At 41.6% G+C, this 288,358-nt stretch overlaps 1 protein-coding gene across 7 annotated transcripts; it reads right to left on the reverse strand.

The window, feature by feature from the left end:
- Positions 1-822: 822 nt before the first annotated feature.
- On the reverse strand, positions 823-147,902 carry USP25 (ubiquitin specific peptidase 25). 7 transcript variants are annotated; one of them, XM_073303634.2, is made up of 26 exons: positions 147,628-147,902; positions 113,092-113,169; positions 111,067-111,211; positions 97,789-97,912; positions 92,216-92,378; positions 66,604-66,690; positions 59,957-60,094; positions 58,809-58,885; positions 57,456-57,529; positions 52,803-52,951; positions 49,590-49,717; positions 47,828-47,923; positions 47,386-47,547; positions 44,296-44,504; positions 43,386-43,456; positions 31,574-31,802; positions 29,139-29,339; positions 27,346-27,485; positions 18,997-19,110; positions 16,580-16,675; positions 12,616-12,794; positions 11,512-11,590; positions 9,385-9,464; positions 3,860-3,983; positions 2,918-3,113; positions 823-2,278 (listed from the first exon to the last, which is right to left on the reverse strand). In XM_073303634.2, the coding sequence occupies exons 1-26, from the start codon at positions 147,670-147,672 to the stop codon at positions 2,106-2,108; spliced, it is 3,357 nt and encodes a 1,118-aa protein (XP_073159735.2). In that variant the 5' UTR covers positions 147,673-147,902; the 3' UTR covers positions 823-2,105. The 7 variants fall into 7 exon arrangements, with proteins under 7 accessions (XP_073159735.2, XP_073159742.2, XP_073159751.2 ...); XM_073303641.2 differs by lacking the exon at positions 66,604-66,690; XM_073303650.2 differs by lacking the exon at positions 18,997-19,110.
- Positions 147,903-288,358: the final 140,456 nt, after the last annotated feature.

The following is a 288,358-nucleotide window of genomic DNA, read 5'->3' on the forward strand; positions in this document are numbered from 1 at the left end:
ATGTGGAGGAAAATGGGGAGAAAATTAGAACAGTTTGAATCTCATTCAGGCCTTGTTTATATATTATAAAGGAAGCTCAACATCTTGATAATGGATTATATTGTTAAATATAATCCCTGGTTCCCTTTTATCTATGTCACTCAAGATGTAAGTTTACCAGCTTTGCTTAAATCTGTCAAAAGCTCTAGGTTTAAACATAGTTACTGTAAGTAAGTAAATAAATATACAATTGAGTCACACCTTCAGATGGAACGTGCTATACAGATAGAGAACCATCATCCCACCCTTTGAAATCATATTTTCACCTGCTAAGTGCACATGCCTGTAGCTCTTCAACACTGTCCTTAATTGCTGTGTGAGACCATATGCAGCGTTTCAGACTTTTATATTTGTTCTTTCCTGGAACAAGAATTACTACTTGGCTTCCGGGCACTATTGTAGTGTTACTATTTTGCATATTTTTGAAAATAGTTAATATTATTTTTGATATATTTTTGAAGACCGCAGAGAAAAATCCTTTAACAGATTTTGAACCAATGTGCCAACATTTCACATACTTCAGTCTAATACAAAATAACAGGGCCATCCCAAAAAAGTAATAAATAAGTAGTCTGCAGGCTGTTGATGAGATTTAAGGATAGACTAAACCACTTATTTTTGTGAGGTCCAAAGTGAGACCCGTTATACTGCCAGATTGGCAATTTTTGAGCTTTATCCACTCTTCCCTCCCCTTTTCACTATTTTATTAGTCATAAAAGAAAAAGACAACATAGAACCAACAACAGTACTATTGGGTGTCGCTCCAATAAACACATACACACAAATATTTACATCTTTTACTGTTCTAGCACAAAATGTTCTCTATAAAGATGAGGAATCAAAATATTTTCAGGTAACAGGATTACCTAAGGATGCATTAACTCCTTTTCACAAAATAAATCGAGTTTCTTCATTAAAATCAGACAGTATTTCAGTTCTACAAAACAAACTCTACAAAGTTCTTCATTTACTTCTGAGAGAAAGTAAATTAGCGCAGATATAGTATTTCTGAAATCCTTTACTATAACAGTATGAGCAACCAACTTCACAGCAAGAGTTAGTGGAAAGTTACATTTCTGAGCTAGAGTAGTGTGCAGTTTACATAATTAAAACACAAACCTTATAAAACAAAAAATATGAGTATCTGTGATGGATTCTAGAGTCATACATATTTCACAATTACAAATCCTCCATTTAATTTACTCTACTCAATCAAGTCTTTCAAAAGAAATCTGAGCGCCTGCTGTATCTAATATAGCTTCTAGTCCTATGGAAAATAGTTTTTGTTTTTTTAAAAAAGGGTCTCCTATGAATAGAAGAAAGGTGCAATTAATTTTTGTTTCAGAAGCAAGCATCTAACTTCACTTTAAACCCAATGCGGCTTCAAAATAAATGTGTTCAGATGCAGTATTATACAGATCAGTAAGGAATATACAAAAAGTAAGGTGTGTAATAATACTGTGACAGATTTCCAATGTGCTGATATACAGTAATCAGTGACCATCTCTAAAGAAATTGGCTGTAAATCCTGAAGAACCATGCCTATGAACTTAATGACCCATCAACATATTGCATCCGTTTCTGGTCTAAAAAAATAGCTATATAATACACTAATATACAATGTATCTGCTTGCAAACACAGGAGTAGCCATAAATAAAACTTTATTCTTCCATTTCATTTACAAGCTATCAAGTACCATGTATTTACACAGCACTGGACAGTTAAAAGAGTTGCAGTCACAGAATGATCCAGACTGAATAGAAAGCCGTTGATAAAGTAAAGGATATTAAGATAAAAGCAAAGTAATACTGTAACAGACAGGTGGCAAACAAGCAGTTTTGTAATGTTGCATCAATTCTGGTTGAAACAAAAACCGAGCCCCATGCGATTCTCAGCTTTAACTGTTTGTAGTCTGGCTAATGTCTGTACAGCCATTTTGTCTTTTGCAATTATTAAAATAAAAAAAGTTAAAAACTATAGCAGCAACAAGCAAACCCTGTGACAGGTAGGCAAGGGTTAAGAACTAAAAAAGTTTATATAATGTGCTTATGAAGGTTTGCAGAGTTTATCTTCCATCGGCTGGAGTTCGACTGAGTGACAACATGATTCGGGCATATCGCTCACACAGTTCGTGTGTGGAGTAGGAAGGTAACTTTGGTGGATCATTGAAACCTTTAATCTCCGTAGAGCAATCTAGAAGTTTTGGCAGGAAGTCTGTCAGCTTTTCTTGCAAATTAGCTGCAAATATATATATATGAAAAAAGTCAATATAAGAACTTACTGGCCATAGGAGCAATAAAGTGAAAAATTGCTCCATAGCACCAACTTCCTCTTTTAGTTAGTTTCACTTTGTTACAAACACCTTTCCTTAGTACTCTAGGCTTCAACTAGGAATAAGTAAATGAGTCATTCAGTATGACCGTGCTGAACACTAGACTAAAATATTCTCAAGATCATCAGGAATACACTGAAACAAAAAATAAATATGCAATGGTATGAATGTGAAACCTTTTCCACCTCTAAACAAACGTCATACAATACTTAGCTCTTTTAGGGCCCAACACAATAACACTTGTCACCTGTGGATTTCAAAGCATATTTCAAAGGAACAAAAGATTTTGATAAGATAAGACAGAACTTGAAGATAGACATAAGCTATATCTGACTTCAAGATCAGAGTCATTTTGTCGACAGCACTGTGTGTGTGGAGGAGCCTTTGAAGTTAAGAAATACATATAGGGTGACTAGATAGCAAGTGTGAAAAATGGGGACCGGGAGTGGGGGGTAATAGGTGCCTATATTAGACAAAGCTGCAAATATTGGGACTGTCACTATAAAAATCAGAACCTCTGGTCACCTTAAATACATACGACTTACGTTCCATTTCTTGTCCAAGATACGAACACCAGCGGTTTCTCATATCTTCCACAGCAGCAATATCCTTTTCTTCCGTTTCATCCACCAGCAGTAATGGCAAGCATGGGACAATGAGCTCATTCATAATGATCAGCCCATTATTTACTTCCTGATCATCTCCAGACTCAAAGAGTGCTGCAGCATGTTCATTTAGTTTCTTCATGCAACATCATAAAAAAGGAAAACTTGTAAGTACTTAGCATTTCATGTTTCACGAAGTATCAGCTTTTTAAAAAAAGATTTATTCCTCACACAAAAAAAAAACAATTTGAAAAGCAGCAGTGACCATATCACAAGTTTTAAGTCAGGGCAATCTTGCAAATTCTTCACTAAACAGGTCAGGTCTTAGGCTATTCTTCCCTCTAACAGACCCATGAACGGGGGCCTGATTACTCGTAATTGTTTTAGCCATCCCTGCCGAAGGCTAGATGCCCACTCCCTCTGTTGCTACTTCTTCCTGTGGCTGATTAAAATCAAGTTGGGGGCGGGGGCTGGAGGAGAGAGAAAAATCTATTTCTACTGCTGCCTTTTCTAGCATTAGTCTCCTGTCAACTTGTCGCACTGTGGCAATGTGGCCGTTTGCTGTCCAAAACTAGGGTGTACCACTATTCTTTGCCACACTATGTGTAGCAGTGGACAGGTTCATCATAATGCCCCAGCAAAACAGGCAGCTACATACTCTGTAGGAACAACAGAAATTATAAGTTTTCCTTTTAATCCTCATATTCTACATTGCTTCCTTCTCCATTGTCGGCCCTGTTCTCACAAGGGGAGGGATGCCCTTAACTGGTTACATTAATATACAAAGGGTTTTTTAATTGCAACTTTGCATAACAATTACCTGAGGTTGTCTACTATTTCACACGTGCAACAACTACAAAATTAGGGTCATATTCCACTTACTAGCAAACATTCTCTTCTGTAATGGGATATCAGCTCTTCATCATGCCCTCTATACAGGCCTTTGGACAAGAGTTCTTTGTTATTCTGGTAAGCATAGATAAGGTAAAGCAAGGCTTCCATATAACTAAAACACACACAAAAAATATATATACACACATCAGATTTATAATGCCCTTGTACAGGTAGGTATCATTTGTTTCTGTATCTTTTCAAAGGACAATACAATAAAAAAAGCATTCAAACACTCACACTTGATATGGTTTCCCTTGGTATTGATTAGGACATTTTCTCCTCAATGCACATCAGTACAACTTTCTGTTGCAACCATAAGATGGATCCAAAGCTGAAATCAATGGGAGGTTTTCCATTGACTTCAGATGGCTATGAATTAGGCCTTATATACACAGGAAAACAGTTTTTTTCTACACATTCGTGACACATTTGGTCTGATTCTTCACTATCCTGCAATTTGTGTAGCCATTTAAACCTTTGCAAATTGGGTGTGGAATAGTGTGATTTCATTTTTCAAGTATGACCTTCTAAGAGAAAACTTATTTTCAGGTACATTAATTATAATGTCCCCAATTTACCACTTGTATTTAGACTGATGGAAATGTTCACAGATGTGTGACTGGCATGGTCTCCCCAAAAGCAAATATTTGTATCAGTAGTCTACTGGCAATTTTCACCTTAATCTAAAATAATGACAGAGATATGTACATTACTGTCAGGGGGATGAATACTAAAGAACCCGACAACAAAATTTGATGATAGACAAAACAGACCTCACTTCTTTGACACTGGTTGTCAAAAAGGATTAGCGAGTGTTTCATCTTTCACTTCTAGTGAATACATTAGGAAACTTTGGCATAGTCTGAGTTAGAGAAACAGAAAGAGAAAATGAAGGCATGTACCCTCTAAAGATGCCTCGAAATGAGTACTCATGTAAAGAAAAAAATAATTTTTGTACAAGTGAACAGCTTAAGGTGAAAGCCTCAATAAAAAAAGTTTCAGCGAAACAGAGCACCGAGGTGTATTTGCTGCAGCTATACTAGTGAGCATAGGAGGCTAGCTCTTCTTTGGACATTTTCTGTACTTTTAACATTACATACACATGAAAATCATACAGAACACATGCAAGGATATACCAGGGCCTTCACAGTGGAGCAACTTACAAATTTGGATGTTATAGCAAAAATTCTTGCTGTTAATCCCTAAATGCATGACCTTGCACTATTACATTCCATCCCATTTCTATTACTTCAGGTTACAAGGTCATCCAGACTTCCTTGTATGATAGTCCGGTCCTCCTCTGTATCAGCAATATCTCCAAGCTTTGTGTCATCTGCGAAGATAGTGGAGTTCCTCAGGGACTGGTCTTGGGACCAATCTTATTTAACATTTTTACTACTGACCTTGGCACAAAAAGTGGGAATGTGCTATTAAAACCTGTGGATATCGCAAAGTTGGGAAGTATTACCAATACAGAGGAGGACTGGAATATGATACAAGAATATCTGGATGACCTTGTAAACTGGAATAATAGAAATGGGATGACATTTAATAGTGCAAAGTGCAAGATCATGAATTTAGGAACCAACTACAAGACTTTTTGCTATAACTGGGGACTTATCAGTTGGAAGTGACAAAGGAGAAAGAGCTAGATGTATTGGTTGATCACAGGATGACTAAACCACCAAGGTGATGCGGCCATGAAAGAGGTTAATGTAGTCCTAGGATGCATCAGGCGAGGTATTTCCAGTAGAGGCAGGGAAGTGCTAGTACTATTATACAAGGCACTGGTGAGAACTCATCCGAAATACTGTGTGCCGTTCTGGTCTCCCAAGTTTAAGAAGGATGAATTCAAACTGGAACAGGTGCAGAGAAGGGCTAGGAGGATGATCAGAGGAATGGAAAACCTACTTTATGAGAGAAGACACAAGGAGCTTAGCTTGTTTAGCCTAACCAAAAGAAGGCTGAGGGGAGATAGAACTGCTCTCTATAAACACATCAGAGGGATAAATACCAGGGAGGGAGGGGAGCTATTTAAGCTAAGTACCAATGTGGACACAAAAACAAATGGATATAAACTGGCTATCAATAAGTTTAGGATTGAAATTAGACAAAGACTTCTAACTATCAGAGAAGTGAAGTTCTGGAACAGCCTTCCAAGGGGAGCAGTGGGGGCAAAAAACCTAACTGGCTTTAAGACTGAGCTTGATAAGTTTACAAAGGGGATAGTATAATGAGATGGCCTATGACAGCATGAGGCCCATTGCTGACTGCCAGCTTCAAAAATCCGCAACATCTGGAGACAGGGCACTAGATGGGGAGGGTTCTGAGTTATTACAGAGAATTCTTCCCCAGGTATCTTCCTGGTGGGTCTTGCCCACATGCTCAGGGTCTAACTGATCACCATATTTGGGGTTAGGAATGAATTTTCCCCCAGGTCAGATTGGCAGAGACCTCGGGGGATTTTCTTCTTCCTCTGCTACATGAGACATAGACCACTTGCAGGTTTAAACTAGGTAAATGGTGGATTCTCTAGAACTTGAAGTCTTTAAATCATGATTTGAGGATTTCAGTAATTCAGCCAGAGGTTAGGGGTCGACTACAGAAGTGGGTGGGTGAGGTTCTGTGGCCTGCCATGTGCAGGAGGTGAGACTAGATGATCACGATGGTCCCCTCTGACTGTACAGTCTATTTGGAATGGCAGTTTATGGAATGGAAAATAAACTGAAAGAGAAAGATTATTTGCAATAAAAAGGAGTTGGCTGAGGGGGTTGTGTTTTTCACATTCACAAGAATGAGATGTGTCCCAGTACTGCAGTTTCAGAACATTAAGGAAAGCCATGGTGATTGTGGATGGCATCAATGCCCTCTTACAGCACTAAACACTGTGCCTGAAATTATATAGTGGTGGTACAGGCACTGTCCCCATCCATTCTCTCTCAAACTTCAGAGTTCAAGGACATATCCATGAAATTCAGAGGAGAAAGAGAGGCAAACAGAGAGCATACATACACAGAAGCAAGTGCTTCAAGGAATGACAATTCCTAGTTAGTATTCACTCCTCCTTTGGGATAGCCACAGGTGATCAACCAAGCAATACAAGCCGTATCAATCAATCAAGCCCAGGTGGAAGGAGGGCAGAGAAGTTCTTTATGAAGTGACTTATGTTACTCTTCCAAGCTAGACATCCATCTAAGACCATGGTATCCAGATAGTAATGCAAAATAAAAGTATTGAGAGAACACCATGCAACAGCTCAATGGATCTCAATGATGGGAACATTGTACAGGCAAGACATTTGCTGTGTTAGTCCTACCGAAACATGCTTTAAGATTCTCAGGGAGTGGGACTCTGGCTAAGACATAAAATGTCTCAACACACAGTTTTAATCCTGGCTCAACCAAGTTAAGCATGGATGGCTCTGTGGCCACCACCAGTCCATGCCTGGGCAATGTCCCCTCCTGACCTCAAGTCTGATCTTCAGGGCTCCATGTGCTGGGACTTTATCTCCAGGATGGGGTATCTGACCAAAAAGTTCTTGTGGTAGTAATCGCTGATGACTTCAAACCTCTCAAGGCCAGTTCTCAATAATACGTCCATGTTACTGATAAAAATCAAACTATCTTATGGCCAGTAGTTGCCACTAACACACATATGAAATGCCTGCTGCTGTCTTGTTTAAGCACCACCCATGTTTCAGATCCGTAAGAGGATCGGCAGTACAAAGGTCTGATAAATCTGTACTTTTGTATATACTTTCACCTTCTTTTGTCTCCAAACCCTACAGAGCTCTTTCATGGCTGAGGCTGCTAAACGGTCTATCCTGAGGATGTCTGGTTGGCTGCGCCCATCTGACGACAAATTATTGTCTAGAGAGCTGAAATCATCCACTACTTCCGGCAGCACAGATGTCTTGAATCACGACTTTTGCCCTGACACTGGATTTTTGATTTTGCCCAAGGGCAGCTGCCCTTTAGCAGAAGCAATCCTGTCTTTCACGTCATATGCAAGCTGTCTGAAGAGGATATCATCTGCATAATCCAGGTTGGTAAAAGAAGTTAAACTGACAATTATACTGTTATTTGTGGAGACTTGCTCAAAGAGCCAATCTATTGTCTGGCAGAATGGCGCTGGGGCCAAGACACATCCCTGCTTCACCTGGGATCTACTGTAAACTCTGTTAGACCTTGGGGTCCTCCATTGCACCTGTGTCCCTGAGTTATTACGTAGATCTTTAATTCACCTCAGGATGATATTGGGAACATCAGTGCCTTGTGGGCCTTCCGGAGGGCAACTCAATTAACAGAATTGAAGGCTGACTAAGTCTCCATATGCTGCTGTCAAAGGACGACTGAATTCTTGATGGATCTCAGATAAAAATGAAGAGCAAGTACAACGTCCATTGTAGATCATCCAGCAGTGATACCTGACTGCCCTGGGTGATGGCGTTTCACAACGTTAGCCTGGAGCTGGGTGAGTAGGACATGTATAAAAACTTTTCCGGTAACAGAAAGCAAGGTTATGGGCCTGTGTCTCCTAACTCACCACATAGGCATTACCCCTTACAAAGTGGGATGATGATCCCTTCCTTCTACTCTGCTGGTACCTTCCCTGTACAAATCTGGGGGGAAAAAAGTTGGTGTAATGCTACACTTATGGGCTGAATGGAGCAACTGAGAAGTTCGGGGTTATGACATCAGATCCAGCATCATGCCTGCTTTGCAATTTCTTTATGGCAGAGCAGACCTCATCCAAAGTAGGTACTCTACACAGATTTTGGGTTCAGTGACTGCATCTACTAGTACTGTGACCAGATCTGAGCTTTGAGTCACTTCAGGATGGTTAAGTGCATACTCAATATTCTTTTCATCTTTGCAGGACTTTCTTTGGGTTGAGCATGTTTTACCATCATCCTTATTTATCCACATAAACCCTGTGCAAAGTCCAGTTTTGGATCAATGTGATAGAATAACTCTGAATGCAGGTTGTAATTTGTTAGGCCTTATTCCCTCTTTCACCAAGTTCTCAAAATAAGCTTAAATGCTCAAGCCCCCTCTGTATAATAAAAGGGCGATGCCGGCAGGTGATTCTTAGTAAGAGATCCTTGACTTTGGAAATTGCTCTCCACTTTGGTCTTCAGAGGTTACATTTACTAACCTACCGGGCATTTTGGAAAGCCAGTTGCCCCTCACTTCCCCCCCCAAATTATTGAGGATAGTGGAGATGATTATATTTATGGGTGGTTCTTCTGTATTGTGTCATTTTAATTTATGCAACAAATTGTCAAATATATACAGCTGCCCATTCTAATATACTCAAAGCAATATTGGTCTTTTCTGAAAAAGAATGGTGTATTTGCAATACACTTACAAATTATATTTCTTTTACATTTATTATTTTTCCATACATTTGGTTTATCGTTTACATTGCTTTCCCCCCCTCAGAAACTGAGTATTTAATGTAACCAATTTAAAGTAACCCCGCAGTCTGAATTCTATAATGTCTCTTCTTACCTCTTTTTTTGAAAAAGTTCCAATCCTACCATGAGATACATGGTTGTTTCTCTGTAATTTCTATATTCTTGATGCCATCTCTGCACATAAGAAAGTGTATTAAGAATGTTCATTCATACAAAGGAGAGATACATTTTGCCCTCTTCACACAGCATTGCATACATATAATAAGGACTCATGAATGGTATGAGGGATAAATCAAAGAATTTGGAAAATATTTTTCACATAAAAAGAAAAAACATCTAACTGTCTAAATATTTGTCACACAAAGGGAAAAAGAAAATTTTAAAAGTTGGTAAAGTGACAAAACAAAAATTCCATAGGATTATGTTTATAGAATTCATTGCCATTTGAAAGGAACAAATACAGCAGTCTAAGGGAAATTCCTGGCAGCATTGTAAAATGTCCTTTTCATCTCCTGGGAGTGGGAAGGAGAGCGACCAAAATAGGATTATCTATGTTTTGGATTTCTGTCATGCTGAAGTATTTACATGAACATATATATATGGTCTGTATGGAGTATGCTGAAGTATTTACATGACCATATGACCAAGTATTTACATGACCATATATATATGGGCTGTATGGAGTATGCTGAAGTATTTACATGACCATATGACCAAGTATTTACATGACCATATATATATGGGCTGTATGGAGCAACTGAGACGTTTGGGATTATGTCATCAGATCCATGTGTGTGTGCGCACGTGCGTGTAAGTAAAAATCAGGCTCTAATTTTAATCTATAAACAGGGGAAGCAAAACGTTACAATACTGCAAGCCAAAAGCAATGTGGTTTGTACTGGAGTTACTTTTCCAATATTCTATAGGCAAATGAATGTTTTACTTCAAATTTGAAGCATGTTTCTATTCCAGTCGGTTAGAATGGCAGCTCTTAATTGGCTGCAAGGGACAGAACTCCAACCCCAGCATGGCTCGCCAGATATCCATTTATGGTAAAATTCCCCCCAACACGAAGAGCCTGCATGAGGTTCCATGAAACATTTACTGTCTATATATGATAAATCCTAATTTGACCTTTGCAGATATAGATATCTCTCCTGCCCCAATTTAGCAGAAAAAGGTGTTTAACACATGTGAAAGGGGGAGAGGTGGCACCCAGGTGTGACACAGCCAAGATCTGTAGTGTACATCTATGTGAAGTTATGCAGGAGTGGGAAGGAACTTGAACCCAGAACAGAAAAAGAAGTGTGGCAAAGAACCTGCCACGCTGTGAATCCTCCAATCCTTCCCCTACTCTGGGGAGGGAAAGCACACAGAAAGGCCACCTAGCCTATTTCAGGCCTTTAGGCTGGTGAAGGGGCGCAGAGCATCTCTGTCTTCCATTGGTTAGGTGAGGGGGGAAAATTGCCTTCTGTTTGGCTCTATTGGCAAAAAGATGAGGTTTAAGTGAGGCATGGGGACCTGTGTGTGAAAAGAAGTGCATCTGAAGGATTTAGGCCCCAATTCATTTAAAGCACATGTATAACTTCAAACGTGATTAAATGCTTTGCTAAACAGACATCACTTGATATTTAGCTGGAATGTGACTAATTTCTCAGAAATGACTTGTAAAAGTTTCATTCTTGAGTAGTATTTGTCAGCATTTTAAAGTCAGAATGTATTGATCAAGTACTTCAAAATTCAAGGGTTTTGGGGGAGGAGGACGGCAAGAGATTAATCTGCAAGTAGTCTCGGTGTGAGACAGGATGTACATGAATCTGATTCTCGCCAATACATTGGGAATGACGGCATACCAGCTGGAGATAAACAGTAGCCAGGTCCTACTGACCTGATACCTCCCATGCTATTTTACTAGATGCCGACTTCTTGTCGGAAAAGCCAATTAATTCACACTGAAACCACGGGGTGCTGTTAATGATATCAAGTCATTAGGGAGTTGGCCAAGACCAATAAACTGTCTTTTAATTATGGTCCTAGTCAAATTTGTCCTCCCCAAAAATAAAGGGTCTTTCAGCAGCTGATCTATACATCTTATGGCATGAACTTGGGAAATTTGGTTAACAAGATAAACTGTGCACTGTAAATAAACAAAAGATCTTTTCTGAATTTTAGTAGATAATTATTCTCTGTTACAATTTATTAGGAAAGAAAAAATACTGGCCTCATACTCCTCCATGTTTACTTCATCAGGCTTTATCATTTCAAGTTTGGCTTGAGCCACTTTCATTATGTTGCGGCACCTTAAAAACAAAGAAAGAAGAGTTGCAAAAAAATTAATTGGTGGTAACTGAAAACTCACAGACACATGCTAACACTGCAGAGTTATTAGCCTAAAATACTGCAAGTAAACATTATTAGAGCACTACAACTTTGACAAAAGTACAGACAGGAAGTGTGATTTCCTGTATACTTCTTGAGTTCCTTGCCATGTATTCACAGGCAGAGGGTACAGGACTTTCTCATAATTACTTTACAAATATGTAAATCAATCACTATATTTTAACTTTCTTCCTCTACCAAAATGCCCTATCAGTTTTTTAAAAAAGTTAAAAATCAGGTGACTTAAACCTCCCTGAACTTGTAACTATTTTTTTAAAACAATCTTAGAGCATTAGGATCTGAAGCTTCAAGTGCTGGTACTGTGAAGGATTCAGAGTGCAGTACTATATTCTTTCAGTTTGTGTTTTTAAATAGGTGAACAGTTGGTAATAGTTAGGGTGGAGCACAGAAAATTGCCATAGTGAATTAGACAAGCTGTCCATCTAGCCTGGTGTGCTGTTTTTTTGTTTTTACCGTGACCAGTACAAGTTGTTTCAGAGAAAGGAACAAGAATATGTAATGGTAAACTATGGAATATTACACCCATAGTGAACATCTCTTCCTAATCATCGATTGATTTATGCCATCAAACATAAGGATTTCTCTTTAATGTTACTCTATCTAATTTAACCGTGGATGTTCCCATTATCCACATAAATATTTAATTCTATCCTGAATGCTACTAAGTTCTTGGCTGCACTGATATATTGCAGCAAGTAGTTTCACAATTTAATTATGTATTTCTTAAAAGTAATATTTCATGTTGAAAATTGCAACATTGTGTAAAGGAAAACCATTCTGAAGTGGTGGCTAGGCAAATATATTGTTCATGATGGATACTTAATACCCATGTTATACATACAATACATAAAGCAGAGTTAAATATTGTATCCTCTGAATAAAAAATTTAATAGTATAAGATTAGCACATCTCATTTTCCCATTACCTTTCATCAAAGCTCAGATTGTGATCTCCAAACTGTTCCAGTAATGTTCTCTCAATTATTTTCTTTGGTGCCTCGTTTTGCATGAAATAGACAACTGCATGATGCAAACGGTAATCACATTCAGGTGGTGGATCATCCTGAGCCAATTTTAGTAGCCGTGCATACTCCAATTTAATTGCCTACATAATTTAACCAAAAATATCAGTTTTTTTTCTAGTTAGCCCTTGACAAGTGAATTATTTTTATTTCTGTGAAGTTAACATCCTCATATTGCTGGCCATGCTACAAGATGCTTAGTAATCCCCCAGCCCTGTCCTACTTAAACATATTCCCAAAGTACCCTTGTAATGGGAGTCATTTAACATTTAAAAACAAAACCGAGGTTGTTCCTCTCTCTGATCAGCTATCACTGGCATATGGGCAGAACTTCAACATCATTTTCTCACCTCCTCAGGGAAGATTTAGCTTTTTACTATCCAACCACTTCTCCCACCGTCCCATCTTTTTACCCAAGGTAAAGATACCTACTATATGTATCTACAGCCAGAAGCTGTACAGGACAATTGCAGCCATTTTAGCCCGTGAATTATTCTGAAAGCTTTCATGTTGAAAAATAGTTTTTGCCCACGGTTAAAATGCAAAATTTATTTTCAGAGAATGTTTAATGAACGTGTAAAGCTTTTTAAAAATATATTTAAGCGTGATGGAAATGGTTTACACTAAGAACCTAACTATCTGATTTCTACTGAAAACAAATACTTAAAACAAGTTTCTATCCTGCCTTATAAGGCCTTAACAGTATAAACATTTAGTATTTTACACTGTTTTTCCTTTACGCTAGTGTCACAAGAAATACTTTTCCATCTTTGCAGGCACTATTTTTTTTTAACACAGAAATTCTAGTTTTCCTGAAAACTTCAATTGTGCTCATTAACTACTTAATTATGGACTCTGACCACTGTGTAGAACAAAAGACAAATCGCTGAGAGAAATGGTGACGGATCTTACTGTATTTCAAGATTTTTTTTCTAAAGGTACAAAAATGGTCAAGCACTATGGTAAACAAATGTCAACCTGAACTAGAGTGAATGTATACAATGCCTCTATGTAAGATAATGTATATTAACACTGTAACAAATCTGGAACACAACAGAAAAACAACAGGCAGTTTCAAAGCACTCAGTAATAAACATCCAGTTTCATACTCCAAATTCCTTTCTTCCCAGACACTTGGCAAGGCTACTCATCTCTGCAAGACTTATCACCATTTCTTTCACATAATTAAAATCTCTTCTTCTATACAGGTTTCTACCAGTTTCCAAAACTTTAACTAACATTTAACAAACATAACAGTCTTTTTTCACAGAATAAACTGGATATTGCAGGTAGTTCCTCTTTCTACTTAGGAATTCAAGGGTTTCCTTCTTGTTCCTTCCAAGACACTCAATGTATAGGTGAAATGCTATACATTTAGAGGCATGTGAAGACCGGAGAAAGCCCTCATCTTGTTTTCAAGGGTGGGATTTTAACTAGCCTAGTGGAATGCAGAGGTGTATGTCTGTGTGTGTGTCTATGCGTTCAATTTTATTCTTTTCCTTGGACATACCAAAATACTATTGACAAGCTTTGCATGATCTGAACTGAAAGGATCGATTATCAGGTCTAATTAAGTCAAGGTAACTATACCAGCCAAAAAGCATCTCCAATAGGACTGTTTGCTGGTACAGTTATAGCGGAATAGTTACACCAGCCAACCCTTTCTAGCATGGACAAGGCCTGAGACAAAAGCACTTGATATATACCACTTTACAGACAGTCTACTAACAGAAGAAAAGAACTGTTTCCATATACATTTTTGACTTGACCTAGGACAGTAACAGGCATCTTATCTGAGTTCTAAGATTCTTATATGCTGAGGAAAATAATAGTTTTTTCTTTATACAATATACAGAAAACGGGATTACGGTACAACTAATATATCAGAGAAAGATTCTTTCAATTTCTCAAAGCAAGCTATATACAAAAATCCTGAAGAATATGATTTGCTAGATTCTGAAAACTAAGACAACTACCCTATAAAGACTTCAGGTTTCAGTTTAGAAAGAGTGACTCATTTCAAATATGTTTCAACAAGAATAGTAAAGCAAACATATCCGAAAGCAAACTAAAGAAAAAACAGAAAATTATCTTTGTAAGCACTATTATACGTAAAATACCATGCAAAACATAAAATGGCATATAATTTTATTAAGCACAGAGCAGCTAAGAGACTATGGAAAACCACGCTGAAGTAACGTGAAGTTGCACTTAATATTCTTCAAGTTAGGAAACTGAGTAAGCCACTTCACTATCAAATTGCGCATTTAAGCCAAAGTATTAACTGAAAATATCGTACGTATGGTTTTTATATACAAGTACACCATCGCCAACCCCAGAAAGGTAAGCAGAATAGAGCTGAGTGTGAAATGGTTCTCTCATCCCATGGGAATTTTTGAGATTTAAAATATTTTCCCCATATCAAATCAGGACAAAAAATAGTAATCTCTGAAGTTTGTGTGAACTGAACAAAATTTCAAATCAGATCAAACAAAATATTTTGTTTCCATTATGACCTTTTCCCATATATATTTCTTACTATGCATTAAATAGAACTTCAAAACTAAAAGTCATTTCAAACCAAAAAGTGGCACTTTTCATTTGAATTTTTCAAAAAACAGGAAATGCATTGCAATGACCTTTTCCCATAAAAAAGTTGTTTTGATGAATCCGCATTTTCCAATGAAAAATGTTTAATTGAAAAATTCATGGCCAGCTCTATCAGGTAGGAAAAAGAAAACTCCCACCACACTTTCTAACCAAACTAACTCACTATATATGGTAAGAGTATAGAAGGCTGTATCTGTCTCACCAGAAATTATGCATATTTAAAACAAATGTTAACACACACACACTCCCCAAGGTAAAAAAACATTTCAAGTTCCATTTTTTTCCTTTTAAGGTACCATAAACACACATTCTCACTTGGGGGGGAAAAAAAAAGATTCTGCACTATTTCCTGGTGGCTCTTCCACTGGCACACTGATGATTCAAAATCTTATGCATTAGCAATTCAGAAAATTTACATATTAAGGAAAACTAACAACATCTGGGTATGGTTTTCTAAATGTAATGTTACTTTAGAAAGTTAAAGAATGGGCACCCCAAACAATATCTCCCCATAATAAATTACACTATACAAAAGGGATAATACTGACACTAACAAATAAACCAAACCAAACAATTCAGCTTGTTATTTTATGGAGGACAAGAGTCAGAATAACATTTCTCTGAAAAGCTTTGGTGAACACAGAGATGTTCCTGTGTGAAAATGCTGGAGTTCTCAGAGACATGCTAGTGGAAGTTTGCATTTAGGCTTGGTCTACACAAGGAATTTATGTCGGTATAACTATGTTGCTAAGGGGTGTGGATTATTCACCCCCCCTAAGTGATGTAGTTCTAATGACCCAACCCCCAGTGTAGACAGTGCTATGTTGACAGGAAGGCTTTTCCCATCGACATAGGTAATGCCTATTGGGGAGGTGGAGTACCTATGCCAAGAGGAGAAGGTCTCCCATCGGTGTAGGTAATGTCTCCACTGAAACACTAGTGGCGCTGCTGCAGTGTTGTAAATGTAGACAAATGCCATCATTGTTCAAGTTCACACAACTAGCCTTAATATTATCTTTCTTAGAAAATGTCAGAAGCTGTGACTAGTGGTATCAGAAGGCTTTATTGTTAACACACACCCCAGTAAGATTTCTATATGCTTCTGTCAGGACAAAAAGTATTACTAACTGTGGACTGAAGGTAAGAAAAAGAAAACAGACAAATGCCAGAACAATCATAATATGCATTAATAGGAAAAAGTATTACAAAAATTAAAAAATAATCAGAGGAAAAGTAAAGATTGAAACATTAGTTGTACCTTAAAGAACCCTGCTTCTGGCCCACACCTGTCATAAACATTCCTGGCTTTACCTATAGCCATGATAATACCTTGCATGTTCGGGGTCAGCATGACCTGCCACAGGGGATTTAAGGTAAAAGTTTTGAATGATTAATATTTTAATGATTTAAGTCAATATGCCTTTAGACTCATGCAACAAAGAACAACCTACTGCATGCATACAATGGAATGGCAAATGCTTCAGTGTTAGCGTTTACGTTCTGCAAAAGAATACCATTTTTCTTTACTTCTACCAAAGCAACAGCCATATATGATCTAACAGATGTTTACATTAGAATAAAGTAAGTACTAATAATTATTCCCAATGCACTGAAAGCAATTTAAGAATTACATGAGCAAAATGTCCAAGGAAAGAAGAGACTGTTCAACACTGTTATTCCACAAATACTGCAAAATGAATTAGTACTAACCTAAGAGAGCCTGTCTTACTAGCAAGTTTCTATTATTTCAAATAAAAAAATCCATTCACAATGTTTATGATGCTCAATACTACAAATTTTTATTTTTATCATTTTGCCTTTTTTCCAGATACTTCATAATTAAATAACTGCATTACTACATAAATTATATCTTAAAAATCAGGATCCCATTGTGCTAGGTGCTGTACAAACACACAAGATGACATGGTCCCTACCCTGAAGGGTTTACGATAATCTGAATTAAGAAGCAACAAATTTAAACCAACAGGAGGGAAGTGGGAAGGGAAGACAAAGGTAAAACCAGTAAGATTATGCAGTTACACAAGTTATTTATATACTCCGATTGACACTTTCAAGTTACTTGAAAGGTCTTTTTCCTGCTTATATACAAACAAATGAACAGCTCTGTTTCCAAATACCCCTCAGTCTAGGCATCATTGGCTGGCTAATTTCTGGCAGGCATCACAACAAAAGTGAGTCTTTATGGAGAGAGGGCAGAGAGCTTTGGGAATAGTTCAGGGAGGACATCCCATATGTAAGGACAGCATGTAAAAAAGCACAACTACATTTACGGAAGCAGCAAACAAATGGACACAAGATCAGCACCACTGAAAAGAAGGGGATGTGGGATGGCAGTGCTGTAAGACAAAGGCAGATAAGTAGGGAGGGGCCAAGTTGTGAATGTCTTTAAAGGTGAACATTAACAACAATTCCCTTGGAGCTAGTCAGGGTATCATAAGAACTTTCTTTAGAGCTGCATCATGTAGGACATACGGTCACAGGACACAGATATATAACTGCTGCATTCAGATCACAGTGGGTCTGACATCTCACAAATACAACAGTACCAATTTAAGTTTTGTTCTCCACCCCATTCTGCCAATTAAAGTTTCTCACAATTGAGGAGTAGAATATGACTTGACCTACTCACTGCTGCACAGAGAAGTAACCCACCAATACATGGCTCCATGAGTTACTCAGAACATAGGCCCAGGTGCCTTGAGTAAGCAGGCACCGTGCACCAGCTATGTCCCCTCTCTGAGCAAACAGACAGGAAGTAGTGGGGTATGGGGTGGACCCCTGGCTCTGCATTCCCACACATCTAGGCCAGCAAAAAACTACTATCCTTCTGGAGCAAAGGGAAAAGCAGGAAGGAAATGGTTTTGCAGAGGGGTAGCTCTGAGGTTCTATGCCTTTCTGGTCTACTCCTCCAGAGCTGAAGTTTAAGTTGCACCACAAGGAACAACTTAACCCTTAATTTGCTTTTCCATTAGTCATGTCATAGGAATGCAATTGTGAAATAAATGAGAATTTTTAAACATTTCTAATATTTCCCTTTTTCATTAAGCTTTTCTTCTTTAACCGTTACCATTGTAAGTTGGAGCCCTAGCATAAAAGGAAATACAATTGAAAAGTCAAGAGCCAGGAAACACAGTTGGCTGCTAATCTGTCCTTAACTCATGCCTCTGTGTCTAAATATTTCAGCTTGTATCTGTAGGACAATTTGCTCCTCTGAATCTAAAATGTCTAAGCTTGGCAGATAAGAGATGTAGTTTGAACCTTAACTTTATTCAAAAACAAGGAAATTCAGAATGCCATTTGTTATTACAATTTTTTTTAAAAACTGTAAGATAGTCGTTCATAAATATATTTCATAGACTACACTTAGCCTAAGATAATACTAAACTTCCAATAGCTCAAAGGTACAAATATATGTGCCTTCCTATAATCATTTCATACCACATAAAAAATGTGCCCAATTAGGGTAACTGCTGCTCTTTTCTGTAAATTTTTGTTGTGAATTTCAAGAGATCATTAACACAAATTGCTAAGCTTTCAGTTATGCAGATATCTGTTAAGCGCCACAATGTGCAAACATGCCAAAAAATTCTCACACCAGGCAGCAAAAGAAAATACTAGTGTAGCAACTGTGCACAAGACTGCAATCAAAGGTACCTCATCGTCATAACCCCCCTCCTCTGACTCAATCACAAAAGTCCCTACATCAGGAATCGCCACCTCTACAACACGCTGGTTAGGAGCTGGTTGAGCTGGGGTGTTATCAGAGCTCTGCAGGAGAAAATCATCATCAGTATGAAAAAGTCAGAAAAAAGAAGAGAAAAGAAAAAACAAAATGATAGACTGATAAGTAAAACAATCTGTGTTGCTGGGATTTGCTAGACTTTATGGTACTAGACCACCTGCATTCTCTCCCACTATTTGGATTTTTGAAAGAAATTCAAAGGTATGAAAAATCTTAAGTAGTGAATTTTACACTCAATGTTTCCACAAGTCTTGGCCTTCAATTTGTCTTAACACCTTTTTAGAAAAGTGATTTTTCTTTTTGCTGTAAAATTATGTGTCATTCTAATGCTTATACCTTCTCTGTTACTGTAGCACTAAAGTGATCTAATGTGTTCTTGTGACAAATTTTTTGAAACTAAGGGGCAGATCCTCAGCTGGTATAAACTGTCCTAGCACCACTGAAATCAAACTGTCATGGTTGGCTGCACTGACTTCAACAGAGCTATCACAGTTTATGCCATCTGACAATTTGCTTGGATTAGAGTCACGTGGAAATCATGTGCCACAGAAACAAAATCCTCTAACATCTATATTCTGCTGTAAGAACTAGAATAATAATAATTTATATTCTATTAGCACCCAGAAGTCCCAATAAGGAACAGGCCCCATTGTCCCAGACAGACACTGTATAAACACACAAGACGATGGAGTTCTGGTCCTGAAGAGCTTACCACTGGAAACTCAGGAACAGAAAAAAGGGCAGGGGACATAAGTAGAACAAGTAAATGATTGTGGTGGTGACTGGCACATGGCTTGTCACAAGTTTTGCTGGGTTTGGGTTTTCTTTTTTTAAGCTGGGGGAAGAGCTTGGGTGAGAAGGTTAATATGAGAAAGGGAGCAAAATAAAGGAATGGGAAGATGGCTGTGAAGAGAAGGGAAAATGAAGAAAGGAAAAGACGACAGTATGGGTCTGTCTGAACTGTACATGCTTATGTAACAGAAGATTACTGAAACCAGCTAATAAAAGTATGTTTGCACCAATTAAAACCTGTTTTTAGGACCTAGTTGTTTAGAAGACAGTGCACAGTGTTACTAAACAAGGTATTTATACTGAAAAGTTGCTTAATTTGTGGCAGAAAATTTCAGCTTGTGCAGTAACCGGAGTTCTTAGCGATGTGTGTCCCTACATGTGCGCCATTTCAGAGGCATGTGTATCCCTGCACCTTTAATCAGAGACTTTTGGTAGCAGGTCTTGTTTGGCTCATGCATGTACCCTATACATCCTTGTGCCCCACACTGAGGATATTCAGAGCTGAACAGACAAATCATCCTCAGTTTCTTTTCTGCTGCAAAGTCCTGCAGAAAAAAACTCAGAAGGAGAAGAGGAGGGCAGGTAGTGGAGTACCCATAGGGGGACACATCTTGAAGAAGTTCAGTTACTGTACAAGGTGAGTAACCTCTCTCCCTTCGTAGTGTCCCTATGGGTGCTCCACTTCAGGTGACTCCCAAGCAGTATTCTGACAAGGAGGAGGGAGCTTTGTAACATAGTCTAATACTGAAGACAAAACTGCATTGACAACTATGCTATCTGATCTAGAGACATGAACCAAAGCACAGTGGTTGGAGAAAGTATGTACTGAAGTCCAGGTTGCAGCTCTGCACACTTCAGCAACTGGAACATTCTTCAGTAATGCCATGAAAGTAGGTTATAACCTTGTAGAATGAGCTAATGCTCTAGAATAAGGTTGATGTTGGCAAAGTCATAACATAAGATGACACACCCAGATCTTCATCTTGAAAATTTCTGGATAGAGATTGGTTTCAGAGTAGCAGCCGTGTTAGTCTGTATTCGATGAAGTGAGCTGTAGCTCACGAAAGCTTATGCTCAAATAAATTTGTTAGTCTCCAAGGTGCCACAAGTACTCCTTTTCTTTTTGCGAATAGAGATTGCAGATCTTTTGATTGGTCTGTAATTGAAACAAGCAGTCTGGGAGATGAATGGTCTGGTTAATAAGAACATTGGAAGATACCTTAGAGGAATATTTTGGATGTGGTCGGAACAAGACCTTTTCCTTGAAGAACACAGGAAATGGAGGAGGGTCTGTCATTAAAACCTCCAGTTCTCTGACCCTCCAGGCAGAAGTGAAGGCCATCAGAAAAAACAAAAACAAAACCAAAAAAAACTGTTTTCAGCTATAGGTGAAGCAATGAACACATGGCTAATGGCTCACAAGGGTAATTCATAAGGTAACTGTCAGTCAGGTTTAAGTCCCATACTGGAGTAAGTTCTCTAATTTGAGGGAAAAGATTAACCACATCTCTGAGAAATCTTGATATCGTGGGGTGAGCAAACACCGAAAAACCTTTGATGAGGGAACAAAAGGCTGTTACAGCTACTCAGTGAACCTTGATGAAGCTCATAGGAAGACCTGATCTTTTTAATTCCAAAAAGGTAGTCCAGGACAACGAAGCAAGAGAGCGGGCAGGAGAAATTGGTCAATGGGTCTGCCAGAGGTAGTATCTCCTTCATTTTTGAAGTTAAGCATGTCACATGGATTCCTTTCTACTGTTTAATAACACCTGTTGCACTTCTGTTGAACGGGTAGTCTTTAATCCAGAGAACCATTGAGGAGTCATGCCCGGAGCCAGAGAAATTCCAGACTGGGATGAAGTGTCTGACCAGTGCCCTGAGACAACAAACAAGAACTGATCAGAAGTCGCAGTGGTGGACGAGAAGCAAGTCTAATGACATAAGGACATCAAACTTTTCATGGTCAAGTCAGCACAAACGTGACAACTTTGTCTTGTTTGACTTTGAATTTTCAAGAGCAACGGTATTAGCCAATATGCATAAAAAGGAAGCCCTTCATCCATGAGATGAGGAAGGAATCTCCTAGTGATTGGGTTCAGGTCCCCCTTTTCAAACAAAACTTACTGCCCTTTGCATTGGCTGCAGTGCAATAAAGTCCACTTCTTGAAACCCCTATGTTAAATATATCTTGCTGAGGACTCCTGAATCCAACTCCCACTTGTAACTCCGAGAGAAGCATCTGCTGAGGTAGTCAGCCATGGTGTTCTTAATACCTGGAAGGGAAGATGATGAGATGACTATCTGGTTAACTATGCACCAATTCCAGAGTTTTATCACTTCAGCACGGAGTGAAGGGGAACATGTCCCGCCCTGACAACTGATGTAGAACATGCAGGTCGCATTGTACATTATGATCGTGACGGATCTGGCTCTGATCAGTGGAAGGAAGAGGGAGCATACCCTCCTGCCTGGTCTCAGTTCCAGAATGTTGATGTGCAGAAAACCCACTTGGGGAGACCACTTGCCCTGGATGATGTGTGATTTGAGATCAGCTCCCTATCCCTAGAGAGATGCATCTGAAGTGATAATGGTCAGAGGAGCTTGAAAAAAAGGAACTGCCATACAGATCTTGGAAAGATTCTTCCACATATTGAGCGAGTCTGGAACGCAATGAGAACAGAGACCTGTCTATCTAGACTGTGCTCGTTTGGTGTGTCAGTGGTCCTCAACCATCCCTGTAAACACTGGAGATGTCATCTGGCATGTTGGATTAATGAAGACACAAGCTGCCATATGACCCTACAGCTGAAGACAATTTCTTGTCAAGGTTGAGGACTTAGAGTCCTTCAGACAAGATTTTCAGGTTTGTGAACATGTTCATAGGTAAGTAAGCCTTGGCTATCGTGGCATCTAGAGAAAGTCCTATAAAATCTATCCCATTGAACTGTCAGCTAGGGATAATCTGTTTGACGCTGCTGTTTAGAAGTCTGAGATCTGATATTGGTCTCCATCCTCTGTTCTTTTTGGGGACCCCTTCTCCCCTATGCTGGACTGGACCTCAGTCTATGACCCCTAAGCATAGAAGGGAGATGACATCCGCTCTCAGCAACTGATTGTGCGTTGGGTCCCTGAACAGAGAAGGGGAAGTGGGTGGGAGGGAGGTGTGGAGGTAAAATGGATGGAATAACTACCTGTTATGACTTCCAAAACCCATTTATCAGATGTTACTGTTGCCCATGCAGGATGGAATTGGGAAAGGCAGTATCCGAGTCAGGGGAGGACAGGACAGGACAGTGCAACAGCAAGTCTCTGTGGAGGGGGTGGTTCAGACTCCTGACCAAGCCATCAAAACTGGAGCTTAGCCACCGCAGATGGCTGGGATGAAGTAGCTCTGTCAGTAGTAGTTTTCTTTTTGGAATATCTTGGTCTCTTGGCCCAAGGTTAAGGTCGTCTACAGAAAGTAGAAAAGTAAACTCTGCAAGATCTTTGGGCCATCTAACACCTGCTAAATTTCCTTTCATTTATAGGTGTATAGATCCCAAGGGATCTAAGGACATGTCTACGCATGTAGTGAAGACATGATAAATCGACCTCAAGTGCTCTCCCGTCAACTCTGGTACTCCACCGGAGCGAGGAGCGTAGGCGGAGTTGACAGGGGAGCGTCAGCAGTCAAAGATGAAGACACTGAGATAAGTAGCTCTAAGTACGTCGACTTCAGCTACGCTATTTTCGTAGCTGAAGTTGAGTAACTTAGACTGACTTAGCTCGCCCCCCCAGTGTAGACCAGGCCTAAGAGTGGCCCTCGAATCCTTCAAAGTGTGAAGAGGCTGTCTGTAAAGCCTGAAAATAACTTATGACCCTCTACAGTAGGCTGTACCTCCCTGTGGAAGCTGCACAGCTGGAGCCCTGGTGCTTGTTGCATCACGGTGGAGATGGAACAGACTACACTATCGGCTGTATCCAAGGAAGTCTGTAAAGACTACTTTGCCAGATCTTAATTTACGATGGTCTTAAATTGTTCACTGTGGTCCTGTGGAAAATATTTAATAAAGATACTAAATTTGCTGTAATTCAGATAGTGATATTTTGACATGAATGCCTGATGATTTACTATCCTGAACTGTAGTGTTGCAAAGGAGTAGTTTTTGCGACTAAAAAGATCAAGATGCTTTTGGTCCTTGTTAAATGGGATAGCATTGGTTTTGTATTGCCTCCCACCCTCTAACTACATCCACAACCAAGAAATTTCGTGTCACATGTGAAAATAAAAATTCTGAATCCATGACCAGAACATATGGTATTTTTTGCTAGTATGTTTGCATGCAGGGGGTGCTGTGGCAGGAGTTTGCCGGACAGTCTTGGCTGGCTCTAGAAGAGCCTCATTAATTGGAAGTGCCACACATGTTGAAGTTGAGGAATGTAAAATATCCAGGGGTTTATAGTGGGAGTCCAAATCCCTTGTGAGGAAGTGCAGAAGAGCAGTTTGTTTCATCAGCTCCTAGAACTCTGGAAAGTCATCTGCCATGGAAAGTGTTGGAGGCATTATAGCCTCATCAAGAAATATTTGTGCAAGATGCTACATCCTTGTCAGCCCTTGCCTCCTGCCCCTCCAGCTGTAGGAAGGTGGGGATCATCTATCTTCCCTTCTCTCCAAGTGCGGAGGAGAGCAAACTCTCCTTGAATAAACGTGAAACACTTAAACAGAAAGCTGTGAATCAAATCAGATTCCTCTTCCACACATTCTAATGGAGATGATAATTGTTCTCCTTGGATAGTGTAAGTCAGAGAAGTAGAGTGTCACAATGAGAAATGACTAGAGAGTGACCCAGAAGACCTCAGTAATGAGAGATGCGTGGTACCAGTAAGCATTGGAGACTCTGGTTCATTGGAGATGAAGAGGTCTCGTGAGTATCTGAACTCCTCTGGTAATGGAGGAACTCTGGAGGTTGATATCAGCACCGAGGTAGATACCTGACTCGTCTGCATTGAGGAACGAGCACATCCAAGCATAGACTCAGATATAACAGTCCGGAGCACCGAATTAAATACTGAGGATACCAAAGAATCTGATGGCACTTGTCTGCTTGCATGGACATGACCACCAGAAACAGAGGTGGTCTTCAGTATTGAGTCCTTCTTGGCAGAGGGATGACTTTTAGAAGCAGTCTTAGACATCTTCATGATACCAGAAGCACTTGGAGCCTCAACAGCACTCTTCTTGGTGCCTGAGGTATCTGGTTACTGAGACATCTTTGAGAAAGATTTAATACGCCTGCTCCTTGTCAATACCATCAACTTAGATTGCAAAGCTTTCAGTCCTGCAGACATGGAGGCAGGTGCCTCAGCCCTGGATGCTTTCGGTAACTGGGACCTCAAGGTGGCCAAGGTAGCATAAGTCTTCTCCCTTGCCTGGTGATCCCGGCATACCTCAGAAAATACAAGTCCGAAATGACCCTGCAAGTTGGGAAAACACGAGCAAAAGGGAAAGACAGAAGCCCTAAAACAAACAGTGTACAACTATATACAACTATGACGTATATAACACTAAGGCAGGTAGTAGAAGCAGGCATGTGCAGCACTCCATCTTAGACTAAAGGTGGTCAAGTAGGAACTGAGGGCAGTTCTTCTGTGCAGCCCTATATAACTTTGGTACGGGACACGAGTATGTATAGAGAGCATAAAGGCCGAATGGGCACTGGAACCAAAAACCTCTGATCAATGGTGCAGGAGTGCCTGAAATGGAGCAGCTACAGAGACACTACTTGAAGAAAAACTTTCTGTTACCGACTTAACATGGAGACATCTAGGTTTCTCAAACATACAATAAAATTTCTGCCTCTCCTACAGTTAATTCCTCCCCTCAACCACAATCTTGTAACTCACTGGGACTGTTCATTCCATGTGACAGGCCTAAACTGATGTATTTTGTTCCCTGCAACCAAGCTAGTATGCATCTATCCTGGCGTACCTGGAGGGAAGCCAGCAGACCCCAAGGTAGAAGACAAGGGTAGGGAGGATATCGTTGAGGACTTTCACATCCTCATTTTGGGGTAACACAAATAGGTACAAGGCACAACATATAATTTTCCCAGTCTGTTTTGCTATGTTGGCATTGATTTTTCTGATTTAGGCTCTGTTAATCATGACAGATTATTTTCTCTGAGAACACAGGCGGCCAGTTAAACATTAAACTAGAAATACTGGTGACAGTATGTCTTGGTGTCAAGAGTTAGATTAGTTTCCCATTGATTTTAACCACAACTCAGCAGTGTCTCTGCTCTCTTGACATCACAATGGTTGAGAGACAGAAGAAACACACTTCTGCTTTGATTAAGCACCAATCCAGGATTCCATTTCCAAGTGTACTCGATCCACAGAAGTATCCTAATTCTTGATGTGAAATATGAGCATTTACTGGTATATATGCTTGCCTGTTAGTTCCTGGGACTAGGTGGGCTTGTTTAGCTCTGGACAATTAGGACTCAGGCCACAGTTTTGTTTTATTTATTTTTGTTGTTCATACACTGCTCCACGATGACTTAGCAAGCCAAACTGGGGAAATAAATAATAAACTGACACGTTACATTATTTTGATTTAAAAAAATAATTATTCTAATAAAGTTGCTTGTGCTTTCAAAATGTATTTCTATTTATGCAAACATATTTGATCAAATACTTATACCTACAGTTGGTCAAAGAATATTTGCTGAACGTACAATTCATTGAATTTTAGCTTCATAATTCGTGAAGCAGCCTTACTATTTGCACTTCTATTCAGTACTCAAAATTACTTGAAGACTATCTGAAGTGAAGTACTGGAAGTCTTTGGAGGATTCACATAAAAAGTAATTACCCAATATTCTGGCTGGCGTAACATGTGTATTCTAAGTTAAATATATACATGTGATGAATCATGAAGACCTGTTTCGAAGACATGTGAATTCAAATACTAACTCCTAGAATAGGATCCTAGCTCAAACAGAATTGAAGCAGGATATTCATGCCTCCCCTCAAGTATTCAACTACCTTTACATATATCCTCCATAAATACAATGCTTAACCTTAAAAGCTACATCAACTGATGAAACCTTTCAGGGATACTGACGACTCAAATTTTAAAAAAACCCTTAATATCTTTTAGTGTTCTGGGAGGAATACTACTTAATATACTCCCATAACAAGAAAATTATTAATTGTAGGTGGACACAGACGCGTGACCATTATTTAAGAAACAACATACTGTACTCCATAAAGAAGTATGATAACTACATACAATGTATGTATGTCACTAGTTTTACCCTATCATCAGCCTTAAGGTATACTCCATTTCTTCTGAATAGCGTATAAAGGTTAAGAAAAGGTTAATGCTCTCTTCGAGGGAATAATTTTCTCTTTTATCAGATATTATAATACCTGCCACTTGCAAGATAACAAAAGAAGGGGTATTAAAATCTTGAAAATATCCTCACCGTTTGCATGACAGTTTCAGGACTTCCATCTTCCTGTTCAGCTAATGCTTTAGTGATTGCTCGTACAGAATCTTCTTTCAAATGCTTTGAGAGATCAGTTCTTGATGGCTGCTCTAAATATTCTGGTTCTCCTGCTTGAACTTAGTGACAAAAAATGTAAGATAAGCAATTCCATTTCTTAACATAGCTAAGTCTATCCATATTATTTGGATTAACAAATAAGTGCTAAAGAAATTTGCACAAAAATGCAAGTTATGACAAATAATTCACACAAATCTGCTTTAGATCCATGTTCAAAATTAGTCCCATCTTTTCTAGTTTAAGAAAACACTGGAAGAGCTTAGTGAACTGTTTTAGGATTAAAAAAAGTTTAAAATCATATTTAACATATTTGAATTGCCTGTAAGCCCTGCTCAAGCAGAACACAGTACCCATGTTGAGCCTCGGGCTGTGCATGAGTGTAAGGTTCTTCCTGAATCAACTTGTGGGACTGTGGCCTAAAATAGCTAACAGTTTAAATCTAAAAGGTTTACATTGCAAAATAAACATACATTACAATCAATACATTTTACTTTTCAAACAACTAAGACAAAGCAAATTCCTTTCCATTTAAACATAGAATCTTCACTAAGGAAAATGAAACAGACTTGCTTATTGCTTTCAGTTAGTAAAACAAAAACAGGATAAACACCTGCTCGTAAATTTCAAGAGAAATTCATTAAATGTTTTGTATCACTAATACAGAGAACAAAAACTAGGTTGTTCCAAGTAACTGAAAAACAAGACATTTAGAAGATGAAATCACTCTTTGGAATAAAAAAAATGCAGTTTAACATTATCAGTACACCAATTTTCTGGATCCATTTGGCCAAACTATGATGTGTGTGTGTCTGTCACTACTAAATGAGCATACCATCTTTAATGATCCAAGAGTGACAAGAATGTATGAATGACAGTCTCCCGCTATCCAACCGCATCTAGTCATCTTAAGTATTACACTGTAGAACCATCAAAGCTAGAAATGGACATAGCCTATTAACCTTACCTAGTCTCTTTCTCTATGTCAGTGGGGGACCGTCTGAAAAAGTAGTTCACCAATTGTCTGTTCAGGTCAGGTAAGTCCCAAGCAGTGGAGTTTCCACCACTATTCTTTGGAGTCCACCACACCATCCCTAACATTCTCAGTATTTTCCTGGTAATCAGCCTAAGGTTTCCTATTTCTTAATTTAATTCCATTACTACAATAAATATCCCATATACCACACAATTGCTCCCTCTCCTTACGGATAACTTCTGCTCTTGCATTACTGTAAATCTAGAGTATCTGAGTACCAGGAAAATTTAGAGAAAGGAGCAAGGGAAACTACTCTGGAAATACCAATTTCTTAAAATAAAAGGCCAACAGAAGCAGCTAACTACTCCGCCCTTTTGAAAAATCAGGGCACATTTTCAATTTTGAAGAATGCCTTCAGCTGAGGTGGTACTGGAACTTCACAAGGGCAGAAAGTACTCAACATTGGTAAGACCATCCAGGAGGCTTTTTTTTTAAATATATATATTTTTTATTTTAATGAGAAAAGAAAACCCCCAACAGAAACCAATGCCCATTTAAAAACCAAACAAACTTCAGATGTGGTTACTTTATAGAACTTCTGCTGAAAACAATTCAGATGTGAAGAAAAACAGTTCAGTATCTTCAAAGATAGGACAGTTTACAGCTGGCACTAGTGCATGCAAAGCTTTATTTTTGTGTCACCCCCCCCCCCCAACATAAAAAATGTATGCAGACCAACCTGGAGCAGAGGAGGGTGCTGGCATCCTGGGTGTCTGAGATGCTAACAACTTTTCCTGTTGTACTTTCTGAGAAAGTTCTGCATCCCATTCTTCTAGTTCCTTTTCAAACCGCTTATTGTCTTCCTTGACATAGTCCTTTAAATCAGGAGGCAACGTATCCATTCCAAGCAGCATCTGACCCGTTTCCTTATTAAATTCTTCTGTAAAACCACATAGTTTATATGTTTCACAGAATAATGAAAGGCGACAGGGATACACGTGGATGAAAGGCATTCAGAATGAGCATTCTTGAAAGCACACAATATACCAGCGAAATTAGACAAGTTGTCCCACATTTATGCATGCTTCTCAGTTTATCATTTGTCATATGTAGGAAGCTTACTCACCTGGAGGTGGAGTTCATGAAGCATATTGCTTCTGCAATTTAAGTCTTGCACTTAGGCACCATAAGCTCATTACCACCTAGAAAGCCAAACCTCTGGGGCTGTGTGCAGCCTATGAATCAAAACGTTCACAGCAAAATTACGTAAGGGACCAATTGCTTTCCATTCCACTTGGTCTTAGTTAGACTTAGAACTTTTAGACTGGCAGAGCCACAAGTTGGGGCCAATGAAGACTGTGGCGAGAGGCCCCTTATGAATCTGGGGATCTAGAAATGTTGAGGCTAATCTTAGTTCTCATTTAAAAATAAGTGAAATTTCTAACTTTTTACCTTATGAAGATAGATTTATATTGCTTTACATTTTTAAGGCTTAGAAACTTGTCACTAAGTTGTAACCAAAAATCCAAGTTCTTCATGGTATTCTCATTCTACACAGTGAGGTTTTGAAGATCCATGTAACCTGTAACAAGTAGTCCTTTGATTTCTGGGACCAATTCGCTCATGTCTGGGTGTGGAGAGAACAGTGAAGGCCCCAAGTGCCATAGCACTATAGGCATAAGAAACTCTCCTGTCTGTCCTGTCAGATGAACAGCCAATCTCCACTGAACAGTCAGTCTACACCATCTGTGGCCACAAGAGGGGACAGCGGAGGAGAATATATATTTTCTTCTAAAACATTTTTGAACTACGATTTAAACTACAAACTAGTTATAAAAAATAGGATTGAGGAACACATGGTCCATCACCACAATGTATTCATAATATATACTTGTCTATCATGACCAGACAAGAACAGCGAGCAGTGGGACTGCTTTCTGTCATGTACCTTTGCAGTGAACATTTGTATTCCTGTGGAAGTATATGCATATACTCCCTAGTCATTGCTTTCTGGTTGGACATGATTTAATGCAACAAGGGATGTGTTCCCAAGAAGTGTTATCTGAAGAGAGAAATTTCAAACTACATAAGTTTTAGCCGGTCTAATTGGGACTGGCCAACTGGGGCCAGAAGAGATAATCAAAACTACAGATTAACTGGAAAATGCAATGCTGCAGTGCCATCTAACGGTTGTTTCTGGCCCTGGAGTCTTGGTTGTTCAGTAAATGCAGAGAGCCGGTTAAGGCAGGGTCAAATAAACAGGTTCCTGCTGTGTTCCTTTGTTTTGATTTTCACAAGGAAGAACTCAAAATGTAAGTTAGCTATGAAGTGCTCATTTTGATAATTTGCTACAAGTCTCAGGTTTTTTTTGTTTTTGTTTTTACACTCCATAAAAAAGTATATTAAGTGGCTGAAGGCAAGAAAAATATTCCTGAGAACATGTAAAAGTGACCTATTCTACAGCTTTTAACGTTTAACTTTTTTGGTTTTACTCTCTGGTGTTGTGATAAAGTATGCCCTTACCATGATGTCTTCATTTGGTAAACATTTTATTTTGCTATTTTAATAATGTGGAAGCACTTCGTACTGTGACCTTATCATACTTACTACTCAAAAGATGGGCAGTATTTTTTGCCCTCTAGAAAACTATAAACATTGATACCTATGAGCAGAATTAAACATTTCACTTTCTACTCATTTCTTTAAACACTAAAGATTCCGACATCACTCCACATAGCAACCCCATCTTTAGGGCTATAACTTGGACAGCGCTTTATCTAAACACCTACAATATTCTTTAGCTGATCTACAATTAAGCAATGTTCACTTGTAAAATCGTATAAAAGCAGGATATCATTGTTGCATTTGTGCTGAACTCCACAGGAACATGGGGATTTTTGGGGGGGAGGTTGCTTAGTTTTCTTTGTATTCAACAAAAATGCATATGTAACATTTTAGTCAACAATAGGAATTAAAATAATCATATGACTATTACTTCACATGTAAATAAAGTATTATATACAAGTTATAATTATAGCAGAATTTAAAAGCTTGAAATTTAATTAGCCATAGTTCAGATATTCAATAAAGCAACAGAATCACTCAGGAAGTCAACACCTTGAGCACAACTTCCACATACTGTATTTCATGCTGAAAATATGCCCCAGACATTACCTTGTATCAAGAATTGTTCCTTATCATTGATATACATTAAACAGTATGCACTGGCATTCCTGTAACCACCAAAAGAGTCACGTTCCAACTCCTCCCAAGTTGACTTTGTCACAGAAATGTCATTATATTTCATCCATCTCCTCTGGTGGTGGTCATAAATGTATGCCCAGTAGTGTCCTGCGTTAGCTTGGCCTTCGTGAACGAGTACAGCATGTAACCGATAAGGAACCTAACAGAAAGAAAGCATAATTTAAATGTTGTTGCCATTGCAGTAGGAGGAGGTTACTTACTATAACTGGAGATTCTTCAAGATGTGGGATCCCTATTTGGATTCCAGATGTGCGTGTGCATGCGTGCCAAGCACTGGTGCCAGAACTGTTCATAGTAGCGTCGGTTGTACATCACGCGTTGGCTGTGTGGTGCATCCAAGTCTTGTGTATTAATGCCAGTCCCACTTACCAGTAAGGGGATGGAGGGCAGGTACTGGAATCTAAATAGGGACCACACATCTAGAAGAACCTCCAGTTACAGTAAGTAACCACCTCCTCTGCAAGTGATGGCCTCTATATGGATTCCAGATGTGGGAGAGTAGCGAGCTGTGCTCGGAATACTGATCTGGACACTTGAAAAATCAGACAAAGTAACATGGGTTACAAGGAGACTACAGCTTTATTTTCCTAACTGACAATTTACCTGGGTCAAGCACCACTCAGATCGTCACTACAAACTTTTCAAAAGCAATCGACTAAAGACAATAGATGTCTTCCTCAGAGCATGTTCTTTTTCATTCTCCAGTGTACAGTACAGACACACAGACCGTTTAGATCAGCTCCATCCCAGAGTGACTACAACTCATCATGCAAACATCACGATTCTTCTACCACTGCCAAGTTCAAGTACCATGTCTGGAACTTCAAGCAATCAGCCACAAACTATGAATTCAACCTTCCTTTTCTCAAATCTGAAAGTAGCAAACTTCAAACTCTAGATTACATATTGTTAAAAAGCTTAACGGTAAAAAAAAAACCCATCTAGCAGCTGAGTCACATGTTTCCCGGTTTAACCAAGTCTTTCCAAAGCATAAATACAAGCGTGCTGCAGCAGAGACAAATAATAAGTCAAACAATATACTGAGTTTAGGTTCTAATTGTCTGATCATGTTGACTGCATCACTAACAAACTACATAAATGAATGGTTTCCTCATATAATAATTGGTGCACTCAATGCACCAGTTATTGTCATCTGAGTAAATAATTAAGAGAACAGAGGTCATCTGCCCGTCAAAGATGGCCAATTTTAGTACTCAAATGGTTGACACAGAGAAGATACCCTATTTAATACATTAATAAGCCATTTGTTGATAGGCATCTAAGCGTCTTATAACAGAACAAAACAATAAAATTAGAAGAAAAAACAGCCAGGTAAAATATACAGTCAACCTATACTAAAACATCTGGCAAAATACATAAAATCACTTAAAGTTTTCACTGGATTCTACCATCTCCCAATTAACACAAAACAGTAAAGAAAAGAAAAAAGGAAAGTCATCATCTTGGCAGTCTGCACATCTGTTTTTATTTTCCCACCCCACCCTCCACATGCTTTCGCTTCCTGGATTCATCCCAACCCTGTGATCTTACTCTTCTGCTCCAGCCTTCGATGCACAGAACTGACTTCCTGTTATTGTATGTCAGGTGCTCACCCTCTCCCCCCTCATTTAGCGTCCAACTCTTCAAGCAATCCCTCCTCCCTTCTTATCATTCCTACATTCTGCATATCATTAACTTATCTCATGTCTTTCCCTCCAGTGTGTCTGTCTTGCTTTACTTGGACTTGTTAACTCTTTGGGACAAGGAATGCATTATACCTAAGTTTGCAAAGGCCCATGTAAATTAACAGTAATATATTGGTGGTTTAATAAAATCAGTGATAATTCAGTCACTTCATTTCCATGTACATCATAAAGTTGAACACTTACATTTTAAAAGAGTACATCTTGAGAGTACCAAGAGACCTATAATAATTAGAAGCATACAAGAAAACAGCTGCATTCTTATTATGTTCAGTCAGTGAAGAAACTGCTAGATAGAGAGAAGCATGGCCAGGTGGAGGGTCCTCCCCTCATTTTGAGATAACAGAAGAGGGACTTCATATCTATGTCTAGGCCAGACCATGCCAACAAGTATACGTCCTTGCACTTTCCTCAGTGTCTAAGAGCATGAACTTTAGCTCCTAATCAATGAAAATATTGATACAAAGATTTGCTGCAGATGTGGAGACAAGTCTAAGTTTTTACCAGTCATCAACACACATTAACCTCTGTTCACAGTGATGCCTTATTGGACTACACAGTCTACCTTGCCTACAGTGGCTGTAAATAACCAAAAAACCTGTGAGTAAGGCCAAGAGGGGTTCTCCAAGAAATCTGCCTTGGTTTTCTAGATCAGTAGAATACAAGGATCAAATAAGTTAGCAATAAGACTCTAAACACATTAGGGACATAGGATGCTAGCTAGTGACCATCTTCTGGCAACACCTATGACAGAATTTGAAGACTTTTTGCAGTAGAGATGAGAAGTGTTACAAACTATAAGAGTAGAGAAGGAAGAATGATCCACTCTACCTTAAAAGACCTTTAAAAATGGTAAAGGTGTTTTTCTTTAAAAAAAGTTCAAGGGAAAAAATATCAATTCCATAAAAATAGCATTAAATATTACTATTATCCTTAATACAAAAGAGATTTTTAGAAGGACTGAAGATGTTAATGAGTGGCTTTTTAATCTAAGGCAAGCAATATAAGAAAAACAAAATGAAGAGGAAGAGATCCCAATGCTATTCATACAGCAATCTTGAGTGCTAATAAGCCAGTCTGATATTAAAAATTTAAGCTATCTTTCAGGTTTATTACTATAAAGAACTAAAGCCTAGAGTGAAGATCTGTGTAGGAGAATGTCTGCTGGATTCTTGTTGCACACATCTTGAAAGCTATACTATTGCAGCAGTAGACTTCAAGTTTAATATTTGTGTTATCGTCATGATAAAAAAATAAGATCACTTATGACAATGATTAGGGATATTGGAATGTTCCCTGAAGTAATTACAGGGTTTTTACTTGCCCCTAATATTCCGGCCTACCATTCTCAAAACAGTAGACCTCAGAGTTATGAACAGCAGAGTTACGAACTGAACAGTCAACCACGCACCTCATTTGGAACTGGAAGTACACAGACAGCAGAAGAGACGAAAAAAACAAAAACAAAACAACCCCAACACAAATACAGTACACTACTGTGTTAAATGTAAACTACTAAAAAAAAATAAAGGGAAAGATTTGACAAGATTAAAAGAAGATTTGAGAAGGTAAGGAAACTTTCTGTGCTTGTTTCATTTAAATTAAGATGGTTAAAAGTAGCATTTTTCTTCTTCAGAGTAAAGTTTCAAAGCTGTATTAAATCATCGTTCAGTTGTAAACTTTTGAAAAAACAACCGTAATGTTTCTGTTCAGTTATGAACATTTCAGAGTTACAAATAACCTCCATTCCCAAAGTTCTACTGTATATCAGTTTCTTTGAGCTACGAGGCTATGCAAACTCCCTGAAACTGTAAGGCTGCTTCACAACTAGCCAGCAGGAAAAGTGGAAGAGGAGCAAAGGTTGCATCTGTCCCTGAGACAGGAACATTGCCCTCTGTAAAGCTCCTTAGTGCTGGCAACCCCAGCTGAAAGAATCTTGGCAGTCCTGTGAAATGAGTGTCCTGGGTGGGTAACATTGTTCAAATACAGCTGAGTTACCAAACTGGTTTGGTAGCATTTTTTAAAAGGAATATGGGTATGCAGATTAATTAGAAAGACTAATGGGGCTGGGGGGGGGGGGAGCCTCTGTACGCCTTTCTGATGACATTCCCCACCACAAGCATAGCACAGTACAACCCATTGGGACTGAGGTTTTAATTGAGTTTTAAATAAAATTGTGCTAATTGGGTTAACTTCAATCCCTCTTTATTGCTGCCAAACTAGCTGCCAGAACTGTTTAGTCTGATCAAGGAATGTTAATTGCAGCCTTCCATGAAGAGAGAGATGTATAGTGCTAACAACTGAATTCTGTACCAGTAGCTGTATCTCACAATAAACCATTATATCAAGAAGCGATTAATGGTACACAGCAACACACAAAGTATGTAATTAGCATTAAACTTTCATGTGGTAACTACCAATGTGTGTAACAAGAGAGGCATCCCCAGGAAGGGAAACTTTCAAAATTGTGTACCCACCCCCCTATCACCCTCTTGTTTCCTTCCTGCATCAAACTGAGCTAACAAAGCAGCATAAAAACACTGACGTAGTGGAAGAAATAATGAAGGAGAATGGAATGGAGTAATCCTGATAATTGAAAAAGCATGAATGACCGAGATTTTCAGATATGACTAGAGATTTTGGGTGCCCAATTGGAGAAATCTTCTCTCTACTATCCCATTCAACATATATATGTAGCCATTAAGTGAACTGGTAAGACGACAGACTCAAGTACCAGAAAATTCAGATACACAGCTCTACCTTTCCTGAATCCCACATTACCACACTATTAGCACCACAATAGTCCAGGCCTTGGACAAGATCAGCTAATGGGTGAACAACAGACAATTGAGGTCGAACCCAAGCAAGACAGAGATTATGGTGGTGGAAAGAGGAAAGCATTTTGAAGTTTGCATCCATGTTGCAGTCTCCTGTGGTTGAAGATGCGTACGCACATGCACACACAGTCAATTCAATTCAGATTCTAGTTTAAGAGATCCAGGAGCACTCTCACTGACAGTAAACTCTCATATAGCAGTGTCTACAAGTAATGCTTTCTACTATCTCTGCCTGTCTAGAAAACTTAATCCCAATCTGGAGCCCAATGACCTGGCCTCAGTTATGCATCTCCTATCTGGACTACAGCAACGTAACCCATCTGAGCAATGAAGACATCACCCTTTACGAAACTGTCAAGCACAGAATATTGCAATATGTCTGCTCGGCAACATGACTACCATGAGCCCATGAAACCTCTCTTCCACTCTCTACACGGCCATCCCATAAAGAATATTATGCCAAAAGTCCAAGGTCTTAGTCCCTACCTTCAAGACACTCAATGGCCTGGGACAACGATATCTAAAAGATCACCTAAAGCGCCAGGATGAAGAGCATGACTGACAACTCCACTTAGACAAGGCAGCTTTCTACAGTAAAGATAAAGTTCACCTGTGCAGCAACTTTCTCAGGGGACAGTCCAACACTGAGGAATGAACTCCCATAGGAATAAAGGACCATTACAAACTTAGATTTCTAGTTTCACAAGGCATGTATTCATATAGTTTGAAGAAATGTCAATTAACTTTTGATAAATCCATTTATTTGGCTTTCCTGGTCAAGGTGGTAAGGCAAGAAAGGAATTTAAGCTATAAATGTCACAAGATCATTTTGCTAGGGCTTTATAGACCACTGCAGTTTCCCCATACGATTTTTAGCTTTAATGTAATGTTTCAGAAGTCTTGTTTTTTATATAGTCAGAGTATATATTACAACGTTCACTGGTTATCAAAACAGAAAACAAATACCACAGTTCCATCCTTCCAAGGAAATTGGTTTTATGGAATCCAGAAATCTCTCAAACCTCGAACTATAACCTAAAAAGGAATGATTGTAGCAACTGGAAACTCACTATTAATAATAAAAGATTATTATAAAAGTACCCTCACATAAGCAGTCTACAAAAGAAAAACAAAATGCCTTTATACTCCCATAGCCCAGACTCAAAAGTTGACAGCTGAATCAACTATAAAGATCAGCCTCCTCCTCACTATGTCAGGACAACTCCGAAGAACAGCAGTGTTGTGGGGCAACCCCTACTCCCAGAATATGATACTAAGCTGGTTGGGTATCTATCTGTGCAGCCTCCAGAACCTCAAGTTATCATTTTAAACCTTTGATGCACACACCGCTGCTTTAGATTAAGCAATGGGTATAGCGGCACATCAGGTACCAACAAATCAATGTGGCATCTTCATCTTCCTTGGATATGGAATTACATATTTTCAAGGAAATAAAATGACACCTGAGCCCCAATATATTGGCTGGGTCTTGACTATAAGAACCTTTTTACTCTTTTTCACCAAATTATCCTCCTTGCTCCAATGTAATGCTTGTTGGCTAATAAATTGTAGCCATCTAGAAGTGAATGACCAGGTAGGTGTTTCTTCATGTCACACAGAAGTCAACAAACCACAGTTTATTTGGAATTGCGTTTGGACATCTGAAGACCTTCTTAGAGAGCTTAGGTGCCTTTACTGCTAACTAACTTACAGTCCCAAAAAATTAATAGTTGCACTTAGCAGTGAGCCTTCAAATTACCAAATGTTACTGCTAGATGACCTGCAGCATGTATCCTCTTTGTTATATCGTAGACCTTAACAAATCCTGCCTGTGAGGAGGAACTTTAAGGGACACTATCTAGGTAGGTCTGCTGGAAAGTCTGAATATCAGCACTGAGCTGCCAATATTTATTACAAACACTGTACTAAAGCTTTAATGTACCTCTAGGAAAAATGTAAGTTGATTGAATAGCTCTTATTGGAAGGAACACAGTTGATTTGCTATGTTTTACTAAAGTAAACAAACAGGGAAAACATCAATCAGCAATTCCACAAGTACCAGTGTGGAGGAGAAAGCAAAAATTACTTAAGTAGTACAGAGTAAGTGGTGTGTCCGTTCTAGGGTACCCTCTCAAAACTATACGGTATATTAGGAAAACTCACTTGAGGAACACATTTTTTAATGCGTCTATCTCAGATACACATCCTTGAATTTCCCTAGGCTCTGTTAAGTTATTTATCTAGCACTTCCCTAACTCTAATTAGCTATTAGCTAATACCTAAGAAGATATTAAATTAATGATACATTCAGTATAATGCACTATAAGGAACTGGTTTTCTTCCCATGTCACATTCCACATACGGGCTGACTCACATTTTATGTCTATGATGGTTTGCTTTCTCCTATCAATAGGGCATCTTGCTAATATGAATGCCACTCCATATTTTTTAAAATTAGAAGAATGCTTAAATTAGGCCCCCCTGTTAATAGGGGGCCTTTTATTTTTTTCCTCCTCATATTTTTAGAAGCATTATACCAGCAAGCTGCCTCTGTCAAGCGGGTATTCTTCTACTCAGCGCGGCTTCTTGAAAACAGAAGCTCTTGCACTATTGCCCTGCCCAAGCTCTCTTACGTGACTCCCTTTATACATAACAATGTTGTGACCGGAGGCCCAGAGGTCACTCAGTTAGGGTGAACTGCAAAGAATGGGGCAATCCCCAAAGCTGGTGGATATTCCAATATTTAGATTTACCAAGCCAGCCCAAATTAACTTCTATTATACCTCACTGGTTACTCAATAACACAGTTCCCTTAAAGCAGGGGTCGGCAACCTATGGCACGCATGCCAAAGACTGCACACAAACCGATTTTTAATGGCATGCTGCTGCCTGCCGGGTCCCAGCTGCGGGCCCCCGCTCAGCCCACTGCTGAACCCAGGCCGGGACCCTGGCAGGCAGCAGCATGCCATTAAAAATCCTGCCAGCCCCGGCCCGCTCTTCTCCGCCCCCCACCCCACCGCACATGTAGGGTGAAGAAGCTTGGTCCTGCTGGCTGCTGCAGGGCAGGCAAGGTCCCCCCTTTCCCCACCATGCTGGGTGCCTGCCCCTCCTCCTCTCTCCCCCTGCCGCTGATCAGCTGATGGCCCTTGCAAGGGAGGGGGAGAAGCGGAGCTGCAGCGCACTCGCTGCCCCGGGGAGGAGGCGGAGTCGGGGCCTTGGGGACGGGGTGGAATCAGGGCATATCCCCTCCAACCCCCTGCCATAAGCTGCTCTGGGCAGGGGGCTGGGAGCACCCCCACAACTCTAGCCCACACTCACACCCCCAGCCCTCTGCCCTGACCCCCTCCCAGCCCTCTGCCCTGACTCCTGCACCCCCTCACACACACCCAGCCCCCCATGCCGACTCCTGCACTCCCTCACACACACCCAGCCCTCTACCTTGACTCCTGCACCCCCTCACACACCCCCTCTGCCCTGACCCCTGTACCCCCCATACAGCCCCAACCCTCTGCCCTGATCCCTGCACCCCCCCCAACCCCAGCCTTGACTTCAGCACCCCCCATACCCCATACCCAGACTCCAGCACCCCCCCTTCACATGCCCCCAGCGCTCTGCCCTGACTCCTGCACCGTCCTCACATACACACTCCCCCCCAGCCCTCTGCCCTGATCCCGGCACCCCTCACCCCCCCAGTCTCCTGCCCTGCTCCCTGAACCCCCCACAACCCCAGCCTTTACTCAAGCACCCCCCACACCCCATTCCCTGACTCCTGCACCCCCCACACATACCCAGCCTCCCGCACCCCCCACATTCTCACCCCCACCCTGAGCACCAAACAGGAGCTCCTGCACCCCTCACACCAAATGGGAGCTGCCCAGGTAAGCACTCCACACCCAAACCTCCTGCCCCAACCCTGAGCCCCCTCCCTCATTCTAGCTCCTGGCCAGACCCTAAACCCCAACCCCAGCCTGCTCCTTCACCCCCAGCCCTGTGCTCAGCGCACTCCCACCCACAGCTCAGTGCAGAGAGAGAGGATGAGAATGGGCTAGAACCAGGGAGAAGGTAGGTACCCACTCTACGTGGGTAGGGCCGGGATCCCAGACCAGCAGTGGGGTGAGCGGGGCTGGCAGCTGGGACCCTGGCTGGCAGGAGCCGGCGGACGGAACCCCAGACCGGCAGCAAGCTGAGTGGCAGCAGGCTGACATCAGGATGGGATTCGGGCTCCTATAGCTGCACTAGGGGATGGGGGGCTATAATAGCACTGGGAGGAGTGCAGTGAGACAGGGGTTCAAACTGAAACAAGGGAGGGGCACAAGCGCACAGGAGGGGGCATGGGTGCACAGAGCAAAGGGCCAGTCAGGGCAGAGGAACCACGGTGCAGGGCAGGGAGCAACCAGGCTGGGGGTAGGACAGGGAAACTAAGGGGCTAGCTTTAGCAGCTGGGGCGGGGCAAACAAACAAGCAAAACTGCAGAGGGAAAAGGCAAACAAACAAGCTGAGGGGCTGGGGCAAAGGGCTGTGAGGTGAGAGGGGGAGACAGCTGCGGGGGTGGGTAGGATGTCAGTCCAGGGTGGTGGGGGGGGGGGGGGGGAGAGGCGGAGGCATGTGCGCCCACTTGTGCTTGCAAAAGAAAGTCTGTTTATGCTGGCTGCTGCTTCAGGCCCAAATGGTGGCAAAAGGGCACAGCAAGCCAGGTAAGCAGCTGAGTCCTAGAGGCAGGAGCTGAGGCAGATGGTAAGCGGCCAGTGGGGGTGGTGGAGGGGACAGCGATGGTGGTGAGGGCGGGGGGGAGACATAGATGGACAAGGGGGCAGGCTCCACGCCACACCCCCGCGTGATCCCACAAACACAGTCAAGACCCCCACCACAAGAGCAGAGTTTGAAAATTACTCAGTCCTTGAAGGCCCCCTCCACAGTGGTCTGCAGAGTCTCTGCGCACTCCCCCAGCAGCAGATGGTCCTCTTCTTCCTCCTCAAGGCTCCAGCAGTGAGTCTGGTGGCCAGGCAGGAAGGACCCCTCGCAGGTGGTGGTGGTGTCCACAGCAGCAGTAGCAACAGCTGGGGCCCCTCACTCCCCTCCTCTGGGGAGCGGGCCAGCAGGCCCCTCGCAAGGGCTGCAGCAGGAGCAGCAACAACTGGGATCGGGGTGTGTGTGCGCGCGGTTCAGCAGCCTGGCAGCAGAGAAGTGGAGGGTTGTCTGGCCAGCTAGGGGAGTAGCTGGAGCAGCAGCAGTGAGAGCCCAAGGCCTAGCAGCAGCTGAAGAAGCAGCCTCCTGCCTCCCTCCAGGCCAGAGGGCTGTAGGAGAGGAGTCAAGGGCCAATCTACTGGCCACTGGAGAAGCAGGTTGCTGTTCCCTGACTGACCAGAGCAGGGGCTGCATTAGAGCAATCAGGAACCTGCTAGAACCAATTAAGGCAAGCTACTTAAGACATTTGGAGCCAATTAAGAACATACTAGAATGCATTATAGCAAGCAGACTAATCAGGACTGGTTTAAAAGGGACCTCCCATCAGTTAGTGGAGGGCATGCAAGGGGCAGGGACTGAGGAGGCATGCTGCTGGAGGACTGAGGAGTACAAACGTGATCAGGCTTCACGAGGAAGATCCTGTGGTGAGGATAAAGACGGTGCTAGGGAGAAGCCATGGGGAAATAGCCGAGGGAGTTGTAGCTGTCATGCAGCTGATACAGGAGACATTGTAGACAGCTGCTATCCACAGGGCCCTGGGCTGGAACCCGGTGCAGAGGGCAGGCCCGGCTTCCCCCCATCCTCCCAACTCCTGATTGGACACAGGAGGAGTTGACCTCATCTGTGAGCAACACCAGAAGGGAAGGTCTAATCTGGATCCGGACTGTCCCTGACCCACTAGGTGGGACAACAGAGACTGAGGAGATTGTTCTCCGTTTCCCCCATGCTGGCCAGGGATGAGGTTAGCTTAATGAACAGCAGGTTTGAGCCTCTAGCAGAGCAGCCAAACTGAGAGCTGCTGTGAACCTCTGAGGTGAGCAAATCTGCCAAAAAGCGCAGGACCCACCAAGGCAGAGGAGGAACTTTGTCACAATCCCTTCTGCACCTTGGTGGCTGCCCTCCACCAAACACCACAAGAGGGCTTCCATAAGACTAGCAGAAGGATGCTCATGAAGCACTCCCACATCACCTATAGGCCCTTCTCGTAAACTGGATCAAATAAATATTCATCTCTTCCTTGTTGCGACAAAAGAAATGATGGACAGATAATTCATCAGTTGTAGACCTCATCCCTCCTTTTCCTTTCCTAACTTTGGTACATTTACCTTGAATTTTGCCTGTAAGCTCTTTGGAGCCTGGAAGCATGGTCTTATGTCTGTAATTTGCCATACCAACAAATAGGTACCAATGTTAATAGTTAAAAACCACACATAAAAAACCCAAAAAACACACACATGGAAAGAGGATTAATTGGATACAAGACTACTGAAGGAGCCACTACTATATATTATGATGGCTTAATATTGCTGATCACAGTACAAAATATATCACTTAACAAGCTTTGTCCCCCAAGAAAATGGTTTAGCATGATAGTAAAAAGACTGACTGATGCTTAATCAGGATAGAATTAAAATAACTCTTGCTTAATATGGATTTATATAGGTAGTTCCAAATACCTGTAGTTAAGGGGTGTTTAATCAAGTGTTAAATAGAGGTGAAATTCTGAGTCATATTGTAGAACTTTCAAAGTAAAATGAATAAGAAATGAAGATGAAATATAAACATATAGGAAATAGGTTTCCTGTATTTTTATTCAAATATTTTTTCCTCTTTTTAAAATGGTCTCTTATCTTAATTGGAAGTACCTCACTCAACAGCCTAAGGCTTCTATTATGCAATGCTAAAATTACAGTCAACACAGCTGCATAGAATCAGGTATTCTGGGTTTTGCCACACATTTGTATCACAACATTGGTTAAGTCACTTCATTTCTAACACCTGACTTCTCTGTAAAATAGGTATTACAGAATTATTCTTTGACTTAGTGGTGTGTATTTAGGGTCTACAAAACTCTCTGATCTTCTGATTAAGGACCTCAACACATTATACACTGCTTTTTTTTTTTTTTAAAAAAAACTGACTTAAAGAAACATCTTTCATTAAAAAGATTAAAATGATCTATTTTTTCTTATGATCTCATGTGGACATTTTACTGACCTGGACCATTGATTTGTCAGAGTACATCAATTCAATTGTCCGATGTATTCTAGATATGCTTTCCTGCACGTCTAAGGGAATAAGAAAAAAGTCAGATCCTTCTATGCCACCACTATGAGTTATCTATATGCTTCTACAATATGCTACATCTTCACTTTTTCCAAGGCTCAAATAAGGATAAATAGTTCTAATCTTATTTAAAAATTAATGTTAACCACTCACATGCCAGACACTGGTTTCTCAGAACTGAATACAAATGCCACAATCCCAGGGACAATGCAGCCTGCTCCTCATAAGATACCAGGTGCTCTCTATGGGCAAGAAAGTGGCTTTACTTTGTTCCTGCCCTTGTTTGAACAGTTAGTGCCCTTCCTTGTGCCCCACACCAAGGGAGCAATCCATGCACTCTCCCAAACAAAGGCCCTGCAACTGTAAGTAGCTTTTGCAAAGAAGCTCACTGCGCTCTCCCAAAAGAGTCCCAAGAGATGTCCCAGGTTGTGCACCCACAAAAGGCCCAGTCACAAGCTGGCATAACTCTTTAAACTGCCTGTCACACTGACAGCTACAGGACAATGATGGAAAAATCTACCAGTGCAAGTACCACTTCTCTTCCCCTCCCACCCCTCCATATCACACAGCACAGCAAAGCCTGCATAGGGTACAAGCCCAATTCCAATGTGAAAAGGCAAGGTTTGGGGCTAGACGTCAATGCTTTACCATCTGAGACAGACTGATATTTTTGTTAATAATAGATGTTTTTCCTTCATCTGTCTGTTGAAGACAAATGTAAATTCAGTAAGAATTAGGAAAAATGATTGAAGTCAAACACACTTATTTTCTTCCTCCAGAAGCAAAACATTTTCAGTAACCCTTTTCAAAAGCAACTGTAGTCTCTACTTTCTCAGAGTACCTCTAGTGTCATTTTCTACTTCAGTCCTCCAACGATGTAAACAGCCCTCTAACACTGAAAGCTCTTCTTCCGTTATGTGTCTTGGTGCTGGATGCATTGGCAGGTCTGGAGGAATTCGGGACTGTGTGAATGGTTTGTGTATTACTGATCTTTGGACAGGTGATGTGCTTGGTATCTCTGAAGATGAAGGCCCCTGTTGTTCTGTTGTGCTGTATTTATTTAAAATATGAAACAAGAGACTTCAAACTTCCTATACACAAGCTATACAGAAATTGACTTCACAGACACTTGTAGCTGAAATATAAACCAACCAATCCCTAATCATTTTTGTTTTTTAATCTGAGCAATTTTAAACACTTTAAAGCTAACAGTTATCAAGTTAAAGCAATACAGTCCACAAATTAAGTACTGGTTTTCCTTACACCTTGTCCACAGTAGACTTTTTCTTCGGATTTCCACCATTGCTAAACTGGTATTAATCCAACAGTGCGAGCAACAATGGGAGCTCTAGTGAGCACAAGCTCCTGTGACAAGGGTAAACATCTGCGTTAACACTGCTGCTATTTACTCCTAGGGGAATTCTGCACCACTGCGCACATGAAGAATCTATGTTCCCTGCAGATTCCTCCCCGCAAAGAATAATACATTCTGCTGGGGAGACGCTGCAATTACACCTTTCTCCCAGCAAGGGCTGCTGTGGTACCAGAAGAGAGGTCAGCCAGCTCAGGGCCTGAGCAGGCAGCTGCAGAGAGGGAGGGGGCAGAGGCTACTTTCCTCACAGCACCATGCCCATGGGGCCAGGCGAGGAGGCATAAGATATGGGAGGACGGAGAGAACAGGGCACACAGGGTTGCTGGGAGGTCACATAGACTGGGGACCAGAAGGGCTAGTGGTGGTGGTGGGGGGGAACGACACGGGACGACAGACTGGGGAAGGGGCACACGAGCTAGTGGGGTGATAGCATTGAGGCAGGGGCTGAACGGCAGTGGGGGGTGAGGGCCACATAGGTATAGGATGAGAGAGAGTGGCTGAATGGGACTGAAGGGACACATGGGGATGAGGTGTGGGGACGGGGCAGATGTGCCTGACTGAATGGGAGAAGCTAGGGGTCAGCCAGTGTCTGCCTGGGGGAAGCTCCCCTACTCCCAAACAATCCCTCCCATGCAAAAAACCCCCAAACTGTTCCATACTTCTCCCACCCATATCCAATAACCCTCCAAGCTCCTGCCCAGCCATTACTTCCCTCTCCCTCAGCTCCTCTGTTACCCCTGACTTCCCCAAGGCTTTGCATTGCTTTTGAGAGGGGTGGGAAATACGGTTCAGTATTGTAGTTTAAATGAATTATTACTCAGTTTTGGATTAATAAGCCTAGTAAGGAATCCATTTGTCAAAAAACATTTCCTGAATCTTTTTTGTTGTGTGTATTGTTACAGATATATGTGCTGACGGGTACTTTGAAATAAATTACCAAAATAATTGAAACTGGTGTGATTATATTGTGTTATTTTGAAAAGTAAGATATGCAAAATAATGTAGAATTTTAAAATGTTGTGAACAGAATTTTGAATTTTTTGGCACAGAATTACACCAGGAGTAACTACTACTATGTCCTTTGGTAGCAATGGTGGGAAATTAAAAAACAACCAAGTTTATACACAGCCCCATAGACCACTTTTGCCCTTATGCCTCCCCATTTCGGCGTCGGCTAAAAAAATTTGTGCTTAGTTTCCAGATTTGTACATATGACAGAGCCCAAATTAGTTAACCTTCATAGCAAAACAGATCTATTTACTTGGGATTATGCCTCATGAGGTTATTTGAGATTGACTGGAGTATATTGTGATTTGGAGAACTCAGGGAACGCTTATAGTTGAAGGTATGCTAATCTGATTTGTGTTTTTAATGTTTCTAACATATGGGCCTAAAAGTCACAATACTCTCTTCTCACAAAATGATCTCAGTACACAGCACAATTTTAAACAGCAAAGCACTTTCTGTAGTGTAATTCAGGCAAACAGTGTTCCCTTGCTGGAGTCTGTCACCTATTTTATTAATAGGAAGTTTCTATATTCATGATGATCAGAGCAGTACCAGCAAAGCACTTCAGCACTTTTTAAAAGAAAACTTTTGATCCATTTACTTCAGCAGGGATACTCGCAAGTTACGCAAGTCTTTAGTTGCTTTGCTGGATTGGGACCTACTATCCCAATGAATCGGTTAGTATGAAAGCACTGATTCATTGTCACAGTGCCATGTTCGATTCTCATCTGCAAATCTCTCAAATCCATTTACTTCAATGGGGTGGAAATAAGGGCAGAATTTGACCTCTGTCAGCATGGTATTCCGACACTTACCTAAACCAACATGATCAAACAGCAATTTTAAGTAATGAAGCATAAGAAGAGCAAATAGCATATGACTGAAATTTAGAAATGCAGATCATTGCTGGATTAAAGCAACACTTGGAGCCATTCAACACACGCATATGGATTCTGATAATATATTTTTCCAGTGATGTATAATTTATACACCTATAAAATCTTGTATTCATTTTAGAATTGCAACTGTCACTCAAACTATAATAATTCAGTTTTTAGGAAAGTTTAAGTTTTATAACTAGAATCAGACATTAACAGAACAGATGAGCTCATAGGGTCACATAATTCTATCACTAAGATAAATTTTTCTTAGAGATAATTCACAATACACAGCAATATGGCTTCTGGTTTTAGTTTAAAATTGACAAATCTTCACCAAAACAAAATTTGAGAATAGGTTTTTATAAATACATTACAAAAATACTATATATTGAGTATTTTTGTTATTACTGAAAAATATTCATGAGGAGGAGGAGCAAATCCTAGAACTTCCCATATTAGTTAGGAGCTCTGGCTTTTAAGAGGGCTCATTTTTACTATTATTGGACAAAAATATTAAAAAAAACAACTCCTCTCCCTCCTCCTAGTCATTCCTCATACTGGAGGCAAACTTCATTCCTTAAAAGTGATCCATAATTTGCCTAAAAAAAAAAAACACCTAAAACCAGAAACGCTAAACAAAGAACACACACAAATGAGATCTCATTTTTACCTTGGTATCGTCTGTGTTGTTACAGTACCACTAGGGGGAGCACTAGCATCAATATCATCAATTGGAGAAGTGCAGACAGGTTTACTTGATGCAAACTCCAATGCATATTGTAGGACATCTACCAGGGGGAATCGTTTAGGACCAGAACCATAGCTTAAGTATCTGTTAACCATAGAAATGTATAAATATCATGGCACTCATACAAAATGGAATTTTTGGCAGACTACAATTAAGTAAAATAAACCTGCCATAATAAATTCCATGCATTTAATTATTTTGCTTAAATAAACATTCCACAGAAGTTGCAAGTGGAATGGAACAAAGGTCTAAGAGGAACTTCGGAACACTTAATTATATATAAAAGACCATGAATTATTCTGATCTGTACAGCCTACAATTCAATGTCACTTGCACTTATGTTTGGAAAAATCATCTGTAGTACCGTTCTAATCTCTGCTGTAACACTGTGAGATACTCTTTAAGTCTCTTGATCTCATCCCGTTTAATTCTTGTAATTTCTCTGTTTTTGTGCATGTATCTGTGAAAACAAAATGGTAGACAAGGAATCACCCTTCTGCATTTCAGTAGTGACACTGAACTCTATTAACTGTCATGCACATTCACTAACAACTGAGTTTGATTCACTAAAATCATTTTTTGTCCACTTACGATGCATTAAAACACACATGTAAAAGAAGAGACTAATGATAAGGCCATGTCTACACCATAGGCCCTACAACAGCGTAGCTTCAGCATTGCAGCTACACTACTGCAGCACCGTAGCATAGGCACTTCCTACATCATCAGAAGGGGTTTTTTCCGTCAATGTAGTTAATTTACCTCTTTGAGCAAAGGTAGCTAGGTCAACAGAACAATTCTTCCATCAACCTACCCATGTGCTCACCGGAGGTCTAGTTGGATTAACCATAGCATTCAGGAGTATGTATTTTTCACAGCCTTCAGAACCTATATCCACCTAAATTAAACGTGGAACAGGCTTAAGACATTTACATTTGTTTGTCCACTATTAATCAGAAGAATATTTTAAATTAATTTCATTCTGACTTGAATTACTTATACAAAATACAAGCTTATGCTAATCTTTGGCATCATATTTGGCATTATAAAACTTTCAGAAAAGTCTGATTCCCAAGCTCTAAAACTCTGTCCACACAACAAATACAAATATATCGTAACTACTTCTCAACATGCTTTTTGATAGTTACTCATAGTGACTCATGAAAATGGTCTGTCCTCACAAACATGGTTGGTTTATACCACATCCTCATCAGCTAACAGTATTTCACCCTGCACTCTGTAAACTAGTACAGCACCCTTTTTTCGGCAGTGTGGACATAACCCTCAAGTGCTCCTAACTGGCTTAACAGTCTGTGCAGTAACGTATTCCATGTGCACATCTTAAACATTGGGGAAATAGTATTTGAAACACTATGGAATAACACTGTTCAGACTAATCATTTAAGTAACTAGTTATAAGCTGGGTCAAAAGCTGTAGCATGGAGTGTGTTTCAGTAATATAAATAGCAACATACCTACAATTTTTGTCAGTTGCATGAACCTACTAAAATGATTATTACAAACCATTAACAATTAAGCAATGCTCTTTACAATGTAACATTACAATGGAGTTAAATTGCAGCAAGGGAGGTTTAGGTTGGACATTAGGAAAAACTCCCTGTCAGGGTGGTTAAGCACTGGAATAAATTGCCTAGGGAGACTGTGGAATCTCCATCATTGGAGATTTTTAAGAGCAGGTTAGACAAACACCTGTCAGGAATGGTCTAGATCAGTGGTGGGCATCACAGTAATCCGCTGGCAGGCTGTGAGACAGTGTTTACATTGACTGTCCGCAGGCACGGCCGCCCGCAGCTCCCAGTGACCATGCTTCGCCATTCCCGGCCAATGGGAGCTGCGGGAAGTGGCGGCCAGCGGATCGTCAACACAGACTGCCTCGCGGCCCGCCAGCGCATTACCCTGACGGGCGGCAGGTTGCCCACTACTGGTCTAGATAATTAGTCCTGCACAAGTGCAGGGGACTGGACTAGATGACCTCTTGAGGTCCCTTCCAGTTCTATGATTACTATGACTTAACCCAGTGTAAGAAAAACTGGCAGTTTAACCAATTCTGTGTGATTTAATCTGTAAACACACTTTAAGATACTGATGACTACATTATACCGTACCTGTCCAGATATAAAATTGGAGGAAATTCTAATTTGTTGTGGATCTTCTCTGGCCTTCCCAAAGCCTGATTAAACTCAAATCTTGAGAGCTCAAAAGTTAAGACAGGAGGAAGTTCAGTGAACCAGTGCTGAAAAAACAAACAAAAGAAGCACACAGTAAATTCTTTTCAACCATACTGCAATTGTTTGGTCATACAGTTACAATAATGATTCCAACCCTGTGGGTAAAAAAAAAAAAAAAAAAGATTTCGACAATGGATCAGTGTCAACTTTGTATGGTTCCCCCACCTTTCATCTTTAGTTTAAGTAAGACTGACTGTTTCTATTCAAACTTGAGATCATTAGAGCCCAATTGTTACCAACAGGATTACCTGGGTGGAACACACAAGGTAAACCAGAGTTCTCAGTATCTTTCACATCCCATCAGTTTAGTACAGAATTAAAACCTGCCATCACTTTGAGAGTAGATATGAATTGCCAGTGTTTGTAACCATATAAGTTTAGTGACCTTCCAGGCTCTTATGGCAGCCAAGTTTTGTTTCCTTACATCACCAATGGCAAATGGCAACCTGAGGTTTTTTTCTGAAGTGCTATGTCCTTTGTTAAAGCTATGACAAATTCAGCCGTCTGCTATATTTCCAACACCTTAAAGATTTGTTGGCTATTTTTAATATTTAATACCCTCCATGGGAACTAGGACTAATTTACTGTACATCTGCTGTCATCTTGGATTGGTAATTGTGCAGCAATATTCTTCTTTGCTGAGACTTGGATATTGTCTTTCTGGTTTTACCACTGTCAACAATTCTTTAGAATATGCTACATGGCTGTTTTTGCTTCTGCCTTCAGGTAGAAATTAAAATCCAATGTCTTAACTTTACAAGATGCAAAGACGGACAATCGAGAACATTCTTCTCTGTTTTCTACAATTTGTCAACATTCATATAGTCGGTTTCAAAAACCACTGAACCGTGGAATTTGTAACTAACAGATTATAATTAAACTGCTCCATTTCAACTGTGTGAGCATGCCCGTGTGCACGTATACACAATCTTAAAGGTGTGGTGTCCGCTGTGTTCACCACACACAAAAAGCAGACTGACTTTCATAAAAAAATTGTGCTTCATATTGCACCGAGATACTTTAGCGAAGTCTTTGTTTGTATGTTTGTCTGCTTCAGGAAAGGTGTTACCCTACAGCCTTATCATAAAAATGTTGAATTTATGCTGAAGTTGTATTTGTTTTATTTTTTTATTCTGGTCACCTGCACAAACAGAAAATGTCATCCGAAAAGAAAACAGCACGAATGTGGGATCTGTAGGCAAAGGTGAAACAAACAGCAGCTGATAGTAAAAGGAATAAGTGCAGAAGAGAAATTTTAAAACTTTTGACAGTATTAGCCAATTGGAAATTGTGACGGAGCAGGGAGTGTGGCGGATTGACCTGGGAATGTCGCAGGGGAGTTTTACTGGGACTGTCTGCATTGGGGATGGGATAGCAGGGGATGGCTTCATTGGAGGGACGATACCTGAGCATGTAACCTGAGCCAGGAGGGGGGTTTGGGTGAGGCAACACCTTTTGCTGGGAAGCTGGACAAAGGCTGAAGGAGGAGCCAGGGGGAGGCTGGGTGAGACAGCTGGAGGGGGTTTTGAGTTGGGAGAGGACTGGGGAAATGGAGGGAACCCCAAGGCTGGGGTCTAAGCTCCCTGCCCCGCATAAGGACCTGAATGCGGGGTCCTGGTTGTACCAACAAGCTCTGTTTGGGACTGTGTTCCTATCATACATTAAACTTTCCGTTTTACTGGCTGGCTGAGAGTCATGGTGAATCGCAGGAAGAGTGGGGTGCAGGGCCCTGACTCCCCCACACTCTGACAGAAATGACAGCTACAAATTGGAGAATGCTTTTATTATGCTGTTATGCTTTGTAATTAAAAGCTAATGTATATTTTGACACCACTTTAAAGGAAATAATGTTTTGTTATTGTAACATATTTACACGAAAGGAAAGACTACATCTGAACTGAGGAGACAACACAATCCTTTTAGGAAGGATTTCACATTCTTGAGATAGGTGTGACATGATAGTGAAAATACATAAACTGAGAGAATGTGGCTTAACCATTATGGGGGATGCAAAAAAAGAATCATCTCATCCCCTTCTACTTTTGCCTGCATATTGAAAACATTTACATCCTAATTTATTCAAATAAAAAATAAATTTCTAAATAATCCAGCCCACCCCAAATAATGGAGTGTTGACTTGTCTTTTTTTTTTTTTTTTTTTTTTAAATCTTAGGTCAGAGTTAAGTTCTACTAACATATTGCAAACAGGCTAGTCCCAGACTAGATAGATATGCAGTCATTATGTAGTGTGTTAGACTCTTCTGAAGATGATAAATTGTCAGAAGAAAGAAAAAAATGTCAATACCTGGCAAAAACCACATTTTTATAATTGTACTACGAACAACATTGTACACGTGTGTCATCTGTACACTAAATTCAGACCAAAATTGTTACCTGAAAAATGTCAGCTCATTAGGTCATGCAGGAGCTTAAAATCTGCAGGAGCAAATAGCAAGGCACCCAAATCCATCGCCTAAATAGTCAAAAGGAACCCAGCACAGCTTAGCCTGTGCATGTTCTCTATGATACAGTGATTCAGTATGCAAATGAGGATTGAGTCAACTATGACAGGGAGGGGTTATGCAAATGAGCATTGTTACAGCCTGTGCTACTTCACCACTATAATTGTCTACTCTGGCAACTGTGTTCTAGCAAAAGCAGGGTAGCCCATGCGAAAAATGATGGTCATGTGACCCTCAATGCCATCTCAGAAAGATGAAGGTGGACCCATAAGTCTGCAGAAGGACATCTCCAGCCACACTGGAGACATGGTGTTCACTCAGGACTGCACGACATAGCAGATGCAGCAATTTTTTGCATCACCATATGCTTCTCCAGGGCCCGATGCTGAACTGACTCCTTCTATTTGATCTGTCGGGTGAGCAGTAGCCATTTGCACTCCTTACAAACACAGTGCATACCACACAGGCTTGATTTAGGCTTGGCTTACACCACTACAGCAGCAGCCTGCGTGATCACCAGCACAGTGCTCTCTGGGGATCTGCACTCTTGGTTAATAATCTTGCCCTGGATTTACATCACCATAAAGAGGCACTATTAGCCCCTACAGGAACCAAACATTTAACTCACCTCCTGGCCAGACTTTCCAGAATTTTCTGAATGTAAAGATTCAATCTCCCCTTCAATCATGGCAGCTTCTAGGCACTCATGCAGATCTTTAAAGCCATTAACCTGGAGTGGGTACTGGCCAAACATTTCTGTGTTTTCAAATTTCTTACCTTGGCAGGAGAGAGGTATTAACAATGAAGGTTTTATGCATAAACATTTGTCATTTAAGCGTCTAGTCAGTCATGTGTTAGGATCAGAGAATCAAAAATGCAGAGCTGGAAGGGACCTTGAGAGGTCATTAAGTCCAGCCTCCTGTGCTGAGGAAGGACCAAGTAAACCTAGACCCTCCCTGACAGGTGTTTGCCTAACTTGTTAAAAACCTCCTATGATGAGGAGTCCACAACCTCCCTTGAAGGACTATAACAGAGCTTAACCAACCACCCTTACAGTTAGAAATTTTTTCCTAATACCTCACCTAAATCTCCCTTGCTGCAGGGTAAGCCCATTACTTTTTTTGTCTTACCCTTTAGTAAACATGGAGAACAACTGATCACAGACCTCTTTATTGCATCCTTTAACATATTTGAAAAATGGTATCAGGTGTTCCCTCAGTTCACTTTTCACAAGACTAAACAAGCCCAGCTTTTTAAATCTTTCCTCATAGGTCACATTTTCTAAACCTTTTATTATTTTTGTTGCTCCCCTCTGGACTCTCTCCAATTTGTCCACATTGTTCCTAAAGTGTGGCACCCAGAACCAGAGACTGCTGAGACCTTGCCAGCACTGAGAAGAGCAGCACAATTACCTCCTGCATCTTATATATGCTATTCCTATTAATATACCCGGAATGATATTAGTCTTTTCTACAGCTGCACCACATTGTTGACTCATATTCAATTTGTGATCTGCTATAACCCCCAGATACTTTTCAGCAGCACAAATGCCTAGTTATTCCCCAATTTGCAGCTGTGCATTTGATTTTTCTTTCCTAAGAGAAGTACTTTGCACTTGTCTTTATTGAATTTCATCTTGCTGACTGCAGACCAACTGTCTAATTTTTCAAGGTCATTTTGAATTCTACTCCTGCCCTCCAAAGTGTCTACAACCCCTCCCAGCTTGGTGTCATTTGCAAATAATGCATCCCTGTAGTCACACTGTACACACCATTGTGATAGTCTTTGTACAAAATATGCCTTGTAAAACATCATTTGAAAACTAATAGCTTAGCTTGCTGGTCAATAATATCGTGCTGAAACATGTGTAGCAACATTATATGTACAGTTATGAACATAAGCTGAAGTTATGACTGAAATGTGTTTACCAGACATTTCTGTGGACTGGATAAACCAGTTTCTTGAAGACAAAAGACATGCTGACACATCTAGCCAAGGGTCATCAAAGTTGATTGATAATAACTGGTCAAGTGGCAATTCTTTGGCAGCGAAGGGGGGCAGAAACAGATTGATTTTCATTTTAGCGAACACCATAGAACCTCCTTCACCATGAGACCCCAAGTCTCCATCCCCATAGCCTGAAGGAACTTTATCTAGAGGTAACCCTCATGAAAACGCATTTCAAAGGGTGACGGGACTATAAAAGTGAGAGGCAAAAATACCCTAAGTATTCTCTCTCTCTATCTCACTATTTCACATGAGAAGACAGAAAAAAACAGCCTTTGGATTTTGGGAGGAGTTCCAGCCTGTTGCTGGAAACATTTGGTCAGAATGTCACCTTGAACACTCTAGTTTGTTAAATTTGAGTTACTATAAAGTGTTTTATCTTTATTTCTCTTGTAACCATTTCTGACTTTAATGCCTTATACTTGTACCCACTTAAAATCTCTCTTTGTAGTTAAATAAACTTGTTTTATTCTTTAAAATCAAAGCTAATCCAGTTTTGTGTTTAAACTGAATTGTCTCCAACCAAAGTAGTAAACTGTTGTACAATGACCTCTTATAGGGGCAATGGACCTCTAATAACTGGAGATGGCTGGATAGCGGAGAACACATTTGGTAGGGGTAGGGGGGAGAGGTATCTGGAATTGGGAGTGTGTGTGGGGGGGTCACCATGCAAATGGTAACCAAGGCTGGTGGAAGACAGTGTGTGACAGAAGTCACTGGCAGGCTGCAGCTATACACATTCTCAGAGTGTGACCTGCATGCTCTTTGGCTGTTTGTAAGGGGCCCAAGTTTGGGAGTAATAGCAGCAAAGCACTATGAGGCACCCAAGGTTGTAGGGCAGGTGGTGATAACCCCTCACTGTCTGTATTGCATCCTAGAATGTGATAGTGCAAATTTTATAAGCACTCTCCCCACTCTATTACCTAAGTCATAAATGAAAATGCTGAACAGTATCAGACCCAGGACTGACCCCCTGCGGCACTCCACTAGATACAACCTCTCTGTTTGACAGCAAGCCATTGATAACTACTCTTTGAATATGGCCTTTCAACCAGTTGTGCACCCAACTTGTGTAATTTCATCTAAAACACGTTTCCCTAGTTTGCTTACGAGAATGTCATGCGAGACTGGGTCAAAAGCCTTACTAAAAATCAAGGTATCACATCTACTGCTTTCCTCCTATCCACTAGAGGCCAGTAACCCTGTCAGAGAAAGAAATTAGGTTGGTTTGGCATGATTTGCTCTTGACAAATACACGCTGGCTATTCCTTATAACCCTCTTATTCTCTTCGTGCTTAGAAATGGATTGTTTAATAATTTGTTCCAGTATCTTTCCAGGTATCGAAGTTGGGCTGACTGGTGCATAATTCATCAAGTCTTCTTTAAAAAGGGGAACAAAGATAGGTACTACATTTGCAAGTTCCAGATTATATACTGGTATTGAACAAATCAATCGGATGCATGAAAATAAGTTACTTTGGAGGAAAAATGATCTGGATAGAATATTAAAGTGAAAGACTATTTTGCTCCTCAACCACTAAAATCTACTACATATTTTAGTTCCTACATGTATGTTACTTTAACAACTAGTTTTACTTATTATTGATGTAGCACTCCCGATGTGCATAGCATTTACAGGTGAAATGTCAGAGCCCGAACCAGGAAACTAATTCAATAGTTCTTACTTACCTGTATAGTCCCAGAGCCAATGGGACTACTAATGGGATGAAGAACTATTGGTATAAATGTTCTGTAGAATTAGGCAATAAGAAGAGGACAAGCTAAGACTTCTGCCCTGAGAATGCTACAGCAATTTATACAAATCTGTAAAGACATCTTGCTATGGAGACAGGGAGAGTAATAATGGGTAACACCAAAAAGAAAGAAAAGAATTTTATTTTACATGTATTTATTTAGGCATACTTTATGTCAGTCATTACAAGAGTCATGATTTATGACCCATTGCTTTACTTCTGCTCCTTTGGTTTTGTAACCTTGCCATGTTCCGATGTAGAAAACATGAATGAGAGTGCGTGAGTGCAGATATGAGTTGGAATGTTAGCTCAAAGTAATGAGTTTGTAGGATAGATTTGAAAAAAGAATGAAGCAGGAGGGAGGATGTTCCAGGTAGACACACAACCGGGAAGTCTCTTTAAATTTGGTTGAAATGTTTTTCAGAGTGACTTCTGTAAAAGTGGAACATCATAATCTTCAAAGTATTAGAAATTTTAAACTGCTACATGTTCCATTGAGAGAACAGCTCACTTGCAAACACATGCAGGAACAGGATTTTCTGTAGCCTAGTAGGAAGTATTTGCCAGTTCTCAGGAGCGTTTACACTCAACTCTACCTAAATTGTGCTGCACCTGAACACACACACACCTTGACTGGAAATTATCTGAAGTCTTCCTAATATTAGTTTTAAAAAAACCCAAAACCAAAACCAAAACAAAAAACCCCACTATCCATGTCCTTGCTTTTTCTATGAAAAAACTGGTCACAGTTGTGGTCAAATTTTTCCCATGCATGTGCAGAACAAATTTTGTTATGTGCACCAATATGGAGGTGATGTGTGGTGGGGGTGGGGCCGAGGGGTTCGGAGTGTGGGAGGTAGCTTAGGGCTGGGGCAGAGGGTTGGGCTGTGGGCTCAGGGGTGGGATGTGGGGTTCATGGTGCAGGAGGGGGCTCAGGGCTGGAGCAGAGGGTTGGGATGCAGGGGGGTGAGGGCTCCAGCTGAAGATGTGGGCTCTGGGGTGGGAACAGGTATGAGGGGTTTGGAGTGCAGGCTGCCCTGAGGCCGAAGCAGGGAGAGAGGACTTCCCTCAGCCCTCTCTCCCCGCAGCAGCCTGGGGAGAGATGCCGCTCCCCGGCAGCTCCAAGGCTGGGGCAGAGGTGCCTCTCTCTGGCCACAGCAGCTCCGGGGCCAGGGAAGAGAGTGTCTCTCCCCACCTCTGCCTGGTTGCGGCAGCTCCAGGGCTGAGGTGGAGGAGAGGCGCCTCCCCCCGCCACGGCAGATCTGGGCCTGGGGGAAAGGCGCCTCTCCCCACCACAGCTCTGAGTGCTTGCACAGCCCTTGATAGGCTGTTGCGGGGCCATGCAGCTGCGCGGCTTAAAGGGAACTTATGCTATGGTACATATTTTAAAGATGTATTCTGTGGAGTAAGGCATCATTTAGAAATTGCGTGCAATTATACAGTTCATTTGTTTAACTAGATGTATATTTAAAAAATTTTAACTGACATCTTTTCTAGTTCAACTACAATAAAATGCATACCTTCAAGCACACCCACTGCTAGAAATCGTCCATAAAACAACTCTACCATTGGGTTCTTTGGCTTCTCTCCATCCCTAAAAAAATGAAATATGCAACTGTAAGACCAAAACCAACAAAGCCACATAAACCAACAGTTACAAAATGTAAGAAGCATTTGCATTTATTATGTAAATCTATATAGTGGCATAATTCATTCTTAATTATTGTAAATGTCAAGTTTTGTACTTTCATCTGCTCATGGTAATCTAAGGATTTATATGTTCACAATGGTGAAGTGTATTCACAAACTAAGTATATTTTATTCTGGGAAGTTCCATGCATATCCAAACTCAGAATTGAAGTCATTGTAAACTTGTAAACATACATAACCATGTACGAGTGAGTTCCCTCCACCCTCCTAAAAATTTAATTGTTCAAATGAAAAAGAATGTACAGTGACACAGTGAATAGTTCGCTTTTGTGAGAAGAAATCGGAAAATAGTTAGCTTTTGTGAGAAGAAATCGGAAGAAGTTTTGAAAGTATTTAAACTACTGTATTTAAAAACAAATTTTCTTTGAAGACAAAACCCAATTGATTGGCCATGATGCATTTTAGTTCCTTAATATTTTTCTATTTTCATACCAAGTTCCCTACGTTTCCTAAGATGAAAAAGATAAGATAGCAAAATAAATAAAACTTACTGAGAGTACCTAGAAAGAAACATATCTGCATTTAGAAAAATCAGCTTTTAACTGAAGTACAGTAAGATGTTATCTGTCCCAGCAACAAAATGAATATGTTTTCAGGAAGGGGGAAGGGATTAATACTAACCAGAAAACAAATATACCCTAAAGTTAAGGTCAGATCCAGCTGTCATTGAGTTCAACGGAAGTCTTACAATCAGGAATTGGACTGGGCCATTACAGTAGTTAAAACAAGAAAATTCTCATCGACATTCAGTGTCCACTAATTCTTTTTATCAGTCCTAAAAATTTACAATCAACAAAATAGCCAATTTGCATCTATGCCTGAAAGATAAAAAATGTCCAGTGCAAAAATGAACAATGCCTTTGAACATGATTAGATAAAAAGTGATAAAAATTCCTGAGCCATAACCACCTTACAACTTACACCACTGCTACCACTAGTAGAGCTGGACTACTTATATATTATAAGCCCTATTTCTTCCAGTGTAGACAGGACTCAAGTTATCTCCTTTTTTAAAATTTCATTTCCATAATATGAGTCATTGGTTGATGGAAAGGACAGAGGAGTCAGTTGTCTTTTAAAAAACAGCGTAAATATTCTTTAGGATAGGAAATTAGATGAAGATTTATATGAATATACATTTTTGCATATCAAAAACCCCTTACCTCTCCTCTTCAGCTTTAATTTGGAAGGCATCTTCTAACCAATCTAATAGTTTATGCGTGAATTCACTCACATCTTGCTGTTAAGAAAATAAACAATGATTAATACATATTTATGTGTATTCTTTAACACTATTGAGTGCAGCACAGTGGCTTCCACACCGACAAGAACTCCAAAATCCAAGTGTTTCAAGGCCATGCTACAATGGTTTTCCAATCTTGGCTCTCAGAATGTGTTCCTCAACAGTCAGTACTATCCAGACATCCCTAATACTTAGGCAGATCTCAGAGATCTCATGCACCCCCCGTGCTCCAATACATCTCTAAGTCCTTTGGTATGTGACATGTGGCGATTGATGCTATCCACGTGGAACGCTGAACTCAGTGTACCGTAAGCAAATGATTTAGCCACCAAGTCCATGTGGATAAAATGACAGATTTAAGTAGAAACAAACTACTTGGAAACAGTAAAATGTAATAGTTATGATTTAGAACAAAATGAAGTACCAAAACTCTCCAAATGAATCAATATCTAGCCCATTCCTCCCATCTGGGGATCCAAGATTAATAATTGAGATATGCTGTAGAGCCCTGCAGCGGGACCAGGATCCTACAGGTCCCGCAGGACCCACTGCCATAATAGCGGAAGCGGGTATTGTGGAATGGGACGGAAGTGGGATTAAAAATAGTCCAGTTCAGGGCTCTAATGCGCTCCCCATGAGTAAGGCTCTGCCAAAGACTACTAACTCCATTTAACTTCTGGATCTTACACATGAGGCTGGAACTCAAGAGCATGGTTCTGGTAAAAATCTTTGTAAAGTAATATATATCACTGCTTTGAAGTTGTTTTTTTTGTTTGAGTGTGGCAGGGGAGGGTTAATTTAAAAGCATGGATTATGTCAGGCACACTCTGCCACAAACTTCCTTCCATTTGGAAAATGGATTTAGACCTTGTGTCTGAAAGCAGCACTCCAATGAGATCATAGAACATTGCACGTGGACAACAATTAAGTGAATAAAGGAGAATTAGAAATCTTATGGTCACCAACTATGAACATAGTATATTTTGCTTTTTATTTAGGTTAAATATTTACTACTGTTCAGAGATCATAGGGAGATCCAATTTTAAATACAATTATAATAAATATTACCTGCTGAGAATCATTTGATTTGAATGCATCTTTAAGAATTTCAACTGCTCTAGATGGATCAACATATTTTCTCTTTGAACCAACGAGAAGTGCAAAGAGATACCTCAATTCACGCATGAAAGGCAAATTCCTATGTTCCTGTATTTAAAAAAGAATAAAAACAAACATTCAACAATTTTCCATGAAGTACTTTATCAATCTTGTAACTATAAAGATAGTGTGTAAACTGGGAGCATATTACACACGTACTAATATTCAGTCTGCTGCCATATTGGATGCAAACTTACTCATGCATTGCTCATGCTGTGCCACATGGCTTTTGTTTGACTCGTGCTGTTACGTGGAATGTGGATTCCCCCTCCACCCAAAAAAAGCACTCCAGCAAAAAATGCAGTCAAACTTGAGTAGTGAAATTTAGCTTCTAAGCCCTGGTCTACACTATGAATTTATGTCGGTAAGACTATGTCACTAGAGGTGCGGAAAATTCATACCCCTGAGTGACGCAGTTACGCTGACCAAACTCCTGGTATACACAGTGCTATTTCAACAGGAGGGCTACTCTTATGGACATAGCTACGGCCTCTCAAAGTTGGCGAAGCTCTCACATCAGCCTAGGTAGCGTCTTCACTAAGCGCTACAATGGTGCAGCTGTGCCACTGCAACACCATAGGTGTAGACAAGCCCTTAGAAACTAGACTTTAATGGCTATTTAGCCTTCAGACATCAGGCATAGCTGAACAGCGTAAGTGGTGGAAGCGTGGGGTTGTGTTTAATACTATAAATAGGCTTACAGAATTTGATTTTGATTTTTTTTTTGTAACTGACAGATATCAATTTTATGTTGATGAATTTTTTTAACCAATTTACATTTTTTAACAGTTGCAGGAAATTATAGTATCATTATACAATTATTTAATGACAGTAGATGTTCAGATTTAATTGTTAAACCTTTATACACTTAAAACACAAACTGTCAACACTGTGTCAAAATATAGAAAATAAATATCCTTAAATCAACAAAGCATACCTATTTTTGCTATTCATTCGCTAGTCCATTTGTAACAAGCCTAATTCAAAAGTCTAACTTGCTGGATTTTTATTCTAATTAAAGTTTTCAAGCAGCATTTTTCTTGTTTTGCCCATCTGTAAATTTCTGTTATCACGGATGAAAATTTTTTTCATCAGTTTGTGTGTGTATGATAAAATCAATGTTTACTGACAATTACCAATAAAAATGTAATCCTTCCATGACTAACTATAAGGTTCAAGATGATATTCTCAATTTACAGTTAACACCAGGGAAAAAATTATACTATCTAATGATCTTTCAGCTCAATAGCATTTCATTTTATAAAGTGAACTTCTACATGAGATCAACTGTAATCCATGTTTGCTTGAATATTAACTATTCCTGTACTAACTACCATTTGCTAACTATACCATTTACTTTACACTGTGATTAAAAAGTATGTTGGCTAACTGAGGATGGGGTGTGATGATAATATAATTGCCTAGAAATATTTAGTGTGTAGGCACACTAAGGAGGGGGAAGAAGAGTGGGTCCAAGAAGAGACTAACAAGAGTAATGAGATTAAATCTAAGAAAAAGAACTTAAAATCTTCCAGCAGTGAGATTTATCAGTTTAAATGATCAGTCTGTAAAAGCCTCCCAAAGAAAGTAGCAGAAACCCCATCACTAGACATATTTAGAACTAAACTACAAAAACCCTAGGAAACAAAGCTGGAACCATCTTATATCAGTTCTACTCAGATTTTTTGTCCATCTGCTTCTGATGAACTCACTGTTTCAGCAAACTCCCTGGAATACGTGTGCTTTAGGTGGGCCATAAATTTGCAAAGATAGTGTGCATTATTACTGCTTCCCTTGATGGAATTAGGTGCAAGATCCCCTACATAATGACCTGCTCTATCTCCTCCAATCCTATTAAAAATACCTGTATGGTAATATGTAGTTCTCTTTCTAATTTCAGGAGAGAAACAAAAATAATAAGGGGAGCCTAGAAATATTTCTAGCCTGCAAAATCAAAATCTAGTGAATTGAAATGTAAAGGTTTAATTTAAGCCAGGTTACAGGTACTACTGTACAACACTAGCCACACCTCTCTGGCTTCTGAAAGGGTAGAAGATACTGCTCATGAATGATGCTCGTTAATTAGGAAGGACAAAGACTACTTATTCCAAATATAAATTAAATGTACCAACACCCTAACATGGTATAGATGTCAAGCCTGCTTGTCAAACTGGTATTGATCGCTCTGTAACAAACAACTGCAGTCTAAACAAACAAAGAACGGACTTGTTTAGGCAGTTCTGTGGAATGCTACCTGGTATGTTTAAGAGCAATGTGTATAAAAATTGTGTCTCACAAATTTTAAAGTAGGAATAATGATTATGAATATATTCTGCATGCATGTTAAATACCTTTCATATTCATATAGGCCTCCAAGTAGATTTACCTGCTCTTCCAACCTACTTCACAGAAAGTCAAAAAGAGCAATATTCATAGAACCTTCATTTAATTTAATACACACTTCTTTCCAATGTTAATAAAAATAATGTTTTTTAAACTTTTAAAACTGGCTTTTTAAATTTAAATCAGATTTTTATTTAGGTGTTCCTAGCAATTTAGTTTTCTTCCATTTTAGAGTCTTAAATTGTTCAGGTGGACAGAATTTCACACAGTGGTATTCTTCTACCAGGAAGTTTCAATTTTAATGTTCATCTTTTCATAGTTTGTATTTTAGACTAGACTGCATGTAGTATCTTCCAGGAAAGCATTGGGTAGGAGGAAGGTGGCGCGGTTTTAAAATTCTGACAACATTCTGAAGAGTTTTAGGCCTAACTGAAATGCTCATCTCATTCCTACTTCTGACTTGTTAGGGGTACTCATGCAGACAGCAGTCCCTTGTCATACAATCACAGAGACTCCAACTCTGCAGAGACTTAGACACATATTTAACTTTAGCCAAAGGGAATAGCCCCACTGGCTTTAAGAGGAACTCTCAGTGTATAAGCCTGTGCAGAATGGGGGACAAACTGTAAACTCTGAGACAGAAACAATCTTTTCATAATGTTTATGAACACAGTGACCAGAATTTCTAGGCACTACCATGACACCAAAAATTAGCAATACCTGACCAATCACAGTCTAGAATCTTCTAGCAAATACTGTACAGTTCCTAACACTATAAATACAGGTCCACAACAAATTTTTGCATTATAACAAGGGAGAACAGTGAATGTCTATAAGACAACGCTCATTTAGCACAGTGTAAACTAAATTTTGAAGAGTTTGTGTCTACAACTGAAACAGAATTGTGTTTAGCAGAAAAACTATTCAGAAAGAATTTATAGAAAAATAATTTATACAGTTTTCTTTGTCTATAGCAATTTGTAAAATTCAAATACACCTCTACCCCAATATAACGCTGTTCTCAGGAGCCAAAAAATCTTACCGTGTTATAGATGAAACCGCGTTATATCGAATTTGCTTTGATCCACCAGAGCGCGCAGCCCCGCCCCCCCCAGAGCGCTGCTTTACAGCGTTATATCCAAATTTGTGTTGTATCAGGTCGCGTTATATTGGGGTAGAGGTGTAATTTAACCTGCCAGTAGTTATGCTGAAATAAATTAGTTTTAAAAAAAACAACTGTATTTATAATGTAGTGCATTATAAATTTGATTAAAATTGAACTACCACAAATTTTCAAGTTATGCTAAAGCTTTTACAATAGATTAAATCTACTATTTAAATTATTCCAGTATGCTTCTATCGATGTGCACTTGAAAATGACTATTTTATGTAAATGTGACCATCAATACCACTACCTTCTTTGTTTTAGTTTCAAATTCAAATATGTGGTCACAAAAATATGGATTTAACATTACTATGTCGTCTCCCTCATAATCCGTAATACTATGCCCTACTCTACAGGCCAAAATATGGTACCATGTGGTTACAGTAGCTTATGTTGTCTCCCAAAGTTACACCAGCAGCGAAAAGCTATAATGCATATCTCCTTGACTATGAGCAAGTGGCCTGGAGCCAACCCACTTAGTGTGGTTCTATCAGATTTGTTTGCTGAACTGAGTGATATCAGTTAAATACCGGGATGGGAACAGTGTTGAAGAAATAGTTCGTGGCTGCAGGAAATGGTACTGCCTATGGTGCAAAACTTTCCTTTATATAGTACAGCTCTTTCACCAGTGAGAAAAGTTGAAAACAAAGTTTAAGTAACTTATCCAAGCACACCCACCCACAGAGAAGTCAAAAGCAAAGCCAAAATTAAACTGAGGAGTTCCTGGCATCCAACCCCACTCTCAGTTCATCAGAGCATGAAGAGACATAAAACAAAGATTTTGAAACTTTGTAGTCAATAAGGCCTTGTCTGCACTAGGGGAAAAAATGGTGCATTCTTAACTCGTGCTAGCTAACACATGGTAGCTAACACAAGATACAATCCTAACGAAGATAAACAGTTCACCTCAATTGCTAGCCAATGTTAAACTATACCGTGCCTCATTTCACTAAGATTTTCTCTTGTCTCAGGCCATGTGTACTTACTATCTTAGACTGGCACAGCTGTTCCGATACAGCTGTGCTGCTGTAAAAGTGCTCATGTAGCTGCGTTATGCTGATGGGAGAGAGCTCTCCCGTCGACATAATAAAACCAACTCAACCATCAGCGGAAGCTACGTCGACAGGAGAGTGTCTCCTGCTGACATAGCACTGTACACACAAGTGCTTATGCAGACAAAAAACTTATGTCACTCAGGAGTGTATTTTTTCACACCCTTGAATGACAAAAAGTTTGCTGACGTAAGTGCTAGTGTAGACATAGCTTAGGTTACCAGGTTAGCTAACATGACTTAAGAAAACACCTTTTTCCTAGTGAAGATGCATCCTAAAAGCAAGGGTCTTTGCTCTGATATCTGTCCAAGTGTTAACCAGTAATTTTCTTGAATTCTCCCTGCAGTTTCAATTGGATATGATCCCTTCGCACCAAATAATTGCATTGCTATGAGAACAAAAAGCATTTCAGCACAGAGGTGGCCACTTTCCAGTGGTAGATAAAGAGATGCATGTACATCAATTTACTTTATTCATTCCCCTCAGGGTGGAAGGTGGTCTATAAAACATAAGTTACCATTAAACATAGAAGGGCAATATAGACCCTTACCAAGGATTCTTGCTCTCACCAACCCAATCTGAATCTCCAGTATACCAGCTGCCAAGATGCCTACACTCAAGCCCATACGTTTGGCTGACATTGTGCTATTCCATGCATCATTAGTCTGACAAAGTCTGACATGGTCAGAGTGTCTACAAGATAGTATGTTTGGAAATGGAATCTGTATAATACTGCAAGTGCTAACCGCTGTGTAGGAGATTCTTCTCCAATTGCAACAATTGAAGCTCATTTACTTGATGCCACCTAATATATTTTAAGTGCTAGAAAAGCAAGACAAGGAACTCAAGAGTATGTGTAGTTGCCAGTAAGACAGGTAATGTAACTGATGTCGAGATGCTAGACAGAGATCAGTGGATAAATGTGCAAAGAAAAATATTTTAGGACAGCTATTTGGCTGTGGAAAGCTATGTTGCGATCAGACCTCTTTCAATTAATGGAATACATTGTCCCTTTACCCCGCCTTAATAAGTTCCTACTACAGCCTACATGGTACCAGTTGCGCACCGTCTTGTGGTCTTACTCAAATGACTCAGAGATGCCGTGACTTACAGTTGACCAACCTCTGAAAATCAGGCCATGAACATCTCCAGGCTTTCCTTGCTCCTGTCTCACATCGCTGTAGAATCTGAGCATCCCAAGTACCTATGAATTTATGCTCTCAAACACACCCAGGAGCAAGGAAGTTATTATCCCTATTTTGTCACACTGTGGACTGAGTCACAGAAGATTAAGTAATTCACTCAAGGTCACACAGGAAGTCTGAGGCAAAGCTAGGAATTCAATCCTAAGTCCCATTCTAGAGCCACAGGCACAAAACCAGCCTGCCTCCCAAGTCTGTTGAGAGAGGATGAATCAGTAAATAGTACAGTACTTAATTTCAAAAGGAGGATCTGTGGATAATTAAGATCTGTGAAAATCAGGCCCAATATTAAACAGTGAGTGTAGCCAGGTCTAGGCTACAAACTGTTGCTGGCATAGCTATATTAGTTAAGGGGTGTGATGAGACGCGATCTGTGATCTACACAGTTGTGTTGGCAAAAGCCCCTCGTGTAGATGCAGTTATACAGGCAAAACTGTGCTTTGGCCAGTCTAGCTTATTTTGCACGGGGTGGTAGAATTAACTTGCAACAACAAAAGTGAAATTTTGCTGCTATCAGCTGCATCCATACTGGAAATGTTTTGCTCGTATAGTATGCCTGTATAACTATGCTATTGAAGCCTTCCAAGCGTAGTAAATCCAGATCTCCTAACTCCCAGCCCTACATTCTACCATGAATTTACAATGCCTCCAATCTCCCCTTCCTACAAAAAGCACAAAGTAAATATATTTAGTGCCTTTGAAATTACTAACAACTAGCAGTCACACACAGTATGAAACTGAAATTACTACAGAAATGCCATGTTAGTCACTGGAAATATAGGTTTCTAATTTTACCTTTTGGTTTCGGGGCAAATCTTGAGCGCTTGCAGGTGGACTGTAGTTCAAAACTAGTCTTCGAAACTCCAGCAGGTTAAATAATGACTGAAATATTAAAAAAGAAATATTCAAATGCTTTTGCAGGGGAAAACAAAATCTTTCAAATGTGCCTTAGCAAAATAAATTCATTGTTAGATACATGCCATTCTGAAGTTCTTCTTACACACGTTATTTAGATTGAAAACTTCGCTTGCCATATTTACAGTAGAGAGAAAAATGTGTATTGACAAATGGCATAGTGTAAAAAAAGGTCATTTGTATATGATTTCTTTTATATATATTCTGGAGTCTTTAAAAATAAGAGTCATTTGTATGTGATTTCTAAGATTTATATAAATCTTAGAAATCACATACAAATGATTTATTTATATATATAAATTTTTTATTTTATTTATATAAAATATAATGAAAACTTAAGATGGCAGTAAAATAAAATTTCCTTTTTATAATTCATATTTAAGATGGCATTATTTTCAAAACAAGAAATGGAAAACTGAATTTCTAAAGAAACTCCTACTTTCTTTACCAAAGACACTACGCTTACAAACTAACAGAAATTATTCCATGAAGATAGGGGTTCAGCTCTTACAATATTTAACATAAATGTAAGATATTCATATGTCCCCCATCACCACAGTACCTGTACACCTCAATCTTTCATGTACGTATCCACACAACGCCCCTGTGAGGTAGGAAAGTATTAGTATCCACAATTTACAAATGGGGATTTCAGGCACAGAGTGACGGAAGATATGTCTACCTGCGAGGGTTGGAGGGGGGAGGAGGGGAAGAGACTGGCAGCACGTTTCAGAGTGGAAACATCTACACTGCTATTTTTAACCGCCCAGCATGAGCCCTACAAGCCCGAATCAGTTGACCCAAGCGCTAAGACTTTTTTCCCCCCTTCAGTGTACACATACTCTCAGTGGCTTGTCCAACATCACACACAAAAAAGTCTGTGGTGGAGCTGGGAATTTAATTGAGGTCTCCCAAATCCAGTGAGCTGCTATAACAGAGCTAAAGAGCTACAGCTCCCTAAAGACCACCTAGGGCAAGATTCTGCTACTCTAACTCACAGTCCTATTCATTTCAATAGGACTGCTTGTGGAATAAGGTACTACTAACTGTAAGTACGAGTAGCAGAATCTGGACCCTGGTAAGTTAAAGTTGATCTGCAAGAAGGGGGCAATGGTGGGGAGTTCTTGTGCCCTTTGTTTCTTCATGGTCTACAAAGAATCCCCTAAATGTTGGATTTTTCTGCTGGTGTTTTACTGAATTACTTTAGAAAGTCATATTGTCTACCCAACAAGCATCTGAGATCTTGCAACTGGTTCTACATGGCGTAGGCAACCTAAAACTGTATGGACCACTGAGAATTAGCAAGATTATATTACATCACAGAGCAAGGAAGTGAAACCTGATTGTGATGGCACTTTATTCTTATTCGGATAATTTAAAACTGAGGGGTTTTTTTACCTTAAACAGTTGGGAGAAAAGATCATTTTGGTCAAGTTCCAACATCCTCTCTTCAATAAAGGGTTAAAAGAGCTATTTCTAAGATTAAAATCCTTTTTACACCCTTAAATCCTCCAACAGAGGACATTCCTAGCATTTCTAAGGTTAACAAACAATAAAAAGCTGTTCAGAATCTCTTTATACAAGAGCCAAAAAAGCAACCCATTTTTTCCCTGGCAGTCACCTTTAAGTATCTCCTTTTCTTCCCACTCAAACAAGGATGATTAAATCCATCAGGTATATTGTCTATACCCTTCAAAGCTAGGAAGTTGAAATATTAATTTATTCTTCTTTCTAGCAACTCAAGAGGAATGATGCAAAGCTACATTTCAGATGATGTAATCCATTTTGTTGATGGGCTTTTCATCAAATAAGTTACAACACTATTATATGTACAAAATAAATCAGTTGACAGATAACATTCAAAGACTGGCCTTTTCCCATGACTAATTCAAGTGCTATCATGCAGCCAAGCAGCTGAGCTGGCCAAATTCAAGTACGTAAGTACACTTCCTCCCCTCCCACCCCCCCCCAGAGAAAGTTATACACAAGCAGATGTTTTGACATAAAACTGAACCCACCACTTCGCTGGGATTAACAAGCTTCTGGTAAACTAGTGGTTTTGAAGTATCAACTGAGTATTTGACACTTTACTAAGCTAAGCTTCTACTTCTACTCCTAGACGAATATAGAAACATCTGTGTAACAACTTATTTTATGCACTTTGTCCACTATGTTTTTTAGAACAGATTTATTCAGGGTTGTCAGAAATTTTTCATACGAAGTATTTAGGTATCCAAGTCCAAAACATGTTCACAGCTTATTTAACTGCAGCCCATACGTACTCAGGAAGAGTCATTTACTCACCTAGAGCAGTATTTTACTACTTGAATAGTCCTATGACAACCTGTTCAGAGTAAAATATTAATGCCATGTGAGGAAGGATGGTAGAAACTAGGCCTAAAAGCATTACGTACCAAAAGGCAAGTAACGGAGCTCCAAATGTTATGCCATATTGACTGTTGCCTTGAAAATTAGAACTAGTAAGGTAAGGAACATCTGTACTGCAGTTACTGAGCCAAATTCTCTGCTGGTGTAAACTGACTTGTACCAATTTATAGGAGTAAAGAATTTGGCCAAGTCTGCATGCAACTGTCCAGGAGAGTACTTCTGAGCCCAACCATTTTTCTCCAAAAGAAAAAAATACAAGTTTCCCATAAATCTAAATTTCCTCACAAATCTAAATATCAAGCCACCAAAACCCGGTAATTGAACATACCTATACCATTCAGTCTTACTTATATCCAAGACCATCAGCAACACACACTGCAAATTCTTATCTGTTTCGCATAAGCAATAAATATCCATATGAGATGAGATCATGCAATCAGGCCATAATAAAATATGGTTCGCTACAAGCTACAAATTGTAAGATATAATAAATATGGTCCTTTTAAAAAACAAACAAAACAAAAACAAACAACCCACAACTACATGAGCTCAAGTTGAACAACTGATCTCCTAAAATAGAGCAGAGAATCAATCAGCATCCAAATCTTACTATTAATGGAGGGTTTTCATTGATATCCCCAAAAAAAGAACAATCACTCAAGTTTGATTTGTACCATCCTGTTATGCTTTTGATTACATTTCTCATCTCTCTCGTGGGTCCTGACCACAAAGCAGGAAGGCGCTATTCCTCTTCCATAGGATCAGAGTTATTTAGTGAATATTTCTATTAGTGACAAGCCAAAATCATCCAAATATCCAATCAGAATATTCCCAAACTACTGAGATGTTGGGATTCAGACATGAAATTTGAGGACTTGTCTAAATCCCCAATTTCCCCCCTGGCTTCTTGAATCACGAGATTCCCTTGTGTTCTTCTTTTCGTGTATTTTCTTTGCACTATATTCATTTCAATATGGCATTCAGTACAGTGTGAAGAAAAACAACGACAATACAATTTCCTGGCAACCTGAAAATGCACAGGACGCAGAATGGGCAACCTCAGAATGGAAATGACTGCAGACAAAAGTCTTGCATTAGGCCAAGACGACATTTAGAAAAAAAAAATCACTAAAATTACCTCAGTTCTCTTTTCTGGAATGTCAAATCATTAAAAACAAAAACAAACAAAAATCACTTTTTTGTCCCTCATCCAACCAGACAGACAGCGTTTATAATCTTTAAAGTGTGACGTAAAAAGCAAGGTTTTATCATCCCCCCTCCCATTCATATGACAGATGTGTGAATTTCCCTTATAGGCCGGTTGCACATTCCCTAGCTGGTACAAACAGAGAGACCGTCCTGGAGACAAAACATAGCTGAGCTCTGGATTCTAGGGTGCACTTTCATGCTTTTCTGATCAGGAGCAACCTGTGCACCACCATCTCTTGCCAAGTGCTTAATGATGGCAGCATGAACACTAGCTAGCTCACACCACGGCCTCCTGGTGATGTGACGCAGCACAAACATGTCAGCTTGGTCACCCCCTAGGACACACCTATACTTATGCACTATTGTTTTCATGAAGGAAGGATGTCAAGAAGAGAGGTTCCAAAGGTCCTCTCCCACACCACTGGACACCAGCATAGGATACGATTCAGTTTTCTCCTGTGAAGTTACATTCTTATTTTATGACATGACAAGCAGGAACCAAGACGACTACTGTGAGGCCATAAATATAAATTACAACATTATGATTTCATTGTCCAGGTAGAACAAGTAGCATATATTTTCTATGCAGCAGAAAACCCCGGTTGGTTTAAGCAACCATTTTATTTCTTAAAGTTAGCAACAATGGAATTGGAAGTTATTTAATAAAGTAAAAAAAAACTATTGATATTTTAGTATACATTTCACCACCACTATCAAGCGCTTATGTAAAAAAAGTTACTATGAAGATGATTCACATAATTTATTGTAATAATTTTTCTTTTCCTATAATAGCTAATGATCCTCACACTAAACCCAGACAGTGCACAAGTGGAGTGCTTACTTAAACCTTTTCTTCTCTGCCACACATTTTTAATCACATAAATTAGGGTAGAGCCTTCTTTGTCACCATAAGTTTTGCATTCAAGTACTTGTCATGCAAACAACATGGAGAGAATTAACTGCGAAGTGTAGAACGGGGGAGGAATAACTCCCAAAAAGCTATTCAAGTGATTAAGAATGATGAAAAGGAATCTTTAAAATAAATTGACTCACTTCACCATGAATGATTTTTAAGAATATTTCAATAGAAGGCAGCTACATTCATTTCTAAATATAGCCCTAAACCCATAACAATGAAGTATTTGCTCTAAAAAGCTGAATCCTTGATGAGAAGGCATTAGTCCAGGGGGTGATATTTCACGTCTTATGAGTTTAATTTTTAGTGGGTAACTAAAAATAATCCTCCTTTTTTGGGAATTTAAATCAAACTAAATCAAATATTCTTACTATAGAGTTTGTGTTCTTTGCAAAGTACTGCAAAAAGTTTCTCAGTATACAGTAATGCTTAGCACAAAAACATTACAATGAATATTGAAAATCCCATTCATTCCAAAAGGACTTAACACTATTACATTTTTTAATATATTTGTGTATTTTATTTTCTGCAGTAAAATACAAAGTGCAGTATTCGAACTCGTTGGAAATTAGCAGATTTCCTATCACCTGAGAAATTACAGCAGAGCCACCAGAGAGCAATAAGCCTGCCAGAAAGGGTTTCTAGCTACTGGGAAAATAGGGCAGGACTTCTGGGTGGGTCAAGTGCTGACCTGTCCTGCCACAGGCACATCTCATCCCTGTTGCCTGCCAATATAGTCTCCCTCTACTCCTAGGAACCAGCAAGAAACAACAGAAAGCAACCAGTATTAGCAGTTACAGAGATGGGACTATTAGAATTCTAAAGAAGGGCAGGTAATCTAAGGCTCCCAGCTGATGGAAAATGGGAAGAAACGGAGAGGCATCATCCAGAACGTCACAAGGGAGCAAGATGAAACTTGCTTCAGTGATTCAAGAGAAATAGAAAAATCCTAAAAAAAACTTATTGTAAGACCCTATTTTGGATATGGACCACCTTTTTGTTGTATTTTTCTAGAGCAGGCAATATAATGGTGTCAAGGTTCCTCCCCCACTCTGAACTCTAGGGTGCAGATGTGGGGACCTGCATGAAAAACCTCCTAAGCTTATCTTTACCAGCTTAGGTCAAAACTTCCCCAAGGTACAAAATATTACACCCGTTATCCTTGGACTGGCCACTACCACCACCAAACTAATACTGGTTACTGGTGAAGAGCTGTTTGGACGCGTCCTTCCCCCCAAAATACTTCCCAAAACCTTGCACCCCACTTCCTGGACAAGGTTTGGTAAAAAGCCTCACCAATTTGCCTAGGTGACTACAGACCCAGACCCTTGGATCTTAAGAACAATCCTCCCAACACTTGCACCCCCCCTTTCCTGGGAAATGTTGGATAAAAATCCTCACCAATTTGCATAGGTGACCACAGACCCAAACCCTTGGATCTGAGAACAATGAAAAAGCATTCAGTGTTTTACAAGAAGACTTTTAATAAAAAATAGAAGTAAATAGAAATAAAGAAATCCCCCCTGTAAAATCAGGATGGTAGATATCTTACAGGGTAATTAGATTCAAAAACATAGAGAACCCCTCTAGGCAAAACCTTAAGTTACAAAAAAGATACACAGACAGAAATAGTTATTCTATTCAGCACAATCCTTTTCTCAGCCATTTAAAGAAATCATAATCTAACACATACCTAGCTAGATTACTTACTAAAAGTTCTAAGACTCCATTCCTGTTCTGTCCCTGGCCAAGAGGACTACAGACAGACCCAGACCCTTTGTTTCTCTCCCTCCTCCCAGCTTTTGAAAGTATCTTGTCTCCTCATTGGTCATTTTGGTCAGGTGCCAGCAAGGTTACTTTTAGCTTCTTAACCCTTTACAGGTGAGAGGAGCTTTCCCCTGGCCAGGAGGGATTTCAAAGGGGTTTACCCTTCCCTTTATATTTATGACAAATGGGGATTCTGATTTTATGAATGGTCTCTAGGTGTTAAAGGAATACACATAATGCCAATTGTACACAACACAGCCTTCAGTGTGTAACACTGAACATCTATATCCTCCATACTCTAAGGATTAGTAAGTATCTACCTCAATATTGCATTAAATTATTGATGTGTAGAGACGAGTGAACACATTAAAGCAGCAAACAAGTATATAACTGAACCATGAACAGATTCTTCACTATTGTTTAGGTACCAGTTGCCATTATACGAGTAAACAACAAAAACCGAATAATTCTTTCTGGGTACGAGCAGAAAGATGCCTCTAGATGCAGGTTCATCAACAGGCTGTTTTATGTAATTTCAGACAGACGCTTTCTGAAAGGAACCTTTCAAATTCTGTCTGCAGATTGCCAGCAAGTTGCTTCAATGCCAAATGTATGACTACTATTTGAAAATATTTGTCTACCAACTCTTTTAGTTTCTTTCTTTAGGGGAAAAAAGAGAGAGATAAATCTAAGAAAAGACTGGTAAAATTTTATTTAACTTTCATTTCCCACATTGCAAGTTACATATAACTTAATAATTTATGTATTTTTAAAACTCAGTTAGGAAAGGGTAACTTAAGTGTCAAAGGAATCTCTCATACAGGTCATTTTCTCTCAAATTCAGAGGTTGAAGCGATTTTGAATACTGGTGCTTGACCAATCAGTGAGATGCTACAAAATAATAGCATAATTTGGTGAGAGGTTCTCTGTGTAGCACAAGTGCAAATATACCACCTATAAAACAATGGATACTGGCAACATTATAATGGTTACAGAAAACCAAACTGCTTACTAAAGTGATGAAAACAGAAAATAAATGAGACATCCATTGTTTCAATGATAAAGTCTAAGCAATTAAAATAGCCCTGGCAGATATGTGGAATGAAACTGTCAGCATTTCACAATATGCCCATTTCATTGCTGGAATCATTTAGAGAGAGAAAAAATACAAAATTAATTCAGATGTAGGCTGGGGGAAAATGTAGAAGAGTTTAACTTAGCTGAAACCCAAAATCACGGACGTTTTTCAAGTTGGGTTAATAAGACACCTTCACAAAGAGAGAGAGATACACCCATCGTGGATTTCTGCAAAGTTCTTCACTTAGATTACAGTACTTATTATACATTAACTAATATGCAATATATTCTACATATAGAAAGTGCTTTTACATATTTAATGAAAGTATTTCATCACTGTAACAGGCTTCCTCAGCTCATCCAGGGTACTTAATGTCTGTGTAGTTTTTACTGTTTAGATTTTAGTACCATAGAGCAGAGATCGTGTCAGAGATTGTGTTTTGTGCAGTATCAAATACACTCTTGAGTAGCATGCCTGATGACATCTTTAAAAATCAGATATTATTTCTACTCTAAGAGAATAAATTATTACAACTTGGTTAGAGCTTGATCGATGCTGGTTATTAATGAAGGTATTTTGCTTGAGACAACTTGGTACTGCTAATACTCCAGTAGATTAGTTTTGCCCCCTTTTAACTTTAATTCAATTTACCCAAATTTTTGACATCTTGAAAAAAATTTCAGCAAGCTTGGTTATACTTGAGTAAAAGATGCACACCATTAGGGTTAATATTATCATTACAAAAGAAGCTATTCTAATAGCAAGAAATAATATTGTACAGAAACCCTGTCCATAATGGAGTACACTCCTCCCAACAACTAAGGCAAAGAATTGTGTGTTTTTGTTCTGTGTTTTTAAACTATTTATCCACTTTAAACCTGACCCAAACCCACTGAAGTTAACGGAACAATTCCCGTGGACATCAATGGGGTTTGGATTAAGCTCTTTACTTGGCAAAATAAGGGTGAGAAAATATTTCAACAAGAGGGCTTGAAAAGCATGCTATTTAAGAGTAGACAGAGCAACAGGAAGTTACTCTTGGCCTTGGTAAACTTGAATAGCTAAAGTAAGGGTTAACTAAGTTGCAGTAAAACAAATTAATTTACTAAACCCTCTGTTAAAAAGGTTTGTCAAACTGCCATGAGGTTGATTAGTCCAGGATTAGACATACCTTACAAGAAGCATCAAAGGAACAGATCATAAACAGTACTGAGATGCTATAAATTTCCTACAAAAAAAACTAGGTTAAAATTAAAATTTGGTTGCACAGTCCAACAGTTAAAGTTCAGAAATGCCAGATTTATGATCGTCTGGGCAATCATAATTCTGCCCCCTTGCACATCGATCCTGTGCATTGAATGAGGAAGAGGCCCTGAGGGAAAAAATGGTATAACTACATCATAATGCATATAGACATGGGGGACGAATTAAGGTTGCATAGACCAGTGCTTCTCAAGCTATCTGATGTGGGGGGACCGGCAATTTTTTTTTCCAATGTGCACACAGACCGGCAGCTGATGGCTAGCAGACCGGCACCGGTCCGCGGACCACCACTTTCAGTAGCACTGGCATAGACAACAATATCTTAATTTTTGAGTGTTTGGCTTAGCGCAGTGTGAACATATTTTGATATTGCTATTTTTTAAAAATAATAATTTCTTAGGGTTCTTTCAAAGGAAAAAAGGTAAAAACAAATTCTAATATGTACTACTGTACTAACTACACAATCATGCATCATCAGGGATTGAATCCTGAAGTTCAGCAAGTAACACTTCTGCTGCTTGAAATATGCCACTGACAATAGCAGAAGGCTGTGCTACTGACACAACATGCTGGGGCATGGGGAAAAGCAGTGGCCCTCTCTCCCCAAACACTGGGAGAGCTCCTGAGCCAGGCACCATGTTGTTTTTCTATTGCCGGGGCGGGGGGGGAGGGGATGCTAAGGCCAACTGTCAGGTTTAGCTTCCCACTACAGCTCCTCTGGCAGCTCTCAAGTATTACCAGTGCAGTGCCTTCTACTGCTACTTTTTGAAGTGGCCCAGCTCTTTGGAATATTCATGTTCATAGATTTTGGCATGCAGCAGAAGTTCTCATGAGCCATGCAAACAAAAGGCAGCAAACAGTGATTTTTACTAACTTACTTCTCAGCTAAAACTGAACTGAATTTCAGGGGATCAGGAAAAGACACTTCCCTAGCCAGAGTTCTCCAGCAGAAATTTCAAAGATGAGTTGGAAATAATGGAGGTGTTAGAGCTTCTAAAAAAATAAATCACCAAAAGAATCTTTCACAGTGATAAGTGTTAGATGATCTAAATATACATGTTGCTAACTAGGTTTCTCTCTATCTGTCAATCAAGATAAAACCTGATTCTCTGAGTTCTCTATCATGTTGAGCCTAAATAGAGTCCATTCTTCGGTAACACCCTTTGATGCTAGAGCAGCAAAGCACTGTGAGGAACTCAGGGTTGCAGGGCAAATGTTGAGACACACCCTTACTGGTCTGGGTTGTACCCCAAACATCATGACAAACATGTTAGGTCTTCAAGCTACCTGCTGTATAAAGTTCTAATTAATCTGAAAATATGTATTACGTATATGAGCTGGGAATGGTGGCTCTCTGCCAGATATGCCTACACTGACAGGGAGCACCATGGCAACAAGTTGCATAGGAAACCTGAGGAAGAGTGAACATGCTGCCTAGCAATTGGTAGCTTCTAGCAGCAAAGTTAGAGCACGGAGAATTGGATCAGGGCAGTTGGATTGTTTGATAGAAAAAAGAAAAATTAAAGCAGAAGGGAAATATGGTGAAATCCCAGGTCAGGGCAACTTCGCCTGCATTTCCCTTTAGTGGTTCAGCAAGGGTAACCACTCTAGGCTTCACGCTCTTCAGTAGTCACCTCTCTTGGGTGGAGTCATGAGTCTCTTGTCCCTCCTGACATGGGTATTTCCCCTGATTATATTGTGATAACCCCCCAGGAAGGACTGCCTAAACTGCACTTTGTTTTCTCTTCAGAGACTAACAACAATGTGATTGCCACAGTCATAAGTTACCAAACAGCTCCTTCTAAGCAAGCGCTTTTATTCTCAAGATAAAAGCATTACAGAGAAAACATTAAAAACAATAAAAGGACCTACACGCACCCTGACAGGCTTACCAGAGATCATCCCCAAACTTCAGCAATGGTTCTGGTTAATGATTGGTCCTTCAAACCCACACAGAGTTTTTAATTGTCGTCACCAGTTCATAACCACTTTTTCTCAGAACTAGCTCCTCCATAAGTTAGAGAGTCCCTCATTTATCTAGTTTTGGCCTTTGAAGAGACCTTTAATAGGTAATCAGCCAGACAATGGTTTGTCTTGTAGCTTCAAAAGGATGACTCCAGAAATGAGTAACTTGCATTCCCCTCTTCCCAAATATTTCCTATTAAAACCACTCCACAAAAAATTACATCTTGTTTGGTTCAGTGTTTCAAAACAGGAGTCCTTTGAAGCACATAAAACTTCCCAGTGTTTACATGAGTGCTGTCTCCCCCATATAAGAAGTCACATACCATCCCATTATAATACATGAACCCATTCACATTCTTAATACAATGACCTCCTTAGATATTTTAACGTAGTTCAATACGATTTGTCCAGAAAATTGCAGGATATTGTCAGACCTATCACAGTGAAAAATACACAAACACCAATAAGTCTCTGAGCAATAAAGAAGCTACTGAGCATTCAAAGCATGAAAGATATAGGGGACACATGGAAAGTAGCTGAAAAGAAGCAAACAGAATTGGCAACAAAGTTTGAATCTTTTCTGCTTCTTTTGGAGGACACATTAAATAAGTACATGACAAACTGAACTAGAGAAAGAAAACAAAACCTAGCACAAAGAAGGGTCAAGAGTACCCATACCAAGGGAAAGGACAACTTAACAGAAAACCAGAGAGCACTGTTACAAGTGAGCATGATGAGCAAACAGGATTGTTGGCAAGAACTACTAACAGGACACTCCACGCTGACATATAATTAAAAGGCAGCAGCACCCTGACATCACTCACACATGTTCCAGTATGGACACACAATTGTGCTATTAGACAAATGGTAGCACAGGCAGAATTAATGATTGTTTATGAGAAGAGTAAGGCTGGGTTAGTGGGATATCCCTCTCACATGATAAATCATAGAATATCAGGGTTGGAAGGGACCTCAGGAGGTCATCTAGTCCAACCCCTTGCTCAAAGCTGGACCAATCCCCAATTTTTGCCCCAGATCCCTAAATGGCCCCCTCAAGGATTGAACTCACAACGCTGGGTTGAGCAGGCCAATGCTCAAACCACTAAGCTATCCCTCCCCCCAAATAATGACTCAGATGACCAAAAATCTTTAGCATTGTAATTTAAAAAAAAAAAAAGTCTAGAGCATGTGACAAGACAGAGAAAAAAGCTAGGCAATATCTCCTGCTAAAGATGAAACAGTCACCTTAGGCATAAAGGAAGGAATAGCCCCCACAAAAGAACACTATCACAGTGGAATGCTAGAAACTAGAAAGAGGTAAGAATAGTCAAAAACAAAGAATCTGCAAGTTAATAAGTCTTACGGCTACTATTTCATTTAAAAATAGTATTTTAAGGTCTGACTCCACAGGGACAAAGTTTAGGCAGTTAAAGTAGAATCTGGCTGAGAAACAAAACAGACAAGCTCCAAATGGAAATAATGGGTTTAACCAAGTGTCTGGTGATGTACGTTGTTGAAAGCATGGACAGCTTTGCTCAGAGACCATGCTAACTGACAGTTTTTTTCCAAACTTCTCCCTCACAGTCGTTACCTCAGCGTCACTGCACAACTACTCTTCTTCCCCTCTCTTCCCCTGTCGTGTCACCCTCTCCCCTCCTCTTCAAGTCCCCTCTCCCTTCCCTTTTCTTTCCATTTAGCTTTTCCCCATCTAATTAAACCCACCCCAAAACAAGAACATTGATGTAATTCAAAGAGGAGTGAGAAATATAATTTGGAACTGTCTCAGAATTTATTGTAAACCATAGTTTTGGCAAACCATGAAAACTGACTAAATTCCAACGCCCATATCCCAATATTCTCAAAGCTAGGGAAATGCCACAGAACTAAGTGTAAAAGAAATACACATTGTCTAATGTGCAGCTCATGTGGCACATGTGACATATGTGCATATACTATTTGTTGTGTAGGACCCTCTCTGATTCACTACAGAGACTGGATGGTGCTCACTGAGTGAGCAGCTGTTGAGTATGTTGTTTTGTGAACACTGAACAAGGTGCAGCCGTAGGCCTTATTTACTACACATTAGTCAACTGCTGCTCTGACACAATGATTAATGTAGGATTGTGTCTGTGTAATATTATGTAAATTAAATGCCTTAAAATCAACACATTGCACACACAGCAAGCTTATGGACCCGACAGTAGCAACCACTGATACTCTGTATCATTGTACCCTTAACCTCTCCATTGCCCCACTTTCCTTCTTAGTATTTATTAGGATCACTCTTTCTTAAAATTATGCCCTAATTCTGCAAACTATTAGGCACATGCTCTACTTAACATAGACGAATGACCCACTGAGCTCAGTGGGGCTACTCATGCGTAAGTGTTTGCAAGATCAGGGCTGTAGGTTGTAGACTGGGCCAGGGACTCAGTTTTTCTATATGTTTGTATAGCATCTAGGATAATGGGGCCCCAATCCTGACTGGCACCCCTCGGTTCTACCAGAATACAAATTTGATGGTTCGGTCACAGGGTTCCCCCTGGGACTGTCACCTGATGTGCTGAGATTACCTCTGAGCCCATTTTCTCTGCCAGCCTGGGACTTCAGAACCCTGCCTTGGTGAGCCAGACACACAGGCCTGCTGCAACACGGACCCAGACTCTGGACCCAAAAGCTGCAGGCTTTAAGTGAAAACAGCTCAGCAGGTTACTTGCCTTCAGCACCCAGATATCCAGCTCCCAATGAGATCCAAACCCCAAATAAATCTGTTTTACTCTGTATGAAGCTTATGCAGGGTAAAGTCATAAATTGTCCGCCCTCTATAACACTGATATAGAGATATGAACGCACCCACAGGTATTAATCACTTACTCTGGGTTCATTAATAAATAAAAGGATTTTATTAAGTATAAAGTAGGATTTAAATGGTTTCAAGTAATAACAGACAGAACAAAGTCACCAAGCAAAATAAAGCAAAAACACCCAAGTCTAAGCCTAATACATTAAGAAACTGACTACAGGTAATATCTCACCCTCATACGTTCCATTAAGCTTCTTTCACAGACTAGACTTATTCCTAGTCTGGGCCCAATCCTTTCCCCAGTCCTTGTTAGTTCCAGCACAAATCTTAGGTGTTAACTAGGGGTTTTCTCATGACTGGCCTCCCTCTCTGTCCTGTTCCACCCCCTTTTATAGCTTTGACACAAGGCGGGAATCTTGTCTCTGGGTCCTCACCCCGCCTTCTAAATGGAAAAGTACTAGATTTAAGATGGATTTCATTATCAGGTGACATGGTCACATGTTCCTGAAAGACCTCATTCTTCATTAACCATCGGCTGGCCCACAGGTACACAGGAAGGCTTGCAGGTAAATAAACCATTTACAACCAATTGTCCTAGTCAATGGGAACCATCTAGATTATAAACCACCATTAATGGCCCACACTTTGCATAATTACAAAAGGAACTGTGACAGGGCAAGGCCATATGGCTATAGAAAAGTAGTGGGAGATAGATATATTAGCTCCAGGCGAAACAAATCCCTGGTACCAGGACAAGTTAAATGGCAGCTACTCCAGGTCAATTAAGACACCTGGGGCCAATTAAGAACTTTCAAGAAGGCAGGGAGAATGCTAGGTTGATTGGGACACCTGAAGCTAATCTGGCTGAAATTAGTTAAAAGCTTCCCAGTTGGTCAGGTGGGTGCGGACATCAGGAGTTGTGGGAGGAAGCTGTGCTGTTGGAGAGGCTGAGTAGTACACCCCATATCAGGCACAAGGAAGGAGACCCTGAGGTAAGGGTGAAGTGGAGCCTGAGGAAGTGGGGGCTGCTGTGGGGAAGTAGCCCAGGGAATTGTATGTGTCCTGTTTCTAAAAGGTCAGCTACCATAGCTGATACTATCAGGGTCCCTGGGCTGGAGCCCAGAGTAGAGGTTGGGCAGGCCCGGGCTCCCGCCTTTGCCCACTCCCTGATTAATCACTGAGACTGGGAGACAACAGAAACTGTGCAAGGGAGAAGAGCTTCTCCTTACCTCCCTTCCTGGCTTATGATGAAAATGGCTCAGTACACTGTGACCCTTGTCTCTAGAGAGAGAAGGGTTACATAGAGGGTCAGTGAGCCTCTGAGGCTATTGAAATCTGCCAAGAAACGTGGAACGCACGGAGACAAGGACAGAGCTTTGTCACAGAACTCAGACTTGTTCTTCATATTCTTCAGGTACAAGAATAATACATGCATACAAATAAGGTGAACACACTCAGTAGATTATAAGAAACAGTTTGCATAAAGCATATTTCAGTTACATCATTCACTTTCATAAAGCATATGGAGTGCAACATCACAACAAATAGCAGCCACCACCAAGTTATTATTTAGCATTTATATGATTAGCTTAGGATATTATCTCATTAACAGAATAAATCCGTACACTTACAATTATGAATGTTTTAAAAACATATTCTAAGCTCTCAAATTTCTGCACTTCTCCTACCAAGTTAATATTTCTAAACTTGTACAAAAGAATCCACATACATTTCTTAATACTTCTCATGTTAGTGATTCTCAAGTGTACTTGAGGAGGAAGAATTCCTGAGGGCTTGAACTATGTCTTGGCAAGTAAGTGAAGGGAAAACTCATTTTACAACCACTTTGTTTTAATATGGATTCATTGGTAGTCTTTAGAGATCTAAACATGTATTCTATTTTGATATGGGATCCTTTAATAGCTTTCTGAATGTATTTTAAAGCTATAGTACATTATTAAAAATTACTTAATTTGATTTTATTTACAGAACTTTATTTAACTGAAGTTTGGTCTTTAAATAAAAATTGAGAAAACTCCACTTCCTTACTCACAGTTAAAAAATAAAAAAAAGACATGCTTCAACACAATACATAATAAATGCCATTTCTAGAAATGTTTGCTTCTTGTAAAAAGGTTTTTTGCTGCCACTCTATAAATGGCTGCTCTAAGTAACTTCACTCCTCAAATGAAACTGGAACTAGTCAATCATATGTTCAAATCAAAATTGGCTGAGAAATTGACAAGTAGAAGCCAAGCAATATTGCATAAGAGACTGTACATTGAAATGTTAAATGTATTTTTATAAGCTTCGCTATAGTGCGGAACAGAACAGAAAAATGCACCACTGGTTTTTGCATTTATTTTCAGTTTGTTTTGGACTATGTTGCATAGTATATTATTGTGACTCACGTAGGCAACACTAGATATTGCTGACCTCTAATCAAATGTATCAGGTTTCAAAATGATCCTAAAAAAAGGCCTGAAATATTTTTATAGTTGATGCAACCCAAGGAGTCTGTCTATCCTGTGGTTAAATAAATACCGAATTAGATAATGTCCAAAATTAACCTACACGTAGTATACTAGTATGGTTGTCTGAAACATAATTCTCTCTCTAGTTGACAGGCAAAACATAACCTACTTTTTCAAATCAGAAAGATTATGAAAACATACACGAGGAGAATAATTTTATTTTGATTACTTTTTTTAATTATGAACAGTAAATATACAATTTATCAAGGTGTAACATTGTAATTTTGAATGCTATAGAATTTCACACAATACAAGTAGTGACCATAAAAAACTGGCCAGTCCTTTTATAATCCCGCTTCAAGGTATAAAATAACACACTGAGTGAAGCTAACATGAGATCATAGATCTAGCATAAACTTCTAAACTCTCTAGTCACAGTTCAGTGTTTCCATTGGCTGATGGACCAAAACCTAAACTATACATAAAGGTTTCTTACAAATGTTTGACTTTTTGTATCAAATTAGAAAAAAACATTTAAAGAATGCTAAAGTCAATCTTCTTGAAAATCTGACAGGAATCTGTGAATGAGAGAATGGCAAAGCAACAAATTAAAGAACTACCAAGTCAAGTTTCTTTCACAATTTGAGTTTTGGGTTAAAACAACATTGTGTCAAGATAAATGTTTCCAAGAGTGGTGGGCTTTTTTTTTTTTTTAAACCTACAGTATTGCTGTGATGATTTGGGGATTTTTCTTGTACTATTTATGAATTCTGGGTGATATTATGAAGTTTTATAAAATTTTTGCTATGAAAATTGTGCTCGCTGAATGCCCCCATATAAAGGTGGATGCTGCTATTGCCAGACTGAAGACAATAGGGAGTATTTAACCTTAATGACTGTACTCTGACCACAATTAGTTCTGCTAAGGAGAGTGCTAACATGGAAAACGAGTTGGACCAAGCTGGTCTGCATGCGGCCTGGAGCAGTGGAAGCTTATCAAGCAAAACTAATAAACTGGTGACTAATCAGGAAGTTATAAAAGATCTTACAGGAAGTTTGGGCAAGAGAGGGGAAGGACTTTAACTGAGCAAGATAAGAAAAGCTGAGCTGAGGAAGAAAGAATATAAGAATGGCCATACTGGGTCAGACCAAAGGTATCATTTAGTCCAGTATCTTGTCTTCCGACAGTGGCTAATGCCAGATGCCACAGAGGGAATTAACAGACCAGGTAATCATCAAGTGATCCATCCCCCTGTTGTGCATTCCCAGCTTCTGGCAAACAGAGGCTAGGGACACCATTCCTGCCCATCCTGGCCAATAACCATTGATGGACCTATCCTCCCCCACCATGAATTTATCTAGTTCTTTTTCGTACCCTGTATAGTCTTGATGGTCACAGCCCCCCCCCCCAAGTAATACACTGCAACAGAAGGACACTGGACAGCCCCAGACAACCCTGACACCTGCCAAAAGAATGCCTTGGAGGGGTGAGGAAACTAAGGCAGGAACGTGTGTATGTTAATTTTTGTTAGGTCTGTGCATTTCTCATAGGATCAAGTAAAGAGCAATAACATTAAAATTCTGGGCAAAGTGTCTCTGTTATATGCTACCTCACCACGTGGACCCTTGAAGAAGGAAACCAGAAGGCTCATACTATCAGGAGTTCTGGGATGGACCAGAACTTAAGCAATACTGCTTAAGCAATACTGCTGGTCCCTCACACTCACCCTGATTCAAGGGGCAAGGTAATTTGATTGCAAAGACTGTAGGATAGGTTGCTAGACAGCAGGTCTGCATCCAAAGAATATGCTTAGGGACCCCAAGACTAGGGCAATGCCTGGACTCTGTTCAGAATCCAGAAGCTTTAAACCAGGGTGCATAAAAATCAATTAATAAATTTAAAATTGGATTTTTTGATAGTTTTTTTTCTTCCAAAAAGCATTTATCTAAAGATAGTTTTAATTAAGATACATTATAGCTCAAAGATATCTCATCATGGAATAGAGATTATAAATTATAATTCTATAGTATGAGACAATATATTCATGTAATGTTTAAGAAAAGTTTCGTAAATGAGTTCCAATAGTTCATGGATTAGGGACCCAATTTTATGGGATTCCAGGGGCTTCTGTATAGATTATTTAGGTTAATCTTTCTAGCTCCCAGTAGAACTCAGTACTCAGTCTAGAACAGGGATCTCAAACTTGAACCACCATGAGGGACACATCACTGACACCTTTCCATATAAAAAGGTACAAAAGGACCCTCTGCCCCCACCCGCACTCCACCCCTTCCATGAGGCCCTGACCATGCCTCTCCTCTTCCCATCCCTTCCCTGCCCCCATTCCAACCCCCTTCCCCAAAGCCCCCCCCAACTCCGCCCCCTCCCTGCCCCTATTCCAACCCCTTCCCCAAATCCCTGCCCCTGTCCCACCTCTTCCCCTGAGCTTGCAGCTCCTTGCTCCTCCCCCCCGGAAAGCAGCTGTTTGGCGATGGAAAGCGCATGGATATAGGCAGAGGAGCGGGGATGTGGCGCGCTGGGGGGAGGGAAGCGTGGGGAAGGCAACTTGGCAGCCCGCAGGAAATAACTCCGCGGAGAAGGGGGGGGACGTAGAAAGCTTGGCAGGCTGCAGGACATAACCCTGCGGGCTGCATATTTAAGACCCCTGGTCTGGAAGATACCATCAGAGATGCTAAATTTTGCAGTTCTCAAAGTGTGGATTTGTGTCTCCAGATATAATATGCTTGTTAACAGCAAAAATATTGTAAAGTAAATAAATAAGAGGTGAGAAATAACAGACCTCAACCCTATTGTCCCTCTGAAAATCTGTGTACACAGAGTCCGTCCCTTATCTCTCGCTAAAAGTGCAAAGTTTCAAAAAATTCAATGAATAGAAGATCGTTGGGGGTGGAATAGATCTGGACAAGGAGAATTCTGGAGATAAATCTGAGAAAGGAGGGACAGGCAGCAGAAACAAAAGTGAAACTGGTTGAGCAGCATATTTCTGAAATCTTGAGGTCTTTCTGAGTATAGCCTTCATCGATTTAAGATTTACTATACCATTTGCTCCCTAGAAGAAAAAAATCTACAATGGCAGCAGGCTGTAAAAGAGACCCAGTTCGGGAATATTTAAATGAAGAAGTTCCTCTACCTGTGGGTAAGACAGGCATACGTGCAAAGTGCAAACAGTGCAACAAAGAAATGCATGGCCTGGTTGCCCTAATGAAACATCATCATGAGAAGTGTTCCTTCTCAGAAGGAAGCTGCGTTGAAGATGATGAAAGGAATATGTCTGAACATGCAGGATCTTCAGGTTGGTAAACTATTTTTTATTTCATACTTCTTTAAGGACTGCCTGTCTTCCTTCTGGACTATTCTTGAATTCTCACGTTTGAGCAAAAAGTACAGTTGTTACTCTATGGTATTATCATTTTAGATGCAGTTATGATAAAAAATAAATAGTTGAAATAGGCAGATCATCTTTTTACAATTTCACCTTTAATGTAGTACTGAGTGTCAGTGAATGCAATGAGTAATACTAAATGAGCAGTATGGTAATAATAATTAAATAGCTGCATTGACTTATTTTGTTTAGGAGAATCCATCCTCAACCTACAAGATTCTGAAGACTATCCACCTTCAAGATCACCATAATTTTCTATAGTTTCAGAGCTATCTGCCTATGATAGTGTTTCAGTCACATCATATATGTCACAGTCACAGTATATCACCTGTAACAAAAGAAAAATCTTCATCATCCAGAAAGAACCATAGATAAGTTTGTGATAAGAATCAGCAGATTACAAAAAAAGACTTAACTGATGAAAAAAAATTGCCCCGTTTGTTTATGCAACAAATTCTCCTTTCCGTACGATTGAAAACCCACACTTCATTACCGTGGTTCAGTCATTAAGACCATGATACAGTCCACCCAACAGAGCAGATGTTGCAGGCAAATCACTGGATAAAGTGTATGAAAGAAATTGATCAGAAGGTCTACAGGGTGAAATTGTTAACCTGAGTCTTGATGGGTGGAGCAATGTCCACAATGACCCTGTTGTATATGCTTGTCTGACAACAGAAGAAGGGAAGGCCTTCCTTACAGAAACAACTGATACATCAGGAAATGCACACACAACAGAATACTTACAAGAAGTAGCAGTAAAAGCTATAACTAACTGTGAAAAAAAATTCAAATGTCTAGTACGCAGCTTGGTCACACACTATGCTGCAAATGTATCCAAGATGGGAAGAAATTACTTAGAAGGGAGTCCCAAGCTAATAACATATGGCTGCAGTGCTCATTTGATGCACCTCCTAGCCAAAGACTTTAGCCTTTATTTCTGGCACACTGATGTTGAAATTGAAACATACTTCTGTAACAACCACTTAGTAGCAGCTGTTCTGAAAAAAGCGGGAGGAACCAAGCTAACGCTCCCACAAGACCTGCGATGGAAGTCAGGAGTGGACTGTGTTGAGCACTATATCAAGAACTGACCTAATCTGATGACACTTTGTGAACAAAATGGTGAAAAAATAGATGGCACTGTCACAGCCAAAGTTCTTAACATTGGGTTTAAGAGAAATGTTGAACACATGCTGAGTACCCTGAAGCTTATTTCTGTAGCCTAGAACAGAATGCAGGGAAATAGACGTTTTATTGCTGATGCTGTTGAAATTTGGAAGGAACTAAGTGAGATCTTAAAAAGAGAAATGTGCAATGACAGTTAAATTACAAGCATTAAAAAAAAAGAATCGGAGAAGCACTATCTGCAGCTCATTTTCTTGCAAATATTCTCAATACTCAGTACCAGGGTCAAATCTTAACTGCTGAAGAAGAGGAGTTGGCTATGACATCCAGCAATCATCCCTCCATAATGCCAACTATAATAAACTTCAGAGCAAAGGGTTAACTGTTCAAGAAATATATGTTTGCTGATGTTTTAAAGAAAGTCACACCAGCGAACTGGTGGAAGCACTTAAGCACTTGGATTCAAAGACTGCTGAAGTGATAATCTCACTTTTAAATAGCAGTAGCTTCTTCTGCCGGTGTAAAAAGAATATTTTCTTCCTTTGGACTAATTCATTCCAAATTGAGAAATCGTTTGGGACCTGAAAAAGCAAGAAAGCTTGTTTTTCTTTTCCAGATTATGAACAGGAAAATGAAGGTAAGGATGACCGACTTCGCTGCAGAAGCTAATATTTTAAGTTTATCACGTTGACCTGGCTGACATAGTCTATTTAATTTGTTTTTTAAAAAAATATTTAATTTAACTATTTTAGTTAAAGAATTTTAACAAAAACAAACCTGATTTTAAAAAACTTGAATATTTAACTAAACTAAAAAATTCATATGCTTGTTTTGTTAAAATATATGTTTGCTGTTGAAGAAAAAAATCCAGAATATACAACGTTGTTTTTGTTAAATAAAACAATTTCAGTGTCTGTCTGGTGATATTCTTCTCCTAATACAGCATGGCAAGAAAATCCTCCAAATATTAATGATTAACCTGTTGAATTGGGGATAGTTCACATCCCAATGACTTTATAAATATCTGCTTCAATTACCCTTGGTCAATGAAATAACCAAACAATCACTCATTTTCTGACATAGCTGTAAAACTAATCTGAAAAGTTTTCAAAATAAATCACTTAAAAAATGTATAGTGTGTACCTTCTAAAAATGAAAGCTACATCTAGCTGAGAGTGGTGAATATGTATTAAGGTTATAACAACCAACAGGAATGCACTTTAAGTAGAAATCCATGATTAAATTGAGTTTTCCTGACTTTTGATTTGAATCAATTTGATTTAAATCAAATCTACCCTGCTTTAAATACTCAGGGATCAGCAGCAGGATTCCTCCAAAAACAATCTGGTGCATGACCAAGAGGGGCCACTGGACTGTATCTGTGAAAATTGGGTGTTAATAAAAATTTAGCTAGATACATAAAACTCAGGCCTTTCAACATTTTGCTATGGCATGAGACCCCTGGGAAGAACATGACTATAAACAAATTTGAAACTAACTGGTCCATTTTCACTATTAAAACTGAGAGAAGAACACACAAAGAACAAAACAGACAGACAATGAATAATAGAATAGTTTGGCAGAATCTTTTTTAATTTTTTTAGTTTTACAGACTGAGGTACTATCTGCAGCTCTGCTAATTTAAGTAATTTATTTAAAACACAATACTTTTTAGCCTGACGGCATCCGTATAATAGAAATTCATCAAAAACGGAGATAAATTGGTTAGTCTCTAAGGTGCCCCAAGTCCTCCTTCTCTTTCATTGAGCATAAGTTTCGTGAGCTACAGCTCACTTCATCGGATGTGTTCAGTGGAAAATACAGTGGGGAGATTTATATACACAGAGAACATGAAACAATGGGTGTTACCATACGCACTGTAATGAGAATGATCAGGTAAGGTGAGCTATTACCAGCAGGAGAACAGGGGGAAAAAACCTTTCGTAGTGATAATCAAGGTGGGCCATTTCCAGCAGTTGACAAGAACGTCTGAGGAACATGCAGAAATAGTTTTACTTTGTGTAATGACCCATCCACTCCCAGTCTTTATTCAAGCCTAAGTTAATTTGTGTAGGTAGGTAGGCAGGCACAGCGGTCACCACCCTATACTGGAAACCTACTGACCACTATGCCTACCTACATGCCTCCATGTAGCTTTCATCCAGAGCACACCACACGATCCATTATCTACAGCCAAGCTCTATGATACAACCGCATTTGCTCCAACCCCTCAGACAGAGACAAACACCTACAAGATCTCTATCAAGCATTCTTACAACTTCCTCACCCACCTGCTAAAGGGAAGAAACAGATTGACAGAGCCAGAAGAGTACCCAGAAGTCACCTGCTACAGGACAGGCCCAACAAAGAAAATAACCGAACACCACTAGCCATCACCTTCAGCCCCCAACTAAAATCTCTCCAACGCATCATTAAGGATCTATAACCTATCCTGAAGGACGACACATCACTCTCACAGATCTTGGGAGACAGGCCAGTCCTTGCTTACAGACAGTCCCCCAACCTGAAGCAAATACTCAGCAGCAATCACACACCACACAACAGAACCACTAACCCAGGAACCTAGCCTTGCAACAAAGCCCGTTGCCAACTGTGTCCACATATCTATTCAGGAGACACCATCATAGGGCCTAACCACAACAGCCACAATATCAGAGGCTCATTCACCTGCACATCTACCAATGTGATATATGCCATCATGTGCCAGCAATGCCCCTCTGCCATGTACATTGGTCAAACTGGACAGTCTCTACGTAAAAGAATAAATGGACACAAATCAGACGTCAAGAATTATAACATTCAAAAACCAGTCGGAGAACACTTCAATCTCTTTGGTCACTCCATCACAGACCTAAGAGTAGTAATTCTTCAACCAAAAAACTTCAAAAACAGACTCCAAGGAGAGACTGCTGAATTGGAATTAATTTGCAACTGGATACAATTAACTTAGGCTTGAATAAAGACTGGGAGTGGATGAGTCATTACACAAAGTAAAACTATTTCCCCATGTTTATTCCCCCCACCCCTACTGTTCCTCAGACATTCTTGTCAACTGCTGGAAATGGCCCACCTTGGTTATCACTACGAAAGGTTTTTTCCCCCTGTTCTCCTGCTGGTAATAGCTCACCTTACCTGATCACTTTCGTTACAGTGTGTATGGTAACACCAATTCTTTCATGTTCTCTGTGTATACAAATCTCCCCACTATATTTTCCACTGAATGCATCCGATGAAGTGAGCTGTAGCTTACGAAAGCTTATGCTCAAATTAATTGGTTAGTCTCTAAGGTGCCACAAGTCCTGCTTTTCTTTTTGCGGATACAGACCAACACGGCTGCTACTCTGAAACCTGAGATAAAGAGGAATATCCAAGTTGCAGTGGGAGAGGTCTAAGTTGGATATTCGGAAAAACTATTTCATTAGGAGTGTGGTGAAGCATTGGAATGGGTTACCTAGTGAGGTGGTGGAATCTCCATCCTTATAGGTTTTTAAGGCCCGCTTGACAAAGCCCTCGCTGGGATGATTTAGTTGAGGTTGGTCCTGATTTGAGTAGGGGGTTGGACTAGACCTCCTGAGGTCTCTTCCAACCCTAATCTTCTATGATTCTATGATCTAGTTTAATGTCTTAAGATGCAGGAGTGGTCTTACAACTTAAACATACAGTATGCAAAGTATAATTAAGAAACTTCTCTCTCCCAATTAGATCTCAGTTATTTTCACAATATTCAACAGCTAATAGATACATATTTTCAAGATATCCACAATCGTTTAAAGATGGACTGATTTTCCCTTTAGCCATTTAGTTAAAAAATTTCGAAGTCTTCATAAGCATTATGCATAAAGAATATCTGATATGAGTCTAACAACATTTCATTAGTTCAGAGACATGCTGCGGTATACTTATTCACTTTGAGTAGTACTTTACTTCTCAAATAGTTCTGAACTGAGCAGGACTGCTCGAGGAGTAAGGTATTACAGTGAGTATGGATGGCAAAATTTGGCCCTTCCTGTATAGATTCAAGATTATTTAGACTAGCAAAAGGTCTTTTAGGTCATGTAGTCCATCCTCTTGAATCACCACAGGATAGAACTGACAGATTTCTACAGAAATACAATTCACTCCTATTCTAATCTTGCCTTGATCATTTTCAGTGATGAGATTTTACTTCCCTTGAGAAATTATCTACAGTCTAATTTACTTCATATATTTAACCGATTTCTTAATAGCTTATTCTAAATGATTCCACTCAAAATTTAAACCTCGTATACCAATTCTGGCTACTGCAAACTGCTTTTACTGCTTTTTGGAGATAAAACCAAATGAGCAAAAATCTCAATTCCTGATCAAGGCACTTGAATTCTTTTCACCTTGTTGCAAAGTGAAAAACATTTTATATACATAATTATGCCAAACGAATAATTAAGTCTTCATACCAGCTGTACAAACAAACAGTTTACCCAGTACCACAGTATATGTATATTAGCTGGGCTAGCCAGACTAATTTAAGACAGAATGACTATGGCTACACTGGCCTTTTTTCCTCTCTTCCAAAGATCTTATCTCTGCCTCTTACCCCAACTTTGTGGCTACCCTACAAACAGTCCATTGTTGGGTGGTGGGATTGCAACATCCTAAATCAGTAGAACTACAACAAAGGATAGTCAGCCACTCTCCTCCTCCCACCTCTAAGTCATTTGCACATAAAATTTTATTTAAAATATTTATTCCTTGATTTTCAAATACTTTGAGCACCAGAAGCTGCCAAAATAGTAAGTGTGAGCTACAGGCCCTCATTACCTTTGAAAAAAATCACGCCCTTCATCATTAACAAGTTTTGTGACTTACTTTGACACCTCACGTATCCAAATCAGATCAGTAATTCACTATACATACCGCACTAAAGCCAGTATGAACATTTATAGGCTTATGGTAAACAGAGAATGCTTAACTATATCTCATTCCTTACCTTTAAGAATAGAGAGGGAAAGTAAGTTTAGATACTGTCCATCATCGCCAGTTAGTTTTATACAAATTATATTACAACAGAAAGTACAGCTAATCAGCAAACGCACTTACCTGAATAACAGCACTAAACCAGCATGTGTTGCCAACATTCTTTAATCCAACTGGACAACTGTCTTGCCTTTTTCGATCATAGGGGTTTGGAGAATCACTCCATACTTCTGGATGTGTCCTTTTCAAACTTGCTTTATTTTCTGCTATACTGGCTTCTAGAACTCTTAGAAAGCAGAAAGAGAAATGAAAAAATTAAAAGTAAAACAACAACAGTAAGATAACGGTATAATATGTAGTCACACCTTCAAATATCCATACAGAAATAATAACTAACCATTTGGTAACTTGTCAGATTTATTCTTGACTCAAACACTTTTTTTAAATGTGCCACAATGCACCTTGGAAAATAAGATGGTATTTTATTTGCAGATGCAGTATTGTAGCTGATTTTCCACTATAAATGGCATTACATAGTTATGCTTATGAATGGAGTAAGCTTTCATGACTTAATTCCACTAAATAAAGGACATTAATTTTAAAAAGTCAAAGACCAATCTTAAAACTGGGTCCTAATTGTTTAGGTGGACAACAACAAAGTGGGAAACAGAAGTAGTTTGAGAATCTGCCAGTAGTCATTTTTCATCCATACTTATCACTGTGCTTTATAAAGAATATCACCACCATTTTACTGATGAGAAACTGTAATGAAGGAAATTTACCTAGCTCACTCAAGATCATGCAGCATACCAATGACAAGCAGATAATGGAATCCATGTTTCTGGATCCTCATTTCCGCATCCTGTCAGTGGATTCATTGCCTTATGTAGCTCAAGTGTACCTTGTAGATTAGGAAAAACCCACTCCTCTACCCAGAAAATCTTAAACTGCTCCCATACAGAGTAGTTGGCAGATTCAAGACTTTACTACATTCCTTGTAAGAAACGTATTGTTCAGATGCAAGGAATTCATCACATATACAGAAGCACAACAAAAGCTGGAGCAAAAGCTCATGAACCCCACTGAGTTCAAATCACTGAGATCTTACTATATAGGGCACCGTAGGGCAGGCATTTTACCTTTTAATTTGGCTATTAACTAAAACAAATTACTTCCCATATTAGCAAAAAATCAGTATTGCCTCTTGAGAAAACCTGAAAGATAAAGGAACAATTTTTTTTTTAAATTTGCTTCCCCCATCACTGGCATTTCTTTGATAGAGTTAGGAGACAGCTACACTTTGGGAGAAGATCAGCTATTTGATGGTGGCATTAAAGAGGACTTCAAAGCAACTATCACATCAGTTTAAAACAATTTATTGAACAACAAGTACAACCTAAACTCTGGTTTACAACTGATTTTGGTCAACAATTGTCAGAATGTGTAATACAGTTTGAGAGAGATCTGCTCAGCCCAACCAAGAAAAGGGCAGAGTACCCTACTGTGAATTTCCTAAGCAGCCTTTGCACACAGGGTTCATATAGAGCTCCAGCTGGACTGTAAGACTGGTCTGCCCAGGCAGAAAAGTGGAATTCTGACACCTGCCCAACTACAGGGATCCATTCCCTGGCACAGGTGAGTGAAACTGGCATCCCCTGATCTTTTAACCTACTTACAATAGTTCTGATACCATAGATTTAGCCAAAGACCAGTACCATTTATGTATTCAGTTCATTTTTAATGATTTTTCTTTTTAGAATTTTCTCTTCCTTTAATAGTAGAGGGTTCATCAATCTGATCACGTATAGGTCTTTCTTAGCTCAGTTTAGATAAAGCTTTATTACTAAAGCTGACTTTCACCAGCCTTGTGGCAATTTTTCCTAGTTAGAAATGAATCATCTGCTGGGAGAGGATTAGGCCTAACACTATCTGCCCTCAGATTACAGTGCTTTTATAGTCAATAACCCGAGACTCAAACATCAGCCTCAACAAATTCATGTCACAGTATGAAAGTTAGCTTTCTAATTCCTTAATCGGTTTTTGACAAGAAAATAGTTCTCAACAACCTTAATCAGAGTGTGCAAGAACCAGTTATGGCTCAGTAAAACAGCTATTCAACATAAATTACTTGATGGGATATACTGGACCCTCTCAGCCTCCCAACTGTCATCTTGAAATTGCTGCCAAAGGTTAAGCAAAGGAAGCTTGATACGAGGCCATTCTCATATACGTAATATGCTGTGGGACTTACGAGAAAGAATCTCTCTCTCACATTGTCTTTGACATGTGGAAGTGATCTGTCAAGATAATTGGGAGGAGGATGTCTTACTTTTGGCTCTGGGTATCATCAACCCTCTTCAAAAACACAGCATATGGAACTGAAAAGGGCTCCCAAGAATGGTGCCAACAACCAAAAAAGTTATTATTTAACTGGAAGAGCAAGACCAAGACATGCATCAATCTCTTGATGCATTTTTAGACATGACTCACCGTGTAGGAAAAAGGACCTTCTTAGTTTTAACAAGTAAATTTGGGTATAATCTTGCACTCTTTAGCCAACCAGAAGTCCCACTATCGTCAGTGGACATTCTGTCTGGGAAAGGGCCAAAATATTGGACCCTATTTGGAAATACTTTCTAGAGTTAAAGAGCTTGATATCTAGAATGACCCTATCCCTTTCTACCATTGCCATTAAATATGGCAGTTATTTACTTGCTCATATTATTACAATCCTAATTATTTTACTCATATTTACACTTTGTTTGAAACCATCAAGTTTTAAACGATATAGCAGATGAGGAAGTAAGTTATAGAAATTCTAGTAAGAACAGCTGCCTGTTTGATAACAGAACACATTAGTGGGCTGAGAAATCTTAAGGTCATTAATATTCAAAGAGCAGTATATTTGGATCATTTTAGTATCAGGACAGGTGACTATGAGTTCTGGATACTCTAGGCTTGCTTCTTCCTTAGAGGCAGCTATGGCCAAACAATTTGTGGACCACAATGGAGTTGCTATCATATGTCCTATAAAATCAAAACCTATATTGCAGGAATGTTTGAGAGAAAACAACTGGGTGAGCTTTGTCATGTTAATGCACTGGACTTAAATGCTTTATGGAGAGATTCAGCCAGGAAGAAAAAGACATTTCTACTTTAAAATAACAGAATCAATATTCTTCAATGGTAACAGTTTGTGTGCACGCATGGCCATCTGGGTTGCACATCTCTCAATAACCTCGAACTGACCAGTCCTAAAAAATATCAATTTAATGCCAAAAAAAAAAAAACCCAAACAAAACTACTGTAATGTTTCATGAATATAGTGATCACAGAAATCAATAAATCCATACTGTTCCCATAGAAACCTTAACTCCACCCCTAGCAAACTCATTTGACATCTGTCATTTGTGCCTTTGAAAATCTTCCCCATAGTGAGGATACCAAATTAAAAGATACATACATATATCCTTCAATTATTAAAACTGATTTTTTTCCAGTTTTCTTTCTTGCCACTCCAGTTTTTATTTGACTTTTGTCTTTCCCTTAGCCTAATAAACAAAGGCAGACTACTGCTTTTGACCTTGTTTCCATTTTTTTTTTTTTAATCAGTTTCACTTTCTGGTTTTCAGAACAGAGCAAAGCTGCCAACAAACAGCAAAGGAATGAATGCTAGTATCCAAGGAGAAAATAAACCTATTTGTGTTAGGCTTTCTATACATACAAAAAACAAAACCTAAAATCCTGTCATAAATTGACCATACTATTTCTGAAAAACCTTAAGTGTCAAAATTTCTGTATTTGACTTGTGATTCAAATGTAATGTTACATGAATACACACATCTATAATTAAGAGATAAGCATGTTGATAGTATAAACAAACACTATTTATTTTATTTTGGTAAGGCTGTATATGATTGACCAGAGAGATCCTATATGCTTCTTGTATGTGTGATACAAATAAAATGGCATATTGGTTTGTTAGTTTCTGCCACCAGAGAAAAATACTAAAACATTTGCAGTATTTACTTATAGATCAGAAGATTAAAAAGGCCACTTTTGGCAATCTTTGTAGTGTGGAAAAGGGACTATGGGTAAAAAGAAAAAGGTCTAAATCTAGAAGACCCTTCAAAAGCAAAAGAAAAGGTCCTGAATAGAGGCCAAAGCAAAGAACAAAAAAGGAAGTCGTCCTGCAAGATGCACCTAACCTTCAGACACAATTATGAAAACAGTCTAACTAAAAGTTCACAAGAGTGAACTTCTCATATGAAATTAGAGAAAAACAGCTTTAGCGGTCTTCTCATAAATTACTATTTTAGTACAAATTATGACAGAATATACATAAACTGAAACCTGAAGAACAATATCACCAGCCACATTAAGTAACTACCAGGTGCAAATCTCGCTCTTGTCTCAGCCCCTCCTGTCTTCCTAAGGAATGTAAGACATTTTATACTAGTCTAATAATGAGAGGACTAGTCACTAAATAGTTCTTCCCACACAGCTGGAAGGCTCTCTTTAATGGGCATGTTTACTTTTGCAATTAACACAGCTTCTATTTTTCAAAGAAAAATATTGTAGGGAAAGGTGGGAAATTACACTTCAGAGAGGAAGCCTTTTCATTATATCCCTGACTTTGCTAAACACAATGTGCTAAGCAGAACAGTTGTTGTGGTGGATCTCCAAGCTCCAACTCATCTCAGACTTAGGGTAAACGGCCATTTTGAAGAATAAAGCAACAGCTAGAGCAGCTTAACTTTCTGTGGGAACCACAGGAATGCACAGCACACCCCCAAGTTGGGTGCACACTTAACAAGATTACCAAATAACTATTGCAAGTGGGCAGTATCTCACTTTCAAACACTCATAACTTGGGTCAAATCAAAGCTACTTTCCTCCAAAGAAAAGCCATGCACAGCTTTCAGTGAGAACTATATCCACAGCTAATTGCAACTTTCAAGACTCCGTCATTTCAGCTCTACTGCTGTTCACAAAAGAGGTCACAATTTATGTTCCCATTTAAAAAAATTTTGCTAAAAAGTTAAACCAAAAAAACCACACCACCAAACCTTCTCCCACCCTTCCACCTTTGGCAAAACCAGGTCTAGAAAATTTCAGTCCAAAACGTGAATGTTTTTCAAAATTCTGACCCTCTAAAACAGAAACAAGTCTTGTAACAAAAAACATGTTGCCACCTGTAATGTGGTAGCTCTTGTTTCTGCTAAAATTTAAGAACACTAACAAAATTATGCTTTTCTGTCACAGAAGTGAGAAAGTGTTATTGTAATAATGAACATTGCAAGCATACGAAGTAGTGCTTAGCTTCTTAACCATATTTTGCTTTTCAACTCTTTCCCAAATACACCATAGAAATGTCTTTCAGTTTTAGGTTTGATTTGAGAAAAAATTGATCAAAGGTCTCTCCTTCCAAACTGGTCCTAGGTATTTAAGCAAATGTGCAGCCATGAAATATACTATTAATTTCTACCCTAAAAATAGAGGGCTGGTTTTTCAACAGAAAGCGTACAGTGCAGTAAACCAACACTCCTGAAGCCAGACGTATCAGCAGTACAACAGATGAAAATTAACAAGTTCTTCTTTATTAGATAGAAGGGGGAAGAAAAAAAAAATCAACACAGGCCAATCTCTGATTATTTTAAAATTTTATTTCTGCTTTATGTAAGTTGTTTGTTTACCTGCTAATGGCTTGCTCCTCATCTGTTATTCCAGTCTCCCTGAATGCCCTGTTTGATTCCTCCAAACTCAAGGCAATTGCCCTCTGAAGATCATCTTTATCATCTCCAGTGAGATCAATCACATCTGAAAAGCAAAACTATCTTTCTCAAAATTAAAAGTGAAACAGAATGAAAAATAAATCTTACTGTAGAGGACATAAAACCAGTGTGGACTGCTAAACCACGTTCAAATTCCTCCTCAAAATTCACTTCTTTTGGCTTGCTTTCCACCACTACTCTTAACGTCTTCACTACCTACTCCCTCTCCTACTTGATCATTAAAAGAAGGAAGAAAAAGAAAAACACAACACTTGCTCCTTTGTAACTAATGCTCTACAAAGAGCATTTTTCCTTTTTCCAAAGTCTTCCTGTTTCCCAAGTGGTCTCCATCAAATTACCCATCAATGTAGGACTGGTTCTGCAAACCTATAGCTTCCTGCAAAGTCCCTTCTCTACTACTGCTTTTAAGGTCAGTGTTGTAACTGTCTTTATCAAGGCCAAGATACTGCTTTTTCCAAATTACATTTGATGAAAATAGATTTTCCTTAAAGGCTATCTTCAAAGAGAACAGTCACTACTATCGCATATGGAGCAATGTGTGCTGAATGTCCCCAAAACACAGACAAAAGCCCAGTCCTGCAAATGCTTGTGTGTATATTGTACACACACACACACAATTAGATTAGTGATGTAGGTAAGGTAATTACATACATAGGCATTTGCAGGATTAAGACCTAAGCGAGGAGTCAGCACATTATTAGGCTAAATCTTCCCTTCCCTCCCTTTTTCCTCCCATTCTCCCTCTCACACATTTTTAGTTTGAAACTAAACATGTTGAATTTCCTTCAGTCTGATTAGTAGAAGCATCCACCACAACATTCAATTTCCAAAAACAAAGAAAAACGATCAGATATTGAAATACAAAATAAGAGTCCCCACTTTGGCAATCCATCCAGCCTCTTTTCTTTTACCAAATGAATAAAAATGTTAGGGGCCTATTTCTTACTTTCCCTACAACCGCAGACCCCACCAAAAAAAAAAAAAAAAAAAAGTTATCGGCTGCCAGCAAACATAACTTATGTAAGCTTCCCAACCTACTGTATGTAGCAGTGGAAACTCCTCTTTACTCAGAAGAGAAAGTATATTCTCTGTAGCGGCCCCCCACTGCTCAATTATGCATTCTAGTCAAGCAGAGAAACTCTTCCCAGAGCAGTCAGGCTAATGGGAATGACGGCCAGCTGTGCAAGACTGCTAGAAGGACAGAGGACTGAAGGTATCAGACTTTCCATGGCTGAAAATCCCACTCTGCAAGGCCGCGGGAGGGGGGGCACAGGAAAGAAGGAAGGAACGCATTATATTGTACAAAGATGACCCTTATATGTGTACCTCTGTGATGTCAAACCCAGAGTCATTACAGTGCCATTTTCACTTTCTTTCCTGTTCTTAAGGGCCAGAGCAAAGTCAAACAAAGCAGCTATGCCAGGGGTTACTCCAGCCTAAAAGCAATGTTAAAAGCAGATGGGAGGTGGGTGACAGAATGGAGAGCTACAAACTTGGGAGTTTTAGAGGAAAGGAGGTGAGGCAATTTGTTTACATGTCCCCTTTCACTGCCTAGCCTTCGTAACTCATTCCCAAGAGCTTCTCTTTTTAGCCTTCCCCTGTTAGATTGGCCTGCGGTGGAGTCAGTAGCCATTATTTTCCCAGTCTTATATAGCTGTGGATACTTTCTGTTGAATCAAAATAATACACTGAGTGTGTGATGTTACAATCATTTCCATAGCTACACACCAATACCAAATAGAAGTGGCAGCTAAGGAAGGATTGTTGATATCAAAACGACAGTTCTTTTCTCATATCTTCAGAAATTAGACAGAGCACTGGCCCTTCTCCCACTGCATTCCTCCTCACCAGCTTCCACCAAGGTCTGTGTTATTTGGTTGAAATTCAGTTTAATTTAGATATTGAGCCCTTAGGGTCAGCAACCACGTCTTCTTACCTGTAAAGCAATATACTTAACTATAGCACTCTAGTAATAAACAAGAGCAAGAACAACAGCAAAGTAACTCATTTTACTTTAAGTATCTTTGTGATGCTTGGAAACGGTTCCTGAATTGATTTTTTTTTTTTTTTAAGAACATTTAGAGTCTCAGGATTGTAAATCTCACTTTAGAGGGGGCTAAATACGTTATGAAATGATACACTCAGCTGATAAGGAAGCAACACTTGACGTATTATGGATTTTAGTATTCTGTACATGCCAATTCAGACAAAAAACCTGGCAATTTACAAATATGGTACCACACCTGCAAACTGAGAGACTTGGCCATTCAGAGCTGGAGTAGGAACATTTCACTGATTGTAGATAAAAAAAAATACATTAATAAAAATTCCAAAGAAGAGGCCAGCAGTGAAGCAGTTGGGAGTGTTATCCAATGGGCAGCATATTGATTTAGAGCTCTGATTCACTTGTTATTCAAAAAAATTAAAAAAGTAACAATTTCAGTTTCTATCATCGCCAAAACCATTTAATGAAGTTACAGGTCTACAATTTATAAGTATCTGTCGTTCTGCATTTCCCACCCATTTGCTGGTAGTCACTTAGCAACCCTGCAATCTCACTGGAAGTTTCCTATATTTCCAGTTGCAGAGTGCTGGTATTGATCACAACTAATAAAGGATGGTGAAAGGTTAGTTTGGGGTATATTGGAGGAAAGCAGGTTCGAATAAATGGGCATCCCCATTAATTAGGTGAATGTAGGATTATGTTAGTCACTTCTTCGGAGAGGTGGAGGCTTCTGCAGCCATTCGTTTTTCATTGGGGTTGATAAGAAAATCTTTGAGTTATCTGCATCTTATACAAAAATTGAAAGAGTCAATATTTAAAGTGAAAAATATAAACTTGGAAATCTCATTTTCTTTGCGCACACACAAACAGCATCTAAGACAAAACACACAGTAGTTTTATCAGTGCAAACTACCCGCCATCGAGTCCAGACATAAGTTCCCATTGCTAAAAAAAGCAAAGGCTGCCAAAATATTTCAAGGTCAAAGTCAATTGACACTTTGCCAGAATTGTATTTTTTTCCTTTTTCTGGTTTATGGAAAGCATATTTTTAATATTTTAAATGTGTACTAACATGTACTATTAGCCTAAATGCTAAGAACGACATCACAAAAATTTACTGTTAATTGCATTACTGCTAATTGTACTAAGAACAGAAGTTGATCATATAGTATTAAAACAAAAAGGAGAATCCCCATCTACGCTTTGTTTCTAAAAATTTTGGTAGTGAAAAGTATTTTTAAAGATGACATGTAATTACACATCACCAAACAGCTTTACTTTATAGGGTGCCTGATCCCAAGCCCACTGATGTCAACAGAAATGCTCCAATTGGTTTCAAAAGGCTTTAGCTCAGGCGCTATATGATTTTCTTTTATAAATTGTACTCACATCTCATGTGTTCATATACATTTCTCTCTAAACAAGCAGTTATTACCTATTACTTATCTCTCATCATATACACAGTCACTGTAACTAATTTGGGTCACTGGATATCTAAACGGGAACAGCAGAACCCATAGTTAAAAATTGATGTTACCTAAACTTCCTTTTCTACTGTACTTCGAGGACATCTGTTCTGATTGTTCTCTATATAATTATTCCTGATGCTCCAAGCATGCATGGTGTCCTCCCAAGAAAAATTCAAACAATCTTGTTTTTTTTAAAAAATTGGATTAATATTTTGTAGCTAGTTAATTCTTAAGTGGACTGAAGTCTTTTGGTGCAATACCTTGAAAATGAAAGGGCCCAAGGTAGCTAAATTTGAATTTTGTATAATCATTGGTTAAATTGGCTGATTGTTCCTTTGATCTATGACGTTCTGTCGATCTAGGAGTTTACAGAGTGCTGCAACACAGAACCAGTGGCTTGTGGTTATTGAATAGCGACTTCTACTGGAACATGATGAACCTACTCATTTTAAAAGCTGATCCTTTGACTGATTAAGTAGGAATTTAGATTTTGGAGCTAAAGTTTCTGAACTGAAATACCTACAGTGAGGGCTTGTGTCTGGATTAGGGTGACCAGACAGCAAGTGTGAAAAATCAGGACGGGGAGGGTTATAGGAGCCTACATAAGAAAAAGATCCCAAAATCGGGACATCTGGTCACCCTTGTCTGGATTACTATTGATTCATAGATTTTAAAGTAGAAGAGACCATTAGATCATCTGGTCTGACCCATATAACACAGGCCATATGTAGAATTTCACCCAGTTACTCCAGATTTGGCCCTACTAACTTGTGTTTGACTAAAGCATATCTTCCAGAATAGCATCCAGTCTTGATCTGAACATTTCAAGAGATTAAGAATCCAACACTTCCCTTGGCAGTTTGTTCCAATAGTTATTCACTCTCACTGTGAAAAATATGTTTTATTTCTGATTTCAATTTGTCTGGCTTTAAATTCCAGCCATTGGTTCTTGTTATACCTTTCTCTGCTAGATTAAAGAAACCGTTAGGACACAGTGTTTTCTCCCCATGAAGGTATTTATACACCATAATCAAGTCACCTTTGGACCAACCCCTTACAAACGACCCTGTAAGAAGCACTGAATTTATTCTCAAACTTTGCAGCCAAATAGGATGCTGTTGTTTTGTCCCACAATAAAATCACCTCTTAAATTTTGTTAATAAGCAAAGCAGCTCCTCAGAGTTATGCCAATGGCATTGAAACATCAGTTTGAGTCAAAGACTCAAGAATGCTATATCTGCTGTTCAGAAAGATTAGTTTTGAATGGGGAGGAAGGGGACATGATCTTTAAAAGGTCTAGCTAGGTACACTAGTGACCTCTAGTCACAATTAGTGTACAAAGATGAACAGTGGAACTACTGTTGGAACTTGCTTTTGCTTTTGATATAGTTTTTAGTTTGGTTTTGTTTTTTAATCTAGGCACCAGTGTGTATCTGTGATGCCCAAGGTCCGGTGTTTGAAACCCTCCCATAATAAGTGAAAACATTTCACTTACGCTAATAACCACACCACTGGTCCATTTTTTTCCAATTCATATACTCAGTTTGCTTATTCAGGAAGTTCCCATCAGATTTAAAATAAACTATTCATACTCTAGTTTAACAAGTTTTGTGTTTTTGAGAGACAATTATTGCATTATTTGAGTTCTTAATGTCAAAGATTTTACCAGAGTGAAATCAATGGCGCTGAAAAGAAAAAGCAAATGGGAGGAACCTGGAAGAGTGAGCAGGCTATGAAAGGTTTCAGAGTAACAGCCGTGTTAGTCTGTATTCACAAAAAGAAATGGAGGACTTGTGGCATCTTAGAGACTAACCAATTTATTTGAGCATAAGCTTTCGTGAGCTACAGCCCACTTCATCGGATGCATACTGTGGAAAGTGTAGAAGATCTTTTTATACACACAAAGCATGAAAAAGTACCTCCCCCCACCCCACTCTCCTGCTGGTAATAGCTTATCTAAAGTGATCACTCTCCTTATAATGTGTATGATAATCAAGTTGGGCCATTTCCAGCACAAATCCACGGTTTAACAAGAACGTTTGAGGGGGAGTGTAGGAAAAAACAAGGGCAAATAGGCTTGAATAGAGACTAGGAGTGGCTAAGTCATTATGCAAGGTAACCTAAGTTAATTGTATCCAATTTGCAAATGAATTCCAATTCAACAGTCTCTCGCTGGAGTCTGGTTTTGAAGTTTTTTTGTTGTAATATCGCAACTTTCATGTCTGTAATCACGTGACCAGAGAGATTGAGGTGTTCTCCGACTGGTTTATGAATGTTGTAATTCTTGACATCTGATTTGTGTCCATTTATTCTTTTACGTAGAGACTGTACAGTTTGACCAATGTACATGGCAGAGGGGCATTGCTGGCACATGATGGCATATATCACATTGATGGATGTGCAGGTGAACGAGCCTCTGATAGTGTGGCTGATGTTATCAGGCCCTGTGATGGTGTCCCCTGAATAGATATGTGGGCACAGTTGGCAACGGGCTTTGTTGCAAGGATAGGTTCATGGGTTAGTGGTTCTGTTGTGTGGTATGTGGTTGCTGGTGAGTATTTGCTTGAGGTTGGGGGGCTGTCTGTAGGCAAGGACTGGCCTGTCTCCCAAGATTTGTGAGAGTGTTGGGTCATCCTTCAGGATAGGTTGTAGATCCTCAATAATGCGTTGGAGGGGTTTTAGTTGGGGGCTGAAGGTGAAGGCTAGTGGCGTTGTTATTTTCTTTGTTAGGCCTGTCCTGCAGTAGATGACTTCTGGGAACTCTTCTGGCTCTATCAATCTGTTTCTTCACTTCAGCAGGTGGGTATTGTAGTTGTAAGAATGCTTGATAGAGATCTTGTAGGTGTTTGTCTCTGTCTGAGGGGTTGGAGCAAATGCGGTTGTATCGCAGAGCTTGGCTGTAGACAATGGATCGTGTGGTGTGGTCACGGTGAAAGCTGGAGGCATGTAGGTAGGAATAGCGGTCAGCAGGTTTCCGGTATAGGGTGGTGTTTCTGTGACCATTGTTTATTAGCACTGTAGTGTCCAGGAAGTGGATCTCTTGTGTGGACTGGACCAGGCTGAGGTTGATGGTGGGATGGAAATTGTTGAAGTCATGGTGGAATTCCTCAAGGGTTTCTTTTCCATAGGTCCAGATGATGAAGATGTCATCAATATAGCACAAGTAGAGTAGGGGCGTTAGGGGACGAGAGCTGAGGAAGCTTTGTTCTAAGTCAGCCATAAAAATGTTGGCACACTGTGGGGCCATGCGGGTACCCATAGCAGTGCCGCTGATTTGAAGGTATACATTGTCCCCAAATGTAAAACAGTTATGGGTAAGGACAAAGTCACAAAGTTCAGCCACCAGGTTAGCCGTGACATTATCGGGGATAGTGTTCTTGACGGCTTGTAGTCCATCTGTGTGTGGAATGTTGGTGTAGAGGGCTTCTACATCCATAGTGGCCAGGATGGTGTTATCACGAAGATCACCGATGGACTGAAGTTTCCTCAGGAAGTCAGTGGTGTCTCGAAGGTAGCTGGAAGTGCTGGTAGTGTAGGGCCTGAGGAGGGAGTCTACGTAGCCAGACAATCCTGCTGTCAGGGTGCCAATGCCTGAGATGATGGGGCGCCCAGGATTTCCAGGTTTATGGATCTTGGGTAGTAGACAGAATATCTACTGTGCGGATTTGATCTTGTGCTTTTTCAGGGAGTTTCTTGTGTGGGCTCGGGGGTGCGAGCTAGGGATGAGGGGCTGGGGGGTGCAGGAGGGTGCTCCGGGCTGGGGCCGAGGGGTTCAAGGGCAGGAGGGGAATCAGGGCTGGGGCAGGCGCATGGGAGGACTCAGAGCTTACCTCTGGGGCAGGCTCCGGGCCATGCTTACCTCAAGCGGCTCCCAGAAGCAGCAGCATGTCCCCCATCTGGCTCCTCCACAGAGGCGCTGCCCCATCTGCAGGCACCGCCCCAGCAGCTCCCATTGGCCACAGTTCCCAGCCAATGGGAGCTGCGGGGTCAGTGCTTGGGCAGCATGCAGAGCCCCCTGGATGCCCCTATGCCTAGGAGCCAGAGCGGGGGACATGCGCTGCTTCCAGGAGCCGTGCAGACTGGGACAAGCCCCAACCCTACTCCCCGGCTAGAGCGCCAGAGCAGGGCAAGCCCCGGATCCTGCTCCCTGGCAAGAGCTCAAGGGCCGGATTAAAACATCTGGAGGACCAGATGCGGCCCCTGGGCCATAGTTTGACCACCACTGTCCTAGACTCAACTTCATGGGATTTCTTTGTTCTTAAAGTGTTACCTTTTGAATGTCCCATCCAATCAATTCCACAGTTCCAGGGAATGTTGTGAGTACTAATGGGCAGTACCCTATTGATTTTGATGAAAATCAGAAAACCAGAAGTGGGAAATAGGTGAATGAGGAGCCTCTGGGATCCAGTTTGCAGACTCAGCACCTTCTAACAGCTTTACTATTGTCTACAGATCAAAGAACCAATTGATGGCAACCACAATCACCATCCAGCATAATGCCAATCCTCATCTCAGTCCATCCCATCATCCCAATATAGTTTAAATTTTGACATCCAGAATGACTCATCTTCCAAACAGAAAGAAAATAAGCAAGAATGGTGGAGGGATATGGGTAAATGGTGGTGAACACTGAGCCCAACACAGGGAGAGAATGAGAGCAATGGTATTGGGTGTGGCACACAGAGCCCATGGCATGTGCCAGAGGGAGGAATCAAGGGACATACAGCCCTTGGCATGACAACAAAGCAGTGGAGTTGCAGGGGGTCCCTGAAATAGAGAGGGAGAAGCGTTTGGCACACATGTAGTTTATGGGGAAAAAGAGGAATGCAAGGAGCCCCTAAGTGTGTGCAGGGAGCTCAGCCTATAGAAGCAACAAAGCCTGTGACCCTCTAGTTCAGGAGCGGGCAAACTTTTTGGCCTGAGGGTAAATCAGCAGTCTCTCCCATTTTCCCTTCTAAGTTTTACTCTGGCTCTTAAACTAACAATATCAATCCCCTTCCAGCAATGATCATCATAACATGCATCAGGTTTTGGAAATTGTATGGAGGGCCAGTTAGGGGAGGTTGTGCTTCCCCAAACAACCAGGTGTGGCCCAGCCCCTCCCCCATATCACATGTCCCCCCCCCCGCTTCTTGCCCCCTGACAGCTGCCCCATCCAACCTGCCCAGTTCCCTGAGAGGCCCCCAGAACCCCTGCCCCCTCCCCCACCGCTCCCTGTCCCCTGACTGCCCCCCGCTGCCCCATCCAACCCCTCCTCTCATTCCTGACTGCCCCCCCGATCCCTGCCCCATCCACCTCCCCTCCCCCGCTCCCTTTCCCCTGACTGCCCCATCCAACCCCCCCTCCTTCCTGACTGCCCCCCCAGGACCCCTGCCCCCATTCAACCCCCGTTCCCCACCCTCTGACCGCCCAGACCCCTATGCACACCCCCACCCCCTCCTCTGAACTCCCCTGCCCTCTGTCCAACCCCCCGGTTCCCTGCCCCCTTACTGCGCTACCTGGAGCGCCAGCGGCTGGAGCCGAGTCAGGACAGGCTCTGCAGCTGCACTGCCCCAGCAGCTCGCAGCCCCGCCGCCCAGAGTATTGCGCCGGTGCACAGTGAGCTGAGGCTGCAGGAAAAGGGGAAGAGCAGGGGAGGGCCAGGGACTAGCCTCCAGGGCCAGGAGCTCAGGGGCAAGGCAGGAGGGGCCCATGGGCCGTAGTTTGCCCACCTCTGCTCTAGTTAATATAGTTCCATAAATGTACAAGGGACTTTTACACGCATAAGATTGTCTCTGCCAGAGGAGCTTAAGAGTTACAGAGAAGAAGAATTTCTATACATGAAATGTTTCAGACTAACAGCCGTGTTAGTCTGTATTCGCAAAAAGAAAAGGAGTGCTTGTGGCACCTTAGAGATTAACCAATTTATTTGAGCATGAGCTTTCGTGAGCTACAGCTCACTTCATCGGATGCATACCGTGGAAACTGCAGAAGACCATGAAATATTTCAGGACTTGAATTTGATACAATTTTAGTGGCATGGGGGGGGTGAAATTTCTTTACTTTAGAACAGAGGGGCATGTGGTTATTTCTGTCAGGCTTGGCTGAGGTCTGACCCAAAGACAATATTTTTCGAAAATGAATTTCTCCCCCTTTCACTGCTTCTTCCTTCTCTAGCCCTGGATTCTTTAAGTTTCTCAATTAAAAAGGAGAAAATAAATACTATGTTTAACAATGTAACAATCCTGACTAACATCCCCAGACAAAAATAAATTGAGGTGAGCTGTTTTAAATCATGCTACTAAAAGGACTGAACTTCAGGTAGAAAGTGCTTCAAGTGCTCTATAATGGCACAGCTTTATTTAACACTTCTGTACTTCCCTAGGTTTGTGTGTTGTTATAGGCGCAGTGCTCCTTCTGCAAAAAACTGCCAGGTCTCTTTTGTAATGCCTGGGATCCACATGACAGCCAAAACCTCTAGATCAGAATTTTTGTACAGGTGTATTGCAACAACCCAACATTTAACAAGTTTTCATGCTATGGTTTCTATTTACATACACACAAACCGACAACTACCACTTGCACATATAGGGGATCAAATCAACTGTATATGCAGCTGTTGGTGCTAGAAAACTGCATGCAGGTGTTGGGACATGCACAAGTGAAGGCTGTATTAAGACTTCTGTAATAATGTGGCTTTTGTGTTTAATACTGAATTAATTTCGGATAAGTAGTAAATTATCAAATTTATGAAATATAAAGCATTGTTGGAGGTAGGAGTGGAAACGTTCTTTATTTTCATTAACTAGTCATGGTTTTAAAATCTTAACAATCGAACATTCAATTAATAGCTTTTCCAATTGCCGACAAGCCAATAATTTGCTATAAACAGGGTCGGGACAGAAAACCTACTACTCTTGAGGAACTTCAGTTTCCTAACACTTCCTTCCGTGTTGGATAATGTACCTGGTGGCTCAAGCAGATATTTTATTCTTTACTAAGTAAGCATCTTTCAATAGCATAGATCCAGTTAAGCCAATAACCTCAAGAATAAGCCAACAATGCCTTTTTGCTTGGCATGCACTCAAAAGCCTCAACAAACGGATATTTTTTGTTCCCTGGTAAGGGACTGAGTTTCCGGTATTTATCTATTGACCTCTTATCCCCAGTCTGGATGGCTGAGAAACTATAGCACTCTGCATCTAGATGACTCATGACATCTTAAAATTTCAAATGAATGTCAATGATCAAGCAATAAGGCATGATGTGATGAGTTTATCTTGAGATAATTACACCTTGGTGGGGTATATAATGGGGTTCAACACATTTAAATAGCAAGACACTCATCAGTTTTACACAGTGTTGCAGATTTAAGTGGCATCAACATCCCTCTTCATGGAATGGAATGATAAAGGTTAAAGTAATCATGTTATTGTGTTTTCGTATTTTGTCTTAACCCACATTTGCTTCCATTCTCCTCTCAAATCAACCACTGTCCTATTCCCACCCCCACCATACTCTGATTGCAACAGACTGTCCTGGTGATTTGTTTTGAGCTTTTTCTATTTATAAAAAAACTGAACAAATTTAGTGGATGCGATAAAGGTACTTATCGGCAGAGAGTGGACTGAGCAGAGAATAATGTAGCTTACAAAGTTTCTCAAAGTTCTGCAAAGTCTCCTCTCTTCTGATATGCAAGAGTTCTGCTATCCCAGTCAGGGATTTCTCTTCATCAGAGACAGCCAAAGTAGGCTGAATTGTTTAGTGGTTTTCTCATGTACAGAAATAAACTAGGATGAGACTCCCAAATACATTCATTCTGTGACCTAAAGCTAGCCTGCAAGGAATTAAGGATTCTCTAGCTTTGATGCCAATGAACTTGAACAGTCATCAGCAGATAACATAACGGACGTCAGTCTCCAAAATGTTAGTGTTTTTACTCCACAATGGTTCTTACTTCTAGATTATCTTTCAATTTTTCATCAGTTTCACAGCCATAAATATTTATTTTTTCTAATGATCAGTGCTGCAAATTAAACATGGATTTCAAACTCATAATGTGCTCTATTTCGTGCATTCTGTGGGCCATATTATACCCTCTGTTACACCCTATACAACCCTCTTGTCTCCAGTAAGGTTACATGGGGTATAAATGAGGGCAGAATGTGGCTCTGCAACTGGACTTCTTTCCATCAGTAGAGTAGTTAATGAAACATGAACAACAAACAACAACAGAAACCAACTCATTATCCAATATCGGTACTTGCTCTGGAATAACACAGTCATAAATATTGCAGTAGCAAATTCCTGTATCTCAGAAAAGTATGCAGATGTAATACTGGATCCATACAGGAAGCTGATATGTTAAGTATGCACCATTTTGGTACAGAAGCTTTTCTGACTTTACCCAGACCTAAATTACTTTAGTTACACAATATTTTGATATTTAATTTATTCTTAGGAAATTCTAATTTTCCACAGCATATCTGATAAATTTTATGAAGGGAGATCAGAAACAGAGAAGATTAAATACACTTTTCTGCACTGTACGGCTGAAAACCTAAACTAGCTCAGTTATTCCAAAACATAAATAAGCTTTAAAATTATATAAATCTACTCTTCCAACTCCAAGTTGTTAGAGACAAAACTAGATTTTCTAATGGATAATGTCTGCTTAAAATAATATGAAACCCTAACCCTGAACAAAAATGTCTTTACTTATGTTACCACCGCTTCCTGAAATAAAAACTAAGAGCAAAAGCCCATGCTCTTCTAAAGCAGAATTCCATTGACTTCAATGAAGGCATGCAGACTTCCACCGCTTGGGGGGTCTGGTGCAAAGAATTTTAAAATTTCAATTTTAGGTTTGTGTTTAGAAGAGATTAGAAACACAAAAACAATATTAACAGAAAATTCAGAAGTTACTACAGAACTCAAATCTATTATACACCATTCAATATACTCTGTTTCTTCCACGTTATTTCTCTTATCTCTTTAGAGAATAATTTCTACTTTAGGTAGCAAATGCTGAAATATGTGAACATAAAGCATTTATAAGGGGGCAAGACGAGTGTCCTCTCCAGGACTGAAAATACACTGTACACTCTTAACGTAAGAAAAAGATCAACACAATTAGGGAATAATCAGAAAATAATGCCTCCCGTATGAAACAATCTTAACCATTTTTAATGGTTTATCTTTTTCAAGAGACAACTGCCAACTTCTTAACAAACTTGGGAGTTAATCCTGAGAGGCAGAAAGCATGCTTAACACCTGCTGTTATCAGTTACCTCATGGACACCACTGACTATCAATATAGGGTCCTTAAAATGCATATGTGGTAACTTCTATAACATTGTATTTATAGCTTTAATATTTATTTTTATTCAGGTTTGAAGTACTCCTGTGTTTGTGGACTTTTGCCTCTCTTTAAAGCTACTTACCCTTCTTGAACTGGCATGCCCCAACCAGGAACCCAACAATGGGAAAAAATATGTTGTAGGTCCAGTTCAATTTCTAACTAATAGCAAAAAGGAAAATGTTAAAAAAAATCAAGAGAAGTAACTGAAGAAAGTAAAATTTATGCTGAAACAAACAGGAGCAACTGAAAACCTAGGAAATGTGAAGTTAGGGAATTTACAAGCAGAACTGATGGTAAATCTTGTACAGTCAAGTTCTCAGTTTCTTTGCTTTTAAAATAGTTTATACAGAGAAAGAAATACCTACTTGTGTCTGCCTGGCTGCCCACACTGATGTATCTGTCATTGCCAGGAAGTGCTGTTTGATAGTAAGTTGCTTCCTCCTGCTGAGGAACCTTGGCATTCTTTGTCGTAAGGAAAGTCACCGCTAATTCCAAGTTCCCATTGCTGTCCTTTAAATGTCAACAGAAAAAGAGACTTTGTTTGTTTTTTGTTTTGTTTTTTAATTTAAACAGTAGGCCAGAATGAGTTTGTTATGATCAACTTCAACTGTCATACAACCAACTGCACTTCATTTTTTCCCGCATGAAATTCTGGTTAGAAAGCCACAACCTAAAATCATTTTAACTCTTCAGACTTTTATTTTATATACTTGGCTAGTTTCTAATCAAATAATGTTGTGGGCATAATGTCTACTTCCAATTATAAATGACAGAGCAGTCAACAGGTTTCTTCAGTAATTACTCTTCATTACAGTTGTACCCATCAAAGAAGAAATTAGTTAAAAAGGCACTGTAAATTATAAATTTCAGATGGCATTCTCATCTAGTGTAATTTGGCTCATCTAGCTTCATTGACTTCAACAGAACTAAGCCAAGTTATGCTACCTGAGGATCTGGCCTTTTATTTTTAAGGCTACAGGTATTCTATTGTTGACCTTTCCTCTAGTCTAAATTTAACCAGGATTAACAGACATACACACACAGATGTTAAAAATGCAGCCCCTTCCCTTCTTCTTTCGATTTTTTCTTGGAGAAGGAAGGAAAAGGTTGTGTGTGTATTTTTGTATAATAAATTGAAAGGGAAGCTTGAGGGAAGGGGAATTTTGCTTCGTTGTATGGGAAAGAAGCGTGGCGGTTTCTACTCCTGCCGCACCCCCACCCCCCAAAAAATTCAGGTCTTGTTTGCTCTGCAAGAATTTATGACACCTGGAGAACTAGTGAAATGATGTTATCACAAGAGTCAAAAGAGAGCAAATGAGGACAAATTAAGACAGGAAGAGATCCTTATTCAATCTGCCGAAGGGTCTTGTCTACATTAGAAAAGTTGTATTGCTTTAACTAAACCAATGTATTTAACCCACCCTGAGGATGCAGTTATATTAGCATAGGGGTATCTTATACCAGTACAGCTGTTCCAGTATGGAAAGGGGAAGAAGATATATAAATTATAAGGGATATAACTGTTTTGACTCTACAGTGGGACGGTAGAGTCACTAATTACATCGCTTAAACAAAACAAAACAAAAAGCCACCACCTAGCAAATCCTTAGCCAACAGTCAGACTGTGCACAAACTGTGCAGATGAGGCCTGAGATGCTTTAGTTTTTGTTGACATCAGTGTCTTCAAATTCAGTGCCTAATTAACATTTTGGCTGAATAAATATTTTGTTAAAGATTCATTCCCTGAAAATCTGCCCAGACACTTCAGAGGTCCACCAACACAACCAGGGAAGACCACACTTCATTCTCCTGATATTTCTAAGGTAAAAAACCACCATTGGGAAATAAATAAATATATATATTACACACACACACACAACATATATATAATAATCCTCTCAGGATTTTTTTTTTTTTTGGGTGCATCATAAAATAGCAGGGATGTTAACAGTGATCTGAGAGATGGCTAGAGAATATTTTCCTTCTTTTTAAACACACCCCACCCAACACATCAATTGATATTAATATCTAACCAGATATCAATTTTGTTCTTTCAAATTACACAAGAAGCCATTAATAGGTATTGTGTCATTTTTCCACTAAAAGGGAAATGCCATAGGAATGAATCAGGATGCTACCTTTACTGCTCTTTTTTGATTAGATGGATACGACATCCAAGCACTACCCCCTCTGCCTGACCACAAACCAAAAAAAAAAAAAGTTTCCAACTTATTTTTCACATAAGGAATTATTAGGTCTTGCCTCCTTACACTGAAGGATGTTGTTCAGATCTTTAGTAGAGCTAGACAGTGACATCACAGGAGGCTAACTTACAGCATGTGCACGTGCTGCTTCCCATTAGTTAGATATTCATTAAAAATCCACCATACCTTCAAGGCCTGTTGCAGTACTTGGATGTCATTGATACCAGTGATCTCCCTCAGCTGATTCAAAAATGTCTGCTGGTGCTGTAAAAAATAAATAAATGGTCAGAATAATGTCCACATAATGGCAAAATAATTGTGTTACTTTAATTTGGTCTAAAATAGTGTACCCTTGTAAATTACAGAAAGATATATATTGTGTACATATCTAGAAGGTAGGAGAGTTAGCATGAGGGATCATATATTTTAGTTTTCCCCATCATTTATGCACCTTAATACATCAGTAAAAAGTTGTCTAGGTATCTGTATTTCTTTTAGAGATACAAAAGAATATTTTTTATGCACAAAGACAGATTGCATATTCCTTTACGCATTTTCCTGCTCTCATGCTGTGCACTCCAGAAAGTCAGGGAGCATGTGTGAAATTTCAGATTGCATCCACTGGCTTCTGACACAAAACCACAACTCCCCTCGGTGGCCCTTCCCATACTGCTTTTAAGGGTGCTGAGGAGTAAGTAGGTTATGTAACAGAGGGAATGACTGGCTGGCTAGCTGCGAATGGTCTCAGCAATGAGCTTTGGAGACCCAATTATCTACTGTCTGTGTTCACTGTAAACCACCTCCATGCCAATCCTGCAACTGGATCCATGTGAGCAGACCTTTGCACCTGTATGGAGCCTCACGGGCTTCAAAGGGGCTCCATAAGGCTGCCATAGTCCTCCTGTATGGAGTCAATTACATGACTGGGGATTTAAAGTATGTAAGAAAAACAGTGTCTATTGAACATGCTCAGAAAGTAATTTTAATTAAATAATAACTTCTTTATTTCTTAACTAATTATTTCAGACATCACAAATGCGCTCATCCCTCAAGAATTTACTTTGCATATGCAACAAGTTTTAAATCTTAACCATTTGAATGGTCAGAGCTCAGAAATTCATCTCACTATTTGTCTCCTAGTGTGGAACTAATTTATTTTATTTTATTTTTGCACCAATGCACTGATAAACACAGCAGTACTGTGGAGTAAGACAAAGCATCCTAAATCAGCAGTGTCTCCCATTTTCCCTTCTAAGTTTTACTCTGGCTCTTAAACTAACAATATCAATCCCCTTCTAGCAGTGAACATCATAACATAAAGTGCACTGGACATTTGCATATCTGCCAATATAATCTGATAATCTAAAGAACTAATGAAAACAAGTAATAACTAAGTTAAAGAAAACATAGGTTAACCTTCCCTCAAGAATGGCTACACTCACGAAGTAACTTTTAAACACATGGTATTTTTAGTTTCAAGATAGCACAAATATGTACAATTTTAAAATGTGTTTTTCATAGCTTTCCAACAAAAAAACAAAACAAAACACCTGTTTTCTTTTTCTCCACTCATCCCAAAAAATTATACCTTAATTCTGACAGTGTGAAAAACAGGGATCATAATGGCTCTTAAAGTTTCATTGTGATGATTTAGTGAAACTTCAAGATTATAGGCCACTGCTCTAAACTAACGAATTACATTTCTGTTCTGGGAGATGGAAAAGGAAGGAAATATTTCCTGGCATTTGCAAGACGTTTTTTGTTCCTAATTTTGTTGACCACATCCTGAAATCAAAACGGTGATTATGTGTGTAAGAGAAGGTCTAGTAAAGTATAGGGTTTGAAAAAAATGCACTTGCTATAATGAAAATTAAATGCAGTCATTTTCAAAATGTAACAATACATGAACAGTGAGTGTCTTGCCAAGTAACTCCAAAATACTTCTCTGTAACAATAAATATTGGGGATACGGTTAAATATTCCTTTTTCAAGTTAACTTTCTAATAGAGTTTGTTTTTAAAATTTCACAAGATGTAAACACATAAAACCCATCCAAGTATTTCATTCATGCAGTACAAATCTGTACATGCAGTACACACATTGATACAAGGGTGTACATATCATTATCTCATCTTTGTAAATAGCTGTATCCAGGAAATCAAAAACCGTTTGGATAGATAATTCTAAACTACTGAATACCCAAAGTAACACTACACTGAAAGGCACTATTTCATGTCCTAATAAGCGGAGATAGGCCAGTTGTTCAGTATAAGAACATAAGAATACCTATCCTGGGTCTGACCAGTGGTTCATCTAGCCCAGGATGCTGTCTTCTTATAGTGGCTGGTGCCAGATGCTTCAGATGGAATTGACAGAACACTGCAATTAAGTGATTCATCCCCTATTGTCCAGTCCAACTTTTGGCAGTCAGAGTCCTAGGGACACCCAGAACACAGGGTTGCATCCTTGACCATTTTGGATAATAGGCACTGACAGACCTATCTTCCATCAACTTGTCTAGTTCTTTTTTGAACCTGGTTATAATTTTGGACTTCACAACATTCCCTGGCAGAGTTCCACACCTCAGCTGCACCATGTGAAGAAGTACTTCTTTTTGTTTCTTTAAAACTTGCTGCCTGTTCATTTCATTTGGGTGACCCATGGTTTGTATGGTATGTGAAGGGGTAAATAAAAGCTTCCTTATTCATTTTCTCCACACCATTCAGGATTTGAGAGACCTCTAGCATATCCCCCTTAGTCATCTCTTTTCTAAGCTGTACAGTCCCAGTCTTTTTCATCTCTCTTCATATGGAGGTTGTTCCATACTCTTAAATCATTTTTATTGCCCTTCTCTGTACTTTTTCCAATTCTCATACATCTTGTTTTGAGACAGGACAACCAGAATTGTATAGTGATATTATGATTATGTTTTATTAGTTATCCCTTTCCTAATGATTCCAAACATTGTTCGCCCCCCCTTTTTTTCCCTTACACTGCTGATGCACATTGAGAACAATCCACGATGTCTCCAAAATCTGAGTGATAATAGCTAGTTTAGACCCCATCATTTTGCACAGATACTTGGGATTATGTTTTCCACTGTGCATTGCTTTGCATTTATCAGCATTGAAATTTCATCTGCCACTTTGTTGCCTAGTCACCCAGTTTTGTGAGATCCCTTTGTAACTCTTCACAGTCAGCTTTGGAATTAACTATCTTGAGTAGTTTTGTACTATCTGCAAACTTTGCCACCTCACTGTTAAGCTCTTTTTTTCAGATCATTTATGAATATGTTGAACTGCACTGGTCCCAGTACAGGTCTTTAGGGGCCCTGCTATTTATCTTGCTCCACTGTGATAACGGACCATTTATTCCTGCCCTGTGTTACTTATCTTTTAATCAGCTGCTGATTCACAAGAGGACCTTCTCTCTTATCCCATGAATGCTTATTCCGCTTAAGAGCCTTTGGTGAGGGACCTTGTCAAAGGCTTTCTGCAAGTTCAGGTACACTATATCCACTGAATCACCCTTGTTGACCCCCTCAAAGAATACTAAGATTGCTGAGGCACAATTTCCCTTTCTGAAAGCCATGTTTACATTTCCCCAGCAGTGTGTTCATTTAGGGGTCTGATAATTCTGTTCTTTACTACAGTTTAAAAAAATTGACTGGTACTGAAGTTAGGTTTACCAGCCTGTAATGGCCAGGACCACCTCTGAAGCCTTTTTTAAAAACCAGCTATCCTCTGGTCATCTAGTACGGATGCTGATTTAAGTGATGGGTTACATATCGCAGTTAGTAGTTCTGCGATTTCATATCTGAACTCCTTCAGAACTCTTGGGTGAATACCATCTGGTCCTGTGATTTAGTTATGTTTAATTTATGAAATCTGTTTCAGAGCCACCTCTACTGACACCTCAATCTGGAACAGTTCTTCAGATGTGTCACCTAAAAAAAATGGTTCAAGTGTGGGAATCTCCCTCACATTCTCTGCAATGAAGACCGATGCAAATAATTCATTTAGCTTCTCCACAATGGCCTTGTTTTCTTTGAGTGTTCCTTTACCACCTCAATCATTCAGTGGCCACACTAATTATTTGTCAAGCTTCCTGCTTCTGATGTACTTAAGTTTTTTTGTTAGTTTGTGTCTTTTGCTAACTGCTCTTCAAATTCTATTTTGGTCTGCCTAATTCTATTTTTACACTGAAATTTCCAGAATTTATGTATTCCATACATTGAAAGTTTGTGTTACGATATCAAGCCGGGAGTGGCTGCAAGTGCTTTGGAGGATACGATTAAAATTCAAAATGATCTGAACAAACTGGGATGTATTAGCAGGAGTGTTGAAAGCAAGACACAAGAAGTAATTCTTCTGCTTTATTCCCTGTTGATTAAGCCTCAGCTGGAGTACTGCGTCCGGTTCTGGATTGTTCCTCTTTCCTGAAATGTGCAAAGTGGAGGAAGTCCAGAGAAGAGCAACAAAAATTATTAAAGATCTAGAAAATGTGACGTATGAGGAAAGATTAAACAAACCCATTTTTTTCAGTCTGGAAAAGAGAAGACAGAGGGGGACATGATAACAGTTTTCAAATACAGAAAATGTTGTTACAAGAAGGAGGGTGAAAAAATTCTCATTAACCTCTGAGGATAGGACAAGAAGCAATGGGCTTAAATTGCATCAAGGGAGGTTTAGGTTGGACATTAAGAAAAACTTCTTGGCAGGGTGGTTAAGCACTGGAATAAATTGCCTAGGGAGGTCGTGTAATCTCCATAATGGAGATTTATAAGAGCAGGTCCGATAAACACCTGTCAGGGATGGTCTAGATAGTAGCTAGTCCTGCCATGAGTGCAGGGGACTAAACTAGATGACCTCTCGAGGTCCCTTCCAGTCCTACAATTCTATGGCAGCCCCATATATTTTGGGAATGTCAGGCAACATAAAAATAAAACAAAAAGAACATAACAGCTCATAGCTCATAGGGCTGGGCCCAACTCCCTGTTCTATATGTTGTGACTAGCATAAGGTGTGTCAGCACCACTCACTCAAATTTGGCTTGGCCACCTCTCTGTCATCAGGGAAGGGCTGTCAGGCTACACCTCAACAGCACTGCAAACTCCTGCACCAGCTCACAACGCCCAGAGCGGGGAGCTGGGGACAACCCCCCAAGGACAGGAGCCATTGCTGCAGGGTGAGAGTAGTGAGGACTCACACTGTAACCTCCCTGAAGGACTTCTCAATTTCCCAAGCAAGGGACAATATATAAGGAAGGATGGGGAGGGGAGGGATGCCTGGCATGAAGATAGGGGAAATAGTTAAGGGGGGGAAGGGGTCCGAGGGAATATCGGGGGGTTAAAATGGGAGGGGGGAGCTGAAGGAAGCAATAGAGGCTGGGACCATTCAGGGTGTCCCATGTCACTAAGTTGGGATGGAGAGATGAGGCTTATTTGGGGTCTGCAGTATGGGCTAAATTTCAAGGAGGGAACTCTAAGGAGCTATCCAGGATATATTGGGACAGCTAACTGCGGTGGTGGTTGGTGAGTGTCTCAAGGCAGGTTTGCACCTGTGCAAATGCATTTATAGCAAGAGTTGTTCAAACACCTCATGGAAATTCACAGGTTTTGCCCTCAGAGATGTTGTGTTTTAAAATCCGAAGCCACCTGTCATAATTAAACATAGCAAAAAATTTAAGCATGAAAGGACATATGTTGCTGATAGCGACACGATATGCAGATTTTCCAACTGTCAGCTGCAATGGGAGTAAAAAGACAGGCTCGTTACAGACTGTTGATCTGTCAGTCACAGGAGAAAAAAACCTGTACAGTCACGGATATAAGCAAAAGAACATGCCAAGCTACAAATGGTGAAACACTGCAAAGTGCCAAGACAGCCAAAGAAAAAACTGCATTCGTAGAGGATGCAGTTCCAATGTGTGCCAGCAGCAACACCCACTACAGAAGCTTGACCATCCTTCAGTTCAAAAGTACTTGAATCACTACGCATCAGGTGAGTTAACTTTGCGGCTTTTTTCCCCTGAAACCATTTAACTAATTATTAAACTAATATGAAGACAACTGGAAATGTTGATGACTTTTAAGCATTTTCCAATATATTGTTTCAAACTAGTGTCCTTTTATCCTATTTTAGGAGCCAGTGACCTTCCAAGTTCTGACTGCTTCAGGCTGGAATATCTTCCACAAGCTGGACAGGCAACAAAGGATGAGGTGCCGTCATAGGCAAGCATCCGGCTGAGATTTGTGACAAAATGTCAGACAGTGCAGGAAGGTGTGTCTCTGTAGTTTTATTTTGGTGGTACAGACACAGAAAACATTCACCAGGCTGCAGTCTTATTTCTTGAAACTGCCAATGCAGCCACATGTTCCCAGGCATTTATGGATATGTTGAACAGCTACAACATAGCATTCTGATGTGCTTGCCACTGAGTGACTCAGCAGTGTATATAATAAAGTGTTTCAGTGCTCTTGAAGTTTTGCATATGACATGTTGGGCACAGAAACTCCATTTAGTTGGAAATGGATTTGTCGATCAGTTAACTGACAAATTCACAGTGGCAAGATTTAAGACAGAGTTTTCATTCTCAAGACACTGAAGTCTGCCTTTCTGCAATTCCTAAAGGTAAACCACCCTGAGCTGTCTGCTTTCTTATATACCCAGCAAGCAATAACCAGGTGGAACTCCTGGTTCAGTTCTGTGCTTTGTTAGCTTTCTTTGATCTGAAGAAGCCAGCCCATTATGAAAGCTCTCCTAACGATCCTGGAAGATGTAAAGTTTCAGTGCAGCTTTGTGAAGGCACATTGTGCACGAATACCAGATTTCATTACACAATTAGATTAAATCAAAAAGGCTTGGGCACTCTTGCTCACAAAAGAGTACTGATGTTCATGTGAAGTGTTGTGCTATTAAGAATCGCTGTAGAGGCCTCAGATGAAAACAGTATTGCTGCCATGGAGCCAGACACAGAAGACTGAGCATCCGACAGGCAAAAGTAACTATTCAAAACTTACTTGATAAGATGGTCAAACAAATATCAGAAAATGCAGCAATTAAATTACTAGCTTCATTTAGTTTATTGTGTAATCCACTGGAGATAGCCACATGACCATCCTAAATACAAGTATCATCAAGGACTATTAAAAATGTGCCACTGCTAACAGATATCAAAAAGGTATGTGTGTTATTATGGTACCTGAAACTGAGCAAAAAGCGTATAAGATATACTTAAGAATCATTCTGATGTATCTAGATGCTACTGACATACTGTTTTGGGCTCATGTGCCAAAATGCCAGTTTATCCAGTATCATTATTTAGTGTCCCATGTACCCTACAGTTAGTGTAAACTGAGAACTCCACCCACCCAAGAATACACTGATTGTAAGCAACAGATCACAAATCACGAAAAAAGAAAATGCAGAATACTGTTCTGTGCTTGTTTTTAATTCCTAAAACCTTTCAGTACCCTGGAATAATGATTAATTATACTATGATAGTATAGCTAAACTAGGATTTATACACTGTTTTTATTTACCTACAGTCAACTGCGGTATTTATTACATTTACAGAGAAATAAAACATTTTAATGGATAAAACAAAAATTCCTGAAAAATAAAATGAAAATTTTAAAAAAATAAAAAGAATTTCACAGGTCTCTATGTATTAAGATTAAGGGACACAATCAAATTTGTTTGAATTTTTTTCAAAACCTACTGTTGTCACAAGACCTATGATTAATTGAAATATTGGAGGGGAAATCCCTCCCCCCGCTTTTTTTTTTCTGTGCCTTTGACAGCACCATGTATACAATGGATTTAGTTGTTTTCCCACCGAACAGTCAGTTTACCCTATTTGTGTGCCACTCACACAGCAGCAAAGGACAGAAAAAAACAAGAATAATTTGAAAATGTGATTATAAAACCACTCTAATTGGTGAGGGGTTTCCAGGACAGTTGTGATCTAACAACGTGTGGGATCAAAAACATGGGAAATGATTACAACATAAACCACTCCTCAACATCATTGCTACATTAAATTGGGGAAGTTTGCAAAGGACAGCTGGGGCAGCAGGACTGGGTCCTATAGTCACTGAGATTTTTGGATGGATATGATACTACTTGTTCTAGCTGCATTGCCTACTCTAAAGGCTTGGCTACACTTGCAAGTTACAGCCCACTGAAGGAGCCCCGGGTCGCACTAGCTCACTACCCATCCACACTGGCAAGGCATGTAGAGCGCTCTGACTCCACAGCTGGTCCGCTCCTGGTACTCCTCCTCAGTGAGTGGAATAATGTTTTGTGCGCCCCTGCTGGAGCACCGCAGCACCAGAGTGAACGCCCTGGTCTATTAATGCGCTCTGATCGGCCTCCAGAAGTGCCCCACAATGCCTGTTCTAGCCACTCTGGTCATCACTTTGAACTCTACTGCCCTGCCCTCAGGTGACCAACCATCAGACCCATCCTTTAAATTCTCTGGAAATGTTGAAAATCTCCTTCCTGTTTTCTGAGAGCACTCCATGCCTGGCTGAGCAAATCTTTCCAGGTGACCATGCCTCCATGCACCAGGCACTCCCCAGTATGGAGCAATGCCGAGGTGCTGGACCTCATCAGTGTTGCGGGGGAAGGAAGCTGTCCAGTCCCAGCTGTGCTCCAGCGGTAGGAATTACGATACTTTCAGGCAGAAATCAAGGGACTTGATGGAAAAGGGCCATGACCAGGATGCTCTGAAGTGAGGGTTAAAGTGAAGGAGCTGCAGAATGCCTACCGCAAAGCCTGCGAGGCGCACAGCCACTCCAGTGCTGCCCCTGCAACCTGCTCTTTCTACAAAGAGCTGGACACGATACTTGGGGCCGACCCCACCTCCACTCCAACAACCACTACCATGGACACTTCAGAGCCCAGTTCAACAAGGCGGGAGGAGGAGGAGGAGAAGGAGGAGCACCAAAGTAGAAGCAAGGGTGCTGAGGCAGAGGAAGGCACCCCGGAATCCCACGATGCATGCAGCCAGGAGCTGTTCTCAAGCCAGGAGGAAGGTAGCCAGACGCGGCGGCCGGTGCCTGGGGAAGGACAAACACCAGAGGAGGTTCCCAGTAAGCGGCTTTTATTTTGAGAAGGAAGTTATTCGGTACGGGCTCTTGGGGTGAGGAGGGTTAGGGCTGGGGCTGCATGCATGCCTAGATGTGAAACAGGGCGTTGATGTGCTCTCTCACATCGGGGTAATCGGCCTCTGTGATCTCTTCAAAGGTCTCATCCAGAACTTGGGCAGTGCGATTGCACAGGTTTCTCAGGAGAGACACTGTGTTCCTTGTCCCAGTAAGGCTAACTTGTCTGCACCACTGTGCCATGAGAGGCGGGGGACCATTGTTGTACACAGGCAAGGGTGGAAGCCGCACTGCGGTAGATGACCATCCCTAGATTCCCAGGTCACCCTCAGCAGCGAGATATCTTCCAGGACCAACTCCTGTGGAACATGTAGATACAGTGTTCAGTCTAGGGGCCCCCTGCCACTGTTGGCTCTCTCCAAAGCACAGAAACCCAGAGGAGACAGTACAGCTGTGAAACAGTCAGTCAGGCTTGACCCTGTGCTTACTCACCATTTTGGGGCTCCCGTGGGTTATTTGCGCTCACTTTGGGACAGGCAAATGATGCTATTGTGTAGACTGTGCTTGCCCTTAAGTACAGGGGAATCATTGCTCTGTCTGGTGTGAACAATGCTGCCTCTGTTAAGAAGGTTGCATCTGTAAAGGCAAAATGCAACAGAGATCTCAAAAAGAAAAGGAGAACGTGTGGCACCTTAGAGACTAACCAATTTATTTGAGCATAAGCTTTCGTGAGCTACAGCTCACTTCATCGGATACAGCCATCCGTGTTATCACTGGCCGAAAGACTTCAAAGAATCAGAAAGAGGCCACATAGAAGCAAGGAAGACATGTTGCATTAAGTAATGCAGCATTCAAGTAATGAAAATCAAAAAGTGCAGGAGTGGTGGGACAGTGAAAGGAGGATCCGCCAGCAGAATGAAAAGCACCGGCAGCAAAGCACGGATCGGCTGATAAGCATAATGGAGCACCAAGCGGACTCAATCCAGGTGCTCGTAGCCATGCAGGTGGAGCACTACCATGCCCGACCCCCCCGCAGCCCTTGTCCCAAAACTCTTTCCCTTGTGCCCCCATGTCACCTCCAACCCACCTTCCCCAACATTCGGGTTCTTACCACCACCAGCTGCCTCCAACACCTGTAGCTTCACCACTCAGCCCTGAAAACTTTGGCCCTTATCTACTGCACTCAACCCCCATCACCATGCAGTATAGCCATCCTGAAGCGCAGCACTCATTGCACAGCACTCCAGACAGGAAGGCCGAGTATGGTAACAGGACATACGCAAATCTGTGATTGTACCATTCCCCACCCCACTCCCTTGGCCCTTTCTCTTTCCCAAGCAGTTGGGTTTCTTTTCACTAAAAGAATTCTCTTTTCAATAAATGGATTTTTTGGTTTTGAAAACATTCTTTATTATTGCATAAAGTAAAAAAGATACCTTAGCCCAAGAAAGAAACAGGCACCGCAAGTCAGCACAGCAAACACAGATTCCTACTAACATTGGAACCACTGCACTTCACTCCGGTGCAGGGCACCAGACATTACTGGTGGCTTTCAGCCTCAAATTGCTCCCTCAAGGCATCCCTAATTCTTGCAGCCCCACACTGGGCCCCTTGAATAGCCCTGCTCTCTGGCTGTTCAAATTCAGCCTCCAGGTGTTGAACCTCTGTGGTACATGCCTGAGTGAATCATTCACCCTTCCCTTCATAAATGTTATGGTACAGCACACTGATATAATGGCGGGGATGCTGTCATCGTCAGGTCCAGCTTCCCACACAGAGAGTGCCAGTGGCCCTTTAAACGGCCAAAAGCACACTCCACAGTCATTCTGCACCGGCTCAGCAAGTTGTTGAACTTCTCCATGCTGCTGTCAGGGCTCCCTGTTTAAGGTTTCATGAGCCACGGCATTAAAGGGTAAGCGGGGTCTCCAAAGATCACAATGGCCATTTCGACTTCCCCTACAGTGATCTTCCAGTCTGGGAAAAAAGTCCCGGCTTACAGCTTCCTGAATAGGCCAGTGTTTGGAAAGATGTGTGTGTCATGCACCTTTCCGGGCCAGCCTGCATTAATGTCAATGAAATGCCCACGGTGATTCACAAGTGCCTGGAGAACCATAGAGAAATGCCCCCTCTGATTAATGTACTCGCAGGCTAGATGTGCTGGTGCCAGAATTGAAATATACGTCCCATCTATCGCCCCTCCGCAGTTAGGGAAACCAATTTGTGCAAAGCCATCCACAATGTCATGCACATTACCTGGAGTCACAGTTCTTCTGAGTAGGATGTGATTAATGGCCCTGCAAACTTGCATCAACACAATTCCAACGGTTGATTTCCTCACTCCAAACTGGTTGGCGACCAATTGGTAGCTGTCTGGAGTTGCCAGCTTCCAGATTGCAATAGCCACCTGCTTCTCCACCATCAGGGCAGTTCTCAATCTCGTGTCTGTGCGCCACAGGGTGCGGGCAAGCTCCACACACAGTCCCATGAAAGTGGCTTTTCTCATCTGAAAGTTCTGCAGCCACTGCTCGTTATCCCAGACTTGCATGACGATGTGATCCCACCACTCAGTGCTTGTTTCCTGTGTCCAAACGCAGCGTTCCACGGTGATGAGCATGTCCGTGAATGCCACAAGCAAACTCGTGTCATATGCTATTGCCTCGGGTAACACATCGTCAGAGCCCTCACTGTCACTTTGGATCATAAGGAACAACTCTACTGCCAAACATGATGTGCTGGCAAGACTCATCAGCAGTTTGGGCTCCATTCCCGCAGACCAAAAGGGAAGACAGAGCACGCAGTACAAAAAATGTTGAAAGATGGCGCCAAATGTGGACAGAAGCACAGGGATTGCTGGGATGCGAACCGATGCATCACAGGGCTTTGGGACAGGACCCAGAATGCCCGGCCCCCTCTGTCCCCTTCCCACACGCCACAGTGCCAGAATGGGAAGAGGTGCTCTGTGGGATAGCTGCCCATAATGCACCGCTCCCAATGTCGCTGCAAGCGTTGCAAATGTGGCCACGCCAGTGCACTTGTTCCTGTCAGTGTGGACAGACGGCAGCGCTTTCCCTATTGCGCTCTCCGAAGGCGGGTTTAACTCAAAGCACACTACATCTGCAAGTGTAGCCATGCCCTAAGTAAAAGGCTTTAAAAAAAAATGGATTCTTATAGCTCCTCTTAAATCCTTATTTATTCACCTAAATAAAAAAATACCTGATTGTTTTCAAAGTTACTGAATGCTCACAAATCCTGTGGAAAGCAATAGAAGCTAGAGGTGCTTAGCATTGTTTGTTTTGGGGTTGCCGGGGCGGGGGGTCACTTAGGTTCCTATATCTGGATTTAAGAACACAAGTTTAGGTACTTAGGTTTAAATCTTTTGGCCTTCACTTATAATTAGGGCTCCATGTCTGTCACGGAGGTTGCGGAAGTCACAGATTCTGAAGCTTTCCTCGACCTCTGCAGAGGCCAGGGGACTAACCCCAGGGCCGCCCAAGCAGCTGGCTCCAGGATCTGCTGGCCCCAGGCAGCTGGAGCCACTGGTCCCAGGCACCCCCCACAACCACACCCTCTTCCCCACCCCCAAAGATATAATCACAGGCCTGATTAATATAAGTCATGGATAAGTCACAGGCAGTGAAATTTTGTTTAATGCCCATGACCTGTCCATGACTTTTACTAAAAATACCCGTGACTAAATTGTAGCCTTACTTATAATGGACAATATAGCTAGAACCAGTAACATCCCACCTACTGATAAGATAACAAAATCCTTAACAATATCCTCTGTACGTATGACTAGGGCCCTACCAAATTCACTGACCATGAAATCAGCGTCACGGACCGTGAAATCTGATCTCCCCGTGAAATGTAGCTATTGTCAGGGAGGGGCAGGGCTGGGAATGCTTCAGCTGAGGGGGTCCTACATGCACTGGGCTCCAGCTGCTAGCCCAGCCCAGGCTGAAGAGGGATGTGACTTCCTCTTCCCCTGCATAGGCGGCTCCCAGAGCCAGGTCAGACCCACCTCTGGGAACCTCCCATGGGTGCATGAAACTCTGCGGCTGCTGGTTGGGAGCCCATTTCCGAAGGCAGCACAGAAGTGAGGGAGCTGGTCAGCCCCCGAGCCGGGAAGGAGGCTTCTGGGAAAACAGGGACATGATAACCCCCCTCTCTATGACCCTGACTTCTACGCTACTATTGAAGGTGGAGCTGGCTTTACAGCTGGGCACCCAGCCAGCAGTCGCTGCTCTCCAGCTGCCCAGCTCTGAAGGCAGCACCCCTGCCAGCAGCACCACAAAAGTAAGGGTGGCAACACAATCCCCCTACAATAGTCTTACGACACCCACTCCACAACCCACTTTTGGGTCAGGATCCCCACGGTTACAGTACCATGAAATTTCAGATATAAACTTCTGAAACCATGAAACTGACTATTTTTAAAATCCTATGACAGTGAATTTGGTAGGGTCCTACTTATTTACCTCCCCCTACTTTACATATCCATGATGAATACACATTGCTAACTTTTAGAACAAAAGGGTTCTCATATAAATGGTGAGAATTTGGCAACTATTTGTACTTTAAATACATTGCATCTCAAAGTTCATAGTGTTTTTACTATTTAACCACAAATTTACAGAGCACTTCCTGGGATGAGAAAAGTCTGTTACAGTGGCAGCTGAGCAGACAGAATGCTCATTCACCTTCAAGACTGACAGGGCTTGTCAGCCAGCCTCAAAACTGGACAAGACAATGGCATGGAGGGTGGTGAAGGGGGAAATTCTCGTCTCAAAATAATTTGGCATTATTATACTTTCTATGTCCTCATGTTCAATTCCATCTGGGGAGTTAGGGAGTAAACTGGGCAAAATCAAAACTTTAAAAATCACTTTACTATTTTTGACAAACAACTCAAAAAGGTTTTATAAAACACCACAACATATTCAGCAATTACATTAAACAGCCTTTTGTTTCATCCACTAGAATTTACTACAGGAAAGTCATCCCATTCACACTCAAATTGGGGGGGTACAGGGGGGAGGGGAAAAAGTTTCACCTGAACGGCATGTATGGATTCACTTGTTATTTTTCCATGGTTGCTTTACTATAGATTTGCTCTCCCCTATGTAAAGTAGTAAAATCACCTGTGTTCATGTGCTTTTCACTCCAAATATTAAGCCTGTCTTCTCTTTCTCTATCATATCCAAATAACAGTTGCGCTCCTCCATCAAATATCTGAGATATTTTACTTTGGTAGTTTTGCTCCATTTCCTTTGATACAAATTAGAAATCTGAACACACACTTTAGCAAACAAAAGAAAAAAATCCAGCAAACTGCATGAGACAAGAAGATACAACCTTACCTACATCCATGCTCCCTTTGGTCTCAATGTAGCTTTCCATTCTAGTATTAATCCTTTATCACCATTAAAATGAGGAAAATGCATGTTCTCGAATTTCAGTGCTTTTGAGTCCTCCACCAACATATATAAAGTACAGTTACAAAAAACACACTAGAGAAACAATGGAAAAACAGATAAATCCTTCACGTGTGCTTTTGTTAATCAATTGAGATATGCTGCCCCAGCATTATTTTTCTCCATCAACCTCAGAAAACGAATTTCCAGATTGATTTGATTACTAACAGCTCCATCAGAATGCCTAGTTTGCACAACTCTTAACATTTTCAGTACAACTTATGAAATATATGCACTGAAGCTTTGTATGAAAGTTAAGTACTACCCCAACTGTGCCCTGCCATTTTTACTCATATTGATGTTTCCTTTGGGCATGTCTATACTAGCGTTTTTGGCCATGCAAACATCATTGCATAATTTAGTGCAGACACAAACACATGCAAATGCTACTACAAAAACTCATCAATGTTTGCGCCTGGTCACAGTTCACCAACAGAAAAAGATCGCACACAGTGTAGAGTAAGTCATGATCCAGAACCAACACTGGCAAGTGTTTGTATTAGGGCTGGTCTACACTGGGAACTTACATTGGCACAGCTATGTCTCCCAGAGATGTGAAAAATCCCACACCCCTGAATGATGTAGTTTAGTCGACCTAACCCCCGGTATAGACAGCACTAGGTCAATGAAAGGATTGCTAGTGCCTCACGAGGAGCTGGATTACCTCCACTGATGGGAGAACCCCGCCCACTGATGTAGGTAATGTCTACGCAGCAGCTGTGCTGCTGTAGCATTTCAAGTACAGACAAGCCCTTAGCATTCACACATTTCTGAGGAATATCTACACTAAAATAACTGATTCAGTTAAGCTGAGTTACAAAGTATAACTAAAAATGCTAGCACAGACTAGCTATGCATCTCCTCCTCCCACAAAGCAATCTGTGTGTCTTTCCTCCCTAATGCCTGCAAGACTACAAGACTCATTCTAATCCTTCAAAACCCTGATCAAAATTCACTTTTTTTATTAGCCTTTCATGACAGACTTCCATCCTGGACACCGCCTTCATACAGATATATTAAATTGGAACCAATGGTAAGTATAGGCCTACTACATTTCTTATGCAAGCCTCACATCTGCCCATATTCACACCCTGTTCCACGTGTTTGCCACCCCATGCTGTGTTATGTCAAATTTAGATGGTCAATTATTCAGAGCTCGAGCCTGTAACTGTGTCTATTGGTAGAGCACCATGCGTACCTACAGTGCTGCATATACAACAACTGTTGAGTGTGACTACCTAGTTTAAAGTCACTGCTGTTAACTCAGAAGAAGTTTTCTATTTTTCTGGCTTAACGCCAACCTTTTCCTTTATAATTCTGTGTCCCCATATTCCACATCTTTGCCCTTTCCAGCCAGCCACGCCTCCACGTAAGGAAATGTCTAATTAACGTTATCTGGCTATACCATCCCACTGGCGGAGCCTGGACAAGCAAAGCAAGACAGGATCGGCACTACACTTAGTTGCACACAGCTGAGGAAGATACTATAATCCCAAACAGTGCTATAAACTCAGATAATTTAACCACTATCAGGTGCCAAAGCTCAACTGTAATTTACACCACCATATTTCATGACAAACCTCGTATGTATGCTTCCATTCTGAACTACTGAACTGGTTCAGAGGAAAAAATAAATTTTAGCCTCGCTTTTTTTTAGTAGTTGTATCTCCAAATATCCCAGCTCTATTCATAACACTTCCAATTTTAAAATTTTCATACTGCAAGTGCACACTGGTCATTTAAGACACTTCATGTGCCTTTGTTTCAAAGGCCCACAAAGAGTTATATTCCTGGTGATGAAGCAGACGGCCTCAAACATTAGTAATGAGAAGTAGGGCCTAACGTAGAATATAACGTTCAGCACTTTTGGATTCAACATTTCATTCAAAGAAAAGTAAGTGTTCAAAACTCATGGAGGAGAATTTCTTCCCTCTCATGGGACAAATACTTGAGCATTTATCAGTGCTAGGGATATTTTTTTAAGTCACACAAAAAACAACAAAACAAACATGCTCAAGAATGGTATTTTATCTCAAATTCCTTCAAACAATACAGAAACCAAACCCTGCTTACTTGACTCACAAGTACAGCATTATTGACTTAAACAGGAAAAACTATCAGAATAAAGAATCCAGGACTTGGCCCCCTACATTTATTCTAAATTAGAATTTCTTTTACTCTAATAGGAATTGATTTTAAATGCAGCTGTTACTGGAACTGCCCCCAGCCAATTAGCTCATGAACTGGTCTCATCATGTGATGCTGTTGCTGTAATGAGAAAAGTACTGACTGATTAGAGGATTACATTCCTCTAATCTATAAAGGGGCTTTTAGTTTCTGCTATAAACAAATAATTAATCAAAGATATAGGGAAATTATGCAGAATGGACACACAAAAGACCCTCAGTTACCACAGAGAATGTCATCTCTGCAACGTTAATTATTTCTCCTGGGAACAGTTAAGATCAAGGCTACATCTCTGTACTTTCCAACAAAATAGTAAGCTTTTATTTACTGGTCAGGTTCCAAACCGGTAGCTTGCTTACATGACTAATAAATGAAACCTATCCACGAAGATACTATGCAAACCATGTTAATAAGCAATAGATATTTGGGCAGATCAAAATGCTTTGTTGCTGCCACGTGCTTTATCATCACTCGTGTTTTAAGGCTACTTCTTATATCAAAAATACAGTATGTATAATGGCAGGAAGCCAAGTTTATGGAAGGCAATTTTTTTTTACTCTAGGAAGGTACTGAAATGAGAGCCCTCACAACACAAGGCATCCACCCCCTGCTTTAAGAGAAACCCCTTATTTAATGCCGTGAAGCGTATCCAGTAAGGAGCTACTAAAGCAGCATCTGATCAAATGAAAATAAGTTTTTACCAAATAATAATGCCATAACTCTCCCAATATGCCTCAAACCTTCCCTGAAAGGATCACCTACGTGGCAAAAGGGGAGTTCAATCCTTGGTTTCTCTGCTAGGACTGCCAAAAAATGCCAATTACAGTTATGGTTTGTGCAAGGCAGACATTTATCCACTTGGAACTGGCCTGAGACCAAACTTATTTCAAATAGGCAGCAGGAAAGTCACTGGAACTACCAGTCCACAACAGCATGGGTTGTATTCAATTTGGAGACGGCGGGAAAAGGGTGTTAAAATCCATTATCAACGTTTGGAGTCAACCAGTCCTCCATAAGCTTTAAAAAGAATGGTTTTTAACATGTATTAAATAAAACAGCAGATGACTAAGAACAGCCATACTAGGTCAGACCAAATTGGGTCCATCTAGCCCAGTATCCCATCTTCCGACGGTGGCCAATGCCAGGTGCTCCAGAGGGAGCGAACAGAGCAGGTAAGTGATGGGTGATCCATCCCGTCACCCATTCCCATCTTCTGGCAAACAGAGGCTAGGGACACCATCCCTGTCCATCCTGGATGATAGCCATTGATGGATCTATCCTCCATGAATTCATCTAGGTCTTTTTTGAACCCTGTTATAGTCTTGGCCTTAATACTGAATTAGTTTACTTTTCCATTTTTTGCTGACCACCACACAGAGTCACTTTCCCTTTGTGAAGAACTGACTGATTTTTTGTTTTTCTATTTCATAACTGTTTCTATATAGCATCCTAAATATTTTAGGCTTTGATTGCTTGGCATGACTTCTCATTTAGTGTCTTAAAACAAAGCAAAATGTAATTGGTTTTGTATGTTTTAATTCAAGTTACCAGTGCATTGAAGAGCTGTAAACAATGAGATTTTTAAAAAGGACTGAATTAGTGAGCTTTCCAACTACAAATGTCTATCTCAGAAATTACATAAAACATGATGCACAGAGCAAGTAGTTCTATGGGGGTCGGGGGGAGGAAATCAACTGTTACCTAAATATTGTAAGCCAAATCATTCTCTGTGAGGAAGACCTGTTTAGTGAACTTGCAGTGTTTTCTGTTCCCTGATGTGGACTTTCCTCTAAACCATCCTAGCAAGGGGCAGGGAGGGGATGTTTTGTACTCTCTGCCTCCCAAAACCCCACACAAGGGGATGGGAGTTTGAGCCCCTAAAACTGCATGATGGCCCAGGTTCTACACAGAGCTAGGCATACATGTCAGACTATCTAAGCCCCACTTTCATTATAAGATGGCTCTGTCACACTTCCATAACCTAGTAACTTAGGGTACATATACACTGTCAAAAAAAGCCACAGCAGCAAATCTCAGAACCCAGGTCTACAGACTCAGGCTTGCACCACAGCACTAGAACTACCAGGGTAGGCGTTCCCACATGGGCTCTAGAACCTGACAAGGAGGGTGGGTCTCCGAGTTCTAGCTCCAGCCTGAGAGTGAACATTTACACTGCTATTTTTTGCACCCTAGCGTAAGCCCAAGTGTGTAAACCAGTGGTTCTCAACCCACGGCCTAATTAGTACACAGCTGCCACACTGGTCTGGCAGGTGGCAGGGCTGACTGCTGGCCCACACTGAGCGCTCCGCTCCCAGCCCTGCGCCCCGGCGCTCCCAGCTGCCCAGCCCTGCGCTGTGGAGGGGTCTCTGGGTGGGGGGTGCTGGGCGTAGGGAACTATGGTGGGGGCTTTAAGGGGAAGGGGCACTGTAGTTTTCAACCTGTAGCCCACAATGATTAATAGGCTGAGAACCACTGCTGTAGACCCACACTCTGAGACTCGCTGCCATGTTTGGGGGTTGTTTTGCTTTTGTTTTTACACTGTAGACAAACCCTTAGAGCTAGCCTTCAACACCTCATGGGTGGGGAGGGAGAAAGGTTCTTACAGAGGAAAAGGGAAGAAACAGCACTCTTATGTGTGTAACCTAGAAGTTATTAGGAGATGAAGAATTGGGGGAGATGCTACACACAGCAGCCCTTCCCATAACCCCATGGTTTCAGATTCACAGAGGCATCATCATATTGTTCTCTCTTGGAGAATCTTCAGGAGTTTCTGGGGCAACAGAAGCACTTCTTTCTTTGAAGGATTTTCTGTTCTATTTTGCTCACATCTCCACAGTAGAGGCCATGAATCTAAAGTTTTTAGCAGATAAGGGACTGTATATACATAACACACATGAAGATTAAACTCAGCAATTTGATAGTTCTGTTACTTGTTAATATTTTTGAAAGTAACCCAAATTATTAGAAGTTATTTAATTCTTACAGGTCACTCTAGCTCTTGTTGAAATCAACTTCAGTGTCACCAATGACTTTCATGGCAGCAACATTGGGCCCAGTGTCAAGAAGATAATAATAAATACTGGTTCTACTCACACGATATCGTTTAATACACAAAATGTGTTGGTAAAGTAAAATGACTTACCTTCAGTCTCATTTGTTCTAAAATGAATTTCCGTTAGCATTCAACTGAATCAAGCGAAGCTTTGCTTCTGGGGAAGTGTCTCTGTCTTATTTGTGTTTTATATTCTTAGGTAACTTATGATTAACCATTAGCAAAAATATCTTTGTTCCATCAAGTACGGATATTCTTATGAAGTCCACAAGATTTTAGGTTGTTTTTTATTCAAAGGATGATACAGGTTTACAGAAACACTTTCTAAATTGAGCATTAAATCCAGGCATGTAAATAATCTATGCAAGAATCTAGCTGGAACACCAGTTGCCTCATTCTGCATTCCGATTGGCTGAATGGGTCTTTTTTTATGCTGTCACAGTCACACACCAACACAGCTAGAGTTTTATCACTCACACAGAGAAAATTTCCAACGTTGATTATACTTATTCAGTGATGGGCAAGTTTCAAGTGGGTAGGGTCAAAGACAGGTCATGTTATGGGGATGGGAGGCAGACAGAGGCACTTGGGGGGGGTAGTGAGAAACTAAAGGAGAAAAGGAGATATATTTTAAAATGCCCCTTCCCCTGAAGTTTCAAGCTACCTTTTCAGCAGCAGCTTCTTATCCTTCAAACCACTTTTAACCCATTTTCCAGTGTAAACGGGTTAGTTGATTTTGTTCCATTCCCCCCCACTTTATTTATTTATTTTTTAAAGAAAGCAAGCTGCAGGCTGTTAAGAAAATCTGTTTTTGCAAGGTCAGCTAGGTTTCTTGAGGAGTCCAGGAAACTGTACCAAGACAGAGAGAGAGTGTTTAAATAAGCATATTCAAAAAAAGCTGAGTAAAGATGTTTTAGCACCTTTTCCCTACTTCTGTTATTTTTCCATAAACCCTGCAATCTCTTTTAAGTAAGTGTAAAAATAATAGGCCTAACACCAATAAACCACTCCAGAGTGTGCATTAGTAGTGGTCCACTTTTCAGTGGCTGAAGACACAAGACTAAACACCACACTCAAGGGTATGCCCGAAGTGCCTCCTAATGTAAACACTAAAGTGGCTTATTGACATATTATTCAACAGCTTTTTAAATGCCAAGATCCCTTATGACATAAACACTATCAGTGTTACTGTCAACAATGAGAATCTTTAAAGACACCACTGTACTGACCTCACCTCAGCTTGCTGTACCAACCTTATGTTCCTCAGGCAAGTGAAGCTTTTCTGTGAGCATGCAGGAAAATGAAATATTCCAACTTAAACAATGTTTCACAAAAGGGAATACACTAAACTCAGATTTCTGCTACAGAAAAAATCCTACATACTGTGCAGCATAAATTAAGGTTTCTGCAGTTTTTTCTTTGTTACATACAGAGGATGTCTTTATAACGATGAGATCACATTTTTTCTCCCCTAGTACTAGTGATGCATTTACATAAATGTGGTTTGTTGACTGTTTCACTTGAACTTCTCTGGTCCTTCTGTAAAAGCTTTAAAGGCGGCCTTTTTTTAGACAGAGTTAACCACTTTGTTTGTTTAATTAAAATGATTATTAATCCTACTGTATCCCAAGGGTGTTATTTTTAACCTTTCCAGGTGTTTTTAAAAAAGGTCTGTTAATAAGCAGGCACTGACTCAAGAGAACAATTTTATACGAGAAGGGAAGAACACAGTACACTAAGTTACTTAACAAGTTGGGTTGTGGGGGTTTTTCTTTGTTTGAAACCAGTTCTCATTTCTAGGATTTGGAAAAGAATCTACTGCCAAACACTAAGACATCACTGACACATGTAACATCTCTGCAGGAAGAGTACTGAAACATTACGGACTACCTGCAGGAGGCTTTGTCTGTGAAGGTCAATGAGTAGCTTTGATTTCATTAATTAATAATCTTAACATATGCAATGATATTAGAACATTATGGAGGCACAGGTAGTATGTCCATTATTAAGGATGCACCGAGATTTGCACCCAAGGCTAGAGTAAAAGCTCCTCATCTCACAGTTTTTTAAAAACTCTGTTGAGAAAATTGATAGAATGATGCCGAAAGGGCACTTTCTAGTTCATTTTATTAATGATTTTTTTTCCACTTGAATGATTGTAATCGAATCATACAGATAATTCTAACTTTCCATACAGATAATGCTCATCGAAACCTTGAGCATATACATTTGAAAATATTAGGTTGTCACTAAGCTAAACTTGTAAAAAAAAAATCGTTGTCTATGATTGTTATCATTATCAGGCCATGTCAATAGCTCAAGCCACTCTTCAGTCGCGCTGTGATATCTGAGATCGTAACTTGTTGTCATCCTTCCTCACCAGTCAATTTGCATGCTGCAATTCTATTCACTGAGATGAACCAGTGGAGTGTGGAAAACTATGTGAGAAGAGTTCTCATTTCACAGGTTACTTGACATGTACACAAACAGAAGACAACTGTCCTCTCTCTCTCCCCTTCCCTCCCCAACAGCCTTCTTCCAACAAGGTCCCCATAGAGGCAAGAACAGAGATGCTACTGTACTTCAGCGATAGCTTTTTCATCGCTTTCACCTTCACAGGACATACGGCAATACAATCTTCAGCATTCTGCATGGAGAAGCCAATAGGTAGCAGAATCTTTCTATTTTACTACACAGGAAGATAATGAAGCAGACACAGCACTCCCTCCCACCTTCCACACATACTCCACCTACACTAAGAAGTAGTGACAGAATTATCACACTCCCAGAGGGTACAGGTTGTATCTTCCCTCATTGTAACACAACTTCTTTAATCCTAGAGAAAGGAAGGGAAAAATAATGTGGCTAAAGATGGATAAATCATGGAATCCGTAACTTCTAATAGCACCATTATGTATACAAATGATTCAAAGGAGGTGGTAGCCACCAGCAGCAGCACATCAGAGGAGCTGACCACGGACAACTGGACAGACTTCCCTGGGTTCAGAATTCCTGTAACACTACTGATATCCTAAACTTCTCAGAGAGTTTCCTCCTACCCTTAACTTTGGCTATCCACATGGAATCCTGCAGGCCTCTGGATCTCTGGCTTCCAGCCAACTTCACCAAGTTATTTGTTCTCTACTTCAGTGTCCCCATTCCTTGATTCCTGCTCCCACTCTCAGATTTTCCTCCTTGCAGGGTTTCTAAAGACCTCAGTAAAATATAACCTTGAGTCTACAGTTTCTGTTAATCTGCTAAGTCTGCAGACCCTGTGGCTCTCTGAAAAGCTAAAGGAATGCAAAGATGGAAAGAAGAGCAGGAATCAAAGTGCTGACCCTGAGAGAGCAGAAGGATAGTGAGAAGCCTACTTATGAAAATGCTGACCAGGAAGCCAGGGCCAGACAGAGCTCCTAAGCTCCACAAGAATGCCTAGTGGCCAAGTTCACCTGGTCCCACTACTGTGCAGAACGTTGCAGCCTCTATAAGGTGTCCTGTCCCATTCTTCAGTTACTCCCTGGGAAGGTTTGAAATATTGCTTACTTTAAAAAAAAAAATCAAGTAAATTCCCCAACCAAAAATATTTGTTAAAAAGGTTGAGAAAACATATCAGTAACTTAATGATAAAAATCTTACATAAATCTTGTAAACAAGCAATGGAAAACTAGGAAACGCATAGTTAAAGCACTCAAAAATGAATAAACGCTTAGACAACCATACCCTTCTATAGCAATCAGTAACCACAAACACTAGAATGTTTTACCCTTCATTGCACAGGTTTTCCTGGGACTGAATTATAGACCAATCCTGCAAGTTGGTGCACTGTAGTCAATGGGAGTTAAGGACACTCTTTGGCTTGGGTCCTACAATAAAGAAAAATCTTTCAGGTTGAAAGGCCCCTTTAAAACTCCCCAATGGAAATTTGATTACTGAAGGTACCAGGACAGTCAAGGGAAGGAAATAAAAGGGTGAGGAGAATCCTTTAATTCTAGTATCTGACTTTTTTTTTTTTTTTTTTTTAAGAAGAGAATAAAGAGATTTAAGATGCCAGAATCAAAGAACTTCTGCAAAGGGAGGCCACAGAAGTGAGGGAAAAGCTGTGGGGGAAGAAAACAGTGGAAAGAACGCAATACAGGCAAACAAAACATGCATGCGTAGGCAAAAAAGTGATATGGTCCTTCAAGAACAGATGAAGTAGCCTCAGAAGTTACAGAGAAGACAAACAAATGAGGAAACACTTTGGAGAAAGGAAAAGGAAACTGGAAAAAGGAGTGGGACTCTGCAGAGAAGGAAAGTGTGACACTAAATTTTGCAAATAATCCCAAAGCTAGTTAAAAATGTTTTTATACATTAAAAATAGTTAGAGACTATTTTCTCTTGAAGCAAACACTTATTTTTAATTTAATAATTCAAATTGTGGGCATTCTTACTGAGTAGGGTAAAAGAGCACAGACCTCAACTTAAAGGTTAGAATTAAGGTTACTGTGATGTGTTGAAAGAGGACATATTCTCTCCTTAATATTTACACCTGGTGCTTCCCAGACTGCACATTTCATAAAGCACATCACTTAGAAGAAATGCATCAATGCCTCCATGAAGTCAGCAAGGGAGCAAAAAACCCTAATGCTAACTCCCAGATGGGTTGAGAGGGGCCAAAGAGGTAGGGTTACCATATGTCCATAGTTTCCTGGACATGTCCGGCTTTTTGGTTCTTAAAATCGCCATCTGGGAGGAGTCTTTAAGTATCTAAAAACATCTGGGATTTTGCCATTATTATTTTTTCCCAAAGAAGAGTTGATCATTCAAGAAAGAAAGTGAATGTTGATCAGTCGAGAGAGTGCCCACTTTTTCCCCCTAGCTCCCAGCACTTGCACCGTGAAACAGCTGTTTCGTGCGGCTGGGAGGGAGGGGGGAGAAAGGGGAACGCAGAGCGCTCAGAGGCCGAGGCGGGGATTTGGGAAAGGGGTCCAATGGGGTAGTGAGGGGGCAGAGTTGGGGCTCCGACTTTGGGAAAGGGGTTGGAAGCGGGACAGGGAAGGGGTGGAGTTGGGGCGGAGCCGGAGGGCGGCGCAAGCAAATACCACCCCTCTCCCGTGGAGTGTCCTCTTTTTTGAATGTTCAAATATGGTAACCCTACCAAAGAGTAGACTCAGGACCACCTTCTGTGGCTGAAAGGAGTAGGGAACTTCACAAGACACTCTCAGCTGAGGATAACAAAGAGATGTTATAGGCAACTGCACGTTTGAAATGTGTGTACTTCCCAAATTCTGAATACATGTACTAATCATCATTTACTGATTTAAAGAGATATTGTGCTGAACTTCCATGTAATTTTCAAATGAGCCAGAGCAATACAAAAATTTCTTCTTCAAATCTACTGTAGCAAAAAGCGCACTAATTTTAACATTCAACTTGGTAACTTTAAAGTAACACATAGCTAAAAAAGGATATTGCTGAAATTTAAAGAAAAAATTAAAACTTTTAGATAGAAAACAAGCATGGAAAGTTTTGTCCTAAAAGCTGAACTTTTCATGACTTCATATGAAGTCTGTGCAAAAAAGGATTATAACAGAAACAAAATTTAACTAGAGCATTTGCTATTCACCAAAGAATGTATACAAATTAGATTTTTCATAATAATTCAGACGGATACTTTACAGTCTCAGAGAGTGAACCAGAAAGACAAATTAATCCAGCTGGACTCCCTGTATTTCACAGCAGTACTTATTATACTATTCTCCAGCAACGAACTATAACTGACTATTGAATATGTATGAAGGATCCACAGAAACCTATGCATGGTATCACATCACAAGGATTAACTTGCATGAACTTGCACCAAATCTAGATGACTAAAGTCAGATTCACAGGTCCTCTGACTTCAATGGGCTTTGGATCAAGCCCTTAAAGCTGTGTGGTCTCTGAAGACCATCTGCCAAATAAATTATTCTCCTCTCAAACGTAAGAACCTAATATACTTCTTGAAAATGCACACAGGATTATTAGTTTGACACTTAAGAAAAAAAATCAGAAGCGTTCAAGTTCAGAAGAACATCTGAGGTATGTCAGTCTGTCTTGACTTGAAACCTGTCATACTGAGACATTTGTACATTTAAATGAGTAAAATAAAGTGCTGTTTATTTTCTATCATATTAACAAAGAAACTCTTTTAAAAGACACATTTTATTTACCACAACTTCTCAGTTGCAGTTAATTTAGCAACCTAGAATAAAAGCAGCATTGTTTTGATCAAGGCATATGAAGTCAAAAGATTTGCATCAGAAAAAAAAGCACACTAATATTTTTGTTGCTTTTAAGAAAAGCAGTTCAGACACAGAAGTTAAATGTCCGATGTGAATTTCCAATATTAATCTGATCACTCTGTTACTCCAATTCCAATGACTTTGTACTATAAACTACTAGGATTCCATATAGAATCTCTATCCTCACCCAGAATAGCTACCCTCACAAATGAGGTAAATAATTCAGTGTTGTAAACTCTCTCAATACTGGTATTTTTTCCTCAAAGCTTCAACTCTTGGATTCATGCGAGAACACCAGCTTTGTTTAAACAAAGTTTCAACACTCATCTTTTCAAAGTAAAGGCCAAATATGTGACCTCTAATGTTTCAATAACCAGAAGGCAAATAAAAATAAACCAATAAATTTTAAGACGACAATATCTGGGGGCTTAATTTGTGATTTTTGAACGCAGCAATACCCACAAAGAGCCGATCTGTAGTGCACAGGACAGAATTCACAATGCCTTGCACAGACATTTGTGAAATAATCAGTCTCCTAGTCACCACACCAGACCCCTATTTATCTTTTCAACAATCTTAATACCTTCCCCTATCACAGTCAGCTATAATTTTGCTATTGAGTTTAACAAGAGGAGAACTGGGGTCTTAGGAGATTTAACTTCAGGAATAGGACTTAATTGATTTGTTGCAAGCTTTGCTATACTAACAAGTTCTCCAAATTCTGGAAAATGAACAAGTGTCAGGATTAGGAATGTTCAAAGAATACAACAATTTAGCTGAGTTTTGCTTGGCCCTGGCACGGCACAGCTGCTTTGGAGACCCATTTATTTTTTAGCTAAAGAAGATATGATTTAAAGCAAGTTTTAGTAAAAAATGGTTCCAACTGCCCAATGTTAAAAATACATTCTTTTGAAACATAACAAGTTACCAACATATATACTGTCAGAAACTAAGAATTTGAACTAGCGTTAAGAAACATGGTATTTGCTCCTCAGAACATAAAACTCTTCATATGGGAATACTGAAAGTGTTCACAATTTCTAACCTACAAACCACCATGGGGAGGAGAGAGAGAGAAGAACCAGGCCTTTACCCCCCTTTTGGGGGGGGGGGGGGTAAGTGTACTCCAATTACTGATTACCATTCAGTAGCTAAAACATGCAGTTGTATTCTTTTTTCAACTTCACAGCTATAAATCACTTCGAGACCAGAGTCTTTTTTAAAAATGTCTGCAAAGGTAGTGATGAAGAAAGCTACACATTTCTTGAACAACCCGACATGATCACTTTCACTTCTACTATATGCAAAAATAAAAAAAAACACTGAAAGTTAATGCTGCTATTGTATCAGCCTTTCATGCTTAATCCTACCTCATCCTTTTTTACCTAGATCTTTGAAGGCTATAATACATATACAGTAATTGAATCAGATCAAAATCTGCCATATATATTATTCACATAAACCTCTGAGAGATGATGTATGGTAATCAGTTGTCACTCAATAAGCATTTTAACAACATTTTCACTCAGAGTTCAATATTTCATTCCATTAAGATAGTGGTTGCTTTATTTTTAAGTACACCAAGTAGCACTTTAACAGGAATAGTCCTATTTTATAACAAATAATAAAGAAGAACTGTCTAGCCTGAACATTTCCAATTCACTTTGGAATTTATTACTATTACAGTAACTTTTCTGCACTGTACCATCTTCCTAATAACATGGCTATTATTCACATTGTGATGCTGGAATAATACCCTTTAACATAAAGTTAGAGATAGGTTCTACGGGATGCTGAGTGCCCTCAACTCACAGACCAAGGAACACAGGTCCTTCTTAACATGCCTGCTGGTGCAGTAGCTTAGTTTTGAAAAACTCCACTTTTTAAAAAACAAAAAATTTTAAGTTTCGTTTTCAAGAAAAGACATGGCTTGCTTTCATTTAAACCTTTCCCTGAACTGATATCCATACACTGCATAACTGTACTTATTAGTGCAGGAGAATAGAAAGTGAAACTAACTAGCGTAGCCCAATCCTGCAAACATTAACTTCTCACTATTGACTAGTAATAAAACTATGATAAGCAATTCCACCTACGTCAGAAGAACTCCTCACCATAGTAAATGTATGACCCTTAATAACTGAAGTACAAAAAGTAAACTACATAAACAAAAGTAGATTAGTTTCCATTTCTTCCATGGCAGACAAGAACAGAATATCTAATTTTTTTAAAAAGGCAGAAAGTTTAAAAAAAAAATTAACACCCCTGCGCTTTCAGGTTCATTATATATTACACAAAAGCTCAGTTGTCCTCTCTCCCCCCCCACCTTTGCAGATCACTTTTAAATGGTCCAATATATACAGATTGTTAGGAGCACTTAAAATAATGTGTTTTTGAAAATGCGTTTTAACCTTTTAATGCAAAGTTGTGATTCTTTTTTATAAACCTTGATAAATGTTATTTATTATAGCCATAAATATTTTTCTTTTTAAAAATGTAAATCAAGCCATTTTGGAATTATAAAAAGAACTAAAAACAAGTTTATTAGTTAAAGACACCTTGTACATTTGTATATTTTGAACTTGGACTTGATCCAAAAAGCAATTCAAGTAAGGTCTTTGAGGCAGGAACTGTCTGTTATGGGTTTGAACAATGCCTAGTACAATGGGGTCCTGCATCATGACTGTGGCTCATAGATGCTACCACAACACAAATAATACATCATGAAGTCACTGAGGGCATTGCCATTGAGTTCAATGAGGTTTAGAGTAGGTCCTTAAAACATGCATTTAATAGTAAAGTTATAATATGGTCCACCGACTTAATAAATATAAATCCCAATTTCACAAAGGTTTTTTGTCTGCCTTTTACAACATGACCATAAAATCCAGGAAATATTCGATAACTTATTAGGCTCGCGGGGGAGGGGGGGGAGGCGGGAGAGAGGGAGGAGGAGAAGGGCAAAAGATGTTTTGTCTTGATCAGACTTTCATAAAATTGAGTTTTACCTGCTGTTGTAAATAATGAGCAGGGTCTGTGTTCAAACATAAGTGACACAAAATAAAGCTTTATACACAGATCACCAAGTATTTTAAAAATAGTCAACACCAACGCAATACACAGCATTCCCTCCAAACATGCTTTTATGACGAATTCACAACAAATATTTTTAATATCTGAAGCGGATGCCGGCACACAGCAAACTGGTCGCAATAGCAAGAGTTCAAGTTCATGTTCACAGTACCATTATTTCAGTGGTTATCGGTCTTAAAACCATGAATTGTGGAAAAAGTTGTACAGCACTTCCTAAATATTTTTAGAGAGTAGACCACAACTTAGGAAAATGGTCCTTCAGATAATCTCCCCTCCCTTTCATGACTGCATGGACCATTTCTCTGCCCCACCCCCATAATATTCTCATGACAACTACAACATGGAAAAGTTCATGGAAAAGTAGTATTAGGGAGTAATATAACATTTCAGCTGTTATTCAATGCAATTTAGTAGCAGGAAACAGGAAGATCCAAAAATCACATGACCAGCCAACTTTCCGCAGGCCACCTGCAAACCACAAACCAAAAGTCTGGAAAGGGGCATTTAAGGGAAAGACATTTTAACCTATGGAAGATGCGAAAAGAAAAAAAGCAAGTTGTCTTTTTCCTAGGAGCATGCTATATATCATTTAAAAAGTCAGTGCTACATATCCTTAATACAGGATATTTCTCAAAGATGAGATGAACTGCCACCTCTAATTTTATTCTATTATGATCACAACTACACTGGCAAAATTCAGACAGTTCAGCAGCAATGATAAGAGGAACTGCAGCATAAATAAAACAAGCTGTTTATTTAAAAAAAAAACACACACACCTCACACAACCACCATCCAGTCCTTCTCTGATTGGCACACAAACCAGGATAACCACTGCAAATTGGTACCATGTGTTGGCTGTTCAGAGGCCAGTGTAAAATGAATTAGTGATCTAGAGCCATTTCTTATTAGACAGGAGGTCAGCTATAACTTACATTTCAGTGGAGTTAAGTGACACAGTTGTGAAGAGACATATGATGTGTGTACACTATTGCTTCTCATTTTCTATCATTGGAAAACTGTGCATCTGAGTTTTGGTGGTGTACACAATGTCTAAGGGACTGGAGGCTCTCCACAGCAAGAGTGACAGATTACAACTGCGTTCCTTTGGAAAGACAACTTGAAGACACATCTACGAAACTGAGCGGCCAACTGTGTGGAATCAAACAATAAGAATTCTTTACCTTCTCAACAAGAAGCCTGACCAAAATCAACATTTTACTGGAAGGAGAAGAGGATAAGAGTCAGATAGGAGCCAAAAGTTAACAAATATTGGGAATACCTCTGGACAAAAATCAAAAAGCTACCAGCCTATTTATGTTTATTAAAATACTTATATATAAACATGGACATTATAGATGACCCCATAAATACTGAACAATGTTACAGATTCCCAAGTTGGACACAGCAACAAGACTGATAATATGATCCTGGTTATTCTTTGATTCAAGAGATAGAGAGCAAAACGTGAACAAGACAAAAGTCAAGATGCCCAATAAAAGAAATAAAGATCCAATTTTAAACAGACCCAGATTTTCTAAGTAAGGAAAACAATATTAGGCCTTGTCTATACTAGAAAGGATTTGCCAGTATAGCTTTACCAGCAAAATCTCTGAGTGTAGACAAAACTTATACGAGCAAAATTTCTTTTGCCAGTGTAACTATGTCTACACTAGTGCTTCTGCCAACATAGCTATGTCGGTAAGGGGTAAGATTTTTTTTTCACATTCCTAAATGACATAATTATGCCAGCAAAACTTTTAAGTGCAGATCAGGCTCCTAGCCCGAGTGAACCAAGCTTTCAAGTTAACTATACAGCATTGTACCAAAATAAACCTGTATTTTAAAGTATTACAAGAGCTGCTAAATACTTCCTCAGTAACAGAAAGAGATCCCGATTAATTAGTTACTGAAAACCACAGTTATGATGAGTAAGGGTATTCTGCTGACTCAAAGTCATCTCTTGGAAAGCTAATAATACATTTGTACCTTATATGTAGTTTCTCTGCACTAACAGAGGACAGTCATGAGAGACTTTCAGTCCTTGCCTACAAACAAAAAAGCACTCTCCACTCCTCTCCCCCAATAAAACAAACTCCCACCATGTTTAGCTCCAGTTCAGCTAAACCAGTAGGAATTTTTGTAAATTTTCCCAGTTTAGATAAGGTATTAGTCCATTTTAATATTTTACATAATTTGCTAGTATATTTTCTGTAACATATTATTTGGCTTATTATTTGTCTAAATCTATCAGCATGTAAACTCTTGATTGTATCCATTAAGATTTGGAGCTGTCACTTGGAAGACAAAATTTGCAACCTGAACTAAAGGTTGTTTTTTCACATACATTTCAGAGAAAACAAGTCATAGAAAATGTAGCATAAGGGAGATTTTTAATGTTACATATAGCTGATAAATATTGCTAGATATTAAAACTAAAATAATTTTAAATTAATATGCTTTTGCATCAGTTTTTTGGCTTGAAAAATTAATGAACTCTGAATCCTCTTTGAACTGCAAAGGTTTATTAGTTTACTCAGATGATACAATGCAAACAGTATTACTGTATGCTCTTTGGAGCGGTGCAAATAATAAACTACCAGCAGCAGCAAGATTTTAGTATTAGAGTTCTTGCTAATTCAACTCTCTCCCCCCCGCCAAAAAAGTTGGGTCACTAGTTGAAATGTAATCACAACCAGCCACTTCCAAAGGGGAAAAGAGAAAGGAATCCTCAGCTACAGACCATTGCCCACTGGTCTATCTGACAGCCCCGGCTAGGTCTACACTAGAAACGCTAAAGCGACACAGCTGTAGTGCTTCAGCACATACACTTACTGCACAAACAGAAGGGGTTCTTCAACCTGCGTAGTAAATCCACCTCTCTGAGATGTGGTAGGTACTTTCAATAGAATTCCTCTGTCAACCAAGCGATGACTACACTGGGACTTCGACTGACTTTACTACACCTCTCAGAGGTGTGAATTTTTCACAACCCCTAGCCAGGTAGCTAGGCTGACTTAATTTTCTAGCACAGACCGGCTCCATGATTGTTTTGATTATCTGTCAAACATAATCGACAGAACGAAAAGTAAGCATCCAGACCTACCAGATATTACGTGTCTATAACCAAGCTCCAATACAATAATTAAGGGCTATTAATAATAAAATAATAGCATTATTATAAGGGCTATTAATAATAAAATAATAGCATTATTATAAGGGCTATTAATAATAAAATAATAGCATTTTAAGTTAACTGACTGGTCACGAAAGGTGTCATACTTGCAGTAGTAGAAAACGAAGTTCTCCACTAGTTACAAAACACAGGCTCTGGCAGCAAGACTTTGCAACAGGAACTTGTTAGCACACTTGAATTTAAATGGGTATTGAACACTTCAGGAATGAGAAGATAAATTTAGTCCATGTCCATTCAGCCTTTCCCCTCCCTGCTGAAACTGCCAACAAAAGTGCAAATTATTGCTAATTGTGACAGCAATCTTTAGAAGTGGGCACCTCTCTTGAAGGGCTTATCTAAATTAGAAAGTAGTACTACTTTAACGATGCCAATACAGAAAAAGCAGCACAACCCCACAGTAAGGACAGTTATACTGGTGTAGTTTTTCCCACATGGGAAGGTGAGAATAACTATACCAGTACATACTTTTATACTTGTATAGCCACATCCATACCAGAGTTTTACTGGTACGACAATTTTGGTTAAATATACCAGCCCCGCCCCCCGACAAAGTTACACTGCTAAGAGGAAGTGTAGACATAGCCTTACTTAAGGTTAAGTAAAGCTATGTCTACACTAGCATTTTTGTCGGTAAAACTTTTGCCGGTCAGGGGTGTGAAAAAAACCCACCCCCACACCAACGTAAATTTTACAGACAGAAGCGCCAGTGTGGACAGTGCTATATTGGCAGGAGATGCTCTCCTGCCAATATAGCTACTGCCACTCGCTGGGCATGGTTTTATTATGCCAATGGGAGAGGTCTCTCCTGTCACTACACCAGGGACCCTGCAGTGGTACAGCTGTGCTGCTGTAAGGTCTGTAGTGGAGACAGTCACCAACTCATTTCATGTTAGCCAATGAACAGCAACAGACCATACCAATTTTCAGCAGAAAGGTTCCACATCACCACCAGCTGCTTAAATCCAACTGGAAAAATGAAATTGATAAAGTCACTAAATATAAAATCTTCAATTTTAATAAGACCTCCAAATATATTTTACTATCACTTTATTACTCCATTGTTTATTTAAACAATATTTAAAGCTCCATATTTAAAGCTCAGAATAGCTTCCGCTTTAAATATCTACTGATATCAGTATTTGTATTTTACATTTAAGTAACACCTTGTATCCTGTATTTTATATGTACAGCATAGCACCTTTCTCCTCTGAGAATTACCAGGCACATTATAAAATATTGGTATTATCCTACAATCCTTAGTCATGTGAATATTTTTTTCTTAGATAAGTATCCCATGAGGTCAACAGGACTACTTATGAGGGAGTTTGAAGACTGTACCCGGCATACCTGTACCACGACTGAAATACAGCTACCTTTGAAGTGAATGGAAGCAACGTGACCTTGCACTCCAGAGCACACTGCACAATGAAGGCGGGAGGTGATTTTACTAGAGGCTCAGCACAAGCTACTATTCTTTTACATGTGCACCACAGGCTATTTAGGAACTCCACTCATCACATCTGAGCACATCCTGAGGGAAGCTGCACATTCTAACTACATCTACATAAAGGAATTCAAAAGTTATAATTGTGACAGTCCACTTCTCCTCAGGCATGAGGAATGACACCTTGGTTACTATAAAAGCATGCTCCAACTAGACGGATCCACTCACTGAAAGGTACTGGTTTCACATCCTTACATAATTAGACAAACAGTTTTTGTTCATAACTTTCATGTTCAAGCAACATACAAAAGGAAAACACTCCAGAACTATGAAGGCCTGGGGAGATCTGCTCTAAAGATCTTCTCAGGGAAGGACTGGAGGGAAGAGAGGGAAACGCTGATTGATTTGGGGGGGAATAGAGGAGATGGTGTGTAGGGGAGGGCACGGCGAAAAGGGTTGGGGAGGAGGGAGGGGCGAGTTGTTTACAATGGGCGCTGGGTGAATGGCTACACCCCACATATGTCCTGGTGAGAGAGAAAAATTCATGGGGCGGGGCAGGTAGGACCTAATGGAGAAGAGACATCATGCGATATTATACAGCGCTCACAGCAGCCACGGCCCCCACCCCCAAAGGGCCCCCAGCCCAGCAAGCACCCAACCCCAGTCCCAGCCCAGCTCGCACCCCCACCACTCCGACCCAGCCCAGCCCGCCGCCGCCCAGCTGGCTCCCTGCTAAGGTCACAGCGCGAAGCGCCCGGGAGAAACCCCCGCCCCGCCCCGCGTTCCGGCTCCAAAGCCGGGCCCTCGCGTAGCCCAGCGGCCGCAGCAGGGCTTCCCCCGGCGGCGCGGGCTGGGCCGGTCCCCGCGGAGGGCCGCGGGCGGGCGGGCGGGCTGCACGGTCGGTACCTTCTGGGCTTTGCTCTGCTGCAGCACGTTCTGCTCCACGGTCATGGCCCCGGCCCGGCGCCGCTGGCCGCGTCCCCCCGGCGCGGCGCAGAGCAGCAGCAGCAGCAGCAGGAGGCGGCGGCGGCGGCGCGGGCAGCGGAGGGGCAGGTGCCGGGCCCAGAGTCGGGGGGGAGCCCGACTCGGCGCGACGCGGACGTGCCGCCCTGGGACGGAAAGAAGCGGGTCGGCTCAGGCCCGGCCCCTGCCCGCCACCCAGCCCGGCCCGGGCCCTGGAATGTGCCGCCGGCTCCGCCCCCGGCTCGCAGCCCGCCTCGCCCAGCCCCGCAGCCAACCACCGCCTGCTCGGCTCCCGCCCCCGCCCCGCTGCCCTGCCCCGCCCCGCCCTCCGCCTCCCCCCGCTGCCGCCCTCCTCCCCCCACGCTCCTCCCTCTCCCCCGCCAGTCACCAGCGGCCCTGTCTTCCCTCCGCCCCACGCCTCCTCTGCCTCCCGCTCCTCTCGAGTACTACGGCTCTCCCTCTGCCTACCCCCTACCTCGTGCTCCTGCCCTCCCTGCCCAGCTGCCTCTTTCCAACAGCAGCAACTTCCTCACCGAGGGGCCAGGGCTGCTGGCCTCCCTTCCCACTCTGATCCCTCCTTCTCTTGCTGCCACCTAATCGCCCGTGATAATATGTCTTATTGTATTGTCATAGTGCCTGGGATCCGCACTTGTGGATCAGGACCACATTGTCCTAGACACTGTACAAGCATAATATAGTGTCCACCCTCCCCAGGCTAATACCTCTCCTCCTCCCTCTCTAATCACTAGTGCGCTTACATTCTGCCTTCTCCCTGAGCCCTGGCAGCAATACAGGGGTCTGTCTCCCCCTCACTCGTGTTACACCTTCTTGCCCCTTCCCTTCCAATTCCTCCTCTTACTTACTCAGCCCAAGAAGAGCAGCAGGACTTCAGCTCTCTCCCCTCACTACCCCGTCACCAGTGTCAGTGTCCTCCTCTTCCAGGGCAGCAGTTGAGCTTTTACCTAGTCATTAGTGTTACTACCCATCCTCTCCAGCTGCTGCTGCAGAAGAGGAGGAATTCCTACCCAGTCATTCCTGTAACCTTCCTTCCCCTCTTCCACTAGCACTACTGGCCTCCCTTTTACTCTTCAGCAGCAACAGATTAGCTTCAACCAACTTCCTAGTCATAGGCCTAGTTTACACTACACAGTTAGGTCCACAGATTATGTTGACCTAATTATATCAATGTACACACTATAGCCCTGTGCTGCCCATGTAAGTGAGGCAGTGTCTGTGTATACATTGTGTTAACTTACATTAGATGTTGGCTATCTTGTCAATTTCAGGGCTCCAGCATGGAGATGTGAAATTGACAAGAAAAGGGGGCAGCTAGAGCTTCTGACAGGAGGCACCCTGCTCCCAGCTCAGGGAGTCCAGAAGCCAGGCAGCTCCTGGGTGGGAGCTGCACAGAGCTGTGAGCCCTGACCCACACTGCCCCTCTTCAGTTAGTGGAAGCGCTCCTGGTGGGGACGTTCACGGCCAACAGAAGAAGAGCGGTGTAGACCTGCTCTTCGTGTCCTTCCTGTCCCCTATGATTCCTCCTCCTATCTAGCAGTAATAGAAGCTCATCTCTCCCTGCCATATCCAGGTATTTATGTTATTTCATTCCTCCATTCTCTCCCCTCTCCTCCCTCATGGCATGAATTTGGTCAGGTCATACTTGGCAACTTCTTAAGAGGTCATCTTGTTCTCCAGAATCTCTACTTTCATTAGAAAAAAAGGCTTCCCATGTGTGGATGCAGACAAAATCGTAAAAAAACATGAAACAAATGTAGTCAACTTAGTATCTGCCTGCATCTGCAGAAAGCCTGAAACAAGAGCTGAGAGATGTGAAGCACCCCATTTTTCTCTTTGCATTGTTAAATCATCATCCTGCGGCTCTTGAGTTAAATCTCAACACTGTTAACAATTTCACTGCTAAAAAAACATAAGAAAGGAGAGGGAGGATCACAGATCTGAAACATGTACCGTGACTGTCTTTTCATTTTGGTGTCACAATTGGAGGGATACCACTGTTGGAGCCAAGAAACCAGTGGGAGAGAACAGAGTTCTTAGCAAGAGTCAGTGTCTATCTGCAGAGTGCAGTGGAGCATCCAAGCACTACCTTGCCAATGTGCCTTCCCAAACCTGGAGAGCAGTTGGGACAGAGTCTGCACTGACAGGGGATGTGGGACCAGGTATGCTCTAGTGGCAGCTGCTCCTGCTTCTTCCATACTCTCTCTGCAGGCTCAAGCAGACAGCACTGCATTAGTCATATTTGGGTCAAGTTTTCCTCACAATTATAAGGGCTAGAAACAATTTGTTTAAAATGAAAGCTGAGATTCTCACCTCATCATATGATACTGGGTTCTGTGGCCCAAGACACATGCTTATTTGTGTCTATGGTGTATCTGAAACCTATCAAGAGAGAGTCAGGTCCCGCTGAGCCCATTTGATCATATCATATATGCTGTGAGCAGTGCCTCATTTTGGCATCTCAAACAATAATGCAATTGAGGGTAAATGCAAGTGAACTGAGTTTACCCACTTCTCATTTAGTAAATATGGAGTTTATGTTAGTTTACCCACATGTTTTTTTAAACCACTATGCCACTGATCTCAAGTGAGCAGAGTTTGCAGGAGAAGCACAAGGATTGCCAACCACAAGAATTGAAAAATTGTCAGGTCCCCAAAATCATGAGATTTTTAAAAAATGAATTAGAGTTTCTTTTTATTTGTCTTCTGATTGTTCAGCCTTTAGGGTTCATAATTTCAAGTGTTCTCTGCAACCGGAAGAACTAGAAACTTACGTAGTTAAAAATAAAAGGAGTACTTGTGGCACCTTAGAGACTAACCATTTAGTCTCTAAGGTGCCACAAGTACTCCTTTTCTTTTTGCGAATACAGACTAACACGGCTGTTACTCTGAAACCTGTTGTTAAAAATAAAAGCTGAGTTGCTGATATAAAAACATGACTCCAAAAGCTGAGGCTTTAAGAAAAACATCAAATAATGTGAAACTCATGATAAATTCACAAGAGAAGGCAGCACTAATATCACTAGATTTTTTCCCCGAATTCAATCCTTGTTACACCCTCACAGGCTCACCTCCCACCCTACACAGTCATTCAAATTACTATCCCCCTCTTCCTCTTCAGCTTTTACCCCAACCCCACACCCACATTCATACTTCTAAAACCTTATGTGAGGATATATGTATGGCTTATTTAAATATATATCCTGAAGCTGGACAAAAGAGAGCTGGGGAAAGTTCTAGGCAAAAGCTTGGCTGTGAAGAGGAGGAAGAGTAGTTTTACGGAAAATACAATTTTCCGTAATCTAACAAAGTTCTTAAATCAGTGTTGGAAGAAAGTGATTCTTTTTGTGATTCTCTACCATTGTCACAAGGCTTTGGGTTTTCATTTAGACTGTAAACTCATTGGGGTAGGGATAATTTTACTGTATATCTGTTACATGGCCAGCACCATAAAAATTCACATAGCAGTAGCAGCGACAAAGCAAGCTTCCCCCACCTCACAGAGCCAGCGTAGGCCCAGTTATTTTCCTTAGCATCTGATTATTTCAGTCTAATATTTTTGCTTGTTTATTTTCTTTCCTTATTTTATTTTAGCTTTTGTGGGGGTGGTTTTGCAATTTGTTAACATTTGGTCTTCTAAGATTTGCTGATCTGAGATATTAGTCGCAGTTTAAAATGTTTTGCCCATCATTGCAGGTGGCCTAGGCAATTTATGTATTTTTAAAATAGTATTTAACAAAGCATTTACCGTAGAATAGGCAGCAAGTATTATGCAAGCCAAATAATGAGATTTGACAGTGATCCAAAGGTGCCTATTTAGGGTTAAGAGCTGTGATTCAGATTTCATGCTCAATCAAGGATTGGCTCCACATGAGCAGTGGTAGTTTGTTTCTTTATAAAAAAAAATCTGTTGTATTGTTGTGCCCAAAAGACAAGACCAAGCTCTTTGTCCTTCAGTTCAGTACATAATTTCCCCATAAATCCACGTGCTTAAGTATATTGGGCTGTCATTTATTATTTTTAATATATTTTAACAGCTTTCTTCTCAACCACACTTGTGTATTGTGTTGGTGTATGGTGTTATGAACATAATTTTCAATCATGTATATGTACAATGTAAACATTTTTTAAAAATTAAAATGATAATTTAATAGTTTTCAAACATCTAAATGTATGAGTCTGTCATCTCACCCTGCCCTAGGGCCCCTGCTCCCGTACATTGTGTAATCTGTCTACCAAGCTGCCTCAACCACCTGATATACAGTTGCCCCACCCAAACAGCACAATACCCCTCTACTCACAAACACACATGGGAGTACAGCTGCCCCTCTGCAAATCACATACCAAAAAATTTTCCTCATGCACCATCAAAGCAGGAATGGGCCCCCAAAGAAAACGTTTTACATAAACTTCAATTTGTGCCCCATTTTAATGCATGAGTAGGATAACCTAAACTCACATTTTGTAAAATAATTAAAAAATTAGAAATCATTTCTATACAGAGTGGTCATGATAGTTTTTTATATACACCTGACTAAAACACTTCTGAATTTATAATTTAAATGCTGACAGTCTGCATCATAGCAATGCAAATTATGATTCCGTAATACATATGGCACCGCTGAAAAACAGATGGAACTGAATTTTGTGTGCCATTTACAACAAATGTTCTATATTGAGTACATTTAATGCGAGGTTGGAATTTACACTTAATCACAGAACAAAAGGAATTACATCCAATAATCTTTTACTGAGAATTTTCTTTATAATATTGCTTCTTAAGCAGGACTCCCTAACAAAAACAGAACCAGTGTATGAACTCCCCCTGCTAGTCTGCATTGATCATTTAGCTTGCACAATCCCAGTGTTGTGACTTGTAGCTGACCTTATTGATATTAGTGCACAGAAAGAGAAGTAAATAAAGATCATTGTTTGTTTCTGATTCACAGGAAACAAATAAGACTGCAGCAGCAGCATTACATTTGCTTACTGGTCTGAGCAGCCACAAACATATTTCTCCAAATGCTTACATTGCCTGCCTACATAGGAGATCAACTGAAAGTCAATGGGAGTTAGACATCTAACTGTCATTTGTACTGTTGAAAAGTTCCACATCACTGGCATTGTTAAGCATTTAAAATCCTAAACAATAAAGTCCATAGCTATCTAGCACATCTCTGCCTGGAGCCTCATCCGCATGCTTACCTCAGACATCTCAAAAACACAAACACCTTAGCATAGGTTTCCTTATATACAATGGCCATCTCCAACAAAAACTTCTTGAGCTAAACAATCACTTCAATGCTCCCTGAAATTTCCAACAAGATTGTTTCAACCCATAGCTTAGTTTAGCTGTTTCTTGATTTAGGTGGTCCAATGGTTAAAGCAAGGGAAGGCAAGTCACAGCTTTCAGGGTCTCTGTTTCTGAGTTTTTAATTCATTGTATGACCTTGAGCAATCAATTCTTTAACTAAATAATCAAAACGTAGGATAACAAGAACAATCCATGCAATTGAGATGATCTAGCCTATGTAAATGACTGCATCCCACTTTATCATATAAATCCACCAATTCATTGTAGCAATGCCTGATTTTCAGAGGAGCTGAGCACACATATCTCCAGTTGACTTCAATGAAAGTTGCAGGTGTTCAGTAATTCTGCAAATCTGGACTGCAGTCGTCTAAGTTTACACAGCCTTATGTTTTGTTTACTTTCATAGAAATGTAGGCTGAAATGTAGGGGGCCTCAGGAGGTCATTGAATCCACCCCACACATGCACTGAGGCAGGATTAAATATACCTAGACTATCCCTGACAGATGACTAACCTGTTCTTAAGTGACAGGGACTCCACAAGATCCTCTGGTAACCTGTTCCAGTGTCTATAGTTAGAAAGTTTTTCCTAATTTCTAACATAAATCTTCCTTGAAGCAAACTAAGCTGATTACTTCTTGTCCCACTCTCAGTGGACATGGAGAGAAATTGATCACCAGCCTCTTTATAACAACTTTTTACAGATAAAGTGTGGTGCCCCAAACTTGACCACACTTTCACATCGGTGAGATATTTTCATTGAGCTATCCACATTGACATCCATGCCTTTTTCTGAATGGTTACAGTTCATTTAGAGCTCAGCAAAGTGTCTGAGCCATTCATAATTGTCCTTCCAATGTGCATTACCTGGCATTTGCCAACAGTAGAGCTGGTTGCAAAATTTCCGACTGAATGTCTTTCCATCAGAAAATTCCAGTTCATGAAAAGCAAAACTTGTTAAGGAAATGTGTTGCGTTTTACAACATTTCATTTTGGGTGGGGCAGGGGTGGGGGAGGCTGGGAATGGAAAAGGATTTTGATGAAGTTGAAATACTTTGTTTTGACATTTTTAGAATGGAATGTTTCAAAACAACTTTTGTATCTGAAATTTTATTTCATAAAATATGTTAAAAATGTTAAAATATCAAAATCAAATCAAAACAAAATGTGTTGATTGACTGAAAATGAATTTTTTGGCCAGAATTTTGTTTTGTGGGAAATGTTCAGTTTTTGCTCTGTTTTGTAACCAAGAACTTTTCAAAAATCATAAAATTTTCTGTGACATGGAAAATGCAGTTCCTGCCCAGCTCTAGTCAACAGTGAATTTCATTTGGCACTCATCTTCCCAGTCTTCTCTGGATTTCTGTTGAATCAAATAGAACAGCCTACAGTATCCCCTAACCAAGTCTCTGTCATACATGCAGGATCAGGGCCTCTTCCTTAATTAAATTATGAACGGCAACTGCTTCATTAGCCAATAACTTTACATTTGACAGCATGAATGGATAAATAGGGTCACTATCCACCAACATCTCATAATCCTAAGATAAGATTCCGAATAAGACCAGTAGGACTAGTTTTAAATGCCACTATTATTTGTATTACCATAATGTCTAGGAGCCCTGGTCATGGACCAAGATCCCACTGTGCTAGGCATTGTGCAAACAGCCATGTTTTCTGCTTGTGACACGTCCTTAATTTCTACTTGCCTAGTCTCCCACAGTCCACCATGACAAGGATTGAGGAACTAAGTCCTTGCTCCCATATAACGTCATTATTAACATGTTTCATTGTATTCAGTTCATAATAACATTGCAAGGCAGAGTTACCAGCCTGTCTCAAGTGTCTCTACAGAAGAAAGGTTGTGTTAAATTTTGTCTTTTTTATTTTAGCTGTTGTATGTTGCAGAATTTGATAAGTGTTATTCTCCAAGAGAAAAAAAGTTAAAATCTTAAAACCCCAGGAAAAAAGGTAAAAGTCAAATAAACCCACTGTGTCTGATTTAGCGTAACATCCAATTAGTGAGCACCCAAGCTGGAGCTAGCGATTGGTGCAGATTGCACCACATGCAACGGGCATATGCATTTCAATTTTCCTGATAAACTATCCTCAACCCTCCCACAGCCAGGCGTGGAAACACCTGTCATTTTCCTATACAAGCTGTAGAGTCGTGCTTATGGTTTTCTACTGAGCTTACAATTTAAAAAAAAATGATAAGACGACTTGAACATATTAATGTATGTATAGGTTCGGGCCCATAATATAATTTATCCTTGGCATGCATATTGAAAAGTATTCTAACATAAAATCTTTGTTTCCGGAATAACAAAAAATGTTTCTACCATTTTTCAGCTCACGATCTGAGATATCTCCACAGCATTAATTGACAGATGCAACAAGACCTTTGTGAGTCAGTAGGTATCTGAGGAAAAGAAAACCCTTTCATTTCCATTTTTCTGTTATGATTTTAACTGATAAGGCTTCCTCACTCAGACTTTGCAGCAAAAATATGAATTACTTACAGATCACTTTCATATCTCTGATTTGACATCTCTTATCTAAGTAGTTTGTGCCCATCTCCTGCTTTGGGTGAACAAATCTGCATTTTAGTTTAAAATGGAATAAAAGAGGAAAATATAAAATGACTGAAATTGGGTTGGTCAACTTACTCAAAGAAAAAACAATTGAATGTTCTACTGTAAAAGCCACATATTGCTCTTGATCCATACAGAGAACTCCTGTTGACAGTCATGTTATTGATGTGAATGGGCGTTCTGTGCATTGACGTAGGTCAGTATCTGACTGAATGTACAGCTGCATTCTCCATGAACACACCACAGGCGGTATTTGACCCTAAGTGTACAGCGGGAGTCACAAGATCTATTACCTAAATTGTAATGGCATTTTCATCCACAATGGAATTGAATACTCCAAATGAAAACAGTTTAATATGCAAGACACTTAAAGCTGATCTTGTTGACAAACTTTACAATGACTCTTCCTCAACAAGTAAGATATATAAAAAGAAAGCCACCTAACAGTAATCTCAGATTACTGCACTACTACAGTATCAGATGTAGTGGAAGCAAGGCATTTAAATGTTAAAACATGAACAGCTGAGGTGAAATATAAGACAAAGTATGACACATTAAATAAACTGGAGCCCAATGAGATGAGATCAAAGTGTGATGTTAGTCATATTGCTTGACAAATAATCTTCAGTGGCATTTGATACTCAGTAGGGACCTTTCATTGATGATCTTTGGGAGCTTTAGTACTCTGTTTGGAAGAACATTTTACAGGAAACCTTCAAAGGTTTTATTTATCCAATGGGCACTATTACACATTTGATTGTTTCCAGGAAAAGCCATTCTAGAGACAAACTTTGGTGGTACCAAATTCACCGTTTAATTTAAAAGTCAACACTTATGAAGAGATGCCACAGATTGTTACAGTATCTGAGTTACAGTAGATAGGGCACTACTATGACACCATAATTGTGAAGGTCACTATGCAGTGAAGCTGTTGGTGGGGGCAAGGATTCATTGACTTAAAATGGGATCAGGACTGAACTGGCAGTACTAAGCAAAAATTTCAAGGGGGCTGGGTTCATTGGTTTGTGAGGTATTAGTCTTGTGGGATTCACTCTTCACTGGCAACTGGATCTAGTTTCATCAACTACCATGTAATTCTCATTAAGGCAGGTACAACTAATGTGACCCTGCCTCTTAGAACAAGTTCAATATACCACACAGCTCAAACACTATTCCAAGGAGTCAGTGAGACAGCCAGGCAGAAAATACACAGTGAAAATACCAAGGGCAAGTCAATAAGGGAGAAGTTTGTTGGGGAAAAGTACAAAGGTGGGAGACCACAAAACTTCACAAAACAAACAATTCATCAATTAGTTTTCCAAATAAACACTAAGACAGAGGAGCAAGCAACTTACAAATTACAAGCCTGTCATTTTTACAGATCCTTGAGGCCCCTTAAGGTGAGTTTAGTAGTCTGGCTTGAAAATGAACACACAGCTCTCAATTCTGAGTGCTTTACTTTTCTTGTTAGCCAGACACTGGCAGATAGGGTGGCTGACAGGTATTTTCAGTAGACGATGAACTGACTTGCATATTAACGGTAAACTTATAGCTTCTCTTTAACACATCTTACTTGGGGATCCTCCATCCTCAAGCATATGGGTAAAAGGAACTCAAGAGTAGATTTTTGTGCTGGGTGGCTTGGTGCCATAGTAGAAGAGAAAGAAGAAAAACTGTCATAGTTCCAGGGAGTGTATAGATGGATCAGAGGTCTGGGTTCAAGTTCCCTTGGTTTGAAAGGTGTCTCCAGCCATTCCTGCTATGCCAATCTCTGGAACTTTACTGGAGGGATTGAGTGGAGGTCCAGTTTTGGATCTGGAGTATGTACCAGAGTCTCCTGAGTTGGAGTCTTTGTTGCATAAGCCACAGAAGTCATCTTCAGTGCAGCCTGGGATTGGTTTGAAGGATTGCCTAGACAACTTTTTTTGGGGAAAAAAGCTTCAACTTCCTGGGGTTCATGTTCTCCCTCTGACTCCACTAAGAATATCTTCTTTAAGTCCCTCAGGGTATCTCTACACTGGAGCTGGGAACAAGCCTCCCAGCCCAGGCGCTAAAAATAAAAGTGTAGTCATTGCAGTTTAGGCAGCAGTTCAGGCTCTCAAGTCCACCTGATTCCCTGAGTTTGAGCTTGGGACGGGTGGCTAGCCTAAGGCCTTGTCTACACTACGAAATTAGGTCGAATTTATAGAAGTCGATTTTGTAGAAAGCATTTTTACACAGTCAATTGTGTGTGAACCCACACAAATGCTCTAAGTGCATTTAGTCAGCGGAGTGCGTCCACAGTACCGAGGCAACCGTCGACTTCCGGAGCGTTGCACTGTGGGTAGCTATCCCACAGTTCCTACAGTCTCCGCCGCCCATTTGAATTCTGGATAGAAATCCCAGTGCCTGATGGGGCTACAACATTGTTGCGGGTGGTTCTGGGTACAAATCGTCAGGCCCCCCCCCTTCCCTCCCTCCCTCCCTCCCTCTGTGAAAGCAATGGCAGACAATCATTTTGCACCTTTTTTCTTGAGTTACCTGTGCAGACGCCATACCACGGCAAGCATGGAGCCCGCTCAGCTCACTGTCACCGTATGTCTCCTGGGTGCTGGCAGATGTGGTACTGCATTGCTACACAGCAGCAGTTTATTGCCTTTTGGCAGCAGACAGTACACTATGACTGGTAGATGTCGTCGACGTAGTCCAGGGCGCTCTTTTAACCGACCTCGATGAGGTCGGGGTGCCTGGGCAAACATGGGAGTGACTCAGCCAGGTCATTTCCCTTTTAAGTTTCGTCTCATGGCGATTCAGTCCTACCGGCAGTGCACTGTCTTTTAATCTGCAGCCAGCAGAAGATGATGGCCAGCAGTCATACTGCACCGCCTTCTGCCAAGCATCCAGCAGATGACGACGGCTAGCTGTCATACTGCACAATCTGCTGCCAGAAAGATGTATAAAGATAGATGAAGTGGATCAAAACAAGAAATAGACCAGATTTTTTTTGTATTCATTTTCTCCTCCCTCCCTCCGTGAAATCAATGGCCTGCTAAACCCGGTTTTGAGTTCTATCCTTGAGGGGGCCATTCTGTTTCTCACAAAGCCACCCTCTTTGTTGATTTTAATTCCCTGTAAGCCAACCCTGTAAGCCATGTTGTCTGTCACCCCTCCCTCTGCCAGAGCAAAGGCAAACAATCGTTTTGCGTCCTTTTCCCTGGATTGCCTGAGCAGGAGCAAATGCCATAGCACAGCAAGCATGGAGCCCGTTCAGCTCACCACAGCAGTTATGACCATTGTAAACACCTCGCGCATTATCGTGCAGTGTATACACAACCAGCACCTGAGAAACCAGGCAAGGAGGCGATGGCAGCGCGTTGACGAGGACATGAACACACTTTTCTCTAAAACCGCATTCCCCTGCAATTTGGAGATCATGGTGTTAATGGGGCAGGCTCATGCTGTGGAACACCAATTCTGGGCATGGGAAACAAGCACAGAGTGGTGGGACCACAGAGTGTTGCAGGTCTGGGATGATTCCCAGTAGCTCCTAAACTTTCGCATGTGTAAGGGCACTTTCTTGGAACTTTGTGACTTGCTTTGCCCTGCCCTGAAGTGGAAGAATACCAAGATGAGAGCAGCCCTCAGAGTTCACAAGCGAGTGGCAATAGCCCTTTGGAAGCTTGCAACACCAGACAGCTACCGGTCAGTTGGCAATCAATCTGGAGTGGGAAAATCTACTGTGGGGGTTGCTGTGATGCAAGTAGCCAACACAATCATTGAGCTGCTGCTATCAAAGGTAGTGACTCTGGAAAATGTGCAGGTCATACTACATGACTTTGCTGCAATGGGATTCCCTAACTGTGGTGGGGCTATAGACAGAACGCATATCCCTATCTTGGGACCGGACCACCAGGGCAGCCAGTACATAAACCGCAAGGGGTACTTTTCAATGGTGCTGCAAGCACTGGTGGATCACAAGGGACGTTTCACTGATATCAACGTGGGATGGCTGGGAAAGGTTCATGATGCTCATGTCTTCAGGAACTCTGGTCTGTTTAAACAGCTGCAGGAAGGGATTTACTTCCCAGACCAGAAAATAACTGTTGGGGATGTTGAAATGCCTATAGTTATGCTTGGGGACCCAGCCTACCCCTTAATGCCCTGGCTCATGAAGCCATACACAGGCACCCTGGACAGTAGTTAGGAGCTGTTCAACTATAGGCTCAGCAAGTGCAGAATGGTGGTAGAGTGTACATTTGGACGTTTAAAGGGTCGCTGGTGCAGTTTACTGACTTGGTCAAACCTCAGCGAAACCAATATTCCCATTGTTATTGCTGCTTGTTGTGTGCTCCACAATCTCTGTGAGAGTAAGGGGGAGACGTTTTTTGGTGGGGTGGGAGGTTGATGCAAATCGCCTGGCCGCTGAATACGCACAGCCAGACACCAGGGCAATTAGAAGAGCACAGCAGGAAACGGTGCACATTAGAGAAGCTTTGAAAACCAGTTTCATGAATGGCCAGGGTACCGTGTGACACTTCTGTTTGTTTCTCCTTGATGAAAACCCACCCCCTTGGTTGACTCTAATTTCCTGTAAGCCACCCGCTCTCCCACCTTCGATCACAGCTTGCTTGTAAAGGAAATAAAGTTACTATCATTTAAAAAATATGTATTCTTTATTAATTGATTATAAAAATAGGGAGATAACTCACAAGGTAACCTGGGTGGGGTGTGGGAGGAGGGTACGAGGGAAGGAAAAGGCCACTTTAAAACTTGTTGAATGCCAGCCTTCTGTTGCTTGGGCTGTCCACTGGGGTGGAGTGGTTGGGTGCCTGGAGCCTCCCCCACCGCGTTCTTGGGCGTCTGGGTGAGGAGGCTATGGAACTTGGGGAGGACGGAGGGAGGTTAATCAGGGGCTACAGCATCAGTCTGTGATCCTGCTGCCGTTCATGAACCTCCACCAGACGCCGGAGCATGTTCATTTGATCCTGCAGTAGCCCCAGCGTTTCCTCATGCCTCCTCTGATCTTCTTTCCGCCACCTCTCCTCACATTCATCAGCCACCATCCTGTACTCTGCTATTGTGTCCCTCCACACCGCTCTGTCAGTGCTGGACGGACTGCATGAGCTCAGAGAACATTTCATCGTGCGTGCGTTTTTTTCACCACCTTATCTGAGTTAGCCTTTGGGATGGAGGAGGGAGGCTTGAAACATTTGCAGCTGCTAGAGGAAAAAAAGGGAGTGAAGTATTTAAAAAGATACATTTTACAGAACAATGGCTATACTCTTTCACGGTGAACAACACTATTCACATTACGTAGCACATGTGATTTTGGTACAAGGTCGCATTTTGCATCTTATATTGAGTGCCTGCGGCTTTGGTGTTAGAGATCACACACGCAGGGCTGGGCAACAGAATTCAGCTTGCAGGCGGCCATGGTAAGCCATAGTCTTTTGGCTTCTGCAACCTTCATAACAGCAGCCCCCTCCTTTCCCATACCAAGCAAAGCCCGTTGAGTTGGCCATTTAGTGCTGCAGTTTTCCTGTTAACGTGCAGTAGCAAAAACCAAACTAACCCCCTCACCCCATCCAATTCTCTGGGATGATTACTTTACCCCTCACCCCACTGCGTGGCTGGTATCAGGAAAGATCCCTGCTAGCCAAACGCGAACAGCTCAGCACCAATGCTCCCTCCCCCCCCACCACGTGGATAACTGCGGGGAGGATTTCTTTTCAGCCACAGGCAAACAGCCCAGTAGGAACGGGCACCTCTGAATGCCCCTTAATCAAATTCCCCTATTTCAACTAGGTTACCATGAATGATATCACTCTCCTGAGGATAACGCAGGGAGATAAAGAACGGATGTTGCTTGAATGCCAGCAAACACCGGGACCATACGCTGCCAGGCTTTGTCATGCAATATCAGATTATTTGCAACTAGCATGGCGTGGTAAAGTGTCCTACCATGGAGGACGGAATAAGGCTACTCTCCCCAGAAACCTTCTGCAAAGGCTTTTAGAGTACCTCCAGGAGACCTTCATGGAGATGTCCCTGAAGGATTTCCACTCCATCCCCAGACATGTTAACAGTAGCTGTACTGGCCACGAATGCATCCCAAGTCCTCAGGGCTACTTAATCATTAAAAAACGCTTGCTTTTATAACATGTATTATAAAAGTGAAAAGGTACACTCACCAGAGGTCCCTTCTCTGGCTTCGTTGGGTTGGGAGGGTATTTCAGACAGGGTGATAAAAAGATCCTGGCTGTCAGGGAGAACGGTGTGCTGTGTGCTCTCCCCAAGCTCATCCTCCTCCTCCTCATATTCCCCATCTGCAAAATCCTCAGCCATGATGGAGAGTACCCCATCATCAGAGTCCACGGACAGGGGTTGGGTAGTGGTGGCGGCCCCCCCTAGAATTGCATGCAGCTCAGCGTAGAAGCGGCATGTCTGGGGCTCTGTCCCAGAGCGTCAGTTTGATTCTTTGGTTTTCTGGTAAGCTTAAGTTTCATACGGCACTGTGTTGCGTCCCTGATGTAGCCTCTGTCCCTCATGGCCTCTGAGATTTTTTGAAATGTTTTGGCATTTCGTCTTTTGGAACGTAGTTCTGATAGAACGGATTCCTCTCCCCATACAGTGATCAGATCCAGTACCTCCCGTTCGGTCCATGCTGGAGCTCTTTTTTGATTCTGGGACTGCATGGTCACCTGTGCTGATGAGCTCGCCTGGCCAAACAGGAAATGAGATTCAAAAGTTCCCAGGGCTTTTCCTGTACACCTGGCCAGTGCATCCGAGTTCAGAGTGCTGTCCAGAGCAATCACAATGGTGCACTGTGGGATAGCTCCCGGGGGCCAATACCTTCGAATTGCATCCACACTAACCTTAATTTGAAGTGGTGATGTTGATTTCAGCACTAATCCCCTCGTTCGGGACGAGTACAGAAATCAGTTTTAAGAGCCCTTTATATCGAAAAAATGGCTTCGTTGTGTGGACGCGTGCAGGGTTAATTCGGATTTAACGCTGCTAAATCCGACATAAACTCATAGTGTAGACCAGACCTAAGTCTTCACCAGAGCCACAACATCCACGCTTCTGTTTTTGGTGAGCTAGCTTGACATGAGTTAGCATGAATCTGTGTACTGAGTAACTATAAGAGGCCACCTGAAAAGCCTGCTCTGTTAGCTCATTCTTGTGCCTCTCCCAAAACAACTAGAGTGCAATCACTGTTTTCTATGGTTACTTTCAGTTACAGATCCTGCTCCCCTCTCTTTCTCACCCCTCTACCCTCCAAACCAGTATCCACGATGATGACATATCTGAATCACATGGATAGAGCAAGTGGGTGACATCACCTAATCTACTGCTACTGTTCAGAGGATGGCAACAGCTTCTGCTTCTGATGATACCAAGTCTGCATTAGTGTCATCATGGTCCATCTAGGAATTTTTTGCAAGCACTGAAACTGTAGGAAGCAGAATAGAAATGTAGATGATTTGGAGGAAATATGTACAAATTGGAATCACTAATACTAAACTTCATAACTAATGCTCTGAGCTGAAAATGAGGCATTAGCATACAATTATACAAATACTCCACCAACCAAAAGCAGCTTGCATAATATCTGACCTTGCTAACCTTGGATTTCATACTTTCCCACGAGGAAGGCTGCAGCAAATCAGTGACTATTGCAATTAATGGAGTATATAGCAGCTACAGTTATGTTTGGTTTCAGAGTAGCAGCCATGTTAGTCTGTATTCGCAAAAAGAAAAGGAGTACTTGTGGCACCTTAGAGACTACCATCCGATGAAGTGAGCTGTAGCTTATGCTCAAATAAATTTGTTAGTCTCTAAGGTGCCACAAGTACTCCTTTTCTTTTTACAGTTATGTCTGGTTTTTTAATCTTACATTTTACCTTTTAATGTTTAGATGTATAAGAGCAAGAATATAGTTGTTAGTGGATACTAATACAAATTATTTATTTAATATATTCAAAGTTGACTGACTGGTGAATTAATTCAATTCTGTTGTTATTCTAATGGGTAGATGGAAAGGTATTTGAATTGTTTAGTTTATTAAAAAGTTACTGAAAATTGCTATTTTCCTTTTAACCTTTATATGTATGCATACATTCTATTGTAGTTGGATTGTGTAGCTGTTTGAATAAAATGTATTTTACATAATTACATACAGTTTTGCAAAACAACATTTCTGCAGTGTTTAGTGGCTCTGAGTAAAGGTACAATATGTTGTACTCTACTCTGACAAGGAGAACGTTTGTAATAGTCCTCTGCTCTAGCTGTTTTTAACTGGAGTTGAATTAGAGGAAGACTGTTTGATTTCTACACATACGTGATTTCTTCGCTTCAATGCTTTGGAGACCCAGAGTGAAGCAGTGGAGTAACTGCTTCATAAAGGTTGTGATCTTAAAAAAAAAAAGTATGTGTAACATTGTACATGCGTGGTGACATTTTTAAATAACTTCTGGTTGTCTTCAGTACCATATATGATAAATAGTTTTAGTTGATTCCTTACCTCTAACCTCTGTTTGACTCTGTCCCAAGACTGTAAGCATTTTGGGTCAAGTACTGCTTTTACATTTTCTTGTATATACATATAATATACAATTTAAAATTAGCCTATATATAATACACGTAACCCTTCAGCCTGTCAGAGTTGGCAGCAACAAGAGCCGGGTTCAGTATCTAGGAGTTCCATTCCAATAACACAATGCAAAACCGGCTCGAACCCTCACCCAGTGACCTGGGACAATTATATACCACCCCCGCTGGGCGCCTCCAAGAGGCAATACTTCCCCTCTCGCAAGCACATAGTCTGAGTGTAACAAAAAGCCTTTTAATAACAGAGAGAAACCATGTGGCATTATGTTGGGGAAACACCACAAACAGGATTCATAACACAACTCATGAGCAAAAACCCACCCCAAGCAAATTGGGGCATGTCCTTTCCCTTTGGTTCTTGAGTCCAGCAACCCAAAATCACCCAAAGTCCCAAAAGTCTCTGTCCCTGGTCAGGGCAGCCCCAGAGTTCAAAAGTTTATCTGCAGAGTTTTACCTCCCAACCTGGGTGGAGATGGGGGGGGGTTAAGGGGCACCTTACATGGTCCAAAGCTGATGGCCCCACCTCTCCACGGGGCTCCGCTCTGCCAGCTGCCCCATGGGCTGCTCTAGGCATCCAACAAACTGCTCTGCTCCACCAGCCGCTCCGCTCGCCGTCCCGCAAATTGTTCCACCATATATCTTCAGGCTCCCCCACTATTAACACAACACTTAGTGATTTCAGCTCTTAGTAACTTTAGCCCTTTTGTGATTTCAGCTTGTAGTAGGGGAGCCTCAGTGCTGGTGCACCATTAGCCCAAAGGGAATTCAGCTCAGCAGCCTGTAACTAGACTCCTAATGGAATCAAAATTAGCTCTGATATTCCACAGTGGAGAGAGGAGGAAGTGCAATTAGCATGTAAGGTCCTCACCAGGGGGCCTATGCCACCAAGTATCAATACCCATTCCCAGCCTCTCTCAATTCACAGAGTTTTGGAACCCATGTCCCTTGCCTAGCGAGTGCTACTTAGTTGATGGCGAGTCTCTCCATCATAACAAAAGGCCAAGTACAGTTCCACTGTCCTTGATTCCCATAATCAGGGTAATAACAATTTATTTTTCCTGCCCCAATAACAGAGACACTGGGGATCCCACAGCAGCCAAAGTGACCATTTGGGCAGCTATGGCCTCATACTAGGCAGGGTGGGGTGTGCCTATGCAAATGAGATCAGCCCCTGAAGTTCTTTTCCACAACTTGCCACACCTCACCACCAGATGTCAGGGTGGAGCTCATCCTGACTCTGCTTACATATATATATATATATAATATATATATATAGGGTTAAGAATTACCTAACCTAAATTACAGGTTTCAGAGTAGCAGCCGTGTTAGTCTGTATTCACAAAAAGAAAAGGAGGACTTGTGGCACCTTAGAGACTAACCAATTTATTTGAGCATAAGCTTTCATGAGCAACAGCTCACTTCATCAGATGCATTCAGTGGAAAATACAGTGGGGAGATTTATATACATAGAGAACATGAAACAATGGGTGTTACCATACACACTGTAACCAGAGTGATCACTTAAGGTGAGCTATTACCAGCAGGAGAACGGGGGGTGGGGAGGGCGGAGAGCCGGGGGGGGGGGAATCTTTTGTAGTGATAATCAAGGTGGGCCATTTCCAGCAGTTGACAAGAATGTCTGAGGAACAATGGGGGGTGTGGGGGGATAAACATGGGGAAATAGTTTTACTTTGTGTAATGACCCATCCACTCCCAGTCTCTATTCAAGCCTAAATTAATTGTATCCAGTTTGCAAACTAATTCCAATTCAGAAACCTACTGACTGCTATTCCTACCTACATGCCTCCAGCTTTCATCCAGACCACACCACATGATCCATTGTCTACAGCCAAGCTCTATGATACAACCACATTTGCTCCAACCCTCAGACAGAGACAAACACCTACATGATCTCTATCAAGCATTCTTACAACTACAGTACCCACCTGCTGAAGTGATGAAACAGATTGACAGAGCCAGAAGAGTACCCAGAAGTCACCTACTACAGGACAGGCCCAACAAAGAAAATAACAGAACGCCACTATCCATCACCTTCAGCCCCCAACTAAAACCTCTCCAACGCATCATCAAGGATCTACAAGGATCTATCCTGAAGGATGACCCATCACTCTCACAGATCTTGGGAGACAGGCCAGTCCTTGCATACTCACCAGCAACCACACACCACACAACAGAACCACTCACCCAGGAACCTATCCTTGCAACAAAGCCCGTTGCCAACTGTGTCCACATATCTATTCAGGGAACACCATCATAGGGGCTAATCATGTCAGCCACACCATCAGAGGCTCATTCACCTGCACATCTACCAATGTGATATATGCCATTATGTGCCAGCAATGCCCCTCTGCCATGTACATTGGTCAAACTGGACCGTCTCTACGTAAAAGAATAAATGAACAGAAATCAGACGTCAAGAATTATAACATTCAAAAACCAGTCGGAGAACACTTCAATCTCTCTGGTCACTCGATTACAGAAAGTTGCAATACTTCAACAAAAAAACTTCAGAAACAGACTCCAACAAGAGACTGCTGAATTGGAATTAATTTGCAAACTGGATACAATTAACTTAGGCTTGAATAGAGACTCGGAGCGGATGGGTCATTACACAAAGTAAAACTATTTCCCCATGTTTATCCCCCCCTCCACCCCCCTGTTCCTCAGACATTCTTGTCAACTGCTGGAAATGGCCCACCTTGATTATCACTACAAAAGGTTTTCCCCCACCCCCCACTCTCCTGCTGATGATAGCTCACCTTAAGTGATCTCTCTGGTTACAGTGTGTATGGTAACACCCATTGTTTCATGTTCTCTGTGTATATAAATCTCCCCACTGTATTTTCCACTGAATGCATCCGATGAAGTGAGCTGTAGCTCACAAAAACTTATGCTCAAATAAATTGGTTAGTCTCTAAGGTGCCACAAGTCCTCCTTTTCTTTTTGCTAACCTAAATGTAAAGTGAATTAAGTTACTCAGTTTTTGTTCTGGATTTCTAATAATGTAGGATCCCATTTTGTTAATCACAAACAACCCTAGAACTGAAGATACAAGTTGTGATTAGCTGAGTGGAGTTTGATATGTATACAGAGAAATCCAATTTATACAAATGAAAATTTGGCTTGTTGTCCTTTCTGGAAATGCCACATTTAATTCGATTTCAAATTATTTCACATGTAAAAAAGCTAAGGTTGGGCAAGTCGTATATAGTAGCTGTAAAAGGGGCGAAGTCTGTCAAAAGAGCCATATTAAGAAATGGGTTGATCATTTAAATAGACGACTGAGAGAGAGAAAGGGACTATTAGAGTTAATTTGGTTTCTTAATTGTAAACTTGTATGTATATGAACCCTAGAGAGTGGCTACATTAGTTTGAATGGTCAAGTTATGATATACTGCCTTTTTTCTAATATTGATGTTTTGATAGATATCACAGGCTAAGTTTGACCATTTTATACGTTGTGCTACTTCATTGCTTACAATTATGGGGGAAGGTAGGTGGAATCTGAACACACATGACTGAGCTGGTCTGTCATTATCCTGGCTTTTCAAAAAAAGTTAAATATAGATTACACACACACACAGGGCAAGATTCTCTGCTACACCCACACATACACACACAAAAATAAATAAATAAAAATAAGCCAAATGAATAACCAGTTTGGGAAAGGGGAAGCATTTCAGACATAGCTTGAAGGGGAATTCTGCACCAGTGTAAACCTGCCCTTATGGTAACAAACAGTTTTTTGATAGATACACATTCTCATACCAGAGAGAAATCCGCCCCTTCACTATTTGCCAATTAAAATTGAGGGGCCACATTTCCCATGTAAGCGACAGAGAAATATCTGGGCAGGTGTGGGTTTGGAAAAATACCTGGTTTCCTCAGAACCAGATCAAAGCCAAGAAATAAAGAAAGAAATTTAGTTAATAAATGGTGGTTGCACTCCTACAGCAGTATCGTGCTTTGTGCAACTACGCTGCGTAATTTCATGTGCTAATCTTCACCGCATATTAAAAAAAGAGCTTTAATATCAGTTTTAGATAGACTGGAGGATCCAGAGCCCTATCTTCAGGCACATAGGGATCCCATCCATAAATCTTCACCTCTATTAGACCACTCCTAATAACTGGGGGCACCCCTTACACAAATTTCCAAAAGTTTCTCCTACTGTGTCACCATTTCAGCTCCCAGTCTTAGTCAGCCTAACACAAAGTCAATGGCTTTGCCACTATCTCCCACAACACATACCCTGCCTCCCAGCACTGCTTCAGAAATATGACCCAGTTCAAAATATGAAGGTCAACTCAGACCCATAGGCTTTGTGTATCTATAGTCGGTGATCAAACAGCAGGCTCCACCTTGCTTAGTTGGTAGTCTTCTGCTTTACAGAACTGTGATATATAAGAGAAAGGGGTGTGGCTGGAGCATGCCCAGAATGGAAGGGCTGTTTGTATTGGGTAATGTGATAGCAACATGGCCTGCAACTCTCTTCCAGAGGAAAGCATTTTCTACAAGAAAAAGGTTGATCCATTTTCTTCAAGAGCATCTGTGCATTTCCACTTGCTGGGATGGTGTCTGTTGGTAATGAGTTCATTGAAACCTCTTCAAACCCTTGTCCATTTTGAGGAGTCCATATGCATCTCCTTGATGAGTCTAATATTTCAAGCCTGAGGTTGGAGATGGGAGTGAACCTGCCCAACCACTGCAGAAAGGACCCTCTGCTGTGTCCCTGAAGAAGCAACAGTTCTGACTGGAGCCTCGGATAGAAATGGATGGCAGTCCACACAGTCTCAGTTTTACAAAACAACCATTTATTTGTTTCTGAGGCCTCAGCTCCTCTTTCTGCACTTCCTGATAGAATCATAGAAATGTAGGACTGGAAGGGACCTTTATAGGTCCTGTAGTCCAGTCCCCAGCTCTGAGGCAGGATGTCTCTCTTTCACGCTAAATGTTTCCAAAGCCATCTCATGCAGGAGAATTTTTAGTTTTCTTTTGTTTTCTGTAATCAGTATTAGGTAATACTTTTCAACTGCTAAAGAGCATTTGAAATGGTGACAGTACCGTCTGTTGAATGCTGCTTCACGTTAGCAACATCATTCTGGGCCTCAAGATGCAACACCTTTGCACTAATTAATCAGAGTAATACAGATGTGGAAAATCATTTAAAAGAAACAAGGGCAAGTCTTCATAGTTCAGTTCTCTGACTTCAGTAGCCAAAGCTGAGTACCGGAATGAATCAATACTATTAACATGGGAGCTGAGTACCGGAATGAATCAATACTATTAACATGGGAGAAAGCATTATTAAATGCCACTATGGTATGCAAAAAAGTTTTATATCCAAAAGAATGATCAGTTTACCAAAATTGTGTTAAAAAGCAACATTTTAAATGTTCTTCTTAATGCTTTGTAACTAGCTGAAAAATATAAAAAAGAGTTTGTGTGGTCTTATTGATGTATTTTTCTATCTTTAAAAATATTTCTGAAAGGCTCATGTTCTACTGAGAAAGCAACATTTGCAGCAAAAGTTTCAAGTGATGCAGCGTATGGAAAGTGGTCCAAGGTCGATTTCATTGCTTCCAATTTCTGAATTGTCTATTTAGGACATTAAAAGCAAAATTCTTCAAGAATTAAAGAAACCAAAATGGCAGGTCTTGGGAAAAATAGAAATTGTTAAAGCAAATGAACCTTTTATGAACCTAGAGTCAGCAGTGCTTTTGCTGTGTTGGTATGAGTTACAAACCAGAATAAGATTTAGAGCTGGTTGGACAAATTTCAGCAAAACATTTTTTCATCAGAATTTGCCAATTTGTCAAAATTGGAACTTTCTGCAGGACTGTGTCAATTCTGAGAAAGTTCCACTGGAAACTGTAATGATCTTAGGGTTTGTGATGGGGTTTCCAGAGTACAACCTGGCCTGTGGTACTGCTTAGCCCTCTGTCCCCAGCCAGGGCTATCCCTCTTGCTCTGTGAAGCTGTTTCCAATCCACAAACAGGTGCTGCACTTACACAGACATCCACAGACAGGGGGACACCCAACTGAGTTACATGAGTGCTTTCACCAGCCATTCATGAACCAACAATAGAGAGGCTCCAGCCAATTCCTCTCAGCTCCCCCGCCTGGCACCCCAGAACTGTACTGTCTTGCACTGGTCAGAAGCCTGACTAGTGTAAGTTCATTACCCAGTCTACTCCTCCCTCAATGTGGAGAGGACACACACTAGCCTTTGTAAACTGAGTTAAGATTTCCTAAGCACTTCAGTCAAAATACACTGTTATAGGTAAAATATAAAACAGATTTATTAATTACAGAAAGATAGATTTTTAAGTGATTATAAGTAGCAAGTGAAGAGATCAAAGTTGGTTACCTAAGAAATAAAGGTAAATTCACAGGCTTTTTTCTACAAACTAAGTTGGATTTGAATCAAGCAGTGTCTCATCCTGACAGATGGTACAAATGGGTTACAGTTCCTTCATACACAGCCTGGGACTCTTTTCCACCCTGGGACCACCCACCCCAGTTCAAAGTCTTTGTCCTCCAGATGTGTTTCCAGGTGTTGAGTTGTGGGGGAAGTGAAGCCAAATCATGATGTCACTTCCCCACTTTTATAGTTTCTACTAGCTTGCTGGAAAAATTTTTTGCTATGACATGGATCAAGCAGCCTCCATTTTGTATAAAGAAAAGGAGCACTTGTGGCACCTTAGAGACTAACCAATTTATTTGAGCATGAGCTTTCGTGAGCTCAAATAAATTGGTTAGTCTCTAAGGTGCCACAAGTACTCCTTTTCTTTTTGCGAATACAGACTAACACGGCTGTTACTCTGAAACCTGTCCATTTTGTATGTGCTCTCTCTGAGAAGTCTCCATTGTATACAGTTCCTAGAATAGTGGATTCTTTCCTTGATGGGTGTTGGTGAGCCATTAATGCTGTTTGGCTACTCCATTGTTGTACTTGAAAGACTGTTTGTGGATATTCCAATCTCACAACATATTTCAGTAACACACACATAACATTTTGGATCCCCAGCATTTTGCAAAATGATTATTTTCCATATTTATGACAGTTTCCCCAAAGGCAAAACACTGTTTTGGGCCATGCTGCAATCCACACCTTCCACATAACGCTCTTAACCCAGCCCCCTACTCTCCACATTGATTTTCAGAGCAGGTGGTTCCACTTTTTGATTTGACCTTTTGGGCTATATTCTTTTGAATTTAGTACATGAATAACCCCTTCTGGTGAATTCAGCTCTTTGGCTTGTGCTTTCACAGTTTCTGCTGATCTTCATACCTGGAGAGCTTTTTCTAAAGTTAAATCTCCTTCACGGAGCATTTTCTCTCTTAACACATTGTCTTTAATGCCACAAATGATTCTGTCTCCAGCCAGAAACTCTGTCAACTCACCAAAGTCACAGGTTTTACAGAGTCTCCTTAACTATGTGACATATTGCTCTACAGCGTCATCAGATTTTTGCATGTATGTAAAAAATGTGTCTCTCAAAGTCTCCTTTATTTTGGCATTCAATATTCCTCAACTGTAATCAGTATTTTACTTAACTTCATGCTTTTACCTTCTTCAAACTTAAAGTTGTTATAAATATCCAATGCTTCCTCCTCAAAAACATGCAGGAAGACTGATGATTTACTCTTTATCATTTTTCTCCTCTGCCCCTATGGCTGCTAAATCCAATTCAAATCTCTGTCTGAATGTTTTCCAGTTCTCTGCAACATTGCTAGACAATTGCAGACTGGATGGAAGTTGTAACACAACCATTTTTGGCTTTCTTCCCTTCTTCAGCTAGTTAGGCTATTATTGTGCTCATAAAATGCATACAAAAGTCTTTGTTCTTCTCTATTTTGCTGCTTCATGTGCTCCCCTTTCCTCTGCTTTCAGTTTCAAATCCAGGAGTTAAACTCAAAATTACGGCAGTCTCTTTCCAACTTGTGACTTCTGACACTATGTAATAATTTTGAGGTTCATTAAACAAAAAATCAGTGAATGAGACAAGAATAAAACTTTATTAAAAAAGCTAGAGTGTTTCTGTGGCAAACCAGTGTACACAGCTACACGGTGTTCTCCATCCCCTGCTTCCAATCATGTCTCAAAATTCCTATATTCATAATACTGTCCCTTATGAGGAAGCCTCCCTCAATTATAATCTTTCACAAACATTTCTACCGAAACCAGGCAGGTTTCTGGTGGAACCCCTCTTGGATTCTTGCCAGGTTTCTTGCGTACCTTCTCAACAGCTTTGTTATGAGCTGAGTGGAACCACGCGCGTGTGTGTGAGTGTGTGAGAGAGAGAGAGAGTTAAAACCTCATTCAGAGTGATAGGTGTGACCAAGCACTTCAATTAATATAAATGTTAAAATAAGGTAAATTAACCACAAACCCTCACTCAGACAAAAAAGCAAGTGAAGCCTCCCAGGAGTTTTGAATTGTATGGGAAGAGGGTTTTTCACTAAGTTTTGTTTTGGGTGAGGGTGAGTGTGTGTTTGGTGGAAGAGGGGAACAGAACAGAGAACCTGAGAGAGGGGAGAGACAGAAACAATGCACAGCTTGAAGGACTCCAAGCAGAAGTCTGTAAGCACGGTGTGACCTGGAAGAAGCTAAAGAGAGAATGTTTGGTCTGGTGCTTGCTAAAGAGTCTTGGGGATGCAAGCCAAGAAACTACTCCTTTTGTCTTTGTTTCTTTCTGTTTTTGCAGAAGTAAGACTTTGTACATTCCTTGTAAATAAACAAGATTGCATCATAGAAAACACCAGATTCCATCATCATCATATTCTGCTCCCAACTGCAAACTTGGATTAGTCGCTCAGATAAAAAAGGAGCCACAGCTCTCTTGGTGTTCTGATAGGAAGCCAGGATCCTCAAAGTCCTGGATCCCAGGCTTATGTATCCCCAGCAGCACTGGTCCCAAGGTTTCCAGGCTCCCAAGCTTCTTGGCAGCTGGGCTTCTGGGGTCCCTGGTACTGGCGCAGTCCACTGGTGGACTACCCCAGAGCCAGGGCTCCCAGAAGCACTGGGTAGAGAATGCTAATTTTGGTTCATGAGAGTATTCGAAACTAGATTTTGAAATCTCTAAATCCTCCATGAAATGGAATTACTGTTCTCCGCCCAGCACTTGTGAGAACACACCAAACACCACTACTCTCTCTAAGCCCTACTTGTGAAAGTGAATCCCACTGACTCTAATGTTAATCCACTCAACAGAACAGCTTGTAAAATCAGGGCCTCAACTCCCACAGTACCAAGTTCATTGCCAACAATAGGATGAGACACAAAGGGTATATCTGCCCTTGAATTTAATTATGTTTTATCACACATTCTTTAACAGAAATGTAAAATCCAGTGCAGACACTCCACAAATATTTGTTCCAGAACACAAACGTTCTTTGGCTGACACATTTAACTCTATGAAACTTCACTGTGGGCTTCAGCCTAGTACTAAACATAACACACAACTAGTGTTTGCAATTGCATTCATTAAAATGTGTTAAAACACGACTAAACATTCAACTGTTGACCTATCTTAAAGTAGCAGCATTCAGGAGTTCACAGAAAAGTAGTTTATATCACAGCCAGCCTGGAGAAAATTGATGTATGGGAGCTATAAACCTGTAATCATTAGTTTAGCAGTTATTTTATCATATGAAACAGTAATTAAAAAGGACAGAGAATCTAGAAAAGCAAAGGAATGGATTTCTTTTCCTTAAGCCATGATTTAAGGCAGCATACAGTTTTAAGATAACTGCACCAGTCCTCAAAAATTTCAGATCACCTGTAATTAAAATACTGCATTCAATTATGTCATGATAATTTTCACTTCTTACCTCTTAATCAATAGATGTTGTAGTATGAATCCTGTTTCTGTAGTCAAAAGGAGACCAGATGATTTCTCTCTTTCTAAATGAATGAGCACAAAAACATTCCATAATTATAGGATGCAACTAAAAGAACTCCACCATGTGTGTTGTGTGTGTGACATTTTGAAAATACACATCTATACAATTTTTAAGTTTTTCAATTTCTAGATGGCTTTCTAGTGTCAGAGATTAGGTTGTGGATAGTCATTCCTATTGGCTAGAGTGGGAGTTGGTAGCTAGGAATAAGAGCTCAGGGTCAGAGTCAGAGGCCAGATGCCAGAGGCAAAATCAGAAGTCAGGAATCTAAGCTGAGGGTCAGAGCTGGATTATCAGGAGTGGAGTGGAGTGATGTAGGGCGAGGGCTGGGTCCAAGACCTGAACTATCACAGCCATGTGCAAAAGGTCTGAGAAGCCACAAACTATTGGTGGTTCAGGTTTAAGAGCTGGTCTTCTGACTCTTCCCACTAGTCAGGTGATGTAGCCAGTCCAGCAGTGTAAACCAGCTGCATTTATTATGTTGCCCAAAGACTGGGTTTGGTGCAAGCCATGGTTCCTGATACTTGATTATGAAAATCTGGTATAGGAGTATAGAAAGGAATCGTGTGGATATGGATTTGCTTTCAGTGAAATACCTAGCTCTTATATAGTTTTTACATCACTAGATCTCAAGGTCAGGGGGAAAATGTCCTAATTAAACTTATTTAAAATGTTAAAATGGAACATGGTTATGGCCATCCAACATCTTGACAGATGTAAGGAAACATGACAAAAATCAGTCAGTCAATGGTGCTTGGTGCTACATGTCCACTCGCCAGATAGAAGTTGGAGCATACTCTGCTTCCTGGCTTACCTGCGGACCTCAGCTTGGGCTCTCCATGATGACTGAACCAGCCTTGCCCTGGCTTCTCCAGACTGAGTGGTTGTGAGCAGGGTTCTCCCAGCTGTCAGTAGGAATGCTGAATTTCTTTAGACCTTGCTTGATCTTGTCACTGTATTGGAGCTTTGGACTTCCTCTGGGTTCGCGGGCAGTTCTTGAGTTGGCCATAGAGCACAGACTTTGTCAGACGATCTGGAGGCATAAGTTCCATGTGTCCCAGCCAGCAAAATCTGCGAGCATCCAGTGTAGTTTGTATAGACTGTAAGCCAGTTCTCTCAAGGATATTGTTAGTCATCCGTTGGTCCCAAGTGACTCCAAGGATTTTTCTGAGATAGCGAAGGTGGAAACTGTTCAATCTCTGCTCCTGTTGGGAGTACATGACCCAGCTTTCACAGCCATAAAGGAGGGTACTGAGGACACAAGCCTGATAAATGGACACCTTTGGGTTCAGCATTAGCAACAGCTTGTTGTTCCAGACACATGAGGTAAGTTTGCCAAAGGTGACAGAGGCTTTGCCAATTCTCACATCAAGTTCTCTATCAAGGCTAAGTGAGCTGGTTAGAGTTGAGCCAATATAGCAGAAGTGATCCACATTGTCCAGAGCTTCATTATTGATGTAGAAGATTTTAGGTGGAAAGTTGGTGCCCTGTGACATGACAACTGTTTTCTTGATACTGATTATCATGCCAAACTTGATAATGCATCAGGGAACTTATTCATCATGATCAGCAATTCATCGGGTGAGTTAGAGACAAATGCATCTGCAAAGAGTTGATCCCAAATAGTGAGCTGGGTGGCATGCCTTTGGCTCTGAAATCCTCGATTCAATTAGTAGTCCAAATCGATCACTTCAAAAAGCATACTGAAGAAGAACAGAGAAGAAGATGCCAAAGCACTAAGATACAGTCTTGCTTCATGCTAGAATCAATGCTAAACTCAGATAATGTTTCGTTTTCATACTGGATATGATATGAAGGAGTTCCTTAAATAGGGAAAGCACTTTTTGTGGACAGCCAATTTTTGACGGAATCTTGTATATGCCATTCCTATTAACCTTGGGAGGAGTCTAGGCTGAGCTGGTTTGCTCCCCTCTCCTATAGTTCCCAGTGCCGATGGGCCACAGTTGGCACAGCAGGATCACCAAGTCAATTTCTGATGCAACTCTGAATACCTCTATTAATTTGACTATTGGTAAGCTCCAAGATCCCTCTAGAAGTCCTAGTTGACTTGGGGCCTCAGGTAACTTTATGGACTTAAATTTGCTAAGACCCATGTGGTTCCCACCATATGCAAGCACTTTCTAGATCTGTTTGAGACTATTGATGGTTCTCTTCTTTCCTCAGGACCTGTAACCCACCAGACCTTGCCAATAATGGTTATCACCCTCCATGGGCACCAGGAGACCCTCTGATTTAGATTAATTCAGGCCCCTCATGCTCCTGTCATTCTAAATATTCCCTGACTTGTCACCCATTATCCCCACATTCACTGGCGGAAGGGGACCCTACTCTTTAACTCCTGGTGTTACCATCTACCTTGCCTCCCAGGATCTGAGAAACAAGGGTACCAAGTCCCACTACCCAGGTGTAGTGAAGCAGATTGGCCATCCACAGACCCAGAGGGGGAGGGGCCCCTCACTGAACCCTGGTGGGTGGACCCACGCCATGCTCAACCCTCCCGCCAGAAGTCAGTGGGAAGGACAGGAAGTATAAAAGGTGGTCTGGAGAACTCAGTTGAGGCCCAGCTTTCGGAGGAGCCAAATGCTTCCTGCAAGCTCCCAAGCCGGGAGGCTGCGACAGACCCTGAGGAAGCTGAGACTGACCACCCTGGCCATTTACAAACCCGAACATGGAGGAGCTGCAAGCCCTGACAGAGGCCCTCTTCCCCAACGACCAGGACGACCCTCTATAGAGCCAGGTATGCCGCAAGTGGGAGTTGGGAAGTGGCCCAGGGGTCGCCGACCCCTGCCTGGCTGCAATGCTGCCAGCGAGTGAGCCAGTGTGTTGTGGTCAGGATTTCTGCTGACTTAGTGGTAGACCGCTCTGCACTGCTAGGCCCCTGGGCCGGGACACAATGGAGTCGGTGGGCCTGCGTCCCCCCTGCCACCCCAATCTATGGGTGACAGTCACCCCCTCTCTTAGGCAAGAAACCTGCACTTGTCGGCCCTCTGCTAGAGCTAGGAGGCGTGACTGTTCTGTGGCTCAGCCTGAGTCCTCAGACTCTTTGCTGTCCTGCCCTGACCCAGGGCCTGGGCTCTGTAACTGTGTTTGTTGTTCAGCCCTGATCACAGACCAACACTCACGTTTCCCATCACTCTGCTGATTCCCCAAGCCAGGCGACTTCTCAGAGAAGTAGTATGCAGGAGGAGCCATTCCCCCAAACGGACTACACTTGGTGGAGAATGTGAGCATCGGCCTGACCCTTGCAGTAAGGGGCGCCGCTGCAGCAGCCTGCCGTCGGGAACCTGAAAAAAAAAAAAAAGAGGATAAACTGAGTTTGAGAAGCTCATTAAATATCTGGCTGAGAGCCAGCAGCAGCAGCAATAGCAACTGGTGCAGCATCTGGGGGCCCAGCAGCAGCAGTTATTCCGGGAGCGGGCGGCCCAGCACAGAGAGCAACAGCAACAGTGCGTCAAGCAACTCGCAACTCTGCTGCCTCGACCTAGTCCGGCCCTGGCTGGGACTGCAGGGAATTTCCCTGCTCCCTCAGTGCCCATAGACTCTCCAAGATGGGACCTGAGGACAACCCAGAGGCATTCTTTATCACTACTGAGTGGGTTGCAGTAGTGCTGGGGTGGTCCCAAGAGCAGTGGGCCACTTTTCTGGCCACCTACTTGACTGGGACGGCGCAGACTGCCTATTGGGAGCTTCCTCTGGATGAGACATGAGACTACGGGTGGGTGAAGTCAGCCATCTTAGATGTCCTCGACCTCATGCCAGAGACCTTCCGTTGGCAGTTCCAAATGATGACCTACCCATTGGGTGCTTGGCCCTGCATCATATCCCAGGCAATTAAAGACCTCTGCTGGTGATGGCTTCTTCCAGAGCAACGCTTGGTGAGTGAATTTGCTAAACAGGTTGCCCTAGAGCAGTTCATCCAGCTGCTCCCACTCCACAGTAGGGGTCGGGTACACCACCACTGCCCAACAACCTTGAGTGCAGTGGTCACCTTGATGGAAGGCTTCCTGGCCACAGAGATCCTTATCGGTCCAGGAACCTGGACCATGGGCCCCACACCGATCCAGACCCAAGTCCAAACACCAACCAGGTGTCCGCAACCCTGATGGCCAAGCCCGGGACATCCCTTGGCAATCCAGAACTAGGTTTCATGGACACCCCGAGCTCCCTGGCAAGGCAGGCTGGGACTCTCACTGAAGCCCTCCCCCAGAGACGCCACCTCGGCCAGGACATCCAGAAGTGGGACCTTGTTTCTCCCGCGGCCATTTTGGGCATTTACAATGGGAATGTCCTGAGATGGACTGCAGTTTCCTCCAGGTCTGTACAGGAGAGTCCCATGACTGCAAGCAGTCCACCCCGATGCTGACAATGCCCATAGGAGTGGGGCCGAGACGAGTCGTGGCCCTCCTAGACTCGGGGTGTGGGCAGACTCTCATCCAGCAGAGGGTCATCTCCAACCCTAGAGTGACAGAGCGGGAGATCAGACTCCAGTATATCCATGGGGATGTAAGAGAATACCCCCATGTCAGGGTACTCCTGACAATAAATGGTGTGATGGAGGAAATGACAATGGTGTTGGCCCACACTCTTGCCTATACTGTCATCCTTGGCCGAGACTGGCTGGGCTTTAGTGACTTGCTGAGGGAGGCCAGTCTCAGGGTACCTCCTCCTACCCAGGTGGCCCTAGAGGGAGACCCCGCTGGACACGGGGACACTGAGGCTGAAGAATCATAGAATCATATAATCAAAGAATATCAGGGTTGGAAGGGACCTCAGGAGGTCATCTAGTCCAACCCCCTGCTCAAAAGCAGGACCCATACCCAATTAAATCATCCCAGCCAGGGCTTTGTCAAACCTGACCTTAAAAACTTCTAAGGAAGGAGATTCCACCACCTCCCTAGGCAACACATTCCAGTGTTTCACCACCCTCCTAGTGAAAAAGTTTTTCCTAATATCCAACCTAAACCTCCCCCACTGCAACTTGAGACCATTACTCCTCGTTCTGTCCTCTTCCACCACTGAGAATAGTCTAGAACCATCCTCTCTGGAACTACCTCTCAGGTAGTTGAAAGCAGCTATCAAATCCCCCCTCATTCTTCTCTTCTGCAGACTAAACAATCCCAGTTCCCTCAGCCTCTCCTCATAACTCATGTGTTCCAGACCCCTAATCATTTTTGTTGCCCTTCGCTGGACTCTCTCCAATTTATCCATATCCTTCTTGTAGTGTGGGGCCCAAAACTGGACACAGTACTCCAGATGAGGCCTCACCAATGTCGAATAGAGGGGGACGATCACGTCCCTCGATCTGCTCGCTATGCCCCTACTTATACATCCCAAAATGCCATTGACCTTCTTGGCAACAAGGGCACACTGCTGGCTCATATCCAGCTTCTCGTCCACTATCACCCCTAGGTCCTTTTCCGCAGAACTGCTGCCTTGCCATTCGGTCCCTAGTCTGTAGCTGTGCATTGGGTTCTTCCGTCCTAAGTGCAGGACCCTGCACTTATCCTTTTTGAACCTCATCAGATTTCTTTTGGCCCAATCCTCCAATTTGTCTAGGTCCCTCTGTATCCTATCCCTGCCCTCCAGCGTATCTACCACTCCTCCCAGTTTAGTATCATCCGCAAATTTGCTGAGAGTGCAATCCACACCATCCTCCAGATCATTTATGAAGATATTGAACAAAACCGGCCCCAGGACCGACCCTTGAGGCACTCCACTTGACACCGGCTTCCAACTAGACATGGAGCCATTGATCACTACCTGTTGAGCCCGACAATCTAGCCAACTTTCTACCCACCTTATAGTGCATTCATCCAGCCCATACTTCCTTAACTTGCTGACAAGAATACTGTGGGAGACCGTGTCAAAAGCTTTGCTAAAGTCAAGATACAATACATCCACTGCTTTCCCTTCATCCACAGAACCAGTAATCTCATCATAGAAGGCGATTGGATTAGTCAGGCATGACCTTCCCTTGGTGAATCCATGCTGACTGTTCCTGATCACTTTCCTCTCATGTAAGTGCTTCAGGATTGATTCTTTGAGGACCTGCTCCATGATTTTTCCGGGGACTGAAGTGAGGCTTACTGGCCTGTAGTTCCCAGGATCCTCCTTCTTCCCTTTTTTAAAGATTGGCACTACATTAGCCTTTTTCCAGTCATCTGTGACTTCCCCGTTCGCCACGAGTTTTCAAAGATAATGGCCAATGGCTCTGCAATCACAGCCGCCAGTTTCTTTAGCACTCTCGGATGCAACTCATCCGGCCCCATGGACTTGTGCACGTCCAGTTTTTCTAAATAGTCCCTAACCACCTCTTTCTCCACAGAGGGCTGGCCATCTATTCCCCATGTTGTGATGCCCAGCACAGCAGTCTGGGAGCTGACCTTGTTCGTGAAGACAGAGGCAAAAAAAGCATTGAGTACATTAGCTTTTTCCACATCCTCCGTCACTAGGTTGCCTCCCTCATTCATTAAGGAGCCCACACTTTCCTTGGCTTTCTTCTTGTTGCCAACATACCTGAAGAAATCCTTCTTGTTACTCTTAACATCTCTCGCTAGCTGCAGCTCCAGGTGCGATTTGGCGCTCCTGATTTCATTCCTACATGCCCGAGCAATATTTTTATACTCTTCCCTGGTCATATGTCCAACCTTCCACTTCTTGTAAGCTTCTTTTTTATGTTTAAGATCCGCTAGGATTTCACCGTTAAGCCAAGCTGGTCGCCTGCCATACTTACTATTCTTTCGACACATCGGGATGGTTTGTCCCTGTAACCTCAACAGGGATTCCTTGAAATACAGCCAGCTCTCCTGGACTCCTTTCCCCTTCATGTTAGTCCCCCAGAGGATCCTACCCATCCGTTCCCTGAGGGAGTCGAAGTCTGCTTTCCTGAAGTGCAGGGTCCGTATCCTGCTGCTTACCTTTCTTCCCTGTGTCAGGATCCTGAACTCAACCAACTCATAGTCACTGCCTCCCAGATTCCCATCCACTTTTGCTTCCCCTACTAATTCTTCCCAGTTTGTGAGCAGCAGGTCAAGAAAAGCTCTCCCCCTAGTTGGCTCCTCTAGCGCTTGCACCAGGAAATTGTCCCCTACGCTTTCCAAAAACTTCCTGGATTGTCTATGCACCGCTGTATTGCTCTCCCAGCAGATATCAGGAAAATTAAAGTCATCCATGAGAACCAGGGCGTGTGATCTAGTAGCTTCCGCGAATTGCCGGAAGAAAGCCTCATCTACCTCATCCCCCTGGTCCAGTGGTCTATAGCAGACTCCCACCACTACATCACTCTTTGAAGGGGGATTCCTTCAAAATGAGGAGGGGAGGCAAGAAGAAGAAGACCCCAAGTCCGGGATCCCAACTCTGCCTCCAGATCTCCCGGGGGAAGGCCCCTCAACAACCCCGCATCCGACTTCCCTCAAGACCCGCGGGATGACCCTACACATGGTCATGCCTATGATCAGGTGGCCCGCCTTAGCAGGGCCATGACCGACTCCCAAAAAGCAGTGCAATGGCCCTGATTCAAACTTGTAGCAGATGTCTTCTACTGGGTGGAATGAGACCCACAAACCCAGGAGGTTCGGACCCAGCTGGTCGTTTCCCGGTGTCATTGGAAAGGTGTTTTGAAGCTTACTCATGACATCCCCGTGGCCAGCCATTTGGGGCAAGAAAAGACCCTGGCCTGAGTCCTATCTCACTTCTACTGGCCAGGAGTCCATCAGGAGGTAAGAGACTATTGCCGCGCATGCCCCGAATGCTAGTTGGCTGCTGGCCCAGGGGTGCCAAAAGCACCCTTGGTCCCTGTGCCCATGGTAGGTGTTCCCTTCGAGCAAGTCGCCATGGACCTGGTGGGACCCGTCCCAGAGAGCAAGACTGGATTCTGTCATATCCTTGTCCTAATGGACTATGCCACCTGCTTCCCCCACACCTATTCCACTGCAAAACACCAGTGCCCTCACCATTGCAGCAGAACTGATGAAGGTCTTTGCCTGCGTGGGGCTTCCCCAGGAACTCTTCACCAATCAAGGACTAATTTCACTTCCTGGCTGCTCTGTCAGGTGTGTGCCCTGTTGGGTATTAGGAAGCTGCAGACATCAGTGTAAACATCGTCGAGCGCTTTAACAGGACTTTGAAGGGTATGTTGAGGAAGTTCCCTCCACAAGAATTGCAGCAGTGGGACCAGTTGCTCCCGCCGTTGCTGCTAGCCATCCATGAAGTACCCCAGTCGTCCACTAAGTTCTCCCCCTTTGAACTCCTGCACAGCCGACAACCCTGCAGGGTACTGGATCTGATGAGAGAGGCCTGGGAGTGCACCTCTTCTGCTTCACAGGGGCTTCTCCAATAAGTGCTGCAATTGCTGGACTAACTGGCTCTGGCAGGGGCCCTCATGCAGGAGAATCTCCAGGTGGCGCAAGGGACCCAGGGATGGTGCTATAACGAAGGAGTCTGAGACTGAACCTTTAAGCCCGGCAACCAAGTACTCTTCCTCCTCCCCTCTGAGGAGTCAAAACTGCTTCCCCGATGGCAGGGCCCTTATGACGTGGTCCAGTGGGTGGGGCTGGTCACATACGAAATCTACAAACTAGACAGAAGAAGCAAAAAGCAGATTTATTACGTGAACCTTCTGAAGCCTTGGCGTGCACGGGATGGACTGCTAGTTACCCCTCGCCCACCCGACCCAGCCTTAGGTTCCCAAGTCCCAGATATGGCTAAGACTGAGGCGCCTCAACTGAGGGACACCCTCTCCTTGAAACAACAGAAACAGGCTCGGTGCCTGTTGGATACCTTTAATGCAACTTTTACCACCCTCCCAGGCCAAACTAGCGTCGTCCACCACACCATTCAGATGAATCCCGGGGAGGTGGTTCGAGAGACCATTCACCTGCTCCTGTGACAGACACGAGAAATTGTTGAAAAGGAAGTCCAAGCGATGATAGAGCTGGGAGTTGTGGAACAGTCGCAGATGAAGTGGCGCAGTCCCATCATGTTGGTTCTGAAGCCTGATGGGACCCTCCGATTCTGTATAGATTTCTGAAGGGTGAACACAGTATCAAAGTTCGATGCATACCCGTGGCCACTGGGAGCTGTGGGGGGCCATGCCTGCAGGCGGTCAACGTAAACAAAATGTCTCACAGCCTACCAGCGGATTACCCTGATGGGCCATGTGCTGAAAGCTGTCAACCCCTGACATATCAGAAAGTTGGGAAATGTTAAGCTATTTCAGACAAAGATCTGGTTAAGGGTAAACCCAGTACACTTTTTTTTCTTTTTCTTTTTAAATGAGACATTTCCAAGATGATAGTAAAAAGGGAGATAAGAGATGAAACTTGAAATTTGTTTCTGGATTCTGCAAGTATGGTGTTAAAATGAAATAGTACTAATTTTGCTTAAAATAAGTTTTCATCTAAAGAAACATGCCCATATTTGAAAACATTCATAAGCAATGTTTTTAGAATTTTTTTACACCAGCGTCTCCATTGATTTCTGCTTTGGGAACTTACATTTTTAATCTCAAAGGATGGATAACAGATATTCTCTTTATAACAAATGACTATAACTGAAAGGTTTAGCTTACTCTTTAGATCAGTGAGAAGGTAAATAATTTATGGCCAAGACCTTTGAAAATATTTTGTTAATTTTTTTCAACAATTTTTCCTACAGCCATGCAGTGTATCAAGTAGAACCAAAATGGACGACACTATTTTCACTCCCAGTCATCTTCTTTAACCACAAGGCCATTCTTCCTCCCCTTGAGACTATAGAGATGAAAATTCACGTGTACAAGATTTTGAAATCATTCCTCTATTTGAGCAAGGCCTAGATATGCACCATAATATTGCACTGCAAGAGTAGTCCTATCTTAGAGTGTCTTTTATCCCAAGATTGGGCTATATGCTACCCTCCAATACATAGTAATCATTTACGTTATATACACACATATATATTTTAATGTCAGTCCTTAAGGAGCTTGAACCAAGCCTTCTTTTATGTTTGTACAGCCCTCACACATTATGAGGACTACAGGAAATTATTTATAATTAAATGTTGCCAATTCATGTAATTTTAGCATGAGTCTAATGGAATTTGATGTTTTTTCTTAAAGCCGCAGCTCCTGGAGTCCTGTGACTACATGAGAATCTAGGTTTCGATTTAAAAAACAAACAGTAAATTTCTAGCCCTCACGGTTGCCAGACATAAAGCTTAAATATGTGATCCAAATACACTGTGGTTGCCCCCAACCCCCCAAAACATTACACACAGAAGAATACAAAATGTATTTTTTTAAAATCAGTCATTATTTTGGGGGCCTGATTCAAGATTTTTGAACATCCAGGATTGGAAATACAGTAATATGCCCTGGAAGTGTCTCAAATCCAAATTAAAGACAGAACAGCAATCTTTTTACTCATCATCCCATCACATGGCAGTAGCCCTTTTCTGTGATATGTGCTCTGTGGCTCAGAAGGAGGAAGACAACAGAGCTAAAGGAGGGGAAGATGCTGGGGAGCAGGATCCCCTCAAGCCTGGATGTAGGTTTGATCAAAAATCTACCCACAAGTTACTGCTGGTTGAACAGACAAGTCCACTTGAGAATAGAGATTCATTTCAGCCTCCAGCTGCAACAACATGGCCGCACAACTAGGATGAAGTCATGCTGTCATGGGAGCTGTGTGAAGGTACTGGGCCTTTTCATGGATGTTACTGCTCTCTGCAGGTGTAACTAAATCCTGGGAGATCCTGCATTTAGTGGGGAGATGAACTCAAGCTGCAGCCTGCCAATGGAAGGCTTAGGAGAAAATGCCTATATCTGAGCTCAAGGCACTTCCTAGTTCTGTGCAGCTATTTCTTCATAGTGGAACATGTGATCCCCTGCTGGTGCTGGAAATTAGACATCTGTGTTGTTGTGTAGGGTTTTTTGTGTGGGTTTCTTTTTTTTCTTGCATATGTTGGTACACCTGTTGTCACCTTTGCAACCTCTGCAAATGGTCCATTTCCACAACACATTAGAAAACATGATCTTCTACAGACAAGGCAAACAACTTTTACATTTGAGCCACAGCACAGATACTGGTTTAGAAGTTAGATATTACAGTCTTTTGCATGGAATGGGAACCCTACAAAATTATTCTCCAAGGAAAACAATAGATGCATATGCCATATAGAATAGGAACATGCCTATCAAATTCTTTTATATGCTTTAAAAAACACATTGCCAAAAACCAGTGAAGACTAAATAGGAAGAACACTATCGGACTATGATGGCCTTCCAAAATAGATGCCCTATCTAGTAATGCTCCTTTGCTGCAAGACCTGGCAGTGTGTTGCTCTGCCTCAGTTTCCCCTTCCTCACGCTCTTGAACAGAAACGTCGCAAACTCCTCATTTCAATAACACTCTTTCCTGGGCTCATTTATTAAGACAAATATAAGTCTTTCAATTCCAAAAATAAAGTCTTTGGAGTCCAAATCTGACAACGTCCAGTGGAGTAGGAATCTTAATCAGAGGATCTTCTGCCACTACTAAGGTTCCTCTTCCATGCTGACATTCAACAATAGTCCCACCATGTGCTTACTAAACACAAGAAAACAAATTCTGCCCATTTACTGGGCACTGCTTCTGCATTCTCTTTGTTGCTACTCCTGAAGCTCTGCTGAAATCTTCTCTGCTCTTTTGGCTGACCACTGCCTCCCAAATCTCTCTTCTTGGAGGCTCCTTTTCTCCAGCAGATTACCATGGCCTCCCAGAAGACTCCGGCAGCCTCTCCCAGCGAACTGCCTGCTGATCCTGCTTCCCCAGCCTTAATGACATGTCTGGATCTTCATAGGGAACACCTATCCCCTCCTCAGATGCATCTGATTATTCAACATGGTTGGCTGGCCCCAGGACCTTAAAGAGGCACACCACCCTATTCCTACAGGGACCAGTGAAGATTTTTGAATTGACTTCAAGACATCAAATATTGTCAAGGATTGTACATGTAAAGACATAGAGAAGAGAACATGGTTTGAAAAGTAGAATGTCTTTACAATAATTCTTCACAATAATGTCTTTACAATAATTCCCCCCACCCCCAAAAAAGGAGAATTTGAAATTCCTCTAGCGCATGATACATTAAATATGGCAATGATGTTATATTACGCATTAGTAGAGGAGCAGCACATTATATTATCTCTAACTATGTTGTGGCTATTTTTGTAAAATAGATATATGTAGTTACTGGTCAAGTATGATAAATAGGTTAATTATAATTAAGGCAGACAAAGCTGTATATTTTCACCTTGCTGAAATTGAATGTTAAATTAATTTTGTTCATACAATTTCATAATCATGAACAGATGTCCCAGCCCACTCCATATGCAAAATACTTGTAGACCTTTAAACGCAAGTGACTAGACTTCTGAAAATAGATAATATTCAGATAAAGAATGAAGTTTTATCAGATATGCAATCACCTCTTCAACAATCACCAGAAAGCTAAATGACAATCTGAATAGATAAAATTACGGTATATTAAATATTTGTCAATATTTTGTTTAACTGAAGCTATCACTTTCCCCCCTGGCCACAAAGATTTTCAGTGAGCCAATCAGTGCTGCCATGAACCACGATAACTTCAGCAACAGATGGCACAACAGACAAAAATCGGAACTTTTATCACACTAACATTTGTCTCTGGTGACATTTTATAAGCATAAGGGATCTGAACTGCTACAAGTTACAATTTAGTCACTCTATGTAGTGATATTTGAAGAATGCATATTACTTTATTGTAATGTGAAGGGTCATCTGACTTTACTGAAAAGTCTTACTTTCCTGGGTTTAAAACAGAATATTTAGTTTTAAATTATCCTCAACTCACCCTCTCATGCCTAAATATTGCATTGCACATGGCAGAGCATGAAATTCATCCACTGTTTCGGAGATAGCTTCAATGCTAAGGCACAAAAGGAACTCCCAGATCCAGGCTCTCCTTTTTTGGGTGGCCCTGTGAAGGTATGTTAGACTAAGTGGTTGCTTTCAGAATGTAACCCATCTTCACAGTGAAAAGGCCTACAAATGTACTCTTCATTTTAAAATTAAAACTGTGATTAGCTCAGATATTACTAGGTACATGAAAAGGATTGTTCATCCACAGCTTCTATTAAAGTCCATGGAAATTGAAGCGCAGCACTCCTGAAAATCTGGCTACTTAAGGCCCAAATTGTGATGTCAGACGCGATTCACACTGAAGTCACTGGTAGTTGCCCAGAGCATCATAGAGAAGAATTTGTTCCAAAATTTACAGTATTAAAATAAAATGAGATTAAGAAGGAGAAACAGTAAGAGCAGAGGCATTTTGATTACTCAGAATATGGGGAAATGCTCATGAATCAAGCACACGCACAGAAGTCTTTAGTGTCTAACTAAATATCCCAGGTTCACTGACACACAGCCCTGGTCTACACTAGGACTTTAGGTCGAATTTAGCAGCGTTAAATCGATGTAAACCTGCACCCATCCACACGATGAAGCCCTTTACTTCGACTTAAAGGGCTCTTAAAATCGACTTCCGTACTCCACCCCTGACAAGTGGATTAGCGCTTAAATCGGCCTTGCCGGGTTGAATTTGAGGTACTGTGGACACAATTTGACGGTATTGGCCTCCGGGAGCTATCCCAGAGTGCTCCATTCTGACCGCTCTGGACAGCACTCTCAACTCAGATGCACTGGCCAGGTAGACAGGAAAAAAACTGCGAACTTTTGAATCTCATTTCCTGTTTGGGCAGCATGGCAAGCTGCAGGTGACCATGCAGAGCTCATCAGCAGAGGTGACCATGATGGAGTCCCAGAATCGCAAAAGAGCTCCAGCATGGACTGAACGGGAGGTACGGGATCTGATCGCTGTATGGGGAGAGGAATCTGTGCTATCAGAACTCCGTTCCAGTTTTCGAAATGCCAAAACCTTTGTCAAAATCTCCCAGGGCATGAAGGACAGAGGCCATAACAGGGACCTGAAGCAGTGCCACGTGAAACTTAAGGAGCTGAGGCAAGCCTACCAGAAAACCAGAGGGGCGAATGGCCGCTCTGGGTGAGAGCCCCAAACATGCTGCTTCTATGATGAGCTGCATGCCATTTTAGGGGGTTCAGCCACCACTACCCCAGCCGTGTTATTTGACTCCTTCAATGGAGATGGAGGCAACATGGAAGCAGGTTTTGGGGACGAAGAAGATGATGATGATGCTGACCTGTACCTGGAGCCAGTACCCCCCGAACCCACCCAAGGCTGCCTCCTGGACCCGGCAGGTGGAGAAGGGACCTCCGGTGAGTGTACCTTTAAAAATACTATACATGGTTTAAAAGCAAGCATGTGAAAGGATTAATTTGCCCTGGCATTCGCAACTCTCCTGGATGTACTCCCAAAGCCTTTGCAAAAGGTTTCTGGGGAGGGCAGCCTTATTGCGTCCTTCATGGTAGGACACTTTACCACTCCAGGCCAGTAACACGTACTCGGGAATCATTGTACAACAAAGCATTGCAGTGTATGTTTGCTGGCGTTCAAACAACATCCGTTCTTTATCTCTCTGTGTTATCCTCAGGAGAGTGAGATATCATTCATGGTCTCCTGGTTGAAATAGAGTGCTTTTCTTCAGGGGACACTCAGAGGAGCCCATTCCTGCTGGGCTGTTTGCCTGTGGCTAAACAGAAATGTTCCCCGCTGTTAGCCACAGGGAGGGGGAAGGGTTGAGGGGGTAGCCACACGGTGGGGGGAGGCAAAATGTGACCTTGTAACGAAAGCACATGTGCTATGTATGTAATGTTAACAGCAAGGTTTACCCTGAAAGACTGTAGCCACTGTTTTATAAAATGTGTCTTTTTAAATACCGCTGTCCCTTTTTTTTTCTCCACCAGCTGCATGTGTTTCAATGATCAAAGGATCTTCTCCTTCCCAGAGGCTAGTGAAGATTAGAAAGAAAAAAAAATGCACTCGTGATGAATCATAGAATCATAGAATATCAGGGTTGGAAGGGACCTCAGAAGGTCATCTAGTCCAACCCCCTGCTTGAAGCAGGACCTATTCCCAGTTAAATCATCCCAGCCAGGGCTTTGTCAAACCTGACCTTAAAAACCTCTAAGGAAGGAGATTCTACCACCTCCCTAGGTAACGCATTCCAGTGTTTCACCACCCTCCTAGTGAAAAAGTTTTTCCTAATATCCAATCGAAACCTCCCCCACTGCAACTTGAGACCATTACTCCTCGTTCTGTCATCTGCTACCATTGAGAACAGTCTAGAGCCATCCTCTTTGGAACCCCCTTTCAGGTAGTTGAAAGCAGCTATCAAATCCCCCCTCATTCTTCTCTTCTGCAGGCTAAACAATCCCAGCTCCCTCAGCCTCTCCTCATAAGTCATGTGTTCCAGACCCCTAATCATTTTTGTTGCCCTTCGCTGGACTCTCTCCAATTTATCCACATCCTTCTTGTAGTGTGGGGCCCAAAACTGGACACAGTACTCCAGATGAGACCTCACCAATGTCGAATAGAGGGAAACGATCACGTCCCTCGATCTGCTCGCTATGCCCCTACTTATACATCCCAAAATGCCATTGACCTTCTTGGAAACAAGGGCACACTGCTGACTCATATCCAGCTTCTCGTCCACTGTCACCCCTAGGTCCTTTTCCGCAGAACTGCTGCCTAGCCATTCGGTCCCTAGTCTGTAGCGGTGCATTGGATTCTTCCATCCTAAGTGCAGGACCCTGCACTTATCCTTATTGAACTTGATCAGATTTCTTTTGGCCCAATCCTCCAATTTGTCTAGGTCCTTCTGTATCCTATCCCTCCCCTCCAGCATATCTACCACTCCTCCCAGTTTAGTATCATCCGCAAATTTGCTGAGAGTGCAATCCACACCATCCTCCAGATCATTTATGAAGATATTGAACAAAACCAGCCCCAGGACCGACCCTTGGGGCACTCCACTTGATACCGGCTGCCAACTAGACATGGACATGAAATGTTCCTGAGCTCATGCAGTCCTCCCACACTGACAGAGCACAGACGAATGCGTGGAGGCAAATAATGTCAGAGTGCAGGAAAGCACAAAATGACCGGGAGGAGAGGTGGCGGGCTGAAGAGAGTAAGTGGTGGGCTGAAGACAGGGCTGAAGCTCAAATGTGGCGGCAGCGTGATGAAAGGAGGCAGGATTCAATGCTGAGGCTGCTGCAGGACCAAACCACTATGCTCCAGTGTATGGTTGAGCTGCAGCAAAGGCAGCTGGAGCACAGACTGCCACTACAGCCCCTGTGTAACCAACCGCCCTCCTCCCCAAGTTCCACAGCCTCCACACCCAGACGCCCAAGAATGCGGTGGGGGGGCCACCGGCCAACCAGCCACTCTGCTACAGAGGATTGCCCAAAAAAAAAAAGAAGGCTGGCATTCAATAAATTTTAAAGTTGTAAACTTTTAAAGTGCTGTGTGGCATTTTCCTTCCCTCCTCCACCACCCCTCCTGGGCTACCTTGGTAGTTGTCCCCCTATTTGTGTGATGAATGAATAAAGAATGCATGAATGTGAAGCAGCAATGACTTTATTGCCTCTGCAAGCAATGATTAAAGGGAGGAGGGGCGGGTGGTTAGCTTGCAGGGAAGTAGAGTGAACCAAGGGGCGAGGAGTTTCATCAAGGAGAAACAAAGAGAACTTTCACACCATAGCCTGGCCAGTCATGAAACTGGTTTTCAAAGCTTCTCTGATGCATACTGCGCCCTCCTGTGCTCTTCTAACCACCCTGGCATCCAGCTGCGCATAACCAGCAGCCAGACGATTTGCCTTAACCTCCCACCCCGCCATAAACATCTCCCCCTTACTTTCACAGATATTGTGGAGCACACAACAAGCAGTAATAACAGTGGAATATTGGTTTCGCTGAGGTCTAAGCGAGTCAGTAAACTGCGCCAGCGCGCCTTTAAACGTCCAAATGCACATTCTACCACCATTCTGCACTTGCTCAGCCTGTAGTTGAACAGCTCCTGACTACTGTCCAGGCTGCCTGTGTACGGCTTCATGAGCCATGGCGTTAAGAGGTAGGCTGGGTCCCCAAGGATACATATAGGCATTTCAACGTCCCCAACAGTTATTTTCTGGTCTGGGAATAAAGTCCCTTCCTGCAGCTTTTGAAACAGACCAGAGTTCCTGAAGATGCGAGCGTCATGTACCTTTCCCGGCCATCCCACGTTGATGTTGGTGAAACGTCCCTTGTGATCCACCAGAGCTTGCAGCATTATTGAAAAGTACCCCTTGCGGTTTATGTACTCGCCGGCTTGGTGCTCTTGTGCCAAGATAGGGATATGGGTTCCGTCTATGGCCCCACCACAGTTAGGGAATCCCATTGCAGCAAAGCCATCCACTATGACCTGCACATTTCCAAGGGTCACTACCCTTGATATCACCAGATATTTGATTGCGTGGGCTACTTGCATCACAGCAGCCCCAACAGTAGATTTGCCCACTCCAAATTGATTCCCAACTGACTGGTAGCTGTCTGGCGTTGCAAGCTTCCACAGGGCTATCGCCACTCTCTTTTCAACTGTGAGGGCTGCTCTCATCTTGGTATTCATGCACTTCAGGGCAGGGGAAAGCAAGTCACAAAGTTCCATGAAAGTGCCCTTACGCATGCGAAAGTTTCGCAGCCACTGGGAATCGTCCCAGACCTGCAACACTATGCGGTCCCACCAGTCTGTGCTTGTTTCCCGAGCCCAGAATCGGCGTTCCACAGCATGAACCTGCCCCATTAGCACCATGATGCATGCATTGGCATGGCCCATGCTTTCAGAGAAATCTGTGTCCATGTCCTGATCACTCACGTGACCGCGCTGACGTCGGCTCCTCGCCCAGTATCGCTCTGCCAGATTCTGATGCTGCATATACTGCTGGATAATACGTGTGGTGTTTAATGTGCTCCTAATTGCCAAAGTGAGCTGAGCGGCCTCCATGCTTGCCTTGGTATGGCGTCCACACAGAAAAAAGGCGCAGAACGATTGTCTGCCGTTCCTCTGATGGAGGGAGGGGCAACTGACGACACGGCTTACAGGGTTGGCTTCACGGAGCTAAAATCAACAAAGGGGGTGGCTTTACATCAAGGAGTATTTCAGGCAGGACTTCACGGAGGGTTCCAATAAGAAATGGTGCACCTAAGTTATTGTTCTTATTGGAAAAAGGAGGTTAGTCTGGCCTCTGATTGATACATGGCTAGATTTACCTCGCTGCACCTTCTCTGTGAGTGACTGCAGTGTGACCAAGAGGGATGAGTCCCCTAGACAGGGGAGGGGGGGAAGCAAATGAGTACAAAACAAATCTGGTCTATTTCTTGTTTTGATCCACTCCATCTATGTTTTACATCTTTGGCTGGCAGGAGACGGTGCAGAAGGACTGCATGCCATCCACATCTCATGGCTGCTCGGCAGAAGATGGTGCAATACGACTGCTAGCCATCCTCATCTCTTGCCTGCCCAGCAGAAGATGGTACAGTACAACTGCTAGCAATCCATATCGTCTGCCTGCTCACCTTAAGATGGTTCAATAGGACTGACTGCAGGACTAAAGAGAATGACCTGGTTAAGTCACTCCAGATTTAGTCAACAAATTTAGTCCCAGCGCCCATGCCTGCCCAGGCGCTCCTGGCCGACGTGGCCAGGAGCACCTCGGACATGACGATGACGGCTACCAGTTGTATTGCACCGTCTGCTGCCAGAAGGCAATGGGTTGCTGCTACTGTGTAGCAATGCAGTACCACGTCTGCCAGCACCCAGGAGACATACGGTGACGGTTACCTGAGCGGGCTCCATGCTTGCTGTGGTATGGCATCTGCACAGGTAACTCAGGAAAAAAGGCGCGAAACAATTGTCTGCCCTTGCTTTCACGGAGGGTGGGAGGGAACAGGGGCCTGACGATATGTACCCAGAACCACCCGCGACAATGTTTTAGCCCCATCAGGCATTGGGATCTCAATCCAGAATTCCAATGGGCAGCAGAGACTGCGGGAACTGTGGGATAGCTACCCACAGTGCAACACTCCGGAAGTCGATGCTTGCCTCGGTACTGTGGAAGCACTCCGCCGAGTTAATGCACTTAATGCACTTAGAGCATTTTCTGTGGGGACACACACACTCGAATATATAAAACCGATTTCTAAAAAAACGACTTCTATAAATTCGACCTAATTCCGTAGTGTAGACAGTCTTGCCAGTTCCAGGGCTCTTCCAGAAAGGCAGCAGCAGCATGCTTTCTAGCTTCCACTATAAGTTGCTTGTAGTCAAATTACTTATCCCTTGCTGAGTCAAATGATATGCCTCCCCACCATTCTAAATTTAAACCCTTAAAGCTGGATAATTAGGCCATGGGTTCATGCATTTTTTTGTGATCTGGGACAAGAGAGAATTCCACAATTACTACACCTTGACCAGTGTTAAATTTAGGAAACATTCAATATGTAGTAATTACAACATATCTGAATATGGTGTGACTAATCACTTACTAATATTACTGCAGTACACAGTGTGTGTTTACAGGGTGTAAGTAACAGGCATTTGTATGTATCTCATACTCTGCCTGACAACTGATTGCTAAGCTTGGGCAGGACGCAGCAGTTGGCTTGAGGTTAGCCTTACTACATGAAAAAGATTTTCAAGATGAAGAGCACTATATTAGCGTTCATTTTTACTACTACCTATTGGGTTTCTTTGTTCCAGTTTTGCTCTGTTCATTGACCCTCTCTCTTGTCTGTGACCTCAGACTCCACTGGATTCACACCCTACAGACTGCTGCAATGATAGTTGTATACAATATGCCTTGTGAGGTATCTTTTGAAAACTAACATCACACTGGTCAGTAATACCATTGTGAAATATGTATGATGATGATGTATGCAGAATTATGAATACACACTGATATTATGCTTTAAAGTCTGTGACTAAAAGATGTTTAAACCAAGTTTGCCAGGGGGAGTTGATAAACAGGTTTTCTCCCCACAAAGGAAAGAGGCCAACACCTCAAACCAGGTTTGGCGAAATGTAATGGGCTACTATTAATTGATATTGAAGGATGCAGGAAAAGAACATTTACATCATAAAATTGCAACAGGAAACATCAGATTTGAACATCACCATAGGGCACAAATTAATCTTTATGGAGTTAGCCCCACTGATGGAGATAGGAGACTGAAACTCAGGGGACCAATTTGACCCTTGAAACAAAGGCAGACTGTGAGATGTAAGGACACAGAAAGATTTTGGATGATTCTTTACTTGAGGAGACAAGGAAAAACAGGGCCTTGGACTGTGGAGATTCTGGCTAAGAGTTAGCCAGCTATTGCTGGCAAAGGAAGATTAATGAAGAAACTATCTTGAACAAAGACTGTAGCTTGATAAGTTAGGCCTTAGTCATTAGAAAGCATATTTTTATTTTTGTTTGTAACCATTGCTATCTTTATTCCTTCTGTTTGCTATCCCTTAACCTATACCCTTTTGTTAATTAACATGTTTTATTTCCACTATAAACCAACTCAGTGGTGTGGTTGAAGGAAACAGTCTGTTTACCCCAGCTAAGTTAATAAGCTGTAATGCATTGACTCTTTAAAAGAGCAGTGAACTTAATATCAGCTGTGAACGTTCAGTGATGGGCCCGTGCGTTGCTGAAATACATCTCTGAGTTGCTCAGGGGCTGGAGTTCACTCATTGTTACCTCTCAAGCAAGGTTAGGGCTGGGAGAGCCTTGAGGAGTTTGCTGGTGAGGAAGACAGACTGATGTGGCAGGGAGCTGACACAGTTTAATCTCCAGCAAAGCTCACACTTGTTGAGGCAGAGAGGTAAAACTGTGGATCACAGATCTGGGTATCCTCAGCAGACTGTTACATTGGCATGAATTACACATTAATTCCTCTGCGCTGATCTCTCTCTTCATCTTACCAGGTTTTGAGGAGTAAATAAATCCATTTAGTCATATTTCTTGCTTCATATCTTCACCATGAAACTGAGGAAGAATTTTGAAATACCTTATTTTGGTTCACAGAATGAAAAGACAAACTAGTTACGAAATGGAAACATTAAAATTTTTTCCAAATATTGTGACTAGTTCCCTTTCTGTTTGTGTCTTGTTTGCAACAGCATGTCCTTGCCTTTCAAAGGTTACAATATTAACATAATCTTAACAATCAAAGGGACTCTTAACACTGCCAACAATTTTTTATTAAGATGCAAAGTCAAATCATCTCAGATCTCCTTGCAAACCCTCAAAGAACATTATTAATTAGGCTCCATCTGATAAGATTTCCCCCATAAGAGGGTAACTTATTTTAATTGTATCTTCTGAATCTACATTTGCAGTCAGCAGTAAGAAGCATCAACTGTAGATAAGTCATTAAATACATATCAAAATCACATGCTAACTCTTAATTAGTGCCCAAAATTAGCATGTGCTCTTTAAAAATAGCTAATATGAATACATTGAAGTAATTACTATTAGTATTTCATAAACTAATTATTACACCTGGATTTTATTAGGCATTAAAAAATCACTTAGCTAATGCAAAATAAATGGAAGAATGTTCTCTTGGCTCATCCAAGCTTTCCTTCTAACCCCTTTCTTGTCATCCTTATCCCACTCTCCTCTTCATGCTTTCTTCCAAACCAGCCTCCCTTTTCCTGGAAGTGTGTCGCTCTTCTCCTACATCATATAACTACCTTTACCTCTTAATCCATTCTGCCTTAAAATGCACTTCCACAAACCATATTATCACCGATGGACACTGCAAGATTGCACCCACCACCATCTTGTGCAAGTCACCGCAGGCATAATTAATCTTTCAAGTGTTTTGTCCCTGTCTCAGATACTTTAATAAAATCCTTGAGACAAGGATTGTGTCTTGCTTTTGAGTTTTTAAAGTACTCAGCATTCTGCTAGTGCTTAATAAATAGTTCATGAATAATCAGATCTGGCCATGTCACTCATGATAGAATGCCTGTTAAATAGGGCTACATGATCATCACTATCTAGCTGCACAGAACTTTCTTCTCTAAATCACTCAGGCTTGCAGCATTTGAACTAAAGAAGAATTTCCTTCAACTATAGCAGTACTAGGCCCTGTGCCATACACTTGAGCAGTTCTGGCATTACTGAAGCACTCAGATACCATAGTCGCAAGCAGAGGCAGATTAAGGTTTTGTGGGGCCTTGAGACAGAGCAAGTTTGTGTGTGTGTGTGTGAGAGAGACTCTCCCCACCCCTTCCGCCTGTGGTCCCACCCCCATTCTACCCCTTCTGCCTACGGTCCTGCCACGGCCCCACACAGTTCTGCCCCTTCTCCCCGTGGCCCCACCCCTGTTCCATCCATGGTCCCACACCATTCCGCCCCCCCCCGCAACCCATTTGCTCCTTTCTTCCCCCCTCCACTGCAGCCCCAAGACCGTAGAAGCTCTGTCCCTCTGCCCCACAGCAGGAAGCCAGAGCTCCTCCAGTCCCGTGGCCACAGCCAGTGTCCAGGCGCTAGGGCTTCCCCCACTCAGCGCTTCTGCTGGGGCACAGGGTTGGAGTGTGGGGGCTTCTTTTGCTGGAGAGTGGGGTCAGGACATGGCGGCTTCCCCCGCCCCACCGGCACTTCTGCCAGGGCTCTGGGCTTCTGCCAGCCCGCATCAGAGGTCTGCTGGGAGCAGGGTACCCATTTTTCCAGGGTCCCCCAATTGGCCGGGGCCCTTGAGCACAGGCCCCATCGGCCCATTGGCTAATCCGCCAGTGGTCACAAGTATATTAGAAGAACCTAAACAGAATGAAATAGAAACAACGATCTGCCCACTCATATTAGCCAGAACATAGTCCTGCAAGGCGACAGAACACATGATAGGTCCAATTCAGCAAAACACTTATGGCCGTGCTTAACTTTACATATGTGAGTAATTGACTTCAGTGTGACTACTCGTGTGCTTAATTTTAAGCATGTGCTTAAATGTTTTGCTGAATTGGGTCTAATCTAGCTAAATAGTCTTTCTGCTAAACCCATGAATATGAAGGGTTTACAGAGTCCGAATCTTTTTTTTAAGTTTATATCTCTCAGAGGTAGCACTCTGTCATTGCTATAGTGTCTTAAATAATGGCAGTCATAGAGTACTGCCTCATGGAGTACCATTCGCTGATGTGTCTCCTTTTTTGAGCTCAATAATACCAATTACACGTCAGTAACTGTAATGGGGTGGCTGCCCCACTCCAATAAGCAGGGGTTAAAAGCAGCCAAGCTAGGCTGATTGGGGAAGCAGCCACAGCGGTGGCCAGCTCAGTGGTGTGCACTAGAGTGCTGGCCATTCCCCTAGCTGAATCCTTCTACACAGCTGATTTCAGCCTGTGTCTGCAGCTGGGTATGACCTAGCCTGGGTGTGTGCTGGAAAGGGGCTTGAGAGCCTGGCATAGCAATCCAGTGCAAGGGAAACCCAGGCTGGTAGGACCGGTGGGCTCAGTGGGACCCCAGCACAACTGGTGGCACCCTGAAAGGGGGGGGGGAAAGGGGGGGGTTCAATCTGTCAGTGTTACACCCGAGATTATTTTGTCCCTTTAGTTTTATTTTTCTTTACTGTGCTACCTCTGACTGTGCAGCTCCCTGATGATGCTTTCACCTGCCATCTCCATTCAATGTAAAGAGCATGCAGGTATTAATCTTTCTATTGAATAAATGCTGATCATGACAGAGACAGCAATTTCCCACAATCTGTGGAGGAGATTTTACGATATGAACTTTATGTATCATTGTGGGCTAGGGATTGTATGTAATCCCATAGGGGAGGGTGATCACAGCTCCTCCAGGAATTAAGAACAGTGGGGTGTGATTAGACAAATTCACTCAGGTTAAACACCTCCAGAGAGGTACCCCTACCTGGAGAAGTTCACATATACACTAGTTCAAACTGGATTTTCCAGGAACCAGCAGATAAAGAAAGGATTTTTGGATACAAATTCTGAGTTTAAACTCAGACTCAAGACCTTCTTTGTGACCCAGCAAATAGACAGGGCATTCTGTCCAAGGGTGTACCCAATCCTCCCATGGAAAGGTTGGAAGGACTTTGTCCTAATAAGGCCCCTTGCGACTGATGGGTGACCTCTGGTAAGCTTTTATCATGCACATAGGAACTTGTATTGTTTTTAATGGGTTTTCTCTGTAATGCTTTCACCTTAAGAATGAATGTGCTTGCTTATACAGAGCTATGTGGTAACTTATAATTGCTGGCAATTACAGCTGTTCATAGCTTTTGCAGAGAAAGCAAAGTACGGATGCTGGCCTGTCTAGGCAGTCTAGCTTGCTGTGGATATCATGGTGTAGGTGAGAAACTGAACACCCTCAGCAATGAGAGAGATGCAGGTCTATACTCAAGAGAGGTGACAGCTGAGGAACTGGGAGCCTAGAGGGTCCACAGCGGGGGAATACAGGTAGAGTTGTCCTGAAGTATGACACTGCTAAAGGAGGAAAAAAATTAAAAACAGGGAGGTGGTAGGAGAAAAATTGTTTTGTTTATGCCCGCTATCTCTATTTTCAACTTTTTCCTCAAGTTAAAAAAAAAAATAAGTAGCCCCTCCCACCCAATTCCCCCTTTTTTGGAAACAAAAGCAACATTTCAATTTCAAATGAAATGAACATTTTAATTTGACTTTGAATGGTTCTGGCAAAATATCTTTAATGAAAGTGTTTTGTTCAAAATTTTGTGTAGAAATAAAACAGAATTTTTTGACCTGCTCGAATAATTAACTGTCAAAAATATTTCATTTCTAAGCAAATAGTGCCACCAGGTGTCAGTAATGTCAATTTATCAAATTCTTCTAATCTATGAAAATTTTCATTTTTTTTTCTTATTACTCACTCTGAGTATTGGTATAGAAAACTGAAGTTTTTCTTCTCTTCACATACCATCTAAGGCTAATGTGTTCATGACATCCAGAGTATGAGTAATAAGTTTAAGCATGTGAACTTAAGCATGTAAGTACACATGCTTGTCTCTTTAGCATCTCTTATTTGTCTCTTTAGCATCCTCTCTGGTTAGTTTAATGTCCTCCTGCTTGCTCCAGCTTGTCTCCAATGCAGAAGATTAGCTCCCCTATCTTTGAGGTGCAGTCAGCTCAGTTCACTGGAAAGTGGCCCAATATTACACAAAACCTAAACCTTCAAGCTTCATACCTGTTGCATAACCAGCTGTTCATCTCCAGTATTTTCAGCCTTCTGCCTCCTCTCAGTGGGACTGGAAAGATCTCTGAGAAGATTACTTGGACTTTCCTCTTCTTCAAGTCCCTACTGAAACTCCTGAAGTCTTCAGTAATTTGTGTAGTTTCACATAATGCCATATGGCTGCTTTCAAAATTTTCCTTCTAAGTGTTCTTAGCATACATTCAAAGCATACAGGTATAATACATTATTTTTCCCATAGGTAGTATACTTTGGAAATACAACTGGTTCATAAAAATGTGTAGAATAAGCACAAAAAACTAATGTTGACTATGCTGGCAGTTAATAACTACTCAGTCCATCATGACTGGCATTGCGCTTTTTAGCTGCCCTAGCAGGAAAGCCAAAGGTAGGATATACATAGAGACTGAGCAATACTCTCTAGAAGGTGTCTTTCCAAAACAGGGTTGAAGCAAAATGATCAGCAGAGTATGGATAAACGAGCAAAGCCATCAGCCATTGATTTTAGTCAATTCTGGGGACAAAGACTTCAGTTTCCAGTGCTGTCACTCTGGCAAAGGAACTGGGGGAAAAAGCCATTTGAAAAGCTAAAAAGAATGTGATTGCTATTTTTCATGAGGTGTGCACAGAATATGATTTTTGTATACTAACCTAGCATTCTTTTATTGCTATTTCTATATTTTATATACAATATCATCTCTGAAGAATGAATGAAACTCATGATTCATGTAGCTACAATAATTAACAAGTTTTACTATACTATAGCTTTAATACAAATTCTTTCTGATCACTTAAAGAGCATCCTGAAATTTTAAAATTTAAAATTTTAATTTTAAAATTTAAATTTAAAAATTTTAAAATTTAAACATACAAACTATCATCCTTCCTTTACTGAGCTGTGTGGCACTTGACCTACTTTTTCCTAACTGCCATATAACTATTTAAAGACACATAAATTTAGTAAAATACCACTCTTTATTACGTCTCTTTTCTAGTCTGCAACTGGATATGAAGTTCTGTTCTGGTGCATTTTGCACTGAGTGATAGTTGCATGTTGAGGAAGACAATAACCTATGTCTCAGCAGTGCCATCTGCTGTGGACTCATAAAAGACTTTCCATATATTCCAAGTGAATTATGCTGCAATAACACTAACTTGGTTTCTTTCTCTTGGCCAATTTTTCAAAAATGAGTGCTTAAAGTTAGGTTTCTAAGTCCATATTCAGGCACTTACATTTTCACAACTTGTTCATGCAGCAGCTCCCATTGATTCCAGTAGGAGTCAAACTTGGCTTCCAAACTACGATGCTTGGCTGTACTCTTTGACTATTCTGTTATTCTTTCAGAATCAGAACTGGCAAATGATTATGTTTGCCCAGCTATATTGAAGTCAAAGTAGTAGTTTGCTTTTTTACCAGCTACTCTTTTCCAAACCTTTGAGCTGCATCAAGCCTAAACCCACCAGAGACAGGGAGATCAAATCAACCTTCCTTTTAATCTGGTGACAGAAATTTAACAAGAGGTACTATGTATCACTGCACATGATAAAATACAGAGGGGAAAAAATGCCAAAGAATTCAAGTACTGCATTGCTTACAAACAGCAAATATTTAGATCAAGTACTGTTTAAGAAGAACCAAAAGCACAGACAAAAGGAGAAGGAAAAATAATAATGAAATATCTATATTGGGATTCATTAAATCTTCAGGGGCTGAAACTGGATTTTTTTTTCAGATGAACTATTCTATGCTATTTCATGTTTCCCTTCCCTTAAGGTTTTTGACTGGGAATGTACTGTTAAAAGCAGCAACAATTTCAATTATTTATGAACTCTGCAGAAAAATATAGATCAATTAAGATGTGGAAGACAGGCAGCAGGATGATGAGGTTGGAGCTCAAATTATTAGGTATGGGAGTGGTTCTTCAGATTTTTCCTGGGAGGTATGTAGTTCTAAAAGGAGGGTTTTTCTTAGGAGATCTAAGCAGACCAATAGGTAAATCAGAATCTTTAAAGGACTTGCAAATGAATAGCTGGTGTTCAAATAACTTAAAATTCTCACTTAGTAGCAATTGTATTCAGCCTTTGAAGGGAGTGAGGGCCCACTAATAGCACAGTTTAAGTTTATTTCTATTTAAACTGCCTCTTAAAACAAAAATAGTAAAGATCCACCAAATTTATTTTGAACACCTGTTTGAGGATCAGATCCCCAACAGGGTATAAATCAGTGTATTTTCATTCTATTTTCTCTCTTTTTTATGAGTACTCTGTCACCATGGGACAGCACCCATACTATGGAGTAACAGCTGAATGCTGGGGGGTGGGGGTTTGCTGTCATGACCTGCATTCACATTTGTGCTCTACTCATGTAGGGTGAGTTTGGGAGCACATCCCATGGTTCATAGTGAGTCACTGTACTGCGCCCTTCTATTAGTGCTTTTGTGGTGTATTGTAGAAGAACTTGTTTGTCCCTTCTGGGGATCCTGTGTGGAAATGACAACTCATTAAAGTGAACAAGTTTTGGTTTGGCATGCTCCAAATTTCTGTCTATGGCCCTTGTTCTAATCAGCAGGAAGGTATACATCCAACTCAGAGGAATGACCTGTACCCAATGTAGGTACTAGTGCAAATCTCATTTTGTTGAGGAAGAAGAAGCAGGGCAAGAGATATAGTGGTGGGCATTTCAGCAGCAGGTTGTCACCATGAGTTAGTGGTGGCATGCTTTCTTAAAGACAGTGTACAAGATGTGTACAGAGCTGGAGGCATGGAGATAGCTGATGAATCCCCATATACTGACCTGCAGTTATGGACCAGACCCACAAGTATTGAGTAGTGGGACTACATGGTCATGCAGACTTAGGATGACCATCAGTGGGCTCCAAACTTCCATGACCAAGGCCACATCCTTGGAGCTGTATGAGGAATTCACTCTGCCCCTTCAGTGCCAGGACATGCAGGTGAAGGTGGCCTCCTCTTTCCCCAACTCACAACCCTCTGGTTCTATATGCTTCAAGCAGTCTGCCTGACCCACAAGTCCATCCCATATGACATTGTTGCTTGTGCTAGGGGTACTGCTAATGATGTGAACTATCTCATCATAGAATGGGTCCATCCTCAAGGAATTACCAGAACAGAGCTACATCCTTGGCATTGCAGTAAAGAATCTTAATCCCTTTGTTTTTCTCCTGATACTGGAGTCCCATTTGTTGGATTCTTTGCTCAACCAGCTTATTTGAAATATCATGCAGATTGGCATTTTGGTTTTTACTGCCAAAATATGGCCCTTGATAGCCTTGCACCAGAGATTTATACGTATATTCCTGTCAGTCTCCGGCTAGCTGGCAGTATGCAGAGATGTTAAATTCTTGGTCTCCAATCTCAAATAATAGAGCTCTGCACCAAAAACAGACACCAGCAGTTTCTTGTACTGGAAGTCATATGAGAAAGTAAGGAAGCAGCAAGCCTATATGCAGTGATAGGTGACTTCCAGTCCCAAGGCAAGAGAGATGGCAAGAAGAGATGACAAGGCAGAGGAACCCAGGGGAATTGTGGGAAGGCACTGGAGAACTATCTGCTCTCAATTGTTATGTCCTGGCACTAACCACCATCAATACTACAAAGAGGTCATACACGGGCTGACAAGATGAACTCACCTGAGCCATGCAGTATACTCCCGGTCAGGCCAGCTGGTTTGTGTTGCTAACGTCACCTTACACCAGTGAGAGGTTTGGGCGGGAGAGGGGGTTGAGTAAATGGGAACACATAAACTATATGTCATGTTAACTTGCTGGTGAAAACAAGACCTCAGAAGAGAGGCGGAGTGCATGAAGATCACAGTAAAAAGTTTCTGTGGAAGAAACAGTGGCTCCACAGCAGGATCCCTTGGAGTCCATCTATGGATAATAATACCTAAATCCTTTAATGTGTCTTTCATTAGTAGGTCTCAAAGCACTTTACAAAAGGAGGTCAGGATCATTACCTGATTTAAAGATGGGGAAACTGAGGCACATGACCTGCTCATGGTCACCTAGCAGGCCAATGGCAGAGCTAGGACTAGAACCCAGGTCTCCTAACTTCCAAGCCATTGTTCTATCCACTAGACCACTCTGTTTTCCTTAAACAGGCAGCAAAGAAGTGTGGTCTGGTGGAAAATGCACTAGGGTGGGTATCAGGCGATCCTGAGTTGTAATCCTGTCTCTACCACTGACTTACTGTGTGGGTCTGAGCAACTCACTTCACCCTTTCTGTCTCTGTAAAATTAAGTAATAATGTTACTTACCCATGACATCTCTAGGAAAGTAGATGAAGGTTAATTTTTTACTATCTGTACTGAGCATTTAAAAGATAGAGCTCTGCCTACTTTGGGGGGGAAGAGGGAGTGGTCAGACTGTATTGATTCTGGAATGGAAGTAGAGCAATTGAGGGGGCTTTATGCTATTGAAGGATCAGTGAAGGTGGTAGATTATAATAAAGAATCTGGCCAATAAAGCACTATAAATCATTTAGTAATATTATTATATGCACCATCAGACAGGGACTCATAGGGCCAATAAGGGAAGGGTTGAGGTATAGTGGTTCTCTTCCCACCCTATTCATCTACCACCAACACACCAACATCAGAAGGATTGTGAACCTTAAACTGTGGATCAAGTCAGCATTAATCTTATGCCTGTTACCTCCAGCCATTGGGGGTTTACTGAATGGAAAGGTGACAACACAAGAAACTGGCTCCTGACATGGCTGCACTGCTCTGAAAGAATTGTATGGCCAAGGAAGTTGTGAAGAAGCCAGGCTACAAACAGCAATCTAGAGACAGATGCAGGTATAGGAGACCTAACAATCCACTAGTTCCATAGAGTAGGTTGTGTATGTGTAACCCACTGGTCAGTGTGTGTTACGTGTCCTCTGGCCCTCATCCACAGAGGTTCAGAGTCTGTTACAACTGTCAGCTAGGAAGGCTGGCTCTTTTATACAAGCTTCTAATTCTGGAGGTCGCCACTTCAGTCCCTAGTGTCAGCAAAGATAGTGGCTGCCACATTAAGTGGTGCTGACAAGGTAGATGTATATGACAACCAACATTTTGGCTGAGCCCAGGGATTCAACACAGGTCCTCCAGAATAAAAAACTTGAGTCTCTACAGCTTGAACTTAAGAGCTGACTTAACTCAAGTACGCTGTGGATCAGGCACAGAGGGGCTGCATAACACACGCTGACCCAGTGCGTTATGTATTCAAACCCATTCCACAAGGGAATTAAACACGTTAAAAATTGAGAAACACTGGCCAAGGTTTTCAAAAATGTTCGCCTAAAGTTAGATAAGAGGTATGATATTTTCACGTGCACTGAGCACTTAGCAGTTCCTTCAGAAGAGCTACTCAGTGCTGACTACTTTTGGAAAGCAGGTCACTTATTTAGGTGCCTAAATATGGACTAGGGGTCCTTAATTTAGGCTTCCATTTTTAAAAACAATATTGGCCATTAACTACATGTTTATCGTAAGTCACAAATTTATGCAGATATCAAAATAGCTATTTCACAAATGAGCTGAAGCATCAAAGCAAAAGCTTTCACTTACATTAGCTGGCTTCCATCACATGTGCACAGTTGACCCATTTCTTTCCAAGTATCTCTAAATGATTGTTTTAATTTTTCACATTTTTTTCCTGAGTCAGCGGTCATATCTATGAAGGGATGACATACAACTGAGAAGAAAGCCACACTCAGGTTATGGACAACCACATGTGGCTTAGAAGATCTCACAGTTTCAAGCTAATTCATTCACATATCTTACAAGTGTGTGGTAAGAAAAAGTTCACCATGTGAACTTGTGAGATTTTAAAAAAAATATTTCAGCTGTATTTTTAGAATGTTTCAGTAATTTTAAGAATTTAAGAACTGCGTTATCAGGACAGACCAATGGTCAATCCATTCTACTGTTTTTGGCAGTACCAGTGACCAGTACCAAATGCTTTAGCAGAAAGTGTACAAAACTCAAAATGAGCCTAGCAGTACCACAAGCAGATCATCTCTGGAGCCAGTTGTCCCCATGCATCAGAATAAAACCTAAAGAATCAGCTGAGTTGTAGTCATTAGTGGTTCAAAGATTCGCACATTCACTGCAGGGGGGAGGGATGACTATTTTACTTTTGAAGGCAAATATGACCATCTATTTAGGCTCCTATATTAGTGCCCATCTCTGTGATATCTCACTCTTTTTCCTTGTCTTTTATCAAGAAAGAGGTTTAAGCTGCTTTTCTGGTTATTTTTTTAAAACTTTATTCCAACCCCTCACTCCCCCCAACTTACAAGGGTTCAAGTTCAGATTCACAAATTGGCTCAACTTAAAGTCAATGAGATCCACACTCACACGTTCAAGAGAGCCAGTCCCAGTGAATATTTTACTCAAATACTCATTCTGACCCAGTACAAAATGCACAATGTGACGCTGTTATGAGCTGGGTTGAACCTTGAATGAGTTAAGTTAAAAACTTGTTAAAACTGATGTATAAATATGTCCTTCACTTAAGACAGTTGTCAGACAGTTAAGGGGCCACACCTAAAACAAGGCCTAGTAGAGTCTGCCCAGAAATTAGTACCATGTGGCTGGGGAGTTCCACTGAATATTCTTCTGACTGCGTGCGTGTGCCCATGTGCAAGTAAAAGATAAGCTGGGGTTCAGACACAAAACCAGAGATGGAGAGGCAAGGAAACCAAGCAGCAGCCTGTGAGCTCAGTGTAGCCCCCTGGAAAAAGCTAGAGTTGTTTCAATCTGGTGCTAGCCAGAGGATTGGGGGCTGTAAGCTAAGGCCTTGTCTACACTACAGGTTATGTCGGTAGAACTTATGTCACTCAAAGGTGTGAAGAAGACACCCCATGAGCAATATAAATTACACCGACAGTGTAACCACCGACTGTGGACAGTGCTATGTTGGTGGGAGAGCTTCTCCCACTGACATAGCTACTGCCTCTCATGGAGGTGGTTTTATTACGCCGACGGGAGAGCTCTTTCCCATCAGCATGGAGTGTAGTCACCAGACATGCAACGGGGGCCAACTGTAGCACTTCTAGTGTAGACTAGCTCCAAGAAACTATTCTTTTGTTTTGCATTCAGAGAAGGAGGACCTTGCATATTCCTTGTAAATTAACAGGATTGAATCAAAGAAAATACCAGATTCCATCATCAACTTTTACCCTGGCTGGAACATCCCCAGAGGGCCCTGAACTTTGACTAGATGCATGGGTTGAAAAGGGGCAACAATGCAAATGGATTAGAAACAGTCTCAAAGGGAGTTTTAGCTGACCCAATAGATTTGAGTGATATTGATTTTTATCAAAATCATGTGCATAAAGATTCAATCTCATTTCTCAGTGTTTATTGCCAAAGATTAAGTCTACAACATGTGCAAAGCACACAACATTATGCAGCCCAATGGCTGTATTGTCTGAGGCCACAACTCCACCTAAGGTAAATAAAATACCTCTCCTCTATTTTCTCCCTTAGCTTGTTCAGACTACATGCAGCATGTGACCTATGGAGACTCCCTATGCACAGTGCAGCACCCCATTGCATGCTGCAGCCCTGACCACTATGATTCTGTCTGCATCAGTGGATACCCATACAGAATTAATAGCTTGACAACTGGTAACTGCCTCCATCATTTCCCCACGTGCCAAAAGCCCCGGCAGCTAGATTCTCCAGCTTTTTCCCTGACAAGGTATACAATGCAGCTAGGCACTGTCAGCACAAACATCTGTGGCATATCAAATATTGAAAATGTGAAGACAGCAATAATACATTGAATTCAATATCAAAATCAACACCTGGGCCACTGGCTGATTGTACTAATTTTTGATATTTGTTTTTAAAATGTAAATGCTTCAGAATTTCAGTTTAGCTTGCCATGAAGTATAGAGAATAGTGTACACACTGAGGTATTTAATGGAAATGACAAGTTTTTAAGGATGTCCAGCATACATATTCATGTATGTATTTAACCAATGGGTCTATCATGCATACTGAAACTTCTCAGGCTCAGCTATTACCCACATTCTCAGATGGGTATTTTATTCAAATTAAGAACTTTGAACCTAAGTCCCTAAGTAGAATTTAATTTGATCAAGGAACATTCATGAAGACTATAGATACTGTATTTAACATGCTCTCTCAAAATGCAATCTGATGCATTTCTGCCATGATGCTGATGGATAATTGATGAATATTTTGGATTTACTTTCCATTTTGCAGCCAAAACTCTTCAAGCAGTGTAGAAAAATAATCTAAAAATTGATATGTCAGTCAAATGTTTAGATTAATAAATAGAACCATATGCATGAAAGGTCTAAACGAGGTTTTCAGCAAGGTGATATTTTATTACCAGAAATAAGCTCTGCTCTGAAATCCTTTTAATATGACAAATGAACTTCTCTTTTACAGCAAAGACACTAAATCATTCTGTGTTACCTTAATCCTTCTATGAACAGCTGTGCTCTTGCAAAGGTTTCTTCTGTGCCCAGCAGCAGGAGCCCTCAGCTAGCTGAAAAGGGAAGAGATAATTTATACAAAAGTACTGAGCCACCTTTGAATGGAGTAAAAATGTCCCTATATAAAGAGTGAGGGAGCATCATCTGAAATCATTTGTTATCTAAACCCTTCACTTCCCATAGTTTTTATCTATAACCTTCAGGCCCCAAGACATTTTGCAACAACACTTTTCAAGTACTGATTCATTAACTATGCATTTCTTTTGGTTCTTTTAAGACAAAGCATTTATATTTTGCCTAACGCATAGGAACATCAAACTTTCTGTATCTCACTATCCCTCATGTAACTTATAACCTAACCTGAACACCCAGACAGAAATGAAAACAGAAAAGTGTTTCTTTCCTCCCCTGCCCCCAAACATGTGAACTTCATTAGAGCTATGTGAAATATATGTGATTTCTTGTTTTGTGCAATTTTTCATGGCCAAATGATGCACAGTTTCACCAATTAGATGAAAATATTTTCAAAGTGAAATTTTTTTCCATTTGATACAAACAAAAAGGCTTTTCATTTGCACCATTTTTCATATTTTCTGCATCTTCCATGCACTCTGATTATTTCCCCTGATAAAAGCTGCTTCTTGTTTAGGGTAAAATAAAGAAAAAAAATCACAAAATGTTAATCAGTGACACCCCCCCCACACACACACCACACATTTTAGGTGGGTGGTGGGCACTGAAAGCAGATAATCTGCCCGCTTCACTTTATACATGAAATGTGCTATCATTTTACACATTTCACCCCCGTGGAATGTTATTTATTAACTGTATTGAAATAGCATATAGGACATTCAGGCATAGATCAGGACTCCATTGTGCTAGCTGGCACTGTACAAACAAAACAAAAATGTCTGCTCTAAAGAGCTTACAGTCTAGGTCCAAGACAAGTGAAACAGATCAATACATTACAGACAGGCTGACAGGGGAGCACAAAGAACAATGAGATAATATTGGTCAATGTGGCAGGCAATAGACTTGTGCTTAGAGCCAAATATATACTCCTAATCTTTGAAGACCCTCATTTTCCCTGTTCTTAAAAGCTAGAAGACTTTTTTTCTACCCATGATCTGCATGGATCCTCTCAGGAGATGTTACAAGTCAAAAGCATCAGATCTGCCACAGGAGAACCTTCCATACTTTGCTCAGTGCTACCAAAAATAGATGGGTAAAATCTGACACTGCTTCAGAACCTTAAGTTATTGGAGAGGGATCCCCAGTTAATAAATCTTCCCAGCACAAAGAACAGAGACATACATTCACATCATTTAATATTTTGTGCACTTACTCTGAGCAAGTGACTTACAAGAAAAAATTAAAATGAACTAAATACACATAGCTGGCCAAAAGTGACTTATGTGGCTATATAATTGCAATCTACAACTATCAAGGAGAGGAATTGTCTAAGAGGGAAACTGAGCAAAAAAGAGACATACTAAGGAATTCAGTGTTACAAATAAATTAACCTTTGTTACTGCCTCTTTTATGGAAATGCTAGGATGTAAAACACTCCATGGTATTAAGAGTTACATTAGATGATGTGAAGCTGAATATACTTTGAGTAATTTTCCTAAGCTTTTGGGGGTCCATACAGTTAAAAATCAGATTTCATGTCCTGATACCAAAACAGGTTGAAGCCTGAAAGTCAGCAGAAGAAGAAGAAGAAAAAAAAAAGAGTCTTGAGAAAAGTATGTGCACACGAAACATTTTGATAACCCTCACATAGATTAATTCATGCTTTTAGAAAGGAATTGGGCGGTTTCTTGGTTGAGAAGAACAGACACAGCCAAAATGAACAGTTTGCCAAGGATATCTTTCTTGTTTCAAACTCTTCCTGTAATCATCTCAGATAAAACCATAGCAGGAATACAGAGGGTGTTAGACTGTATACAGAATAAGAAAAGACCAAGAGTGAGTGCAGATACTTTGTACAGATCCATTCACGGTTCTAAATATTCCACAGTACTATCAAGCTAGTCAGCTAGAAGCAGTGATGTTCTAACCCAAACAAACAAGAATAAGAAAATTGTGGCAGTGTAAACATCGCTCCGCTACCATGGATTTAAAAAAAAAAAATCACATCTGCCAGAAATTCACACACATCCTTTACTGAAGGCTACTCTATATGGGTGTGAAATAGAGCTAGAATAAAATAATTTCTTTTCCCTCACCAATGACACCCATTGTAAACAATCCAAGTCTTAACCCAAAACACGAATCTGAGAACTTCAAAGATCGGCAGAGCCATGGAATACAAATGGTTGGCCAGCTATTCAGCAAATAAACTATTCTAGCATAGGCTATGTCTACACTAGCACTTTTGTCAGTATAACTTATGTTGCCAGGGTGCACCCCTCTGAGTGACATAAGTTATGCCAACGTAAGTGCTGGTGTGGACAGTGCTATGTCAGCGGGAGGTGCTCCCCTGCTGACATAGCTACTGCCACGTGTTGGGGTTGGTTTAATTGTGTCAACAGGAGAGTTGTCTCCCATCAGCATAGTGCGGTACACAGGAGATCTTACCGCAGTGCAGCTGCATCTGTGCTACTGTAAAGTCTCTAGTGTAGACAGAGCCTTATTTAGAGATCAAAATTATCTTCAGCTGACCCGTTCTCCCCTGGTAACAGCATTTTCAAGTTAGGCATTATGTTTCACAACCTTCTAGAAAATCTGTTTTAGAGAAAGCTAACTTTAATAGAAGCAATGGCATCTGGTCAATTAGGAAACAAAAAGTAACTAATTAATGTCAATATTTGCAGACAACTTTCCTCACAAAAGTTGTCCTTTTCCCAGCATGTCGTATATGGACCTGGACAAACAAATTACTACAGAGTAGTGGGGTTTGATCCAGAAGAGAGAACCAGCAATCTGACTTCATAGTACTGTCGAGGGGTCAGTGCGGGTCCAAGAAGAGTCTGTTTACATCATCATCAGCATCACCTAGCAGTAAGAGTCCAAAAAGTAGCCACTTACTTCAGCAGCTGTATTGCCCCGGTGGGCAAGAGTATATGGGCTCGCCCCTCATGGCTGCAGCGTTGCCTAACACCGAGAGACTCAGGGGGTGGGGGGGGGAGGGCACCTCTCCTAGTGGCTGGGTTTCCCAGTGGTGAGAGTCTCAGGGGGCTGCCTCCCTTGCCAGCAGTATCACCTAGTGGCAAGAGTCTATGGGGTCACCTCTTCTGCTGCAGAGAGGTTAGGGGAACCTGGGACCACCCTATTACACCAGATTCCAACCCAGGGCCCTTTGAAACCAGTTACCCTGTTACAGGGCTCAGGTATCCATGTTCCTCCAGCACATCCCCTGGATTGCTTCTTGCCCTTTGTTCCAGCTCTAGTATCTCCTTGGCTGGTACTGGCTCATCATCCGCTTTAGTTCTCATGATCAGCTGGTTTCCCATGGCATAGTCAGGGTGCTTGGTCTTGGCAGTCTGGAGTCCCAGTGGCTTCTAAGCAGGAGCCTGCAGTATACAACCACTCTCCTCCTCAGCCAGCCCAGACTGAACTGAGCTGCTTCCTTTTATATGCTCCGTCCTATGGGAGCATGCCCAGCAGAGGTGTGGGGGTGTGGCCTCTTGGACCCAAAGCATTGCCAGTGGGGAGTTGGTACACCCCATCACAAGCACAATAAAACAAAATTTCTTTAAAGTACAGTTTCAAAGGTACCTCACACCAGACAGATATAGATTGAATGGGGAAAAATTTTGGAGAAATTGTGAAGAAAGAGGAGATTCATGCATATATGGTGGACATGTCCAGCCATAAAAGGGTACTGGAATGCAATTCATAATCCATTTTACAAATTATTGACTATTTATTACCACATGATCCTTGGGTAGTCCTCCTGGCGCTTTCTAGTGGAAATGGCCATGCAAAGGGAAATGAAGAATTAATCTCCCATCTGCTAGTTGCTGCTAGGTGACTGGTAGCCTTCCACTGAAAAAAGAAAATCAGTCCTACTGTAAAGGAATGGTTCAAAAATATGGGAGTGGTTGTGTGACACTGTGTACCTCAAAGTAGCACCCTGGAATCCCCATATTTACCACTCTCATATAAGTATGATATGTTTTATACAAAGTATACCTTATGAGATATCATTTTAAAAGTCTTGATTTGCTGAACATTAATATCCTGTTGGATTGTATGTGCTGTCATTGTACGGGAAGTTATGAAGTATTGTCCTATGGGTTACTGAAATATGTTGTGAGGTTGAGAATTCTCACTGCCAGCCTTTCAGTTGCAGCAAAGGAGGGCCCAGCATCACCAGTCATACTTCCACAGCATCACCAGATTATCATTATCCCTCACCATGGGAAAACCCTTTCTAAGAAAGAATCTGAAAGAAATCAGAAGCCAGCTTTGCACTCTCAGGACATCTGTATCCTCCATTCATAATGCTGCCTGTGACAAAGTCAGGATCACAGCTTGCTTCCTCCTCTCCAATATGCTGGCGTGTTGTACCATGGTCCCAGAACCCCAGACACAGGCTATGCTTTGCACTGTAATCTACTTTAGGATCCTTTCAATGGTCGACTGCTCAGCGAAGCTCTGGAAAAAACTCCAAAGTCTATTACAAACTCAGCAAAATTATTCTTTGAGCACTTCGAGAAGCTTGAGAAACAATTTATGGAATAATTTTATTCAATAAATTTCTTATCTTTTCCTACCTACTTATATATTTGAGGTAATTATACGTTCCACCTTTACCAAAGTATCTGAACCCTTCATAATCTTAAATGTATTTATCTTCACAACATCCCTAAGCAGTGGCTGGGTCTAAAGAATTCTGAGGTCCTGTGAACTATGGAAACTGCCCCCATCCACACACCTAGATTCAAATTTGTCCTACTGCCCTCCCCCCCACATCATGATGGAGGGGCAGCCAGGCCAAACTTGAGCGATGTCACAACCCAGTGTGCCAGGTTGCCATTCCACCCACCAAAATCTGGTAGTTGGGGCCTCCACTCAGATAGGGGCCCTGTGCAAGTACACCCAGGGTGCATTGGTTAATCCGGGACTATCTCTGTGAGGTAGGGAAATGCTATTATTGCCATTTTATAGACTGAGAACTGAGGCACACAGATTAAAGTAACACTTTCAAAATATGTAGATTCCAGAGAGATAAACAAAGGAGCTGGTTGGGAATTTTTCAACTAAACATTTTTACATCGAAAAATTACAATTAATTGAAATGGAAACTTTTCACAGAAAAGCATCTTTTCAACGAAAATTTCATTGGGGAGATTTCACAGGTCTAGTTTGAAATCAGTATCCTAATTTGGAGAAGGAACTTGAACCTGGGTCTCCAGCATAACAGGTGAACAGCCCAACAACTGGGCTTTTAGCTATTCCGGGGTGGATGGAGGTGTCTGTCTGTCAGTCTCTCTCTCTCTTTCACTTTCATTTTTCATTAAAATTTTGAATGGGAAATGAAAACAAATGTTGCAACCTCAACATTGTTCACAAAATGTAATTACTGTCGTCCAGCAAGCCCTAATAAAAAGGAAGACATCGCTTTTCATGCCAGGTACTGTGCTTCTAGCTCCTATCATCTGTCCCCATCTTCCTTAGCAGACAATTGCAATCTGAAATGGGGCTGGAGAAAGAGAAAAACAAATTGAAATAGCAAAAAGGAGCCAAGTTCATTCATACATGAAAAACTGGAAATATTCTGAGAAGTCAAGAGCAAAAAGCTGAGACATCCCCAGGGCTGCTTAAAAGTACTTGACTGATGTTTGTGTGCAGCTAATAAGGTAACCAAACAAAAGTGATCACATCACATCCTGTTATATAAATGCCCTTTTGAAGTACACTGTGTTCCTTCAAGTTGTGTCACATCATGAGCTGGTCAGATGCTTCGTTCTAACTAACATTCAATGCTAATTTAATTTTTTTTTACTGGTGAATTATTTGTGAAATGATCCTCATTTTTGTGACTGTATTTGTTATTTGTAACTAATTGATGGTTAGTTTTGAATTAACCATTTCGGAAGCTGTTTCATTTGGCCATTGATGTTGTTTGGTTGGTCACAAAAGCCACATTATATTACTTCTCCTCCCTGATTATGTAGCAATTTTCTTTTCAACAGGAGAATAAGGATTTCCAAAAGGTCACTCCTAAATACATTCTTCTCCAGAAAATAGAGGTATGTATAAGAAAAACAGAAATCTCCCACACCTTTGGAAGAACAAAATCTGTTCACACAAATGTTGGAGACTTATACTTAACAATGGGTATGAATATGGATAAGCCGAGCAATGGTTTACAGTTTGAATGCATGTTTCTGAATCCTGATTTGCAACATTCAAACAGCTAGAGTCAAATGTTCTCAAGTCTCATACCCTATGAGTAAAACTTGTAGTTCACCGCTAGAGGACCCCCTCCTCTTTTAAATGAGAAAAAACCAACTCAACGAGAAACAAAATTGTATTCCTTTGCACATAAAAATGTGTGAATGTGGCCAGTGTTTAGAGACTTGTGGGCAGTCGCAAATGTTCAGAGCTTGGTTTAAGATAAAAAGAGATTTTTGAAGCAGTTTCTGGTTCAATTAACTAACCCGTGTAATTAAATATTTTAATGTACTGAAAAAAAAGATATGTCACTCTCTAAGACATATATTATGTTTTATAGGATTGAATTGGACATAAAAGTGCTACACACCAAGAGAAGAATTTCAGCTTATTACTGCTGCAACCTCAGAAAATGCTCACCTCCTCTTCCCACAAAAAGTCAGACATTACCCTCCCACATAACTGAAACACCTTGACATCTTAGGACCAAATTCTGATCTCATTTATATCTCAACCTCAGTAGGTTTGTGGAGGTGTAACAAAGCACTGAATTTAAGCCTGTACTATATAGGTAGGATCGGAGTGGGAGGAAAGGGGGGTTTCTATGCAGGCCATTGAAGCTGTCATGCAAAAACAAAACAAAACAAAAGGAGGTGCAGGAGGAAAGAAATTGTAGGCCCTGTACCTAAAGAGTGATCCATAAGGGCAGACTCATATGCCTGTGTAGAGTGCCATTAAGCTCAGTGCTTCATAGGGTATGATGTCTACCCACATGGAAGCAATTGCAGGATTGTGACCTAATAGAATTAAATTTACCAGTAAGAAATGTGTGAGGTAAAACTTGGCCCCAAAATAAAAAACCATTGAACATTTTAGTGAGGTGCTATTTCTTTCTCTCTCTCTCTCAAAGACTATTTGCCTGAAGGATGTGATCACTGCAGTAATATGTTATGGGTCCACTGTCAATAAAAGTTACCTCTTAGGGCATGATAAATAACAGAAGTTAGATACTGAACTCAGTAGGGAGTTTGGCCAGAAGAGGGACTGTACTATCTGGCCCTTCTTTGAGACAGTCTCTACCATACTTATTCAAAAGATCATGAAATGTCTAATTTTCATATGTTAGGGATAAGAGCCTTTTAGACCAAAGAACTGAGTTGAGAAAGCAAGTCTAGTATTTGATATTTTCCTAGGATTAACAGATTTACCACCACACAAACCCATTTGTGAATGGGATAGAGATAATTAGTAAAACAAATGATATTACAGTCTCTCTAATGTCTGTTATTCAAATAGTCTCAAAGTGAGCTTCAAAAAATATTTTGCCTGTTGTTTCTCTTGTATTCATAACAGTGGGCAGTGCAGCAAACACTACATTTCCACTTTATATCTTTTAGGAACATCAGTTTATATAAGTGCCCTTTAAAGAGGTTTATCCCTTTATTAGTCTAATATTTAAAATATTTAACCTCAAGCATAATATTTTGGCTCTAAAATTTTGCATGTGCTTGTTACATACACTTGTAAAAAGAAGTCGGTTCATGCAGTCACAATTTCACCTGATAGCCCCACAGTTAATAAAGAGATTATAAATTACCATTCAGAGCCTATTACACTATTCAAATATCTTACCATTCTTCTTTATGCTTCTACAATCAGCAGATTTTCAATTAAAAAAAACAAACGATCTTAGACCTAGTAAGTGTTGGTCACTTAGATACTGAATTACTGGTTTGATTTAAACATACAATAGATGCAACTCCTTAGTGATGTATTCTCATTTGAATAGCCCACTGCATACAAAAAAAAAATGCTTACGTGGATGAACATTCCATGTAAATCATCTTTCTTCTGAAGTGTAAGAGGGAGGACACTGCACTAGAACAATAGGACCCGATCATAACTCCCTTTAAGCAGTGGCATTGGAACAATCTGTAGAGTGAGGGTGCTGAAAGCCATTGAATCACACTGTAAACCCTGTATAAGATGGAAACCACTTCAAGCCAGGGGGTGCTGCCGCACCCACAGCACCTCTAGTTCAAGAACTCCTGCCTCTGAGTGCAAAGAACAGAACTACAGGTAAGAATACACAGTTCTACTCTCTACCTCCTATTGAGACAGTATACTGTTGGGCCATTTATTTTTAACGTTATCAGTTTTCTGTAATGACATATATCAAAGGGCGTAGATGATAACTAGGACCACAACCCTGTAATGATCTTGGGATTCATTAAATAACAAACCAGTGAATAAGAAAGAAATAAAACTTTAATAAAACAAATTGGAAAGCATCTCTGGTGAACTGCTGTACACAGCCATGTGGTGTTTCCCAACCCCTGCCTTCAAGGTACATCTCCAAATTCATATGTTCATAATACTGTCCCTTTTGAGGGAGCATCTCTAAATTATCTTCTACAAACATATCTCTACAGAGTCAACTACTGGCTTAAAAGATGCAGAAAGACAGAAGGGACGCTGGAGTTGTTTACTCACAAGATTTGAGCTCAGTGAGAAAAATATCACCATGGTGATAGCTGCCTGTTGTGTCCTGCATTGTGCCTGTGAGGCCAAGGGGAATAGTTGCTGGTGGAGTGGAGAGGTTGTTTGCTGAGTTTGACCAGCCAGACACAGGGACTACTAGAAGAGCTCAGTGTGGAGCTATGTGTCAGGTGGAGGCCTTGAAAACAGCATTTTAACAGTGAGCCACAGTAATGAAGTGTGGTCTACTGTGCTTTAGCTGTCCCTGCACTTTGGGGGCTGGTTAGGAATTGTGTGGTGCTTGCTGTATATTTATGGATTATTACACTGTGTTTGTCACTGATCCTGAGTTCCGCCGTCCTGTATGATAAAAAGTTGTGAGTGCTTTGTGTAGCAGGAGACAGTCTGTAGCATATGTTGTGAAGTAATAAAGATGACTTAATTTCCCCAAAATAGAATTTTATTGTGTTCCAAAACCAGTGCAAAACAAAACAAAAACAAAAAAAACAATGTGCAAACAAATACAATGAAAACTTCTGAAATAAATTAACGGAACAGAACTTTACAAGGCAAAAGAACATTCCTGTCCATTTCAGATCATTTTGGCTACTCATACGTCAATCATAGCTCTCCTACATCAGTGTATGTGAAGCTAGGTTTGTCCTTACCGTTCCCCGTCTTGGAGTGGTAGAGGTAGGGTTGTGCCTTTTTTGCCACCTGGAATGTTGTGAGGTGGGGTAGGGTGCTAAAATGGAGTTCTCCATTGACTGCAAAGTGAGGTGAGCCTGTGCTTGTTGAACCTGTAGCTCCACAAGAGCCTACAGCATTTGTGTTTGTGACGGAGAAACCCCATTATGTTCTGGTGCGTGCCCCTTTCCTCTTCCTGAGGGGACTCCCAGACCTTTCTCCTGTCCACTCTTTCCTTCTCCATACTATCTTCAGTATTCACCCTCCAGGTCCTCTGTTCATGGTCTGTTGCAGCACTGGCTTGCAGTATCTCACTGAACATCTCTTCTGAATCCTTCTTCCTCCTCCTCCTCATCGGGGTCAGCCCGTGTGTGAGGAGGGGCACCTCTCAAGGCCCCAGAGGCAGCAACTACAGATAAAACACACATATGTACCATTGTATTTATAGGTTTCAGAGTAACAGCCGTGTTAGTCTGTATTTGCAAAAAGAAAAGGAGTACTTGTGGCACCTTAGAGACTAACTAATTTATCTGAGCATAAACTTTCGTGAGCTACAGCTCACTTCATCGGATGCATACTGTGGAAAGTACAGAAGACGTTTTTATACACACAAACCATGAAAAAATGGGTGATTATCACTACAAAAGGTTTTCTCTCCCCGCACCTCACTCTCCTGCTGGTAATAGCTTATCTAAAGTGACCACTCTCCTTACAATGTGTATGATAATCAAGGTGGGCCATTTCCAGCACAAATCCAGGGTTTAACAAGAATGTCTGGGGGGAAAAAACAAGGGGAAATAGGTTACCTTGCATAATGACTTAGCCACTCCCAGTCTCTATTCAAGCCTAAGTTAATTGTATCCAATTTGCAAATGAATTCCAATTCAGCAGTCTCTTGCTGGAGTTTGGATTTGAAGTTTTTCTGTTGTAATATCGCAACTTTCATGTCTATAATTGCGTGACCAGAGAGATTGAAGTGTTCTCTGACTGGTTTTTGAATGTTATAATTCTTGACATCTGATTTGTGTCCATTTATTCTTTTACGTAGAGACTGTCCAGTTTGACCAATGTACATGGCAGAGGGGCATTGCTGGCACATGATGGCATATATCACATTGGTAGATGTGCAGGTGAACGAGCCTCTGATAGTGTGGGAGGCTCGTTCACCTGCACATCTACCAATGTGATATATGCCATCATGTGCCAGCAATGCCCCTGTGCAATCTTTTTGTAGATGTCCATGTTTCTATGACTGCTCTGTAGCTGTGCTTGCTCAGTCTCGTCACCCCACAAGACCAGGAGATCCAATACCTCCTGTCTACTTCAGACAGAAGTGTGTAACTGGTGTGGTTGGTTGGGCAATTCCACACGACAAGGAAGAGCTGCTAGGTGTGCTCACCAAGCTGGGCAATCAGGAAAAGGCATTTCAAAAATGTGCAGGTTTTTTAAAAGTGTGTGTGTAGCTTCAGATGTCTCTGACCCCTACGCAGTGGAGTTCATAATTCTTGAGCAGAGCAGTCAGTGTCAGGCATTGTGGGACAGCTGCTGGAGGACTGTTAGGGTCAATATAGGTCATGCACAGTCTACACTCACAATGCTTTGACCTCATTGTCGACCATGGCTCAATGCCGTTCGCAGAGGTGGTGTTACTGTGTCACCATAACAGAGCGCTTACATTGGCCAGAGACAAATTTGAGCTTAGATACGTGCACAACTGGTTGACAAAGTGATTTATGTCAACCTTCTTTCTATTGTAGACCAGGCCTTAGTTACAAACCTCTGAGGGGGTACTAATATATTAGAGTTTTCCACTTCTATTGTAAACTGTCAGTGTGAATCTGGTCCAGGTTCACAGTGACAGAACTGTGTTATCTGATGGCTGTTCAGTGGTCCATGTGAAATGAATTCACTGGGCTCAGTTCAGAGCTGACCACTGTCCACATTACAGAAACTGTCACACAAACTATCACCCTTCTAGAGAATAGCCAAGGAGTGAATGCCATCCACGCTGTACCTGTTCTCAGAGCAAATGCCCCAGGGATAATGATTTGGAGCCATTCATGAGGATTAAAAAAAAAATAAAAAAAATCCAGGTGCAGTTTTTCTTTTAAGAAAAAAAAATCTATCCCATCCCTGTAGAGTTAAAGAATTTAGGAAAAATGATCAAACTTATTCTAGGCCTGTTTACATATTTACACTTATATGATCAGTACATTTCAAAGGGAATGTCTAGACTGCAAAGTATGATGAGATTGTACTATGTATCCAGGTCCCCACTGGGCTTACAGTGGGGTGGCTAGCCCAAGCTGAAGTCAGTGCTGTCTTCACTGCTATTGCTACCTGCCCAAACTAGATTAAAGTGAGGTATGCCTGTCAGTGCTACAGTTACACCTTAATTTGTGGTGTAGATGAGCCATGCAATATACACTCTCACTCAAACAGAAGTTATGGGCTTGATGCAGAAGTTACCCTGTGTTATGCCGGCCGTAAGAATAAATGATCATAATGATCCCTTCTGGCTTTTTAAATATATGAATCTATGAGCAGTCTATGGAAATCAAACTGTCTTCACCATCAGACAACATATCTCTCTGTTTTGCCCTTGCAGCAGCAAATTCATTTGACTTCGTGTTGTAAAATGTACAGAGGTTAATGTGATACATCGAAAGAGGACGTGCAATATCCATGTTTCTTCAAGGAAGCATTTTGAATCACACATGTGGCATCATGTTCTAGTTTGTATTTCATCTCATGTTATTCCAACATTTAACCCCCCTAATGGGTCCTGATTCAGCAAAGCACTTAACCACATAAATAATCCCATTGTTAGTTAAAGCAAAGAAGTTAAGTGTCATGCTGATTCTAGGCTATAAACAGGCGTATAAAAGAAAATGCAATGCTATGGCCTAAGCCTCTGCCCCCATTGAAGTCAATAGAAGTTTTGCCCTTGACTTTGATGGGAGTAGGATCCAGTCCTTGATGTCACACAGCACAGTTCTCCAACTTTAGCACCACTTGGTTCAATGGACACTGGAATCAATTAGCTGTCAGCTCCCCACATATACAATAGATTGGAGAAGTATAGTAAAATTGCCTAAGCTCTCCATTTGCTCTGATTGTGTTGCTGCTGACAATGGAGCAGTCTCCGAAGGTAACTGTCAGATTAATTTTGTTTTGGTGTTGTGTCTGATAATCAGTTTTATCAAATGAGAAAAATCCATATAAAAAGCCACGGCATTGTCATTTGTATAGAGGATGGTGTTGCAAATACAAATATAGAGCAGGAATTGGTTATCAAAAGGAAGCATACTATTAGGTCTGAATATCTTGCTTTCAAAATTGTTCAAATAATTGCCAGTCTTATTCATCTGAATCTGAAATTGGCTAGATGACAGAGTTCTTTTGACTGATACAATTTATCAAAAAGCCGGCTTCTTTGCAAATAGCAAAATTCAGTATTTGTGAACTGCCAGTTTTCTATTAAAAAAGAAAATGATTAAAGAGTTTCAGAATGTACCCTGCCAATCCACAACATAGGGCAAGCAGTACGAGACCAAAGATCCTCAAATACTTTTACCCTCACTGTCACCTGTGACCACAGTTCAACTATTCGTACACTTTCTCTTCAAAGCTAATGAGTGGTCACCATAATGAGTTAAATTCAGTCTCCATAATTTGGCATGTCAGACGTTCACCCATCTCCACACCCCAGTCTATGTGCTCCTTTCTTTTCACACTAGCTACCCGTAGATGGTTTGCTACAAATAGATATGGAAATTGTCTCTGGAATGTCTCACCAGGTACCTCATTGTTCTAATAAAAATTGTATTGATTCAACTTCAAAACAGCAGTAACGATGCACATGCTGGGCTTGATCCTCTGTCTCCCCCGCCTTCTGGAGTCAGTGGCAAAGCTCCCATTGAAGTCAATGGCACAGAATCCAGTCCATTATCTCTTCAACCCTGGCACTGTGTCTTACGCCAAGTTTTGGAAAGGAATAAGAGAGTGAGAAGTTCGGATTCCAATAGGACAGCTCCTGTGAGGAAGAGTTTTCAGGATCCAGCCTGTGCTACTTTTTCCTCCTTTCTAACAAGCTGCCATATAATACCCTATATAACATACTTTTTAAAGAAGGTCTTTAAAGCCTATTTTTGTCCTTCTCCCTTGTTATCGCCTCATTGTTTTAACACTTATAATGATAAAAGTGGTAATGAGTAATGATATCTATTCATGGAATGTGTGAAAGTGGGTCTGAAACTACAGCATTTTGCATCAGGAAAATGTGTCTGAAGCAAGGTCAGCTGCATTGAGTACTTCAGTTCATCCCTTATTAAAACACAAGCTGAATTTCTTATACATCTGTGTATAATGCCCTCTCGCTTTCTCTCAAGCAGGCAGTTTTTAGATGGTGCTGGATAGCCAAATTAAGGAAATTTTCAGACTCTTATTGTTTCCCATTAAAATGCTAATTCTGCTTGTGTTTCCTATTGTTCAATTCTAACACAGAGTATCCATTCTCTGAGAGCTAGTCTATACTTAAAGCGCTACAGTGGCACAGCTGTGTTGCTGTAACATTTTAGTGTAGATACTACCTACGATGATGGGAGGGATTCTTTTGTCAGCATAGGTAATCCACCTCCCCAAGAGGCAGTAGCTAGGTCGATGAAGAATTCTTCCACTGACCTAGTGCTGTCTACATGGGGAATACGATCAGCTTAACTGCATCAGTCAGGGGTATGGATTTTCACATCCCTGCCCTATGTGGTTAAACTGACCTCATTTTCTGGTGCAGACCAGGCCTGAAAATGAACTTGCTTTGTGTGTCTCTCCATTCTACTGTTAACAATGGGACAGAACAAGTAATATGACCTAGCGTAGCACAGCAGAGTCTTTAAGGAGGTGTAGAAATGAGGTTGCATGGATTGTATCCACTGTGCTTTTTGATGCTCAGTGGAATATGTCCTCTCCTTGGAAAGATAGCATTAAGTTTTTTGTTTGTGTATTCATATTACAGATATTAATTTTTGGGAGGGGACGGGGAGAAAAAAGTCAATATGGGACTAGTGAGAATGAGGAGTAAAATATACTAGATTATGGCTCAGGGCTTCTGCGTCTTTGTTTCTCCAATTCTCCCTACCAGTTTTTGGACCTTCTCTCTATTTTAAGAGCAGGGGAGATAGAGCTGTCTAGCGGGTAGCAGGCTAGACTGGGAGCCAGGGGATCTGAGTTCTATTCTTTATGGCGGGTCTTACACTTAAAAGCTTCAGTGTGCACCGTGCAAAGAGAAAAGTGTCTGCCCCAGAAGAGTTTATAATCTAAAAGTCATTAAATAGTCTGTAGGACCAGGAGAAAGTCCACTTACATAATTTTTTCTGTACTGCTTTTTACCTGTAGACCTCACAAAAGACATGGAGGATGAAATGTAGGTTTGAACTTTGTAAGCTCTTGGTAATATCTGAATTGTTATTTAAATGTGATTTTTGTGTGCGTGTGGTTTACAATTTTTTTTTAATGTAAGTGTATTTATCATGGCAACAAATACAGTGGGCCTGGAAACCTTATCCCTTATAAAAAGTTGTTTTCACAAAGAATGTGGATTTGACTTCTCTGCTTCCCTTGTATAACTATACAAAATAATTCCTTGGGTCACTGATGCATGGTCACTTGTTCTTAGTCTGTGTCTCTTTCAGCTGGAATGATAGATGTGTCAATGCTTTGACTATCTTTTCCCAGTGCTTCCTTTTTTCATTTTTCACTCAATGTCCTCCAGGATTAATAGCTGACAAGGTATCATACTGCAAAGGGGAACCCACAGTGCCGCTCCGGAGTCAGCCCCTTGGCCCCTCTCCTCCGTGAATCAGGGACACTTCAGTCTGGTGCAACACCCATGTTCTTTATTTGTGATCAGTTTCCCAACACCAGTTTCCAACTACATATTGGTTTTTGCTTCTGCTTGGCCTACCACAGGCCTGGTCAGCAACAGACTCGGAGGCTCCGGCTCCGGCTCCCTCGGAGCCTGACCTCCCACTCCTAGTCTCCACCCCCATTTCTCTCACTTCCTTCAAGCCTTATAGCTCCTGCTAATGAGGCTGGCAGGTGTGGTCAGTTATCAGACAAACATAGGGCAGTTCACCTAGCCCCTATCCATTTTTCCTGATTGGGGCTTGAGCGGCAGGAACTGATTAAGGGCTTCTCCAGCAGCACCCTGCCACATATACCCGTTAGCTTGTCTACTGTCACTGTCTCTATCTTCTTTGAGAGTTGGTCACTCGGACATTGCCCTTTTCCTCCAAGACCAGATGAACATAACTTCAATACAGGTTCGAAACACCCATAGAAATTGAGCCTAGCGAATCCAAAAACTTCATTTACCGTCTCATAGATTTGCACCTCTCGTGTACAGACAAAGACCCATGCTACCTTAAAGGTCAAAGGAGGTGATACGTGAATGAAAAATAACAAACATTCTGAAAAATTGAAACCTAAATCTGTAATTGTCAAATTGTCTTTTGCAGAGATTAACTGTTCCAACTTGATTCTGAATCTTTTAATGGTGGAGGGTGACCTTACATTGCCTGTTAAATTATACCAGTATTTATTTTGCATCAGTGTGCGACTTTTGGATTGTCGTTAAACACTTGACAGTTCCTCATGCTGCTTGCACTTGCTGAGGTAACTATTACATTTTTTGATCTATAACAAAACTAGTAGCACTCGTGAGAAATTTAGGTATTTCTGCGTGCAATCCATCTAAAGTTGTTACTGCAAATGGTAGTTGTAAAAACCTTTTATAACTGTCTTTGGGCATGTCATTCCTGCCCAAAGACAGTAATAAAAGGAGAGGTGTGGAGATTTAGAGCTTGATTGTAAGCACAGCCTTGAGCAAGACTTGGTGCATGAACTGCCCCAACCCAGGAGTAGCTCTGGGAAGAATTGTGACTCACTGCTAAAAAAAGTGCGTTTTTTACCATGTGGTAATTAATATGCATGAGTCAGCCCAAGGTAAAAAACACAGCAAGGACCAGACATTTCAGTTTTACTGTAAACTCAACTCACTGAGATCAGTCTTTAGAGGGGTATAAAGCTGTGGATAAGCCCTGAGGGAATGTCTACACTGCAGTTAAAAACCCACACCTGACCCCTGTCAGCTGACTCAGGCTTGCAGGGCTAAGGCTACGGGGCTGTTTAATTGCAGTGTAGACATTCGGGCTTGAGCTGTCCCGGGCTCTACGATCCTGCAAGGCGGAGGGTCTCAGAACTCAGGCTGAAGCCCAAGCCTGAACATCTACACCACAATTAAACAGCCCCTTAGCCCAAGCCCCACGAGCCTAGGTCAGCAGGCATGGGCCAGCCACGGATGTCTAATTGCAGTGTAGACATTCCCTAACCGAACACCCAGTGCCAAGCCCCAAGACCTGAGTAGCCTGTCCAGAGGTGTAAGAGCATTCTTACTCCATGGCATGGGGATTGTAGAAGATTATAGTTTAGAGATGTTCCTTCAGAAGGGACAGTATTATGAACATAGGAATTTGGAGATGTGTCCTGGAAGCGTGGGTTGTGAACAACGCATGGCTTTGTGCAGCAGTTCACCAGAGACACACTTCAGTTTGTTTTATTAAAGTTTTATTCCTTTCTCATTCACTGGTTTCTTATTTAATGAAGCCCAAGACTGTTACAGAATCTTTCCTTAATGTTGTTGAGGTGTCCGGTGTATAGCTTCTTGAGCCAGGGGAGTAAGGTTTAGGTTGCATCCCCCAGGATCACTGTTGGCATTTCACCATCACCAATGGTAATCCATCAGTCAGGAAAGAATGGCCCTGCTTGTAGCTTTCTGAACAGTCCTGTGTTCTTAAAGATGCATGCAGCATGCACATTCCCTGGATAGCCAACACTGATATAGGTGATGCATCTCAGGTGATCTATCAGCACTTGCATAAGCATAGAAAAGAGTCCCTTTCTGTTGATGTACTCTGTGACAAGATGGACTGGTGCCAAAACAGGGATCTGCGTGCCCTCTATTACCCCACTGCAGTTCAGGAACCCCACTGCGGCAAATCCATCCACTACGTCCTGTACATTGCCGAGAGTCACAGTCCTGCGTTGCAGGATGCTATTAATGGCCCTGCACACTTGCATGACAATGGCCCCCACTGAGGGATTTTCCAGTTCCAAAATGATTTCCCACGGACCGGCTGCAATCTGAAGCTATAAGCCTCTAGATGGCAATTGCCACTCACTTCTCAGCTGTCAGAGCAACTCTCATGCTGACATCCTTGCACTGAAGGGCTGGGGTGAGCTCAGCACACAGATCCAGGAATATGGCTGCTGCTCATTGGCCCAAACCTGCATGACGATGCAATCCCACTAAGTGCTCATTTCTCAGGCCCAGAATCAGCACTTCACCATCTGCAGCTACTCCTTGGATATCACCACCAACCTTGAATTGATTTTTCCTTATGTCCAACAGCAAACTGTCCTCCACAAAATCATCATGTCTCCATTGCTGCATTTCTTCCTGTAGCTCTGCAAATACTGGGGGATCAGTGGGCCTGTGTTTGCAATGCTCATGACAATAGTGCAGAGCTAGGTGGGCTCCATGCTTCTGTCAGTGATGGTGGACAGCGAAAAATGCCACCTCATTTGTGGGATTCTAAAGTGAGGCACAAAAATGATAGGATATGGTACAATTATGGGATGAAGAAAGTTGCATGATGGGAGTTGCATGATGCCCATGCTCCCAGTCACTCCTGCCTGACTTATTTCTGCCCACTATGCTTTATCAAAATTTCCTAAAAGAAAGTGCACCAGATGTTGGTAAGCTGCACACTGGGGTACCTACCCATGGTGCACCACGCTGTGCATCAACACAAGCACTCCTGGTGAGTAAATACACCACTGACCCACAGAGCCAAGTATACATGTGCACGCACAATGCATTAACTGGGGTAGTGATACACCAACATAACTTATGTCAACCAAACTTTGTGTGGTAGACATGGCCTAATATTTTCTAGCAACTCCTTTTTTCCTTATAAATCAAACAGAATTTTTATTTCAGATATTTTGTTCAAATAAAATTATAGTAATAAAGATGTAACTTATGCTACATTTTACTCTGATTGTCTTATAACAATGACAAGGAAGACGATACCTGCCCCAAAGAGCCTACAATCTAAATAGACAAGAAGAACAAAGGGTGGAAGGTAAACAGGTGCACAGAGAGGGGAAGGGACTTGTCCAAGTTAACACAACAGGTCAGTGGCAGAGCCAGGAACATAATCGGAGTCTTGTGATAACCAGTCCAGTCATCTATCCACTAGCTCACACTATACTCTGTAAAGGTTATTAATCGAATTGAGCCCTGGCATGAGATCATCCTCATGATTTGAGCTGGTTAGAAATTTTCTGGTTAGAAATTTTCTGGTAGAATAAAATTTCCTGGTTCTCTGCCAGGTCGCTGGGAAGCCCAGGTCTCTTGGATCTGGGTGGGGCAGCCAGACCATGCCAGGGGTTCCAAACTCCCAGCTGTGGAGCTGGAAGCTTGGAAGCCCTGGGAACTCTGACTTTAGCTGGGACATGGCTCCAGCTCCAAAGCAAGGATTCCAGAAAACCAGGAGAGGGAGGTGTCTCAGGGTTTCTATGCTCCTGGATATGGAACTGGGAGCCTGGAACCCCTGAGAACCGTGACAATGTCAATTCCAGTCAGCAGCTGATGGCCCCAGAAGTGCATTTTGTTTTAGAAATACCATGTGTCAGTGTTTCTGAAACAATTCCCTCTTTCCTCACAGGATTTCTGGTTCCTTAGAAATTTCAAAACAATTGGTTTTCGTCTGAATTGGAGTGAAACCAAATTGTTAAATCTCTCATGAACTGAAAAACCTGCGTTTCAGCCAGCTCTACTCAGGATACATCAGCAAACAAGATATTATGACACAAAATAATTCCACTGCAGAATACATGGCATGATACCGATCTTGCAATATATTATATGATACGATAACTCAAGTCACTACTCTTTTCTACTTTCCTTATGTTTCCTGTAAATCCATCTTTAGTTTTCCAAATGTTAATCTATCGAACTGCAGTGTACAAAATAAATGGGCTCTTTTAAAAATAGCCTACTAATATAATGAATTAAAATGACAGTAAATGGGGAAAACATCTTACAGTTGTGCCAGAAATCAGTTCAATATGCTGGCTTAGTATTTTTTAAAATGAAATTGGATTTGATAAAGTTTAATGCGGTTTTTGCACTGAACGCTATGTTTGATAAATATTTACATGTTCTGCACTTTATAGATTATATGTTGTCAGACTCTGAATGATTTCACTGTATGCAGGTAAAAAGGCAATTATAACTGTACAGTGATGTGAGATAAACCGGAAAAAGTTAAGTACCTTATACAGCCATATTTGTTAAAATATTTTACATTTGTTCACTGCTTTATATTGTGCTCATGAAAAGCAACTAAAGCAACAAAAAGAAACAAGCCCCAGGATGTGAGGCAGAGAACAAATGCCACAGAAAATGGCCACCATATAGCAGTGACATCAATCTATAATGGCACTGTCTCACTACATCCATCAATAGAGCTCCCTATACACATCACTATTCCTCGGTTATCTGTCAGCAGAACAACTTTATAAGCAAAAAGCCAAATGTCATCAAATGCTGACACTTACAAACTTGAGGCTCGTTCCTGCAAACCCTGACAAGGATTAGTCATGTGAGTAAGGGCTACAGCATCAAGCTCTTGAATACATGTGTGTTGCCTTTTATGCTTAGTTTGGTTACATTGGCACCAGCATCCTTCAAAATACATATTTCATTTGTTCTCAGCTGTCAATCCCAAGTGCTTAGCGCCCTGCATGGATACAAATTTTTTATCGCCATCCCAACCACAAACATGGTCAACAGATATAAAGCAGATATCCACAGATTTGCAGGACTCTACAGATGTGGATACTGTATTTAAGCTCCAATCCTACAAAGCATTCTGTGTGGTGAGTTAGATCCTGCAAAGGGATCTGCATGGGTAGGCCATTGCACCTCCCATTGAAATCAGTGGGATCTTCGCAAGTTCAGGGGTCTGTCCAGGTGAATCTATTTACCAAATCTAGCCCATAGATTGTGAGCTCTGTTTTGGGGAGATATGAAAGAGCCCACACCTTGGAGTCTTGGATATTTATATGCAATTTTGATTATTCAGATTCTGTGAATATTACATGTTAATGTGTATGAATTTGCATATGTTATGTAAAGCATTTAATTAGTGATAGCTGCACTCAGCCCATCCCACAAGGAAAGGCTATACAAATCTGCTGAAGAAATCAATGTATTTATTTAGTTAGTTAGTTGTATTCATCTACATTATAACCAACATTGCTGTGGAATTTTCAAAAGAGCCTATATCACTTAGGAGCACAAGTCCCACTGAAAGTCAAAGGCCTTGCCTTTAACTAAGAATAAAGGTGTGTCATGGAAAAATCACCATGCGTTGTGTTTGGTTCAGAACAAGCCTGAAGCCAGCTTTATTCAAGCATGTGCATACAGGGAGAGTCCGCCGGAGCTGCTCTGGTGTAAATGGAAATACAGGAGCTTATATTGCTGAAAACCACAATTTGCCAAACCCACTTCCTTCAACAGCGTTTTCCTTATTTGGAATACAGTGCAAGCTTCAACAGTAGCTTTGCCTTATTTGGAGTTTAGCAAAAACAAGCTTTTCCTGTTATCAACAGGTGTTTTTCTTTGCGGTTAATGGTTTTTCTAACTTCTAGCATTTATGGTTACATTTCTTAAGCTGTGCTGTTTGCAATTTGCCCCTCAATGGAATTTTTTGCATTCTTTTCTTATGCTTCATATACACAGTTAGCTTGACCAAAGTTTTAGGCCTAGAAGTTTAGGCCTACTAGATTTTCCCTCACAGGTGTGTTCTTAACTTGTATTTGCAAACTAGTATTAACATGAGGTAAAATACGAATGAAGAAAAGGCAGCTGGTAATTAACACAAATTAGCAGATTGACAGTTAAAAATAGCCCCCCTCATAGTCTTTATCTCAACCTGCTAACACCTTTTAAAACTGCCGTGTCTTCAGTAGGGGTTTATCTTGTGTTAGTTAGCATGTGTTAGCTAATAAGTTAAGACCACACCTTCTTTCCTGGAGAAGGTGAACCCAAAGCAATGTGTGCTCCTAAGTAAGTTGGGCACTTTTGAAAAGCCCATGCTGTTACCTATCATGCACCTGATGTAAATTTGAAATGTGTTGAATTTGGGGGGTAAAGAGGATGCAATTTTAGTCAGTCTGATTATGTACTGCCCAGTAGGACTGCTGCCCTGAGGAAACCAGAACAAAGTATAGAAAGTGATATAAAAATCCACACTTCGGGTCAGAGGCAAGGAAAGTGAGAAAGACCTGACACACTAATGTAGTAAAGTGAGGATTATGGACATTATGACTTCTTGACACCAATATTTATTGTGGCATGGGGAATATTTATAAAAAAGTTATTCTGCACTCTGCTCTGGTATGAAAATATTGCTCTTGATTTTGGCGGTTATTTGCTAAATATCACAAAGCAATTGCTCGTCCAAAACAATAACAAGAACCACCATTTTTGGAGACTGCTTTTGTTACTGAAATCTCTATTAAACCAAGAAAATAGGAAGCCACCTGCAAAATGTATGAAAACATTTGAGTTACTGGTGCTTCCTTTATGAAAAATTCACCAATATTTCAACTGATTTATCATAATTGTGACAATATTTTAGCAGTACCTTTAAAACACTTCATTTATTTTCAGACATTTTTCTTGTCCTTATTTTTTGTAACAAAAAAGGTTGAAGGAAGAGGACAGCATCAGCACTGACAAGTGGCAACAGAAAGGAAGAGGAATGGTGGTTCACAAATTTATTTTAATGCATCCTGTAACCTCATGATTGATATAGGAAAAAACAGATTGTGGAAAAAGCGTGAAACAATTGGATTTTCTAGTTAAATCCAGAATTGTCAATGTGCAATAAAACACCTTTGTGAAAGCAAGAATCTCTCTAATTCTCATCATTCCACCCTCCCCTCCAGCACAAAAAAATGCATAAAAGCCACAAAACTGATTACCATCAGCAGAGTTTTCTTTTTAATGTATTAGACCTTTAATCTTTTCTTAAGTGATAGCCATTAAAATTATTAAACTACTTCCCCTCCTCCTGCCAATGTGTATTTTTGAATGAATTGACTCAGGTATTTAAAATATATTACTGCATCATTTCCACAGATGCCCCATCTGTCTTTTAGAGTAAACCTTGCATTGTTTAGTTTAATGAAGTCCTCCCAGCACCTTCTGCAAAGCCTGTAGCTCCATGTTAGCTGCAGCAACTGCTGCTATTCTCTGTTGTTAATGGTATCCTAGGGATTCCTAATTCACAAGGATTCCTCCTGATAGGGTTGGAAACTCAAAATAGAAAGAAGTCTCATCATTTGCTGGGAGAGGATCTCTGGTCTCAGAGATTCTGATTTCACTTTCCACTTCCCTTTCAAGCCCATGAATTGAGCAAGTATTGGCTTAAAGAATGTCCTGACCCATTTATAACAATGTACACACTTCTAAAAGGATGACAGCACTGCAAGCTCAAGAGCTAGCAGTGGCAGGCCAGAGAGGTTCTTTCATATAGGGAACAACTAAAACGATTGGCCCAGATGTTCAGAAGCCACTGGTGATTTGGGGTGCCAAGTCCGAGATATCTTAAGGGGCTGTGGTCCGTTTTTCAGAAATTGATGAGCATCCACTCTTTGAATATCAGGCCTTTCAAGGCACCTCATGCTGGGCACACAAAATGTAACTAGTCATTTTATTATTTTATTATTGTTTGCTACAATTTAAATGTTAACACCTAGAACCCAAGAAGTTTGGGACCCCATTGTGCTAGATGTTGCACAAATAGTATGCGACAGTCCCTGTCTCACTTTTAAACTTAGGGCTTGTCTATATGGGAAATTACTGCACAGTAAGCCAGGGTATGATTCTACATCCCACCAGCTTGCTGCACAGTAACATCCTATGTGAACAAGCCCTTAGTGTAAATGCAATGCCTATAAACAGTATGAATTAATAGTGCTGGTTTAAAACACGTATAATGGAGAAAGACTTGGCTAAATTCTTCTACCAAATACAACCTCACTGACTTTTGATCCATGCTGTCTACTGTCCTTTGAGAAGAGTAACATTTCGGCACTGTGGGAAAAGCATTTTGGTAACACAGATGATATTGTGCATTTCTGCACGTTATGATCCAGTCCTACAAACACTTAAGCACATGAGTAACTTGACACATGGGAGTAGTCCCACTGGACAGAATTCAATTCATGCTTAAATGTTTGCAAGATTAAGGGCTTTGAAGCACTCAGTTTGTTCCACAAGCAAAATTTAGCAGCTCACACTTCATTTGTTACAGTCAATTTATCTTCAATAAAAAATTAGCATCTTAAAACAAAAGAAGAAAATTACTGACATGAGCAATAAGAGAAGGTGCTAGATATATAAATAAGGAAACATTGCAGAGTCAAGGTAGCATAAATTATGAGTTACAGTAAGCATAGATAATATCAAAAGTTACATCAATGATATATTTTTAACGAGTCCACCCACTTGGCCCATTTTCCCTCATAGTTCATTTATCAGCTGTAGGCAATAAGACATTCCATTTATCTTAATTATTTCATTCTTTTCAACCACATTCCTATAGTGGTTTTTGGTTTTGCAACTATAGACATGAAATACATTTACTGGCTGCAATCTTGTCTGCTATCAAGAAGGTAAGTACTATATTTGGTTTATGAAATAGCCTCTCTTCTGGACACGTGAATTCAGTTGTTATCTTCAGTCACAAATGAAAATAAGTTTGGCTGGATCAGCTTAGTCCTTGGTAAATAGCTCTCTTTGTAACAAAACAATCAAAACTTTGGCACAAATTGGCAGCATAATTAGTTGTCACTGGCTATTTGGAAGAGATGCAGGTGTGGGATGTTCAGGTCATGATTAGGATGCATAGCTATCGTTTTGTGTGGAACCTTGCATACAAGGTGAGAAATCCTTCTCTCAGTTACATCAAAGTATCTACAATGAATCCACCTAAGAATATTGCTCAATATTCTACTGAACACCTCAGTTTTAGACCTTGCCAAAACAGACTGAGATTAACAGGTTAACAGATTGAAAGTTATCTAAATTGTGGCAAATGTATTAATAGAGTCACAGATTTTAAGGCCAGAAGAGATCATCTAGTCTGACCTAGATATATATATTACTCAGAAACTCCCCCCCCCACCCCCAGCATATTAAAAGACAATTAAGGCTGCAAAGGCAAGTATTCAAAAGTTAGGAAATGTCACAATAAAGGTTGTCTGTATACCCTTAATTCAGCCCTTTGTGTGTATATATTATGATACAGTACTTATTTACATGACCACATACTATTGTTGCCATAGAACTCTTGCTTCATTCAGTGAACTTGATCTGAAAATGAATCAGGGTTGGATAGTAAAAGAACCTTGTCTATAGAACTGCTGAGTCTCAAAGAAAACGTTGCCAGAATTTTTTAGTTTGGGCAAGATAATATATTTTTCCCTGGCTTTGTTCTTGGAAAAGTTTGAATGGTTTTAGCTGAAGATTTCCAAACTAATTCAGCCTGAGGCAGACAGACAACATGGAAAATTTCAGCCCAAATGGTTAAAATGTAGCAATGTTAAAAGCAACTGAAAACAGGGTTTTATAATAGAAAGTGTTAACAGGCAGTGCTACCTGTCCCACTTTATATATAAATAAAATAAAGTGGGACTCGAAGCACTTCCTATTAAGGTTGCCCAACACTTTCCATGTGTTAATGATATTGTACTAAGGACAAAAAATAAATCTAGTAGGGACTAGGCTGAGCTCATCTTAATTTTTGTTTGTGCCCTGAGCTCACATTTGAAGTCAGATCTCCAGAAGTGCAGGCTAGTATATTAACCAAATACACCATCTACCCTTATAGTAACAATATAGCACCTTTCATCTGAACATCTTGAAGTACTCTGCAAACATTACTTTAGCCTCACAATAGCCCCAGGAAGAATGCAAGTGTCTCATTTTCCAAACGGGGAAACTGAGGTGCAGTGGGGTTAAATGTGTCGCCTCACCTCCACAGAGGAGTTCTATGGCACATATGAGAATAGATCTCAGCTCTCCTCTCTCTTAATCCAGTGCCTTAGCCACAAGACCACCTTTCCGCAGAAAGATTCATGTTAGAACTGACTGCAAGAAATTTAACTAGGTGAGGGCAAGCTAAGTAAAGTTTTAATAAACATATAACATCAGCTGCTCCAGAACTATCTTTTGCCACTAGTATTATATACAAGTGACTTTTTTCCCCAGAAAAAAAGACTTGAGCTAAATAATACTATGCATTTTGCTGGAAAGGAGGTGGAAAGAAGAGTCAGGAAATCCTATAAACCATATGGGTGGGGAAGATCAGAGGAAGACCTCTTAACTCCATGGAGCCTAAGGATCCATGAAAAAAGCTGACTTCCCTGACATTTCCATCCAACTTACTCTCAATTCTATGCCTTGGACATCTGTCTGCAAATAATTCCCAACATCATATTTGCATTATAACCCCTTCCCTCTCCTCAGAGCAGGAGACATCACGGAGTACAAATTAAAGGATTCTTTTAGTAGTGTGCATTTTCACTGGTCCTTTAGATGGTATTTAAACTGTTGCCAGGATTCATGCCACAAGTGACTCCTTTCCTGCTCATCTCAGTACATACACAGACCTGTATATCCCCACTCCAGCCCACAGAGCCCAAATTGCAAAATGTTAGTACAAAGGAGCTTTCCTGAAACGGGGAATTAGGGGCAGGTCACAAACCTGCACTCATTCTTCTTATGTAGCCACTGGGACATTACCTTTCCTTTTGACTCCTTTCCCCCCACCCCGCTTTATCACACAGCATAAGGGAATAATCAAGGTCTCTTAATAAAGTATCTAGCAGATTAACTGATGTATGTTGCTAGAAACAGAGCCTGATTCATCACTGCATTGATTCCTCTTATGCCAGTCTAAGGCCTGGTCTACACTACAGGGCTGGGTCGATGAAAGCTGCCTTGTGTCGACCTAACTGTGGAAGTGTCTTCACTTACATTTGGCTCCTGCTGCTGTAAGTGCCTCTTGATGCCGATTTATTAACACCACCTCCCTGAGTGGTGTAGAGGCAAAGTTGATGTAATTTGGTCGATGGGGTGTCAGTGTAAACACTGCATTGCTTACATCAACTGTTACAGGCTGCCGGGAGCCATCCCACAATGCCCCACACTGACACTACAATCAGTACAAGTGTTCCTGGTTAGGACATGCACCACCAACACAAGGAACAAAGTACGCACACACACACAAGTGATTAATAACTGCGGTGGCTGCATGCCAACATAAGATAGGTCAACGGAATTATGTAATGTAGACATGGCCTAATACTACTGAAATCAAATGGGATAAAGTTGGAGTGGGGCTGTGGTGAATCAGCCCAGGGAGTACAAAGTGCTAATACGGACAGAGTTGGTGTTATTTTTGCAGACCTCATGAGTCAAATGTAGGTTTCTCACTGCAGGACACTTGGAAGTACAAATGAAATACAGCTCTTTGGACAACATGACAATGGTGCTGACAAATAATACAGTAGTCTAGTATTGTGTAAATTTGTTAGTGTTTTTTTTTTCAGACCTGTGTGCTAGTAGCTTACTGCTTACCAACTTCCTTTATTCCGCAAGCATAATGACAAATGCTTTTGTGTGTGTGTGTATTCTGCAGACTATGACTACATGTTAACCCCACTAGTATGGTTTTAACTTTTGCCTTTAAACCTGGTGCAATGTTAGGACACTTAAAGCAGAACAAAATGAAGGGAAACATGACATAAAAAAAGTGTTTAAACAACTGGAATAATATTTGCTCTGTGATGTGGTTTAAAGGTTTCCACATATTCAAGTTTGGGTATATGTACAGCCCAAAGCAACTTGCAAACAGTTGCTGGGAAGGAAGATGAAAATGAACTTTTAAGAGATATTATTTATGAAGTCCTCTTTACCAAGCCTGCAAATGCAGTCATTTCAGATACATAGCTGATATGGAATGCAGCTATTGTTTGGGGAAAAAAACAAAAACAAACACACCACACTTGTATATCAATTGATGAAATATAGTATAATGATTATCTAATAGGTATAATAAAATAACCTCAAATGATTAATCTGCTATGTTCTAATTTATGTTAGTACTTTACTTACAAGGAAACCTTTATTAATAAACACTTGGTAGAAGAATAGATGTCTTAAATATGTATAATTTTAGTCATTTTACATATACTGCAACAGAGATCAGGTTTTGGCATAATATAATTTGCAGTTCCAGCCTGAGTGAAGTACTTTGAGAAAATTAGAGGTCATAAATTACTAATTAAATAAAACTTACAACTGCCAAATTATGATTGTTTCCAGAAATGAGATTACTATAGCAAAAAGGAAATACTGTGGCTTCCTAGGATTGCAAGATTCTGGGCCAATAAACAGAAAGATTTTCAGAGATGTGTCCAACACTGATCTAAGGTAAGCCCTAATTTTACCATTTAAGGGTTGCATATATTTACTGAAAGATAAACGTGAATTCACCTGTAATTGTGTAGAGAAACCATTATATCCCATGGCTAAGTAACCTCCAAGTGCAGCCCAGGAAATTGACTAAAAGTTGCCTACAATTCTCTTATTGTCACATACTATTTATCTCCTTTGACTTTTACTTTGCCACTATAATCAGCTCAGAGACGGTGTGGGTGTGGGAGGTATGCAGTGTTGTTGTAGCTGTGTCAGTTCCAGGATATTAGAGAAACAAGGTGGGTGAGGGAATATCTTTTATTGGACCAACTTCTTCTGTTGGTGAGAGACAAGCTTTTGAGCTACACAGAGCTCTTCTTCAGGTTTGGGAAAGGTACTCAGAGTGTTCGCATTTATCCTAAGGGACCATTCAAGGTGAATTTGCCCGATATCACCCCTGCAGTCATCATAGGACAAAAGCGGGTGGCACTAGTGGGTTACAGATTATAGTAATAAACCAGAAATCCAGCATCTGTGGGTGAACACTTTTCACAAAGCAATCACTCTACGTCTGATCTATCAGTCCTCAAAGGAAAGCTGACAACACTTCCAAGACAAGCCTGGGAGCTTAAACTCATAACTTTGCTAAACACTAAAAACCGTGGTCATATGTCTACAGGGGTGTTAATAGGCAACTTCACCTTGAGGGGTCCCTCAGAATATGTTAAACTATCTGTTCGACCTTGTATTTAGCTGTGACACTCAGTACATTTCCCAAACCTGAGGAAGAGCTCTGTGTAGCCTGAAAGCTTGTCTCTCTCACCAGCAGAAGTTGGTCCAATAAAAGATATTATCTAACCCATCTTGTCCCTGAGTCTGGAATGGTAAACCAAAATATAGAAACTTTTAAATCTCATTAGGGTCTGTAATGTTAACTGTTCTATAACTCTGAATATTAGATTTTCCCATTTCCAAAAGATGAATATAAAAATACAGGATGGATCTGAATGGCCCTCTCTCGTCATAAGCAGGCAAGTAAAAAGAAAAAGACAGTGAGATGAACAAGAAAAATGCAATGACAATTTTTTGTAGTATCCTTCACATACAGTACTACAAAACCCCTGTATGGAGACAGCTAGAGTCAGCGTCCTGTACCTTGGGGAGTCATTTATACCAGTGCAAAGGGACTGTGAAACACTGCCCTTCTGATTGCTAAGCATTCTGCACCCTCTTTACACTGGTGCAAATGACTCCAAAGATGCAAGACAACAATGACTTTGGCCCAGTGATCTACTTAAGATCTGTAGTGACTCAGAGGTTTTGCGGGGGAGGGGCAGGATTCCACAGAGATGACGTGGAACAAGCGAGAGAATGACTGCCAATTTGGGAGAGTCATAGGGGAGAGAGCAGGCCAAAAACACAGGCGTGAGGTGGAAAATAGGTCATTGTTAGAATGGAGAAAGTCAATGGAGTCTGTAAAGGCAGGAAAGCTATCTTGGGTGGTATTCAGAAAAAACATAGTTAAGCTAGTGACTGTGACCTAGGACATGAGACAGGTGATCCTAAAGTTGAGAGAGGGAGGATTTTGGGAGACCATTAAAAAGAAGAGCATACTAGTTAAGAAGAGAAGCATTGCCAACCCCTCCCTTTTTGGGATAGAGAATGTGATAGGGCTGTCAATTGTCTAATTGCACAAACCCAAACCCCCTTTCCCTGCCCTTGCCCTGCCCCTTCTCTGAGGCCCCACCCCCACTCACTCCATCCCCCTCCCGCCATCACTCACTCTCCCCCACCCTCACTCACTTTTACCGGGCTAGGGCATGGGGTTAGGGTATGGTAGGGGATGCGGACTCTGGACTGGGTCCGAGGGGCTCGGAGTGTGGGAGGGGGCTCCTGGCTGAGCCTGGCGCAAGGTGTTGGGGTGTGGGAGGGGTGCAGGCTGAGGGCTCTGGGAGGGAGTTTGGGTGGGGGAGGGGGCTCAGGGCTGGGGCAGGGAGTTGGGGTGCAGGGGGGCTCAGGGCTAGAACAGGGGGTTGGGGTGGTGGCTCCAGCTGGACAGCGTGTACCTTGGGCAGTTCCCAGGAAGCGGCCAGCATGTTCGGCTCCTAGGTTTAAGGGTGGCCAGGCAGCTCTGCGTGCTGCCTCTGCCTGCAGGCACTGGAGCTGCAGAGTCAGCACTTGGGGCAGGGGCAGCATGCAGAGACCCCCTGGCCTCCCCTGTGCCTAGGAGCTAGAGGGACTTGCTGGCCACTTCTGGGAGTCGTGTGGAGCCAGGGCAGCTAGGGAGCCTGCCTTAGCCCTGCTGCACTGCCTACTGGACTGTTAGGGGCCTAGATCTCCTGGATTGGTTTCAGTAGCCACTGGGAGATCAATGCCCATTCTAGGAGACTCATGGCCAATCCAGGAGGGTTGGCAACCCTATGAGGATTTGGCCACTTACTCTACCACATTCACCTCTTAGTTCATCTTTGAATAGGGTATTATTTAGCGTTCAGTAATGCCCCTAAAAACCTCTTTCCCTCTCTCTGTAACCCACAAAGCAGTAGGTAACAGAATTGTTGGAGTGGGGGGAGAGAGAGAGAAACTTACACAGACTGTACTGAATAGAAAGGTGGCAATGCAAGATGCTTCCCCCATTATATAGCCAACCTGATGGCTTACTGCAAAAGATTCACACAAATAGAATGACCATGAACCAATAGGGGTTGTGATAGGGAGGAGCTACACCAAATGATATGTCTTACAAGAACCACGTACCTTACAGACTAAAAGGCTCTGCAAGTTAATGCTGGTTCAAGCAGCACTAATGCAAGCCCTCTGAACCCCTTCTGCAGGGTCACAGAATGCTAGTTAGCTGGCAAGTTGATGGCAACATGGCTAATGGCCTAGCCATACAGTTTAGGCCAAGCTGAAAGCCGTACAGATGGAGAATTTGATACATCTGGTCATGATCTGGTGTGTTAGGGCACTGATGTTGTGTGTATTCTTGGCCCTTTTCTTTTAAAGGAGGGGAATATTGAGGCCTAAGTGATGGATTGGTGAAAAATTCTGTATGAACAAAAATATTTGTCTAGCTTCTTGCATATTACTACAAACCACAGAATTTACCTAGTAGAAATAATTTGCATTTGCTATCACCAACATAAATGCATTGTTTGGGATTTTTCTGAAGCTTTCTACAGTCTGTAATTGTGGATTGTATTTTATGGGATTTTCAATAGACTTTTGATGCACCCATAGGGGCACAGAGTATGCAAAAACCAACTTTTAAAAACCAGCAGCCAGTGTCTTAAACCCCTAAACTGAATTATGAAATTAAGCACATTTCTGAAGTTATTTTTGGTAAAAAATTTAAACCAAAATGTCTGGTGTTTCTTTGGCAAATCTTTATATCACACATGCTGAATACAGAAGAAATATTATGAAGGCAGTTAACCCATAAGGTGGGTACCTTCCTTTCAGGTATCTTGAGAAATTTTGTATGTTTGTAATATTTATTTTGGGTAAATACAGTACATTACAGAGTTACAGCTTGTTGTACAAGTCATCCTGGAGACACCCATTGCCTCATTCTTTCCTCCAGACCTTTACTTCTCTAGATCAATAGGAAGGAGAGGTATTTTTCAGGATTTATACGTTAAAATAGTTGTTTATAAGAACTTAGATTTAGGAAACAGCATTTTCTGCAAAACAGCCATTCTCATTAGAATAATTATGAGCCTTGTATCTTTCATTCCTGCAGGTTTAATATTTTATTATTTTTTCATATATAAACGTAAGCTGGAAGAATATCTTGTGCTCTGCATTAGTGTGACTTATTGCTAATTAACCCATTTGTGCAACCACTGAGGAAGGGATAAAGGAGATTTGTCTTTCCAAACTTTTAACTGTCTTGAAAACACCTCTCAATGCAGATGCAAAATTAATGCACTCTCTTCTGCTCACTGCCCCTGGCCCTCAAGATGCACTGGGTTTTTTTTAATATGGTTGCTACACTGAATTCACATGAGAACATGACATGGCTATTCAGATCCATACCAATTATCCAGCAGAAAAAAAAAGCTGCTCATATATAGCATCTCTCAGTCCCCCAAAAGTGGATTTGTCACATCTGTGCCCTGTTAGGCCATGCACTCTTGGTCTGGAATGGCTTTAATATTTTGGGGCGGGGCAGCAAGGTTAGTTGTAGGAGACTTCAAAGTGTGGTACAATACCTTGTGCCATCACACAATGTTTATGGCTTCACATCACGACATTGCTTCATGGTGATGCTGCTGGCTTTTTTCCTATTGGCACAAAAATCAGTACAAGGTGATCTTGCATTGCAATGCAATGGCCCATTCTCCTATAGAAAATAAATGTAGGAATGCAGATAAACAAAATACAATTTAATGAGCTCAAAGTTGCATTTGTTTCCTCTGTATTTTTCCTTATCTTTAGTCCCTTCTTTTTCTCTACCTCCCCACTTTCATATCTCCATTCCCTCGTCTTTCCTTCTGATACAGTTTTACCACCATGTCATTTCTAATTTGTATACTATTTTCTGCTCTTTCCTTCCTAGATCTCCCCATCTTCACTCCACTTTACCTCTTGCTCAGTCATTTCCCCCTCTATTTTCTCCCCATCTATTCTCTCACTTTTCTATAGTGCTCACATTGACAATACCTGAATGCCATGCAAGACTAATGAAATTATACTCATAAATAACACCCCTGAAGTAGGGAAGTGCTATTATTCTCATTTTACAAATTTTACTTTCTTTCCTTTGCCCCATACTCTAGCTCTGTTACTTAAAGGCTCTTTCCTTTGCCATGCAAGTCCAGTTTTCTTCACAGGATTTTCCTCCACACTGGTCTCCTGGCAAGTCAAGAAGGGATGAGGTTGATATTCAAGGCCCTGACCTTTTGCTGTCAGTGGAGCTGTCTGTGCATGGCTCCTTGGGCAAGCTGCCTGTGGTGGTTCCTCCACTGAGCTGCTTTGCTCCTGCTGTCTGCTCATTAGAGTCTGTAATGGCAGCTCAGGGGAGGATCAAGTTGGCTCAGTGATGTTAGCAACCAGTGGGTTAGTGGGACGACGCTTGCTGTGGCTCTCACACAATCAATAGCTTCACAGGTAGCTGCAGCAGCAAACGGGTCAGGAATCCTCAAACAATCATTGAGGGGTGGGTCCCATGGATCTGCAGGCCTCAAAGGCTGCTCCTCGCTACATGTTTATTTAACATTTTGAGTGGGCTCCTAGTGATTTAATATTCTTTAAACTGCATGTGAAGAGATACTAAAGAACCTTTGCCATCTACTATTATTCTCAGTTCTCATTTGGAAATACTGATTTCCAAGCATTTCCCTACCATTAGATATCTGCCTTTCAGATGATCTTTCCCCATATGTACAGTAGCCCATACTCTGGTTCAATTTAAATATTTACTCCCCAAGTCCCTGGTCTTGCAAAAAATCATAAAGTCAAGCCCTGTGCCTACACAGTGCTCCAACTGAAGTTAACTGATCAAGGATCCAACCATGTGGTTATTAGAGCAAATCCAATCCCCTATCCTCAATAGCTCTCTTAAATCCATTAAAGGATTGTGCTATTTACTTCTTGTACCAGCTTGTTAACAAAGAGTGCATCTACACTGCAGCTGGAAGCACACTTCGCAGCTTTGGTGAGCAGAACTAATGTGTGTCTGTGTGATGGGGTGTGCAAACCGCACGCTGGGTAACAAAGGGTTAAGGAACTGCTCTGGGCCCATCTAGGCCTGCCCTGCCACACCTGTAGGAAATGCTCCAGCTAGAAGAGGAGTTAAAAGGCAGGGAAGCAGCTGATTTAGGGGAAGAGAGCAGATCTGCTACTTGCAGCTCTGGCAGAGAGAGGGGAGGGAAAGGCAGAATCTCTCCCTAAAACAACTGCCCAAAGGTCCCTCCTGGAGGTTAGGGAGGACCTGCCACAGAGGCTGTGGGAGAGAGAGAAGCATTCCCTTCTCCCCCTCATATGAGCTCTGGACTTTCATAACCCCCTTTATTTTTTGCTTGGACTACCCCAATAGGGGAAAGCACTTGGACTGAGCTGGCCCAAGAAGGTGGGCCATAGCATGGGAAGAGACAGTTACTGACTGTCACAAGTCAGGTATACCCTGTGAGGGGGACTGTCCTTGGATTCAGGGCAGTATGGCCTAATGACTAAATAAGGCCACCCTCCTCTGAGCAAGGTGGCATGGCCTAGTAGCCAGAGCCAATAGGGTAACTCTCCTATGCAGGGCAGTGTGGCCTAGCAGCCAGTCAGTAGGACTGCCCTTTGGGGCAGGGTGGTATGGCCCTAGGGGATGAAGTCAATAGGGCTGCCCTTCTGAGTGGGGCAGTATAGCCTAGTGGCCAGGCAGGGGGTGGGCCACTACCCAGAGAGGGTTGGTGGCCAGGGTAAGGGGTCCCAGACAAGGGCACCATCAGCAGCAAGTGTATCTGCCACTGGGTCAGCAGGGATCTGTCCAAAACACACTGACTGTTCCAGTTCTATGATGTCTAGCTCCCTTGGGCTACTTCCTACCCTGTCTTCGTGTGCTGTAGTCCACAGGTACTCTGGGGTAGTTGGCTAGTGAAGTTCCCCATGACTCCTTCCCCTCATGGGCTTCCACAGGCAGCTGGGTATTGGCCTGGGTTTCAGCACACCCTGGCCTATTTTGTGTGGTGCTCCAGCAGTTCCCAGGAAGGCATCTGCAGCACATGTCCTCTCTCTTCAACACTCAGGGCAGACTGAACTGGGAAGCTCCCTTTTATACTATGGTTCGAGCTGGTGCATGCCCAGCAGGTGTGAGGGGGCAGGGCTTCCTCATCCCACAATATGGGGTTAACCCCTTCCTGTCCAGTGCAAGGTAGGTATACCCTATCACACTGCCAAAGAGAGGAAGAGAGCTACTATGCTGCACGCCATCACCAGCAAGTGCCTTGTGGTGAATGGGAACCCTTCACACTGCCTTAACCTGTATGTTGACTTTTGGACAATTGCAGGGGGCGCGAATAGGGAGAGGCCCAGGTAGGGCAGTCTTAAGCAGCCTCAGCTGTCAGATCACTGATAGCCATCAAAGGGCCCTGGGTCAGAACCTGGTGGAGTGGGAGTGCCCTGGCTCCCCTACCAACAATCTCCTGTAGGCACATGCGCCAACTTCCCTTGGTGCTGGTGGGTGCTCACGCCCCCCCCCGACTCCACCCCCTCCCTGCCCCTATTGGACCCCTCCCCAAATCCCTGCCCCGGCCCCGCCTCTTCCCCGAGCCCGCGTTCCTCCTCCTCCCCTCTCCCTCGTGGCGCAAGTGCTGGGAGGGAGCGGGGAGAAGCAGAACACAGTGGCACACTCAGGGGAGGAGGTGGAGCGGAGGCAAGCTGGGGTGGGGGCGGCTGGGTGGGGAGCTGCCAGTGGGAGCAGAGCACCCATCAATTTTTCCCCGTGGGTGCTCCAGCTCTGGAGTTGGAGCCTATGCCTGTAGGTCATGGGTCTAAGCCTTGACTATGAGGTGACAGTACCCTACCAATCAGCCCCCAAGAGAAGACCATCATAGTCTGTCTAAGCTAGAGTGCTAATAGTGTTGCAAGGAGTGGCATAGGCAGTGTCTTGGACTCGCCGCCTGAGTACTAACTTGCCCTGGGTACATACTCTGGTGACTAGCTTGAGCAGCCACCCATGCTATCCCTTGCTACACTGGTATTTTTAGTACACTAGCCCAAGCAGAGCTAGCACATCTATCTACTTGAGTTGGGAATCTTGCTCCCAGCGGCAGTGTAGACGTACCCAAAGAGGCCAGGTTCATCTGTGTGAATGAATGTGACATCTCCTTCACACAATGGGTTTCTGATTATTGTTACCTACCCTTTGTTTGCATTCTCTCAGTCAGCTTTTGTGCCACATGACTAAACTCTCAGCCAAGCCAATGTATATTAATTTGTTAAAATTTCATAGGCATTGTAGGAAACACACTTTTTGATGTCCAGATTTATTATGTCTGAATCCCTTCTGTCCACTGGTTCTGTAATTTTGGTCACACAAAAAAAAAAAGTGGTTGAGTTTGACTGATAGCTTTGTTTTGTACTGTCTCAGGGCCTGGTGAAAACTCAAGTATGGATTATAGAACACTAAGGACTTTCCCAACTGGAACAAAATGCCAGCTTCGCTCCATGCCCCTGTCTGTCATCTCTCATAATGAAACAACTCTTCTTTCCCTCAGGTCGACCAAAAATATTATCAGCATTTTTGATTTCTATTTATCATTTAATCCTAATTTGATCCAGGTGGTGGCAATATTTATTTTCTATATCTGAAATATAGCCACACTCAAACTACTCCCTATCAGATATTAATGCCCTCATGCACTAAAATATCTCTACTGTCTGGAAATAAATTAATTCTTTATACTTTGATATTTCTTAATATTCTGCAATGCACACCCTAGTTCTGATTCTTAATTATGTTACAGCCTTTTCACACCACTCTGGTGTCATAAAACAGTCCTACAGTAGGTAGAGATAGACCCCTGAGAATAACTCCTGCACAAAAAGCCTCCTTGGTGGTGTAGAACTGGCACAAGGGATCTACTCCCAGGTCTGGCTGCAAAGAGCCAAACAACACGTGTGGCAGGGGTTTGCTGCACTGTGACTGTTCTTTGCTTCCTAGTGCCTATAGGGGGCCATGAAAGTCAGAGACCTGAGATGGCTCCAATTTACCCCAGGAGCTGGGCAGGCCCCAGTGTCGTCCTAGAATAAAGGGAGTGCAAAGGGGGCTTAAATCCTTCACTCTGAGAAACAGGCACGTGCTGCTCTATAGTCACAAGATGGCAGCAGCGACACCTGCACAATTTTTCAAAGACGTATTGCGTGACCTTTCATGACCCTAGAAAATGTCACCACAAAGCCATCCTGGTTTTTGAAAATATATCTTCACTCCTGCATTTACTTCTCACATTGGCTTGCTGTGCATACTACTTCTAAACTATCTACATAGGACATCCTTTTTAAACCAGTATGAGTTCATAGTCCATCGAATCGTGGAAGTCAACGAATGGCTACGCAGGTGGTGTCGGAGAGAAGGCTTTGGATTCTTTGACCGTGGGATGGCCTTCCATGAAGGAGGAGTGTTGGGCAGAGACGGGCTCCACCTTACGAAGAGAGGGAAGAGCATCTTTGCGAGCAGGCTGGCTAACCTAGTGAGGAGGGCTTTAAACTAGGTTCACCGGGGGAAGGAGACCAAAGCCCTGAGGTAAGTGGGAAAGCGGGATACCGGGAGGAAGCACAGGCAGGAATGTCTGTGAGGGGAGGGCTCCTGCCTCATACTGAGATGAGGGGCGATCAGCAGGTTATCTCAAGTGCTTATATACAAATGCACAAAGCCTTGGAAACAAGCAGGGAGAACTGGAGGTCCTGATGATGTCAAGGAATTATGATGTGATTGGAATAACAGAGACTTGGGGGGATAACTCACATGTCTGGAGTACTGTCATGGATGGTTATAAACTGTTCAGGAAGGACAGGCAGGGCAGAAAAGGTGGGGGAGTAGCACTGTATGTAAGGGAGCAGTATGACTGCTCAGAGCTCCGGTACAAAACTGCAGAAAAACCTGAGTGTCTCTGGATTAAGTTTAGAAGTGTGAGCAACAAGAGTGATGTAGTGATGGGAGTCTGCTATAGACCACCGGACCAGGGGGATGAGGTGGATGAGGCTTTCTTCCGGCAGCTCTCAGAAGCTACTAGATCGCACGCCCTGGTTCTCATGGGTGACTTTAATTTTCCTGATATCTGCTGGGAGAGCAATACAGCGGTGCATAGACAATCCAGGAAGTTTTTGGAAAGCGTAGGGGACAATTTCCTGGTGCAAGCGCTAGAGGAGCCAACTAGGGGGAGAGCTTTTCTTGACCTGCTGCTCACAAACTGGGAAGAATTAGTAGGGGAAGCAAAAGTGGATGGGAATCTGGGAGGCAGTGACCATGAGTTGGTTGAGTTCAGGATCCTGACACAGGGAAGAAAGGTAAGCAGCAGGATACGGACCCTGCACTTCAGGAAAGCAGACTTCGACTCCCTCAGGGAACGGATGGGTAGGATCCCCTGGGGGACTAACATGAAGGGGAAAGGAGTCCAGGAGAGCTGGCTGTATTTCAAGGAATCCCTGTTGAGGTTACAGGGACAAACCATCCCGATGTGTCGAAAGAATAGTAAATATGGCAGGCGACCAGCTTGGCTTAACGGTGAAATCCTAGCGGATCTTAAACATAAAAAAGAAGCTTACAAGAAGTGGAAGGTTGGACATATGACCAGGGAAGAGTATAAAAATATTGCTCGGGCATGTAGGAATGAAATCAGGAGGGCCAAATCACACTTGGAGCTGTAGCTAGCGAGAGATGTCAAGAGTAACAAGAAGGGTTTCTTCAGGTATGTTGGCAACAAGAAGAAAGCCAAGGAAAGTGTGGGCCTCTTAATGAATGAGGGAGGCAACCTAGTGGCAGAGGATGTGGAAAAAGCTAATGTACTCAATGCTTTTTTTGCCTCTGTCTTCACGAACAAGGTCAGCTCCCAGACTGCTGAGCTTGGCATCACAACATGGGGAATAGATGGCCAGCCCTCTGTGGAGAAAGAGGTGGTTAGGCACTATTTAGAAAAGCTGGACGTGCACAAGTCCCTGGGGCCGGACGAGTTGCATCCGAGAGTGCTAAAGGAATTGGCGGCTGTGATTGCAGAGCCATTGGCCATTATCTTTGAAAACTCGAGGCGAACGGGGGAAGTCCCGGATGACTGGAAAAAGGCTAATGTACTGCCAATCTTTAAAAAAGGGAAGAAGGAGGATCCTGGGAACTACAGACCAGTCAGCCTCACCTCAGTCCCTGGAAAAATCATGGAGCAGGTCCTCAAGGAATCAATTCTGAAGCACTTAGAGGAGAGGAAAGTGATCAGGAATAGTCAGCATGGATTCACCAAGGGCAAGTCATGCCTGATTAATCTAATTGCCTTCTATGACGAGATAACTGGCTCTGTGGATGAGGGGAAAGCAGTGGATGTGTTGCTCATTGACTTTAGCAAAGCTTTTGACATGGTCTCCCACAGTATTCTTGTCAGCAAGTTAAAGAAGTATGGGCTGGATGAATGCACTATAAGGTGGGTAGAAAGTTGGCTAGACTGTCGGGCTCAACGGGTAGTGATCAATGGCTCCATGTCTAGTTGGCAGCCAGTGTCAAGTGGAGTGCCCCAGGGGTCGGTCCTGGGGCCGGTTTTGTTCAATATCTTCATATATGATCTGGAGGATGGTGTGGATCGCACTCTCAGCAAATTTGCAGATGATACTAAACTGGGAGGAGTGGTAGATATGCTGGAGGGCAGGGATAGGATACAGAGGGACCTAGACAAATTGGAGGATTGGGCCAAAAGAAATCTGATGAGGTTCAATAAGGATAAGTGCAGGGTCCTGCACTTAGAACGGAAGAACCCAATGCACAGCTACAGACTAGGGACCGAATGGCTAGGCAGCAGTTCTGCGGAAAAGGACCTGGGGTGACAGTGGACGAGAAGCTGGATATGAGTCAGCAGTGTGCCCTTGTTGTCAAGAAGGCCAATGGAATTTTGGGATGTATAAGTAGGGGCATAGCGAGCAGATCGAGGGATGTGATCGTCCCCCTCTATTCGACATTGGTGAGGCCTCATCTGGAGTACTGTGTCCAGTTTTGGGCCCCACACTACAAGAAGGATGTGGATAAATTGGAGAGAGTCCAGCGAAGGGCAACAAAAATGATTAGGGGTCTGGAACACATGACTTATGAGGAGAGGCTGAGGGAACTGGGATTGTTTAGTCTGCAGAAGAGAAGAATGAGGGGGGATTTGATAGCTTCTTTCAACTACCTGAGAGGTGGTTGCAGAGAGGATGGTTCTAGACTATTCTCAGTGGTAGAAGGGGACAGGACAAGGAGTAATGGTCTCAAGTTGCAGTGGGGGAGGTTTAGGTTGGATATTAGGAAAAACTTTTTCATTAGGAGGGTGGTGAAACACTGGAATGCGTTACCTAGGGAGGTGGTAGAATCTCCTTCCTTAGAAGTTTTTAAGGTCTGGCTTGACAAAGCCCTGGCTGAGATGATTTAATTGGGGATTGATCCTGCTTTGAGCAGGGGGTTGGACTAGATGACCTCCTGAGGTCCCTTCCAACCCTGATATTCTATGATTCTATGATTCTAAGAGAGTTTTAAAAGTAAATGGAAGGCTATTACACAAAGGCTAAGGTGCCACAAGTACTCCTTTTCTTTCAGCTGTGAAGCTGAAGCTCCTCGGGGATTTTCTCAGGGTCTTCAGTTATTTTTTATTCAGCATCTTGATCCATTTCCTTGGAAGCACTTTTGCCATGCCTATAAAATCCCTGATATCTGTCAAGTATTTAGCCAACAAGTCTGGCTTAAGAGACCATCACCCTAACAAAAATGTATGAGCATAACAAATGTAGATCACAGCAATTTGTTTTGGCTAATACGGCAAATTCCTCTTTGTACTTATTTGGGTTCTTCACTGACTGTGAGTAATGCTGTCATGGATCTAAACATCAGGCTGATAAGTGTACACAAAATCTTTTAAAACAAAATAATGATACATAGTGCATCATTGAAATGCAGCCAACTGTAATCAAATGGGCACAGAACATCATTAAGAGTAAGAGGTATATTTCGGCCAGTGACGGCGGGGAAAAACTTCTATTTTTACTAAAAGTGACACGACATCTAAAATCCAGAGAGAATGGGCGCAGGATGTCACTTTTAAAAAGGTTTTGCCTGAAAAATATGTGCACACCATCCACACAGAACTCAATTTACCTAACTTGGAAGGAGGAGACAGCTTTGCAGGGATTTGAACCTGTGGGTCCATGGCACCTAAGTATTTTAAAGCTGATGCTTACAGTGCTATTCTATCCCCGAGCAAAGTAGTTAATATTACAGACAAAAACCTGCACTAAAACAATTTTATTTAGGTTGCAAAAGCAAACACTCAAAACATAGGAAGTGATAGATTTATGGTTGCCCGAGCAACTTTCATTCTGCTCCCATTTGTATTCATCCCGTGCACTAAAGAAAATAGGGGTCCTCTGGGAAAAAAAGAAGTATGTGACCATGCAATTCAAGACTGCATCATAATTCAGACACACAAAGGGGATTCATTAAGGTTGTACATGAAACCTTAATTTTGGCTTTTCCTCACTTTTGAATGCTTGACTTTACAACAAGAAAAGGAGGACTTGTAGCACCTTAGAGACTAACAAATGTATTTGAGCATAAGCTTTCGTGAGCTACAGCTCACTTCATCGGATGCATTCAGTGGAAAATACAGTGGGGAGATTTTATATACACAGAGAACATGAAACAATGGGTGTTACCATACACACTATCACGAGAGTGATCAGGTAAGGTGAGCTATTACCAGCAGGAGAGAAAAAAAACCTTTTGTAGTGGTAATCAAGGTGGGCCATTTCCAGCAGTAATGAACAATGGCACAAATGTAGAAGTCTGGGCTGTATACTAAAATTACGTTATACAACTGTAATACTATCAACTTTAACTATGTAAGCATACAGAATATCTGGTCAATGAACAGCATAGCAAGGGTCATGTCTTGAAACTAAGCAGGATTGCAGAAGCAAGATTCTGGGGTTTCGGTTTGGTTTTTTTGCCCAAGTCTTACTGGGAGAAAGGGACTGCAGTTTTGGTGGTGGTTGTGCTTTTCATATTGTGGAGTTATCTGGGGAGTCAGGATCTATTGATTAAGAACTGAGCTTTGATCACTGGGAAGATCAAGCACGTTTTAATATTGAGATATTTTATGTAAATTTTTCATTTTAACTGTCTAAGATTACAAATTCCCTTTTTTCATTTTTAAGTGCTGGTGCCGTTTGACACCATTTGGTCACTAGTGCCCTCTCTTGTTCGTTATACTACCATTCTTCTCTGCAGGGCCTTCAGAATTTGATGATTTTTCATCTCACTCTGATTTTCATGTGACGATTCATATTGTACTCAAGTCCTGTATTGAGATGGTCAGGAGACATAAATACGCTAGAAAAACTTGGTGAGCTAAAGGTCCTTTCCTAAGTAATTTGTATTCTGTTTCCAGCTAGGTGTAATAACATCAACTCAAAGTAATAAGGATACTGCTAAATTTGCTTTAATTAATGTCAGCTCTCTCAGTAATAAATCACTATTAATTCTCAAGTTAGTTTTTGAAAATGGCCTAGATTTTTTGGCTGTAACTAAGATTTGGCTGGAAGTTCTCCCACTTCTGGAGGTCTGTCTGTCTTATTACTCCTTCTTTTCTGTTCTTTGCTTTTCAAGGTGAGCTTCCATCTGGCTTGAAGATACTTATAATTACTCTTATTCTTTTAACAAGGGACCTAACTAAATTTTATGTCTATATCTTAGAAGAAAGCCTTGTTTTAATTTTTAAAGGTAGATGAGAGGTTGGAAGCCCTTGTAGTGTAACTTTTTGAATTTCTTTACACCTCACATTTCATTGCACTGGGCAATTAATTCTAATTGTTTATGGTCATCCTGTGATATTATCACATTGTTCCAACTCAGCAATGAGACCTATGTTTATTAAAAAAAGACTAGATTCTGATGCCTTTACACATCTCATATAATACCTTACTCCTTGATAATCCCATTGATTTCAATGGGACTACCTGCCTGTTAATGTAGTACTTAAGATAAATAAAGGATTCAGAATCAGGCCCTCACAGCACATGTCTTTGTGAGGGCTGTTGAATCTAAAGTTTAGTTAATATTTAGCAGGCCTTTCCTTAATTTCATTTGGAAGTTTGCATTGGTTTGTCCAGTGCTCTTTTATACGTATTGATAAGTTCAGTTTACGCACTGGGGGTTCATTGGTTAGAATGGCTCCTGTGCAATTCCTTCAAGGTTTCAGTTTTGATTTCTATTTATACACTTCCACTATGTAACATTATTCAATCTCATGGTTTGCAATGTCATTTGTATGCAGACAAAACTTGGATATCCTCTCAGTCCCTGCAGATCCGACAAAGAAGTTTGATGTTTTGTATAATTGCCTCTGTGATATTCAATCATGGATAGCTTCAAATTTTGTTAAACTTAACACAGACAAAAAACTGAGTTGCTATTGATTAGTTCACTGATGCAGAGGTCTCAGGTGTCATCTATGGCAGTTTCCATTTGTAGTAGTTCTTTTTATCCCTCAGATAATGCTTGTGACCTTGGGGTCATTGTGGATTCTGTGTTTCTTTTGAAGTCCCCATCAATCATGCAATTAAAATGTCTTACTACTGTCTTTGGAATCTAGCCAGACTGAGATCTATGCTGTTCGTAGCCCACTTGCTAAAACTTTATTCCATATTTTGTGTCAGACAAGACTACTGCAATTCTTTGTATGCCAGTCCTCCTGTTATCACCCTCCACTATTTGCATTTGGGACACAATCTTGCTATTTAGGAGTCTAAGTAGTACACATAGCACACTACTCCTTCATTGGTTCCCATTCAAAGCAGTGGGCTGGTTTTAAGATGTTTGTAGTCTCACTTTGTGTAGCTTGGCTTCCACTTATCTGTGAGGTCTTTTGGTTCTTTATTTAACAGGACGCTTCCTTTCGTCGCGGCTGCTAGAACTCTACCATGAGTCCAATGGATTTGTATCTTCATCATGTCCTATCCCTGAATTCCGAATTTACTTTTGTTAAAGTTCTAGAACGCCAGGTTTTGTCATTTTACATGATTAAACTTCATGTATTAGTAATTGCCAGCAGCACCAGTTAAAGTTGCAGAATAATGTCCATTAAACCCCTTCTTTCACACACACACAAAGGACTTTCTAAAACATTTGTCTTTGGAGCGAAAATTATGCTTATTTCTGCCTAAAGATTTTTTTTTTTTCAGTTTGAGCAAAATCTACTTAAACAGACAATCCTTTTCTAACATGGCTATGTTTCTAGGTTCAGTGTCACAGGCCACATTCTGCCCTCAGTTATGTCCACAGACTTCAGTGGGATTTCACAGCAGTAGCTGAAGCCTTGTCTACGCAGGAAAATTGTACTGGTTAAAACTTATGGTGTGATTTTTAGAAAGATTTAGTTAAACCAATGCAAACCCCTGTTTAAACCCTCTTATTTCACATTAAGAATATCTTAATTTGGTTTAGTTTAAGCCACTTCCTAATCAATTTAAGCTAAATTGAAACAAGCCTGGTTTTAACAGAAATGAGTGTCCATACAGCCTGGTTTAAACACCAGTTTAACTAAGTCATTTTTAAAATCACACCATATATTGAAACCAGTGCAACCTTCCCTCTGATCTGTATCTGGTACTCTTATTACCTAATGTGAGATTCATTTGGAATGAAATATTTCCTCTCTACACTTCACAGCCAGAGCTAATGCACCAAAAGCACACCTGTTATAAATGACTGTTCGCTAGAATCATGTACCAGTGAGAAACTGAGGCAACACTGCTGATATCAGCCTCTAAAATGTTGCCACCTAAAACATCATAGCATCTTTCTAGTGAAAGGTGGAGGGCAATACGGGCCTTCAAATGCTTTATAAAATGTGCAGACATTAGCTTGTCAAGGTGATGTACTATTGCTTCCTTAGCTCCCTCACCTCTTGGAGCAGTACTCCAACCTCCACTTACACAAGATTGTGGGTCAGCAGGATTATGCTCAATGTGGCCTTGTCATCCTTTGCTACCCAGATACAACAAAAATACCAGTGTGTAGAATCTGTGCTCTGGCAGACTTCTGCTAATAAACCTAAGCTGTTCATTGGTATTGTAGCGATTGTTCTTACAGCCGCCCTCTCTATATGGCAACTTGGAGAAGGCCATGGGCTTCTTCCCAGGTTGCTGAATGTGTGAGTTTCACTGACACGCACTACTTATTATAGCAAAGACCCATAGTCACAGAATTAAAGCACAGTATTCTATTTTCCTAGGCTGATATTCCTCTGCATGCTCACACATGCGTATCTATATACATACATGCACGCATACACACAGTATATAAATCAGATGGATGGGATAAGCTTCATATTTTATTTATTGCTAGACCATTAAAATACTGCACAATATGTACTGTGTATAGTGCTAGTCTAATGGTGTTTTAGAGCAATTTGTTCCTTGCTGAAACATGAACTTTCATCTATGACAAAGAGATACTGGAACTTCTTCAAAGTTGGATGATCTTCCTGAATCATTACAAAATTGTCTGGCAGTAACCACAAGTGTTAATTGCTGCAAAGAAAAGATAACTTAGCCTAGCTTCTAATTAGGGAAAGCAAACTGGCCCAAGAAAGAATTGGCCTGAAGCTTTGCCTATTCCCCTAAACTGAACCCATTCCATTTGGATAAATCTCCCCTGACTCAAGTATCTTAATTCCACTCCCTGCTATTACTACTTCCAGCTCCAAGATCGGATTCTGTCTCTGCCTCTTCTTCCTACTACCTCTCTACCCTCTTTTTAATATCTGACCTACTTTTACCTCATCCTGATCCAAGCCCCCCAGCTCCCCACCCTTCCATTGCTACTCCCCAAACACAACACAATCTGAACCCTCCCTCCTTTCCATTCCCATGGGATTCAATCTCTGACCACTGGCAACCCATCCATGCCCGTTTTCAGGTTCACAGTGCACAATGGGATCCAATCTCTGTTAGCTAAACTTCACTTTTGAAGATCAGACAACAATTAGCAGATCTTGCAGTTTTCTGCTAAGCCATGTGCTGCTACTTAATTCACACTTCCCAATGTTCTTGGGCTCAGTTAAAGGGGAAACCTAGGGTCTATATTATGCCTTTGACCGCTAGAGCATATGAGGGGAGTAAGCTCTGCTCTCTCCCTCGGGCATTACTCTGTCATTCACTTTTGGTTACAACACGGGAGGAAACACTGAAAAGCTGGGAAAGTTGACTGATGCAGCAACCTGAGACCATTCAGGCAGGTTTCCATACCTGTAGTCAGAGCTTAAAGTGGTCTGAAAAAGATGCTAGGATCTGTCAATGTGGGTGCAGCACCTTTGGTAAAAGAGTGATTAAAGTGCATCCCTCAGAGACCTGGTTCCAATTTTATTTATTTTTTTTACTAGGTCTGCAACTCCTTGCAACCTCCTCCCTCTACTTTAAGCAATGTCAGCAGGACACCTCACATTTTCTGCAAGTAAGTGATTTGGGGATCTAACAGTGCTTCTGGGAATTTGAAGGGAGGAGGAAATTGGCACATGCTGGGTTTTTATGGGCAGGCTGCCTAGAAGTTTCTGGAGGAGTGCAGTTTTGTCTCAAAGAGTCAGAGGTTCATTTAAGGTTTCCCAAAGCAACCAAACCTTTTGAGTTCACCCATTCATATAGCCAATGCATTTTATTCTGCCACATATTATTTGCTACCACGTCAAAATACTGCTCCAACATACCATGCTAAAAATATGAGTAAATTCAGCAGAGATTTGCTTAGTCAGTCTCTCCCGTTAGCTTGACACAAATAGGTAGCAGAAGTTACCTAGAAAACAGAGGAAGTTGCAGACTCCCTTTACTCCCAAGCACAATCCAATGAGCAGGTTAAAAGATAAAAAATAAATAAATGGGATATAGCTTGCAGCAATATTTGTTCTGCATTATGATGCACTGCTTTTTGGCAGCAGTGAAGGTGCACAGAGAATTACTTTATCTCAAATACAGACATGAGTAATAGATGGCAGAATGTACCAACACTTATACAAGCAGATTTTTGGGACATGCCAAAAATATAGTGGCCCACTGCATTTATTAATGCCACAGAATCTGAGGAAACTGGCTTCAAACACTAGAGAATTCCATGCCTTCCTGATATTAATACTGCCATGTACTGGCTAAATGCACCACTGCCTTCTACCAGGTGAAATCAGACATGCGCAGCAGCTTGTCAAAGCAGTCTGGGCTCTTACAGTTAATGGAGATTCTCCTTTAGTTCAAAGGGCAGCAGTTCATGCTTTTTGAAACAGGAGAATCTGAATTCTACACCCACTGCCAAGTATTAAAGTGCCCAGGGTTTGCAGTATAGTGAACCATAAAGCTCTAGTTATCCATACATCTATAACAATAGATTTTTAAATAGAGATCACAATCTATTGTGTAATTTAGAAAATATACTTTGATTCTAATGTGTTGGTTGGGGTTACCAGGTGTCCAGTTTTTGACCGGAAGGCCTGAAAAGGGATGCTGGTGGCTCCAGTCAGCACTGCTGACCGGGCCATTAAAATTCAGGTTGGCACGGGGCTGTCAGGCTCCCTGCCAGGCTCCGTGCAGCTCCCGGAAGCAGCGACATGTCCCTCTGACTCCTACACGTGGAGCAGACACAGGAGCTTCGCACGTTGACCCCGCTCCCAGTGCCAGCTCCGCAGCTCCCATTGGCCAGCAACCAGAGCCAGTGGAAGTTGTGGGGATGGCGCCTGCAGAGCGCAGAGCCCTCTGGCCCTTCCACCTAGGAGCTGGAGGGGGGACATGCCATTGCTTCCCAGGAGCTGCCTGAGGTAAGCACTGCCTGGAGCCTGCACCTCAAATGCCCTCCTGCACCCCAACCCTCAGCCCCAGCCCAGAGCCCCCTCCTAGACCCCAAACCTCTCATCCCTGGCCCCACCCCAGAACCTGCACTCCCAGCCCAGAGCCCGTACCCACTCCCACACTCCAACCCCCTACCCTAGCCCAGTGAAAATGAGTGAGTGAGCGAGGGTGGGGGAGAGTGAGCGACAGAGGAAGGGGGGATGGAGTGAGCAGGGGACCGGGACCTCAGAGAAGGGGCAGGGCAGGGGAGTTTGGTTTTCTGTAAATAGAAAGTTGGCAATCTGAGTGTTGGTGCTGGGCTGTTTGTATCCTGTAACCTGAAAAAATATTTTTGTGGGTTCCAAAAACCAAACTCTAGGAAGGTAGGAGCAGACTGTACGTCTGTTTGAAGAGGAAAGTAAGGTGCTGTTATTGTATAATGAAAGGATGCAAAGCTAACAGTGTAACTATCTAATAATAACATGTGGAACTTAAAGTGGTTTATAGAACTGATGCTGATAGAAATATAACTAACAATATTTTTAGCAGCAGTAGTCAAATATTTATGACAGTGCCCAAAGTCTTCCATCAGGTTTGGGGCCCCATTGTGCTGGGTGCGGTAGAGACACAGAAGAGAGACAATCACTTCCCTGCTGGGCTTATGATCTAGAGACACAAACGTATGAAAGGCACGGGAAGTAGATATGATGTACAAGCAAATAAGTATGGTGCAGAATTGGCAAAGATTTATTAGAAACATGTAGGTTTTTTTTCTTTCTTTGCCTGACTGCTCTGTGAAGCTGCATGTTTGTGAGTAAACAATAATAGCCCTTCTCATCAATACAGCAGAGAGCTTGAAATTAACAAAATTTAGTTTTTGATGCGGGACAATGGGTTCAGGGAAAGGATTATAATTACAGACTTCTCCTGCAAAGGCTGGACCAGCTGTATAGGAAATACTCTGCTCCTAAGGACAGAAGAGAAGGAACCAATCTGCCCTTGAGGATAGAGAGGGCTGGTTATGTGGAACAAATCCAGCACAAACATGCTGAGATGTGTTTTCAATGGTGGTCACTGACTGAAGATGGATCATGTTTTGGATCCCAACCTGAGTTAACTTGAGAGTCCAGGACTGATTTGTCCTCAAAAGCAGCTTGGTTCTTTCTCTTCTGTTCTAACTGAAATCTGATTTTTGGAGATATTGAAATGTACAACTCCCAGTGACGTCAATGGGAAGGAGCTGCAGGTGCTCAGCAAGCCTAGAAAAAAAAAATCCAGCACTAAGTACTCCCAAATTTGGACACCGAAACATTAGTAGTGGCTTTTGAAATTTTTGGTCTAGATGATGTCCCCAAGAATACAAGAGTCAAGACAGACCTGGGATTTGAATCCACAGCTCCAAACTCCGACACCCAATGAGACTCCTGCAGCTGTATTGGAGGAGCAGACCAGGAGTTTCTGGGGCCTCAGGTTGCTTGAGGAACTGCAGCTAAGAAGACTAACTGACATGTGGGGTTTTTTGCATGTACATTAATATTTGCCACTCTTGGCAAGGTGTGTTACACATTTATTTCAGGCAAGATATTCTTTTAGGAGGGTATAAGAAAATGGCTTTCAGCTGCTGGGGGTGAAAAGATGAGCCAATGCAGCTGTTCCAAACTGAGAGCAGAGTACTGTAAATTGAAGTCTCCTCAAAAACACTTCCTAAACCCCTCAGTCATTAAAGGCTGAATTACATTATTCCTGTCAGATCTCTTCCCTCTAAGATCTTGCTCTGTTTACTGTACATTAGCTCATGGACTGCTTCCTGGTCAAACAGCACAGCTTTTAGATAACAAATCCTACTCATTAGGATGAGCTCAACATGATGTGGGCTTTATTTAATGATGCTAGTTAGAAAACAACAGTCCCATTTCAAGGATTCATTTAGGCCATCTGTGCACAAGAAAGGAACTCCTAATAGACAGGTCATTCAAGAAGCCTTGTTTGCTGTTTTTCACATTTCACTTATTTGCAGAAGCTCACAACCGTCTGTTACTTGGGTTTTTCCAAAGGTCAAGAGGTTACAGAAAAAAATCATCCTTAAAAGTTCATCATTAATCTGTCCAACAGTAACCTCATGGTGAGTTTCTGATCAGCTATAAAGCCATTGATTGCATGTCCCTTCATTCTGCTTCTATAAATCCTCTAAACAAGCCCCTTTAAATGATAGATGTAAATTTAACATGTGACTCTTGTCACATTAAAATGATAGAGTATTAGACTACATATTGGACTAATCACTAGATATTTAGCCATTTTGGCAACATTCTATTGTGTAAAATTAGGAGATAAAACAATGTATTCTGATAATTTTTTAATTTATTAAATTAAAATTCACATACACAAAATATACAAGTGAAGCAAAAAATAATTGTGCCCCTATTAATCTGACAAATTCTGAAGAAGATAATCCTCTGCAGTTGAGATGCATAGATTAAACTGCAGGGGCTGATTTTTAGTGCTCTTAGACAAACAGATGTTAAGTGCTGGAAAGGTGCAGGATTAGGAAGGTTAAACAGCTGAAAAATGGGAATAAAAATTAAGTAGAAAATTATCTTGGTTAATTTGCTTCTTCAGTGATCAGGGAGATATTATTTTTAAAATGATTGAGACAGCTGTTTAAATGCAACTGGTGAATTAACTCTCCAAATAGTAAAACTAAGAACCAACTTAGTAAGTATTAGAGCGCTGCTCTTTTCTGAAAAGTGACTTAAAGATACACTGGGTTTCTGTTTATTGTCTTTAAGGTGACAAATTTGTATCAAATTCTCAGTTTACAGATTTTTTCCTCCTTTCAACTGTTTGCCCTTTAAACTCACTTTGGGTACTGAAAGTCATGCTAGGTTCTTCTCTTCTCATTCATTATTGCTAGTAACAAAGATGCTATAGGCCAAATTATCCCCACATCACATAAGTGCAACCTTATTATCACGTTACAGCTTCTCCTGTTCACCCTATTATTTGCGATGATGAATAAGGAGGGAAGAATTCAGACTGGCTTTCAAATTCCAGTTTGAGTTTGCAGATTTGCCATTAGAAATGCTGTAGTTTCCTTATAAACTAAATACATTTCAAGAAATCATTGAGACAAAGGCATGGATGCTCACAATGACAATCTTACAGTCACCATTTCAGAACTGAACCTTGCTTTAACCACCAGCATTATTATGGGAATTGCATTTGTCTTTGATCATGTTTAAAGGACCCCTGAGGCACTTAAAGGATCATAACAACAAAAGTAGTCCATGCTGGGATATGCAGCTTCCAAATTAGAATATAGGAGCTGCCCTATCAATTCAGAGAGCATTGCCTGGCAGCCTGCCTCTGGTAGGTGCCAATATTTTCTTCTTCAGATAAAGTTACCACTCCCTCTCCCCTCCTCGTTATCAGCCTGATTCAAAGTCCATTGAAATCAATGGGAATTTCTCATGGATTTCAGTGAACTTAGGATCAGGCCCTATGCATCTTGCCAATTGTGCAATACTAGTTCTCGTGTGTACAGAGGTAGAAATTCCTTCATGGCACTTCCGGATACCCTGAAGCAGGAATCATTTGTTTGTGAAAACAAGGCAAAGCATTGAGAGCAATAATGGGCAAATCTTCAAGGTTTGGCCAAGAGGTCCATCAGATCTTCACATTCCCCACGTAGCTGCTCTTTTCCCTCTGACTAGCTTTTTGAGGAGGGAAAGCTCAGTTACCTGTCACTCCCTCTAGTCGAAATAAAGCAATTGGCTCTGAAACTGGGGATGAAATCCTGGTCCCACTGAAGTAAAAGGCAAAACTCCAATTAACTACACCAGGACTAGGATTTCATCCCAAGTCTCTCAGGTACTGTCCTACTGGGTCACTTGCTACTTCTTCTCACCTGTGCTTTCATACCTGAACTTCTGGGATGACTTGGTGGCCTTTCCTGCTGTTACAACCTTTCCTACTGTTACAACAAGACTCAGTAACTCAGCACTAGGGACTCACTGCTGTGCCACTTAACTTTTCCCAAGCTTATGCCGCATTTAAAAAAAAATCCCTATCTCCATTCTGTTGAGAACCATTGCTCTGTCAGGAAAGCAGGATTTAATAATGCAGGTGTATACTCTATGGTGGGTGTAAACTTCAGAGTCTCTCTTAAGCCCCTGATCCTGTGAACACTTACCCACATAAGTAATTCCAATGGGATTATTCACATTCATGAAGGTAAGCATTGGTGCATGCAGGATTGGGACCTAGGTTTGCAAGTGATATAGTTGGTGGATCTAGCATAAGGTTTACTAAAACTCCTGCAAAAATCTTAACCCTTCCATTTTTTTCATGTGTTCGTAAGTCTCTCACTCTTAATGCAAATTCTACCTCCCTCTCAATTCCACAAAACCCTAAGAACTATACAGCAAAAATGAATATGAAATTAAATTTCAAATTACTGAACTTTTGCCATTTGAATTTTAAACGACTTCCAATTTAAGCTGATAAATACCATGAAATAGTAAACAACTAATGGCCAAGAAAGAAAGTCTGTCTTTAGGTTTTTATAATACACCCACACAATTGCTAATACTTTGTTCTTAAGGTAACACCTTCCCTCCCCCATAATACACCTGACTAATTGTGCAATACTGGTTATAATGTGTATATAGAAATTCCTTTCTGGCTCCTTCAAGTGCATCATTTTGTACCCTGAAGTCAAGTGAGCAAGTGAGACTAGAAGTCTCCATGAAGTCATTTGAGACAATAGACCTGGATACATAGGAATACTAGCCAGCATGTGAGGATTACAAATCTATCCAGGTCAGTTCTCAGAAATTATCTTGGAGGCTGTCAATAAACAGTAAGTGCAGGGTTTGTAAAAGAAAGCATTAGTCAGAGCCTGACTTTTAGCATGCTACTGAAACATACACGCTATTTAGCAGTGTTTAAAAAACAGGAACATTGAGAGCAACATCAACCTCTATGTCCATGAACAGGTCAATATCAAAGATCACTGGCAGATCAAAACATGAAAAATTCAAAATGTTCAGATTAGAATGCAAAATAAAACATCCGTGTGGAGAGTGGATTTATATGATTATATCATCAATAATTCATTAGCAAAAGCAATACAATTAGTCTTCTAAAAATGATATAACTACGGCATTCGTGTACAGCCAGTCTAACATATAGTAACATGAGGAGGTAGAAATGCATAATGCAGAAGAAATTAAAACAAATTTCTATAGGAGTACAACTGCCTTTGTTACGAATGGGGAAAGGGCAATGGATTAGAAAGACAAGATCCTGCCCAGAGAGGTTAAAATGTCAATACCATTGTGTCTGCAGGTATGCTCTCAATTGACCTCATTAATATGTGGTAACCCTTGTTGGAAAACTTATTTCTGAATAACTAATAGCTGGTTGTTTGAAGAGGTCCCAATTACAATGAAATGGTTCAGAAACAGGTTGGGGTTTTGGGGGAAAGGGACATGCCGTAGCCTGACAGATGCCTTTCTCCACTTCCAGTAGATAGAAATCATAGGCTTGATAATCAGTGCTGTAGCTGGCATACTGAATCAATACATTACTGGCAATTGTAGCTTGGGTTAGCTGGATCTCTGCTTTCCAGAGCAATAACTCCAAACCCAACTTCCCTCATTTTCATGCTGAAATTGCATCGGGCTCTTAAATCTCTATTATACTGTTTTGAGGTTAGCCATCTTATTGATACACAGAGTGAGTTCCTCAGAGGCTAGCTGGAGTAGGCATGGTCATAGGCCAAGAACTTGCCATAGAGAGACCTTTGAGAAGCTGTTCTGGTTTTGCCTTTATCATATATTTCTGCAGCTGTTTATTTGTGGGAAGCATTCATTTACCTCACAGGACGTTGGAATTAGTTCATATTTGTAAGGAACTTTGAAGACTGAAGAGTACTATAGCTAAATTGTCGTATGAAAATGGAGCAACAAGCTGATGAAACATTTCAACAGCATGCAAATGTAAATCAACCATTTCAGCTCTAATGGCTGGAGAAGGAATAGGTGTCGCCACAAGTATTGCACTTGCAAGGGCAATAAGCCTTATTTTTATTTGATCTTGTGTTGCACTCTTTCTTTTAGCATAACTTTCACTGATGACTAAAGCCCTGGTCCAAAACTTACCAAATTAATGGGAGTCTTTCCATTAGCTTCAGCGGAGTTCAAATTGGGCCCCAAGACAGTTTGTCCTCAATCACCTACTTAGATTGCTACAAACTTTTCTATACATCTTTTGGATTGAAGAAAACATACTTTAAAAGGGGTGGGGGAGTATATACTTCTTTCCCTCCCCCTTCCAAAGAATGAAGGCAGACAGCTATATCAACATTCAAGTACACACAATGCCCCACAAACCCTGATCTTGTCTACTCTAGCAGGTTTTACTGACAAGTTCTGCCAGCAGAGGGCACACTTGGCTGTTTGTACTGGGACACTGTGTTCCCTCAGCATCAGATTGCATCAGCAAATGTGTGTTGCACTGTGGGAAGGCATCCTAGTGTCCTCTGTGCCACCTTCTGGTGTGCTACTTAATGGGAGATTTTTGCTGCGCATTATGGGGCAGAAGCTGTTTATTGCAGAATACCAGCCTTTTCTATACACATAAACTACCCCCTCCCAATTCTATTAGCTGTGAGTGTTTAGTGTCACAGTCTGGTGTGTTGGGAGGGATGGTTTGGTAAATGCAGTGATGGGAGGCTGGCACCCCTTAGGGGGCAGAGTTAAGGTTATGCTGATGGTATATGATAGTGGTAAGGTGCAGGACATGTACTGCTCGGAGGCTAACTTTTCATTTTCTTGCATTTACTGTTTTGTGTGAAATATATTATGTGTGTACCAACTTTCCACTGTTTCATACAAAATTTGTGTACATTTTTAAAAAATGTATAAGTTGGGGTGGAAGGGTATGGATCTGTGCAGGGATGGTTCTCAGAGATGTACACCATAGAAATGCAGCTATTGACTGAGAAAATTTTATCCACTTTTCTGCAAGAATTTATCCTAAAACAGAAGGTTTTACCTGACAGATAAATGCTGCTGAAGACAGAGATTGAAGCTAACCTCCCCTGAAAAACAGGCCAGCAACATCAAGTCTGGAGGGGTCGGAATAAAAAGGGAGGGAAGCAAGGCTGCTCTGGGACAGAGCTCTGGAGTCTGAAATACAGAGAACCTAGGAGATGGTTAAGAGGTTACTCGATCATGGTTTGCAATACCGACAAAACAGGGAAGAGATTTCTCCTAGGAGAGGGCTCTTTAATACAGCCACAAACAAACAAAAAAGAAAGGCAAAAAAACAAACAAACAAAAAGCACAATGAGCAGTACCAGGTTTACAGTGGTGCCAGGCCCACACAGAGAAGGGCCCCATTCCTCTCCACTCCCTCCCCCCGCTTGCTCCTTTCCACCCCCTCCCACTGCAAGTGGCAGGCAGTGCCTCGGGGGGAAGAGGCCAAGCATGGGCGGGGCCACAGTCTAGGCACCGGGGCCCACAAAAGATTAATCCAGCCCTGAAACGAGATTCAATGGCTGGAAGCTGAGGGTAGGCAAATTCAGATTAGAAATAAGGCAAAAATTTTAACAGAGAGGATAATTAACCATTAGAGCAACTTACCGAGGTATGGGGCAGATACTCCACCATCTGAAGTCTTGAAGCCACCACTGGATATCTTTCTAAGGGATATATACTTCAAACAGAAGTTCTAGACTTGAAGCATAGATTACAGGGTAAAATTCTGTGGCATATGTTAAGACAGAGGTCAGATTAGATGATCACGATGGTCCCTTCTGGCCTTAAAATGTATGAATTTAACTCTGAGAAGGTTTGGACAGGACTTTTTGCCTTACTTTTTGCTAAAAAGTTAATACCTCAGGAAGGGGGTGAGGACTGTTTTAGAGCATGTAGGATATCAGCTTCTCAGAGTATAACTGCAGATAGCAAATTTCTAATCTGTGTATAGTGATTCAGTCCCTCCGTCAATGGAACATGAAATAAAGAAGTGCCATAGAAGAGCTAAGTTATCATACAAGTCAGCTTCCAGAATGGTCTTCATCCTTCATTGCTAAACCAAACCACTCAGACTACAATCCATAGTTCCCATAACACAAATACAGAATGTGATGTGTATCTTTCCTCACTTGGCCACTGCTTTTTGTTGGCTGCTTGAAGAACTGACTGAAGCTTGTAGGAGTCAAATCCTATACCTTTTGTTCTGATAAAACAGTAAGCAGGTCAGAAGTATTTTCAATTCAGTGAGTGTTCTCTTTTACATTTTTGTTCTTCCCCTTCTTTCACTGCCTTGAGAGAATCTGTACCACCTGCCACTCTCATATCTCAATAGTTTGCATTCAAATCAATTCTCCAGTAGTAGTTTTCCATCTCCAATGTGTCTTGCAGAGTAAAAAAGAGTCGATGTACACCAAATCAATACATGAATCTCCTGCACCATTATGAATTTTAGTGAAATACTGGCACACCTGTGATAAAGTTAATCAGCTGATCGGGGCCAGCAATAGGATTTATATCTGTCCTAGAACAGATTGTTAAAATGGATATACAAACTATTGCTTACTAGGATCCACCTTACCACCCACACTTCTGCACCTGCATGGCTGTCTTGAGCCCACATTATTACTAATGTATATTGCAGTGGGGCCTAGAAGCCCCAATCAGGGCCCCATAGCACTAGCCACTGTACATACAGGTAATAAAAAGACTGTCCCCGCCCTAAAAAACTTGTGTTCTAAGCCAATGATAAGACAGCAAAAGGAGAGAACAGGTGGTGAGGGAAGACAAGGTGACAGTGAGCATGCACAATGTTTGGTATGGTAAGTGTCAGGCTCAGGATACCAAATGGTTAACCACTGGATCCATGTGACTCAAAATCTTCCCCCAGGATGGTCTGGAATTCAGTACATCACTCTAAAAATCCTCACCATTTACTTTTTAGTTTGTAGAAGGAGCTTTGTTTGTGATTTGCCTGCCACCCCAACATCACTCCCTCGCTACGTCCCTCTCAGCCAATGGTCTTCACATGTTTTTTATTGTCTTATTGGCATTTTCTGCAGCCTCGTTTTCACCACAGCTCTTTCCAAGCAGACTAACAGCCCCATGATGAAATCAGCAATGGAGACTCTTCTTGATTGTAATTCTGGCAGTAAAGTCTCTGTACTTTTATTGCTATACTGGTATCAATTATTTGGAGCCATATTAAATAAATGAAGTCAGTAACATGAATATGACATGCTCAATTCATATGGGGGATCATGAACTCTTTTTTTAAAAAAAGTCTCTTTCATCCTGTTGCTTTCCGTATTAATTTTTTGTGCAATTGGACCTTCAACATTTCACATTCATCACAAATGTGATTAGTTCAGGACTGAATAGACAACCGTTTTATAAGGGTTCAGGGATACAAAAATCATGAGAAAAAGAGCAGGCATAAAAATGACTTTTTAAAGAAAGTTCAAAGACCTCCATGTAGATTGGTATGACACGTTAAAGTCACTGACTTCATTTATACTCTCTAGTTCCCTATATCTAGTATTATATTAGTTTACTTGTAAGTTCAAAGGCACTGCAGTGCTTGAGATACAGTATTTCTTGTACAGTCATGAGCAACCTGCCAGACAGAACCTATCCCTGCATGCACACTAGAGTCGCCATAAAATCAGTAATGACAATGGGAGGATATTGGCTTTTGCCTTTTGGGTGGCTGAATACGGCAGAGCAACGTAATAGTGTAAGCACTCTGCAGCCTGAAGACATCTTCCTTTTTTTAAATGCTGTTGAATAAGAATTAGGTTTAATAGATCTTATATCTGCGGAACTGAATCTAGAACTTGCTGGATTCACAGACTATATTTCATTAAAAAAAACTTTTGATTTGAGAAGTTTAAAAAGATATATGATCATAAGATGCTCATATAGTTTTTTAATTGGATCATTTAAAGTGACTTACAAGAGTGGGATAGAATAGAAAAGGAAAATAAACATGCAATGTGAATTTTAAGGGGGCACTTTTTGCTAGGGGTGTATAAAATTCTGTAGATATTCAGAACAATAAAGCTACTTGCTCTGACTTTAGTGAGGGTAGGATCAGAACTTGGTTTCATGGGCAAAAAATGATTTGTGGCCATCTTTGCAAACACAAACTCTTTTTGATTTGGCTATGTTCAAATTTCTTTTATTCATTTGTCTATCAACCCTTGAATTGGAATGGACTTCATTTCAAAGAATGTTGGAGAAAGGCTATTCCAAATGCCAATACTCACTTAAACATGGCTATAGCTTATTTGATATTTGTGCTCAATGTATTTGCCCTGTTTACAATTCAGTCATTCCAATTTGGCAGCAGAAAGAATGCCACAAACAAGGAACAATTAATAGAATCATAGGACCATAGGGTTAGAAAGAACAGCAAGGATCATCTAGTCTAACCCCCTGCCAAGATGCAGGATTTGTTGTGTCTAGACCATCCAAGACAGACGGCTATCTAGTATCTTTTTGAAAAGCTCAGTGAAGGAGCTTCCATGACTTCCACACGCAGTTTGTTCCATTGTTCTACTGTTCTTACAGTTAGGAAGTCTTTCCTGAGATTCAATCTAAATCTTCTATGCTGTAGTTTGAACAACGTAGCAGATTTAGATTAGTCAAAGACATAGTGAACGTGAATAGCTTTTAAGCATTCCATAAATCAGAATATGGTCACCTGAAGTGTTCGAACAAATATGAATTTAGAGCCCAATTCTGCAAAGTTTTATACAGGTGCTTAACTTGAGGTACTGTGAATAGTTTTACCCAAGTCAATGGGACAACTCACAGGGTGAAATGCTGTCTTCATTGAAATCAATAGCAAAACTCCCATTAACATCAGTGGGGCCAGGAATTCAACCAGAGTGTGTTAAGTAAAGTGTAAGGTTAGGTGCTTACATCTTTGCAGGATCAATACCAAAATCATAAAAAAAAACCCTCAAAAGTCTGCTCCTGGAAAATTCCCAGGCAGAAATATAGGGCAAAGCTCTCAGATAAACTGCTCTCTACAAATAAGTGGCCAAGGTCTAATGAAGAGGAAGTTAGTGCGTGATGGGTTAGGAAAAATACTTGAGTTTTAATAAACCCTGGTTTCTTACCCATTAATTAATGAGTTAATTGGGAAAGCAGAGACTACTCAAGTGTTATCTCTGAAACAGCTCTCACTGCTAGATGAGCAATATGTATAATTCTGTGGCAATTATCACCCAAAAATCTCAATGTGTACCATTACCAATTAAGTCACACGACAAAACTGTGTGGGTAGGTATTATATTCATTTGTCACGTGGCAAAAGTGAAGCGCAGAGAAGTTAATTGCCCTATCTACTTCACTGGATGACTAATGGGCAGAGCTGGAAATATAACCCAGGACTCCCAGTTTAATGCTTTCTAATCACTAGAGCACATTTCCTCTCCTTTATATAATGTTATAATGTTTTCATGAGTGACTATAAAAGGACAGTGTATTCAGACTACAAGATTGCCCATAGGTACTGCTCAACTGTCTGAGCTGCTGTGGATGCCAATGGTAGCCTTTTTCTCTGCTGCTCTTCCTGAAAGTACTGTCCCTAAAACAACTAATTTTAAGCTTCACCCACTATACACTTGTCATAAATATAAAGGGAAGGGTAAACCCCTTTAAAATCCCTCTTGGCCAGAGGAAAAATCCTCTCACCTGTAAAGGGTTAAGAAGCTAAAGGTAACCTCACTGGCACCTGACCAAAATGACCAATGAGGAAACAAGATACTTTCAAAAGCTTGGAGGAGGGAGAAAAACAAAAGGGTCTGTGTCTGTCTGTGTGATGCTTTTGCCAGAGACAGAACAGGAATGGAGTCTTAGAATTTAGTAAGTAATCTAGCTAGGTATGTGTTAGATTATGATTTCTTTAAATGGCTGAGAAAATAGCTGTGCTGAATAGAATGAATATTCCTGTCTGTGTATCTTTTTTGTAACTTAAGGTTTAGCCTAGAGGGATTCTCTATGTTTTGAATCTAATTACCCTGTAAGGTATTCACCATCCTGATTTTACAGAGGTAATTCTTTTCTTTTTACTTCTATTAGAAGTCTTTTTGTAAGGAAACTGATTGCTTTTTCATTGTTCTTAAGATCCAAGGGTTTGGGTCTGTGGTCACCTATGCAAATTGGTGAGGATTTTTACCAAACCTTCCCCAGGAAGTGGGGTGCAAAGGTTGGGAGGATTTTGGGGGGAAAGATGTGTCCAAACTCCTTTTTTTCAGGAACCCAGATAAAGTTTGGTGGTGGCAGTGGAAATCCAAGGGCAAAGGGTAAAATTAATTTGTACCTTGGGGAAGTTTTAACCTAAGCTGGTAAAAGTAAGCTTAGGGGGTTTTCATGCAGGTCCCCACATCTGTACCCTAGAGTTCAGAGTGGGGAAGGAACCTTGACAACACTTATGACATCATTCTGCTATTCCTTGAAGTGCTATTGTCAGGTCCACACTTGAAGTAACATCAGAAAAAATGGTATTGTGCAGCCATTCAGGTGAGAAGGCAAAAATCAGATAACCAAAGATGCAACTCCTAATGCGGAAGTGACAGGTGCCTCCATGTTTAGCTAGATTTCCAAATTTTCCCCAAGAGAGCTGGATTGTCATTGTTGGGGCAGACTTAAAGTCACCACTTTAGAAAACCATGACATTAAAACAAACAAAAAAAATACACCACTACATTCTGTGTGTGAAGTGACAATTCTGGGTGGCAGCTAGTTAAGAGGACAAGAATTGCAGAAGGCCTTGGTGCAGTGGTGATGGTTATCACATTGCATGATGCTAGGACTAAGATTGAAGCCTGAATCTGGTACTAGAAGTCCATTGCAACATCAATTATTTGAAATATCATGGTTATGATACTTTGGAAATCGCTGCACTTAACTTCCAAACTGTTGTTTTAAAACGGCTAACGTACCCAACCCTGAATTAATGTCAATGTCCTATAAAACTGACTGTTAAAAAAAAAAGTCAGCAAATAATTTTTTTTAGTCTGTCAGCTCAAAAGGGTGCCTCGGTTGTTTCATCTCAAAACAGCTGCATGCTTTCATTGACATTTGTTGACCTTTCTTTGTGCACTCATCCTAACCTCTTAGGTTATTTCCTGGCCTCCCTTAAGTGACCTATGACAAGTGATGACCTTTAGCTAGAGAATGCAACATTTTGTTCTCTTCTGGCTGACATGTGATGCTCTCATTATTCAAAGGTATGCGAAAATAATGACCTCGAGTGACCTTTCAGTTTCCTTTCATTTATTGGTCTGTGCTAGGTGCTTGTTCAGCATATTGTTATACTTAGGTGGTTGGGATATACAATTTCTTCTTTAAGCATGAATCTGCTCAGTTGAATCAATTTTTAAGTTCTTGTTCATATTGCTCCCTTGAAAGATCATTCGAAGAGGTAGAGATGTGGAAAGGGGAGTGGGAGAGCCTTACAGGCTGCATCTATGTGCTAAATTCAGAAAGTTTGACAAAGTAACTCTATAGGTTTAGGAATGACTCATTCTTCACATCACCAATATTTCTGAATTCCTTCTGATGATATTTTTGACTGATAGAGATGCAGTTGATATGGACAGAAGATAAATACAAAAATGCAGTCAAGGACATGTTAGCAACAACAATGATCAGTCAGGTATGTTGTTGTCCTTTGGGTTTCAAAATGGGAAAACTTCTAGTATTCTTTCCAAAAGAAAAACTTGATATGTGAAATGTTTTTGCAAGAAGTAGGTTTCATTTTCAGAGCAGGTGAGACTCACTCGCATTGCCTGTAGCAAACATTTTAAAATGCAGAGGGTGTGAGGAGGAAAGGGATCAACAACTTTTGTTTGGGAAAAAGAAAACTTTTGCTTGTGGCACCTTGGAGACTAACCAATTTACTTGAGCATGAGCTTTCGTGAGCTACAGCTCACTTCAGCGGATGCATAAAGTGGAAAATGCAGTGAGGATGTTTTATACACACAGACCATGAGACTGTCCTAGCAATTAACAGTTTAGCCAGGATTTAACCAGCATGAATATTTAATCATCCCTTACTTGGAGAAAGGACCATGACTCCAGGTAAGGGTTGAGGGCATTTATGGAGCAGCACTAGGCTCAGACAGTTGGTCTGGATCAGGGGTGGGCAAACCTTTTGGCCCGAGGGCCACATCGGGGTTGCAAAACTGTATGGAGGGCTGGGTAGGGAAGGCTGTGCCTCCCCAAACAGCCTGGCCCCTGCCCCCTATCTGCCCCCTCCCACTTCCTGCCCCCTGACTGCCCCCCTCAGAACTCCTGACCCATCCAAGCCCCCCGCACCTTGTCCCCTGACTTCCCCCATCTGGGACCCCCACCCCTAACTGCCCCTAGGACCCCACCTCCTATCCAACCCCCCCACCCCGCTCCCTGTCTCCTGACTGCCCCAACCCCTATCCACACCCCCTACCCCTTACAGGCCCCCGGGACTCCCACACCTATCCAACCCCCCCCATTCTCCGTCCCCTGACCCCCTGCAGAACCTCCGCCCCATCCAACCTCCCCCTGCTCCCTGTCCCCTGACTGCCCCCACCCCTATCCACACCCCTGCCCCCTGACAGCCCCACCTGGGACTCCCACACCTATTCTACTGCCCCCTACTCCCTGTCCCCTGACTGCCCCCCAGGACCCTCTTCCCCTTATCCAACCCCCCCACTCCCTGCCCCCTTACCATGCTGCTCAAAGCAGCAGGAGCTCGCAGTCCTGCTGCCCAGCCAGAGCCAGCCATGCCACCTGCGCTGCCCGGAAGGAGCGGTGGGCCAGAGTGCTGGCGGCACGGTGCGCTGAGGCTGCAGGGGAGGGAGGACAGTGGGGGAGGGGCCAGGGGCTGCCTCCCCGGCCGGGAGCTCAGGAGCCGGGCAGGACGGTCCCGCGGGCTGTAGTTTGCCCACCTCTGGTCTAGACACTTTTTGACTATGAATACAATATTTCCTACTATGAGTCTAAAAATCAATTAAGGACTAAATTATGTTTCCCACTGCAAGGAAGCTCTAGAGGAAGGGAGAATGCGCTAGAAGCCCTAGTTCATCTGCATAGAGGTCAGGCATAAACTGACCCCCAGAGCTAGCACAGCTGGCAGCACCAGAACAGGTGTTTCTGGCTGGGGCCAGAGTAAGGCAATGTCCCAGCCCTTCCCCATTCAAAGCTGGGAAGTTCCGCTCTTCCTGAAGAGACAAGTTGTCAGCCACAGTTTTCATCCAGGAGCTCTAGGTATCCTGGCTGCAGTCCTTTGAGTATCTTGAAGATAAGGACCAAGACCTTGAACTTGACTCAGTGTTCTACGGGATGTCAGTGTAATGAATAGAGGATAGGTTGATGTGCTCTCAGGATCCTGTGTTGGTGAGGAGACACATTGCAGTAGTCTGTACGAGTTAGAGTTTCCTTCCTGAAGGCTGAAGTCTCCATGCCCCAGTTTTTCAGATTGCTGTATTCCAGCCAGAATGTAACGAAGGTATGAATAACTGAGGTCAGGTTATCATGTGTTAGCATGGGACCAAGTCTCATACCTAATTGGACAAGTAGAAAGCGTTAATCATGTGTAGGCACCCTTTACTAAAGGGGCCTCTGAACTTTATTTGGAGTGTCCCAGGAAACCCAGTCACTTGTAATGCCCACAGACCCCAGTCCTCAGTGGGCGGGATCGAACCTGGGACCTCTGTCTCTTAGTGCATGAGCCTCCACTGCATGAGCTAAAAGCCATATGCCTGTTAGCTAAGGCTGTAGAGCAGACTCATTAATCTCTTTCTCTAAGTAGTCTCAGTGACACTAGATGGGACAGAGCACCACACCCAGAGGTTGTGTGAGTTACACATGTACCCTGCTATGTGAAAGCTGCAGCATTAGCAAGAAATCCAGAAACACTCCGTGGCTACAAACCAATTGTGCAGTCTCCTTTGGTTGAAGGAACACACTACAGCTGCAAATCTTTCCAAGCATGTTCCTCTGCCCATCAGCACCATCTCTGTCTTGCTCAGGTCACCTTCTTCATCCATAAGCTGGTCTCTTCCAAGCACTGCACCATCTTGGTGGTAGCTGTAGTGTGATCATATATGTGATGAACGATAAGTAAAGCTATGTGTAATCTACACATTGCTGGCACTTGAATCCCCGCCTTCTGACTATTTCATCTAATGGTTGCATGTAGACGTTGAACAGGACTAGAGAAAATTGACCCATGTGGGACTAGACAAGTGAGGGGTCTAGTGGTGGAGGTACAGTTTTTCATCACTATTCTTTGGGTGTGTGTCTCCACAAAGGACTGAAATCCTTTTAGCACAATCCCCAGGACCCTGGGCAACTTGGCTGGGAGCAGAGTCAGCACAAAGCCTTTATGCCAAGGTAGCATACAGGGATCATAGCATAACTGAGAATCAGCCCAAGATGTAAACAAGAACTTCTGATGGTCTCCTTTCCAGGCCCTGAAGCTCTCCTCCCAAAACCACCCAATTGCCAGAGAGGCTCTAGATCTTAACCATCTCTTATCTTCCTTGGGGAAAGACATCTCTTGAGGGATGTTTGGGGTACAAGAGGTAGCCAGCAAGTCTACACTTTCTGGTGTCCTCATGGGATAGATGATAGGCCTGTTTCTACAGCATTTTTGTGGGGCCTCTCCCTCTTCACTCTCTTCTCTATTGCCTTGTGGTGCCCTTTCTTCTTTCCCCTTGTGTTTTCCTTGTGTTTGCCCTTAGCAATACCCACTTCTTTCTCTCCATCCCCTTTTCGGGAAGTGTGGAAAATTGGTCACTGCTAAGGGACAGAGCATGCACTCGTGACTGTCTTGTCTCCCTTTCCTGGCCCCTTGAACTGCCTCCTCAGCTCTGCTTCAGTGAGAGGCAAGCACAGTGGGAATGGCACAGTCAACAGAGAAAGTAGAGATACACTGAAACCAGCAGTACAGCTAATCTGTGGGAGCTGGCAGAAGCAGGAGTCACTAGCCGTTGGCCTAGGTGCAAGGCAGAAACCTAGGACTGGCACTGAGAAATCGGGACTATTGGTAACTATAGTATACTGTTGGTTATTTTTAAAGGATTGTATCCTATGGCATTAGGTTCCCAAGGCCAGCCCTTTTTAAAATAAAAAGAAATGGATGAATGATTTGAGTACTCATGAAAGTGAAGAACTATCATTAGAACTGTGTGAATAACTGATATTTCGGTTTGGTGGCTGAACCAAAGAAACACAACCAAAAAATTGTTTTAGGCCGAACAAAACATGTAGCTCAACCATTTTCTGTTGTTTTAATTCAAATAAAATTGAACTACAACTCTAAATGACAAGTAGTTTCAAACTAAAATAAAAAAAATCGTTTCATTTTGAAAATGTTGACATGAAATGTTTTGATTTTGGTGGGGGGTTTTGACAGAAACAATGCAGCAAATTCACCCAGATTCACAAAATGTTTCAGTCCAATGTTTCTGCATTTTTGAGCAAAAAAGGTGTCATATGAAATGTTTTGGCCAGCTCCAACTATTAGCAGTGTACAAACAAGGTATAGTTCAAGCTGTTGCCATGCTAACTTCTCCTCATTGATCTGCCAATGCACTTTAAGCCTGACGTATTTAATGCCAGGTCAAGGCCAGAGCTCTTCTTTCCCAAAAAGAATGGTATTCATGACTAAAGTGTGGAATGTAGTTTAGGAGGTACACAGATAGGAACTAGACTGAGAAATGGTTACCCACTTATTTGTGATCTAAACCCAGGGCTGATGTCAGGATGCCTGTAACCAATTACAATGAACTAACCCATGTGCAAAGCCCATTAAGGACTTTCATAACCATGAACACCATTAGGGCACATAACTTGTGGCACTCAAAACCACTAGACACTTTTCTGAACATTTAGGCCAATGACCTTAAGTTGTTTATGGAGAGAGACAATTAGTCTATAAGCAGAAATGGGTGGAACCAATCAATAACTTTTTAAACTGGCAGCATGTTTATCCAAAATGACTTTTTCCTTTTCTTTTCAGCAAAAGTCTTCCCAGAAATTTTCTGTTATCATTTCCTCCCATCTCATTTGACTCTCATTGCTCAGTTGGCTTGTTTTTTTCCTTCTATAAATCATATGATTAATTTTCAGTCCAAGACTGGTTTATGTGAGTGAAAGAATCTAATTGGAATACTATAAGCCCTCTACTGCTCTTCACATCTTTCTTTGCATCTCAATGTGATCTAAATTTCAGATATCCCTTTCTGTGAGATATTTATTTTCCGCATCATGCAAGTGTCGCACTGAACTTAAATTGTGCTGCTGTCTTTTTCTGCCCTTTTGAGCTCCTGCTGTAAATAAACTGTTATCCAGTTTGAATAAGTTCCTTTAGAGCTCTGCAGTTCATAAACTGTATTTCAGTATTATAGCTCTGTGACTAGGTGCGGGGTGAGGGTGGGAAAGAGAAGAACTAGCTGGTCCCCAGCCAGAAGACAAGGGGTTAACTCCAGCTTTACTTCCCCTCCCTGGCCCAGGTGCTCAGGGGAAAAGCTGTCAGATGAGATGCTGGAGAGACAGAGAGGGGGAAAGCCTTTGGGAAAACAGGACTCCATACATAGGTGCTCTATGATCCCCCAGTTGGGGAATCTTTTTGTTATGCTTCTAATCTTTGTATGCTTTGTAATCTTATGGTTACTTGTTTTGATTTATACTGATACTGCATTAGTCCAGCTAAAAATATCTTGCTGCTTACTGCTGAATCGCCTTGCCACTTTACAAGCTTATATAATTCATTTGCTTTTTTTAAAGTGAGCTTTTCATATGAAGTTAGTGTTTGAGAAGTGCCAGCCTGACAGCTCTGGCAAATGAGGCCTCATCCACTCTTAACATTTAGGTCAACATAGCTACAATGCACAGACGTGTGAAAAATCCACACCCCTGAGCGCTGTAGTCACATCGACCTAGCCCCCAGTGTAGATGCCTCTAAGTTGACAGAACAAGACCATGAACCTAGCTGCCGTCATTTGGGGAGGAGGAGTTCCACAGCAAAGGAAAAAACCCTTCAGTTGCTGTAGGCTATGTCTGTGCAACAGGGTTATACTGACATATGGCCTGAAATGCTCCCATTATCCACACAAAAGGTACAGCACAAGCAACACAAGCTTCACTTCACAGCTTTCCACAGTACACTCCATCCTAAAGGGGGCACACCTCTGGAGGAAGCTACATTCTCATGGCTCATTCTGTCCTTGCTTTCTTTGCTAAGGGTATGTCTACACTGCCAAGTTTCTGTGCCGCAAGTTATACTACTTTTATTAAAACACTGGAATTAAACCGCTGTTGCGGGTCCACACTGTGCTCCTTGTGACAGTAGACAGCAGTATATTGTGGTAGCTATCCCACTGTGCAACTAGCTGCAGGGTGCTTTGGGAAGGGTTTTCAATGCCTCATGGGGCAGACACAGCATCACATGATGCAGGTTTCCCAATCCCATTGTTCCATGGGCATCCGACTACATTTTCAGCTGCTTTTCATCTGAAGTTGGGGGGGGCGAGTAGTGTGTGTATGGAGTGGGGAGGGAGAGAGACAGTGTGTTTTGGAGGACAGAGAGTGCGTCAGCATGCTGTCTTGTAAGTTCAGACAGCGGCAGGAAGCAACCAGTCCTGAGGCAGGGGGAGGAGGAAACCCCGACATCAGAGTGTGTGTGTGTGTGTGTGTGTCTCACTCACACACACACACACACAAACACACACCCCTACCTGCCCCTGTGTTCAACAACATGAGCATTCCACATTAATGGTTTGCTTTGTGTCCCAGAGCATATCAGCACAGCACACAAGGGCTGGCAGAAACGATGCTTTGAAAGGGGAAGGGTGCATGTCTCCAGGGCAGATGAGTTCAAAACAATGAGCAGAACGGTAACTTGAGGCATTATGGGACAGCTCCAGAGGCCAATGACAGCGCAGAAAGCAATCAAGTATTCACTCCGCAATATAGCGCCTTTATGCAGCTAGCCTTATGACTCTCGTTGAGGTGCTTTTTTTTGCAGCACTGCAACTGAGGAGTTTCTGCACACAAAGTAGCTTGGCAGCGTGCACACATCCGCAGGTTGAGCGCAAAAAGCAGCTTTACTGGGCAGAAACTTGCCAGTATAGACAAGCCCTAAGACACTTTTGCTAAAGTGTTTTGCCACCTTAGGCCCCGCCTGGTCTACCGTAAACCAACCTGAGACTACACTCATTTCATACACTTAGATGTCAGATGGAAATGACTGTCAGCCATTACCACATAGGTCAGAGGTGAAAGTGGGCCGGTACGCCGTACCAGTAAGAAGTGGCCACTGGTACCAGCCCGTACACAGGCAACGTTAAAGCATGGCTGCGACAACTCTTTGAGGACCCTCTTTAAAGTGCTGCTGTGGCAGCACCTTAATGTTGCTGCCCCTTTTGCCCCACCCCCCCGTCAGCAGCCCTGCCAGTAGGGCCGCTGAGAGCGGGGGGGAGAACAGGGCAGCTGCCTGGGGGCCCAGCGATTTTAAAAGGATCTGGGGCTCCAGGCCACCACTGCCGGTACCACGGCAGCGGCCAGAGTCCCAGGCCCTTTAAATCGCCGCTGGAGCCCCGGGCGGTGCAGGCCAGGCAGCGTGGAAGGGCTGGCTAGGGGAGGCTGACCCCCCGCAGCCCACCCCTTCCACCCAAGGCCTCGCCCCTTCTGGAGGCCCAGAGCCAGGCCCCTATACTGGTAAGTCTTTTATCTTACTTTCACCCCTGAAACAGGTGTGAACAGAGCCAAAAGGCTAGAGATGAGAGGCTCTGTGGTCCTCTTATCAGTCCACCATGAAATCCAGTATTACTTAAATAACTACACACTGTACTCATTCCTGCTTGACTTATTCACACAGTAAACCCATTCACTTCCACAGAATTACTCTCACAAATGACCCAGGAGAATTTAACCCACCAGTTTATCCTATACAGCACAGTAAACAACTGTGGAAGAAAATTATAACTAGGTTTCTTCTTTTGAGTTTGACCTAGGGATAAAGTTGAATTGGGCTTCTCATGTTAAGTAAAATTAATAATTAAAATGAAACCATTGAAATGAATCAATTTCAATTCAGTGCTGGTTGTGAATCCATGACAAAGCAATAAAAAAAGAAAGTGACAGGTTCTTCATTCACCTGCACTTGTTTTGTACTGGTGTAACTCCACTGACTTCAAATTACACCAGCATGAGCGAAAGAATTAGGCTTACTATGTTTAGTGAATGGCAAAATAGTGGTTCTACTCAAGTGAAATTGCACACCATTTTGGTTCCTACCTGTCTTCGAGGATAGTTTGAGAATTTACCATTGCTGGCTTCTTTACTTTTCCTGCTTCAGCCAATAATAAAAATAAGTTCTTACCACTTATCACTTAGCAGAACAGTAGCAGAATTTAAATATTGTGGAATTATAGGGAAAGGAACTAAAGGGCTGATTTTGTGAGGTGCTGAGCATCTTCTGCAGGAGAGACTGATCCTTAGTTCTGATTGACTTCCCCGAGACCCAAGGGTGCTTAGCAACTCACAATCCAAATTCTGACAGTCCAATATTGCTTTAATCCAGGTCAACAGCAAGACTCCCATCCACTTCTGAAAGAGCAGGGCAGAGCCTGGAATTGCCATATTTTAAACTGCAGCAATATTTGTATTTCATTCTGACAACTGACATAAAAAAATACTTCCTATAAACCACAAACACGTTAAAAAATACAGCTTTCAAAATGTTAACAGTGCAGAAAAATTAATGTTATCGTTCTAAAGTGTTCCTCATGAAACAGTGGGGGATCTGGCTGAAACTAGCAAGAACAACAATACATCTCACTTTGAAGGTGAAAAGAGAGAAAAGGTTGTAATTATATAAATGACTTTGGGGCAAACTGTTGTACTGTATACAGTATATATTCAGAGTAATGTGGAATACTAATTGGAGGAAGCATACATAAAGCTGATCATTTGCTTTTTTCTCTCTTTATCTATTATAGCCCCTTAGCCCTACCTAACTCCTACCTTAGTGTTATTTTTCAGATTTATAAATTGAATATGCAGTGCTAAACAGTTCATTAATGCAACATTGAGTGTGTGTGCAGCATTCTGTTTTACTGTGCTGCTAATTTATGCTCCACTGAAATAAATGTGACTACTCATAAGTACAGGTTTCAGGATCTAGCTCAGTGGAAAACAATCCATCCCTTGGGACCAGATCCTATGATGTTTATGGGTGTTTCCTTCACTCACAGCATCATCGAGCGTGTTCTGGAAACATGCAGTCTATATTTTTCAAACACTCATAACTTCACTGTTACTACTAATCCAAAAGGCTTAAGTATATATTTATTTTTAATTTAAACTTCAAAAGACACCTCTCCCAGGCTCCAGGCATTCTTAATAGTCATTAAAAATACATTTCACAGACCAGAGACAGTGAAACCATTAGAGAGCGAGAGAGAGCACACACACAGCAGCATATCTTCCTGCTCCAATATGACTACTAGTCAGCAGAGGAGAAAAATATATATATATAAAAAATCATGATGTTCTCACCCATCATATTCTCAAAGGAAACCCCAGTCCAGTTGCCTCAGGCCTCTCCATATTCTCATGCAAAAATTTGTCAAAGGCACTTATCTGCGATGACTTGTTACCTCCTAACTAAAGGTTTTGGCACTAATTTCCTTTGTTTTTTGCAGGAATTTTTATGAGGAAAAAACTCCTTCATGGAAGCATACGAGACTTGACACGAGATCACAATAGCTTTAAAGGAGCCATTAAGTTTTATGATGTAAATATATATTTTTGACCTTTTTAATAATGTGGATTACATAAATTTGAATGAAGTGACTTAAGAACATTGATTATTGAGCTGATAAACTGCAGTGGCTAGCCCTTAGGGCTTATTGTGTAAATCATAATTTCAAAAAATTGTTATGCAATAAAAATTCTTATAAAAAAGTACTTATCGTACTTTGAATGCTGAGTAACCACTTCTCAACATTAAATATTTCAGCCAAAAATACATTTTTAAATTGAGTGACTTTTAATTTATGCAAGTTTTTTAAAATGGTTATAAGCACTCAGAATGTACTCTTTTTATGGGCATAACTTTGAAATGACCAAACAAATATTTAAGAGCCCATGAAAATGAGGGCAAGTAAAATTGGTGATATATTGACATTAGAGGGCTCATCTACAAGACATTTCTGCCAAAGGAAAACACCACCTTTTGTTGTAGTATATGCCAATGGATGCACCTCTGGTGTAAAAAGGATCTGATCAGCAGACTTTAGGTAAGTAATAAAGGGAATGAGCAGATCACTTGAGTTAGGAGAGAGCTATGTACTTACAATATAAGTAGCACAAAAGATAGAAACGTTCAGAAACAAAAGGCAATGAAAGGGTATTAAAACAGAACGTACTAGAATGTTGTTACACAAAGGCAAGGAGCATGAGACACAAGCAACAGGAAATAGGAAGAATACTAAATTACAGACATCAGTATTCAAGTGAGCATAACTGCAATTTGGTGTGATGATTCTCATAACTGAAATGCCATCAGTGAGCAGTACAACTTAGAGGAGAAAGAGGAAGTGGAAAGGGTGCTGCAGTACCATTAAACAAATTTTGCTATGGCATGGTACCCATTGCAATAGCAATACAGTGCAAGAGTGAGCTTAGTTCCATGTGTCACAGTTAATCTATAATGACAATGGAGACTGTGGCAGTGAAATGTATTTGCTAAGATACATAGATTGAATGGAGAAGAAAGGCAGAAAGTAGAGTGGCAGATGTATCATACAGCTCACTGGGACCTTGCCACTCTAAGATGGGTCAAAGAGCAACACTAACTACTGTCTCAATGTTCCTCACTCTCAGCCCCTGCAGTCACAGATAATGAAAGTCCAGACAGTGACCTAGAGCTACCATCTTGTTTCAGCTTGGAATATTGCCCTGTTGCAATAGGACTTCACAGTATTTATATCTTTGTGCAAAGAGATAGCAATGTCTTCAACTATAGAGGCAATGCCATGGAACAAAGTTATGTCACTATAGTGTGACACGATGGCACAGTGTTGCAAGACTGAGGCCTGGTCTACACTACAGAGTTAAGTTGACGTAAGGCAGTTTACATGGACTTAACTCTTTCAGTGTCTATGCTAAAATGTCACTCCCACTGATGTAACTCACCTGCTATGCTCCACGAGAGGTTGACATAGTCAGGGTGATGCAATATCAGTGTAGACACTGAGTTACTCGCATCGACTTTAGTGGCCTCCAGGAGGTATCCCACAATGTGCTACCGTGACCTCTCTGGTCACCGTTTGGAACTCTACTGCCCAGCAGCCAGGTATACCAGTACACACCCCTCCCCCTTTAAAGCTCTGCACATTTTTGAAATTGCACTTCCTGTTTGCTCGGGGTGGAGAGCTCATATAGCAACTCCCCAGCTGATCATGCTGGCTCCATGCTGCAGACATGCTCCTGCCTGGATTACACAGGAGGTGGTGGCTCTCCTGGGTCTGTGGGGAGAAAAGGATGTGCACGCACCGCTCCCATCAAGCTGTAGAAATGTCAATATCTACAAGCATATCATGCTGGGCATGGAGGAGAAGGGCTACAAGAGGGTCCCTCAGCAGTGTCATGTGAAAGTCAAGGAGCTGTGGCAGGCATACCAGAAGGCAAGGGAGGCTAACAGTCGTTCTGATGCAGAGTTGCAGACCTGCTGCTTTTACAAAGAACTGCACCACCCTTGGTGGTGACCCCACCACCGCCAGCCCTTTGGATACTTCAGAGGAGTCATAGTCACAGGCCACCAGAGTGAACCCTCAGGACAGCCTCCTCTACAGCCCATAGAGAACTGCATTTCTGGACCTCCCTACATGCCCCCTCCACATCCCATGTGCTGTCCAGGGCTGGTGTACTACTCCTAGCATTCCACCCTGGAGGACAATACAGACAATCACAGCCGTACAAACACTGACCTGTGAGACACAGGGTTGGTGGACGTGTTTGTGAAATGAAAATGACTGTTCTTTTCCCTTCAAAGGTTCTTTTCCCTGTCTCTATAAAGTTTAATTCAGTTATAAATTTGTTTGTATAGGTTTAGAGTAAAATTCTAGTTATGGACACTTAATTCATCTTTATTAGTTCGCAACATATGCTGGCTTGGGCTGACACTATTCACAGATAATAGCAATAGATGCTATTGCAATGTTATATTACTACACACAGCATTCATTGCAAGGTTCATAACGGGGTACAAAAATGCCAGGCAGAGCATGCTACAGCAACACACATTACCGTGGCTCATTATTGAAGTGGTCTTTCAAAGCCTTCCTGTGCTGAATAGCTCCGTGCTGAATAGCTCCATGCTGAGCTTTTCTTATAGCCCGAGTACCTGGCTGCTCCAAGTCATCAGCAGACAGCCACTCCACTTCCTCCCTCCACCCCAGTGGAAACTTTTCCCCTTTGCTTCACAGATACGAAGTACACAGCAGACAACTATAATCATCGGGATGTTTTTTCCCCTGAGGCCAAATCTTGTGAGTAGACAGCTCCAATGGCCTTTCAAATGGCCAAAGACACATTCAACTGTCATTCTGCACCTGCTGAGCCAGTTAAAGTGCTCCTTGATGCTGCCGAGGCGGCCAGCGTACGGCTTCAGGAGCCATGAGTGTAAGGGCTAGGCTGGGTCTCCCAGGATCATTATTGTCATTTCAACATCCCCAATGGTGATCTTCTGGTCTAGAAAGAAAGTCCCTGCTTGCAGCTTTCTGAACAGGCCTGTGTTCTTGAAGATGCAAGTGTCATGCACCTTCCCTGACTAGCCTGCATTGATGTAGGTAAAATATCCCCAGTGATCCACCAGTGCTTGCATTACCATGGAAGAGTAGCTCTTTCTATTGATTTACTCTGTAGCAAGGTAGTCTGGTGCCAAAATAGGGATGTGCGTGCCATCTATTAGCTCACCACAATTCGGGAACTCCATTGCTGCAAAACCATCCACTATGTCCCACATATTGCCCAGACTCACAGTCCTTCATAACAGGACATGATTAATGGCCCTGCACACTTGCATCAGAGCAACCCCCACAGTGGATTTCCCAGCTCCAAATTGATTCCTGTCTTATCAGTAGCAATCTGGCATTGCAAGCTTCCACACAGCGATCATTGCTCACTTCTCCATTGTCAGTGCAGCTGTCATGGTGGTGTTGCTCTGCCGGAGGGCTGGAGCAAGCTCTGCACACGCTTCCAGGAATGTGGCCTTGCACATCCACCAGTTCTGCAGCCACTGCTCATCATCTCATAGCTGCATAATGATGTAATCCCACTAATCAGTGCTTGTTTCTTGGGCCCAGAACCCGCAATCCACCATCTGCAGCTGCTCCATGAATGCCTCCAGCAAACTGGAAATTGTTTCTTTCTATGTCCCACAGCAAGGCAGCCTCCAAGGAATCATCTTGTTCCACCGCCTGGCTCCTCTGGCTACTCTGCAAATGATGCAGGATCAGGCACGTTGGGCTCGCAACACTCATCACAATAGCACAGAGCTGTGCAGGATCCATGCTTCTCACAGAGATGGCAGACACACAGGTGTGCAGGGCTTTTGAAAAGAGGCACCAAACATTATGGGATGCAGATAAAATTATGGGATGGAGAAAGCTGCAGCATGGGACTTAGAAGCCATGTTCCCAGTCACCCCCTGTGACTCGTTTGCCCCCATGAGGCATTGCAAACCCTTCCCCAAACACCCTGAGCTAGAGGGTGGCGAGTTGCACAGTGGGATAGCTACCCTGGGCTTCTTATGTTTTGAAACTCCAACCGAGTGTGTTTAAGTGTGTAGGTATATCCATACTTTCCCAACAGTCACATTTCTCACAGTTTTAGTAAAAGCTAAGTGTCATAAATATAAAGGGAAGGGTAAACCCCTTTGAAATCCCTCCTGGCCAGGGGAAAGCTCCTCTCACCTGTAAAGGGTTAAGAAGCTAAAGGTAACCTCGCTGGCACCTGACCAAAATGACCAATGAGGAGACAAGATACTTTCAAAAGCTGGGAGGAGGGAGAGAAACAAAGGGTTTGTGTGTCTGTCTGTAGTCGTCTTGGCCGGGGACAGAACAGGAATGGAGTCTTAGAACTTTTAGTAAGTAATCTAGCTAGGTATGTGTTAGATTATGATTTCTTTAAATGGCTGAGAAAAGAATTGTGCTGAATAGAATAACTATTTCTGTCTGTGTATCTTTTTTGTAACTTAAGGTTTTGCCTAGAGGGGTTCTCTATGTTTTTGAATCTAATTACCCTGTAAGATATATACCATCCTGATTTTACAGGGGGAATTTCTTTATTTCTATTTACTTCTATTTTTTATTAAAAGTCTTCTTGTAAAACACTGAATGCTTTTTCATTGTTCTCAGATCCAAGGGTTTGGGTTTGTGGTCACCTATGCAAATTGGTGAGGCTTTTTATCCAACATTTCCCAGGAAAGGGGGGGTGCAAGTGTTGGGAGGATTGTTCATTGTTCTTAAGATCCAAGGGTCTGGGTCTGTAGTCACCTAGACAAATTGGTGAGGCTTTTTACCAAACCTTGTCCAGGAAGTGGGGTGCAAGGTTTTGGGAAGTATTTTGGGGGGAAGGACGCGTCCAAACAGCTCTTCCCCAGTAACCAGTATTAGTTTGGTGGTGGTAGCGGCCATTCCAAGGATAACGGGGGTAATATTTTGTACCTTGGGGAAGTTTTGACCTAAGCTGGTAAAGATAAGCTTAGGAGGTTTTTCATGCAGGTCCCCACATCTGTACCCTAGAGTTCAGAGTGGGGGAGGAACCTTGACATGGTGGCACAGTGGTGGGATTAACCTGAAATCATTTTGAGATCCAGTTGAGATTTTTTGAACTAGAAATACAGATTTTAAAAAGGAATTTTTAGGAAGTCCAGAAGGCAGCTTTGAAACTGAAAGCAGCTTGGTTTCTCTCTGCTTTGTGGCCAAGCAGAGACAAAAGGGGATTATCTTGTGAATTGCAGGTTTTCTTTGCCTGGAGGCAGGGTACTTAACTCCTGCAGGGAAATTCACAGTCTTCCAACCCAGAGGTTTTTTTTCTTTTTCTTTTCTTCCTAAAAGTAAATAGGGGGTGTGTGCTCTACCCATTTGCCTGGAGACAAAAGTGGCAGGGTTTTTTTTTAGGATTTTGATTTTTTTTTTGTTTTACAAGGAGCACAGGTTTGAAAAGAAATTTTTTTCTTCTTTGGGCTGGGTAAGCAGGTTTCCAAGTAGTTGGAGGTTTTTTGCTTTAATTTGGGCCCAGAGCAGAGACAAGGGAATTGTCTTTTTCTGTAGGCTGACAATCACTATCAGAGAATAGGTATTCTATTCCAGCACAGCAAAATTTTACAGCCAAGTTTTGTTTGTTTATTTCTAAACCTCGGGTGTAAAGTTAGTTAAAAACAGAGAGGTTAGAATGGCCAAATCCTCAGCTCGACTACAGCTGGAATTAGCCAAATTTCAGGCTGAGGAAAAACAAAGGGAACATGAAAGACAGATAGAACTCATGCAGCTGAAGAAGGAACAAGAAAGGGAGGCAGAACAACACCAAGAGGCTGCCCACAAGAGGGAAATGGAGGCAAGGAAGCATGTGGAGGAGGAGAGGGAAAAAGAGAGGAAGCATGTGGAGGAGGAGAAGGAAAAAGAGAGGAAGCATGTGGAGGAGATGGAGAGGATAAAGGCCCAGCAGAATATACCAACAAACCCTAGCAATCCTTCTCCAGGTACCACTTCCCATCCCAGAAAGTTCCCCACCTACAAGGCAGGTGATGATACTGAGGCCTTCTTAGAAAACTTCGAAAGGGCCTGCCTTGGGTACAACATCTCTACTGACCAATACATGGTAGAGCTGAGGCCGCAGCTCAGTGGACCCTTAGCTGAGGTGGCAGCTGAAATGCCTAAAGAACACATGAACAAGTATGAACTGTTTAAATCCAAGGCGAGAGTCAGAATGGGGATAACACCCGAGCAGTCTCGTCGGAGGTTCAGAGCCCTAAGGTGGAAACCAGACATGTCATTTACCCAACATGCCTACCACATTGTAAAACATTGGGATGCCTGGATATCAGGAGCAAGTGTTGAATCTCCAGTAAATTTGCCCTTCCTAATGCAAATGGAACAATTCTTAAAGGGTGTTCCTGAGGAAATAGAAAGATACATCCTAGATGGGAAACCCAAAACTGTAATTGAGGCAGGAGAGATTGGAGCCAGATGGGTGGAGGTGGCAGAGAAGAAGAAAACTGGTCGCAGTTGGAGCGGAGACCAGAAGGGACCACCCCAGACCACACCCTATTACCGGGGGCCGCCCAAAGCCCCACCTACCTCCCAAAGAACCCTCCAGACCCCTTATCGTCCCACCACCCCGTTCTCCAGCAACCCTCCTCGCCCCAGTGACCCGTCAGCTGGACGATGTTTTAAGTGTAACGAGCTGGGGCATGTAAAGGCCAACTGCCCCAAGAACCCCAACAGATTACAGTTCATTGCACCGGAATCACACCAGAGGTCCACAGGCCCAGATACCTCCCAGATACCCTTGGAGCGGAGGGAAACTGTGAGTGTGGGTGGGAAGAAGGTCACCGCGTGGAGGGACACCGGAGCACAAGTGTCAGCTATCCATGCTTCCTTAGTGGACCCCAATTTAATCAACCCAGAGATCCAAGTGACGATTCAACCCTTCAAGTCCAACTCTTTCAATTTGCCTACAGCCAAGTTGCCTGTCCAGTACAAGGGCTGGTCAGGAATGTGGACTTTTGCAGTCTATGATGATTATCCCATCCCCATGCTGTTGGGGGAAGACTTGGCCAATCATGTGAAGCAGGCCAAGAGGGTGGGAATGGTCACCCGCAACCAGGCTAAACAAGCCGTGAGGCCTAGCTCTGTTCCGGAAACTTCTATCAGGACCCAGTCAGAGGTGATGGACCTGGACCCCAGGCCAATGTCTGCAACAGCAGTAGTGGATCCAGTCCCAGAGACCCAGACGGAACCAGTCCCAGAACCGGAACCAGCCAAACAACCAACACCAGACCCCGTGTCAGCACTGAATCCAGTACTTGCAACCTCAACACCAGAGGGCCCCACCGAACCTGAACTGGCAGCAGCCGATAACCCTACACAAGAGGCTCAGCCGGAGCCTGAATCCCAACATAGTGCACCAGCGGAGAGCGGTTCACAGTCAACAGAAACAGCTCCATCCCCTATATCGCTTCCAGAGGGACCAAGCCTAGGTCCACAATCCCATGAGGAACTGATGTCTCCAGCATCAAGGGAACAGTTCCAGACCGAACAGGAAGCAGATGAAAGCCTCCAGAGAGCTTGGACGGCGGCACGGAGCAACCCACCGCCTCTCAGCTCTTCTAATCGATCCAGGTTTGTTGTAGAAAGAGGACTTTTATACAAGGAAACTCTTTCTGGGGGACACCAGGAAGACTGGCATCCTCAGAGACAGTTGGTAGTTCCAACTAAATACCGGGCCAAGCTCTTGAGCTTAGCCCATGATCACCCTAGTGGCCATGCTGGGGTGAACAGGACCAAAGACCGTTTGGGGGGGTCATTCCACTGGGAGGGAATGGGCAAGGATGTTTCTACCTATGTCCAGTCTTGTGAGGTGTGCCAAAGAGTGGGAAAACCCCAAGACCAGGTCAAAGCTCCTCTCCAGCCACTCCCCATCATTGAAGTTCCATTTCAGCGAGTAGCTGTGGATATTCTGGGTCCTTTTCCGAGAAAGACACCCAGAGGAAAGCAGTACATACTGACTTTCATGGATTTTGCCACCCGATGGCCGGAAGCAGTAGCTCTAAGCAACACCAGGGCTAAAAGTGTGTGCCAGGCACTAGCAGACATTTTTGCCAGGGTAGGTTGGCCCTCCGACATCCTCACAGATGCAGGGACTAATTTCCTGGCAGGAACTATGAAAAACCTTTGGGAAGCTCATGGGGTAAATCACTTGGTTGCCACTCCTTACCATCATCAAACAAATGGCATGGTGGAGAAGTTTAATGGAACTTTGGGGGCCATGATACGTAAATTCGTAAATGAGCACTCCAATGATTGGGACCTAGTATTGCAGCAGTTGCTCTTTGCCTACAGAGCTGTACCACATCCCAGTTTAGGGTTTTCCCCATTTGAACTTGTATATGGCCGTGAGGTTAAGGGGCCATTGCAGTTGGTGAAGCAGCAATGGGAGGGATTTACACCTTCTCCAGGAACTAACATTCTGGACTTTGTAACCAACCTACAAACCACCCTCCGAACCTCTTTAGCCCTTGCTAGAGAAAACTTACAGGATGCTCAAAAAGAGCAAAAAGCCTGGTATGATAAACATGCCAGAGAGCGTTCCTTCAAAGTAGGAGACCAGGTCATGGTCTTAAAGGCGCTCCAGGCCCATAAAATGGAAGCATCGTGGGAAGGGCCATTCGTGGTCCAGGAGCGCCTGGGAGCTGTTAATTATCTCATAGCATTCCCCACCTCCAACCGAAAGCCTAAGGTGTATCATATTAATTCTCTAAAGCCCTTTTATTCCAGAGAATTAAAGGTTTGTCAGTTTACAGCCCAGGGAGGAGACGACGCTGAGTGGCCTGAAGGTGTCTACTACGAAGGGAAATGTGCTGGTGGTGTGGAAGAGGTGAATCTCTCCATGACCCTTGGGCGTATGCAGCGACAGCAGATCCAGGAGCTGTGCACTAGCTACGCGCCAACGTTCTCAGCCACCCCAGGACTGACTGAACGGGCATACCACTCCATTGACACAGGTAATGCTCACCCAATTAGGGTCCACCCTTACCGGGTGTCTCCTCAAGCTAAAACTGCTATAGAACGGGAGATCCAGGATATGTTACAGATGGGTGTAATCCGCCCCTCTGAAAGTGCAGGGACATCTCCAGTGGTTCTAGTTCCCAAACCAGATGGGGAAATACGTTTTTGCGTGGACTACCGTAAGCTAAATGCTGTAACTCGCCCAGACAACTATCCCATGCCACGCACAGATGAACTATTAGAGAAACTGGGAAGGGCCCAGTTCATCTCTACCTTGGACTTAACCAAGGGGTACTGGCAGGTACCGCTAGATGAATCTGCCAAGGAAAGGTCAGCCTTCATCACACATCTCGGGCTGTATGAATTTAATGTACTCCCTTTCGGGCTGCGAAATGCACCCGCCACTTTCCAAAGACTTGTAGATGGTCTCCTAGCGGGATTAGGAGAATATGCAGTCGCCTACCTTGACGATGTGGCCATATTTTCGGATTCCTGGGCAGACCACCTGGAACATCTACAAAAAGTCCTTGAGCGCATAAGGGAGGCAGGACTAACTGTTAAGGCTAAGAAGTGTCAAATAGGCCTAAACAGAGTGACTTACCTTGGACACCAGGTGGGTCAAGGAACTATCAGCCCCCTACAGGCCAAAGTGGATGCTATCCAAAAGTGGCCTGTCCCAAAGTCAAAGAAACAGGTTCAATCCTTCTTAGGCTTGGCCGGTTATTACAGACGATTTGTACCGCACTACAGCCAAATCGCTGCCCCACTGACAGACCTAACCAAAAAGAAACAGCCAAATGCTGTTCAGTGGACCGGAAAGTGTCAGAAGGCCTTTAACAAGCTTAAAGCAACACTCATGTCTGACCCTGTCCTAAGGGCCCCAGACTTTGACAAACCGTTCCTAGTAACCACAGATGCATCCGAGCGTGGTGTGGGAGCAGTTTTAATGCAGAAAGGACCTGATCAAGAATTCCACCCTGTAGTGTTTCTCAGCAAAAAACTGTCTGAGAGGGAAAGCAACTGGTCAGTCACTGAAAAAGAATGTTATGCCATTGTCTACGCTCTG

The sequence above is a fragment of the Lepidochelys kempii genome, chromosome 1, assembly GCF_965140285.1.
Source record: "Lepidochelys kempii isolate rLepKem1 chromosome 1, rLepKem1.hap1, whole genome shotgun sequence".
Taxonomy (NCBI): domain Eukaryota; kingdom Metazoa; phylum Chordata; order Testudines; family Cheloniidae; genus Lepidochelys; species Lepidochelys kempii.

Excerpts from the sequence above, each read along its gene's own strand:
- USP25 (XM_073303634.2), bottom strand. The coding sequence starts at position 147,672 with ATGACCGTGGAGCAGAACGTGCTGCAGCAGAGCAAAGCCCAGAAG. Across the intron at positions 47,548-47,827 it reads TTACAGCAGAGATTAGAACG|ATACTTAAGCTATGGTTCTG; the intron begins GTACTACAGATG and ends TATGGTTAACAG. Across the intron at positions 19,111-27,345 it reads CTGAAACTGTCATGCAAACG|AGCTCTGATAACACCCCAGC; the intron begins GTGAGGATATTT and ends TTTCTCCTGCAG.